The following is a 245,663-nucleotide window of genomic DNA, read 5'->3' as shown; positions in this document are numbered from 1 at the left end:
TATAAACCCTTCTTTCTTACCAGACCCTCCGGCCGGGCTGCACCCACACGGCATGCCAAGCTAATTCGATGGCTACCCCAGGGCTGGGGGCTGGGCAGAGGAATCTGGCCTTTTCGTGAGGCTTACATGCCTATCCCCACTGATCCAGGCTTGGGCTCCCAAGGAGGCCTCCCTGCAGTGGGGAGGGAGTTCAGGAGAGCCAGTCTCACTGAGGGAGGGGCAGCCCATTAGGGGCATCTGAGGCTAATTTCAGCTGTCCACAATATACAGTTTAAAGAAAGACAGGTAAGGAATTTGGACAAAATGTGGGCTTTGAAAGGCCCACTCCCAAAGGGAAGGGAAATATATGAGAAATTCCAGGGGTGTGGGATGTAGCCTTTGATACACAAATCAGAAGGCTTAATTATGCAGAAAAGGATTGTTCCAAAGTTAGAGAATAGCTGAAGATATGATCCATATCCACAGTCACATATCCTGCAGTCAGCTAAGTCTTTGATTGGCTTCAGGGTTACTGATTCCCTGCATATCCTGTTCACAAAGGGCAAAGGATTGTTAGTGAAGACAGTTGTTCTGGCTACCTGGATAATTGGGGGGCTCAAGCAAATCAAGGTACCCATTTTCATACTACTATAAAATTGATTTTTTTCCTAGTAGTGGGAATGTTGTAAAAAAAGGGGATAATGTAACTTAAATAAACACCTGATAGTCTAGGCTAGGGCAGCTAGGTGGTGCAGCAGATTAAGCACCAGGCCTGTAGTCAGGAAGACTACAAATTCAGCCCCAGATACTTACTGTGTGACCCTAGGAAAGTCATTTAACCTTGTTTGCCTCAGTTTCCTTATCTGTAAAATGAACTGGAGAAGGAAATGGCAAATCACTCCAGCATCTTTGCCAAGAAAACCCCAATGGGGGGCAGCTAGGTGGCACAGTGGATAAAGCACCAGCCCTGGATTCAAGAGGACCTGAGTTCAAATCCGGCTTTAGACACTTAACACTTACTAGCTGTGTGACCCTGGGCAAGTCACTTAACCCTCATTGCCCTGCCAAAAAAAAGAAAGAAAGAAAACCCCAAATGGGGTCACCAAGAGTCAGACAAGACTGAAACAATTCAATGATAAAAGTCTAGGCTAAGTGCCAAATGGGGAGACAGATGATAAGGAATTTATATAGCAGCCCACATCAAAAAAAAAAAAAGCTAAAGTTTTAATAGAATCTAAGCTCAGTTTGAGTTAAAATTGAGCCAAATAGCCAAGTCAATTTTAAGCTGTATTAAAAGCCTAGAATAAGGAAAGTGACAGACAATTCTGCTGTCTTTTGGTCTAACCAAAAATCTCAGTTTTAGGTTCACATCTGGGTTCCATATTTCAGGAAGAACACATAAACCAGAGCACATTCATAAGCAAGAGACAAAGATGAGGACAGAAAAAGTTAGAGAAGGAAGACTGAGAGAATTAGAATTGATTAACATGGTAGAGAAAAGACCTGGGGATAGAATCACTGTCCACATTTTTTAGGTGCTATCAAAGTGGAAGGAGAATTCGATTTGTATCCTTCAGCTCCATGGAGCTGAACTAGGAACAATGAGGAAGTGGATTGCAATCTTATATAAGGAAAATTGTCTTAACCATAACTGTGCAACTATGGAGTTGGTTGCTTCAGGAGGTGCTCAGTTACCGGCCATTGCAGAGATTTAAGCAGAGAATGCTATCAGTGATATTGTAGAGGAGTCATAAAGTACAGGTTGGACTACATATCCCCCAAAGTTACTTCTAGCCATTAGGTTCCATATTTTTTATATAAACATTTTTATTTAAAGTTTTGAGTTCCAAATTCTATCCCTCCTTCTCTCCCCTTTCTCCTCCCTGGGGTGGTAAGCAATCAAATAGAGGTTATACATGTGCTATAATGTAAAACATTACCATGTTGGTCATTTTGTATATGAAAACTCAAAAGGGGAAAAATGAAAAAGTGAAAAATAGCATGCTTCAGTCTGTGTTCAGTCAATATAATTTCTTTCTTTGGAGGTGAGTAGTGTGCTTCATCATTAGTCCTTTGTCTTAGATCATTGTACTGATGAGAATAGTTGTCATTCACAGTTCTTCATCAAACGATATTGATGTCACTGTGCACAATGTTCTCCTGGTTCTGCTCATTTCACTATACATCAATTCATATAAGTCTTTCCAGGACCTTAGATTCTTTCATTCACAGGTGAAAGACTTCTCTGTGAGCTAGAGGAATCTGGGAGACTTCCTGGGAGAGTCAGCCCTGGGGGAGTCAGGCCCTGAATGATGGACAGGCCAAGGAGTGGGGAGACGATAAATCTGAGTAAAGGAAGAGAAACAGAAGTTCAAGATGTATCTGCTTACGTGAGCTGATGATGAGTGAGATGAGCAGAACCAGAAGAACATTGTACACAGTATCATCAACATTGAGTGTTGACCTACTGTGATGGACTATATTCTTCTCACCAATGCAATGGTACAGAAGAGTTCCAGGGAACTCATGATAGAAGAGGATCTCCAAATCCAAGAAAAAAAAATAAAGAAAGAACTGTGGAGTATAGATGCTGATTGAACCATATTATTTCTTTTGTTTTGGGTGCTGTTGGTTTTTTTTTCTATTTTGAGGTTTTGCATCACTGCTCTGATTCTCTTGTAACAGGATTAATGCAGAAATAGGATTAATGTTATTATGTGTATATATATATATATGTGTGTGTATATATATATCTATATGTATATGTATAGAGATATATAGATATAACCTATATCAGATTACCTGCTGTCTAGGGGAGGAGGGAGGGAGGGGAGGGAGGGAGAAAAATCTGAAATTGTAAAGCATGTATAAACAAAAGTTGAGAACTATCTTTACATGTAACGGAAAAAATAAAATATCTCAAAAAAAAAAAAGATGTATCTGAGAAACAGTGAGGAGACTAGTGTGGGACTACTACAAGCTAACCCTGCAAAAGGAGGTTGAGATGTGGTTGCAGAACAGTGGTTTTGAAAGTCTAGCCAAGAAACATGGACTTTAGTTGGTACTAGTGATGCTAGTCTCCTTTGAAAGGAGACTAGGAGCAATATAAATATGAAGTACCTGCCACTTGGGATAAAGAAAACCAGTAAGTCTGTGAAACTAGTGGGAAGTACTTGAGAGACATTCCTGCTTTGAAAAGCTGGATTATCCAGCTGTGATAGATTTAGCTCTTCTCAGCAATACAATGATCCAAAACAGTTCCAAAAGACTCATGATGGAAAATGCTATACACATCCAGAAAAAAACCTGTGGAATCTAGATACAGATCAAAGCATACTATTTTCACTTCTTTTCTTCTTTCTTGGGGTTTTCCCCTTTTGTTCTGATTCTTCTTTCACAATATGACTAATGTGGAAATATGTTTAACATGATTGTACATATGTAATCTATATCAGATTGGTTGCTATCTTGGAGAGGGGAGAGAGAGAAGGAGAAAAATTTGGAACTCAGAATCTTATAAAAGCAAATGTTGAAAACTCTTTATATGTAACTAGAAAAAAATACCATTAAAACTAAAAGGGGCAGCTAGGTGACACAGTGGATAAAGCACCCGCCCTGGATTCAGGAGGACCTGAGTTCAAAATCCAGCCTCAGACACTTAACACTAGCTATGTGACCCTGGGCAAGTCACAACCCTCATTGCCCTGCAAAAAAAAAAAAAAATTAGAACTCAAAATCTTATAAAAGCAAATGTTGAAAACTCTTTACATGTAACTAGAAACAAATACTATTAAAACTATAAAAAGGAAAAAAGAAAACTTGGATTATCAAATAGAAAAAAATACTATTCTAAGGGCTTGGGAGATTTACTTTAAGTCCATTTACTGACTAATAATAATGAATTCCAATGGCTCATCAATCACAACAGCCCTAGGTGGGAGTATAATTATATTATCCCCATTTTACAGATGAAGAAACAGGTTCTGAGAGGGTAAGGGACAGGTTTAAAAATCACACTAATAAAAATGAAACTAGAAGTGATGTTTCCTTACTCCACATCAAGGGTGATTTCCACTACATCACATTGCTTTTCCTAGCTGTTTATGGGCCACAAAAATAGAGCTTGTCCCCCATTCTAGTAAGCCAGTGGGTAGGGTAGTTAGGTGGTGAAGTGGTTAAAATGCCCACCCTGAAGTCAGAAAGATGTGAGTTCAAATCTCACCGTAGACATTTACTATCTGTGTGGCTCTGGGCAAATAATTTCTGTTTGCCTCAGTTTCCCCTTCTATAAAATGGAGATAATAATAACACCAACTCACAACATTGTTGTGAAGATTGTTGCAAAAATTTTCAGGGTCCTTGTAAGACAGCAGAGGACACAGACAGCCAGGTACATGGGAGCTGATTTATCCACTCAAGTGTGTGACACATACCGTTAATAGGTATGTTCCACATATGTGTCTCACAGCTCCACAGAAGACATGTATATAGTCTCTTATGCTGAAGCACATGACCCAGGGTTTGGGTAAGATCAGATAGGTCACATAGGCAGCTTAAAAATAAATTTGGGATAAGATAGCCAGGGCACTAAGATAGGAAAAAAGTATATTTTTAGCAAAAGAATAAGGATGCCTTACTGTTCTAAAGGTCTGTAGCATAGTCAAACAGTATCTTCTTTATCAGTCATTTAATTAACATTCATTAAGTTCCTACTATGTGCCTTATTACACAGAATAAAGTAAAGTGGGTAAGTTCCTGAAATTATGAAAGTCCCACGAATTTTCTTTTGTGATTTGTTGAGTGATTAGGGGAAGGAAGATACTGAAGGAGAATTTCAGTATATTTATATAATAACAAAAAATATGGCACAAAATTGAATTAGTGACATATTCCCAAAAGTCCACTTTCTTTTTTTTAAGTCCACTTTCTTTTTTATTTTTATTTTTATTTTTTTCACCTTCCTTGAAAGTATTTTGCTTTTTACAGCTCCCTCCCCCAAACTTCCCTTCCCTCCTTCCCCTCTTTTCCCCAACCCCATCTCCTTCCCCTCCCACTTTTCCTCAGGGCAAAAATATATTACTATACCCGCTTGAGTATGTATGTTATTCCCTCTTTGTGCCAATTCTCATGATAGTAAGGTTCACTCACTCCCCCACTCCTTCCCCCTCTTCCCCTCCCCTCCATAAGCTTTTTTCTTGTTTCCTTCATGTGATCTACCTCTCCCCAGTCCACCTCTCCCTTTCCCCTTCCCCCAGTCTATTCTTCCTACCCCCAACCCTATTTTTAAAATGTCATCATGAGGGGGCAGCTAGGTGGCGCAGTGGATAGAGCACCGGCCCTGGAGTCAGGAGGACCTGAGTTCAAATCCGGCCTCAGACACTTAACACTTACTAGCTGTGTGACCCTGAGCAAGACACTTAACCCCAATTACCTCACTAAAAAAAAAAAAAAGTCATCATGGGTTAGCTAGGTGGCACAGTGGATGAAGCAACAGCCCTGGGCCCAGGAGGCCCAGAGCCCAAATCCAGCCCCAGACATAAGACAACCTAACCTGTTTGCTCCACAAAGAACAAGGATACACAAAAAAATAAATGCTTTGCAAATACCATCCCTTTATATTCAGTTCAGACCTGTGTCCTCTGTTAATTCCTTACTGAAAAAGTTCTCATGAGTTGGAAGTATTATTTTCTCATGTATGAATGTAAACAGTTTAACCTTTTAATGTCCTTCATGATTTCTTTTTCCTGTTTACTTTTTTATGATTCTCCAGGGTCTTGTATTTGAAAGTCAAATTTTCTTTTCAGTTCAGGTCTTTTCATCACAAATGGCTGAAAGTCCTCTTTTTCATTGAAGTCCCATTTTTTCCTCTGAAAGATTACACTCACTTTTTCTGGGTACTTGATTCTTGGCTGTAGTCCCAATTCCTTTGCCCTCTGGAATACCATATTCCATGCCCTCCAGTCCTTTAATGTAGAAGCTGCTAGATCTTGTTTTATGCTTATTGGAGCTCCACAGTATTTTAATTCCTTTTTTCTAGCTGCTTACAATATTATCTCCCTGACCTGGGAGTCCTGGAATTTGGCTGTAATATTCCTGGAGGTTTTCCTTTTGGGATCTCTTTTAGGAGGTGATCGGTGGATTCTTTCAATTTCTATTTTAGCTTCTACTTCTAGAATATCAGGGCAATTTTCCCTGACAGTCTTTTGGAGGATGGTGTCTAAGCTCTTATTTTGGTCATGGTTTTCACGTAGTCCAATGATTTTCAAATTATCTCTCCTGGATTTATTTTCCAGGTCAGCTGTTTTTCCAAGGAGATATTTCACATTGCCCTCTATTTTTTCATTTAATTGGATTTGCTTTGCCATGTCTTGGTTTCTCATAAAGTCACTAGCTTCCATTTGTTCAATCCTAATTCTTAGACAATTATTTTCATCAGATAGCTTTTTTATCTCCTTTTCCATTTGAGTTTTCAAACTGTTGATTTTTTTCTCATGACTCTCCTACATTGCTCTCATTTCTCTTTCCATTCTTTCCTCCCTTTCTCTAAATCTTCCTTCTAGCTCTCCTACTTTCTCTTCAAAGTCCCTTTTGAGAGCTTCCATGGCCTGATACCAGTTCATATTTTTCTTGGAAGCTTTAGATGTAGGGACCCTGAGGTTGTTATCCTCTTCTGAGGGTGCACCTTGATCCTCCTTGTCACTGAAGAAACTTTCTATAATTCTCAACTTTCTTTGCTTACTCATCTTGCAGTCTTTTACTTGACTTTTTTTTTAATTATTTTTTTCAAATGGGGCAATGAGGGTTAAGTGACTTGCCCAGGGTCATACAGCTAGTGTCAAGTGTCTGAGGCCAGATTTGAACTCAGGTCTTCCTGAATCCCAGGGCTGGTGCTTTATCCACTGCACCACTTAGCTGCCCCTTTTTCCTTGACTTTTAACTCCCCACTGGGGGGCCTTGCTTCTAGGCTACACTACTGTCCCCAGCTTCAGAGGATCCCAGGTGTTTTGTTTTGAAGGAGGGTAGGTTTTTCTCTCACCTGGCCTATTCTCTGGTCTGAAGATAACCTCAAGTCAACTTGATAGTCAACCAGCCAGCAGAGTGCTGTGGTAGTTCTTAGCTTTGGCAAGCCTGTGCCCCTCCCCCACCCAGGTCTCCCACCACTCAGGACTTCTTCCTGTTTCCCTGCTGGGGTAGGACAGCCAAATTCCTCCCTAGGTCCTACTGACATTCCTGCACTTTCCCCCCCAGCCAGCCATTCAGCCCTCTCACCCGACCACAAGCTCAGTTTCCAGAAGACGCTAGTGCTGCAGCTGATTCAGAGGCTCAGGGGTTAAATTCCTCTGGTGTGGCATGCCTGGGGTCTCTCAGTGCAATAGCAGGGTTGGACTTTACTCACAGCCCAGCACAGCCTCCTTTAATCTGTTTATGGCTGGAAAATAATCTCAGCCCATGTTTTTGTGAGTTTTTCTGCTCCAGGGATTCTTTTATTGCTGTTTTTGGGGTAATTGTATCAGGAGTTTTGTGCATTTAATGTCTTTCCTCCACCATCTTGGCTCTGCCCCCCCCCCTTAAGTCCACTTTCAATAATTCTCCCTTTGGTCTTCCATTTAAAAAAAATATATTTTTTTTAAAAAGCACATCCACAATATTGCAAGACAATTATTTGTATAGACCATAATATATTAAAAACAGTCTGAATAAAACCATCTACTATATGAAGTCATCTGCTTCTGGGAAACATTTTTCCTTGGAAATTCTGTGTCAAAGGGGTCTGTCCTAGAACACTGTCCACAAATTGGCTTGGTCCACTCAAACTCAGAGGTGTATAACTTTGAATCAGCATCTCAATGTCTTTAACTGGTTATCAGTTGTCAATAGTACCTGGAATGGGCTTTCCACCTTTTTTTTCTGCAGATTTTGCAAAGGTATTTGTTCCAGTAGATTGACTTTCCAGGTTCCAATCCATTTGTGGAGATTTCCTAGGTAATATTGCTTAAACCTATTGTAATAAGACTTAATATAATTTATAAAAACCTAATCATATCAGCCTTAAGTAAATAGCTCTCATGATAAAAGCCAGTAGTAGTCTTATGGAGTTAACTTTATGAACATCAGGGTTATAGGAAGAATATCAAATTAAGCTATCTATACTACTTCTGGAATTGAAATGTTTCAGTTTTCATATATGATATCTACTTTTTGTCTTTGTTTCAATTCTATACTTTGTATGTAACCTAGAAGAGTCCTTAAAAAAAAACTTTAAGGTCCTGACATTTAAAAATAAGTATTTCTTGGGGCAGCTAGGTGGCACAGTGGATAGAGCACCAGCCCTGGAGTCAGGAGTACCTGAGTTCAAATATGGCCTCAGACACTTAACACTTACTAGCTGTGTTACCCTGGGCAAGTCACTTAACCCCAATTGCCTCACAAAAAAAAAAATTTAAGTATTTCTCTATCTTGATATTATCAGAGACCTCAAACAGAAAAAAAATCATAATTTAAAATTTTCTTTGGACCTAATTAAAGCAATTCTATGGATGAGAGCCTTAATCCAACTTGAGACCTTATAGACAGCTTAAACCATATCCAAAGCCTGTATATTTAGGTATTTTTATGGCCAAAAATCTGGATATTAAAATGGACTTCAAGGATACTTTACCATTTTTAGTCAAATTTTCTGTTACCTCCAGGATGAAATTTTGGACCATCATCTTTGCTTAGCCTTTTATTATTGCCTTCAGTAGCACCAATAGCAAAAATTTTAAGGCTGTTAATACAATTGCAGTTATCAAGAGTCTAAGTATATTCTTGGAAAACATTTGGGAACAAACCCCTATCCCCACATAAGTCTCAGTAATATGTGTGGAATTATAGAATGTGGGGGAAGCCAGATTTGGTCCTCCCTTGGACAGCTGCCCATGTACTCTCCATCCCCTAGTCTGGGCTCTCATGGGCCAGATCAGCATCCTCCCTGCTTCAGTCCTGCCCTGGCTTCCACCCAGCATGATAACTCTCCTCTCAGTTTCAATAGACTGACCTCCCATCAACCTCAGCACTCCACTCCTTCTAGATGAGTTATTTCCTACTCTTCTTTCCCATCAGCCCCATCACACTGATGGAGGAGGCTAAAAGGGTTAACGGATAAACTAAGGCTTGAGTTCTTATCAATAGTACTTAAAGGAGTTAATAGAGAAACTAAGGTTTGTGTTCTTACAGTAACCAAGAGGGTTTGTCCCTACCAACCCTCACCATCAACAGAGACTGTAACTAGGGACCATTAACCATTGATACCCATTAATATTCCTAGATGACAGGACACCTAGAAACCAGATCTTAAGTAAAGAGAGATAAAAAACACAGAGACCCTCTGGGTCTGACAAGTTTAAGTATGTCTTTAGGAACACGCGCGGAAAGGACCAAATGTGTCCCAAGGTTCACCTTATGACATGTAAACCTGAAAAACATACCTCCCAGAAAAAAGGTACCTGCCTCATGGGTTGTCTTAGGATCCCAGGAAGTACAAATTAGGATAAGACCTCCCATGTACCTCCTTAAGGAGGAGATTAAGATAATGAGGAGACAACCTACTTTTTCTTACTATAAATGTAACCATTTTTATCTTCCTATTTGAGACATCTCCTGGTGATCTCCCTGTGGTCACTCACAGTATTTCAACAAAACTTGGGAAACTGAGTCACTGAGTCTTGTAATTCTTTGGGATGCTTCACAATCAATCTGATCAATTAAATCCATCCCCTAATTCAACACAATTATTATCCTCATATGCTGAAAAGGAAACTGGGCCTCAGAGAAATGAAGTGACTTGCCCAACATGATCACACAACTATTCATTGTCAGAGCCAGAATTCAAAACCAGGTGGTCTGACTTGCAAGTACAAGGCTCATTCTATTCCATAAGTTACAGCATAATCAAATAATAGTTGCTTGTAAATTATTTTATTTTCAAAGATCTGCTTTCTTTCATTCTTTCTCTTTTACTTCACCTTGCCTTCCCACCCTAACACACACAAACACACACACACACACACCCCTCAAAAAAGCAAGAAAAGCACAATCCCTATTATAAACGTAGAGTCAAGCAAAACAAGTTCCTGCATTGGCCATATCCAAAAAACCAGCTTTATTCTGTACCCTGAATCCTTCCCCTCTTGTCAGGAGGTAGATAACATGTTTGGTAATGAATCCTCTGGAATTATAGTTAGTTCCATTATGTTGATCGACATCCCTAAATCTTTCAAATTTGTTTGTCTTTATGGCATTTATGATATTACATAAATTGCCCTCCTGGTTTTGGCTACCTCCCTTTGCATCAATTCATAAAAGTCATCTCAGGTTTCTCTGAAACTGCCCCTTTCATCATTTCTTATGGCACAATAGTATTCCATCACATTCCTACACCATAACTCATTCAAGCTATTCTCCAACTAATAGGCAAGCCCTGCAAATAGGAGTTTCTCACATATGAGTATAATTATAAATGTACTAGTGTGTAAGATATAATAGGCTTTTTGTCAATACCCAAAGGCCCCAACCAGAGGAGATTAATCTAGACTGATTGAATTAAGTGAGACTGAGAGTGATTGACTTTGCTGATTAACCTACTTAAAGTTAATTAAATCAAAACCACACCTGCCTGGGGGGCAGCTAGGTGGTGATGTGGATCAAGCACCAGTGCTGGATTCAGGAGAACCTGAGTTCAAATCTGGCCTCAGACACTTGACACTTACTAGCTGTGTGACCCTGGGCAAGTCACTTAACTCTCATTACCTCACCAAAAAACCAACCAAACAAACAAATGTTAAGGGCTAAAATTCTAGCTAGTCTGTCTAAAATATCTAATGAGTGGTCGCCAATAAATTATAAGCTTTAGCAAGAGTTAGACTTTTAAGCATTTATTAAGGAGAATAAGAATTTGGTAAAGAGAGAGAAAGGCCTAGATTCCTATCTATTAAAGGGAGAGCACATTTCTAGCTCCCTTCTCCGCCAGCGTCCCCAGGAAAGAGAGCGAGACTGAGCGCCAGTCTCTTCCTTCCTCCTCCCACTAGCCCGCGTCACTTCCTGACTCCTGGTCTTGCCCTCAAAGACCTTCCCTTCATGGGCAGAACTCCTCTACAGTAAGTATCCAGCAGGTGGCGTTATTCCAATCGTTACAGTCCCCCCTGTTGTTCCTCAAGAAACAAAATGTTTCCTTGACGGAACAGTAAAAAGAATACAATAACTATTGCTAACTAATAATATGTGAACGACAATATAGAAAAGGAAGAGAGGAAAGTTTTGTCCAGAGGGGCGATTTTTTTTTGTCCTCATGAACCGACGCTTTGACATTAGTCTTGCAAAGGGAGGGCCTCTGCAGAGAATACATGTTACAGATGGTGTATATTATAACAGAAAGAGAAAAAAAACAACAAAAACAACAAATCAAAACTGTTCATTTAAAGTCTCTGAAAGTCTTTTCTCAGATGTCCTCTAGGTGTAGTCGTAGAATGGAAGTCTCTTCAGGGGTTGATGTGTGGATGCTGGTAATCAGCCAGGAAAATTTCCTACAAAATTGAGCTTAACACAACTTTAAAATAGCTTTGTCAATAATCAAATCAAACAATGAAAGTTCTCAAAAACATGTCTAAGGGAATTCAGAATCTTAGTTGTTACACATGAAACATATAATAAAACAAAAATTGAACCATTCTTTAAAATTATAATATTACTATAGTCCCCCCCCCTTATGGAGGGTAATTGAGAAGACAATTGCTGTGATATTAATTATTAAAAATAATTTTTTATCTTTGTTTCATCACTTTTTGCATCATCTGCCTAATTATCCTCATGCCATTATGAGAAATTAAAAAATCTAATATAATTGGTAACAGGTGTCAAGGCCAAATTCAACACTGTATTTATCATGACACCTGAGATAATTATGGGGGTTACCATAAAAGAACAGAGAAATGATGGGATATGAGCATTCCCACACTTGAGCAATATGTACTGCCCATACAGTATGCCAGGCTTAAAATAGGTGGATGGAATATATGTCCATGCCACCGAACATATTGGAGGAAACTGAGTCAGACTTAATCAGATGCATGCGATTGAGATGTCCATGGCATCAGGCATATAGGAGGGAGCATAGAAGCCAGGTGTAGAAGTGAGATGGGTGGGATCAATACTTCCAGCCATCCGTACAATATTGTGGGGAAAAATAAAATAAAATATTAAACCAAGAGAATCCAACCTCAACATTTGTCAAAAGCCATTCCCTCGGCCATACCTTAACTTCGTGCATGTCTCCCCTCATGTAACAGTTCAGTGTCTGCTCTTTGCATGTATTCCTCTTGTGATTGGATGGCATCTTGGCCAACTGGCATCTGATAACTCAGAATAAAGGCAATTAATGTCTTAAATGATAAGTTCCCATAATCCAAGTTTCATATGGATTTAAAATTGAGGATAATAAATGATTGCAAAAAATGTGAATACATCTTGACTGAGAATATAATATATAATTATGCAACAATTTCAAATAATACCCCTTTTTTTTACTTAGTATACTATTACTTTTGTGAAAAATCAGAACATATTTAAATAGAAGTTAAAGCACAACACAATCTCAATGAAAACTTTTTTTTTTGAAAAAAGAACTTTTACAAATGTTCCCCTCTCTTTTTTTTTTTTTTGGAATATGCTTATCAAAAATAATACTTCTAGAATCAATTTACACTTGCCATGGCAAACAATTTGCCAGGGAAATGCTTTAAAGAGTTTGATCAAATAATCAGTTGAGAAAAAATAGCAAAAACAAATAACTCAGAATATGGGAGCACAATACTCCTAGAATTAACATTGTATTATGAAATCAAAACCATGTTTCAAAATTAGATAGATGAATGAATAGAAGAAAATACACGTGGAATAATAAAAGACAATGAAATTCAAACTAGGGAAATCTAAATGAATATGAACTTAATATTAATAAGAGTATTACAAAATATAAACTTGATCGCATGACTATAAAAAGCTTTTACAAATATTCTCCTTGTTTTAGAAACTAAGTATAAGACACAATCTCAAAAGCATTAAAATCTCTATGAAAATAAACCTATACCATTAATTCCAAAATGTATATGTAATAGCATAGAAATCCTATGTAACCTCTGAACTGACATTAATAATCTGAGTGAATTCAGAACACTCTTGATTCCGATATCTAAAATCCCCAATACTCATATCAATACCTTGCTGCTTACTTCTACATTTCTGTAAAATATATACCCTTCCATGGCAAAAGCAGAGTCTTGAACTATGTTGATGATTGTCATTCTTATTCAGCTTAAGTTTTTCTTCTTTAACCCCTCTATATTGTCTGTCAGTCTTTTCACCATACAAATGCTTTATAAGATTACTAATGAAAGACAAAAGCAGGTTAGCAAAATTATGAACAAAACGAGCATATCTGGAATTTAAAGAGTTTTCTAAGATTGTCTCAAAAGCACAGCCAGGGCGGGGAAGGGCTGAGCCTGAAGCTGCAAATGCAGGTAGAAAAAGTTGAGCATGTGCACCAGATCTCTGGACTTCCCAGGCAGGGGAAGCTATGGGCTTGGCCATAGGAGGAGTAGAGGGTGGGGTCTGGAGAGGAGGGGAGGGACCAGAGCAATTTGAATCAGACTTGATTTTGAACTCAGGCCTGGATTCCTCTTCCCCCACTTTGCCTCCAGGTGCTAGGGGATTAAAAGCTTCTAGAGGGTGGGTCATTGCCTCCAGGCAGGCAAAATTAAAGCAACAATTACTGTTAGAACTGGGAAAAGCTGCGGGAATCTCTTCAGGTTTCTCTGAAAAAGCATGGTTGGGAGAGGGAGAGATATTTCCTTGTGTGAGTAAGTTGCTGGCTCTTTTAACAAAAATAAAAAGAAAAATAGAAAATCCACAAAAACAAAGCATTAAACATGATCTTATCTCCCATTTGTCTGGTTAAACAGACTAAAATCAAAAATAGGATAATTAGGGAGTTTAAAAGGTCCATTCGAAAAAATTTAAAGGAAAACACAGCCAGTACACCAGTACTTAGCAGTTAAAGGGAGAGGGAGGGGAAATTTCTTACCCAACCAGAAGATCAGAAGAAGACTGAGGGTTAGCTTTCCTCTTCGTGGTCAGCCATCTGTTAAGGGCTAAAATTCTAGCTAGTCTGTCTAAAATATCTAATGAGTGGTCGCCAATAAATTATAAGCTTTAGCAAGAGTTAGACTTTTAAGCATTTATTAAGGAGAATAAGAATTTGGTAAAGAGAGAGAAAGGCCTAGATTCCTATCTATTAAAGGGAGAGCACATTTCTAGCTCCCTTCTCCGCCAGCGTCCCCAGGAAAGAGGCGCAAGACTGAGCGCCAGTCTCTTCCTTCCTCCTCCCACTAGCCCGCGTCACTTCCTGACTCCTGGTCTTGCCCTCAAAGACCTTCCCTTCATGGGCAGAACTCCTCTACAGTAAGTATCCAGCAGGTGGCGTTATTCCAATCGTTACACAAACAAACAAAAAAAAACCCACACCTGGCTGGCCCTCAATAGGGTATTGTTCTCAGAAGCCAAGGACTTTGAATTCAACAATGAGACCACCCTCAAGTCCAATGAACCAAGGGATTTGGGTGACACTGACCAATCAGCTTGAAGGACAGCCTCTTCTGGGGGCGGGAGGCAGGAAGGAAGTGAAAGGGCTGTTACCTCTCTCAGTGTGGTTCCCAAATATCCTCATGGTGGAGGACTGGGGAGAAGAAGGAGGCCAGGTTGAAACCTTATCTCTCATAGGAGAGATAGGCTTTTTTCTTGGTTTTCTGACCCAGGTGTTCTCTCTTTACTCTTTAATAAATTCTTTCTTTTCTTTCTTTTTTTTGGGGGGGGCAGGGCAATGAGGGTTAAGTGACTTGCCCAGGGTCACACAGCTAGTAAGTGTCAAGTGTCTGAGGCCAGATTTGAACTCAGGTCTTCCTGAATCCAGGGCCAGTGCTTTATCCACTGCACCACCTAGCTGCCCTTAATAAATTCTTAATGCCAAAAACTGGTGCTAACACTTCTAACTTATAAGTAAACACTAGCTACTTTTCCCCCCCACACTGGGGGCAGAAAAAAGGTAACCACACATTAGATTTTAAACATCACAAGTGTCACAGGGAAATAGGTGGTGGGGGTCCTTAGGTATTCCTCTTTAAAGAATTACAACTCTGGTACACAATCCAATTAGAATAAAATGGTCTTTTATTTGGGTGCTAGAGAAAGTGACCAAGAGGAAAATCAAAGACTTCACCTCAAGGGGAGGATATGGCTTAGAAACCATCTCCCCAATGAAAGAAAGACAAAAGCTTTTGTAGAGGATAGATAGGATGACCACCTGACAATGGAAAGTTCCTTCTGGGGGTGGGCAAAGCTTGAATGACAGGTGGTAGTCCTGACTTCTGGAGTTCTCTGTCCCCCCCCACCCCATCCCCAGCAGCCACACCTAATGGGATGATCTCCTGGTGGGGTGGGAGAGGCTTGAATGAAAGGTTGTGTCTATCTTTGTCCCAGGTGCAGTTTATCTCCCCCTACTTCTTAGGTGTGTCAGTCTTTCAGTTTAGCTTCTAAAGGAGACCCATATCACTAGCAATGACAAAATACTGTTTCCTATTTTAGTGGTGCCAAGTCATGGATCACATATTTTCATTTAATGTGTTTCTCTGTCTTCCTCCTTGGGTGCGCCAATGCCCCATGGACCCTGAGTTCACAAAGGCTATGCAGAATCATTGAAGCTTGAAAGTTAGGGAAGTGGTTTTGAATCCTATGATTATAGATTATAGAATATCAGCATCTTAAGGGACCTTAGAAGCTCCTTAGTTCAACTTGTCCCTGAAAAAGAACCTAATCTAGAAGTTCAGCCTTCCACAAAGACCTTCCCTGTAGGGGGAACCAGCTGCTTCCTGGCTCCACCTTGGAATAGCTATAATTGCTAGGAAACTTCTCCCAAGATCAGAGCCTGGATTTTCTCTGCAGGTTTCATTAATTTTTTTCTCCCTGAAATCTCCTTCTTCCCACATTGGTCCTAATTCTGCTTTTCAGGGTCAAGAGCAATAAGTCTAATCCCCAAATCTCTGGAACTTCTTTGTTTGTTGTTTGCTATTGTAAGGGACTCAAATTCTAGCTATACTATCTAAAATCTCATGAGCGGTTGCCAATAAATTATAAGCTTTAGCAAGAGTATTTAAGTGTTTAAGTATTTATCAAAAAGCATTAGGATCAGAGAGAAAGGTAAAAATCTAACTATTTCTAAGAGACCCTATCATCCAACCCACCATGGCGGGGTCAGGAACCAAAAAGAGACAGAACCCCTCCCCCAGCGTCCACTTCCTACTTCATGTCCTCCTCCCAGAAATGGGAGGCTCCTCAAGTTGATTGACTGGTAGCCTTGATAGACAGTACCCATGAGCAAAGGTCACTTCCTGATGCTAAGGACCTTAACTGCATGGCTTACCCTCAGAGGCCTTCTCCTCATGGCAGAGCTTTTCCACAGTAAATCTCCAGCAGGTGGCGTCATTCCAATCGGTACACTATTCAGTCATTTCAGTTGTGTCCAACTCTTCATGACCCCATTTGGGGTTTTCTTGGCAAAGATACCAGAATGGTTTGCCATTTCCTTCTCCATTTCATTTTACAGATGTGAAAACTGAGGCAAACAGAATTAAGTGACTTGCCCAGAGTCACACAGCTAGTAGTAAGTCTGTGAGGCTGATGGAGGAGGCTAAAAAGGGTTAACGGACAACCTAAGACCTGAGCTCTTATCAACAGTAGCTAAAAGGGGTTAACAGATAAACTAAGGCTTGAGTTTTTATCAATAGTAGCTAAAAAGGGTTAACAGAAAAACTAAAGTTTGAGATTTTATCAACAGTACTGTAACCCAGAGGGTTCGAGTCCCTATCAGCCAAGTTTAAACAGTAGCCAGGGATTAATAATCCTGGATGAAGGAAACAGAAACTGTATCTAAGAATCAGATCTTAAAGGAAAGAGATAGCCTAAACAAAGAGACCCTCTGGCTCTGACAAGTTTAAGCATGTCTTTATGAACATGCTCAGAAAGACCAAATGTGTCCTTAAGTTCACTTTATGATGTTTAAACCCCAAAAACACACCCCTAGGGAAAAAGGTACCTGCCTTGGAAGACATTTTAGGATCCCAAGAAGTCCAAATTAGGATATGAATCTCTCTAAGGAGGAGATTAAGATAATGAAGAGATAACCTACTTTTCTCACTATAAATATAACCATTTTCATCTCCCTATTGGAAACACCTTTTCACCTTTGGATGCTCTCCCTGTGGCCACCAGTCTTTTAATAAAACTTGGGAAACTAAGTCACTGAGCCTTATAATTCTTTGGGATGCCTCAATGATCAATTTGATCAATTAAATCCATCCCCATATCAAAGCCAGATTCTAATTTAGATCTTCCTGACTCTGGGCCTGGTGCTCTACCCACTGTACTACGTAGCTGCCTCTAGAGTGATTTGGGGGTTAGGACATAATAAGAAATTAAGGGACTATTAAAGTTTAGCTTGGCAAACTAGATAGCAGGAGGGAGACACCTAAGAAGTTAGGGGAGATTGAATTCTATAGCAGGAAAGTCAATTAGCCATGGCTACTCCCTGGAGCAGCGCCAGGGGACAGAGATAACTCAAGAAACCAGGAAGAACACCTCTCATTCAAGCTTTCCCCACCCCCAAAAGATATTTTTAATTGCCAGGTCTATCCATCTATCCTCTATAAAAGCTTTGGCCTTTCTTCCATTAGAGGAGGAGAATGTTTCTAAGCCATCTCCTTCCCTAGAAGGAAAGTCTTTGACTTCCCTCTCCATCACTTTCTCTGAACACCCAAATGAAAGACCATTTTATTCTACTTGGATTGGGAGAGTTGTAATTCTTTGCTTCTGTTCATGTGGGTCTTTTCAGGTTTTTCTGATAGCATCCTGTTCATCATAACTTGTATATAGTACCTTAAACTTGACAAAGAATTTTCTTCACAATAGCCCAGCAGAGTAGGTACCATACTTACAGAGGAATACCTAAGGAGCCCCACCACCTCTTTCCCCCATGACAGGAGCAACTAGAGAACAATAAAAATTTGGATTTAATAAAATGCTTTAGTGCCTTCCCCAAACCTGCTACTCTATTCTCATGTCTCATTGCGCTTCAGAAGTGATCCTGCGGGCAGCTAGGTGGCGCAGTGGATAAAGCACCGGCCCTGGATTCAGGAGTACCTGAGTTCAAATCTGACCTCAGACACTTACTAGCTGTGTGACCCTGGGCAAGTCACTTAACCCCCATTGCCCTGCGCAAAAAAAAAAAAAGAAGAAGTGATCCTGCCTGAGTCTCTACCTCATATACATCAGATTGGTAAAGATGACAAAAAGGGGAAATGACAATTATTGGAGGCGATTGGGCAGCACAGACATACTAAGAGCCATTGTTGGAGCTGTGAATCAATCTAGCCATTCCAGAAAGAAGTTTGGAACAGAAATCATGAAATTGGGTATACCCTCTGACCGAACAAGACAAACAAAACCAGTATTGGTCAAAGAAAAAAGAAAAGGATCCAGAAGTACACAAACATTCATAGCAGTAATTTTTATTACAGGAAAGAACTGGAAACTAAGAGGATGCCTGTCAATTGAGGAATGGCTGAGCAAATTATGGTATATTAATGTAATGGAATTTTATTACACCTAAGAAATGACTAGAGGAACAATTTCAGAAAAACCTGAGACATATGAATTGATTCAGAGTGAAGTAAACAGAATCAGGAAAATAATTTATATAATATGCAATAATTTATGCAATAATAAATTGTATGATAATTTATATGATGACATTATAAAATAAAATAACTTTGAAAGACTTGAGAACTCTGATCACTAAGGGCCCTTCAGCCCTAACAAAGACTATGCCATCCCCTAAAGTCTCTGCCCCATTTAGATATAAGGGGCTATTACATACTGTGGGACTCCCAACAGATCCATTGGACACCCTTGTTTCCAGAAGAGCCTAATGAGATCTTGGGAGAAGTCCTATATGGGCCTTTTCACTAACCTCTATATGGATTATCATGAGTACAGTCAATTAGAAACCCTTGGGGTTGCCCAAATCATCATAAATTGTTGTGTTAATGTTAATTAAATGTTAATACCAAATAATATGGAGTCCCCAGAGAAGTGAAAGATATGAAATGAAAGAGTCTGGAGTATTTTCATTATGCGAACTCCCCTTACAACAGGAATTCTTAACCTGGGGTCCATGAACATATTTTAAAAAATGTGTTGATAACTATATTTTCCATATAACTGGTTTTCTTTGTAATTCTATGTATTTTATTTTATTTATCTAAAAACATGATTCTGAGAAGGGGTCCACAGACTTACCCAGACTCCAAAGGGGTGCATTACACAAAAATGGTTAGGAACCCTCGCCTTACAACAGCCCTGTGTGGCACATGATAATGGCAGATGGCATCTGGAAATTTATAGCAGCTGATGGAGCTAAGCAAAGTTACCATACCCATTGCTTCAGACATTTCTGACCTCTTCTCTGTGGTAAAACAGATAGCCCAAACCCAGTGTGAGTGTATGGTGTCATCCCCCCATTAAGGCTTTTTTTTCCGTAGTCCTGTGACTTATATTCACTAGTCAGGAATGATTCACTTTCACCTTGGAAGGAGTCTAGTTTACCTTCATCATCATCTCCAATGCTGAATATTCTTTCATCCTGCTAAAGTCTAAGGGGCAGAAACCTGAAAGAGGCTTCCATTCCTGAAGGTATCACTGTATACCAGTGGTGTCAAACTCAAATAGAATTGGGCCACTAAGCCCTACATAAATCCAGCTGTATATTGACTTAGGAAATCTCATATCAGCATTGTCTGTGTTCTATTGTATTCTTTTACATTTCATTAAATATTTCCAAATTCCATTTTAATCTGGTTCAGGTTACTCTGGAGTATTATGGCTTGTGTTTGACACCTCTACACCATTACATCGATTACAGAATGTTGACTAAGCCAGATCAGACTATGGCGGCAAAGGCCCTAGATTGGATGGTGACTCATACGATGGGCAAGGAATAAGCAAATTTGCTCTAAAATAATGTAGTTTCTGGCCAACTCAAACAAGTTTTAGGGAACACAGTACATGGAGAAAACTCAGATGATTCCAGACATAGTCCAGAATAAGCTATTTGCTTTCCCACAATCTAAAAAGGAAGCTCAGAAACTTATTGGACTCTGCAGGTTTGGGATGATACATACAACCTATCTAGGTAGCCTGTCGACCCCTATTTCCCAGACTGGTCTGCCTCTTTCACGTGAGGCCGATAATAGGCTAGAACACTGAAGAACTAAAGCACGACATCCAGCAATCTCTACCCCTAGGCCCTTATTACCCCCAGGGGGACTATATTTTTGGAAGTCTCTATCCATAAAGACCAGGCTGAGTGAAATCTTTGGAAGGCACCAAGGTTTGACCATTAGGGTTCTAGAGCTAGAATCTCCCCAGAGTGGCCACTTGCTATATACCACTCCTGGTTTTGTTTTTGTTTTTTTGTTTGTTTTTTTGAGGCAATTGGGATTAAGTGACTTGCCCAGGGTCACACAGCTAGTAAGTGTCTGAGGCTGGATTTGAACTCAGGTCCTCCTGACTTCAGAGCCAGTGAGCTATCCACTATGCCACCTAGCTGCCCCCACTATACGACTTTAGAAAGGCAATTGTTTGCCCATTACTGGGTCCTAGTTGCTACTGAACTAGGATTACATAATCACCATTCATCCAAAATTGTCTATTATGGGCTAGATAAGGTAAAATGGCCCCTCTAAGAAGACTGGTAGGGAACTGAAAGCTTCCATTGTTAAACAGAAATGACATAGTGTATTTAGAATTGTGCTCACCTCTTGTGGGAGTGTCCTTCATGAATAAGTTACTGCACAGGCTGGAGCCTCCAATCCCAGCCCCCAACACACTGCCTTCTGTGCTAGCCAGCTCAATGGGCCACCACCCTGGCTGCTGAGCAATGCCATTTTGCCTAGTTCAGGTCAAAGGGTTTGTCCCTGTTAGTCCCAATTTCATCATCACGCCCCTGGCAGCTTGGGTCAGGACAACCTCCCATAAGTTGTCTGTGATGAATCAATTCCATTTTAGGAAGGGGGAGGGCTCTCCATCCATGTAAGATTTCTCACATCTAAACTCTAGGAAGACTTACCCAATAAAGACAATTGTTTTTGGACATAGATCTGGTCGATCCTCTCCAGTTCTTTTTCCTTTCTTGCACCTAGAAGTTCCTGTCTCCTCAGAAGACTCTAAGATCTCCCTCAATTGGTATATTTAGTGCTCCACCTCCAACCCCACCCCATGGTCCAGGCAACTCCTTTCAGATAGGGCTTGAGGAACCAAGGAATGGTATTGTTGGGAGGTCCTTGCCTTTTAACAGAATCAGGGAAGTGAAACTGTCTCTGGTGAATGGTGAATGTACCTGGTAAAAAGGGGATGCTCTAGTTCAGTTGGTGGTAATCCTGAATTCCTGGATGAAGGTGAGGAAGAGTCTTTCCCTAGCCTGTCATAATAAATAAGGTTTGTTTTACTTAGCCACAAAGGGCAATGAGGACAAGATGTGGATAGGCAGATATAGGGTTCATGTAAGAAAAAGATAATAACAATAAGAACTGTCCAAAAATGGACTGCGCAGCTGTCTGAGATAGATGGACCTCTCATGATTGCAGGTCTTTAATCAGAAAATGGATGTCCCATTTTTAGGAATTGTTAAGGAAATTTCTCTTTAAGTAGGAGTAGGGACTAGATGCCCCTAAAGCTCTGAAATTCTGAATTCACTATTAAGATATACATCCTTAGGGGCAGGTAGGTGGTGCAGTGGATAAAGCACTGGCCCTGGATTCAGGAGGACCTCAGTTCAAATCCGACCTCAGACCCTTGACACTTACTAGCTGTGTGACCCTGGGCAAGTCATTTAATCCTTACTGCCCTGCCCCCAAAGAAAAAAAAGATAGATTACGATTTACATCCATGGGGCAGCTAGGAGGCACAGTAGATAGAGCACCGACCCTAAATTCAGAAGGTCCTCAGTTCAAATCCGACCTCAGACCCTTGACATTTACTAGCTGTGTGACCCTGGGCAAGTCACTTAACCCCAATTGCCTCACCCCCCCCCCAAAAAAAGATATACATCCTTTTAAAAGGTCCATACCTTTAGTAGTCATCCACCCTTAAGTCTCCTCCACCTCTCCCAGTTTGAAGCTCTTTAATCACATTTTGGTCACTGTTTTGATGGAGTAGTCTTCCTTTCTAAAACACCTGCTGCAGAAAAAGAAAACAAAAAACATTTCCTGTCTTCCACAGCATCCTTTCTCCCCACCTTGGACTATCTCTTTTGAAAAACCAGTGCCTTTTCTTCTCCAGCCAAACCCCTGCTTCTTTCCTCCTGCTGCTACTTCCTCTTACTACTGGAGCCACACTGGGAAACAGTTTACATACAGAATGTCTCACAATACAAAACTGTATTGCATTCAAATAAATTATAGCCCCGGAAATCAGATTAATAATACTACCTCCCTGTTTTGCCTTTAGGGCTGTGGGAAGGCTTAAAGGTGAAGATTAATGGGTTTACAAACTGCTTTGTATTCCTCAGATGGAAGATACTATTTAATCAATTATTATTATGACTGAGTTTATAGCTGAGCTTTTCTAGAGTCTAAAGTAGGAAAATGGAAATACCACAGCTCATGAGGAACAGGGCTAGAGTTATCCTGCCTGGTCCCAGAGAGCAAAACTAGGATGACTGGAGTTGGGGGGCGGGAAGTGTAGGGGCTACAAAATTTCAGCTCGGTATTAGGGAAATCTTCCTAACAGTTCGAGTTTTCCAACAGTGAAAAGGGCTGCCTTGGGAGTCAATGAGTGGTATGTTAATAGAGGTTGTTATAAACCCACTCACACGCCACTGATGGTCTGGTTCTGACTCTGCTCACACTGCCCTAGGCACTCTCTTTTCCCATGCAGACGCTCAAAACTGTGCCATTAAGATAGACCATCTCTCAGGACTCTTTTATCACTGTCCCCAGAGCTCCAAATGGGAAATACTGGGACTGAAAACACTAAATACTAGCAATTTGGGTGTCTGGGGCAAGTGTAAGTGGCTTTGGGGGAAGACACCTTAGGAAGATACTTTGGACTTTAAGATCCAGGGTCCCATGGTGGGAGACCCCTGGCACAGACTATGGTAAAGGAGAAAAAGACCACAGAATCCCAGATAGGAAGGAAGCAGGGCAGGGTGGAATTATGGAAAAGGAATTCACCTATTAGAAAGGAAGTCTTCAAGATGACACCTTGGATAATATATACTAACCTTTAAGGCACCACAGAGGGCTTTCATGGTCTGGTGAAAGATTGCCTGAGGAAGGACAACCAGTTTCCCACAGAAAATCTAGACGGTTCCTCTATGATATATGTCTCGGCCCCAAGCCCTTTGGAAGGAGATACGTAGAGGGAGGCAGCAAGGGCAGCAATGGGGGAAAGACACAACGGTGGTCTTCTCTCTTAATCCCTGGATGTGAAGAGAAACGTGGGGACCTAGGCCCTAGGAGGGTGGCATAACATAAGAAAGTAGCAGTCAGGAACTGGATGAGGGAATATAAATTGTTGCAGCAGATTCTGGGGGCCGTGTTCTAGAGCTGGTAGTCTCTGTGTACCAGACATCTTTGGACTAAGTTCCTGTCACCCCACCCTAGTTATAGCTATGCTAAGTCCACTCTCGGTCTTGCCATGTGGATATAAAAGCTGGCAGCGTCTGCTTTCAGGTGTTGCCTTCATCCTCAGCTCTTCTCCTGCTCTCTAAATCAAGATTCGCCCTAGAGGCAACCCCAACCATTTAGGGATCCACACGCAGAGACACCCACAAAATTCTCAGAGATCCATACCCAAACACAAAGTCCCTCACAGCACTCTGCATCCTGTCCGACTTGCACCACTACAGATGCGGAGGCCATCAGGATAAACAGGAGCTTTCTTTGCAGAGTGGTCGACGGCATCGGACCCAAAGTCATGCCCACGCCACCTGTTGGCTATGCCTAGAACTGCAGGAAGAATCCCAATGTATTGCACCTGCTAGGAATTATCAGGCATTCCATTGTATGATGAAACTGAGGCTGTGCGAGGGTCCTAGGGGAGAGGCGTTCTTAAGCTGGTGTTACTGTTTTCCATGATATCTGTCGTCACTTCTTTTTGTGTTCTGCTACCCCTCAATAAAATTTTCCTTTCTGAATTTTGTGAGTTGTGTTTTTGTCAGGGGCGTCGTTGAGAGTATACTGAATGGAGAGCTAAAGTGAGTTTCCCAGATTTTCCGGAGGGGATTGAAGGAACCAGAGACTGGGAGAAGTTTCCCAAAACGAGGGCTTCAAGTTATGTAACAGCCTCGTACACAAGGGTTACAAGAGTCTTGGTATTTGCCGCGTGCTTAGGGGGAAAGTCACTTTTCTGTCTCTTAGTCTGTCTCCTCTGTAGATGAGGATGATCTTCTATCACTAACGACCCTTTTGGGTATGGCGCTCTACCTCCTATGTTCTGAGATCCTTTCTGGCTCTGATAGCTATATGATCGTGAGGCTACTGTGAGAATCAGGTAGAGGATGTACAAATGAGGGAATAGTCTTGCTTCTAGAAACTAAACGTCTGCAGAGCCAGGCAGGGCAGATCTTAGATGCTTTTGGATGCTGGCCAGAAGGGCAGAGAGGGAGGATACTGCAGTGATCTAAGCAGGCCCATGGAGACTCGGGAGTAGGAGGGGTTCGGGGAGATGGAGGGAGTTATGCACCAAGTGCTTTTGCGGCCATTATCGTGCTGTCCTATATTTCTGTCTACCATTTCGCCTCCAGCTCAGCCGTGTCTTCTCCATTTGTGGGAACACGCAGCCACAGAGCTCATAAAATTCTCCGCTGCAGTTGCATGCGCAGGGAAATTTTATCAGCCTTGCGGCTGGGGAATCTGTTGCCATGACAACGGCTAGGTTGTCTCCTCTCATAGATTTCAGCCAGCAGCGATTAGCCTTACCTTCTCTCAGCCATCATATGTAGGAAGAAGAGGGGAGAAAATACATTTAATGGAATTTTTAAATAAAAAAGGGAGCCTCTTTCTTAACAAGTACCTTGGATGTTTTTTTTTCTTTTTAATTTGTTCGTTTGGTTGTTTAGGGTTTTTAATGTTTATTTTATGGGTAAAATTATATCTTCCCTCCCCCTTCAAATATTAATTTAGCACCTACTATGTGCTGGGAATGGTGCTTAAGGCTAAGAGAAATACACATTCTTTATCTTTTAAAATATTTCGTCATTGGTGCCTTTTGTTTTTTACATCACTGTCATTTCCAAGTGAACGGCTACCCACCTCCTCTGCTTTCCTTTGTAACAAAGAAATAACAGTTAAGCAAACCACCTAAGAGACAATGGCTGACTGAATATACTGTGGTTCACACCCAACCCCCCCCCACCTCTCCAAGGAAAGGAGGGAAACCTACTTCATCTCTTCTCTAAGGCAAAAAATTGCCCATTGCAATCGCACAGAATTCAGCTTCATTTTAGTGGAGAAGGGGGTCGTTTGTTTTTATTAACATCGTTGAATCATTGTGTTCATTGTATCTTGGTGCTGCTTATTTCACTCAGTTTACATAAATTATTCCCATGTTTCTCTGAATTCTTCACATTCAAAAAATCTGTCACAATTTGTTCAGACATTCCTGAATCTATGGGTACCCACTTTGTTTCCAGTTTTTGCTGCCCCCCCACCCAAATGCTTCTGTGAATATTTTTAATGTAACTGGAACCTTTCTTTCTGTCTTTGACCTCCTTGGAATATATACACTGCAGAAGCATGTCTGGGTGAAAGAATATAGACACAGATAGATAGATGATAGATAGCTAGATATAGATAGATGATAGATAGATGAGACAGATAGATTAGATAGGTAGGTAGGTAGATGATAGAGTTTAGTGACTTTTCTTACATTGTTTTCAGGAATGATTTGACCAATTTGCAGCTCCACCAACAGTGTGTCTATCTTCCCAAAGCCCCTCCAACGATGGCCATTTCCATCTGTTGTCATCTTTGTCCATTTATTGAATGTGAGGGGAAACCTCAGTCATGTTGACTTGCTTTATGTTGATTCGGAGCATACTTTCATATAGATGTTGATAGCTTGCAATCAACCTTATGGGAATTATTTTTCTATATCTTTTGACCACTTATTGGTAAAGTCTGAGGGAGAAAAAATTCCTTCCTCAGAGGAAGACTGAGGAAATCAGGGATAGCTTCCTCCAGGAGGGAAATTTGAGACAGGATTTAAAGACAGTATCTCATAATCAATAACACCATTAATAATAATAATGCCATTCCTCAGGCAGTAAGCATTCAAAGGAATTGAACAAAAAGTCACAGGCTGGCAGAGTTCCTTTGGGTATTTGTGCCTTTTACAAATTGATTTTGACACTGCCAGTAGAGACGGAACACTTCCTCCTGACGTGATAGCAAGCATGGTCAGACTGTCTCTCTTAGGGCCTTCCACTACCAGTGCAACTGAATTTGGCCCAGATGCTAAGATTCCTAAGTATGACTCTTGCTCTAAGGAATACCAATGAAGACACAAAGTTGCCATTAAGATACCATTAGTATTGGGTGGAGGAATAAAAGAGAGGAATCATGGTGGTTGATTGACTCCTTGGTGAGAGGTCCTGAAGTAGCTATATATCCACCTTATACTGGAGGTATTCATTCTTCCCAGAGTATGTATTAAGTCAATCAATCAATAAACATTTATTAATATTTTTCTTTTTTTTTTTTGCGGGGCAATGGGGGTTAAGTGACTTGCCCAGGGTCACACAGCTAGTAAGTGTCAAGTGTCCGAGGCTGAATTTGAACTCAGGTACTCCTGAATCCAGGGCCAGTGCTTTATCCACTGTGCTATCTAGCCGCCCCTCATTTATTAATATTTTGGCATATTATATGCCAAGCACTGTGCTCTGGCAAAAAATAGAGGCAAAAGACAGTTCCTGCTCTCAAGGAGTTCACAATCTAATGGGAGAAACAACAAAAAAGCTATATACAGGATAAACACAAAACAATTAAGAGACAAGGTGCTAGAATTAATAGGGGTTGGGAAGTTGTCCTGTAGATAGTGAGATTTTAGCTGGAACTAAAAACAAGCTAAGGAAACCAGAGGGTTCCAGGAATGGGGATCAGGCAGAGAAAAATGCCCAGAGCTGAGAAATGAAGTGTCTTGTTTGTGAAAAAGCCAGGAGGCCAGCATCACTAGATTGAAGAGTACATGGTAGGAAGTAATGTGTAAGAAGACTGAACATCACAGAGAATTTTTCCCTCAATTTTTAATAGTATTTTATTATTTTCCAGTTACATGTTAAGATAGTTTTCTTTTTCTTTTTTCTTTTTTCTTTTTGGCAGGAAGGATAGTTTTCAACATTTGTTTTTATAAGATTTTGAGCTCCAAATTTTTCTTCCTCTCTCCCTTCTCTCCCCCCTCCCCAAGACAGAAAGCAATGATACAAGTTATATATATGTACAACCACACTAAACATATCTCTGCATTAGTCGTGTTGTGAATGAAGAATCAGAACAAAAGGGAAAAACAAACCAAAAAAAGAAAACAAAAAACAAAAAAAGTAGAAACAGTATGGTTCAATCTGAACTCAGATTCCATAGCTCTCCTTTCTGGATGTGGAGAGCACCCTCCATCACGAGTCCTTTGGAACTGTCCTTGATCATTGCATTGCTGAGAAGAGCTAAGTCTATCACAGTTGATCATCGCACAATATTGCTGTTACTGTGTACAATGTTCTCCTGGTTCTACTCACCTCACACAGAGAATTTCTTGAGACTGTCAAACCTAATGACCACTAACTGTTTCTAATGGTCTACCATTCATAAATGTTAACACCAGGAAGAACCTAGAAATCTTTTGACCATACCTTCCTTGGAATATCTTTTTATCATTCTTGACCTTGTTCCTATTGAGAACCTAGAAATCTTTCTGGGCATTATAAAGCCTTGAGCAAGGAACCAAATAGACTAGGAGCATGAGGGTTTTTCCATCACTGCCTTATCTAGGCTTTATTTTTAGAGATAAGTAGCTCTGGGAAGTCCAGAACTCACTAGGAGTAATACAAAATTTAGATAAGATACATTTAGTACCCTCCTGGAGCAATTAGCAGCTTTAGTAGGGGGATAAGACATAAACATTAGTGAAAACTCTAATACACAATATTCTAAGATTAATGTTATCAGAGAGGTACAAAGTGCTATGCGAGGTCCGAGATTGTTCCCTGGGAGGGGAATCAGGGAAGACTTTATAGAGAAGGTTGTGTTGGAAATGGGCTTTAAAGGCTGGGAAGCAATTCAGGGGCAAAGAGGTCAAGGAAGGACCTTTCAGGCAGAAGGAATAACATAAACAAAGACACAGGGAAGGGGAAGGGGCAGGCTTGGAGGACAGTTGTCTAGTTTTTCTGGAGCATGGTGTAATCTGAAAGAAAGCTTGGAAGACTTAGTGACAGATGACCTTCTAATTCTTTTTCACCTTTAACATTCTATAATCATGTGACCTTGGACATTTATAAGCTTCTCAGCTTAGCATTTAAAGCCCATCTCAATGCAGTTGCTGCCCACCTTTCCAGGCTTCCCTTCTTCCCAAACTGCCCTGTTTGCTGTTCCCAAATCTTGTTATTAGTTCTCCCAACTCTGGGCTTTCACCTTGCCCAGAAATCACTCCTTCATTTCTTCCTCCTCCTAGCAGCCTTATTTCCTTCTCAATTCATTCTCTCACTGCTCACAGAGACCGTTTTAAGCTTCCTCATCTCTCTTAAAGCCTCCTATATCACTTTCTCCCCATTGCCCAAATTTTCCATTATGAAATAAGAGAATAAGGGTTGGAAGAGACCTTGGGGTCCATCTGGTCCAAACTCTTCATGTTACAGATAATGAAATGGAGCCATGGGCAGGCTAAGGGACTTGCTCTATATCACACCAATAGTAAGTCTCAGAGGTAGCATTCGAACACAGGTCCCTTGACCGCAAAGTCAACGCTTCATCTTCTTTATCTCACTTCTTCCAGAATTTATCAGTTAAGCATTTAGGGAACAAAAAAGGTGGTGGGAGAAGGAAGTGATTATTCATATACAAATGTGAACCTCATTATTAATACACCAACCAAAAGCTAACCCTACCCAGCAGATCTTAGTTTAGCATGGCTTACACAGAAACGTTTTGTTTCTTGTTCAGCAATAGTTAACTAGCTAAGACTATTCTGACAGCAATTAAAGGTGATGTGATGTGTAGCAAAGAAATCTGTTCAGACATGGATTCTCTGTAAATTGCAGCTGATGAGGCAAAGGATGCAGTTTAACTTAAGCTCTATCCTAGAAATGGAAGAAGCAGTATTTTGTCAGGCAGCTGAAGCAGGACTTTAAAATTTCAGATACAGGTTCGGAGGGGAAGGGGATTCATGTAGAAGGAGAAGAAGCTGCCACAGAACAAAACTTGGGAGGGACAGCTACATGTTGGGGAAAAAGCAATAATGCAAGAAAGCTGCCTTCAAGGTGTGGCTCTGACACATCTAGGCAGGTTACTTCTCTTTCCAAGAGTGTCCCCTCCATAAAACAGGGACAATTATACCTGTACTCTCTAGCACTGCTAGAAAGCACTATATAAACCTTACAGCATTTTAGAAACATGAGCTGGTTATATAAGTAATCATTGAAAGAGCACTGAATTTAGGCTAGACATGAGTCTGGATTCTAAAACCTCTTAGCTGTGCAACCTTGGACAAGTTACTTAAACTCTCTGAGCCTCTATTTCCTCATCCATCAAATGGGAGTACAAATTTTTTTTGTTTGGTTGGTTTTTGTGGGTTTTGGTTTTTTTGTTTTTGTTTTTGTGGGACAACAAGGGTTAAGTGACTTGCACAGGGTCACATAGTAAGTGTCAAGTGTCTGAGGCTGGATTAGAACTCAGGTCCTCCTGAATCCAGGTCTGGTACTTTATCCACTGTGCCACCTAGCTGCCCCCAGGAGTACAAGTTTTATACTGTTTCCTGCACAGGACTACCATAGGGGTAAAATAAGTATGAATCATAAAATACAGAATGCTTGTATTGTTTAAATCTATGTACATGCATGGATTTAGACTTTGAGATTCTATTCAATGTCATATTATACCTTGAGTCCAGAGGACTGAAGATGACACTCTCATTCCCTCTCTCTCTGTCTCTGTCTCTCTCTGTTTTTCTCTCTGTCTCTTTTCTCTGTCTCTGTCTCTCTCTGACTCTCTCTGCTTCTCCTTCTCCCTCTCCTTTTTTCTCTTTCCATTTCCCCTCTCTTCCTCCGCCCTTTGCCAGAGGAGTGATGGACTCAAGATGCAGAATGAGATATACATTTTGGGACATGGTCAATCTATAAAGTCTCTGCTTTGCTGGGCTATACAGCTTGGTTATAAGGCTTTTATTTTTCATTTTGTTGTTATTCAGATCAATGAAAGGAAGAGATAGAAATGCTCATATAAATGTATTTTTTTTAAAGCATATGTTTAAAGGAGACAGGAAACACTTTCCAAGGGAAGAAACATGGTGGGGAGGGAAAGAAAAAGAGAAAGTTCAACAGAAAGATAGAAACACCAGCCTGACCTGGTGAGCAGCAGAAAGAACAGATCAACAAACACCAGGCAAAAGTACAAAGGCAATGATGAGGCATTGACCCCCAAAGAGAGTCCTACCTGGGTCTTTTCCAGCTCTAAATTCAATTACTGGGGGCAACTAGGTGGCACAGTGGATAAAGCACCAGCCCTGGATTCAGGAGGATCTGAGTTCAAATTTGACCTCAGACAATTGACACTTACTAGCTGTGTGACCCTGGGCAAGTCACTTAACCCTCATTGCCCCACAAAAGAAAGAAAAATTAAAATAAATTCAATGACTGCTTGAGGAACTTACAGTTTCAATGTAGGACTGACACTTAGACAAAAATAACTGATATAAAGCTGCATATGATGAGTACAAAAGTGACATTGGGATTTCCATTGTAAGATCACCATTCTCTTGAGTGTAGCCCATGTTTTAGGAAGAACATATGTTCTGGAGAGCATATAGAGGACAGTGACAAGGAGGGTAAAGAGCATCAAGATCAGGCCTTGTGATGATCAGTTAAATAAACTGAAAAAGAGAAGGTTCAGAGTAGAAAATGATAGTATCCCTCAAGTATTCGAGGGTTTACTATGGGGCACAGGGATTAAATTTGTTCTGGTTGCCCCAGGGGGCAAGGCCAAAAGCAATGGATGGAAGCCACAAGGAGGTATAGACTTCCACTTGATGTTAAAGACATTAAATCAAATCAAAATCTCCTGAAAATAGAATGAGCTGCCTTATGAAGTAGTGAGTTGTCTATTACCGGAGGTCTTCAAGCAAAAGCTGAGTGAATGCTTGTCTGTTGGACCAGAGGGCACTTGCAGCTTGGAACTTCTGTGTTTCTGTGCATAATTTCCTTGGCTGTCCCAACTCTGCTTCCTCCTATGTGCTGTACTTCTACCAGATTAAACTGTTAAAAGTACAGTTCTGAACATATTATTTCTCTATTCATTAATCTTTCTTTCTTTTAACTTTTGCAGGGCAATGAAGGTTAAGTGACTTGCCCAGGGTCACATAGCTAGTGAGTGTCAAGTGTCTTGAGACCAGATTTGAACTCGGGTCCTCCTGAATCCGGGGTCAGTGCTTTATCAACTGTGCCACCTAGCTGCCCCTCTATTCATTAATCTTCGACAGTTCCTCCCTACCTACCAAATAAAATCCAAGCTCCTTATCTACCATGAAAGTCAATTCAATTCAAGAATTTATTAAGCACCTACTATGTTCCAGGCAATTCAGTAGGCTCTAGAGCTGTGTTGTCTGGGTACCCCAAGTGGTCCCCAAGAGACTCCACAGAGTCAGAGAGTCCACAAAGTCAAAACTATTTTTACCACAAGTTCCTGGAGATCAGGGGTTAATTTTTTTGCCTTCCTTTGTACCCTCAGTATTTAGTACAACACTTGGCACATAGTAGGTGCTTAATAAATGCTTGTTGACTTGATAATACTAAGACATTTTAATTCCTAATACATTAAATATCAATAGCTATAACCCATCTAAGCCAAAATCTTTGGGGACTGCTAAATAATTTTAAAGACTGTATAGAGGTCCTGCGACCAAAAAAGTGTATGAACTACTGCTCTGGAGATAAAAAAGACAAGAGAAAGAAACACTACCTGCCCTCAAAGAGCTTAAATTCTATTAGGGGAAAGTAGCATGTCCACAGATGAACAAATACAAAAAATAAGTGTACTGAGTGACCTTCTTCCACTATTCCCATTCACTATGAGGGACCTTTGGGTCCCTCCCTTCAGGCCATTTATGAATCATTTGCTAAGAATTCATTGATTGGCTGCTAGGACAAAAGTACAGAAAACCCAAGAGACTTTTTTTCTTTTTCTTTTAAGAGGCAGTTTCTGGCTGGTCTTCCTGGCTACCACTCTCTTGGTAATAAGATGTCATTTAAGTGATGAACAGGAAGAGACAATGTCTTCCCTATCTCAAGGTCATTGTGATCTTGTATCTTGGACCAGGGGACTTAACCAGGTCCACCTGTGCAGGGGTCCCTTACTGCCTTAATCTCTCTCTTTCTTCAATAGATAGATGAGTGGTTTAAAGAGTGTCCAGAATATTGTTCTGAGTTTTTATTTCGGGTATTATTGTCTGGATTGTTATTAGACCAATTGTTATTAATTTTTTTAAAAAGTGGCCAGAGGTGGCCAAAGAAAAAGAGAAAACTACCAGAGCAATTATCCTTGCAGCAGCACTAGCAGGAACCATCTTGGGACAAAGAAAACATCAACATCATAGAGGAGCACCAGAAAAATCCATCTGGGCTGCTTGGTTGGGATACTGCCCAATGAAGAGGTGGAACGTGAAGTGCATAATCAGCAGCCTTGCGATAACTGTTCTATGTCCCAGTGAGGCTGTAATATTGGTCTCACAGCTGATGCTATTGGTAAAAACGGAGCCACTAGATTTGGTAATGTGTGCTATGATTCCCTTGTGCTTATAATGGCTTTCTTCAAGTGGGAATAAATCACTAGTCCTGGACACAAATTGTATCGGTGCATTGAGTGTCTCTTTGCCTTTCCTCCTATTGAAGGAAACCATAGACTAGAGTCAAAAGTAAGACTGTCTCCAGAGCAGCCCACGTGGGAATGCTGAACCAATCGATGAAAAAAATGGAGAACCAGCTTCTCCAACTGAGAACTCAGATTGCCCCTAGCGGTAAACTGAAGCAAACTACAATGGCTAGGTAAAATCCAGGGATTCTTGAAGGTCACTGGCCCTGGGGCAACAGTCATGTGGTCATCTCTAGCCTCTAAATTAGGTATAAAAAGTGATTTTAGGTGTGCTGAGCACTTTAAAAAACCCTGCAGGGCCCCTGAAAGGCTTCCTGTGTGAATTGATGCTGTTTGGTCCTTGCAAAGAACTAAGTCATATTCCCAACACGAGTATTCATTGCAATGCCATAGAAAGTCATGGAAACAGAATATCATGTATAAGGAGCTGCACATCAGCCAATTTGACTGGAGTAGTGTATATGTGAAGAGTAATGGGAATCCATATAGATAGATTGGAGTCAGACTGTGAAAGCCTTTCAGTGCCTTAAAGAGTTGTTTGCATTTAAGAATATCTTGATCTGGTCCCAGTGCATCTTTGCAACTTCATCCCACACTTTGACCCTAGGGGTACCTGCCCCACCCTCTAGCCATGCTATACCATTCCTCAAATATGTATCACATGTGAGACACAGGTCCTAAGTTCAGGAAGCTTACAGTTTCTCATGGGGAGGTAAGATACACACCCAAATAGCTATTATTAAGGGTCTGGGCTAGAGGAAAGCATAGGAAAGCCAAAATGTGATTTTCATATACCTGTCTTTTGTTTTGTTTTGGTTTTGTGGGGCAATGAGGGTTAAGTGACTTGCCTAGGGTCACACAGCTAGTAAGTGTCAAGTGTCTGATGCCAGATTTGAACTCAGGTCCTCTTGAATCCAGGGCCAGTGCTTTATCCATTGGACCACCTACCTGCCCCCATTCATATACCTGTCTTGAAGGAAGCTTCCAGCAACACTACTATTACCAGACCACAGTATCCAAATCTGGGAAGGCATTCTGTGTGTGTGTGTGTGTGTGTGCGCGTGTGTGTGCGCGCGCACGCGCACGCGCACATGTACACATGCAAAAATATGTATAATTTCTTTAGATGGAGAACAGCCTGGAGATGGTTCTTGGGGCACCCTGTCACCAGCAGACACTTCTGATGTTCCTTCAGGGCCCTGCAACACAGGCCAGACTAGGCCACTGGCAGTGATGGAAGGGGGAGAGGTTCTGGAAGCAGGGGCCTTAGGTCTTTGGGAACAACCTTATGGCCTCCCCCTCCTTCAGACTCCCAAAGGACTCAGTTTGTACCACTCCTGCAGTACATATGCACTGCCTTCTATCTGAGCTCTGTGTTTGTGTAAGGTATGCCCATACACGGTGGGAATTAGGGGTTATTCATCTTCATAGACTTCACAGTACCCAGTACAGGGTAAGCCTTCAATCTGTAATTAGCAAATGACTAGTGTGCAGGTTCCCTTGTATGGATATGAATCTGTGAGCCACTCTTTGTGTGTCTCTAAGTACATGTGCCTATGCATGTATCCATCTGTGTGTACCTATGTATTTGTCTGTGCATTTCTCTTCCTATATATTTATATGTACATATATTCAAGGACTCTATGCATCTCTCTATGTATATTTGTGTATAAATATAGGTATGTGCATCTGTGTATATGTATTTACATATAGAAATATGAAAAGACCTCTGTGTACATACTATGTGAGTATGTATCTATATGCATGTATTTACATGTTTGTGTGTGCAAATCTCTGTGTATATATGCACATATATGTGCTTATGTGTATATGATATATTTCTGTTTGATGACATTGTACTTATATCTCCCTGAGTATGTCTCTCTATATGCATTTCCCATCTCTTTTTGTATGTGTACATCTGTGTGAAAATGAATTTGTTTTAACACATGTATTTGTTTAACATATGTATTTGTTTGCCCATATATATATACATACATACTCTGTGTGCTTATAGTCATGTTTATATGTCTTTGTGTATTCACATCTTTTTGTATGTAGATATCTATTTTTCAACAAGTATATATCTTTGTGTATGGCTTTGTATATGTCCATCTCTGCATATATACATCTTTACGTGTGCATGTGTGTATATGGAAGAGACATCAGAGGCCAGCCAGTCCAACCTTCTCATTTTACTGAGGAAGGAACTGAAGCACAGAAATCACTTTCTGGAGATATACTGTGTATACATCAGGGGTGTGTGTGTGTGTGTGTGTGTGTGTGTGTGTGCACTTTTGTAGCTGTACTTTGTAGCTGGTCACAAACATGTGTTTGTGCACCTCTGTCTTTTTGTGTGATTTTTGCATGAACTAAAAAATGGTGGCTGGCTTCTTCCCTACACTAAAGAAGGAGACTTTGTAAAGGAGTGGATATGCATCATGACTTTGTGCTAACACCCTTTTCAGAGAGACTATGGGTGCCGAGCAGGACTGGGTGCCAGCAGAGAAAATTTGGGAAAGGAGGCAAGACCAAAAGTTCGGGATGGGGGATTACTGTGAGTGTCTGGATCTCTAGGGAAAGACAGTCCAAGTCTCTGAATTTGTCCTGGGGGTGAAGAGGGGAGAGAGAGAGAAATCTGTTGCCTGGAGGCAGAGTAGAATGGTCTTGAGTAAGAAGACACTTTTTAGTCTCTTTGGGACTGAGATAGACAGCTCCAGGGGAAGACCATTTGGAGTCAGGGACTCTGGATTTGAATCCTGGCTCAGATATTGCATGTATGACCATGAGATTGTTACTTCTCACTGGGCCTCAGTTTCCCCTTTTTAAAAACGAGAGCACTGGACTAGGTGGTCTCTGAGGCTTCTAGCAGCTCTGAATCTGAGTTCTTAATGTTTCAATGATCTCTACGCTCCCTTCCAGCTTTGACGTTAAGGGATTCTCTAAATTCCAGGTCCAGCCCTTAATTGGATGCTTAGCCAAGCTCTGTGCATCTATGCCTGGTTCCTTTTATCTCTCCTAGGAGATTCCCGGGCTCCTGGCTCCTCCTCTCCCACACTCCAGCACATCCCCCACCCACCCCACACTCTCTTTTATTGTTGGCTTTCTTTCCACTCCCCCTTATTTGCCAATAATGTCCATGCATTGTGGCCTCCCTGGCTGTTCATTGCCTTCTCTTTCACAGTCAGAGGGGAGAAGGTGAAGGGCCTGAAGGCCAGATTCCCATCTCTTAAGACCCTGCTCTGTGACTGGCTGGGAGGGAGGAGGAGGAGGACACCCCCTTCCCCCCCCACACATACACACAATGCCGGAGGTACCCGGTTTGGCCCCAACACTGGGATTTCCACTTGGAAGACCTCTTTATTCTGCCCTGGGAACAGAGAAAGGCTAGGGGTCAAAGTGCAGGTGTAACCATGGAAACCAGGACAGAAATGGTCATCACAGAGACCCTCAAGCCCTCACAGCCTGAAATTATAACCAGGCACAGCTGGACACAAGTGGGAGGGGGATGTGTGTGGATGAGATGTGGGAGGAAGGGATAGTTCTTATCCAAGGCTGGGTCTGCTCTATGTGGCTAAAGGGATTCCTAAGATGGGTTGGGGACTTCTTAGGCTGGAAGAATAGCAGGGACAAGATATCCCATGCCAGCATAATATGGGAAGGGGTCCCTAGGAGAGGCAGAGAGGCATTGGTCAATGAGAGGCAGAGTGAGGCAAACTCCCACAATATTCAGCTTCCCTCAATCTGGCTGCTGTTAAACCTCCTCTGAATATTCCTCAGAAGGGCCCTGGCTAATATCTGGCAGTTATAATCATCTGTTCTATTTGTACAGTGCATTATACTTTCCAACACACATGGCCTTCCTACACCCATTTAATACCATCAATAATGCTGCCAGGGAGACAGGTGAAGGAGCCTAGGCTCCCAAAATTGATTGTCCTCCTCCATTTGACAGAGGCTCAGAGAGGTTACTTATATCATGATGTGATTATAGAATTACTAAATAAAATTATACAACTATATGAGCATTAAGTATAATAGCAACAATTACTTAAATACAGCCTGAAGATTAGTCTATGATGTCATTGGTGAGGATACCTCTTCTACCATTTTAAATTGACATCCTTTTTATGGAGTAGTAGATGATCATTTATCACTGGCTGCAGCTGAAAAATCCTGGTTCCACTGCCAGTCTGGAAACTGACAACACTCTCACTCTAGCTAGTCTAATTTGGGAATTGTAGAGATAGTATCTCACCAAACTCATGCTCGGAGTCTTTGCAGCCTGGTGAAAGACAACAGGGAAAGAGCAGATAGACACATTGGGAAGGAAAAGAAATTTGAGAGCATTGAGGGATCGGTTCTCAAGATATCTGAAAGTAGAAAAGATGCTAAATGCTGGGAAGTGGGGGGGGGAGATCATAAATACTTTGACTACTAAATGGAAAAAAGCAAGAGTAAATGAAAAAATATCAGTAAATTCCAACCCATGTGTTTACTTTCCCATTCTCTACAAAATCCTTATGAGAATGATCTGCAGACTTATGGAAAGTATCCTTGATCAAAGCATGAGATGTCAGTTTCATGGTGTTCTACAGCATACCACATCTTCCTAATCACACAATTGACTGAAAGGGGGCAAATAATGAAAATTCCTGCTTTGCTTATTGTTTGTCCATGCAGGCTTAAAGGCTCTCCTCCAACAAAGCAGTCTGCCTCTCCAATATGTGAAAATAATGCAAGATTCCTTTAAAGGGATAACACCAAAGTATTAAATTGTCAAAAGTTAAAGTACAAATGCCTCCTTGCTGTTAATAATCAACAAAATTCTTCAGGGAATGCTCTCCATAGGAGGGGTGACTTAGGTGGTTTAGGGGAGACGTGTGTTTTGTGAGAACAAAATGTCTCAATTCCTTTTTCAAGGACACAACAACAGATAAAATGTTGAATGATCCTCTGATTATGAGTCTGTAATAAGGGTCTGGCTCATTTGCAGACCTCATCAGTTTATTCATCTGATGCAACCTTTCCAAGGAGCTGACATCTGGGAGAATCAGGATAACCCATGAGGGAAATGCTTTGGAAACACTGTGGAACTTATCTAGACATTTTGAAACTTATTCCTTGAAGAGACGAACCACATGGTGAGGTAGAGGTCCTCTGCTAGGTTCCAGAGGCATTCAAATAGGTCTATCAGGTTCCCTTTTTTACTCTTAAGGGATCTCAGGGACTCTTTCTCTTCTCACAGCATCTATGTTGCATGGGGTCTAGAACCCAGATTCTGAAATGCTGGCATGCCAAGGTCTGAACCCTTTTGAAGTCACAAGGCCACAGAGGGTCTGCTCCCTTCATCTAGGATGGAAAAGGACAAATGATAAGGCCAAGGACCACTGGACTGTGGCCAAGGACTGTGCCTTGTGGTCTCAGAGGGGAGAAGGTTCTAAGGCCTCTTCCCTCCCTACATGGCTTCTTACCAGATGCTATTAGCATCAAGAATAAATGAGGCCAAAGAGATTTTACCTGAAAGTGCTACACGAAATCAAAGAGCTTCTCCTTTACCACATGGTTAGCTAACTTGAACCAATTACCTAGTGTCCACCCCACAGTCTCTTCAAGGCATTCCCTGTCCATATTGTCATGATTACCCCAAAAGCAAGCTCCCTAGGGTCTTCCACAAGGAAAAGTACATGAGCCAAGCAAGTTGATGAGGATCTGCTTGAATGCCAGACCCCCATTACATAAGAATCACCAAAAAGAGAGACAGTTCTCCAGTATGTTTGTCACAGTAATGAAAGTCCAAATGGAAAAGGGATTCCCCTCAGATAGTCTGTAGTGATTTCTCATTTCTGGAAAGTTCCAATGGGGAAAGTGAAATATGAGGAAGCAGGTACACAGGTCTCTTTTTCCTTCACCATTGAAGGAGGCTCCCAGTCTCCTACCTGGGGTGTAAGGAACAGAGAGAACCATTGCAGTCACACTGAAGCTCCCAATCCATCCTTTGGGAGAAAGCAGTTGACTTTGGTCATTACCTATACTTCTACCCACAGTATCTGGAACCAGCAGTGGAGGGACTGAGAGAAAACTGTGGGCATTGATTACCATTTGTCCAGACCTAGTCCAGAGCTATGATGTTCAGACCAGTGGTAAAATCAGTGCTGAAGAAGCAACCAGATCCACAGTAGAAACAGAAGCCAGAGCTGAAGGAGGAGCTAAATTCCTGGAGATTGTCACTTATCAAGAAGCCTTGTGTGATAGGAAGTCAGACCTCTCTCCCCATGCTTCTCTTATTCTCCTGGTTTAAATTCTCAAGTCCAGAGCCATGGACATATACACCATCACCCTCATTCTCTCTCCCTGATCTGTAGATAGAGTGGCTTCAGGACCTTTCCCCAAATACTGCAAAGAGCAAGGAAGGTAGTCTGGAGGAGTTCCAGGAGACAGTTGGGAAGAAGACTACACATGATGAGTGCTGAACCATTTCCCCTTTTACTAATAAACTTTGTGGCTACAGTAGGTTATTGTCTATTGTTAAGATCACTTATTAGAGAAAGACAAGTCCAAATATGGGGAAAGGGCAGAGTTACATATTTGACTATTTTAAAAATAATTATGAGTAATATGCCACCCACCTCTAATCTAAATTCAGTATCAAGCCAGTAGGGGGTTTAATTGCCCCAGGTATGGGCACCCAAAAGAGTCTAAGATAACCACTAGCCTGATGGCTTGAGAATAGCACCACCTGGTGGATGTCTTGTAAGTTACACTCCCTCCCTGGATAATTAATATAGTGACACACTGCCTTTCCATAGGCTTGAGCTGATGTGGACAACTATACTTCAATGTCCCAAGTATCATATATGTGCACTCAATGAAGCAAACATAGGTATCACAATGATAAAGGCCTCCAGATTCTTTTATTCTCAGACAGTCTAATTATTCACACAAGAATACCAAGTGGATGAAGAATATATGTGTGTGTAGTGTATACACTACACACACACACACACACACACACACATGCTTAGTAAATGTTTGTTCCCTTACTTCTAGGATATTGGTGTGCACATAAGAGGTGCTTAATAAATAGTAGTAACATATAATAGGTCCTTAATAAATATTTATTGATTGATTAATTGGTACTGTGTGCCAGGCACTGTGCTAAGTGCTAGGGATACAAAAAGAGGTAAAAGATACTTCCTGCCTTCAAGGAACTTACAGTTCTGGTAGCGTTATACATTGTTAAGTTATAGTATCTGAAGAATTTAAATTACATATCCTACTTAGCCCCCAAATTAATGGGTAGATGAATGGTGGGTATAATAGAGAAGCAGCATGTGAGGGAGTAGAGACATGAATTTGAAGTAAGACAACTTGGGTTCAAATCTTGGTTCCATTCCTTATTACCTGTGTGACTGTGGGCAAGTCGCTTAAACATATCAGAGCTTCAGTTTCCTTATCTGAAACATGAGAGGATTAGACTGAATGACCTGTAAGGCTTTTTTCAGCTCTGGTTATGTGATCCTATTCTTTGTCCTCCCTGCAACCTCCATCAATAGCCCTCTATCCTTTCCCAGTCCAAAACCCCCTTCTCTGGCCTTATTTTTCTCCCTTCAAAATTTTGATGCTATAGTCACCCATTTCACTTTTTTTTTTTTTTTTTGCAGGGCAATGAGAGTTAAGTGACTTGCCCAGGGTCACACAGCTAGTAATCGTCCAAGTGTCTGAGGTTGGATTTGAACTCAGGTCCTCCTGAATCCAGGGTCAGTGCTTTATCCACTGTGCCACCTAGCTGCCCCACCCATTTCACTTTTTTTTTTACTGAATTTTTTTTTTTTTTAGTGAGGCAATTGGGGTTAAGTGACTTGCCCAGGGTCACACAGCTAGCAAGTGTTAAGTGTCTGAGGCCAGATTTGAACTCAGGTACTCCTGACTCCAGGGCCGGTGCTCTATCCACTGCACCACCTAGCTGCCCCACCCATTTCACTTTTAAGCTGTCCTCCAGTCTTGAATTGTTTGTTCTCTATCCTATCACCACTTGTGAACTGCCAAATCCAATCTTTGGATGACTCAACATCTTCCTTTTCCACTAATATTCACAAGCTAGTGAATTATGTTAGTGATAGTTACACAACCATGCTGACAGGGTCCAAATTCATGCTATCTAATTTCAACTGAACCCTCACTGCTGCATGACAAACCTTTTCCTTAATTGACTCCCTATTACACTCCCCACAGCATCTGTTCTAAACCTCTCCTCTCCTCAAGCCACCAACACTTTCTCCTCCCTCATCACTCTCAGTAGAGATGGCCATTATTTACTAGCTCCTTTATCTCCTACTTCCATGCCTGAAGTATCCCCAACAGCATTTCTCACTCTTTCCTCCTTTGCCCCAGTGTCAGAAGGAGAAATGGTTCTTATCCTTGCCAATACAAACCTCTCTATCTGTGCCCTTGCTCCCATTTCCTCTTATCTCCTTCATTAGTTTACCCTTTCATTCATCCCTTCTCTCTCTCTCTCTCTCTCTCTCTCTTAGAGCAATGAGGGTTAAGTGACTTGCCCAAGGTCACACAGCTAGTAAGCGTCCAAGTGTCTGAGGCTGGATTTGAACTCAGGTCCTCCTGAATCCAGGGCCGGTGCTTTATCCACTGCACCACCTAGCTGCCCCCCCATCCCTTTTATCTTTATAATTTTCAATCTTTCTTTACTCACAAACTCTTTCCCTACTACCTATAAGTATGCCTAGATCTTCATTAAAAACAGACAAACAAACAAAAAAACCCAGGGGCAGCTAGGTGGCAGCAGTGGATAGAGCACCGGCCCTGGATTCAGGAGTACCTGAGTTCAAATCTGGCCTCAGGCATTTAACACTTACTAGCTGTGTGACCCTGGGCAAGTCACTTAACCCTAATTGCCTCACTAAAAAAAAAAAAATAAAAATGAAAAACAAAAAACAAAACCAAAAACCTACACATGACTGCATTATTCCCTTAAGATATCATCTTATCCCTCTTCTCCTTTTCATGACCAAACTGCTAGGGGAAAAAAACCTCTTTATAATAATTTCTTCCATTTCTTCACCTCCACACTTACTTTTCAACTTTTTGCAACCCAGATTTGTATTCCACCACTCAACTGAAACTGCATTTTCTAAGGTGAACAACAATCATCTATCTACTAAATTCAATATTAAATTCAATCTACAGATTCAATGGCTTTTTCTCACTTCTCATCTTGATTGCCCTCTCTATGGCATTTGACACTATCACTCCCTTCTCCTAGGCATTCTCCCCTACTTGGGGTTTTATGGCACTCTCCTCAAAAAAGTTCTTCTACTGATCTGACCTCTTGTTCTCAGGGTCTTTTGCCATATCTTCATCCTTGTGGTGACCCCTTTGTGCAGTTGTATTCCAGGGCTCTATTCTAGAATTTTCTCCTTCCTCCTTCCCCGCTTCCTCCTCTTCCTCCTCCTCTCTGTCTCTCTCCTTGTCTCTCTGTTTCTGTGTCTGTGCCTCTCTGTCTCTGTCTCTCCGTCTTACACACACACACATACAAACATACCCTTAAACCTTCCTTACTACCTTCAAATATACTCATGTCTTCCCTATCCTTATAAACTTCCGTGGGGGTGGGGTGTCCCAGATTCTTTTTATATATTAATAGAGGTTTTTTCTTTAAAAAATGAATGGCACTCCAGAGCAGGCAGAAAGATACAAAGGGAATCTAGGTGATATGAAAACAAAAGATATCAATAAGCATATTAAATTTGTTTTGTTTTGTTTTAAAAGCCTTCACTAGATCCTACTATCCCTTCAAGCATTTGTCCTCTATGTTTCTTCCCTCTCTCAACCAAACTTCAGAAAAAGCTGTCTACACTTTCTGCTTCCACTTTCTCTCTTCTCACTTTTCAACCCTTGGCAGTCTGGCTTCTGATCTCACCATTCAACTGAAACTGCTTTCTCCAAAATCACCACTGATCTCTTAATTGCCAAATCTAATGATCTTTTCTCAGCCCTTGACCTGCTCAACCTATCTACTGCATTTGACACCACTGATCACCCTCTGTTTCTCTTTCTTCTCGGGGTTTTCATGACACTAATCTCTCCTGGTTTACCTCCTACCTGTCTGACTGCTCTTTCTCAGTTTCTGGCTGGCTCATCATTCATATTACACCCTCTAACTGAAGGTGTTCCCAAGCTTCCTAGGCTCTCTCCTCAACACTCTCTTTGCATTTAGCTCACCAGCACCCAGCATGATATCTAGCACACAGCAGATGTTTACTAAACACCTGTTAACTATTTAGTTGATTCTTCTTCATGATGACTATTTCAGTCACAGTGAATCATAAAACCATCTACCAAGGCATGTAGGTGTTGTGATCTTCACTGCTAGGTAAAGTAGCCTTATTGCTAACACACTTCCCCGAGGCTCTGCTCTTAGCACTCTTTTCTATCTGTACTCTCTCAATTCTTGTGATCTCATCAATCCCAGAAACTCTTGTATAATGGCTATGCAGATGGTTCCCAAATTTATATATCCAGCTCTAATCTCTCAGAAAGCAGGATTGAAGTCTAGTCTTGCATTACCAGCTGCCTGCTGGCATCTCCATCTGTCTTTCCCATAGGCATCTCAAACTCAACAAGTCCAAAATGGAACTCATTATCTTTCTTCAAAACCCATTCCTCCTGATTCCCTATTGCTGCTGAGGGTCTCAGCTTTTTGATCAGGAGTCATCCCCAGTTTCCCTTCTCCTTCAGCACCCAAATGCAATCAATTTCCAAGTCTTATTGATTTTACTTTCACAGCATCTTTGACATTTGTCCTTTTCTCTCCATTCACATGGCTACCACCCTAGTTCAGACTTTCATTGCTGCTCAGTTGAACTTCTGCAATAACCTCCTGATTGGTTTCTCTGCTTCTAGTCTCTCCCCCTTTCCAATTCCTCCTCCAAAAAGCTGCTAAATTCATTCTCTCAAGACACAGTCTGACCATGTTACTCTCTCCCACTCAAGAATTTTTAGTGGCTCCCTACTGTAGCTAGGATACAACACAAACTCCTTCAAGCCCCACTCCACCCCCAAATCTAGCTCCCACTTACCTTTTCAGATTTATTACATATTACCCCCTGGAAAAGATTTATACAAACTATTACAACAGTTTACTTCATCAAGGATAGTAAAACCACCACTCTTGGACCCTAATATCACAGTCCCTGAGATGCTTATGGAAGAGGCAGAAATAGCACTAAATATTGGAAAAGCAGCCAAATTAGATCATGTCTATGTAGAGAAAGATATGTGCTGGAAGTATTACAACTGTGAAGGCATTGATTTATAAGGACCAAATTTCAAGATAGAGAAGGGGAATATAACAAAAGGGAAAATATCAGACCTTATTGACCACCCCCCCAAAAAGAAGACTGAGAGAACACCAAGAACTACTGACCTATGTGCTTATTCTACCATTTACAGCTTTATGAGAGGCACCTATAAACAAATTTAAGGCATCCTGAATGAGGACATTAAGAAGAAACAAACAGGCTTTCCTAAGCAGAACTCAATGATGGACCAGGTCTTTACCATCTCACAGTTGACTGCAAGATGGAGAGATCTTAAGCACATCATAAGATATCTTTATATTTATTATTTATTGAATGTGAAAAAAGCATTCAACTCAAAATAAAACCTCACCTTCAAGGCTGTTTTACAACAAGGTTTCTCCCATCCTTATGTCAAGATCATTCAAGATTCTTTGGAAGATGTAACAATATCAAGAATCCTGTTCAATAACCCTCAGATAATAAATATAATGCAAGGCCTAAAATAGAGAGATGTCTGCTCCCCAAAAGCATCCATCACTATGATGGAGGTCCAGTGCAGAGCCCATGTCAAGGAAAGTTTCCCAGTGGATGGTGAAGACCTCCAGGTACTCCTTTCTGTGAATGATATTATGTTGATTGCATCAAGTCCCAAGACATATCTCTTGGAAGAGATATGTAATCACCCAAAGGAGTCCATCTTCTCCATACACAGAAAAGAACAAATGGTTAAAGAAGGTCTATTGCTCAGATTTCAACATGCATCTGATTGGACATCCAATAGAGCTCATCTAGTAGTATGTATATCTAGAGTAGTCAAGTCAAGCCAAGTCAAAAAGCATTTGTTAATCATTTGCTTTTTTTTTTTTTTTGGCAGGGCAATGGGGGCCAAGTGACTTGCCCAGGGTCACACGGCTGGTAAGTGTCAAGTGTCTGAGGCCGGATTTGAACTCAGGTCCTCCTGAATCCAGGACTGGTGCTCTATCCACTGCACCACCTAGCTGCCCCCAATCATTTTCTGTTTTAGGCATTCTTCTAAGCACTGGGAAGACAAATACAAGCAGAAATAGTCCCTGTCTTCAAGGAGCTTACATTCTTTGTGATGGGAATTTTGGGGGTTTTATTTTATTATTTGGGACTTAGGGCCATTCCTCATGAAAATTTTGGTTAACTAAAAATCTGTCTTCTATTTATATTAACCTTACCTAGACAAAATCTGATTCATGAAATAAGTGAAGACTGTTTGACATTTCTCAGATAGAAGCCAAAGGGGAGCCAAAGTGATTTTGTTATTTGTTAGGTCCACTAGTAAATTGTTGACACTAAGTCTTCTTGATTTTCTTGGTGATGTGTAAATCTTTTCCCTCAATCAGTCTATTTGTGAACTTTGTAAATGTTGTTTAACCTGTAACCTGACCTAGTTTACCTGTTGAGTTTGAGGTCGTTTGTCTCCTTAAAGAATATATGGGGGGGGGAGCAGCTAGGTGGCGCAGTGGATAAAGCACCGGCCCTGGATTCAGGAGTACCTGAGTTCAAATCTGGCCTCAGACACTTGACACTTACTAACTGTGTGACCCTGGGCAAGTCACTTAACCCCCATTGCCCCGCAAAAAAAAAAAAAAAGAATATATGGGGACAGCTAGGTGGCGCAGTGGATAGGGCAATGGCCCTGGATTCAGGAGGACCTGAGTTCAAATCCGGCCTCAGACACTTGACACTTACTAGCTGTGTGACCCTGGGCAAGTCACTTAACCCCAGTTGCCTCACCCCCCCCCCAAAAAAAAAAACCAAAAACCAAAACAAACAAAAAAAGAATATATGAGATTAAGATTCTTCTTAAATTTGTTCAACTTTTATGATATTGAAGGCAGTATGCTCTTACAGATCTACCTTTTCTTTAAAGGCCAACTAGGTGGCCCAGTGGCTAGAGCACTGGCCCAAGAATCAGGAGAACCTGAGTTCAAATTCAGACTCAGAAACTTGATACTTACTAGCTGTATGACCCTGGTCAATCACTTAACCCTGATTGCCTCAAACATATGGGGCCATCTCCAGTCTTCCTGATATATATCTTGCCACTGGAGCCAGATGGCTCTGGGAGAGAGAGTGAAGCTGGTGACTTCACACAGACCTCCCTCACTTAAATCCAATTTACTGCAAGTCATGACATCACCTCCCGATGTCATGGTCATCTTCAAGAATGAAGCACAAACAACAACCTTTTCTTTAATTATTATGGCCTGAAAGGAATGTACAAGATTGCATTATATAGAATAATTATTTCTCTGTCATGATGAAGTAATTTTTACCTATAAGAGGACTTATGAGAATCCCAGTGATGGTTCAGGTTTTCTCTGAGACCTGAACTAATGTTTGAGCATAATAATAAAAGCTAGGTTTTTACTTCTATAATTTCTGTGTTGTGGTAAATATATTTTGGCAGCAGTTTTCCATAACAATTCTATTGGAGGAAGAATTAGTTGGGAATTCCTTCTGACTATGCAGATTATAACCTATCCGTGCTTGTCCATCCCATGTGACTTCCATTCATGTTTTCCCAAAAGGAAGCACTTAGCAAACCTAGAACTGGCTCTCTTTGTCCTGAATTCCAGCATCTACTCCTAGATTACTATTTTCTTTACAACTTGTCTTTGCTCATATTGTAGACCACTAGTATAGAATAAGGTCCTTGAGGGTCAGAACTATTTCCTTTTATTCTTTGTATTCCCAGTGTAGTACCTTTGCGAACTATATAGGCTCTTACTAAGCATTTGATGAATCGAATCGAATTGAATTGAATTGAGAAGCACATCTTTCCATGTCATCTTTTGCATCTATTTCACTCCACTCACACTGCCTCTTTCCTAGTTCAAACCCTACATCCCTTTTTCTCTGGACTGTTGTAATAGTTTTCTAAAAGGTCTTCCTGCTTCCATTCTCTCCTCTCTCCAATCAACCCTCCACACAACTGCCAGATTGATCTTCACTGAACATGTCACTCACCCCTCTATCCATTCCCCTCCCCTGTGCCTTTGAATAGGTGCTCCTCCATGCATTCCCTCCTTATTTTTGCCTCATGGAATTCCTAGCTTTCTTAAGCTACACCTCAGCTGCCCCCTCTTCTAAGAAGCCTTTTCTGATCTCCATTGTCTAACTCTTACTACTCTCTTCCTCTTAAAATTACTTTGTACCCTTTGTATGTACTTTGTATTTCCTTTCCTGTATACTTGTGTGTCTCTGTAGAATGTGAGCTCCTGGGAAATAAAAAGTCCTGCCTTTGTTTGTGAATCCCCAGTGCCTAGCACAGTGAATTGGACATAGTAGACATATTAATTAGACCTATTAATAAACACTTGTTGCACGAAACAAAAGCAATGTGATGTTAGGCAAAGATCACTGGCCTTGCAATCAGAAGAAAGCAGTTTGCATCATGCATTATGGTTTTGCCGTATACAACTTTTGCAACAATAGGGAATTTTTTAAGAACCACTTTGAATCTCAGTTTCCTCATCTATAAGATGAGAATTCTGCTACTTGCCTCATCTACAGGGATTATTTGAGGAAAGTACTTTGTAAAACTAAAGTTACTGTGGAAATGTTGGCTGTTATTATCCGTGAAATCATCATTCTTTTTTAAGTATACAAACAATGGGGGAAGGGGAAATAATTTCCAATGCTGTGCTCCACAAAATCAAGAATTCTTACTTTATCATTTAACCATGTGTGTGATCTTGAACAAGTTTCTTCCCTTCCATATCCCTCAGTTTTCTTGGTAAAACGAGTGGGGAGTAGATGTTCTCTCTGATTCTGTAAGTTAGTTCATCCCTTATTAATAAATGAGTTTCTGCACAGAACCAAGTTAAAGGATTTCAGGTTAATTTTGTAGACTATGTAACCTTTAGAAGAGAAGTGGTTCTTCTCTTAATGAAGTCCATAGAGTGGCTCCTTGGTTCCCACTGCTTCCAATGACTAGGAAACAAAGGAGGAGGGGGAGCTTTGTCCTCTCCCCCTCTACCCCCCACAGGGCATGCCACTTAATCCCCTCTCCTCTCTAGGCCTCTCCTTTCAGCCTGCATTGGGAATGAGCTCTGTGCAAGACTCGGATTTAGAAATCAAAACCTCTCCCTGCCAACCTTTGTAAAGTCAAAGCCCCTGCTTGAGTCTCTACACGGGTTTGGGCCAAAGCACACTCAAAGGCAGCAGTTTGAATTCAAACCGTTGTACATAAAATAAGCCTACCAAGAATTTGCAGAGATCCTCAGTTACCATCCATCCCCATGCACTGTGTTCCTCACTTGAGCAGTCCGGCCCCAGACTTGGAGCATGAATCCCAGAGGGTTTCAAAAGATTGGTTTCAGTTGTAAATCTGGACAGGTTCAGGCTTTTAACAGCAAAGTGTCATGGGCCATAACTCTCCTCAAAGGATGTTAGCTCAGGAAGCGGGGGGAAGAGAGTTGGGCTGAGGTCGGGGGTGGGGGAGTGTCAGGAAGATACTGAGTTCTATTTGAGCATACCTCCAAGCTCTTGCCCAGAAGCCCATCCTATGGCATTCGTGCAACTTTCAGCAGCCCATCATCAGGCAGTGGGGCACAATGGTTAGAGCACTGGACTTGGAGTCTGGAAGACGTGAGGTCACATCCTGCTTTTGGCACCTGCACTGTATGATCTTCCATACGTCATTTAATTGTTTTAATAAAAAATTACAACCGGAACCCACTAATTATCAGCATGGGAGCTTTGACCTGCTCTGTTTCCAATCACAGCACTTTTTTCTTCCCTAAGCAGCTTGGGGAAAGGGCACCCCCCCATCTCCTGAGGACTTACCATATTGAGCTAAGCTTACTATGAATATACCAACAGTTCAGCCCACTGTAGCTCAGAACTCCAGGGTTTAAGTGATCTGCCAGCCTCAGCCTCCCTGGTGAGGATTAGAGCTGTGTGCTACCATGCCTGGCCAAGTCATGTAACCTCTCTTAGTTTCAGCTTCCTCACTTGTAAAATGGGGATATTAATGGCACTTCCCACACAAGGTAGTTGTGAGCATCAAATGAGATCATGTATTTAAAGCACAGAAATGTCAGCTGTCATTACAGTTTAGGTCTCTACCAGTTCTAAACTGTATGATCAGTCCTAGAACTTGTAGCTTTTTTTACATCACCATCCAAGAACATAGGATATCTTTCAGGTGTTTGATAAATGTCTATGGAACTGAATATCCAAGTTGTTGCTGTTGTTTTTTAAACAAAGTGTGGGACACAGTAGGGTGGGAATTACACTTTCTGGAAGAAGAAAATGAGATGCTTTCTGAGGTCCTTTCGAACACTAGGCATCTATGATTCTGGTTTTAAAAAACAACCAAACAAGGGCAGCTAGGTGGCACAGTGGATAGAGCACCGGCCCTGGAGTCAGGAGGACCTGAGTTCAAATCCGACCTCAGACACCTAACACTTACTAGCTGTGTGACCCTGGGCAAGTCACTTAACCCCAATTGCCTCACTAAAACAAACAAACAAACAAACAAACAAACAAAAACCAAACAAACAAAACAAGATTTGCTGGGATGTGCAGCTGCCTCTTGGGTGTGTTTATGGACCTATACAAAAATAAACTCATGATGAAGCACCTGCTGGTTCTGATGAAAGCACTGTGGCTTTATGCCCTTCAATACAGATAGAACAACTTTCTTGTTTGCCAGAAAGGGAATTTGGAGGGGAACTCAATCTTCTCAAATGTATTCCACATGGTTAATGGACCCACTTTGTTTAGAGTTCGCTGATGTGGGATTGTTGTTGATGACCTTGAGTTTAATCCTATTTACATACCATCTCCCCAACATCTGGGTTAACAGGTACCTATGGACTTTTAAAAATCAGCCAGGATATTATACAGAAAAATTGTCTGGGGCTGGAAAAAGACAGCTGGTTCCAAATGAAACAACTACATTTTTCTACCACAAGAAAATTCAGGAACATAGATTTGGTTGGCATTTGCATGCATTTGCATATTGATTTCAGCAATTTTACATGTGGGGTGTGTGTGTGTGTGTGTGTGTGTGTGTGTGTGTGTGTAAAAGAAACCTAACTTTAAAAATGTAAAGTCAATTCAAATAACTTAGTTCAGCCTACTACAATTGAACTAGTGTGCTCTAAGAGACCAAAACTAATAGGAGGCAGTGAGTTACTAGACCAGGCTCTAGCTTATATTCCCAAACTCCAAATTTCAGCTCTCATGATGGAGAAAAGCATACCTGGCAAAGCAAATACTAACAATCTAAATTCCATTTGGAATTCAGAAACAGATAACTTTTGTACATCTGCCATCAAATAAGCCTGCCACAGCAATCTACTATCCCATTCAATTGACTCCTCAATCTCAGTCATCTTGTCTCAATGCCTTTCTATAGATGTAAGCAGTATCCCCATGATACTTCCTCCCACACTTGAGCCCATAAGTTGATTAGTAACTCCTCTACTTCCCTAGCCCCACTCCAACATGGAGTATACCTTTCCTAGACCATTCCCTTTGTAATCTGTCTCTTGTGCTGACAAACTGTCTTATATCTTTAGGTTTTCAACCAATATTCCTTGCATCTCCTCAATTTAATGGAAACCTGGCTCTCCAGTGAGGATATCAAACCCTTTGTAACCTTCTCTATTCCTTCTTCAATTATTCCAAACTTACAGGTCAGTAGGAGAAGGGGGTACTCCTTGCTTCATTTTCAAATGTTATTTCCAGTTATTTCTAGACCATTCATATAGGCTCATCCCTCAATGGCTTTTCCTTTTTCAAGGTCTATGCGGTCCACTTGTAAACCACTATATCATCATCCTTGTTGTTGTCATCTACTTATTTACAGATAATTCCCCCAACTTTCTCAATGGCTTTAGTTATCAGTTCATGGTCTTCCTTTCTACACTATTCCTTGCCATCAGGAACTTACAGTCATGTTGGTGACCCTTTTAGCAATCTGACCTCTCGATTCCTCAGCCACTTCAATTCCAATAACCAATCTCCTCTTTCCCACTTCAATAACACATCAATATGGTAAAATCTTCCAAAATTTCTAATTCTACTCTTCAAGCACAATCTCAGTTCTTTTAATTTCTTCTACTCTCTGAATTAAACTAAATTTACTTTTTACCCTAATTGGGATCTTTGGTCCGCTGACCCATCTTTATCTTGAGTCACCCACTCTAACTTCATTTGCCTCTAGTTCTGACCCCATATATTGACACTACACTAGACTCTCTTGCCCCTAGAACTTCCAGGGAATAGGAAGGTCTAAGGAGAGGGAGAGACATGGGGATGCTGGTCAATGGAGCAGTCAGAACACACATAACATTTATTGATTAAGTTTGCTGTATTATATGGGGGCACAAGGGCAGTCTTTGGCCTTTTTTTGTATCCCTGGCACTTAGCACATAGTAGTTATTTTGTAAATGCTAGTTGGCTTTTGCCTAAAGACCTGTAGTAAGGAGGAACCCACCTCAGGAGGGACCCAAAGGAGCTACCTTTGGTGGAAGCCCAGCCACCATCTTCAAATAGCTCTGATCCTTGGGAAGTTTATCCTTACACCAAGCCTAAGCTGGCCTCCCTGAAACATCCTCTCATTTACTCTAGTTCTGCTCTTTGGGGATAACAAAACAAATCTAACCCCTTTAATCTCTCTACATGACAACCTTTCCATGACCCTCCATGCTTCCCTTTGGTCTTGTGTTTCCAAGGTCATTTCCTAGTAAGTGGTAATGCTGGGATTTTAATTCAGTTCAAATACTCCTTCTATTATGTCACACATCCTAGATTAGATGCAAATGGAAGGAAATTAAGATCAAGAAGTGGAATTTCAGACTATAAGATCATGGGGGCAGCTAGTCAGCACAGTGGATAGAGCACTGTCCCTGGATTCAGGAGGAACTGAGTTCAAATCCAGACTCACACACTTGACACCTACTAGCTGTATGGCCCTGGGTAAGTCACTTAACCCTCATTGCCCTGCCCCCCCCCCAAAAGAACAGAATACAAGATCATGGGTTGGTGAGACCTAAATTATGACTACTATCCCTGTGGGTAATTAAAGTGAAGTAAAGAGGAGAAAAGTCACAGAAATTTACAGCATTAACAAAGTAGTAGGAGACCAGGTTATGTTTGAAGAGTTACCAAAGCATATATTGAAGTCCTCAAGTATGAAGACAGGGCTAGAGGTAGAGGGGAAGAATATGAGTCAGGTCCAGGATTTCTTGAGAAAGTCTGTCAGTATATTTCAGGAGGGCAGATCTGGACATAGAGATAAGGAAGAAGCTGGACTAATCTGGAGAGGGATGAGAGGTCATGGAGAGGTAAGTGCAAAAGGAGTTTTCTCTTAGGAGGCAACAACCCTAAATCACAAGGATTAAGAGGGCAGCAGGTAGGAGCATGTCAGCCATAAAGTGTCACTATCTATAACTTCTCACTTTAAATACTGGTAGTAAGGGCCAGAGGTCTGGAAACATTTAGGCTGGGTGTCAGGGTCAATAAATACCTGGTGATCAACTCCCCAGAGCTAGGATAAACTCACACTCCATACAAAATTCCCTAGCCTTATCCCAGACATCAGGAGATGAGGCAATTCATTCTCTCCTACTTATTAAGGTGGGAGGTGTGGTATTAGTCACTGAGCTAAGCTTTGGCCATGTAAGTAAGGAAAACAACAACAACAAAGCACCCTTCCCTTCAACCAATTTATACTTCATCGAGTGGTTGTGAAATGAGACCATTAAGCTAAACTTTCAGCCCACTGTCACTTTTCACATTTGGTAATGGGGTTTTGATTTGTTTTTGTTTTTTAAGAACAATGATTTCACCTGTGTCATCTTCCAGTGTAGAAAATTCCTCACCAATGTAATTAACTTATCTGCCATTTATGGTCTTACTGACTGGGGTTCTGAAAGGTTAAGTAACTTGCCCATGGTGACAGAGGCAGGACTTGAACCCAGGTCTTTCTAGCTCCAAAGCTGATTTTTGCCCTTCCCCCCACCCCCTCACCAGGTCATGTGACTTCTCAATAACAATTTTCGGGCAAGTCATGCATGAGTAACTTCTGCAAATAGTTCAGTGTTGAGGAAGTGGAATTTCATGATACATACTCTGTTTAATTTATTTTGGCACAGGAGTTAACTATCTTTAATCCAGGTCAGTGATAGAGGAAATACTTTTAATTTTTTTCAACTTATTTTCATGGAATCCTAGAATATAGAAACGTGCAATCTGAAGGAACAACAATAGTTCCCGGACCCAGCCTCCTGGAGATCAGAGGAGTAACCTCTCGCAAAGGTGAGAGCAAACACCTGGAAGAAGAAATCTGCAACTTGCCCTCCTGCTTTGAGGAATCTGTGCTTTCAACACTGTAAATACTCTTTTTAGTGGTGTGCGTTGTGACTCACCCAGGCTCCTTCCTCCTGCATGTCTCTTGTCCGTGCCCTGCCATAAGTCTGCCACAGAGAGTCTATTCAGCATGTTAGGGACCTTTCCCTGATTCTCAGGAGTTAATCAGACTGTGCAAGTCTCATGGGAAGAAGGGCCTTAGAACCTAAAATGGCAGGGCTGAAAGGGACCTCAGAGATCATCCAACTCCCTTATTTTCTGGATGAGGAAGCACAAATTCCAAGAGGAGAAATGACTTGTTTGTGGTCATATAGCAAGTGAGACTTAGTAACGGGTACTTTTTTGTTATTGTTATTCAGTCATGTCCTACTCTTTGTGACCCCATTTGGGGTTTTCTTGGCAGAAATACTGGAGTAGTTTGCCATTTCCTTCTCCAGCTCATTTTACATATGAGGAAACTGATGCAAACAGGGTTAAGTGACTTGTCCAGGGTCCCACAACTAGTAAGTGTTTGAGGCCAGATGGCCTGGCACTCTATCCACTGTATGCCACCTAGCTGCCTAGTAATGGGTACTTAGACTTTGACTATTAGGCCAAGGTGCTCTCCAGGGTACCCTGAAGCCTCCAAAGATCTGACTTCTATTTTTCCAAAAAGATTATAAATTCCTTGAGGGCAGTTTCTTGTGTGTTTCAAATCCAGTGGCCCAAATTTCACAAGAATTTATCATAAGGATATTAAGTCCTCCAATTTCTTCTTTGTCCTTTGAGCTCAGAGCCTTTAGGATAAGATCCCAAGATTCAGTGGACCCATATTTATGCTGCCTTACTTTGAAAACTGCCAAGTCAAGCTTGTCGGCTTAATTCTTGAAGGAGAGGTTTAGGCCATCTCCACCTCTGGCTAATTATGTTTTCCTAAGCTTCCCTCCCCTAAACTTCTCATGGCAAAGGTGTCCTAAACTTTAGAGCTGGAAACACCTCGGACACGGCAGTGTCCATCCCTTACTCTCTGGGTCCCTTTCCTATTTCACAAAGAAGGTTCTTTGCCTGCCTCTCTCTGATGTCTTTATCTGATCTCATCATCCATTATAATTTTCAGTGTTTGTGTTTTTTCCCTCTATAAAACACATAAGCTCTATGAAGGCAGCAGGCCCCTAAACTTGGTGTCTCCCCCAAGGCCAAGCATTGTAGTTTGTATACCATAAGAGCTTTTAGAAATGTCGATTGGCTTGAATGGAATTAAAACTAATTTAGCTGACCCTACATAAGGCAAGGAGATTACTGTCACATAGAGTCAGGGGTATTGTTCAAATCCAGCTAGAATCCGAAAGGCTTAGGCCTGTGCAGTGAAAGAATCAGGTGGGATGGTAAGGGAAGCAGATCACCGTGAGATCCTGGCAGGCCAGGCCACAGGGTTTCTCATGTGATTGGATGCCTGCAGCGACATTTCACTGTAAATCTCTCCTTGGCAGCTCTGAGAGCCAAGCCAAGCTCTGGGCAGAGGCACCCACAAGCTCATTCCATTGCTGGCCCTGCCCAGGTGACTGTAGAAATAAGAGCTCACAAAAAATACCCAGTCCATTTCCTTTCTGTCAGCTGAGGGGGGGAGGGGAATCCCCCAAATCTGCTGTCCCCTTTGTGGATAAGAATCACCTTTTATTTAGGAGACACTACTTGAGAGCCAGGAAGGCAATAAACACAATGGTGATAACAATGTAAATGAGAAGAATCCCCAGACTAAACTCGTTCTTTAAGTGATCAGGCTCAGCCTCAAAATCATGCTAAGGAAGGGCAGCTCTCCTCACTGCAGAGCTGGGGAGGGGCCACTGTTGGGGAGGGGGACTATAGACATGGAATACTGCTTCTTCAATCAGACTTAGTTGCTCAGTTTTGCTGAACCTCTTTATTTTTTTCTCTTTTTTTACCCTTTATCATGATGGATGGCTCTTTTGGTAGGTGGCAGGAGGAAGGGATATATTAGGAAATGAAAGTGATGTAAAAATAGAAGACATTAGTATGTTTTAAAATAAATTTTTAAAAAACACAGCTTTGGGGGAGGAAGTTCTAAAACTGACTCTAATGTATAACCAAAAGGTGATGATAAAAAGAGAAAAAAATCCAATTAAAAAAAATTCAATTTATTGAAATTCTTCTTAGAGAGAAAGCACAGCTGTTGTTGACCATCCAGACCTCTGCTTTCAAGAAACTTTTAGGAAATGTTTAGGTTTCAAGACGACGGCTGGGAATAAGCACCAGATTTTTTTTTTTTAAACAATGGCTAGGAATAACCACTGGGTATTTTTAAAACAATGGCTTGGAATAAGTATTGTATTTTTAAAAAATACACAAAAAAGAGAGCTTGTTTTTCTTCTCAGAGTATTCTCTTAGGACAATACATTTGGCCTAGAAAATGAAGGGGGAATAAAAGCTACTTTAAAACCCCGTGTCCCCCCCCCCAAACATGCCATGGAAATAACCAATATCCTTATGCTGCCTTTTTTCCTTTCTTTTTTATTTTTCCCTGATTATCTGTAAAAACAATTTTTAACATCCATTTAAAAAACTTTGTGCTCCAAATTCTCTTCCTCCCTCCCCAACCCCCTTTAAGAACACAAGCTATTCAATATGTTATACATGTGTAGTCATGCAAAACATTTCTATATTATTCAGGTTGTGAAAGAAAACAGACAAAAATAAACTAAAATTATGCTTCAGTCTGTATTCAGATACCATCAGTTCTTTCTTTGGGAATGGATAGCATTTTTCATCCTAAATCCTTCAAAATTGTCTTGGAACATTGTATTGCTGAGAATAGCAAAGTCATTCACAGCTGATCATCTTACAATATTGCTGTTACTTTGTATACAGTACATTTAACTTTTTATCAGTTTATATAAGTCTTTCCAGGTTTTTCTGAGAGCATCCTGCTCATCATTTCTTCCTTTCTTCCTTTCTTCCTTTCTTCCTTTCTTTCTTTCTTTCTTTCTTTCTTTCTTTCTTTCTTTCTTGTTGAGGCAATTGGGGTTAAGTGACTTGCCCAGGGTCACACAGCTAGTAAGTGTTAAGTGTCTGAGGCTAGATTTGAACTCAGGTCCTCCTGACTTCAGGGCCAGTGCTCTATCCACTGCACCACCTAGATGCCCTGGCTCATCATTTCTTATAGAACAATAGTGTTCCATCATAATCACATCCCACAACTTATTTAGCCATTCTCCAATTGGTGGGCATTCCCTCAATTTCTAATTCTTTGCACAAGAAAAGATATGTTGCCTCTTAATTGGGTCGTAGAGACAGGCATTTTATGGAGGAGGAACCTGAACCTTAATATTAGAATCTTCCCTCTGTTGATTATCCCAAATTTTTCCTGTATACATCTTATTCGTATGTAGTTGTTTGTGTGTTGTTTCCCCCTTTTGTCTGTGAGCTCCTTGAGAACAGGGACTAACCTTTGCCTTTTTTTGTTTCCCTGGGGTTAAGTACGGTGCCTAGCACATAGTAAATGTTTTTTCTTTTTAATCTATGGAATAAAACAAGTAATTCCATAACACAGTATAATAAAAAAGTAAGTAGTAAATGTTTATTGACTTACTGACTGACAGAGCCTGAGGGTCAGAAAAAGAAAGAGACATAGGGTGCTAGAACATTAGAACTGGAAGTAACCTTAAAGATTATCTAGGTCAATCTCCTCGTTTTACAGAGGTCTCTGAGCCCCAGAGAGGGGAATTCCCTTGTCTATAGTCACATAGCTAATTAGTCAGAAAATTTAGGACCACAGCTGCCCAGTTCTGTCACTTTCTACCTATTTAACCTAAGGCTTCTTTCTCTGAGCCTCAGTTTCTTCATTTGTAAAGTGAGGGGACTGGGCTAAATGGCCTCCAAGTTCCCTTCTAATACCTCCCTGATCTTGTGACTATCCCACTGCTCTTCTCTTGCTGTTATTCTGCTTAAATATGTGGCACCCAGAACTAAACACGGCACTCTAGCTGTGTTCCAACCAGGGCAGAGTGCAAAAAGAGTCTAACTTTCCTAGCCCTGGATACCATATTATGCTTCTCTTAATGCAGCTTCAGATTGGATTGGCTCTTTTGCTTGCCATAGCATACTACTGACTCATATTGAGTTTACAGCCCATGAAAACCCCCAGATCTCTGGTACTATATAAATCTTAATTATCAAGAATTAATGAGTGAATAAATGAATTGAAAACATTTATTGAACACTATGTGTCAAGCACACTGCTAGACACTGGATATCCAAATATGATAATCCTTATTCTCAAACTTTACATTCCTTTTTAAATTTAGAATTTAATTTTTCCACAAATTACATGTAAAAACAATTTTTAACTTCAATTTTTAAAACATTGTGTTCCAAATTCTCTTCCTCTATCCCCACCCCCCCCCTTAAGAAATCAAGCAATTCAATATAAGTTATATATGTGTAGTCATGCAAAACATTTCCACATTAGTCAGGTTGTGAAAGAAAACAGACCAAAAAAACTTAAGAAAAAGGAACTAAAAATTTTGCTTCAATCCGTATTCAAACACCATCAGTTCTTTCTCTGGAGATGCATTGCATTTTTCATAAGTCCTTCAAAGCTGTCTTGGATCACTGCATTGCTGAAAATAGCCAAGTCATTCACAGCTGATCATCTTACAATATTGCTATTACTTTGTATATAGTACATTTCATCATAATTTACATTCTAATGTGGAAGGGTAGTGATGACCAAGGAACTCTAATAAAAAACTAATCAGGGGCAGCAAGGTGGCATGGTGGATAAAGCACTGGCCCTGGATTCAAGAGGACCTGAGTTCAAATCTGGCCTCAGACACTTGACACTTACTAGCTGTGTGACCCTGGGCAAGTCACTTAACCCTCATTGCCCCACAAAAACAAAACAAAACAAAAACTAATAGAAAATTTCCAGACATGGTGAATGGGACCATAAGAGAATAGATTGATACACCCTATCCAGGAACAATGGTTAAATGTATTTGATTATAGTTCTTGGTTCTAGAACTGCAGATGGGAGAGAGCACGTGTTTGAGGGATAGTGAGGTCACGGAGGAGAGATGACTGAAGAGTCGAGAATAGAGTAAAATATAGCTGGGGTCTTATTGAAATCAGGTGCTGGAGATGTAGTCATTGGTCAGACCAATGTGGTCCCTAACAAGGAAGTTCTGGAGATAAAAGGGTTGAAACTTTTAGGCAATGGTCTCTGGTGTGGATGGTAATGCTTTAGACAAGGCTATGAAGGAGGTGGCTATAAAGTAATATCATACAAACTGCTAGCTAGTTAATGTCTTCCCTATTTTGTACTTGTGAAGTTGATTGTTTGAACCCAGAGATAAGGCTTTATATCTATTCCTGTTAAGTTCTAGAGACAACACAGGCTAGTGGATATAAAGCGGTGTCTTCAAGAAGACCTAATTGAAGGAAGGTCAATTTTTCTTGGACCCATTGCCCCCATCTAGAGTTACTCAAGGAAAACCTCTTCATGTAAAAGAATATTTCTTGTGTCCAAATAATACTTCCTCCAAATGTGGTAACAGGGTCGCCATCTTGCTTATAAGTTTTCATAGCACCAAAGACATCCCAGGTACAGGAGAGCCTTTATTTTTACCTCACATAAAATGCATAAAAAACAGAGTTCTCACAAGAGTTCTTGAGTTGAATCAGAAATACATAAAGCCCACAAACAGTCCATCACCTGTCACTAAAAAGGAATTGAATTTTAGTGTACTACCAGAGTAACTTTTTGACATTCCAATGAGTCTCTCTTTCCCACAGTCCTACACAGACTCTCCAAGACTCAGAGTGCTAACCTGTGGTTTAGACTTCCCTCAAAAGGTAAACTTATTTTGGGGGCTACTGAATAAGCAAACTCCCACCCTGTTTCATCAGATCTGAATCATCTAAATAATTCACTGGCTTTGCTCTCTTATAGGACCTTGGTCAGGAACTATACAGATAATCCTTTTCTTTCTCCAAGAAACATGCTGCACCAAGAAATCCCTGTTTCCCCCTAGAAGATGCAATCCCTCAACTCTGTCTCTCTTTTTTTTTCAGGGGGGGTGGGGCAGTGAGGGTTAAGTGACTTGCCCAAGGTCACACAGCTAGTAAGTGTCAAGTGTCTGAGGCTGGATTTGAACTCAGGTCCTTCTGAATCCAGGGCTGGTGCTTTATCCACTGTGGCACCTAGCTGCCCCACCTCCCCAACTCTCAAACTTGGAAACTCTTATACCAGGAATTACTTACAAAGAAAGCACCCCAGAAATTTACCTTTTCTGATGAGAAGGCTGATTAAGATTACAGGATACCAATTAAGGAATTAAAGATCCCCCCAACACACATGCATTTTTCCCATGTACTTCTACTACAAATTGCCATCAACCAACCATTAGGTGTTCCTTTTTTCCTGTTAGGTGACTATATAACATGGTTCTCACCAACCTGACAGAATATTTGTTGTTCTACATAATACATGGTAATATATAGAGTAAGTGCTTAACATTGAAGCAACTAGGTAGTATCACAGTAGACCTGGAGTTAGGAAGAGCTGAGTTCAAATCCAGCCTCAGGTACTTACTCTGGGCAAGTCACTTACCTTCTTCCTGCCTCAGTACCTACTTACCAGGGTCGAGGTGAGGATCTATATTTATAAAGTGCTCAGGACAGTGCCTGGAATAGAGGTGATTAATATGTTTGTTTTATTTCTTTCTTTCCTATCCTCTGTCCATTTATCCACCTACCCGCCTAAATGATTTCTCCATCATTACACATCATTCCACTAGGATGCACCTGCTATAGAACTCAAACCCCATTATTCTGTTTGGTTGTTTGGGTTTTTTTTAAGTGAGGCAATTGGGGTTAAGTGACTTGCCCAGGTTCACACAGCTAGTAAGTGTTAAGTGTCTGAGGCCAGATTTGAACTCAGGTACTCCTGAATCCAGGGCCGGTACTCTATCCACTGTGCCACCTAGCTGTCTCTAACCCCATTATTCTTGACTGTAAAACAAGACCTCTATCTGTTATGCCACATTATCTTTTGGGAGTTATTGTTTGTGAGCCACCCTTCAGAAACTTCTCCTCTGCAAGGTTGGCTCCGGATATTGAATTTCTCCTCTTCTGAGTGGGGCAGGGAATGGTTCATGGGATGGAGGTATCTTTGCACTTTTCATTCCTGAAAGGCTCTCTGCTCAGACTCTCAAGATGGAGAAGAGTCAAAATTCTGAGCATACTGTATTGCAATATTGTGTTGGGGCACAGAGCGTCACTTACTGCTAACTCATGTCAAAACACATATGGTGCTTGCATGCTGAAATCTGTTGTGAAAAAAACAGTTCCAATCGCCATTTTTTCATGGTAGATAAAATTCCAAACCTGCTAGGGAGAAAAATGAAAAATGACCAGCCAACAGCTTCTCTTATGAATGTCAAATCTGTCAGACTTTTCAGCTATAAAATGATTTTGAAAGCATCTGGGGTGTTAGCACTTATTCAGCCTCTCTCCTAGCCCCCATTTGAGATTCAGAGTTAATCTTCATCTTCCAGATGGAAGAAAGTGTGCTCTTAGAAATCCTGGGAGACACAGAAAAAAAAAATCCATGTGTGGCATCAAAGGAAGATCACTGTCATCAATCCAATATTGAATCAATCTCTGTAGTGGAAAGATTACTAAATTTATAGTTTTAGGACACCGATTTATATCAACTCTACCACTTAACAAATGTTCGACTTTGTATTACTTCCCCTCGTTGGGGTTTAGTTTTCCACATTCATAAAATTAGGGAGTTGCAGAAATCCCATTGCTGGGCATGGACTGAAAGGATGTCAAAATCAGAAAGAAAGGCCTTATATACACCAAAATATTCATAATAGCACATTTATGTTATAGCAAAGAATAGGAAACCAAACAGGCACTCACTGGGGAATGGCTGAATAAATTTTGGTATGCAAATGTACTGCTATATTATTGCAATATTCAAAACAACAAATATGAGGAATTCAGAGAAACACTGGAAGATATTTATGAACTTATACAGAATGAAGTAAGCAGAATGAGAGCAAAGTTTGTAGAATTATCACAATAATGTAAGTGAAAAGAGCAATAAAATGAAACCCAATACAATAACTAGTCTTGGTCTGGAGAAGAGATCACTTCCAGATGGAAATGGACCTCACTCCCATTCTTGGACAGCTGGAAGACTTTGGCTATGGAATGTCACATATGTCATCAGATGCAGTCCTTGCACTGGTTAGTTTTGTTTAATTGTTTTTCTTTGTTTCAAGGGAAAGATCATTGAGGAATGAGGAAGTGGAGGGGGAAGGTGTATATCTAAACATGAATGTGATATAAAAAACAAAAGGCATCAATAAAATTTTTTTGTTTTTGTTTTTTGCAGGGCAATGAGGGTTAAGTGACTTGCCCAGGGTCACACAGCTAATAAGTGTCAAGTGTCTGAGGCCAGATTTGAACTCAGGTACTCCTGAATCCAGGGCTGGTGCTTTACCACTGCACCATATAGCTGCCCCTGAATCAATAAAATTTAAAAGAAAATGAGGGGGGCAGCTGGGTGGCACAGTGGATAGAGCACCGACCCTGGAGTCAGGAATACCTGAGTTCAAATCCGGCCTTAACACTTACCAGCTGTGTGACCCTGGGCAAGTCACTTAACCCCAATTGCCTCACTAAAAAAAAAAGAAAAAAGAAAATGAGGGGATTGGACTATACTAAGGTGCTTTTCTTCTACCAGTTCTATAGATGAAGGAAACAATTCTATAAATCTTTGAATATTTGCGAAGGACTTCTTTCCTGTGTGCTCCACACAGAGCTAGACACTAAAGGAGCTACAAAATAAATTTAAGACATCTCTGCCTGCTAGACGTTTGCAAATTGGAAGAACAAAAATGAGTACACATAAAACCATGAAACAGTGCTTAGTTGCATGTTATAAAATAACAATCTCCATTTTTAAAGTAAATAATTTATTGGAACTTTTTAAAAACATTGATGTCTATGTCCAATGACTCCTGTTGCCAGAGAACCCTCATCTGTCATATCTAGTCGGTTACCAAATGTTTTATATCTCATTTACACCCCTCTTCTCTTCTCCTTCTCCATTGCTATGCCCCTCCTTTTTTGCAGGGCAATGAGGGTTAAGTGACTTACCCAGGGTCACACAGCTAATAAATGTCAAGTGTCTGAGACCAGATTTGAACTCAGGTCCTCCTGAATTCAGGGCTGGTGCCTTATCCACTGTGCCACCTAGCTGCCCCTGCTATGTCCTTTTGCATGAGGTCTTATTACCCATAGCCCAGACTATTCCAATAGTTGCCCATGGTATTTTACCATCTCCACTCTCTTTTTTTTTCTAAACCACCTTTCACAGATGGCCAGGCTAGTCTCCCTTAAGCATTCCATAGCTCTGTTCCAAATCTTGTAATTGCTCCCCATTGGCTATGAAAAGTTCAAACTCTTATGCCTGGATTCAAAGGCCTACCTGAGCTGGCTATGCCTTGTTTTTACAGTCTTATCTTATAACATTCCTCTCCACCCACTTCACACTCCAGCCAAATTAGACAACTCTGTTCCTGAATATTTGATGTGCTGTTTCCGGCACCTGAAAATGTCCTTTTCCATTTTTGCCTATTGAATTCCTACCTATCCTTTCAGTCTCAATTCAAATGCCTCTTCCTCCAAGAAGTCTTCCTCTCCCACATCCCTGAACCACACATAGCTCGTTGCTTATACTTATCTCTTGCACTTAACTTTTTTTTTGGTGTTATATTTATTTGTGTATGTGACTTGTCCCCCTGTTAGACTGTTAGCTCTGGGAGGGTAGGAACTATGTCTTATCTAAATTTCCTTATCATTCCCAGTGCCTTGCTCAGCATAGAAGTGCTTAATAAATGTTGATTTAGACACCATGCTCTATTATTCCCAGCTTAAAAGCAAAACCTAAAGGGGAAAAAAAAAAAAGAGTATAGGCCTAGCCACAAGAAAATGGAGAGATTCTAGATATTTTCTCCCTGTGTCCAGAAATGTATATTTCTTGACTGGGAAGGACAAATCCCAGAGCATGGCTGGCTTGCAATGCTCATTACACCTGGGAGACCCTGACCTAGGGCTGTGGATGATCTCAGAATAATGGGAGACCTGCCGGTGAGATCTCAGCCTTCAGTGCATGCCTAGTGTTCCCTGCTGGTTTCAGTCTGACATGTGGAACTTTGGGGAGCTTTCTTCTAGCCATTAGTGACTGAGAGGTTGGTTTTGGGAGGTGATGAGTTTTTTGGTTGGTTTCTGAGCTGGAAGGACTGATGATACAGTAAGGACTATATTTTCATATAAAAGGATTGCTATATCTCCCCCTCCCCTTGTTTTGTATTTCTTTCTTCCCTGGAAGCTTTTGAATGAGTGAAAAGGACTGCTGTGAGCCATCAAGGAGAGGAAAAGGAGGCTGTCCTACTTCCTACGGTGTCACCATGTGTCCCTCAATGCACTGAGGCTTCCTCTCTCTCTCTCTTTCTCTCTCTCTCTCTGAATCCTTTCTTGATCTTGGTGAATGAGTACTGTAGAAGACCCTCAGACCACCAGTGAGACCGGGTTGGGAGGGGGTCTATCAGACCCACCAGAGAGGTCCTGACAATGGCTGATAGCAGCATCCCAGTCTAGTGAGGAGCCATCCAGGAAGCTGAGCAGACTGGGGACCTATTGTGCCCTTCAAGGATCCAGTCTAAAACTTGGCTCTGAGATAAACTTAGTGGGGACTCCAAAGAGAGAGAAAAGGACTATCAGGATGCAGTAATCTTGAAATAACCCTTGGTCCTACATGCTCTCTACATTTAAGATGACCTAATATGATATTTGACTTTGAGCCACTCTCTTTGGGGACTCTATGTATACATAAGGGAGAGCACAATATCAATTTAGAGGATGTTTCTGTAACTTCTGTCCTTGCTATACATTTTCAGTAAATGTTCTAGGTGGCGCAGTGTATAAAGCACTGGCCCTGAATTCAGGAGGACCTGAGTTCAAATCCGACCTCAGACACTTGACAGTTGCTAGCTGTGTGTCCCTGGGCAAGTCATTTAACCCTCATTGCCCCACCAAAAAAAAAAAAAGAATATTAACACCAACTGTTTAATAATAAGTATGGGGGAGTACACTGGAGAGGGGCTTATGAGTGATAGTCATGGAAATGGAAGCCCACAGGTTTATCCCTAAAACCTAGAGAAAAGATATGGACTTTCTTGGGACTTTTCCCACCATTTGAAGTAGGGATTGGAGAGTGAGCCTGGAGTGGATACCACATCAGTTTACCATGCCTGGCAAATGTCTAACCCATCCTCTCTATTTTTTGACCAATCCTGCTCCTAAGACTCCAGCGCTAAAAGTCAACTCAAGAACTCAGCAATGGAGCACAGATTAGGCTGGGAGGTAGCAAACAGACCAAACTGGATAAGGTTACCAGAAGAACTTTACACCTGCCACTTTGGGGAGACCATTAAAAATATTGAATTTGAAAGCCAAAAGATTTGCATTGAAATTGTGGCTCCTCTATCTTCAATTTTTGCAATGGAAAATAGGAACATGAGATTATAAAACAAAAACTGAGATACAATACAGTTCTACCTCAGTCATCTAACCTTTATAGGCCTCAATTTTCTCATCTGTAAAGAGGGGAAAGTAATATTTCTATAACCTCTCAGAGTTATTGTGTGGAAAGTGCTTCTTAAATCCTATATTGTATATGATTATTATCCATTGACTGCCTGTGTGGCTGGTCCTCCCTTTGTCTTATAAACAAAGAACCAAAAATACTCCCAAGGTTTTAGGGAAATAATTAGGAAACTTAAGAATTAAGAAATTAAGGCACTTAAGAAACTCTGGATGTGAGAATTCATTCATAAATTCCTTCCTTCCTTCCTTCCTTCATTATACTAGATAGATTTAGGTTGGACTTGTTGTAGACAGAAAGTAGGCCTAGCTGTTATCCTAATTAATTTTAGTCTTTGCGGTCTTCCTACCATTTCAAAGGCTGCTATTTGGACAGATATTTATTAGATACCTTCCACATGCCTAGCATTGTGCTGGGAGTACAAATAGAAAATAAATCTAGTCTCTGCCCTGAAGAAGCTTACAATAGAGTTCGGTTGGGGTAGGGCAAGATGAGACATATACACTATCTAATTATGATCCAAGACAGAATATACTCCATGTAAAAGAGAGATAAAAGCAAAGTGTCATGTGAAATCTAAGGAGGAAGAGATCACTTTTAGTTAGCCTGGGCCACCTTTAGGGAGGAGAACCTCGTCAGGCACGCGCCCCGGCTCGCAGTTAGCAGCACGTGCCTTTTAGTTAGCCGGGGCCGCGTCCAACTTCAGTCAGCGTCTGTCTGTGTGTCGAAGGAAAGACCCTGACTGGAGTTGGACTCGGCCCGGCTCCCCGTTAGCAGCACGTGCCTGACGAGGTTCTCCTCCCTAAAGGTGGCCTTGGGCTTTTGGTGAGTTTTATACGGAATATAGACTAAGCTTAGACTTAAGACTATTTGTTTTGTATTTCTACTTTCCTATCCCTCTAATCAACATCACCTGGTAACTACCACACAATAAAAGCTCTAACTAGAGACCAGAAGCTTCTTCCATTTACTAGTCTGGGAGATAAATTAAGGGAAAGGTTAAAGAGGGGAAATTAATGTTCTAGTATCCAATTTTAAATCTCACATATGCATTATCCCATTTGAGTTTCACAACAGCCCTAGGAGGCAAGAGGGAAACTGAGGCTCAAACAGGTGAAGGGATTTGCCCAGGTTCACCCAGGCTAGTTTGTATTAGAGACAGAATTTGAACCTAGGTATTTCTGACTTCCATTGCACCACTCTATCCACTAAGTCATGCTGCTGTTGGTGAGACGAAGGGTACAGGTTAGGACCACTCAAGAAAGTGAACTGGTCCATGCAGAGCTCAAATTTATAATCTTGGCTTTATCAGTAATACACTCTTTTTTTTTTTCTTGGTGAGGCAATTGGGGTTAAGTGACTTGCCCAGGGTCACACAGCTAGTAAGTGTCAAGTGTCTGAGGCCAGATTTGAACTCAGGTCCTCTTGAAGCTAGGGCCAGTGCTCCACCCACTGTGCCACCTATCTGCCCTTTTCATTTTTTTAAACTAATTTTTTTTAGTAATACAATCAAAATAACTAAGCTACCCCTCCCCCCACAGGCTGTAAGTAAAGCAATAGATGCAAAGTGCTTTGCAAACCTTATAATGCTATCTAAATGTTAGCTGTGGTTATTCTTCAAGGGAAGAAATCCTTCTGGTTTCTTTAGAATTCGTCCATACCAAGCATCCTAGCCCTTGGTGATCTCTCTAATGGTTTCGTGTAGGATCATGGGATTTAGAGCTGGGAGAGACCCTCAAGATTATAAAAATACTCACATTTCTTTAGCACTTTACAATGGCCCTGGAGGTAGGGAATGCACTGTCATCATTTCATAAATGAGGAAACTCAGAAAGCCCAAGGTCACCCAGGGCCCGGAATTAACCCAGGTCTCCAGTGTTCTTTCCATGACAGCATCCTGCCTCTGGGCATTTGTATGAGCCCCTAGGGAACTGAAGTCAAGGCCTCTTCCTCTCAGAGCCTAGATTTAGGCTTGGCATCTACTTGTTGATAATGGATTAAATAACAATAGCTAACATTTAGATAGCCCTGTAAGCCCCCCCCCCCCCCATTCTCTCTCTCTCTCTCCTAAGCTCTCTGGATGTTGTCCAGACTCCCTGCTGGCCTCTCCTATCCTTAAAGAACATTTTGTTTTCCATCTATTTAATGCTATGCAGGTGGCTTATGTATTTCTTTAAGAGACTGTAAGTTTTATGAAGTCAGGGACCAGTGTCTAAGCTAAATTGTGCATGTTTCACAAATCTCAGTGTAGTACTCTACCAACTGTGGGTTCTTTAGAATATGAGGTCTGAGAACAATTAGGGGACAAAGATTTACGGGTAATGAAATTTTAGCTTAGTGATAAAATTGGCTTTTTCTGGCCTTTTTTTTGGGGGGGGGAAGAAATAATAACAGGACTCACCTCTGAAAGGGGCTCCCATTAGTGGCAGGTTGAGGGGTCACCTGTCAAAGTTGGTAGAATATAACAGGGGTTTAAATTTTTTTTTGTATTTTATTTTCCCCTAATTACATGTGAAAACAATTTTTTAACATTCATTTTTCTTTTCTTTCTTTCCTTCTTTCTTTCTTTCTTTCTTTCCTTCTTTCCTTCTTTCCTTTTCCTTCTTTCCTTCTTTCCTTCTTTCATTCTTTCTTTCTTTCTTTCTTTCTTTCTTTCTTTCTTTCTTTCTTTCTTTCTTTCTTTCTTTCTTTCTTTCTTTCTTTCTTTCTTTCTTTCTTTCTTTCTTTCTTTCTTTCTTTCTTTCTTTCTTTCTTTCTTTCTTTTTTGGTGAGGCAATTGGGGTTAAGTGACTTGCCCAGGGTCACACAGCCAGTAAGTGTAAAGTGTCTGAGGCTGGATTTGAACTCAGGTCCTCCTGACTCCACGGCCAGTGCTCTATTCATTGTGCCATCTAGCTGCCCCCTTAACATCCATTTTTAAAACTTTGAGTTCCAGATTCTCTCCCTTCTTCCCCTGTACCCCCATTGAGAAGGCAAGCAATTCAATATAGGTTAGATATAGGTTATACATATATAGTCATACAAAACATTGCCTTATTAGTCATGTAGAACAGGGGTTCTTAACCATTTCTATGTCATGGACCCCTTTGGTAGTATAGGAAGTCTAGAGACCCCTTCTCAGAATCATGTTTTTAAATAATTGAAGAAAATGATCAATTTCAGTTCCCACCCAAGTTCCCATAGACCTCCCCTCCCCAAATATATATATATATATGCATGCATACACACGCATATATATCTATATGTATATGTGTATATGTGTCTCTATATATGCATATATAAATGTGTGTGTGTTTGTGTATATATATGTTGACAGAGAAAAAGGGGGAGAGAGACAGACAGACAGAGACAGGGACAGAGATAGAGACAGAAACAGAAAGATAGAGAGACAGAGAGACAGATTGACAGAGAGAACCATTAGCATCTTGGTTAAGAACCCCTGAAGAGTGTGAGGTAAGGAACCCTGAAGGGGAAGTCCCAATCAAGAAAGATTAATTTGGAGCAAGGAGACTCTCTTTGAAATTTAACCCTCCCCCCAACCTTCTTTTGCCACCCCACCCCACCCCCCACTCCTACCCCCTGCAGAGTTAATGCACTTCATTGTGAATTCAACTCATTTGTTTCCTCCTCCAGCCTGATTGAGATCAGCCCAGGCTCTAGATCTGACTAAAGCATTGAAGAGGAAGAGATTTGAGCATGGATAGGGGAAGCAGACAAACACTGGACACCCAGGGGGCAATGAGCAAAGGGCAGCATGAGGCAGGAAGACACCCCAGGTGGGCAGAGTCTACATTGTAGACTACAGTTGAAAGTATGTTTTTGATTCACAGGGTTCAAACAGCTAAGCAATCAGATTTTTCTTTTCATAAATTCTTTTTTTAAACAAGCAGTTTGGATTTAAATAGCTAGTATTTCTATATCCCTTTGAGATTTTCTGAAGTGTTTATTTTACAGATGAAGAAACTAAGACTGAGAGTTATGTGACTGGCCCAGGGCCACACAGTTAAGTAAGTGTTTAGGGAGGTCACAGACTCAGACACTTGAACTCTGGTCTCTCCACTGGGCAAATAGGCTTCGGTCATATTACTAAGAGCTTTAAATGGAAAAGACTTGGTGTGGGAGCCTAGAGACAAGTGGGAGCCAACAGACTTTTTACATGGTCAGAACTTTGCATTAGGAAGATCTTTATAAAGTGCCTAGCACAGTGCCTGATACATTGTTGTTGCTGTCTATCAATTGTTTCAGTTGTGTCCAACTCTTTATGATCCATTTGGGGTTTTCTTGGCAAAGATACTGGGGTTGTTTGCCATTTCCTCCTCCAGCTCATTTTACAGATGAGGAAACAGGCAAATACAGTTAAGTGAGTTGCCCAGGGTCACACAGCTAGTAAGTGTCCAAGTTCAAATAAGTCTTCCTGACTCCAGGCCTGGCCCTCTATTCACTCCAACACCAACCTGCCCAAGCTGGTACATAGTATGTACTTAAAAATACTTGTTTCTTCCCCCTCTTCCTTATAAGAAACTGCAAAATTAAGGAGCCTGGTGAATTCTGTAATATGTGTGTTGGGTTAGAGATTCCTTTGAGATCCAGTTCAAAATATCCAACAGGTTGTTGGTAATATGAGATTGGAGATCAGGAGAGACATTCAAGATGGATATATTGATCTGGAAGTCATCTGCATAGAGATAATAACTGAGTCTATGGGAACTGATGAGATCACGGAGGTAGAGATGTAGAGAGAAGGCCCTTCATAGAGTCTTGGAGAACAATGCACAGTTGGGATTAGAAACATGGAGGATGAAACACAACAAAGCTATTTATTTATCTCCAATTTTTTCCTGTACATTATCTTATTTGTTTCTAGTTATTTTCATGTTGCCTGTGAGCTCCTGGAGAATAGGGACTGTCAACCTTTCTTCATATCCCTAGTGCTTAGCACTGTGCCTGGCACCTAGTAGGTGCTTAATAAATGCTTCTTGATTGCTGGAAAACAGTGTCAAACATTGTGTGGATCTCCTATGGATGTATCCTGGATAATGTGGTGATATTAATGAAACGAAGACATCTTGTGACAAGTGCCACATGGAGCCCTTTTGGTTAGTGACTTTGAAAATTTCTGTGGTTGCCTCCATTTCACAAGAAGCAAAACAGGGCAAACCTCTTTTGTTCATGCTATCCACCCGGCTTCCTGTACAGTGTTTCCTGGAAAGAGGCTCAGAAAGCATTTCTGAGGCCAGATTTCAGATAGTTCTGAAATCCCATCCTTCCTGAAGGCAGGGGCATGAACTAGATGACCCCTTGAAATCTTTTGTAACACAGTGATCCTAGGCTTGGATAGCTTTGGTTTGTCACAAACCACATTATAGAACTTGGTCCATAATAGTGATGCTATTTCAAATGGGTTAGTTTCAAAATATTTCCATCATTCGATCCTAGAGGGACTCTGTTTTACCTGTAATTAGAGTAGTAAGCATGGTGTCATTCACTCTGAATAAGGGCCAGGCCTGCCAAAGTGATAGATCTTGACAACTGAACTCATTCTAATACCACCTCCGGTCTGTAATTATCAGTTGTCACTTACCTATTTTTTGTAGTGGTGGTGTAAACTTCTGACTTCATTTGTGAAGGGAACTTCAAGTATGGGGACTCTGTCCACCTCTGCAGATTTGCAGCTGATCTGTAGAGCACAGAATGCTGGGGTCCTCAACCTGGAATCTGTGAATTTAGGGGTTTGTTTTGTTTTGGTGAGGCAATCAGGGCTAAGTGACTTGTCCAGGGTCACTGAGCGAGTGAAAGCATCAAGTGTCTGAGGCGGGATTTGAACTAAGGTTCTTCTGACTTCACAGCTGGTGTTCTATCCACTGCACCACCTAGCTGCCCCTGAATTTAGTATTTAAAAATACTTCTGGTATTATAATTTATTTTATGCATTTAAAAGCCCAGAGGCTTCACCAGATTGCCAAAGAAAGGAAAGAAACAAACATTTATTAAGCACCTACTTTATGCCAGTCACTATACTTAGTGCTTTCAAATATTTCACTTGATCCTCAGAATACCTCTGGTAGGGAGGTGCTATTATTATTCCCATTTTATAGTTGAAACTGAGGCAGGCAGAGGTTAAGTGACTGGTTCAGCATCACACCATTGAGAAGTGCCTGAGGCTAGTTTTGAATTCTGGTCTTCCTGACTCCTAGTCTGGTGCTCTATCTCTTAGCCACTTAGCTGAATCTAAAACTCAAACTAGGTTAAAAACCCTGGTTTTAGAAAGTGACCTGGAGGCACTGATAAGTTATGTGACTTACCCAAGGTCACACTGTTGGTGTTGTGTCAGAGGCAGCACTTGAAACCAGGTCTTTCTGACCCATAAGCAAATTTTCTTAATCCCCCAAGTAACAATGCTCCCAGCACCTCTCCTACCATGCCTAGGGTTATTCTCTACTCTTTTTAAATGTACATGCTATAGCTTTCTACCATTTTGGAATTGAATGGAACCTTAGCCTAAATTCTTACAGAGCCAGGTAAAATCTCATTCTTTGTCCCCCTTCAAGCCACAAGTGCTCTTATTTGGCAGATGGGATATAATTTTGCATCACTTGTAAGAGATATTTTCCAGGAAGACTCCATTCTAGGGGAATTCCTTCTTTTCTTGATCTACAGAGATCCTCATCTAAAAAATATTCTAAAATTTGGCCTTTCACTAATGGAGTGGATCCAATTTTTATAGTTCTTCCACCAAAATTTGCCTGTTGGCTTGCTGTGGCACGGAAGGGATCCTGCATTCTCCAGGTTTTTGACAAGGAAGTGTAAGTTCTGAAAGGTACTAATAGAGCTGGACAGACTTCAAATAAGCCAGGGACAAAGATCGACAGAAATCTGACCGCCGGGGTGCTGAATTTTCTGGGCCACAGAAGTTCAATGAAAGCCATTTTCTGAGGTGTAGACCGACTGTAATCTACGTGGAGTTATTGAGCAACCTCCGGTGAAATTACAGATCTTATATTTACATAGGACCATGGGATTTAGCATTCATTGTAAGGGAACTTAGAGGCCATGAGTCCAATCCCCTCATTTTACAGATGAGAGAATCGAGGCTCAGAGCGACAAAGTGATGTCCCCAAAACCACACGGACCTCGGTTTCCACAGCTGTAAAAAATGAAGGTTGACCTCTAAGTTCCTTTCCAGTTCTAAATCTTTGACATTAATACCAGCTGATCTCTAGCCTCCCTAACTGGTCAGAATTCTATCATCCAGTTTAAACACTTTAAAAGATGTTATTTCCTTGGTGTGGATGTCCCTTCATCTGTAAATGAAGGGGGTTGGACCCAGCTTTAAATCCTATAATCCGGTGCGGGAAGGTGTTATATTATCAATCCACTAGGCTGCATTGACTGGGACCTACATTCTAAAGGACTTCTTTTGCCGAAGGCCCTCTTCATTTGCAACTTCCTTTTGAAATGAAATTGGGTGCTCAGTGGGTGGAAGCGGTCCTCTGTGGGCAAGAAAAAAAGAGAATCAGGCCCGAAGCCTACATCAAACAGCCAAGGACTCGCCCAAAGGGTTCTTTTTTCAAACTTCAGGGGGCCAGCTTTTAAAATTCCAAGCTGCCATGTGGTTTTCCTCCGGGAAACCTTTTCCCCTCCGGGAGGAGTGCGATCCTCCGAGCCTCTCCTCCCGGGGATCGGGCTTTCGAGGTTTCTAAAATGTTGCCAGAATTGACACCGGGGTGGGGCTGGGGGGTAGCTTGCAATGAAACAGTGCCTCAGCCGGCAGCAGTACGGTTTGGGTCTCGTACACAATCAGACTCGATCCTGGGGACGGCCCCCTGGTGAACGTCGGCTGTCAGCCGGGCGGCCCGGGGGGGATGTCTTTCACTTTTTGCTTCCTCCGTCCCCGGGCTAGCGCCTGGGTTCTGGGCTGCAGCCCGGACCGCCGCGCCGCCGAGCAGCGGCGACTCCTCCGCCAGCAGAATTCCCCAGGCATGGAGCGGGCTGCCAGTCCCGGCGGGGGGAGGGAGTGGTGGTGTGGGGGGAGCTACGTCACCGGGTTCCATTCAGCGCGCGCGAACTCAGCCCGGCAGCGACAATCACCCGGAGGAGCTAGGGCTGGTGCGATTCGGCGGGGCGGGGGAGCCTGAGGAAGGAGGAGAGGAGAGGGGCGGGGGAAGAGCCCTGAGGGGCGCTGCTGATTGGGTGGAGAGAGCAGGACGTCACCACGTTCCAGGTCCCGTTCTCATCTCCTAGCTACATTCCCCATCCTTTTTTTTTTTTTTTGGCTGCGCTCCCTCGAGGACTCCCCCCCCCCCCCGCCTCCTCCTTTTTTTTTCTTCCCTTGCTACCTCAGGGCTCGCGTGCGCGCGCACTGGCCTTTCGCGCTCCAGGGGAGGCGGCTGGCGCGCGCACAGCTCTCCCCACCCCTGCCCTAGCCCCTGCCCCTCCCTCCCCTTCTCCCCCGCAGCCCAGCACTGAGGGGATTTGAAAAGCCCGGTCCGCCTGCAGCGCCAGGCTGGCAGCCAATCAGAGGCGCGCACTTTTCCCGCTGCTTCTCTCTCTGCGGCAGCCGCAGGGCGAGGAGCGGGAGGCGGGGTCGGCGCCGGCGCGCGCGGAGCAGCCTCAGCCTCGGCCGGCGAGCCGCTTCTCCCCCCCTCCCGCCCCCCCCAACCACCCACCCACCCCCTCGGAGCGCCCGCCGCCGCTGCCGCCGCCGCCAGCCCCCCCTCCCTCCTCCCTCCCCCGCCCCCGCCCCGTCCGTCCGTCTGTCGGTGCCGACCCCTGCAGGAGCCGCCGCCGCTGCCGCTCTCCCTCCAGCTGCCCGCCCGGGAGCCTCGGCTCCCCTCCCTCCCGCGGAGCCGCCGCCTCACAGCGAAGCCGCCCCCTCAGAGGATGCGACACTGCACAGGTCATTGAGAGTCCCGCACCCGGGCCCCCAACTCTCGGCCCCCCAGCCCTCGGCGCCCCCTTCGACACCCCCCCCCCCACGCCGGGCCTAACCGACTTCCCCAACCGCCGCGGGCCGGGCAACGGCGGGCGCGCGGGGCGGGCGGAGGGAGGGGGAAGGGACCGGCGGGCGCGCGGGGGGCGAGAGGGGGGGCTCCCGGCGCTGGGGAGGGGGCCAGGGTTGTCTTCTTGGGGCCTGGCAAGGGGCGGGTAGGTAGTGAGGGGTCGGGGGTGGGGGCAGGCGGTGATCCCACCCTCCCCTTCTCCTCTCCTTGCCACCTCTTCCATCCCTCCCTCCCTCCTTCCTCCCTCCCTTTCTCCACTGCCCCCTACCCCCCCCCAGCTTTCTTCTAGGGGAAGTAGGTTGAGCCCCTCTATCTTTCATTGAAATCCTGAAGGGGCTGTAGGTTATGCCCGGAGTTGCCTCTACCTCCCCTCCCCCTACACCGCCCCCCCACCTCCCGCAGGGTTGGGGAAAAGATTGGGGGGAGCAGCTGCAGGCTCCAGAAGCAGCACCCCCACCCCCACCCACTAGCGGGCTGCTTATGCACACGCTATGTGCCGACATCTCTGCGGGCTTGGGGAGGGGGCTTCGATGCCCTTCTCCTCCCCACCCCCTATGAAGCGGAATGGAATTGAGGAGGGGGTGGTTAGGACGTCGTGGAGAACGGTCACTTCCCTCCTCTTCACAGGGCTGCCCCAAGCAGGGCGCGCACACACATGCTGGCGCAAAAAAAAAAAAAAAAAAAGGCCCTAGGTTCAATGAAATGATGGGGGTAGGTGATTTTCCTTTTTTGCCCCCCAGCCGCACATCCCTAGCCCGCCTGCCCGCCCGACCCCAGCGCTTTGTATGACCCTTTTCTTCATTTATTGCTGTACATGAACTGGTTCCAGGGATCCCGGGTGCTGCCTTTTCATACTGGATGAGATTGGAGATGATGATCTGGCAGCAGTCAGGGAAAATGTAATTCTCTAATTCTCGAAGCCTGTATAGAAGAAGGGGGGTGGGGTGGGGAAGCAGCCATGTTAGATCCAGATCCTTTATCCTTACACCAAACGAGATGATCCTCTACTTAAAGCCTCAGTTTCGGTCCAGCTGCACCTGTGTCACTCAGAATCACAAGCCGAAGGGTGTGGGTGACAGAAGGAATCCGTACCTCTTCTAATGTGTACGTGATTTACTCACCTTTATTTTTAATAATGTTACTGGGTGATAGAAAGCTGGAGAGCTCTGCAGGTATAAGAGACTTATTTCCTAACCCTTCTAGGTAGTTGTTCCTTGGCTTGGATGATAAATTGTCCTCCTGCTGTGTAAGGAAGCAAGTAAAGAACGGAATTAAATCTTTGTTGAATGAGTATGTATAAAATTCTTAATGTCTGTTAAAGGAGGAAAAAATTCTAATTCAAAAAATCCACATAAACACAACAATTTGCTAGTTCTAAATGAGCCTAGAAGAGAATGAGAGGTTTGTTTCCTGAATCTATTTGGCTTTGCCATTCATGTTCAGTTTTATAGCTATTTGTCGTCTGAAGGGGGAGTTAAGGGCTGCTGCTTCTGCTGAGCATTTTAATTCACAAGAAAAGAAAATAAAGCAGGGTTTTGAGATATTTCTAGTTTATAGGCCTTGAAGTTTTTAGGATAGCTTGTCATATGTAGTACAAAGTTAGATGGGGTGTTGGTTAATATTTTTATATACTAGCTTCAAAGTGTAGTATGAGGCTCTTCCTTTGTCAAACTGAAGTTTGCTAGCACTGCCTAGTTTAAAATTTCTGACCTGTTGGCTATAGCTGTTAAATAAATCTGTCATAGTTTGTTACTATTTTGAAAAGTTAGGATTGTTTGCCAATAGGGTTTATTTTAAGGGATTTTAAAAATCAAATTACAGAAATTGTATTTGGATTCTGTAGAAATTAGAATGCTGCTAAATGGAGATACCAAAAAGGAGGTCTCTCCTTTCTGTAGTTATTTCTGACTGGAGGATTGAGAATAATCACGTACGATATTGTTGTCATAGAAATGTATTAAAACATCAGTATTTTGATATGCCATTTTTATTGAAACAATGTAAAAGATGAAGTAAATTGGTAACTTAGTAATTTAGCATATTGGCATTTTAGACTTTGGGGTCATTGTGCTGTAAAAATTTGGGGTTTCAAAGTGAACCCTTGGTATGATGGTATTGTTTTAGTCAGACATGGATCATTTTATTCAAATAATTAAGATTGCAGTTAACTGCTCTGATGTAAAGTGATTGATTTGCAGATGGATTCAGGGGACAGGTGAAGAGAACTAACTCACTATTAAATAAGGAATTCTCATGACCTTGTTTAAAATGCTTTTAAACAGTAAGCAATCCGTATTTCTCTTTAGTTGTTATACACAACAAAAAAATAAAACTCAATCCAGAATCATGTAAGGTATTCTTTGTATTTACACAAAATGCATATTCATAATTTAAAATGAGCATACTTTTTTCTCAGTATGAAATTTAAAAATTACATCCTTTTTTCATACAATGATAGTGGTAGCAATTTTAGATTTGGAAATGAAGAGGATTACCATAGCTTTGAGTCATTTCCTCTTTTCCATTTTGATATTTGCACAATGAGAACATTCAAAATTGTGAAATTGTTGCATTATTTTTATAAGGAGCATATATCCAAAATAAATCTTTCAGTAGGATTTGAATGCATTCCTGTAGGATAGGTTGGTATCTAATTTTAGGAGTAAACATAAAACGTATCTACTCTTCACTTTAAAGGATGTGAGGAAATCCTAGAATGATGTGTAGATGGTCTTCATGCTTGAACTTTGACTTTCATTTTAACTATTGGGGGAAAAACTTCAGCTTTATAAAAAGATATTGGACCAGGGAGAACCAGCTAGTTCTATGGTTTTTAACTGAAGTGTTAACCAAAGGATGATTTTTTAAAAAGTTGACTAAAACCGATAAGCAAGCATATGTAGTTCACAGAATCTTAGAGGCCATCTATTTCAACCCACATAACTCCACAATAATCCTTTCTACTACAGTACTTACCTGACAGATGTTCTAGTCATTGCTTAAAGACTTCTGGTGAGGGAGAACCTACTGCTTCAACCCTTGCCACATTTGGATAGTTACAATTGTTAGAAAGGCCTTCCTCACTATCAAGTCCAAATTGCCTCTCTTCCCCTTTATCTCTTATACAGGTAATACCTAGTTTTCCCTTCAGAGGCCAGCCAGAACAATTCTGTCCCTCTTGTTGTCTCCTGGTAACTACTCTATTATTCCAAGCTAAACATTTGCATTTCCTTTACCAGATTCTCATATGATATTATCTTGGTCCCTTTCCTTCACCATGCTGGTTGTCTTCTGAATATTCTTCTGCCTGTCATCATCCTTTCTAAAATGGGGTTGCCATAATTGAATACAATATTTAGTATTAGTCTGACTAAGGTAGAATAACATCAAGCCTCTGATGTTTAGTAGTTTATATGACCAGATCATTGCCATTCTCTAAGCTTCATTTACTGAATCTGCAAAACGACAGTAATATTATTTTACGATAGCCCAGTTAGATAATGCATGTAAACTGTTTGGTAAATCTTGTGTTAATAGATGTCAGTTATTATCACTTCCTACTGATGATTGCTCTTAAGTTAGCAGTCCATTTCCCAGACTTTTTTTTTTTGTGGGGTGGGGGGTGGGGGGGTGGGCAGTACAGTGAGGGTTAAGTGACTTGCCCAGGGTTACACAGCTAGCAAGTGTCTGAGGCTGGATTTGAACTCAGGTCCTTCTGACTTCAGGGCCGGTGCTCTATCTACTGGGCTACCCCCCCTCCCCCAGACATTTTAAAGACAAACTGTCCTTTGTTGTTGGTTATTTTAGTCATGTATGACTCTTTGTGACCCCTTTTCGGGTTTTTCTTGGCAAAGATGTTGGAATGGTTTGCCATTTCCCTCTCCAGCTAATTTTACAGATGAGGAAACTGCGGCAAATAGGGTTAAGTGACTTGCCCAGGGTCATAGACTTAGTACCTGTCTGAGGTAAAATTTGAACTCAGATCTTTCTGTCTCTTCACTCTTCACTGCGCCACCTAGCTGTGAAAGTATCAGTACCATCTCCTGTCATGTAGAGTTAGTTGGTTTTTTGAACCTGATTACTTGATAATGTTTATACCTATTAAATCTCTCCCTACCTGACCCAGTAGACTCTTTCTTGTAATGAGTAGTAAAGCAGAGCCAATCAGGACAGTGAAGGTACCTTTTAGGGTAAGGTTTAACACCCTTAGTTTCCTTTGACACCCACTAACAAAGGTGCTTCCTTTGTTCCTTCTCTAACACTTGGTACAATTCATGGAACATAGTAAGCATTCGATAAATGCTTTTTGACCGACTAGCCTTACAATTACTCAGCATTTGTTCATTTTAGATTTTTTCCCCCTTTATATTATTGTCATTGCATATATATTGCTCCACTTCACTCCATCAATTGTCCTCCCAGACCTATTAATTCTTTGGGTCTGACCATTTAGCTAGTTCTGAATAGACCCAGTTGTATTAATTTCCATTTCTCCATGTTTTCCACACAAAGAAAGGGAGAGATTCTAAAATGCTTTGCTAAAACGTTGGATATCTTTTAAATTATTAAGCCTTAGTGCTGCATGAAGACTGGTGAAATGTCGCGTAGCTTAAAGCATTTTATGATATACCCCTCCAGTAGGCCTAGGGATAGGGACCAGATTTGTGATTTTATTATTATTAGGAACTCTTAAAAGAGCTGCCTGGGACTTTGCAGGGGTGTGTGGGGTGTTAAGTGGCTGGTCCAAGGTCACACAGATAGTACATAGCAAAGGTGGGACTTGAACCTTCTCTTTGCCAGGCTAGTAGTAACTCTAGTAACTGGCAGAATGGAAACCTGCTCTTGAAGAAATTGTGATGGTTTCTGCAGTCAACTCTTACTTCTTTAGACAATTACTAACCATATTGGTTTCTTTCTTCCTTTCTTCCTTTCTTTGTTTCTTTCTTTTGAAGGGTAATAGGGGTTAAGTGACTGGTGCAGGGTCATACAGCTAGTAAGTGTCAAGTGTCTGAAGCCAGATTTGAACTCAGGTCCTCCTGAATCCAGGGCCAGTGCTTTATCCACTGTGCCACCTAGCTGCCCCCTTAACCATACTGTTAATTATGTGTTGTAGCATTTTATCAGAATTGTTAAGCAGTTTCTGGAATGGTATAGAAACCAAGACTAATTTAATACTTAATAGGAATGGAATGACACAGTACTAATAGTTGAAGACCTAGAAGGATAGATAAACTTCTGTGGTAACCAAAGGCTTATTTCAAATTCGGTGCACACTTTCTTTTAAATTAATATGCTTTACTTGTTATATCATTTGATCCTCACTATAACCCTGTGAGGTAGATACAATTATAATCCCCATTTTGCATGAAAATGACCCTGAGAGGTGTTAAGTGATTTTTCTGGGGTCACACAACTATTAAGCTTCTAAGGTAGGATTTTAACTCAAGACTTCCTTATTCCAAGTTTGGTTCACTATCTTCTGTGCAACCTAGCTGCCTAGATCATAAATTGAACAAGGCCTATTCAGGTGTTTAAGGTTTCTCTTAAAAATGCTTCAAATTTTAAAATGAGTTTATGAGTGACAGATAATAAACTGATAGTTTCAGCTCCACAACTCTGAAATAAATCTAAATAATAATTTAGATTTAGGATTAAAAACTACCATAAGAGAATAGGAAATATTGGAAGCAAAAAGTTGTGAGTCAATGTTTGGTTGACAGATAGTATATACAAATGCTGCCAAGGATGGTGATCCAAACTTTTTTTTTGGGGGGGGGTTGTGTGTTTGATCTGGGAGGGTACCTTATCTAACTGAAACCTTTAAATTTGGTGACTTATAGACATGACTTAAAGGAGTTTGGTTTTATAGTAAGCATATGTTCCTTTTTATATTTAAATCTATTTAGAGTACATAGAATTAGGATAAATGCACTACTGGTTTTGTATTTTTAAGGGTTATGTTCATAAAGTATGTGTGCAAAATGAACTGATTTAGAGTAGAAGCCCATTTCTCTTTAATAGAATTTTATGGGGGAAAAGGCCCCTTGGAAATAAGTCATTTATATGGCACTTTTAAGGCTTGCAAAGTGTAATTTTCTTAAAGCTTTGTGGAGCAGAGGAAGAAAGTGAGAAGCAGATATTGTGACTGCTCATGGTCATAGAAGGGCAGAATGTGGACCTAAGACTCCTGACTTGGAAATTCAGCAGTTTTTTCACTATGGTACACTGCCTAATTGTGTGTGTGTGTGTGTGTGTGTGTGGGGGGGGGCAATTGGGGTTAAGTGACCTGCCTAGGGTCACACAACTAGTAATTAAGTGTCTGAGGCCGGATTTGAACTCGGGTCCTCCTGAATCCAGGGCCGGTGCTCTATCCATTGCACCATCTAGCTGCCCCTCCACTGCCTAATTCAGTCCCTTAATTGTACTGAAAACGAAACTCCTCAGTCTGATCCCTTTATTTTACAGAAAAGAACACTTCTGGCCTTAAGGGGTTAAATGATTAATATGACCATAGGTCACATAGTAATGGTGGCAATCTAAACAGTTCTCCAGATCTCCTCTTTACTATGTCATTTTGTTTTTATTAATAAATTAAGAGTATGAAAAGAATAGTTAGAAAAATACTGAAAGTATCTTATCTAGACAATACTCACTTCTCAGCCTCCTCTTTCCTTTTTTCCCCCTCTTATACTATATAATTGGGTTTGACGATGATGATTATTTTTTTGATCCTGGAGTCCTAAGCAAATGCCTTATTGACCAAAGAAAAAAATGAGATTATTTCACATTGACAGCTTGACATCTTTTTGATAATAAACATTTTTATTTAAAGTTTTGAGTTCCAAATTCTATCCCTCCTTTACTCCCTCCCCACTCCCTGAGGCAGTAAGCAATCAGATAAAGGTTATACACGTGCAATTATGTAAAACATTACCATATTAATCATTTTGTACAAGAAAACCCAAATAAAAGGAAAAAAAGTGAAGATAGCAAATTCAGTCTGTCCAATATCAGTTCTTTCTTTAGAGGTGGATAGTAGGCTTTATTCATCATTAATCCTTTGGGATTGTCTTGGATCATTGTATTGTTGAGGATAGTTGTCATTCACAGTTCTTCATCAAACAATATTGCTGTCACTGTGCACAATGTTCTCCTGGTTCTGCTTGCTTCACTATATATCAGTTCATGTAAGTCTTTCCAGGCCTTTCTGAAATCATCTTGCTTGTCATTTCTTATAGCACAATAATATTCAATTGCAGTAATATATCACAGTTTATTTAGCCATTCCCCAATTCATGAGCATTCCTTTGATTTCAAATTCTTAGCCACCAGAAAAAGAACTGCTATAAATATTTTTGTACAAATAAGTCTTTTCCTCCTTTTGGGGATGAACTTGACATTTTGCATTTGACTCTTTGTTCTAACACTGTAAGTTTTTAAAGAATTGACTAATTTTCATGAAGTTTGCTATGCTGTTTAAGTGTATCAGGATTCAACTCTAAATCAGATTTGTGGTTCAAATTGCCATTTTGAAGTGACATGGTAGTGGACAAATTTTCAGATGGCTGTACTTTCCATGACTATACTGAATTAGATGAGATGTATTTCTTTATGGAATTAAATCAGTATGCGTCTGACTTTAAACCCATTATTCTTTTTGTGATACCACTTTGCCTTTCCAGTTACTTTCAAATTTCAGTAAATCATTATGTATCTTTATACTTGGAATCATAGAAACCAATTGATACATGGAATCACACCTAAGTAGTTATATTTTGGTAGTTGAATATAAAGTCAGAACTTTGTTTTTATTAGTAAGTTCTTTAGGAAAATGAGCTTTCAGTGGTAGTTGGTGAACTTTCTTGGTCAACCATCAGCAATATATTACAGGGTACAGTATATGTTTTCCTTTTTTAGGTGTTATAATTTGTTCCATATTTTAAAAAGACAATTCTTAGTTCAGTATATAACTTAATCTTCAGTACCTTCAGAGCAGTTTTAGTTGCTTAAGTTGGAAGCATGGTCAAGTGGATGGACATTAAATTTTTATTTAGTGAGCATACAATGCTAACAGTCACAAAATCTCAGAATTAGAAAAGATTTCAAAGGCTATCTAGTTCAAAGATACCTGCATAATTCTCTGTACAGCAGAAGTATCAAATATGTGGGCTGCTTATTGGCCAGCAACACTCCTAAGTATGGCCAGAACCATATTAAAATGTAATTGTGAAGTATTTAACAAAATAAATAAAAACAGTATAAATGAATAATGTTAATATATACTTTTCAAAGTCAACATGTGGCTGCAAGGCTCCTTAGGGTTTTAGTGGTCCCAGGTGTTTCGTTTGTTTGTTTTTGAGTTTGGTACCACTGCCCTGCAGCCTACTTGACAAGTAGTCATATAGCTTCTATGTGAATACCTTTTTTTAAAAAAATATTTTTCACAATTCATTTTTTAAAAATTGGAATTCTGAATTCTCTCCCTCCTCCTATTCCTTCTCCACCCACTGAGAAGGCCAGAAATGTGATATCAATTAGACATGTGAAATCATGCAAAATATATTTTTTAATACCTTCAATGAGGTAATTCGCCTTCTCCCCCGCAAAAATCCACCCCTCTTGTGAACCTCCATTTTTGTTGAGGATACCATCATCATTCTTGCAGGTTTTTGTGCTTGGTGTCATTTTGATTTTTGAGTCTCCATCAACCCATGTATGGTCACTTACCAAATCTTAACAGTTGTCTTCTACAACATCTTTCCTATCAGTCCCCTTCACTCTATTGTCTGGCCACCACCTTAGTTCAAGACCTTATCTCTTGTTTGAAGAGAGATATTTTATGAGAGCTTTCTCATTGTCCTCTCCTGTCTCTAAGACTTCCTTCACATAATTGTGAGGAGGCAGCATAAGGTGATGGTTAGGGTACTGGATTTATAGTCAGGAAGACTTGGCTTTAAATCCTGTCTCATACCCTTAATTATCTTTGTGACTTTGGGCAAGTCACATAATCTTTCTGGGCTTTAATTTCTTCATCTGTGAAATGAGGGGGTTGGACTTGATAGTTTATAGTCTCTTATCTCTAAATATATGATCTTAATATTTTTCTAAAGGGGTCATATGTCACTTCCTACTCAGTAAACTCTAGTAGTTCCCTCTTTCAGAATCAAATATAAAGGGGCAGCTAGATGGCACAGTGGATAGAACACCAGCCCTGGAGTCAGGAGTACCTGAGTTCAAATCCAGCCTCAGACACTTACTATCTGTGTGACCCTGGGCAAGTCACTTAACCCCAATCGCCTCACTTTAAAAACAATCAAATATAAGCTCCTCTTTTACTTAAGTCTTTCACAACCTGACCCTAACCTACCTTTCTGGCCTTATTTTATATTACTTCCCTCATAGCCAAACTGGCCTTCTTGCTGTTTCTCCCAAAAAACACTAAATATCCCATCTCTGTGCCTTTGCAGTGACTGTCCCCTGTGCCTGTAATATTTTTCTTCCTCTTAAAAACTCATGTTTCCTTCAGAACTCGATTCAAGTAGCCTTTCTTTTTCTTTTCTTTTTTCTTTCTTTCTTTCTTTTTTTTTAAAACAGGGCAATGAGGATTAAGTGACTTGCCCAGGGGCACCCAGCTACTAAATGTCAAGTGTCTGAGTCTGGATTTGAACGCAGGTCCTCCTGAATCCAGGGCTGGTGCTTTATTCACTGTGCCACCTAGCTGCCTCCTCAAGTAACCTTTCTTGATTTCCCTCCTCAGCTGCTAGTGTTCTTTCTCTTCAAAAGAAATTATCTTTTATTAATTTTATATATACTTATAAATGTACATATCTCCCTTGACAGTGTGTAAGCCCTTGGGAGGAGGGCAGAAAGACTATTTTATGTTTGTCTTTATATCTCCAGCACCTAGCAAAGTATCCAATTGTTGCTGTTTAGTCGAGTATGACTCATTGTGACATTTGGGGTTTTCTTGGCAAAGATACTAGGGTGGTTTGCCATTTCCTTCTTCAGCTCATTTTATAGATGAGGAACCTAGGCAGACAGGGTGAAATAACTTGCCCAGGGTCACACAGCTAGCTAATAAGTATCTGAGGCCAGATTTGAACTCATGAAGATGAGTCTTTCTGATTCCAGGCTGGGCATTCTATCCACTGTGCCACCTAGCTGTCCCAAAATGCTTATTAGTTAATTGAATGAGAGAGAACACACTGAGACATCTCATTCCACTTCTGGATAGTTTTGATTGTTGAGAAGTATTTCCTTACACTGACCTTAAATCTGCCTCTGTAATTTCTACTCATTGTTCTGCCACCTGGGGCTAAGTAGAATAAGGGTTTTTTTTGTTTGTTTGTTGTTTGTTTTTTTATGACAGCTCTTCCAGTATTTGAAGACTGTCATGGATCCTTATGTCTTCTCTTCTCCAAGTTAGACTTCCCCAGCTTCTTCAACTGAGTTTCATATGACATGGTTTCTAGTTCCCTTACCATTCTGGTTGCCTTCCTCTAGACATTGTCTAACTCACCTTTCCTAAAATATGGCACCCAGAACAGAATATAATACTTTTCATATGTGGTCTGACAAGGGCAGAACACAGTGGACACTCTCACCTTCCTCAGATTTTTTCAAACTGTTGAATTGTAAGTGTGAAGCTTAAAGCATAGGGTATGTAAAAGGAGGGGGAGATAGAAGAAGATATGATTAAAAACTGTTGGGGCAGGGGCAGCTAGATGGTGCAGTGGATAGAGCACTGGCCCTGGAGTCAGGAGTACCTGAGTTCAAATCTGGCCTCAAACACTTAGCACTTACTAGCTGTGTGACCCTGGGCAAGTCACTTAACCCCTACTGCCTCATTTAAAAAAAAAAAAACCAAAAAAACCAAAAAACTGTTGGGGCCAAATGAGTAAAGTCCTTAAATGTCATGTGAAGGTAACATAATCTGTACGGTTTCATGATATTCTTTAGTCGTGTTGTCAGAAATAAATAAAGACAGTACCCAGAGATAGAAATGTGCAAGTGAAGTATACTAGAAGGATGGTGGGGGATTTGAGGATGTTGTAGAAGGTAGAGTTGAAGTAGCTCATCATAGAGTCCAATTCGAGTAGAGATGCAGGGGCCAAATCAAGTAGGGGATGCAAACAAAACCAGGAAAAGGCAGATATACTGGAATGGAAATGGAGTGTGTATGGGAAGAGGAGTGGAAGGGGGTGGGTGGGAATAGAGAATAGTGAGGGCTTAGGATCCTAGGAAATGGGAGAAGTAGAAAGGTAATAACCTGGTTGGGAAAAAGGAAATTTTAGAACTCAGGGTATTAATTTTGGAACAGTTCAGGAACATAGTTCTACCTGTAGGTACAGAAGAAAAATAAGGTCACTAATGGGATTTTATTGCTGCAAATCTAGAGTTCAAAGGTAAAAATAAAAGTAATATAATCCAGTCAAATGTAATAGAACTATCAAGGTGAGCAGATAGATAAGATATTAAATTACTTTGATAGGCATTGGGATACAAATATAAGCAAGTAGGAATAATCCCTGACCCCAAGGAGCTTACGTGCTAGTGGGGGAAGATATTACATACGGGGGATCAGAAAAGTGGAATGGAGAGATGTTAGAGAAGCATTGGCTTGACCTTTTCCTGCAAGATGGGGCAAAAAAGTGGAGAAACTCAGGGGTGGGAAGGGGGGTGGTGGAGACTGAGATGAAGACCAATACAGCTCCTTCTTAATTCTTCCTTCTTATGGTTTTGGAGTTGATTGATCCCAGGAAGGTACCTTGAAATGTACACTACAAAAACATCTTCCCAATATCTAGGGCCATAGACTGGGATTCTCTCAAATTGTTACCACAGCATGGTAGAATTGTATAACTAATGGCAGGTACTGCAGCTGGGTAACTCCAGTAGTAGAGCACTGGGCCTGAAGTCAAGAAGACTTGAGTTTAAATCCAGCCTCAGACACTCACTGGATAAATCACTTAACCTCTTTCTCAGTTCCTTAATCTGTAAAATGGGAATAATAATAACACCTACCTCCCAGGATTGTTAGGGTCAAATGAGGTGATATTTGTAAATCATTTTGCAAACCTTAAACTGTCATATAAAATGCCTATTATTATTACGGATTAAAAATAAACAACTAAGGCAAAATGTCTGAGGCAGGATTTTAATAACTCAAGCATCCTTGACTCCCAAGTCCAGTATTATATGTATTGCACCATCTGGCTGCCTGACAATCTCTAACTTCCTTTGCTTTTTTTCTTACTTTGGGTTCCTCCATCTTTTGCCACTGGTGAAAGACATTGGATCTGTTTTGAAAATACACCCAATCCCAAAGTAAACACATATGTGGAAGGTTAGAAACACTTGTAATACGTCTACTCATTTTTCAGAGCTCCGTGAATAGGATAAAAATGAAGCATCAAAAGAAGCAGAAACTGTTAATAGTAATGGTTCAGAAAATGAAACTTTAAAAATGTTCCATGTATTTTTTTCTTAGTTCCTTTTCCGACTTTGTGATCTCTGTACTCAGTGTGGTGAACAACAGTCTGAAATCCAAATAACTAAAGTAACTTTTGTTTTGCTATAACATTAGTAATTTCTCTTTTTGTCTTGTACCTATTATCTTATAGCCTGGCAAAAAGTAGAATCTGGGTTCTTTAAAGCTCAGATCTTTGTAGTAGGATCTTAGTAGTGCACACAGTAGACATTTTGTAAATGCTTCTTCGTTGACAGGCTCAATGTAAAAACATTACAAATAATTTAATAAATTTGTAATTGTTTTAATTAACTTTTATTAGTATTAACTTTAAATCCATCCCCTCTCCTCTCCCTCCCAGCATCCAAAACCCTATGATATTTTCTTTGGCTTTAAAATTTATGCAAATTTTCTATTGTCCAACTTCACTGAATTGAGAATTCTCTCTTATAAGAGCTTCCTACTTTAAGACAAACTGTCCTTCCAATCCCCCAAAAAGTACAATAAATGTGTAACTCAATAGTAATAATAAAAATAATAATAGCTAACATTTATGGAGTGTTCACTATGTACCAGGAATTATACTAACCATTTTACAAATATTATCTCATTTGAACTTTATAATAACCCTGGGAGTTAGATGCTATATTTAATTGTCATTTTACAGATAAGGATACTGAGGCAAACAGGTTAAGTGACTTGCCTAGGGTCACATAGCTAATGTCTGAGGCTGAATTTGAGCTCAGATCTTGACTCCAGGCCTGGAACTCTCTCCATCTTAACTGCCCACAATGAATTTAAGTGCTGGTTTCTACTTCATTAACTATTTCACAGAGGTTGGAGAGGCAAAGGAACTTAAAGCCTATCAACCAAGTGAAGATATGTCAGAAGTGAATATTAAGCAATTCTCAAAAGATGTCAATGAGAAAATGTGTTTATTAAGATCATATCGTGAGACACAGCTGTGTTATAGTCGCAGTCCTACTACTTAATTTTCCTTGTGCTTCTCAATTTCAGACTCAGTAAGCTCTATAGTGCTAGCAGGGAAATGGATAAGTAAATATAAAATATATACAAATAAATACAAAATAATTTCTGGGGAGCATTGGTAACTGGGGATGAGGGATCAAGTTGAAGGTAATGCTATAGCTGAGCCTTGAAGGGGGCTGAAAGCTAGGAATTTTTCCAAGCAAAGATAAGAGTATATTCTAGGCATTGGGGATAGCCTATGCAAAGATAAGGTAGGGAGACAAAGAAGAGGCATTCCCAAAGAGAGTGCATAGCCTGTAACTCTTTAGTGCACTGAAACTTTTTTTTTTTGGTGGGGCAGTGAGGGTTAAGTGACTCGCCCAGGGTCACACAGCTAGTAAGTGTCAAGTGTCTGAGGCCAGATTTGGACTCAGGTCCTCCTGAATCCAGGGCTGGTGCTTTATCCACTGTACCATTTAGCAGCTGCCCCGTGCACTGAAACTTTTCACAAAATTTAACTGTAATTTATGAATGTATATTTATGGTAGTAAATGATAAAATAGACTAATAATATACAGTACTTATGCATTTATGATTTATTAAAATTTTAAAGTTTTCTTTACATACGTTTGTTGTCTGTGATTATCCACAGTATACCACAAATCTCCAAAAATTCACATTGAATTATTAGTGGCCAACTCACAAATAACCAAAACCACAAATGTGAAACCCTTAAATGTGGAGAAATGACTACTTCATAAAGCAACAGACACATGGGAGGGCAAAATAAGGTTAAATGGAGCTTGGCAAAGGAACTAACTAAACAGAGTTACCCTGAGGGAATTTAAGGATACAACCAGAAAAATGAAGGGAAAATGAAAAGATCTGTAAAAGATTTTTTGTATTAAAAACTTTACCATCAAGGACAGTGAGCTACCACATTTGAATTATAACTTCATAGTCTCAGTATGCTGCATGAGGAAGTAGAATAGATATGGGGGGAAATGAGAACCAATGGATTAAACAGTATATGCAGAGCAGGTTCACAGGAGGTCTTGCTGTAGGTGACACCATTTCATGAGCTTTTCTCTTCCATTATCCCCCTTGTAATGTTCCACCTATCTTTATCTACTGGTTGCTTCTTTGCTGCCTACAGATATACCTAGGTATTTATTTACTTGTTTGTTCTCTCAAACTATCATCTTATCTCTTCCCTTTCACAACATGCAAATGTTAATTTAATTGTCTCTACTTCTATTCACAGAATCACAGAAATTTAGTGTTGGAAGGTCCCTTCCAACCCATCCATACCCAATAAATGGTTATCCAACCTATGCTTAAAGACATTCAAGGAGGGAAGTTACACATCACTTTCTAGGCATCAAATTCTACTTTTGTAAGGAAGTTTTTTCAGGCATCAAGCCTAAACTGATCTCTTGGTAACTTCTACCCATTGTTTCTGCTTTCAGTCTCTGGGGCCAAAAAGAACGAGGCTAATCCCTTTTCCGTGTGGGAACCCTTCAAAGCTCTACTAATTTCTTAGCCTCTAGTAATCTTGCTACTGGCTTTTACTTGATATGACTTTCTACAAGGTAACTAAACACCAGTCTTTTAATTGCTAAATTAGATGGTCTTTCGAAAATGGCATCCTTGACCTCTTAGCAACATTTGGCAGTGTTGATCATTCCCCCTTTCCAGGATGCTTTTGGGTTCCTTGGTTTTTGTCACCCTACTATTTCTTCTCTTCTTACATGCTTAACCCTTCATTTTGCTGTCTTACTGTCTGTATCCTGCCCCCTGACTGTGAATACTCTCTCAAGTTCTGTCCTGTGTTTTCTTCTTTTTACTCTATATCTTCTCCCTTCATAATGTCTAGTTCTATGGGTTCAATGATCATTTCTAGGCAGATGAGTCCCAAATTTACTAATACAGCTTTAGTCTATCTGTTGAACTCCTGTCTTATCTAACCCTACATGCCCCTTGGACATCTCAAACTCAGCATTTTCAAAATGTAGCTCATCGTCTCCCTGGCTCCCAGTCCTATCCTTTCTTGAACCTTCCCTATTTTTCTTGTCACAACCATACTTCTAGTCATTGAGTTTCAAATTCTTGGCTTATCTAACACTTTTTCTTTTTCGTTATACTTGCTTCCATTCCCCGCCCGCCCGCCCCCCCCCCCCCCATTTTTGCGGGGCAATGAGGGTTAAGTGACTTGCCCAGGGCCACACAGCTAGTGTTAAGTGTCTGAGGTCAGATTTGAACTCAGGTCCTCCTGAATCCAGGGCCAGTGCTTTATCCATTGCGCCACCTAGCTGCCCCCGCTTCCATTCTTTAAGTGGTCAAATCTTGTCAGTTTTACTTGTTGAACATCACTAACATCTATCCCCTATTTTCCATTCTCATGGTAACCTCCCTAGTTCAGTTCTTCCTTGTAACTATTGCTCCTAACTGGAGTAGCTTAGTGTAGTGGAAGGAGGGCTAGATTTAGAGCTAGAAGACTGGTTCAAATTCCAGCTCTCAGACTACCTGTATGGCCTTAGGCAAGACAGTTAACCTTTCTGAGCCTCACTGGGATTTAGATAACCTTTAAATTTACTAGCCTTTTTAGGATTGTTTTACATTTTCCATTCAAGAATTCAGCCTTCTAGCCAAATTGGTATGCTTGCTAATCCCTGACTCTCATTCCATTTCCTGTTTCTGTGATAAAGATGATCTCCTCTGTCTGGAATAAACTCCCTCTGCTTTCTAGATAGAATCATGGATTCCTTCAAAGTATAGCTCATAAGACATCTATGGGATGCCTTTCCTGGTGCCTTTAGTCTTTTTTTCTTCTGTTTACATGTGTTTCCTCCTTCCCCTCCCCCAGTAGAATGTCAGCTTCTTGATGACAACTGTTTTGTTATGTTTTTGTATATTCAGTGCCTAATTAAAGTTGAGGATCACTCAGCGTTCAAGGTAAAAGTGCATTGTGGAAGAGAACAAGCCAAAGCACATTATAAATAAAATTATACAGGAGAAGTAGGGTAAAGAATGTCATCAGAGAAAAGTGGGCTGTTTGTGTGGTGAGAGACAGCAATAACTGATGGACTTTGGTGTACTCCATTGAGATTTATGCATTGTTGAGATGTCTCAAAGAAGGCTCTCAGCATATTGGGTGGATCTTGTGGCATATTTTTGAGAGGGCATAGACACACAGGATTAAAAATCATGGATGAGTTAGAATCTGCTTATAGACTCATTGAAGAAGTCACTATAGAGTTCTGTTTTCCTTTCTAATTACTCTTTGTCCTCTGTTTCTAGTGTATTTCTGTCTTTTAATGACTATTATGATCCTAGCATTTATATCCTGTCTCCCCCCACTAACCACATTTATGAATTTACTTGTTTTTTTCCCTCATGTTTTTGAAATTTTTCATGTTCTTTACCCTATGCCCATTGTGACTTATAAAATGCTGTTGATAGCTGTGTTGTTATGAAAACTGGAAATAGGTATTGACTTTTCAAAATTAGGGCAAACAGAAATCATGGTCCTGGGGAATAGGGGAAGAATAAAGTACTTGTAGAGAAGATGATAAATCATAAAACAATTAGATTTTGCCTTCTGTTTCCTTGTTCTTAACTAAGTGGATAAGATTTCTAGAAACATAGTTTTAGCTAGAAAATAAATCTACTCCAACTCCTTTTATAAATAGGGAGATTGAGGCTGAAAGAAGTGAAAGGACATGCCCAAGATTATAAAAGAATAACCAAAACTGAAGTGCAGGTCCTCCAGTGCCAAATTCAGTACTTTCTTTTATATCCTTGGCCAGCATACTTTAGCCTTTAGATTGACTTCCTTCATGCTCTGAATCTGCCTTTGTTTTAACCGCTGAAATTGTCCTTTAAGCTGATTCCTTAAAGCAAAATTCATCTCTAGATATTTAAAAAATATATTTATTTTGCATTGTAACATTTGAATTGACATATACTCCTGCAGGTCACATGTAGCTATAGTGAGCTCAGTGGGTTGCCAAATTATAGATTATAATGAAATTTCTCTTATAGAATGCAGAATAAATCATCTGTTTAACATTGTTTTGTGGTGGTATTCTTTGTAATGGAATCTGATCTGGAAAGGTGATAATTGTTGCAGAAGAAATTTATTGTGGCAATTCTTTTAGTCAGAAAATGGTATCAAGGAAAACACTACAGAAAGTGTGTGTGTGTGTGTGTGTGTGTGTGTGTGTGTGTGTGTGTGTGTGTGTGTGAGAGAGAGAGAGAGAGAGAGAGAGAAAGAGAGAGAGAGGGATTTCTAGTAACATTACTTTTTTGAAAATCATGCCATCACCCACTTTTTATAGTATGCAAATATGTAAGAAGGGTCTGATTTTAAAAGTGCAGAAGAGGGAGTTTCTAGTTCAGTTTTTGGCCTGTATATTGTGTAGACGATCCAGGTCTGCTCAATCTGGGGCATCTCACACTTTGCACTCCTACCCCTCCTATAGCAAACTGGGAATCTGATAGAAACAAAGATTCCAAAACTGCCAGAGGGGAATCTATTGAACTTCAGTTAAGTCTGAAGGATCGTTGAAGAAGCCAGCTATTGGTCCTAGGGGGAAACTCCTATGGGAGTCCTAGTTTTCACTGATAAACCTATCAACTTATTCCTATAGAAAATTTATCTTTGTAATGTAATGGGCTCATACCTTAAAAATTGGTGTGTGAATGTGTAAAACTAGGAATATGTCACTACTGTTGGCATGTTATTGCAGGAAGATCACAGAACACATGTTTCTTGCTAAAAGGAGACCTTAGAAATTGGCTATTCCATTGCCCCGGTATGTTCTTGTGCCTTGGACCTGTCAGTGGTATTCACTTCCAGGCATGGACTAATCTAAACCTCTACTGGTGGCTTTTAGATATACAAAATGAGATACATATGCCATAGGTCAGAGGAGAGGGAAGACATGACCAGAGGAAACTTGGACAAAGTTAAGACTTCTGGGAGGAAGAGGAGAGTCATTGAAGATAGGAGAAAAATTTGATTCAGAAGAGATGAGAGACAAGTTCAAGATAATGGGGAATGTGAGTAGGACACAAGAAATTATAATTCTAATCCAATGTCTTTGTCCATGTAGAAGAGAATTAGTGTGGCCTAGTCTGTTTTTAGTTATACTCTAATCTCCTTTTCCTGACCAGGTCAGCAGATAGTGTTGTCATCAATAAGATATCATTGAATGACTCTTTAGGTAGACCCCTTTAGCTTGGCTGTTACCAGTCCAATTCAGACATTTATTAAGTATCAGTTATATATTCAGTACATTATACTAGGGCTGAGGTTACAAAAATTAAAAATGATAATGCCTGCAGTTAGGGAGCTTGCTTTCTAGTAGGGGACATGACAAGTGTGTAAATAACAATAATACAAGTTAGAATATGATAAGTGAAAGACAGTGGCCAAACTGAGTGAGGAGAGTGGGGAAGAAAGGGGATAGTTTTTATATGTATAGGAGGTTACAGATGTTTGATGATATCCTCGTTCCCACTTGCCACATAGAATCCAATTAGATGTTAGTTTCTCTACCTCAGCATTTTCCTGTCAACCCCCTCTCCACTTACCTACCACCCCCCCCCCATTGCCTTTTTGCTTGGCTTATTGCAATAGACTCTAATTTGGTCTATTTACCTCAAGCCTCTCCTCTACACAGCCACCAAAATATAGTTCTGATTATGTCATCCCCTCTGCTCAGTAAAGTCTAGTAGTTTCTTGTTGCCTCTAGGATCAAATATAAACTCTTGCCTGCCATTTAAATCTCTTTAACAACCTGGCCCCTTCCTACCTTTTCAGTCACACAGGGCACTTCCATCTCCATATAGCTCTGGCTTTCCCTTCAAGACTTGAATGTACTTCCTATATACCTACTCATCTTTTCCTTCCAGTCTATACAAAAGCATCATCCACTTGATGCCTTTCCTGATCCCCTCAGCTGCAAGTATATAGACTCTTGAAACTACCCTGTATTCATTATGTACATATACATATGCATAGATATATGTATATGTGTATGTGTATATATGCATATATACACATATGTACATATGCTCTATATCTTTACCAGTATACTCTGAATCTCCCATTAGACTATAAGCTCCTTGAGGACAGAAACTTTTTCCACTTTTGTATCCTTAGTATTTTGCACTATGTGCCTGGCACATTGAAAGTAGTTAATAAAAATGCTTGTTGATTGATTGCTTTGAATGTAGGGATTTCAGCGGGCAAATATCTTGGTTGGGGGAAGAGTGAGGAGCCATTGCAGCTTGATATAGTGGATTGAGAACTGATCTCAGTCTAGAAAACATGGATTTAGGTGCTGCCTCTGACGCCTCTCAGTGCCCTAGGCAACTCTAAATCTATTTTTGAAGAGAAGTTATTCATTGACATGCATAGGTAGAAGGAGTTTTGTCATGGGGGATTCTCTTTACCAATAAATGTGAGGTATAGACCCCATACCTAAGAGTGGCCACATGAACAAATGTATGGTGGGGGTAGTGGTTCTAAGTATTAAGAAAGGAGAAAGGTAGGTTGTCTGGAGCTAGATTGTAGAATTTTAGATTTAGAGCAGGAAGGGAATTTAGAACTAATCTCGTTTACAGACCTACTTCTCCAATATTAATTAATAGAGCCTGCATTCATACCTAGCTCCTCTGATTTAATTCCAGGACTTTTGGCTTTGTGCCAGGTTACTTTTCTGTAGCATAGATCCCTGGTATACTTGTTTTCAAGGTTCTGTAAAAAGCAATTAAGTTATTAGTTAAAATGCTTTCAGTCTCCTGTGATGAATATGTATTTAGATAGGGAATAGGTACTGGACTTGTGATTTCTTTGACAATAAGGGACTCCCAGATGAGGAAATTCCCTCTGGTAATGCACATCAGCACCTCCTCAGCAATTTAGAGGAGATTCTTAGAGATTTGCCTAGAGTGCTGAATTGTTTTAGAGATTTGCCTAGTGTCACACAGCTAGTATATATCAGAAGTGAAACTTGGGCCCAGGTCTTCTAGACTCTGAAGCCAGCTTTCTATCCACTATTTGAGACTTTTACATAGGGAAATTGAGAAAAAGACATAGGAAATCACAACAGAGAGCTTTACTACAAGTTCAGGTAGGAAATGATGAGCACATGGCTGCAATAATTGAGGTGATATTTGGGAAAGTTTTGAAGGTTATTGAGCTTGAGGGAGTCAGCAGACATGGATTTAATCCTTGACTGCTATTAATCATGTGGGCCTTTAGATAAGTTAATTAACTGGACCCTCACTTTACCCATATGTATAATGACAATAATAATTGCCCTAAGAATGTTGTGAGGATCCACTGAGATAATTTAAAAAGCATAATGTGATAATAAGATAATGCTAAGAAAACACCTAGGTAGTGTCACAGTAGGTAAAGTGCTGGAAGACTCAACTTCGAGTTGAAATCTGGTCTCAGACACTAGCTGTGTGGTGGGCAAGTCACTTAACCCTGTTTGCCTCATCTATAAAATGAGCTAGAGAAAGAAATGACAGATTACTCCAGTATGTCTGCCAAGAAAATCCTAAATGGGGTCAGACCCAACTAAAACAGCTGAACAAAAAGAAAAGAAAACATTACCCTTGGTTCTTACTGCCTCCACACCTACAACTTTTCCTTTAGTGTCTTTGGCTGTCTCCTCTGCTCCAGAAGATAAGTGCTCCTTAATCAGTTCTAACAACATAGCCAAATAAGCACGGATGCTTGTTGCTTTATCTGCTTGCAGTGCAAACTAGAAAGATTATAGTTTTTCAGTAAATTGGTTAAAAAGTTCTTTAGATAAATGGGAAATTATCCATATCATCTTATTTACCTACAAGTGGAATATTGTTAGCTGCAGGGATCACCACTGTTTGACTTATGGAATGATTGACACTTAGCATTTCAATTAGCAACCTTATAAGCTGAAAACAGTCTACTTTATGTCCCTTTTTTTGGGCGAAAAGTATATTTTTGCTTATTAAAAGCACTTAATTTTCTCCAGAAAATTACCATCTTGCTCATGAACTCTGCATTTGTGTTTTGAAGATGTCATTTTAATTTGGTATATTTCATGGTATTTGCAGCTTATGTACAAGGCAAATATGTTAGTCTTTCCTTTCCATCACTAGTAATACTTTTAAAAAAAAATTGTGTTTTTTATGTTTTTGCGGGGCAATGGGGGTTAAGTGACTTGCCCAGGGTCACACAGCTAGTAAGTGTCAAGTGTCTGAGGCTGGATTTGAACTCGGGTACTCCTGGATCCAGGGCCGGTGCTTTATCCACTACGCCACCTAGCTGCTCCCCACTAGTAATACTTTAAAGTCCCAACCATGAGTAAGGCAATAAGCCTATGTAGGGCTCATCTCTGGATTTGGATATTTTGCTTTATATTTTTATATATTTACTACTTAAGCTGCCTTTATTATCTTTGTACTAGTTACAGCTGCTTCAGTGGAATATCTCTTCAAACTAATTATATATTATGAAGGAATAGTTTTACTTTAAAAAATTAAACATTGAAAAGCAATATGGATAATTTTAAATGCCTTTTAACAAAAAGGTAGTATGTTTTATAGGAACAGCATAGCATAGTAGAAAGAGAGCTAGTGTTGGACTTAGGAAGATCAGGATTCAAGTTCCCTCTCTGACATATATGGGTTTAGAGACCCTAGGCAACTCATAAGACATTTTAATGTCCATGTCAGTTCTGTAAGATGATAATTTAAAAAAAAAATTTTGTGGGGCAATGGGGGTTAAGTGACTTACCCAGGGTCACACAGCTAGTAAGTGTCAAGTGTCTGAGGCCGGATTTGAACTCAGATACTCCTGAATCCAGGGCCAGTGCTTTATCCACTGCACCACCTAGCTGCCCCCTGTAAGATGATAATTTGAAGAGAAGGTATGGATCTTTTTTGGTAGAGGGAATAACCTCTACCAATGAAAATACAGGTCCAATTCCTATTTCTATCCTATTGACTTTTCTATTTCTTCATCCTTGAAATGATGGAGCCACTATCATTCTTTGAAAATAATAATTTCATTTTCAGAGCTGCGGAGCTCTCCATATATATAGCTGGCCCCATCTATCCAACTTTATGCTTGTCTCCTCTCTGGTCTCTAAATAATGTTGTACTTTTAACTCTGTCCCTCTTCTTGAGGAATTCCTGATGCTTTGAATGTAGTAGGGGCTCTCAGTACATTTAAAAAAAAAATTTAGTGAGGCAGTTGGGGTTAAGTGACTTTGCCTAGGGTCACACAGTAAGTGTTAAGTGTCTGAGGCCGAATTTGAACTCAGGTCCTCCTGGCTCCAGGGCTGGTGCTCCATCCACTGCACCACCTAGCTGCCCCAGTATATTTTGATGATAACTGATTTCATAATACAGTAGGACAAAAGACACTTAGAATTAAGCTAGACAAAAATAGCTCCCAGCAGAGGTTTTGTCCTTGCCTAGTTGAATATAAACAGGACAGTCCAAACCACAGCTGGGTGGTTTATTTCCCTATCCCATGATCCTCTGTCCCTTTAGGCTGGTTGCAGCTGCTGGAGCCTTAATTCCCTCTGATTAGTGTTACTGACATCCTCTAGAACCTGGAGTCCTCACCTCACATTAGAACAGTTACACATACTGTATCTACTCTTTCTTTCCTATTCCCATTCTTCTTTTAACATTTGTATTTGGCTATAGTAATAATTTGCATGAATACAGCTTATTAAGGTTTGCAAATATATTTCTCACAATACTGTCAAGTAGATAGTACATGTATTATTCTTTTAAAAATAGATTATGGTGGCAGCTAGATTGCGCAGTGGATAGAGCACCGGCCCTGGAGTCAGGAGTACCTGAGTTCAAATCTGGCCTCAGACACTTGACATTTACTAGCTGTGTGACCTTGGGCAAGTCACTTAACCCCAATTGCCTCATTAAAAATAAATATAAAAAAATAGATTATGGAGCGGGGCGCAGCTAGGTAGCACAGTAGATAGAGCACTGGCCCTGGATTCAGGACGACCTGAGTTCCAATATGACATTTGATGCTTACTGGCTGTGTGACCCTGGGCAAGTCACTTAACCTCAATTGCCTTACCCCCCCCCCCCAAAAAAAAAGATTATGGGGGCAGCTAGGTGGCCCAGTGGATAGAGCACTGGCCCTGGATTCAGGAGGACCTGAGTTCAAATCTGGACTCAGACACTTGACACTAGGTTTGTGACCCTGGGCAACTCACTTAACCCTCATTGCCCTTCCCCCCCCCCCAATAGATTAGGAGTCTAAGTCTCTTGACCTCCCCTCCCCCCATACCAATACTTTTTTGTTTGGGGATATATGTCACATATTAGTTAGCCTTTAATGATATTTTCCTACTTTATCAGTCTTATTTGACCTTGGAACATGTCTCTTTGTTTTCTATTTCTTGTTATGAGATTTCTGATAAAGAATTACATAATTACAAATTAGCAAAGGGACCTCAGTGGTTATCTTGTCTAATTCCTATTCAAAACACGAATCTACATCATATATAGAGTGCACATCCAATCTGTTTGAGGATCTCTAGTGATTAATAACTCATTTCTCTTCTCCCTTTCCCCAGAAGTCCATGTCTTTTTTTTTTTTTTTGGGCAGGGCAATGAGGGTTAAGTGACTTGCCCAGCATCACACAGCTACTTAAGTGTCAAGTGTCTGAGGCCGGATTTGAACTCAGGTAGTCCTGAATCCAGGGCTGGTGCTTTATCCACTATGCCACCTAGCTGCCCCTTGTCCATGCCATTTTAAGTACCTGTAATTGTTGCTAAGATTTTTTTTCTCATGTTTTCCTTCCTTCCTTCCTCCCTCCCTGCCTCCCTTCTTTTCACCCTCAGTGTATTCAAAAGAAAAACTTTTTTTCCTATGACTTTTTTTGGCTTCAGCTTCTTACCAATTTCATTTTGCATCCATTTTGCATTTTTTTGGTGTTAAACTTGGACTTAGATTACTGTAATTTTAAACTTACAGTGTCCTTTGTTACTGTAACATCTGCGTTTACTATGCATCTTATCTTGTATCTGTATGCTACATGATTCCTTACTTCCATGCATATTTTTATGAAAAGATTTATTGTATATTTGGAACAGATACTTTTAAATTTCTTGTGCAAGTTATGCCTTTGAATATACAAATTGATTTAAAGAGATTTTAATCACATCTGCATATTCCATGTCTCAGATTTGATGGCTTCATGTAGCTAAATTTCTTCACATATATGCATTCTTTCTCTTTCTTTTTTTTTTGGTGAGGCAGTTGGGGTTAAGTGACTTGCCTAGGGTCACACAGCTAGTAAGTGTCAAGTGTCTGAGGTCGGATTTGAACTTAGGTCCTACTGATTCCAGGGCTGGTGTTCTATCCACTGTGCCACCTAGCTGCCCCTGCATTCTCTTTTGAAGCACATACCAGTGTTTTTTAAGGTTATTAAAGAGTTTAATCTCTATTTTAAAAACATTTTTATTGCTGCCTTATTTTTTTATGCCACATTCAGTTCTGAATATATCCCTTCACCTACCCTACTCAGGAAGCCATTCCTTGTGACAAAGATTTTCTCAGTTCTCATTCTTCATTTGATACTGTAGACCAGTCTCTTCTCTTGGTTTCCATGACACTGCTCTCCTGGATCTTGTCCTATCTCTGGCTCCTTCTCATTTACCTTTTTTTTTTGGTGAGGCAATTGGGGTTAAGTGACTTGCCCAGGGTCACACAGCTAGTAAGTGTCAAGTGTCTGAGGCTGAATTGGAACTCAGGTCCTCCTGAATTCAGGGCCATTGCTTTATCCACTGCGCCACCTAGCTGCCCCACCTTGCATTTATTTTATATATGTTCTCTATATGCATGTATCTATCTTCCCAAATAGACTGTAGTTAGCTCCTTGAGAGAGTAGGGATTGTCTCATTTTTTTTTGTATTTATATTTCCAGAACCTAGCATAATGCCTGGCACATAGTATTAAGATACTTAATAAATGCTTGTTGATTGAAAAAGGTGACAAAACGATTTAGCAAAAGCGACCACCATATCAACTGTGTATGATAATGTATAGTACTGCAGTGAAGGTAAGGAAGTACATTTCCTTAGCCCTTCTTCAGGGCCAACCTTAGTCATTATAATTATACAGCAGTTTTCTTTCTTTTCTTTTGTTTATATTATTGTTATATGCTATTTTATTGGTTCTTAATTTTATTCTGCATTAATTCATGCAAGTTTTCCCAGACTCTCTTAATTCTTCATATTTGTCATGGTGTAATATCAATTACATGAACATTCCACAATGTATTTAACCATTCCCCAATCAGTGAAGGGGTGGATGAGAAAAGGGAGATAATGAATAAGCATTTATTAAATGCCTGTTATGTGCCAGGCATTATGCTAAGACTTTCACAAGTATTATCTCATTTGATCTTCAAAACAATCCTTAATGTAGGTGCAATTATTATCCCTGTTTTAGAGTTGAAGAAACTGAGAGTGACAGAGGTTAAGTGACTTGCCAGGATTGTACAACTCGTAAGTGTCTAAGGCCAGATTATTTCCTAGATCTTCCTGACTCCTGGAATCTACTGCACCGCTAGGTGCCAGTGCATACCTTCTTTCTTTCTTTGCTACTACAGAAAGTGATGCTATAAATATTTTACAATATATAGGACCTTTCTTTTCTTCATTGACCCATATGCCTAACAGTGGGATCTCTGCTTCAAAGTGTGTACATATTGTGGTCACTCTTTTTTAGCAGAATTTCTTTTTTTTTTCTTTTTTTTTTTTTTTGCGGGGCAATTGGGGTTAAGTGACTTGCCCAGGGTCACACAGCTAGTAAGTGTTAAGTGTCTGAGGCTGGATTTGAACTTAGGTACTCCTGAATCCAAGGCCGGTGCTCTATCCACTGCACCCTCTAGCTGCCCCAGCAGAATTTCAAATTGCTTTTTTTTTTTTTTTTAAGGATTGGTTTATTTATTTGTTTGTTTATTTATTTTTATTTTTGCGGGGCAATGAGGGTTAAGTGACTTGCCCAGAGTGTCAAGTGTCTGAGGCCATATTTGAACTCAGGTCCTTCTGAATCCAGGGCCGGTGCTTTATCCACTGCGCCACCTAGCTGCCCTCAAATGACTTTCTTTAATGGTTGGACCAATTCACAGCTCCATCAATGGTAATTTGTATGCCTGTATTCCCACAGACCTGACACCATTTATAATTTTAACATTGTCTGATTTAAATTCTTAATGCTCTTGGAGTTGTTTCTGTTTTTGCAATATGTAATTCAAAACTTGTGCTGAATAATACTATATTTTGATGTTTCCTGAGGTCCACTTTCATAAAGCAAATAGTAGTTCCTAAGTGTCTTAACAGATTTTAAGATCAGTTTTAGGGGAATAAAAAGTCAATAACAGCCCTGAAAAATCACTGAATTCTCAGTGAAATTTACAGTCTATTAAAAATAATAGTAAACATTTTTATTTATAGTTTTGAGTTCCAAATTTTATCCTTCCTTCCCTCCCTCCCCTATCCAATCCCTGAGGCAGTAAGCAATCAGATATGGGTTATACATGTGCAATTACGGAAAACATTACCATATTAGTCATTTTGTACAAGAAAAATTGAATAAAAGAAAAAAATGAAATTGAACAATAGCATGTTTCAGTCTGTGTTCAATCAATATCAGTTCTTTGGAGATGGATAGTATCTTTTAAGTCCTTTGGGATTGTCTTGGATCATTGTATTGCTGAGAATAGTTAAGTCTCTCACAATTCTTCATCAAATAATATTGCTGTCTCTGAGCACAATGTTCTCTTGGTTCTGCTCACTTCACTATTCATCAGTTCATACAAGTCTTTCCCGGCCTTTCTGAAATCATCCTGCTTGTCATTTCTTATAGCAAAATAATATTCCATCACCATCATATACCACATCTTGTTTAGCCATTCCCCAGTTGATAGACATTCCTTTGATTTCCAATCCTTAGCCACCACAAAAAGAGCTGCTATAAGTGTTTTTGTACAAATAGGTCTTTTTCTCTTCTTTGGGATAGAAACCTAGCAGTGGTATTGATGGATCAAAGGGTATGCATAGTTCTGTAGTCCTTTGGGGTTCATACAGAACTATGGTTCCAAATTGCTTTCGAGAATGGTTGGATCTTTTCATACCTCCACTAATAGTGGATTAGTGTCCCAGGTTCCCTACATCTCCAATATCAAATATTTTCCTTTTTTGTTATATTTGCCACTCTGATAAGTGTCAGGGATACCTCAGAGTAAATTTGTTGTCTTTTTTTTCCCTTTATTTAATTTTTTTATTTTTTGCGGGGCAGTGAGGGTTAAGTGACTTGCCCAGGGTCACACAGCTAGTAAGTATCAAGTGTCTGAGGCCGGATTTGAACCAGAGTACTCCTGGATCATCCAGGGCTGGTGCTTTATTCTCTGAGCTACCTAGCTGCCCCCGATTTGCTATCTTTTTTTAAAAATTGTTTTATTTTGCAGTTGCTGGGTAGTTTTGCCTTCAAAACCCTTTCTTTGGCAAGGTTGGATATGTCTTTTTTATGTATTTATCTTTCATAGGAATAAACCTGAGGAAAATATTATTTATAAAATTTATGGTTTAGATTTAACTTAATTTTTTCCTTAATTTCTATTCAAATCAAGTATTAAGCTCTCAATGTTCTTGATCCTATAAGGAACTCAAAAGAAGCAGCTTTGGTCCCTGGTTCACAAGGCTGCCTTTTTTTTTTTTAGTAGGTTTTTTTATGTTTTGTATGACTACACATGTATAACTTAAATTGAATTGCTTGCCTTCTTAAGGGGGAGTGGGGTGGGAGGAAGAGAATTTGTAACAGAAATAGATATTAAAATTATTTTTACATGTAATTGAGGAAAAATAAAATGCTAAATAGAAAAAAACCCCAAAATAGTATTTTATTTTATTTTTCCCTATTGCATGTAAAGATTGTTTTAAACATTCATTGTTGTGAGGTTTTGAGTTCCAAATTTTCCTCCTCCCTCTGTTGCCCCCACCAAAGACAGCAAGAAATCTGATATAGGTTATACATTATAATCATGTTAAACATATTTCTACATTAGTCATGTTGTGAGAGAAGAATCAGAACAAAAGAGAAAAAAGCCACAAGAAAGAAGAAACAAACAAACAAAAAACCCAACAAAAGTGAAAATAGTATGCTATGATTAGCCTTCAGACTTCATAGTTCTGTTTTTGGATGTAGAGAGTATTTTTCATCATGAGTCTTTTGTAATTGTTGTAAATCATTGTATTGCTAAGAAGAGCTAAGTATCACAGTTGATCATCATAGAATGTTGCTGTTCAATGTTGTCTTGGTTCTGCTTATTTCACTTAGCATCAATTCATCTACGTCTTTCCAGGTTTTTCTGAAATCTGTCTGCTTATCATTTCTTTCTTTCTTCCCCCCCCCCCCCCCCCGGAGCAATGAGGGTTAAGTGACTTGCCCAGGGTCACACAGCTAGTGTCAGGTGTCTGAGGCCGGATTTGAACTCAGGTCCTCCTGAATCCAGAGCCAGTGCTTTATCTACTGCACCACCTAGCTGCCTCTGCCCCCTGCTTATCATTTCTTACAGCAAAATAGTATTCCATTACATTCATATACCACAACTTGTTCAGCCATTCCCCAGTTGATAGGTATTCCCTCAATTTCCAATTCTTTGCCACCACAAATATTTTCTTATGTGTGGGTACAAAGGCTTAGTCTTGGGGTTACAACATACATACAGCATTCAATTCAATAAATATTAAGCACCAACTGTGTGGGAAAGTGTTCTGGGAACTGAAATTAATTGGTTAGGTAAGGCAAAGACCTGATTAAATTCACAGTCTGTGGAACAGAAAAGATATTCAAGCACTAAAATATGTGGTGCTGAAAATTGCTTTGGAAAGTTGATAAGTAGAAAAAACTATGGATGTAATAATATCTGAGATTTGATAGGAGATGGTTCTTGAATGTTGAGTAGGACTTGAATTTATAGCAAAGTCTAGGAGGGTACAGCATTAGATATGTAGGTGGCAATGAACCTGCCTTATTTGGGAAACTGAGGAAATAATACTGAGCTGAAGATTGTGGAAGTCTTTAAATCCTAGTTTCTTAAACTGTGGGTCTCATATGGGGACCCCCATATGGGGTTGCATAACTGAATATGAAGGTCATGAAAAATTTGGCAACAGTTATAATAAGATTACCTTATACCTATTTTATATACCTATGTGCCTGGGGTTGCATAAAAATTTCTGGGGCAAAAAGGGGTTATGAGATTGATTGGTACTATTGATTTGTAAAAAATCTCTTCTCCCTATTTAGCTCAGATTTCAGGATACCAAGAAGTAATTTAATACTCAGCTATAACTAGATTCTTTTTGATATCTCTTTATATGTCTTGTTTAGAAGTGAGAGATTTGTATGAATCACCTTCATCTGTGGTTCATCTGTGGTAACCTCTGAATTCAAGCTCTAACTTCAGTCTCTATTTTTCCTTGAAGTATTTTAAGAATTTTACAGTTATATGCAAAAATCACTAATAGATGTCCTTAAAACACATGAGAAATTTTTCAAAAAGCTATAGAAATGCTTTTGGCATAAGGAAACATTACTTCACCTATCAGTAGTCAAGCTGATAACAAGTACATACTATCGGATTTGTCAAAAGTAATTAAAAGTAGGTTAGCTCCAGATGGAGCTTACAAAATAGCTAAGATCCAAGTGACATATTGATATAATTGGAAAAAGATTTCATGAACTGGTTTAATTTATTTTTAAGTGGAAACATACAGTTTGTAAAAGGTAGAAAGTGTGTGCATTTGTGGAAAGTAGGAGAGGGACTTTAATGACATAGAACAGGCATTTTAAACCTTTTTTGTGTGTACTCTGGCAGTCTGGTGAAACCTATGGAGTCTTGCTCAGAATAATCTTTTTTAAATTTATAAAGCAAAATACTTAGGAATACACAGGAAACCAATTATGTTGAAATGTAATTATTAATTTTTTTTAAAGTTCATGGACCTCAGAGAGAAGAAACCTGGCAGAGTGATATACATGATCTGGTAATGAAGGGGATTTGTAGGGTTTGAGGGAGTTCTTCCTGCCTATAGCAGAGCAACTAGACCCAAGTCTCACCAATAATAAAATAACTGGGATAAAAGTGATAGGAACCTTAAATAGAAGTGACCATTTTGTCTTAGGATTTGCTGTAGAGAAGAAGAAAGTTGGACATAGTCTGACCAGCATCCTAGACTATGGGAGAGGAGATTTTATAGGGTTTAGAGACAGGATAGTTTAGGATTACATGGTCAGTAGTCAGTAAATATGTATTTAGCATCTGCTGTGTTCCAGGCAGGCCCTGTGTTAAGTGTTGGGGATACAATTATGAAAAAGGCAGGCTCTGCCCTGAAGGAGCTAACAATCTAATAGGGTTAGACAACACAAACAAAAGTGGAAAAGAATGGGGAGGTCAGAGGAGGGAAGGGCATTGTGGTGGACAAAGACAAAAAAGTCTGAAATGAGGAGGTATTAAGGCCTAGAATTCCACTGGGCAAGTTGTCCAGAAGGAAAATGGGGAGCTCTCAAGAATGAAACTGAAGACACAAGAAAACAGTTTGAATGAGGAAAGAGTTAAGTTGTCCAAAGAATCACAGTGGACTCATTAACCAACTTAGATTTTTTAAAAATGCATACAGAGATTTACACATAATGGATGATACCATAAGCAAATTATCTGTCGGATTTGTGGGCAGAGGAAGAATTTAGAACCAAAGAAGATATAGAGAATAAAACAAAATGTAACATACATCATTTTGATTATATAAAATTAAAAAGATTTTGCACAAACAAAATATAACCAAGAGTATAAGGGAAGCAGAAAACTGGAAAACAATTTTTGAAACAAATATCTGTGATATATCTATAATCATATGAAAAATGCTCTGGATCACTATTGATCAGAGCAATGCAAATTAAAACAACTCTGAGGTATCATCTCACACCTATCAGAGTGGAAAATATAACAAAAATGGAAAATATTGGATGTTGGACAGGATGTGGGAAAGCTGGGAAGCTGATCCACTGTTGGTGGAGTTGTGTAAAGATCCAACCATTCTGCAGAGCAATTTGGAACTATGCCCAAAGGGCTATAGAACTGTGCATACCCTTTGATCCAGCAATACCACTGCTAGGTTTCTATTCCAAAGACATCCCAAAGAAGAGAAAAAGACCTATTTGTACAAAAATACTTACAGCAGCTCTTTTTGTGGTGGCTAAGGATTGGAAATCAAAGGAATGTCTATCAACTGGGGAATGGCTAAATAAGCTGTGGTATAAGATGGTGATGGAATATTATTGTGCTATAAAAAATGACAAGCAGGATAATTGCAGAAAGGCTTGGAAATACTTGTCTGAACTGATATATAGTGAAGTGAACAGAACCAAGAGAACATTGTGCTCAGAGACAGCAATATTATTTGATGAAGAATTGTGAGAGACTAAACTATTCTCAACAATACAATGATCAAAGACGATTTCTAAGGACTATTGATGAAACATAATGTCCACCTCCAAAGAAAGAACTGATGTTGATTGAACACAGACTGAAGCATGATATTTTTCACTTTCTTTCATTTGTCTCTTATTCAAGTTTTCTTATATATGATAATGTTTTACATAATCATTCATGTATAACCTATATCTGATTGCTTACTGCCTCAGGAAAGGGGGAGGAAAGGGAAAGAGGGAGGGATAAAAATTGGAACCCAAAACTATAAATAAAAATGTTTATTACTTTTTAAAAAAAGAACTTACTTTAACAAAGCTTTTTGAAAGTCAAAACAGCAAAGTGAATAACAAATTTTATGATAACAGTATTATTTTCATATATTAACTTTTCTTGCAAATCACTTGGTATGTTTATAAGAAAAGTGTCATTAAACATCCAAGAAAGCCCTAAAAATATATATATATACAGAAAATAACTACAAGTGTGGGCAAAAGAGGATCATGACAAAAACATGTTCTATGAAACACAATGTCAGGAACACTAAAACTTGGCATGGCTTGAAACTAGAAAGAAAAGGATTAAAAAAACTAGTTTGCTTGTTTTTAGTTATAGTTTTTTTAAAGGAGGATCAAAGGAAGGAAAAAACTTTTTAAAATAATATTTTTTCCAATTATATGTAAAGACATTTGAAATACTCATTTTTATAAAATTTTTCGAGTTCCAGATTTTTCTCTCTCTCCCCCTCCTTTCTCTCCTTTCCTTCCCTAAGATGGTAAGAAATTTGATATAGGTTATATATGTGAAACCATGTAAAACAGTTTCACGTTAGTCATGTTGTGAAAGAAGAAACAATACAAAAGGAAAAAAACTACACAAAAAAAGGAACATGAAAATAGTATCTGCATTCAGAGTCCATCGACTTTTTTCTGGATGTGGATAGCATTTTCCATCAGGGGTCTTTTGCAATTGTCTTGGATCATTATGTTGCTAGGAAGAGCTAAATCAGTCATAGTTGATCGTTACACAGTGTTGCTGTTACTGTGTATAATGTTTTCCTGGTTCTGCTCACTTCACTTTGCATCAGTTTACCCAAGTCTTTCCAGGTTTTTCTGAAATCCACCTCCTTGATGTTTCCTTATAGCACAATCGTATTCCATTACACACCACAGCTTGTTCAGCCAACCCCCAATTGATGGGCATCCCCATAATTTCCCTTTTTTTTTTTTTTTGCCAGAAGGTGTAAATATTATGCAATGAAAGAGCTCTAGATTTGGAGTTAGAGCACCTGGATTCAATTTTTGTCTCTGCTTTTGTGAGTTGTGGGACCTTAAGCAAGCCACTTGACCTTTCTGAGCCTCAGTTTCCTAATCTGTAAAATTTAGAGTTTTGGCTGGATACTTTTGGGTCCCCTCATTTCTAAATCTATAAAACTTTGTGAAATCTTAAAAGCATTATGAAAATGAGACCTATAATCTAAAGGAGTGCTTCAGAGGGCCAGTGACTTGGATTTTGTTTCTTTTGATATTCTGAGAAAGTAAATAGCAGCAGGATATAATGAGCTTGAAGAAATTTTTATTTCCCATCCTTAAATTTAAACTATGCCTACAAAGTAAATATTCAATAGTGAAGGATGAGGGAATATTTTGCATGATTTTATACTTTGCTTTATTTTAGGAGTAATTCCACATTCATTTCTTTCTGCCCCCTTTCATTGTGCTCTACGAAGACTTTGATAGATACTTTATAGTAGAACTATATTGTATCCTGAAGCAGATGTTCTTGTTAGATAGTTTAGAGGTTTCTGAGAGTGAAATATATCTGTTCTGTATAAATTTTCACATAATAGATTTGTTTGAAAAACAGATCAGTGAAACACTTCTTACAGAGCTCTATCCTGGGACTGGGTAATTGCTTCTTAAATAGAGCCCTCTATTAAAATGGTTACAAAAGTATTCCTTTAAAAAACCTCCTTAAACTTCTTCATTTTCACTAAACTGAATGACATTCCCCGTAGGGTAAGGGTTCTTAATCTTTTTTTGTGTCATGGACTCTTCTGGAAGCCTGGTGAAGGCAATGGACTCTATCTCAGGGGAAAAGATGTTTTTACATGCATAAAGTAAAATGCATTAGGATTAAAAATGAAACCAATAATCTTGAAATAAAGTTGTCAAAATATTTTTCTTTTTAAGTTTATGGACTTAGTTCATGTTTAAGAATCTCTGTTAAACTGTAGGGACCAATTTTTAATTGGGGAGTGTTAGCAAGGCGGCTCGCTGAAGTATTGGGGCAAGGAAGGAGACTGACAGCCTCCCTCAAAAGAGAGCAGGATTTATTTAACAAGAACGAATTAAAAAAAAAACACAAACAGGATCAGTAGGATTAAGGGAAAGGAAATAAAATGGGGAAAGGGAAATTATACAACCTGAACAACACCACTGCCTAGGAATCAGCTGAGAACCACAGCAATGTCCTATTGCCTTCCAGCTTCAAGCTAGAATGACAAAAAAAACCTCCCTTCTTCCCAGCAGACCCCAGGCTGACCACACACAGCTCCCAGCCAATTGACTGGCTGCTCTGACAGTCACATGACTGCCCTCACTGGGCTTCCAATCATTATAATTTTTCTAGGCCCATTTAGGCGTCCATGAGTGGTGATGACGTGAGGTGCCAGCACCATGGTGACAGCTACAACCAGTGGGTGGAGCACTGTGCAGTTTGTGGAACCCCAGACTAGCCAAAAGATGGGGTCATAAAAATCTCAAATAACAATTCTTTACACTACTATGCCCAAAGGGTTATAAAGCTATGCATACCCTTTGATCTAGCAATACCACTACTAGGTCTACATCTCAAAAATATCCAAAAAAAGGAAAAGGACCTATTTGTACAAAAATATTTATAGCAGTGCTTTTTGTGGTGGCTAAAAATTGGAACTCAAAGGGATGCCCGTCAATTGGGGAATGGTTAATCAAGCTGTGGTATCTGATCAGAATGGAATGGAATATTATTATGCTATAAGAAATGACAAGATACTTTCAGAAAAACCTGGAATAACTTACATGAACTGGTGCATAGTGAAGTGAACAGAACCAGGAAAACACACACAGTAACAGCAATATTGTTCAATGAATAATTTTTTTATCATAAAAGGTTTTATTATTATTTTCCAGTTCCATGTAAAGATAGTTTTTAACATTTTTTTTTTTTTTTTGGTGAGGCAGTTGGGGTTAAGTGACTTGCCTGGGGTAACACAGCTAATAAGTATTAAGTGTCCGAGGCCGGATTTGAACTCAGGTCCTCCTGACTTCAGGGCTAGTGCTCTATCCACTGCGCCACCTAGCTGCCCCCAACATTTGTTTTTTTATAACATTTTGAGTTCCAAATTTTTCTCCCTCTTTCCCTTCCCTCCCTCCTCTCCAAGACAGAAAGCAATCTGATATAGGTTATACATGTACAATCACATTAAACATGTTTCTGCATTAGTCATGTTGTGAAAGAAGAATCAGAACACAAGGGGAAAATCTCAAAATAGGAAAAAAAAAAAAAAACCAACCACCAAGAAGTAGAAACAGTATGGTTCTATCTGTAGTCAGAATCCACATTTCTTTTTTCTAGATGTGGAGAACATTTTCCATTATGAGTTCTTTGGAATTGTCTTGGATCATTGCACTGTTGAGAAGAGCCAAATCTATCACAGTTGATCATCACACAGTGTTGCTGTCACTGTGTACAATGTTCTACTAGTTCTGCTCACTTCACTCAGCATCAGTCCACTTAAAAGTCTTTCCAGGTTTTTCTGAAATCTGCCTGATCTTGATGAAGCATTGTAAGTGACTTAGCTAACTCAGCAATACAATGTTCTAAGACAATCCCGGAGTACTAATGATGGAGCATATTATCCACCTCCAAAGAAAGAACTGATGTTGATTGAATATAGACTGAAGCATGCTATTTTTTACTTTCTTTTTTTCTTTTCTTTTGAGTTTTCTTATACAAAAGGACTAATATGGCAATATTTTACATAATTGCACATGTGTAACCTATATCTGATTTCTTACCCTCTTGGGGAAGGGAGAGGGAAGGGACAGAGGGATAGAATTTGGAAATGTTAAAAATTTTGGGGGGCAGCTAGGTGGCGCAGTGGATAGAGCACTGGCCCTGGATTCAGGAGGACCTGAGTTCAAATCCGGCTTCAGACACTAAACAATTACTAGCTGTGTGACCCTGGGCAAGTCACTTAACCCCAACTGCCTCACCAAAAAAAATTTTTTTGGGGGGGAAAAAGGTTGGGGATATTAACCTAAAAAAAAAAAAAGAATTTGTTCTACAGCTGGTTGAGTGACCAGTTTATCTTGTTTTTGTTTTTTTGCGGGGCAATGAGGGTTAAGTGACTTGCCCAGGGCCACACAGCTAGTGTCAAGTGTCTGAGGCTGGATTTGAACTCGGGTCCTCCTGAATTCAGGGCTGGTGCTTTAGCCACTGCGCCACCTAGCTATCCCCGTGACCAGTTTATCTTACTCCTGCTACTGCATCAAAAGCTTAACAGCTAGAAAATGAACTAATTTTTCAAACATGAAAATCATATCTTTGAATTAAGTTATTACTTTTTCCAACTCCATCTTTTTTTTTTTTTCTTTTTGGTGGGGCAGTGAGGGTTAAGTGACTTGTCCAGAGTCACACAGCTAGTATGTGTCAAGTGTCTGAGGCTGGATTTGAACTCAGGTCCTCCTGAATCCAGGGCCGGTGCTTTATCCACTGTGCCACCTAGCTGCCCCTCCAACTCCATCTTTTAAAATTTAAAAATTTGTTTTCAGTCTTAATAGAATTTTATTTTTAATTCCAGTTACATGTAAAGATAGTCTTTAATTTTTGTTTTCATAAGATTTTGAGTTCCAAATTTTTCTCCCTTCCTTCTTTCCCTTCCCCTTCCCCAAGACAGAAAGTAATCTGATACAGGTTATATATATACAATCACATTACTGTTAAGTTCTTTATAAATCAACAGATCATTTTATCTTTAGTTCCCTGTTTGATTATAGTTGAAGCATTATTGTTTTTCAGCTAGAAGATACTTGGTGCTAATATTTCTTGAGGTACTTAGAATTATTCTAGTTTCTATTTCCCTTTGCTTTTCATCATTCTTTTATTGTAATGTTAGATTTATAAAATATCTATTTTTCTATATCCATAGAGTTAATACCATTAAATTTGAAGCTGAAGTTGAAGAAGGATTGGCATCATAGCAAAATGTAATACTTAAAGTTCTGCTCCTTTTTGTGTGACCTGGGGCACATCAGTTAGGTTCACACGATGTAGAACTTGAAGGTACCTAAGCAATCATCTAGTCCAGCCTCTCTGTCAATGAAGAAATTGAGGTCTATGGAGGTGATTTGTCTTAAGGTGACACAGGTAGTAAGCAAGTAAGTCTCTAATACCTACTGTTTCTGTGACCCTAGTCAAGTCACCTCTCTAGGTCTATTTTCTCATCTATTAAACAAATACATTTGATTACATGATCTCTTAAGGTCCCTTCCAGCTCTAAATTCTTTCATTCCAAGTTATAGATAGATTTTGAAAGGTATTGTTTGACATGTGAATCCTTAATTTTTAGAAGACTGGACTCTTTTAAGATGGAAACATGTACATAAAATAAGTTCCCTTTTCTGCTTTGCCTAGCAATTGACAATTACTGATTCCTTCTTTAGAGTCAGCTGTATTTAGTCATTAACCTGTCAATGTGCTGTTAACTTAAATGGTATTTATTTCACATAGCTGCTATCCTGGTGTATATATTGTTCCCTTTTGTGGAAAAAACCCTATTGAATTCTTGTTCATCTATTGGACAGATTTCATAAGAAAATAGAAGCTATAGACCAATAAATGTACTTGGTTAATTTATCCTTAAACCAAATGTTGGTGTTCTTTTAATGTTTTTAAAAAATACTTTTTGAGTGAGAAGTTATCTTAAAAATTCATATAACATTGTATCATTTAAAATGCCACAATAATCATTTGGATTTAAGTTATTAAGTTGATTTGTTACTGGTGTTCTATCCCAGTATCATATTACTTTGTATATACTTCTTTTTTTGACTTTGTATATACTTTGGATGTGCTTTCTATTTACTAATCAGTATTTAAATTCTTTTTTTTTGTTTGTTTTTTGTGGAGTAGTGAGGGTTAAGTGACTTGCTCAGGGTCACACAGCTAGTAAGTGTCAAGTGTCTGAGACTGAATTTGAACTCAGGTCCTCCTGAATCCAGGGCCAGTGCCTTTTCCACTGTGCCACCTAGCTGCCCCCAGTATTTAAATTCTAATCCCCTTTCCCAATCTCCAAATGCCAGTAGAATGTAAGCTTCTACTACTACTAATAAAAAATGTTATCTTTGTATCCATAGGGCTTAACACAGTGACTGCTATATCCTTAGTGCTTGACAAATGTTTAGTGAATTCGTACCCATTAATTAAAATGTAAGCTATCCCTAACTAAACTCATATTCTCTCCTAAAATCATTTCTTGTTGACTCTTTTTGTGAAGGGTACCACCAATCAGTCATTCAGTGCTAAAACAAAACTATTGGGTTTTATGTCTCTACCTTCCTAAATCTCTTCCTATGTTCTGTTAATTCTCCTTTCATACTATCTGTGAATGTTCTCTTCTTTCAGATTCACCTACTCTACTATAGTTCAGGCCTTCATTTCTGTTGCCCTAAATTTTTGCCTTAGCCTCTTGAGAGGATTACCTTTTACCTAGTCCATCTTACACACAGATGCCATATTAATTTTCCTAATGTACAACTCTGATGTCCAAATCTGCCTTTTTTAAAACCTTCAGTGCCTCATCCCTCTTCATTGATTTGGATAAAATTGAAACATGGCCCGATGAGGCAAACAAGGTCAAGTGACTTGCCCAGGGTCATACAGCTAGTGAGTGTCCCAGGCTGGATTTGAACTTGGGCTTTTCTGACTCCAAGACTGGAGCTTTTCCCACTGTGGATATACTAAATCCTGATATGAAATTGAATCCTGGTAAATAATTGAGGACAATAATACATGTGTCTTGGGACAAGTGAGCTTTCTGAAATGGATAACTTTTTCAGAGCTAGCTGGTGTCAACATACTTTCCATTTTTGTTTGTTTTGTTTTGTTTTTTGTTTTGTTTCAACATACTTTCAAAACCCTTTTTGAGAGAGGATCTTTTTTTTAATCTTTGGCTTGATTAGGGGATATTTAAAAATTCATTACAAAATATTTTTGTCATTCAGTTACTGAGGACTTTGATTTAGTACAAAGAAAATGTAAGAAATTTCATTTTGGTAGATCATTGGTTTTGACTAGCCCCAGTCCGGGGGATGTACACACACACACACACACACACACACACACACACACACACACACACACGGCTATCAAGCAGCATATGTAAAATGGTTTCTTTAATTTGTTCTGTAGCATTTTAATAGCATACTGAATAAATTAAAAAATGTTTAAATAATCCTTTCTCCTAATCTGATTTATTTAAGCTCTATAATAAATGACTATTTAAAATCTATATTGACCTGCTTTCAAATCATTAAGCGTTTAGTATATGCCTATTATGTTCAAAGCTCCTAAACACATAGTAAGCATATAATAGATGCTTGGGTGGTGAAAGGCTCATTAAGACCAAACTGAAAACTATCTCTGTCCTCAAAGAACTTAACTTCTACTGAAAGCTCCTTTGGAAGAATGTAAGTCCACCCTAAATGCCCAAAGGTAAAGGATATCTTTTATAGTTGTTTAAAAACCGAAGCATGTGTTTTAAAAATAGCTGCACTTGGTGGGGGGGGCAGCTAGGTGGCGCAGTGGATAAAGCACCAGTCCTGGAGGACTCAGGAGTACCCGAGTTCAAATATGGCCTCAGGCACTTGACACTTAGTAGCTGTGTGACCCTGGGCAAGTCACTTAACTCTCATTGCCCTGCAAAAAAATAAAATAAAATAGCTGCATTTATTTGTGTCATATAAAATAATTTTCAGTAATTTACAAGTGTTCATACATCTAAAGGTTTTTTTGGAGTGAACACTAATAAATGCAGGCAAAATTGCAGGATTTTTAAAAAATTGTAAACTGGCATGGTTATAATAGGTTTTGATTGAATACTAATTTTCAGTTCCATTCAAAGAAACTTAAATGCATGCTAAGTGTTAGATACTGCATAATGATTTCTGAGGTTTCTTCCAACTCTAAATCTATTAAATTATGTTCTTCAGGTTTGAAAGCTTTATTTTGCAGATATTTGAGTCTTCTTTGAATTGAAGAAAATGTACTAATTACTGAGTGCAAGCTGCTCTACAAGGCTGTGGAAGCTGCTCATAGTGTAATATGATGCCAGTGTTCAGTAAACGTTTGTGGTAGTAACATTTTTTTTTCTTTAAAAATGAGTCTGTTTTTGAAGACCTATTTATATTGAATTTTTGCCTTTTGGATATATTACTGTAATGTTTTACTGACAAATGGAAAATAATTTGTACTTATTAAGATAAACCTAAGAGAAAAGAAAGATTTCCTGCCTTATAATCCACTAGGTTAGTGAAATTCTGCTGTACCACATGTCATTGCTAACCACAGCCTTCACAGAATCTCTTGACATCCTCTAAGTGAGACCTGTGGTGTTTCCTGAAAGGTACAGGACTAGGAACTATAATAAAAAGGGATGTTGCATTTTGGGAACCGAACTTTTGTTGCCAGCTTAGCCTTGTTCTATTTTCTTATTCTTTATGATCTTGTCAGTTTGTTATTATGTAGCAGTAACTGCAGCTGCCCCCTTTATATCTTTTGAAGAAGGGACAAAGATTGATGATTAATATCATAGTTGGACAAAGAAAATGGATGGTTTAAGTTGCCCAAACTCCTTGAAAACAAGAGTCAAGTATAATAGAGATTTTGTCAAGAAACATACTCTCCTTTCCTGTAGTCATTTGTTTTTGGTACGTGCCTAGATAACAGTTTATAGGGTTAAATTTTTTTCTTTGTTATCAAAGAACATTTATTAAACCCTGAAGTTTAAACAAAATTGAATAGACATTTATAATTATTAATAGTTTTAAATGAATTTCTGTTTGATAGGTCCATAACAGCTCCTCAGTTATTTCATCTATATTACTTTAATTTCTCTATTCATCTCTGAATTTGTGCATTTTTTACCTTTCATATTTTCTTTTTCCCTCAATAGTATTTATATTTTTCCAGTTAAATGTAAAGATAATTTTCAATAATTGTTTTTATAAGATTTTGAATTCCAAACTTTTCTCCTTCCCTACCCTCCCTCTGCCCTCCCCAAGACAGAAAACAATTTGATATAAGTTACATATGTACGATTACATTTAACTTATTTCCATATTATTCATGTTATGAAAGAAGAATCAGAACAAAAGGGGAAAACCTCAAGAAAGGGGGAAAAAACCTAAAAGAAAAAGTAAAAATTATATGTTTCAATCTTCATTCATATTCCACAGCTCTTTTTCTGGATGTGGAGAGCATTTCCCATCATGAGTCCTTTGGAATTGTCTTGGATCATTGTATAGTTGAGAAAAGCGAAGTCTATCACAGCTGATCATTATACAGTGTTGCAGTTACTGTATACAATGTTCTCCTAGTTCTGTTTACTTTACTCAGCATCAAGTCCACTTAAGTCTTTCCAGGTTTTTCTGAAATTTGCTTGCTCATTATTTCTTTGGTTTGTTTGTTTGTTTGTTTGTTTTTGGTGAGGCAATTGGGGTTAAGTGACTTGCCCAGGGTCACACAGCTAATAAGTGTCAAGTGTCTGAGGCCGGATTTGAACTCAGGTCCTCCTGCTTTATCCACTGTACCACATAGCTGCCCCCCTCATCATTTCTTATAGCCGAATAATATTCTATTATATTCACATACCACAACTTGTTCAGCTATTCCCCATTTGATGGGTATCACCTCAGTTTCCAATTCTTTGTCACCACAAAGAAAGCTGCTATAAATATTTTTGTATATATGGGTCCCTTTCCTTTTTTTATGATCTCTTTGCGATACAGATCTAGTAGTGGTATTACTTGGTCAAGAGGAATATGTAACATATAGGGGTTTTTCTAAAATATTAATAATATTTATCTTTGTTTTAATAGGAGTTATGTGTCTGTTTTGAATTAAATAATAAACTTAGTTCATTTCCTTTATTTGATTTTCTTTTTACTAGTATCACTAGTCGGGTAGTAAGTAAACATTTATTAAGCACTTACTGTGTGCCAGGTACTGTGTAAAGGGCAATTGACAACCCCTGCCTTCATGGATCTCAAAATCAAATAGGGGAGACAACAAGACAATAAACATATGCAAACAGGCTCTGTGTGTGTGTGTGTGTGTGTGTGTGTGTGTGTGTGTGTGTGTGTGTGTGTGTATGATAAATAGGAAATAATTTAGAGAAGAAAGAATAGATGTTGGGAAAGATTCCCTGGAGAAGATGGGATTTTAGTCGGCACTTAAAGAAAGCTTGGGAAGACAGAAGGCCAAGATAAGGAGGGAGGACATTCTAGGCATCAGGGATGCCATAGAAAATTGTTGGTGGAACAGCCAGGAGGCTAGAGTCACTGCATTGAAGAGTACTTTTTCAGGGGAAAAAGGTGTAAGAAAACTGTAAAAATGGGAGAAGGCTAGGTTATAAAGAGCTTTAATGCTAGAAGATTTTGTTTTTGGTCCTGGAGAGAGGGTAGGGAGCCACTGGAGTTTGGGGATGGGGATGACATGATCAGACCTGGGCTTCAGTAAAATCACTTTACTGACTGAAGGGAGAATGAATTGGAGTGGGGAGGAGCCTGAGGCAGGAAGTCCCACCATCAGGGCATTGCAATAGTCTAGGAGTGAGGTGATAAGAGCCAGGAGGCTGTATATTAAAGAGCTTGTTGCAAAGGTGAAATTGACAGATTGGATGGGGGGACAAGGGAGGTGAGGGTGGGAGAGAGAATGAATGAGAATGAATTGGATTTGGGGAGTAAGATTGTTAGTCCATTTATTTATCTATCTACCTATTTATTAATTAATTAATTTATTCATTCATGTGCGTATATGTATGTATGAATGTCCTTCATTTTAGAAGAGGACCGATGACTGTGGTTGATGACTTGTGAGACAATTGTATTTAAATGAGGCAGAGTTGCTCAAAGTCTTCAGCAGTGAAAGTGAGGAGTTGAGGATCAACTTTGCTTTACCCAAAGGCTATGCAATTTTTTTTGTGGTAGAATCAGGACTAAAATCAGTGTTTCCTGAATTCCAGAACCAGACTTTTTCTAGTGTGCTTAACTGTCTTTTTCCTACCAACTTTTCAGTACTCTTCTTGAACTCTTAGAATGGCCTAAAAATTATCTTCAAATGTACCTTGCTATTTAAAAGGATTAATGAGAATGTCTATTCAAGGATTGTACCTATAGTTACACCTCATCCTGTGTGATTCTTATCTGTGTCCTCATTTAAGTTTTCTATTGGTGTTCTATCCAGTGCTGTAATTGGGAGCCTTTTTTAATGTTTCGTGGGTTATATATTTTTCTGATATGATATACAAGTATACAAAAGTTTATTACAACCTTGCTTATGTAAAAATAGGATGTTGGGGGCAGCTAGATGGCACAGTAGATAGAGCACCGGCCCTGGAGTCAGGAGGACCTGAGTTCAAATCCGGCCTCAGACACTTAACACTTACTAGCTGTGTGACCCTGGGCAAGTCACTTAACCCCAATTGTCTCACTAAAAAAAAAAAAAGATAAGTTGCCTTGTGCAATGAGATAATATTTATAAAGCACTTAGTACACTGTCTGGTACATAGTAGGCATTTAACAAATGCTTATTCCTCTTTCCTCTCCTTCTTAGGGGCACATTGTTTAAAGAATAAATAAAATCCTCTACTTTTTACCACTTAACTTGGGGTGTTAATAAATTCTGTTGTCTGTCATCATAAAGTTACTGATAGGAAATGAGCAATTATTAATTTTTTTCCAGAAGAGCATAGAACGTTTCTGATTAAAATGCTTATGTTTTCAGTGAGTACTTTTTATTGTAGGTTTGAAAGGAAGACTGGATGGTTAAGTTTTGGTTCTTAAATTAAGAATGGTCCTAATTCCCGGAGGACCAGATTTCAGGCATTTTCAGATAATTAATATTTTATTATAATTTATATTGCAACTGTATAATAAGTATGGTTTCTATGTAACATTGTATAATTCATAATATTTCTTCCAAATTTTAATTGAAATATCACCTTTAGGGGCAGCTAGGTGGCGCAGTGGATAAAGCACTGGCCCTGGATTCAGGAGGACCTGAGTTCAAATCCAACCTCAGACACTTGACACTTACTAGCTGTGTGACCCTGGACAAGTCACTTAACCCCCATTGCCCTGGAAAAAAAAAGAAAAAGAAATATCACCTTTGTAGAGAAGCTTGTTGTGGTCCCAGTTAATATTAATAATTCCTTCCCTTCCAAACTACCTTTCATTTACCCTCTATGTAGCTTGCTTGTATGTATTTGTTTTGGAGTTGGCTCCTCCATTAGCTTGTAAGGTCCTTGAGGGCAGGGTCCCTGCTTTTCTTTCTATCCTCAGCACTTAGCATAGCACCTGGCATATAGTAGGCACTTAAATACTTGACTTGACTAGTTTGAAATATAATCTTAGAATGAGCATAGTGATGGAATCTCTATTAAAATTCTTTGGTATTAATATTACTGACAGCTTATTTATAGTTGTCGCAACCTGCAACCTACATTAAAATGTAAAACCTAATAAATGGATAATTTTTTTTTAATTAAAATGTCAAGATTCTTGTTTTGAGGGTCTAAAAATTCCTTCTTTTTTTTTTTAAACCATAGTGTTGTAATATTGGAAGCATCTGGACTGAATGAACTTTAGTATTAAAAGAAATTCTCTATCAATAACTCAGAAAATTTTAAGTCAGCTGAAAATGAAGCAAGTTCCAGAGATCCTTGGAAATGCCAATGGGAAAACTCAGAATTGTGAAGTCAATCGGGAATGTTCAGTGTTTCTCAGCAAAGCCCAGATTTCTACCACTATACCAGAGGGTGTCATGCAAAAATTTAATGGCCATGAAGCTCTACCATTCATCCCGGCTGACAAATTGAAAGATCTAACCTCTCGTGTCTTCAATGGGGAGTCTGGTGCTCAAGACACCAAGCTGCGCTTTGAATCCCAGGAAATAAAGGGAATTGGAACACCCCCTCATACTACTCCTATCAAAAATGGCTCTCCTGAGATTAAACTGAAAATCACTAAAACTTACATGAATGGAAAACCTCTCTTTGAATCTTCTATTTGTGGAGACAATGGTCCAGATGTGTCCCAGTCAGAAGAAAATGAACAAAAACTAGAAAACAAGTCAAGAAGGAATAGGAAAAGGAGCATAAAGTATGATTCTTTACTTGAACAGGGCCTTGTTGAAGCAGCTTTGGTGTCTAAGGCTTCAAGTCCCCCAGAAAAAAAGGTAATTCTGGGGGAGGGAGGGAAGGGCAGGACTAAAGAGATAGGTACCTTGCTTCCCAGACATGGCCAGAGACTCATACTTGAGCTTGGCTTACATATCACAAGAGAAACCCTATTTGGGGTAGGAAAATGGGTGGGGTGGGTGGGGGAGAATTAATTCTGGCAAAATGTGATCTCCTTTCCAGACATACAGATGACTTTTTAAGCTCTTAGGTTTATAAAGGACTCTGATAAATTTGTAGTTGCATTACATTTGATCGTGCCATTTCTTTTTTTTTCCTTTTTTTTTTTTTTAGTGAGGCAATTGGGGTTAAGTGACTTGCCCAGGGTCACACAGCTAGTAAGTGTTAAGTGTCTGAGGCCGGATTTGAACTCAGGTACTTCCTGACTCCAGGGCCGGTGCTCTATCCACTGCGCCACCTAGCTGCCCCAATCGTGCCATTTCTTATGCTGTATTATTTGAGAGTGATTAGAATAGAGGGGTTTTAATGAAAATTGTGTTTGTACATTAAAGTTTAGAATTGGGATGGAGAGCTAGACTGTCTCAAGAATCTGAAAGAGTTTATGTCCTTGTGAATTGTTATGAAGAACCACATAAACTGTTATCCTTTGTGGCATCTTAAGTTGTCTTTAATGTCTAATTAATAATGGTAAAAGCTAGGCAACAGGCAGAAGTTGCTTTTCTTGGCCTTTGGAATTAAAGATGGAGACCTCTAGCATCTTTCAGTCCCCAGGGCTTCCTGGGGGATTCAGTAATCATTCCTTTATTGAATAGGATTTGGAGGATATTTTCTTTTTCTATTATTTAAAAGTACAAGCATTTACAATAAGAAGAAAAGGCAATGAAAGAATTATTGAGAAAATGAGATGGTGGGAGATATCTATCTTATTTAAGTAGTTAAGTCACAGAATATACATTCACTTAGTTATCTAGGTGGGACCAGTTATAACAGAAAATACTGCAGCAACTCTGTTATACTTTTAAAAATTGTTTTTTAATGATATTTGATACTTTGGTATAACTCATACTTAGACACGGTCTAATAAATTAACAGATATAAAGGATTGCTTCAAAAGGCATAGGGAAGGGGCAGCTAGGTAGCACAGCGGATAGAGCACCAGCCCTGGATTCAGGAGGACCTGAGTTCAAATCCAGCCTCAGACACTTGACACTTACTAGCTGTGTGACCCTGGGCAAGTCACTTAACCCCAATTGCCTCACCCCCCCAAAAAAGGTATGGGGAAGATGTAGAACAAATTTACCTATGATTTCAGTCAGTAGTTTGGGAGTTTAGGTGGGAAGGGATGGGAGAAGTTTAAGCATTGTTACTATTAGATTGTGGAACTGAAGAGTTCAATTTCATTTCCCTATTTCCCTGTGTATGACAGTACCTGACATCTGTTGTAAGGAACTATTAAACAAAACCCAGAAAACATTTGTGTGATGGAAAACTTTACAACAGTTTTTGATGAGTTAGTATTCATACATTTTCTTTTGTTTGTTTGTTTAAAGATTCTAGCTAAGAGAGAGTCATATCCAAACATCAACAAAGAAAAAGATCATCTGTTGAAATATAATGTTGGCGATCTGGTATGGTCAAAAGTTTCAGGTTACCCTTGGTGGCCATGTATGGTTTCAGCAGATCCTCTCCTTCACAACTATACCAAACTAAAAGGTAGGGTACATATGAGTTTTGGGTTGCTTTTTTTGTCCCCTTACTTTTTTCATTCATCCTTCACTTGATCTGTTTTCCTACTCGAGTTTCCATATCTATTTTATTTTGCTATTTAATCTTTGAGTTAATGTTTCTGTCTTTTCTTCTGGCCAGGTATATGCTATTGTTTATAAATAGGTGATTTGTTTTAATGTAATCTATAGCACATTAACTTTGGGGAAACTTTAAAATAGGGAATAAATTTTACCTGTTTCCATGTACTTTAACTCATGCCCTTCCATTTTCACACTTTTCCAAATCATATTCATTGGATTCATTGCTTCTTGGAAACATTTCCTGATGATTATTTTAGTATAAACACTCCAGTATTTTGCAACTCTACTTAGTATTATTTTGTACTTGGCCATAAATTTCTCTGTAATTACTTAAGTTGACTTTCTTTACATAATAACAGATATACATGTATAATATGTCTTTCAATTATAAATGGAGCAAGTTTTGTCTTGGTAGGGGAGGGGCAATATTCACAGTAACAATAATATAGTGCTTTGTAGTTGGGTACTCAAAAATGTTGTGATCTATTCCTGAAACTTATGGGTCGTGTTGAAGGTCAAAGGAGCTTAATCTCGGTTTCCCATTGGCCTCTTGACCATAGTATAATTGAACATACTGCCTAAAAACAACTTGTTTGAGACAGTGGTTCTTTAGCCTACTTATGTGTCTTAAAAGAGAGGATGTTGGGGGGCAGCTAGATGGCGCAGTGGTTAAAGCACCGGCCCTGGATTCAGGAGTACCTGAGTTCAAATCCGGCCTCAGACACTTGACACTTACTAGCTGTGTGACCCTGGGCAAGTCACTTAACCCCCATTGCCTAAAAAAAAAAAAAAAAAGAGAGAGAGAGAGAGAGGATGTTGTTCATTATCATAACCTTTGCCAGATTGCAATTTTTTAAAGCCTTGCATGCTTTGCTAATGTTTACATAAAAAAGGTAGTCAGCTACCAGGATAGCTCCTGGACACTCTAGATTTTACTCCTTTCCATACATTGTATAAAGTTTGCCCAAATATTAATAGCAGGGTTCTTTTCTTTTGAAGGTCATTGATTCACAGCAAAGACTTATTTAAGGATCAGAAACAAATAAGACAAATTGATTAGTTTCTAATGGGGGTTGAAAGAAAGGAAGGGTAGATTGGTTGACACATGACCTGAGTTTTTAGTCCTGTCTTAATCATTAATGCTTTGTGACCTTGTGCAAATCCCTTAAGAGCTCTGATCCTGTTTTGTTAATGGAGATGAACACTGGCAATCAGTTAACAAGCATTTGTTGTTGTTTGGCCATTTCACTCGTGTCCAACTTTTTGTGACCCCTTTTGGGGTTTTCTTGGCAGAGATACTAGAGTGGTTTGCCATTGTCTTCTCCAGCTCATTTTACAGATGAGGAACTGATACAAACAGGGATAAGTGACTTGCCCAGGATCACACAACTAGTAAGTGTCTGAGACCAAATTTGAACTCATGAAGATGACTCTTCCTGACTTCAGGCATTTACTAAGCCCTTAGTATGTACCAGGGATTGTGAGATCCAAAGAAAAGTGCCAAGTTTCCTCTTACTCCTAAACAGAATTTTTTTTCCTGTTTGATTTTCAAGCTAACATATATATTACTATGTTAATATATAAAAATACACTTCCATATTGCAGCCAGTGGACACATAAAACAATATCTGGGGAAGGAGAGGATATTTTATACACAGCACAGAGTAGTACAAAAGCAGAAAAACAAGGAAAGATATTAGGAAAGAAGAAAAGGCAAATTCTTACTCTGGTTCAAACATATAAACTCACTCTTCTAAATTTTTGGTTCCAAGATTCCCTTATTTTATTTTCTGTTTAATTAATGCATTGTGGTTTGTTTTTATACTACCATCACTGTCCAATAACTTAAAAAAAAAACAACACAAAACAACCCACTTAAACAATACCAGCTGGTTCCTATGATTGACTACTGGGGGCAGCTAGGTGGCGCAGTGGATAAAGCTGGAGTCATGAGGGTCTGAGTTCAAATGCCATCAAAGACACTTACTAGCTTTGTGACCCTGAGTAAACCACTTAATCCTAATTGCTTTAAACATCTGGGGCCATCTCCAGTTGTCTTGATGTATATTTTGCCACTGAACCCAGATGGCTCTGGAGGAGAGAGTGAGATTGGTGACCGTGCATTGCTCTCCCTCACTTAAATCCAATGCTTTGCAAGTCATGACATGGTCTTCTTTGACAACAAAGGACAAACAACAAGAAGAACCCTCTCTACTGAAAAGGAAGCATTTTTTAACATCCTGCATTGCATCTGATGTGAATTTTTTTGTCTTTTAAATTTATTATCACTTATATTGTTGTAAATCGTGTATATTTTTCTCCTGGTTCTGCTCTTTTCTTTCTGCATCAGTTCATATGAACCTTCCCACATTTCTCTGAAATCTTCATATTTATTGTCCATTGGCTGTTGAAATATCCCATCATATTCATTTGCCACAATTTGTTTAACTATCCTCCGATTGATGGGCACCTGTTTCCAGTGTTTGGGGGACAAAAGGTTCCTTCTACAGTGCTTCTACGTGCTGCTATGAATGTTTGGTATTTATGGTACCTTTCTGTTATTGGCCTGTGAGTAATAGTGAGATTTGGGGCTCAAAGACTATGAACAATTTGGTAACTTCTCTTGCATAATTTCAGATTGCTTTTGGGAAAGTATTGTCAATTCATAGCTCCACCAAAAGTGTCCAATTTGAGTGGCAAGATGAAATCTAATAGTTGTTTTCATTTTATTTTTATGTTTTTAGATATTTAAAGTATTTTCACATACATTGATAGTTTTCTAAAGAAATTCAGTCTTTTTAACCTATAGGCTTGCCAAAATAACTCAACGCCCCTGAGTTCCTGAAATTCCCTTTTGCTTTGCTTGTAGATCCAGTGCTTGTCCTTTATATGCTGTTTTCTTTATTAACTCTTGTCACTATGATAATCAGGTAATTCTAGTGATTCTATGGCTATTGGTTTTTGGACCGATTTGGTTATCGTTCTTTTTTTTTTTTTTTTTTTTTTTTTTTTTTTTGCGGGGCAATGGGGGTTAAGTGACTTGCCCAGGGTCACACAATTAGTAAGTGTCAAGTGTTTGAGGTCGGATTTGAACTCAGGTCCTCCTGAATCCAGGGCCAGTGCTTTATCCACTGCCCCACCTAGCTGCCCCTGTTTCTTTTTCAAATGGAAATATTAGGGTTAAAAATAGTGCCTGCTGTAGTATTGTGCTAGGTGCCATGGATCCATCCTAACAAGTAAATTGTCAAGGAGCTTAGTTTTATGTTATTAAATGACCTATTATTGGTACAGATAATTAGTTGTACAGAATCTTGTAGAAGAAAGAGATCAGTTGGTTAGGGAAGGGTTTAAGGAGGTGGAATGTATGCTGGACTTTGTAAGAAAACAAAAGGAGATAAAATGGAAAAAACATTTCAAGTTAAACAGAGACAATGTTTATTTTTAAATGGTCTAACTTATACACAGGTAGTAAGTGTCAAGTGTCTGAGGCCAGATTTGAACTCGGGTCCTCCTGAATCTAGGGCTGGTGCTTTATCCACTGTGCCACCTAACTGCCCATAACCATTTTTTTTTTGTGAAAGATATTTTTTCCCCATTAGGTTTGTATAATGCTTCCCACATGTCTCAATCAACTGTGTGGTGTATTCGATGCTTTTTGTGCTGTTTTGCTTAGACCTTCCTATTAGATAGGTTCAAGATTCCTTTGGATTGAGCATTTTAAAAAGTTAAGCCTTTTGGTTTTATCTTAACTGATTTTTCATAAAATTGAATAATTACTTGGAATATTTGTTTCCCTCTCTCCTAGGATGCCATTAGTTTCTTCATAATCTTGTACTTCCAAAGTAGCCCCGTTCCAATCTTCCTATTTCTCTTGAGGGCACTATCCTTTCTGTTATCCAATTCATCACTTATATGTCATCTTTGACCATTCTATCTTCCTGACCTCCCCATGTCCAATCAGTTTCCAAGCCTTTTTTTTTCTTCTACATCCATACCTTTTTTCTATTCATAGTTCCAGCCATCTTCATTCAGGTCTTCTTTACCACTTTCCTAGGCTGCCTTAATAGTCCCTGCTTCCATTTTCTTCTTTTGCCAATCCATGTTTTGCACAGATATAACTATATCATACCCATGATCAAGAATCTTTAGCAATTCCCTATTACCTTTAGAAATGAAAAGAAATTTCTCCCTTTGGCATTTAAAGCTCTTTATAGTCTGCCTTCAGCCTACTTTATTCCTTCTTTCACACACATACACTGGCATGTTAACTTTTCCCCAGAGCTGACTTACCATCACTGGTGTCCATTACTTTTTTTGTGTGTGTGTGTGTGTGTGTGTGTGTGTGTGTGTGAGGCAATTGGGGTTAAGTGACTTGCCAGGGTCACACAACTAGTAAGGTCTGATATTGGATTTGAACTCAGGTCCTCCTGAATCAAGGGCTGGTGCTTTATCTATTGTGCCACCTAGCTGCCCCAGCATTTCTTTCTTTCTTTTTTGGTGAGGCAATGAGGGTTAAGTGACTTGCCCAGGGTCACACAGCTAGTAATTGTTTAAGTGTCTGAGGCTGAATTTGAACTCAGGTCCTCCTGAATTCAGGGCTGGTGATCTTTCCACTGCACCACCTAGCTGCCCTTCAGCATTACTTTCTACAGGCTCTCTTCCCAAGTGCTTGGAATGCATTCATTCCTTACTTCTCTGAGGGTTCTTCATTTCATTCTTAATTCTATCTCTTAGGATCCTTCAGTTCTTTAAGGTTCATCAGTTTATGTCCTCTTTTCCTGATTGCTCTAGTTGTTAGTGTTCTTTTCCTCCTCAAATTATACTGTATTCATTTACCAATCATATTGAATCCTCCAGTAGATTATAAACTTCTTTAGGGCATGGACTGTTTGTAATTGTATCCTTAGTACTGAGCACTGTGTCTTACATAAATTAGACATTTTATAAATGCTTGTTGACCTAGAGTGTGACAGCTTTGTTGTTGAATACTTTACCTGTCTTCCTGGATCCTCCAATGGTCTGGGAACATTATTCATATTCTCTGGAGAGAACTCCCATTTGTTTATAGTACTCGAAATCTATTTCTTTCAAACATTATTCATTAACTGTCATTCAATTTTGATTCGTAGAATCTTTCTAATAATAGGAGATTTGTTGTTTAATCTTTCTTTCTTGAGCATTCCCAAATACTTTCTACTTAAAGACTCTGGCTGATAATCAGAATCTGATTATTTCCTCCAGTATTTTCTTTTCTGATGGTAGCTTATCCCTTTGACACCATGTTAGGAAGTGTATTAAAATAATATTAACTTTTAAATTTAAAATTGGCTGGATCCCTTATCTCTAATCTCCCTTTATGAATTCCCTAAATAACCTACACAGATTTGCACACTGTAGTTGCCTAAGTAAGTGACCTCCAAAAGTTATGAAGATTTGTTCAATTTCCCAGTAAAATTAATTTAATTCTATAGTATTGATCCAGCCAGCAATTTAAGTCAAAACTTCTCTTGCTAAATTATCTTTCACCTCTATCACTTCTGAATATTTTATCCTTTTTTAAGTGCCTCAGTGGAGTTTTTCCATTTTTCTTTGCTTTGGGAAATTTATAAGAGATAAGTTGCATAGACTTTTGATGAGAACAGAATTTGTTAATAAAGTATAAGGCAACTTGGTGGTTTTTTTTTTAACTTGTATAGTAGAAAAATAATTTGATATTTTCTCAATTTCCTTCTAATATCTTTTTTCTTTTCTAATGCACATTTATTTTCTTTGTGAAATTAGGACAGAAAAAGAGTGCTCGCCAATATCATGTACAGTTCTTTGGTGATGCTCCAGAAAGAGCCTGGATATTTGAGAAGAGCCTTGTATCATTTGAAGGAGAAGAGCAATTTGAAAAATTATGCCAGGAAAGTGCAAAACAGGCACCCACAAAAGCTGAGAAAATCAAGGTAATCAAGGTTGCTAAAAGCTTTTAGAAGACAATTAAAAAAAACCCTTTTGTGAAGTCCCATAAAAAGCCCCTTTTGATGCCTCTTCCTGGTGTGGTGAGAACCCTGGGTTCTAGCTTATACCACAAGTTCTTTTTTTCTTCTTTTTTTTTCCTTTTTCCCCCCCTGTTTCTTTTCAATAGTGTTTTGTTTTTTCCATTTATATATAAAGATGATTTTTAACATTTTTTTTTAAATAAAATTTTGAGTTCCAAATTTTCTCTCTCTTTCCCCCCTTCTCCCTAAGATGCTAAGCAGTTTAAGTTACACATAGAGAGAGCATAAGCTCTTGAAGGGCCTTGGGGTTCTAGGCCTGGTGATGCACCACTTGTCTATGGTCAGGTAATCCGCCTTGCCAGATTTGAAGATGCTTGTCACCAGGCTGACTTCAAAGATATTAAATTTTTATCTATATCATCTCTCAAAAACCTTTATATAGTGAAAGTACAGTCAATTACTATTAACTAGCATTTGTAGTATTTTAATCTTGTAGAAATTCACAAATGTCTGAATTTTATGGTAGAAGGTAGTTGTGGTATATGTCCTTTTCTTTTCTTTTTTTTTTTTTTAATGTATGAGGTATTTTATTTTTTCCGTTACATGTAAAGATAGTTCTCAACTTTTGTTTATACATGCTTTACAATTTCAGATTTTTCTCCCTCCCTCCCCTCCCTCCTCCCTCCCCTAGACAGCAGGTAATCTGATATAGGTTATATCTATATATCTCTATGGTATATGTCCTTTTAAAAAAAATACATTGTCAAAAAATACTTTGGTATAATATGCCTAAATTTAATTATGTATACTTTATTTTTTAAAAAAATAATATAATTTTATTAATTATGTATACTTAAAAATTATAGACTCTATAATGCCCAAGGTAAATAAATATTCTCTTGGAATTTTTTTTTCTTCATACATACAAATATCTTAAATTTAGAAATGGAGAACTTAGAACTTAGGAGTTCTTGACTTTGAAAAAATCAATTAGAGGGGCAGCTAGGTGGCGCAGTGGATAGAGAACTGGCCCTGGAGACAGGAGTACCTGAGTTCAAATCCGGCCTCAGACATTTAACACTTACTAGCTGTGTGACCCTGGGCAAGTCACTTAACCCCAATTTCCTCACTTCAAAAAAAAATCAATTAGAATGTTTTGTTAGTAATTTATTGCTCCTAACTAAACTTGACATGCCTTAATATACAGTTTTGTGCCTCTAAATATTCATAACATCTTTTATTTTCTTTCAGCTATTGAAACCTATTTCAGGGAAATTGAGGGCCCAGTGGGAAATGGGTATCATTCAAGCAAAAGAAGCAGTGAATATGACAGTAGAAGAGCGGAAAGCCAAGTTTACCTTCGTCTATGTTAGGGACCGACTTCATCTTAATCCTCAAGTGGCGAAGGAAGCTGGTATTGCTGTGGATCCATTAGAGGAAGTAGATGAATCTTCAGATGTAAGTGAAGAAACTGCTCAAAACCCAAAGCATAAAGAATTAGGTGTCCCTATCAAGAGGAGGAGGAGATCAAAATTACCAACTTGTACTGATAACCAGGAAAGTGATTCAGGGACTAAAAACATTACTCCTCAAAGGGCGGCTGAACAAGCAGATTCAAAAAGAGGATTGGGCTCTCCTGTTGGTAGAAAGAAGGCTGCGGCATCTACTCCACGAAGCAGAAAGGGAGATTCAGGGTCTCAGTTTTTGGTCTTCTGTCAGAAGCACAGAGATGAGGTTTGTATCCTATTGAATTTGTAAGTTATACAATGCATACATACAATTCATTTTTAGTTCTTTGAATTTCCAACAAAAATATCTTCAGAGAAAAGAAATGGTATCACTTAATGATAAGAATCACCAAAATTGGAATATTTTAATAATTTCAGTATTTCAAAGAGTAAAATATATATTTTGGGTAAAAAAATAATACTCACAATCATGTAGTATTTCAAGACACACTTCACATCTTCCCAAAGTGGATCATCTAGTTGGGAGTGATAGGACTTGTACTGTACCCAAATATTATGTTTTTTGGGGGAGGGGTATTAGATAAGTAAATAATTTGTATGAATAAAGTACTATGAGTTTGCCAGATGGAAATTCTACTTCTAGCTGTAGAGCTCAGGGAAAATATCATTGTGGAGATGACATTTGAGCTAAACTTTGAAGAATAGAAAATATTTTAGTAGATAGAGATGTAGAAAGGAGGGTGTTCCCAAGACAGAGAGTGCTATGAAGTTGGGAAAGTGCAATATGTAGTTAAGGGACAGAAAATAGACCCTTTTAACTGTAGGGTAGAGTACATGAAGGGGAATAGTATAAGATAAGACTAGAAAGGTATGTTGCAAAGAGATTCTTTTCTTCATCTCCTTGCACTATGAAGATAATATCTGAAGGTGAGTATCATAAATCAAATTCATTCAACCCTGAGGTATTTTGATGTGCTTTCTGGATCATAGAATTAAACATAAGGGAATGAACTATTAAAAAATTGGAGGGAAAGGGGCAGCTAGGTGGCGCAGTGGATAGAGCACCGGCCCTGGAGTCAGGAGTACCTGAGTTCAAATATGGCCTCAGACACTTAACACTTAGTAGCTGTGTGACCTTGGGCAAGTCACTTAACCCTCATTGCCTCACTGAAAAAAAAAATTGGAGGGAAAAAGGGAATAAATATATTACACTTGTGAAGAACAGATACATTTTAAATCAAAAATAAGAAATGGGATAATTTAGATAGATTTAACCACATTAAAAGTCTGCCCCCAAAACATAATTAAAAAATTCCTAGATTTTGGGAGAAATAATTAAAACAAACATGAGATAGAAACTTTAACATTTAAAATTTGGAACCACTGACTATTTAAGGACAACACAATGTTACCATTGGATAAATGTCACATGTTTTATACATTGTTTAAAAAAAATTTGAAAAAATATTTAGCCTGGTTAATACTCGGAAATGCAATTTAAAACACGTTCAGAGTACTATTTCACAGCTATCAAAGTGGCAGAAATAAAAGCAATAATGTAATGTTTGTGGACTTGCTGAGAAATAGGTACACATACCAAGTTAGCAGAATCTTTTTGAAGGACTCTGGTTGGAGAAAGTAAGTCATAAAAATCATATCTTGGGGCAGCTAGGTGGCACAGCGGATAGAGCACTGGCCCTGGATTCAGGAGGACCTGAGTTCAAATCCAGCCTCAGACACTTGACATTAGCTGTGTGACCCTGGGCAAGTCACTTAACCCCAATTGCCTTACCAAAAGAAAAAAAGAAAAAAATCATCATATCTTTTGGCCCAGTGATTACATTTTTGTGAATATACTTTAAAAGTGTTGTCATCAAAGAAGAGATTTGTTTTTATATCTATATCTTTGTTCAAATAGATATAGATATGTGTACGTATATATAAATAAACACATTATTTGTAATTCCAAAGAACTGAAAACAAACTAAACAAACACCACTAACAAAGTGGTGAATGACTAAATAAATTATCTTCTATCAATGCAGTAGAATACTGAAGTGCCATTAATAATTTGAAAAACAAATACATTTGAACAAAAACTTATAAAAAGTAATGCAGGGGCGGCTAGGTGGCGCAGTGGATAGAGCACTGGCCCTGGAGTCAGGAGTACCTGAGTTCAAATCTGGCCTCAGACACTTAACACTTACTAGCTGTGTGACCCCGGACAAGTCACTTAACACCAACTGCCTCACTTAAAAAAAAAAAAGTAATGCAAAGAAGATCTAGGAGAATAGTATATGAACATATTTTAGGTCTATGTGAAAGAGACAATGTATTCACAAATACAGAGAAGAACTAACTAAACAAAGGAAGGGACTAATCCATGGGTAATTGACCAATGTTTTACAAATTATATGTTATTTTAGGTATTGTAGAAGGTCCACTGGTTTATTTTTGTTTTGTTTTGGTTTTGGTGGGGCAATGAGGGTTAAGTGACTTGCCCAGGGTCACACAGCTAGTGTCAAGTGTCTGAGGCTGGATTTGAACTCAGGTCCTCCTGAATCCAGGGCCGGTGCTTTATCCACTGCGCCACCTAGCTACCCCCCAGTGTTTTATTTTATATGGAAAACTTAAAGTTAATGTAGAATGTGTTCATTTGTTAAAATTGTCCTAGAAATATTTAAAACTAAATAAATTCAGCCAATTTTTACCTTTCTAAACTTTGATAACTTTAGGTATGATTGAGTCTGAATTTGGCAGTAAAAGTTCAAAAAGCTTTTAACCTAAGATAGGAAAGACAGGGCTTTTTAAAATACAGAATGTAAATTCCTTGATGGAATGAACTATTTTCATTTTTGTCTTTGTATTCCCTAGCCTAGTTCCTGGTTCTTAGTAGGCAGTTAATAAATACTAGTTGAACTGGACTGAGGTGGTTGTAGCTGTGCTTTTCTTCTTGCTTTGGTATAGTAGTACTTGTAGGATCTCTTGTAGTTATAGTTGTTGACTTAGATTTGGAAGAATTTTTCTTAAATTTCTAAGTTTGACTTTAGGAGATTTTTTTTCCTGAAAGTTTTAAGAAATCCTCATTGCTCTTTTATCCCCTAAGTTAGATTGCTGGGGTTGTGGAGAATAGTCTAGGTAAATTGAATATTTGGTTACTTTAGAGTATTTTGAGCTAGTGGATATTAGAATAATATATTCTGAACATGTCTATATAATACCATAAGTAGTATCCTTTTAATTGTTTTTGTTGTTTTGTTTTTTGAGATGAATGGTCTGAATTACATGGATATAAGAGAGATGGTTAACAGATCATCTCCACCTTCTGAGGACAAATCTTCCTAAGTATGAGGATGATCATTACTAGTAGACTGGTCATTTGATAATGAATTCATTAACTGTATCAAGTCATAAGACTAAAGAAAAATTTTAAATTGTCCTTAGTCCCATGTGGCCCTCTTCTGCTTCTTTAGTAATAGTGGCAAAAAGGAAGGTGGAAAATATTTATAACATTAATTTAGCTGTAGGTATTCATTGTCAGATGTATCCCTGACACAACTGTGTCCTTGACTAATGATAAAGAAGTGAATATTCTGAGGCAGCTAGGTGGCACAGTGGATGAAACACTGGCCCTGGATTCAGGAGGACCTGAGTTCAAATCCAGCCTCAGACACTTGACATTTACTAGCTGTGTGACCCTGTCACACAGTCACTTAATCCTCATTGCCCGGCAAAAAAAGAAGTGAATATTCTACTAGAGGAAATGAATCATGCCAATACTGACATTGTAACGATAAAACCAGAACACAAAAGGAAATTGCTACTAATTGGAAGAGTGGTTCACAGGTTTTCCTTAGAGAGGAAGTAAAGGAGTTGGTTTTGTCTTATGTCCAAAGGCAAGAAAAACCCTGCTGTTTCTTGGGACAATTGGTCATCTCTCAGTGCTTTGCTCATGACAAATATTTGCAAAAAAGTCATAAAAATAGTAGCAGTTGATGCATTAACAAATGTTTCAGAGACAGAATTTTTTTATAGAGCTTGATGATACCCTCTAAATCAAAATATAGTAACCCTCTCACTCTGCCCCTCCCTCATTGTGTGTAGGTATTAAGGCTTTGGTTCCTGGTAGAGAATGATATTGTGGAAGTGTGAAAGTGGTGAAATTGCACAACATTGGTATAGTGCTGTGGACTCTGGGAGGAAATGTGATCTCTACGTGGGCTACGGGAAGCTTGAACTAAAGGGCCTAACATCTGAGACAGAGTTGGGGGTGTCAAGTCAGGTGCAAATCATAACCCCTTATCTGGTCTACTTTTTACTTATTCATACCTCTGTTCTACAAGTGGTGAGTTAAGTAGAGTTAGAAGCATTCAAAGGTCCTGGCAGCAGGAATCTGAATATAAAAATACACCAGCCAACAGTTTCAGTCCAAACCCAGGCCTAGTACTGGGCCCTTCCATGAGGAGTCATGTCTAGGATCTGGCCTACCATTTTTGAGTGTTCATCTAATAATCATCCCTTAAAGAATGCATGAATCCAGTGTCATTTGAGGACAGTGCTATGTTTCTGGCTCTCCTTTGCATACTCTCAGGAGTGGTGTACATAATAAAAGACCAAGATGTGACTTTCTTAGAACTTCTAGGTTCAGAGTAACTTATATAGGGGGCAGCTAGATGGAGCCGTGGTTAAAGCACTGGCCCTGGATTCAGAAGTACTTGAGTTCAGATCTGGCCTCAGACACTTGACACTTACTAGCTATGAGACCCTGGGCAAGTCACTTAACCCCCATTGCCTGCAAACCCCCCCCCCCAAAAAAAAACCCCAAAAAACAGAGTAGCTTATGTAGAGTCTGGGTATTGCCTGGGCCTAGGAGTGATTGGGCATGCTGCCATTTGGTATGTATTTTATAATGTATTGTTTGTTATTTTTATTGTTCTTATCCTAAAATATAACTATATGGAGTTGAGCATGTCCTGTCTGTTCCTGTGGAGAGTCTTTCTATTATAGCAAGTACTTGTAAACAGTAGCCCGGAATTTAATAAACCTAAGAGCATAATTTATTGGGGGAAGTACTCCCTTTTTGACAAAACTGCTGAGAAAACTGGAATGTAGTTTGGCAGAAATTGGATTTGAACCAGCATCTTAGATTCTCTGCCACAATAAACTTTAAATGGATGTGACCTGAATTAATAGGTTACAGCATGAAAAAATTAGAATACAAGATATTACTTTTCAAAGTTATGGCTAAAAGGGAGGATTTTTTTTTTTGGGGTGAGGCAATTGGGGTTAAGTGACTTGCCCAGGGTCACACAAGTGGCCGGATTTGACTCCAGGGCTGGTGCTCTATCCACTGCGCCACCTAGCTGCCCCAAGAGGGAGGATTCTTAGCTAAACAAGGGATATAAGAAATAATCATTTGAAATTAAATTTAAAAAATTTAAAATCTTTTATGTGAACAGAATCAATGAAAAGAAAAGGCAAAATTATGGATTAAAGAAAAATTAGCATCAAAATATCAGTGAATCTGATATCAAATGTATAAAGAATTGGTAAAAATATTTTTTGCCAAGAACTATTCCTCGGTAAACAAATGGTCAAAGCATATAAACAGTTTACAAAAGAATTGCAAACTATAAATGTCCACATGAAAATATACTCCAAATGATTGATAGTGAAATGTAAATTAAAACAAAGTTCATACTGTAAAAATTGGCAAAGATGAAAAATAATGAGAATCATCGATGCTGGAGCGTCATGGAGACAGGCATACTGATGCACTGTTGGAGCAGTGAAGTGGTCCAGCCATTCTCAATTTCAGTTTGAAATTATGCAAGAAAAGTGACTAAATTATCCATACCTTTAGTCTCAGTGATTCCGCTACTGGATGTAGACACTGAGAAATCAAAAGATAGAAACAAAGGTGGAAGTATAGACCAAATTATTGGTAGCTACTCCCTTTAGTAGTAAAGAACACGAATCAAAATGAGTGCTGATGTGTTGGGGAGGTGAATGAAAAACTTTGGTTTTTTAGTGTAATGAAGTGTTGTTTGCTAAGAAATGACAAATATGAAGAACAGAGAACAGCATTGGAACTTCTAAATGAACTGATACAGAGCTAAAGAAACAGAACCAAGAAAATTACATACACTGACTAAAACAAGATAAATTAAAAGATTACTTCTAAAGAAGTTGAATTCTGAGTAAATGAAAACAGATGATGAACCGTACCTCCCCTTTCATAGCAGAGAGGTAGGCAGCTACTGTACAGAATTAATATAGAATAATGTATACACTGCCATATATGAGCACTATATTGGATGTTTTGTTTTAAGTACTTTGTCACAAGAAGAGTAAGGGGAGGGAGGTAGTGGATTGAAATAATTAATGGACAAAAGGCATCAATGAAATATTTTTCAAGACCACTGAATGAACATTAGCTACTGACATTATTTTCCCACAAATGTGGAGTTTACATGAGAGCAATTTATACATGTATCAAAGGTGTCCTTGATGGTAGTGTTAGAAGTGGAAGACTTAGACAAACAGTGTTTTGTGGTAAACCACATGTTTGTCATCACACAATTGACTGATAGAAGTAAAGAGCATAAGATCTCCATTGTGCTTATTATTTAACTAGAAAACTTTTGATTTGGTAGAGCAAAACACTGCCTTAGGTGTCACCCATATACTGTCAGTCCTCAACATTCAAGTGTTTAGCATTCATATAATTTTATTTATAGAGTACATTGGTGGCTTTGCATGCAATAGAGAAAAAAAGAGGTGCAATGAGGCAAGTTTGTATCTACAAAAAGGAGAAAAGTATTCATAAAAGTGCTTTATAAAGTGCTATAGTAATCTCTCAAGTGCATGATAAGGGAATTGAAAAAAATAGAAAAGGAACTAAATTTGTTGGTAAATGAGATGGTGGTCACCCCAGTAAGCATCCTGCATTCCCCCTGCCTATGCCTCCAGTCTCCCAAGTGGGGCTACCTCTGGTGCTCTGACCTTGGGCTGAGTACTCACCCTGGAGGCAAGTGCTTTTCATCTGGAAACAGTTCAACCATGGAGCCTAAAGGTAGATTAGAGATGGCAAGTTGCCCTTTTCCTTTTCTTACCTCAGGGTTCTGACATCATGGTCCCTGCACTTGCATATTGACTGTATATATACAAGTATATGTGACTTCTTGGAAGATAAAACAATAATAATCTTGTTCTTCCCCCTGATTATTAATATTAAGCATCACTGTTGTGGAGAGAATTCAGCACAAAGACCACATTGAAGAGATATTTCCTATAGATGGTGAGGTTCCCCAGATATTACTATTTGTGAATGCCATTGTGCTGCTGGCGCCAAGCCCCAGAACATTGCAGAGCTTTCTAACTGTGATCACTTAAACTAGTTTGGCCTATCTACATAGGATAAGCCAAGTGAATGAAGTATATGTATTGCCCAGATTGTGTTACACACTTAGATGGATAGCTTGTAAAACTTAGTCTGCAGGTCTTAGACACTACAAGCATACAAAGAGTTGGGCCTGGAATAGAAAAAGAGGGAGGGGAACAGGCTGGATTGCTTTTGGGAAATATTAAATTTATTATAATGGCCTTAAGGAAACAAACCCCATATTTTTTTTTTGGGGGGGGGTGAGGCAATTGGGATTAAGTGACTTGCCCAGGGTCACACAGCTGGTAAGTGTTAAGTGTCTGAGGCTGGATTTGAACTCAGGTCCTTCTGACTCCAGGGCCAGTGCTTTATCCACTGGGCCACCTAGCTGCCCCATATCATTTCTTATAGCAGAGTAGTATACTTGTTTAGCCATTCCCCAATTGATGGACATTCCTTCAATTTCTAATTCTTTGCTGTCACAAAAATAGCTGCTATGAATATTTTTTTGTACATATAGGTCCTCCCCCCCTCCCACCTTTAATCTTTTTGGGATACAGACCTAGTAGTGGTATTGCAGGATCAAAGTATATGTGGTTTTTTAGCCCTTTGGGCATAGTTCCAAATTGTTCACTAGAAGGAATACCAATTTTCTTTCAGCGATGGAAAGGTGCATGGTGGATCTGAACAGGTTGCAACACGTTGCTGAAAGAGACATTAGAAAAGAGAAACTATGTAAAGCATGTCATCAAAGAAATGTATGATTGAAAAAGAGAATGGGGCTCATTGTTTGGCAATAGAATGGACAGCCTATGTACTTTATTATAGGTTTTCTTCCTAATGTCAAGGAGACTCCAAGGTTTCCCAGCACATTGAGTCAGTTTTCAGAGGCAGATTTAAGGGAAGACAGATAAAAACTGAGTAGGATGAATTGTGATCTCTGTTGTTGGAGGGACTACCCAAGTATACAGTATTAGAGATCTATGAGTATGTTGGAAGAAAGAGTAGAGAATGATAACTGCAAAGCATTGAAGCAGGAGCAGGAAATTATTTCTTACCCTTCTAGATTGTCCTTTTGCTACTTACACAGCCACCTTTCTCTCTCTTTGAGGTTCACTCCATCCATCCAATCATCTACTACTAGGTCATTCATTTTTTTTTTTTTTGGTGGGCAATGAGGGTTAAGTGACTTGCCCAGGGTCACACAACTAGTAAGTGTCAAGTGTCTGAGACCGGATTTGAATTCAGGGCTGGTGCTTTTTCCACTGTGCCACCTAGCTGCTCCCCCCCCCTCCCTTTTTTTCAGGTCATTCTTATTTGCGCAAGAAGCTTAGTTCCCTCCTCATAGGTCTTTCTACCCCACTCCCCGAACCTGCCTTCATGCTTTAGTACTTTATTACATATATGTTAATATTCCTTCAAACAGGGCAGCTAGATGGTGCAGTGGATAAAGCACCAGTCCTGGATTCAGGAGGACCTGAGTTCAAATCTGGCCTCAGACACTTGACACTAGCTGTGTGACCTTGAGCAAGTCACTTAACCCTCATTGCCCCCCCCAAATTCCTTCAAACAGCCTGTCTTCTTATTGTCATCAATTTTCCCATACTCTAATGACCTTAATCTTCATTCCACTTCAGCTACACATAATAAAGTCATATCCTTGATAGCCTATAACGTTTATCTCCATTATTTACAACATGAAAAGTCCTTTTTCTGACCACAAACTCTTGCCCTTTAATCTCTTGCTTCACTCTTCCTAAACAGATTCTTTATTGGAACCTCTTATTCCTATACCCTTCCTTTGTTGTATCAATTCATATCACTCCTCCTCTAACTTATCTTCATGTTAGTGACTTTATAGTTGACCAATTCATCCATCAGCTATCCTCAAATCACTTCCGTTATTTTCTCTCTCTTGTTATACCTTCCCAACACTAAACCCAGGGTTATCATTGCTATCTGCCTTTTCTTTTCATTCTCACATACTACTGAATATTCTTGGAGAAAGTCACATGCTAACTAGCTTCATCACAAATTTATTATCTCACCTTAAATAGATCCTTCCTGTCACATGGTAGTTCTTTTATTCTTCTCTAATTGAAATCTTCATTCTTTTTAGACCTCCCATGTGCTACCTCTTCCTCCTTCCCCTTTTATCAGAAGACCTCACATCTTCTTTATTAGGAAAATAGAGATTGTAAGTTCCCTCTTCTTCCTAATTCTATACCTTCAAACACATTTTTAAAATACACTCCCCATTTTTCCTTTGCTTCAGGCTCTGAGGAAGAGATGAGTCTTCCATTTGTGTTCTTGATCCTATTTCCTGTCTGTTCAAAAACTTGCTTTAAGATCATTCCCTCCTCATATATTTAATCTCGTATTCCTTTCGCAGTTCCTACAAATGTACTCATGAATTCCCTATTCATTACAACAAAGCATGGATAGCCAATGGATGAATTGGTCAACTATGAGTTCAAGATTGTAAAGGAATAGAAGTAATACTAGCATGAGAATGATGCAAATGGGGACAATAGGAGCATTACAGTTATGTCACATGCCATTCCTTTAGTTTAGTTGTTCTGCATCTCTTCCTTTTCAACCAAAGCCTTAGAAAATCTTGGCAACATTTATTGCCTCCATTTCTTTCATCCTTCCTACTTCTCAATATCCTGAATTCTTTCAGTTCTGCCCACTCAACTAAAACTGCTCTCATCAAGATTCCCAGTGAATTTTTTTTTGGGGGGGTGAGGCAATTGGGGTTAAGTGACTTGCCCAGGGTCACACAGCTAATAAGTGTTAAGTGTCTGAGGCTGGATTTAAACTCGGGTCCTCCTGAATCCAGGGCCGGTGCTCTATCCACTGCACCACCTAGCTGCCTGGGCCCAGTGAACTCTTAACAGCTAAATTGAGTGGTTCTTTCTTAGTGCTGATTCTCTTTGACCCATTTACAGCTTTCAGCATTGTCATCTCCCTTTCCTTCTGGACATTTTTTGCTCTTGTAGCTTCCATGACACTACTTTCTTGGCTATCATCCTCTCTCTCTGACTATTCCTTTTCAGGCTTCTTTGCTAGGTCATCATCTTCCTTCTGACTACTAAGAATAGCTGTGCTTGCAGATTTGTTTTCAGCCTTCTTCTCTTTCTATATTTCGGTGATCCTATCAGCTCATTGGATTCAAATAACTTTATGCACAGAAAGACAAAAATCTGTCTATCTAGTCCTTATATCTCTCTTGAGCTCCAGGTCCACATTACCAATTAACTACTGAGCATCTTCCCCATGGCATCCTAAACTCAAAATTTCCTAAGCAGAACTCACCTTTTCCTTCAAACTTTTCTCACACTTTTCTATTTTTGTTGAGGGTATTCCCCAACCATCTAGAGAACCTTGGAATCATTGTTGACTCTTCCCTCTCCTTGACACCCTACAACTACTTATTCATATCACCTTATTCATTTTACATCCATAACATATCTTGCCTCTGTCCTACTCTATCCATTTAGCCTATACCCAAATTTAAGCCCTCCTCACTTTTCACCTGTATTATATATATTTGGGAGGGGTGGGGCTATGGGGGTTAAGTGACTTGCCCAGGGTCACACATCTAGTAAGTGTCAAGGGTCTGAGGCTGGATTTGAACTCAGGTTCTCCTGAATCCAGGGCCGGTGCTTTATCCACTGCACCACCTAGCTGCCCCCTCACCTGTATTATTAAAATGACTTCATAATTTATCTCCCTTCCTTCCTTTTCATCCCTCTCCAGTCCATCCTCCATATAATTGCCAAACTGATATTATTAAGACATAGACCTGATCATGTCACCTCTTATTAAATTTTTTTTCAATAGCTTCCCATGTGCCTCTAGGTTAAAATGTAAACTTTATTTCATATTTAAAGACTTTTACAATCTGATTCTTCTCCAGTCATTACTCATATTATCTTTTTAGTCAAACTGGCCTGTTGCTCATACATGATATTCTTTCATGCTTCCATGTGTTTGTACAAATGAATATACTCTTTCCTCACTTGTGCCTCATAGAATCTCTAGTCTTTCATAGTTTAGTTCCATGCCCTTCTGTCTTTCTCTTCAGTTATTTTCACTTCTCCCTTCTTGAAATTACTTTGTGTTTACTTTTATATGTTACCCAAGTAGAAAGGAAGTTCCTTTATGCTGGGATTATTATTTTTTCTATTCATTTTTTAGTCCTTGCATGTACTACAGGTGCCTTGAATGTTATAGGTGCTTAACAAAAGTTTGGTTAAATTGGATTTGCTGAACTAATAAGATCTACACATGTTGAAAATTCATTGCTAGTAACCTTGTGGAAAATCTCCCAAAAGTGTAACTAGAAGACTCCTACAGATAGATTCTGGCTGTCAATAAAGTCAGCAATGAGATCCACATTAAGTATTTTATGTGAGGCAATTGGGGTTAAGTGACTTGCCCAAAGTCACACAGCTAGTATGTGTTAAGTGTCTGAGGTTGGATTTGAACTCAGGTACTCCTGAATCCAGGGTTGGTGCTTTATCCACTTCGCCAACTAGCTGCCCCCACATTAAGTATTTTAAATAGTGGCTATTTGAGGTATGCATTCTGTAAAAATGGACTAGTTCCTAGCTATAAAGGATAGCTTAAGAATCATACTTACAAAACAGTATGAAGATTGGTGAGAAGATAAAATTTGACCTTTTACCCCTCATTAAAGTAAAATATTCTGTATAAAAAAATAGTTGAATGAGATCTACTGTGAATCCAAAGGACCAGTAATGGAGCTTGCCACTCGCTTCTGAACAGTGAGTGATATACTCAAGATACAGAACAAGACATATATTTTTAGGTGTATGGCCATTGTGAAAATTTGCTTTTCTTGACCATGAATAATTGTTTAAAAGGGTTCTTGTTTTCTTTCCTTTTCTTTTTTAAATAGTGGAAAGAGTTGAAAAGGAGAGTAAAATTATATAATTCATTAAAAAAATAAACATAATTGGAATATATTTAGTAGTGGAGTTTTCACTTAAATATTGTGTCAATGGAGCAAAAAATTTTTGTCCTGATATTACCAGCCTACCAGTTTAGTCATTTAAAAAAATTATATAGCCCATTACTTTCTTGAGACTAAGGCTGCCATCCATAGAATGTTTAAGGAGCAATAAATGCATTTTAAGTAAAATCAATGTTTTAAAAAATAATATTCCTAATAATTATTTAATATTTGTATTCACAGGTAGTTGCTGAACATCCAGATGCTTCATCTGAAGAGATTGAAGAATTGCTTGAATCACAGTGGAATATGCTTAATGAAAAGCAGAAAGCTCGTTATAACACAAAATTTGCCATAGTGACCTCTCCCAAATCTGAAGAAGACTCTGGTAAACGTAAAACTGTGCTAGTGTACTCTAATTAAAATTGATATGCATAGTGATGTCAACATAAGCACATATATTTGAGACCTGTAGGTAAAGGTTCATTGTTTCCCAATTTTAATATGTGGTATTTGTGCAAGTAGCAAAAAAAATACAAATGATTATAATAAAAAAGCACTCTCTGAAGTCTACATTTCTTGCTTATTGTTATGAGGAGCTGTTACGTATACATATACCTTCTGCTATTTTGAAATTACAGGTTTCTCATTCTTCTGCTTATAAGCTGCTGCACTCTTTAATATCTACAGAGATGTATGAGAAAGGTTTGGAGAGGGAAGAATTGGGACAATTAAGATGTTTTCTATGAGTGCAAATTCCCTGGATCAAATGGTCTAAGAAAGATTTATAAGCAATTATGCCCCCTTTTGCAAGTAAATGGAGCTATAATCCCAAGGAACATATTCAGAAACCCTTAAAAAAATAACCTGAGTTATATATGGCAATATTAGCAATTATAAGATGATTCCTAGGAGTTATCTTAATTGACGTTTGTTTTTTATTCATTATTTGATGAATGTTTATTGCTATTTTGAGTAAGTTACTTGAAGAGAAAGTTGTAAATGGTATATTAAGCTGACCTGATCTTTAAAATCAAATGATCTTTGACTCATTAGTTCTTTTTTTTTTTTTTTTTAGTGAGGCAATTGGGGTTAAGTGACTTGCCCAGAGTCACACAGCTAGTAAGTGTTAAATGTCTGAGGCCGGATTTGAACTCAGGTACTCCTGACTCTAGGGCCGGTGCTCTATCCACTGTGCCATCTAGCTGCCCCGACTCATTAGTTCTTTATAGCACTCTAAGAAAAATTTTTTCAGTATTTGAAAAACGTGACACTTTGCTTTGGGCAATGACAAAAATGAGGAAGTGTCTTGTCCGTTTTTTTTTTTTTAATGTATAAAGATGATCAGATTTGTTATCGTATGTGTGTTCAAAATAATTTGTGGGGAAATTGGCAACATTTTAAGAATAAATGTCAATTATTTGGATATCAAATTAAAAAACAAAAAAATTCTGTATCTCTCAAGGTTCATCATTGAAGAATATTGGAGAGACCAAACGTAAAGTCTTTCAAGATTCACCTAAAAGGAGATCGAGATCCAGAAGTAATTGAAATTTGTATTGTGTACAATTAGCTCATCATTTTAAGTAGTGATTGAGTGTATCTTTTATGTAATTACCCACATACCATAACATCTTCATTTTTTCCTCAGGTGCTATTGTCTTATTTTTAGGATTTTAATAGATCCCAGATTAAATTTCTATATACTGTAGCATTTAAATTGTTACTTTGGTCAGTGTCTTTTGCAAGTAATATGATTAGAACAGTGAGGAGGTTTTAGTAGACAATAAATGTAGATAATTCACTCTTAGACTTCATCATGGGAAAACTACAGAAAAGTGTCATGATTTTAAAAGGTTGGAATATTTGACAAAAACTAGTAGAAGAAAAAATGATTACTCCTTAAATTCTCATAATCATGAAGAGTAAGGTGTGAATTTGAAATAACTAGCTTGATGATAACCAAAGATAACAGTAATCCTTGCTTTTCTCTTGGCTTTTTCTTTTGTCTTTCTTTCTTTCTTTTTTTTTTTGGTGAGGCAGTTGGGGTTAAGTGACTTGCCCAGGGTCACACAGCTAGTAAGTGTCAAGTGTCTGAGGCCAGATTTTGAACTCAGGTCCTCATGAATGCAGGGCCGGTGCTTTATCCACTGCACCACCTAGCTGCCCCCTTTTCTTTGCTTTTTCAAAGACCGTTTATCACAAATTTGTTGTTAAAAATTGTGTTCAGAAAGCTAGAATTTAAGTATTTGTGTGTGGTCCTCTTCTGCAAATGGTGTTTAGTCAAGGTATTTGTTTTCAAATGTCTTTTTTTTTTTTGGTGAGGCAATTGGGGTTAAGTGACTTTCCCAGGGTCACACAGCTAGTAAGTGTTAAGTGTCTGAGGCCGGATTTGAACTCAGGTACTCCTGAATCCAGGGCCAATGCTCTATCCACTGCACCACCTAGCTGCCCCTCAAATGTCTTTTAATCTTAATTTTAAAATTACTCTGGTGCTTACTAATAAAGATGCAGAATGTTCATGGTATTGACTATCTAACTTTGAGTATAAGTTTTTGAAGAGTATTCAGAGAATCTATGTCTTTAAAGTATTATAAATTATAGACATTTGAAAGAAAATTATTTATGAAAGGATTTCTGAATAAATTACATAATTTACTACCATCTAGAACAAAGACTGTTGCTGGCAATTAATATTGGTTTAGTGATTGTATTGAGGTAAAATAATGCCCGATGGGGTGAATGGTGGGCTTCTGTTTGTTTTAGCTTAACTTTGTCAACAAAATAAGTACTTGTTACTTGTGACAAGTGAGCAAGCTGGTATCTACATCATGTTTTGTATATTAGAGAGCATATGTCGAACTCAAATTTGGAGGCCTTTCTTTGTGTATTGTCTGCCATCCAGTAGGTGGGGTTCTGGATTGTATACTGATACAATCATGGACATTTAATTTAACAAGGCATGCTTTACCTTTTTGCTAATGTGTCCACACTTGGTGTGTGGATGGACCGTGCCTTTGTTTATCCGTTTGCTATCGTATCCTTAGAACATACACTTAGTTTGATCTCCTTGCACAATAGCTGTTTCTGTCTTAGTTTGACAGGCAGATAAATGTATACACCTGGATCTGGAGAACATATTTCTGATCCACTGGGATCTAATTCTATAGCTGTAGACACCAGCTGTCAACAAAAAATTGGTGTATGGGCAGAGTCCCAACCCAGTGCTGATTTTGAATAAGCTTGGATCAGCACTCAGCTAATGTTTTTATTTTATGTTAGTGGATTTCTGTCACTGGAGTCAGTGGGAGTAGGGTGTTTGCTTATATAGGCTGACCTCTCTTCCCCCTACTTTTAAAAATCTAAAGATTGACTGGTGAAAGTATAATTTTTAAAAAAAATATTCCTTATCCAGTGTTTAACTTTCTGTTTCCATAAGGCAGTTGTATAGATGAAAACATGTTTTCTGTATTTAGGGAATATATAAATTTCTACATCAGGATAGGTCACTTGCTTATCTAGTTGAATGTCTAACTCCTTTGTGTGACTCTTAATTTGATACCTTCAGTTCTTTTATATCCCAAGAGGATGTAATGCATTTTAGAGTAGAGGAAATAATAAGAAACTCTTAATCTACAAAATAAATGGGGGAACACCTGCTATGTTAAGTCAATAGTTGAAATGCAAAGAGAATTGTGAAGAATTTATCTACATAAAAAGATATGTATCTTCAAAGAGAAATAGTCTTTACTTATTAAGGAACAAAGGATTTATTTAGTTTTATTGGGTCCCATGTTAAAATTAGTATTGTTTTGAAGAGGTTAGATACTATTATAACAAAAATTATTACCAAATAAATCTTCAGATAAAGAATACATTTTTAAGCTCCAATAAATGTTATGTGATCTTTGACACATTTCAATAACCTGGACAGTCGAGATACTAATAGGATTAAAGAAACTTTAAAAAGCATCGAGGAGCATTTAACTTTTAAAAATTTGCTACTCTAGATAGGTTCACAATACTTTTAATTGGACTTTAAGAGTATTTTTTCATGTAAGTTTCCCCATCCCCCATTCCAAGGTAACTTACATGGAAAAAAAAGAAACCATACAAAGAGGACACAGCACCCTACAGAAGATTTTGAAGTTCAGGAACCAGCTAGGAAACGACTGAGGATGGATAAACATAATAATCGGAAGGTAATTATATGATTGGATTGTTTGAATTGTTTATAAAAATACTAATCACTCAGATTATAGTTAAATTTGTTAATATTTCCATTTTTAAGACTTAATTCTGTGAAATTAGAATTTGTCAACATAATAAGCTAGTCAAAAGATATTTAAATATTTACCTTTGGGAAACATCTGATTAACCCAATGAAGATTTCAGTAGGAGCATATTAAATTCATGTAAGTGGGATCTGAGATTCAGGTATTATTAATACCTTCCACTTTTATAATATATTGCTTTTGCTCTATAAAAGGGAGTCCTTCACAGTTGGTTGAAATGGATTTCTATTAAATGTAGAAAAGAATTAAACACAAAGAAACTAATGCATTTCTGAAACCTGAGTTCATTAAGAGAGAGTGGAAGAGCAAATAGACTTTGAAGTCAGGAAGACCTACTTTAAACAAATATTAGCTCCGTGACCCTGGGCAAGTCCTTTAACTTTCCAGTGCCCCAGGCAACTTTGTAATACCAGAGGTTGCAGAAAAATTGAAGTTTAGCATTGGTAGAAGGACCTTACTCACTGGGATTTCCCAATACATCAATGAATTCACAGGTTTGGATCTCCTTACTCAAAAATTAAGTTTTATTCTTTAATAGGTTTTCACATGTTTTTTTTTTTTCTATTTTCTTTCTGCAGGGCAATGAGGGTTAAATGACTTGCCCAGGGTCACACAGCTATTAAGTGTCAAGTGTCTGAGGCTGGATTTGAACTCTGGTCTTCCTGAATCCAGGGCCAGTGCTTTATCCACTGCACCACCTAGCTGCCCCCAGTTTTCATAGATTTTTTTTTTTTGGTGGGGCAATGAGGGTTAAGTGACTTGCCCAGGGTCACACAGCTAGTAAGTGTCAAGTGTCTGAGGCCAGATTTGAACTCGGGTCCTCCTGACTCCAGGGCCAGTGCTTTATCCACTATGCCACCTAGGCTGCCCCATTTCATAGATTTTGAGAGGCAATATAGTACAACGAATTTGGACTTAGATCTTAGTTAAATCCCTATTTCTGTCACTTTGTGTAATTATAAACTAATTACTTATTTAGCTTCTATAGCTCTTAGTCTAGTTTTCCAATACTGTTTTCTGTGGCTTCTAATAACATAGTAAATTGATAGTACACAATATATCTAAAACACTTTGTACTGGTAAACCCTTTCCCTCACTATATAATACACCACAGAGGAAATAATACATATTTTATGTGTATAGCAAATGTATATTAACCTCTTGAAGTTTTTTCCCCCATGTTATTCCCCAATTCTATGTCTTTCCTATATATATGCATATGTTTATATATAAATTGTTTTGATATGAAAATGTTTTAAAAGAATAGCTTTATTTCATACAAACATGGGGCATACCATCATAGCTTAACTTACGTTGAAATAGGTTTGGCTTTGGCTCTTCACAGAAGAGTTGATTATATATTATTTTGCATGAAGTTCAATTTCTTCTTGCAAATCCGAAGTAATTAGCTAGCTTTTTATTTTATTTTTCTGTTTTTAATAGCAGAATGTATACACCTATTCTGAAAACTCAGGCATCCCTAAGAAATGTGTTACCTTAAAACATTTCATTTTAAAATCATTATTTATATAAAATATCAGACAATGTGTCTCTTATATGTCATAATTCCTATTTTCAATTTCAGAACATTTATATAAACTTACCAGAAAGGTTGAGGATAGCACCTCTTACTGTAGTTCAGTTATCAAGAATTTATCAGATGAAAATTATAATTTTTCAGACCATGCTTTAAACATTCTGAAGTGCAGTTGCACTTAACAGATTTGGAAAGTTTTATAAAAAATGTTTGTGCTCCCCAGTCCACAATGCTATTTGGCAAATAACTTAAACTGCAGGTTAATCTGGAGCCTGATTTCAATAATAATAATGTAGGCACTAAGTTTACAATTACCAGGGCAAAACAACACATGTCTTAAGGCAGTATTTAAATTAGACAGCTCAGACTGTGTAGAGAAATACTTTTTCCAGTTTGTTCCTTTCTGAATTTTTATATTGGCATCTTGAGTACTAACATGAATAGTGCATAGGATAATTTATGTAAATCCAGTAAATTTCAGGTGATAAGTCACTATTGAAATTTAAAATCCTTATGTTTAGGATGTATATTTTGAGACTTTAATCCCTTTATTTCTTGTCAGATGTTAAGACTATATGTACATATGAAGGTATTGGTTGATAAGTGCTTCTATTTATTTCCCTTCTAGATTATTTAAATCAAACTCATAAACAACTCTTTCTCAGAACATGTTTGGAATTTCAAAAAAAAATTTATATTTTTCAGTAACTCTCCAGAAATAATTTCTACTTCTATTTGTTCACAGTGGGAGTTTTTATTTTTATTTTATTTTTATTTTTGTAACAGAGGGAGACAAGCAATGACAAAACAGCCAAAACAAACTCTTCTAAGGTCGCAGAAACCTCTTCCTCCCTAAAGAACCAGTCAGGTAATATGGTCAGAATGGTTTACATTCTAACATTTAAATAAACCATTTATATTTAATCAATTTGTTTTAAATACTCAGCTCAATTTTGTTGAAGCTTTTTCTAAAACTGATTTTTATTTTAGGGTCAATAATGAACTTTTTTGTTGTTAAATTATTGGAGCATGTTAGACTTTGAAAACAGCTACTTTTACATTCCTCTTTTGAGGGTGCCAATTGCTGCCTGAAGATCTTAAGCATTATCCAGTGTCTTATCTAATGATTATGAACTTAGAAGTTAAAAAAGAACAAATGTAATTAACATTCAGGTATTTATGAACTTGCTTAAATTTATTCTATACAGAAGCTGTCCAGGATGGGAAAAGTTCTTGGATAGATGTAATCACACTAATAGTTTAAAGCTCCTTGGATGCTTTTATTTTGATGACTTTCTCTTGACACATTTCTATAACCTATGCCTCATGAAAAATATTGTCCTTTATCAAAAGGAGCTCATTGAAATTTCTAGCACCATTAAATTTCAATATTAAAATGCTAAACAAAAGACAAAATCCATTTCAAATCCACTTTCATCTCCAACATTTTATTTAAATATTTTTAACTTTAAAGCAAGACTAGGAGGGCAAAAATAAATTTATTCAGATTGTATATTATTTTAATATATTTAATCAAAGCACTGCATAGAAATTCTTTAACTTTAGATGGTGAAACACTAAAAAACACGGGGAGTCTATCTAATAGTATCTTTATTGAATCTTGCCTTGCTGTATGTACTAAATTAACTTTAAAAATAAAATATGCTTTGAGTACTACACAGGAACTGAGAAGACTCATCTTTAAACAATCTTCAGTTCTTAAGAAAGAGACTATTTTAAAGTAGAAACAGGCTAGTCAGCTTTGAATCTTCCAAACTTCACTTTTTAAACCAAAATTATTTTACAGCAACGAAAAATCTGTCTGATGCATGTAAACCACTGAAGAAGCGAAATCGGGCTTCAGCAGCAGAATCTTCAACTCTTGGGTTTAGCAAAAGTTCATCTCCTTCAACTTCATTAACTGAGAATGAGGTAAAAAAAAAAGTGGCATTTACATGAAAGCCATTTAGTTACCAAAAGTCTGTGATTTTAAAATCCATTTTTAAGGAAAAAAGATCAGACTATTTTAAATTTAATGCTCCCTTTAACTCTATATATGAGTTAAAGCTTTTTGTCTCTGTAGCTCTGTTGAATTACATAAATTGTGACAATACATTCACTGTAGTGAAGATCGAGTTGGGTACTTCAAGTATATATGCATATCTATATATCAATGCAATATAATTGTACTAAAATACACATTTTAGAGATGTAATTTTCAGAAACAAAGTAAAATGTTAATGGTGTGCATTTTCTTCTAGAACTTTTTTTTAATTCATCTTCATGTCATAATCTTTCTTATGGAGGCAAGTCTTCTTTTTGTTTTATGTGACATAGAATGGTCTCTTGGTCTTGAGCACAAGCTCTGTAGTCTCAGTGGTGATATACGTGGATGTGTTTGTGTATGTGTGTACATACACACCATAGATAGATATAGATAAAATCAGGTTCTTAACATTTTGGGGTTTTTTGTGATTCCTGTTTTCTATGCACAAATAGCAAATAATGTATCTTTTTCATACCATAATTTGGCACATTTTAAGTTCCACATATTTAAAGTTTAGTTTCTTGTGAATATAATTAGATTATAATTCCATGAACTATTAAACCATTTGGCAGAAGATAACAATGACTACATGAGATTGAAATAGATATGTTTTCTTAGATAAGATGTAGACAAAAGTCTTAAAGTCTTTGTCCTTGTCAGGAAAAAAAAAACGCTCAAAATTCAGGAATGGCAAATAGTTCTTGCTTGAGAAAGAGAAAAATGTTGAGTCCATAGTTTGCTAAGTGATCTCTTGTCTCTTTTTTTTTCCTTCCAAATGTCTTCCATTTTTCACTAGTCCCAGTTTTTCCCATGTGGACACCCATTTTTTTTTCTATGTGAAATAGTATGTTATAATATTTACTATTGGTTTTCTCATTAGTTCTAAATAGTTAACTAATAGTTAACTCAATGTGTATTCTATTGGGGACTGGGGGAGGGTGAAGAAAAAGAAAACATTTCCACGTTTTCATAGTCCAACAATAAATGTTTAAACATAGAAAGGTCTGATTGGCCGGTAGGGTGGGGTGGGATGGTTAGGTGGTGTGATGGCTATTGTTCAATGGGGCATTTCAGTGTTTAATATAAACTGAAAGGAATTTTTGGAAATAAGAAACCTAGTTAAATCCTCCCATATAGTGTACATAGTATTGACATTTGTGGTGTTAGTGAAGAAAATATACTGCTTTTCCTCCTATAGTTTCTCATGGAATTATGAAAATATAATTGAGTTTAAAACTTAACATTTAGTGCCAAGGCCCTGTGCTAGGTACTGGGGATACAAAGACAAAAAAAATAAAAATTTCTGCCCTCTAGGAGCTTATATTGTACTTCTAAATGTAGAAGATTGAGAATCCAAGTCTAAGAGTATACTCTAAACGTAGGATTTTAAAAGTACTTAACAATAGCACTACAAATATAAATTTAGGTACTATAAGAGAATTATGGTAGAAATTTCCTTCTGTACTGTGTTGAGTCCACGAAACAAATGTTACAATGTAATCTTTCCTAGTTGCATAATGTTAGTCTTTTTCCATTTTTCATTAGTTTAGACTTTTAGAGAAAGGGAATTATTAAGAAAAGCACCTCCAATTTGCAGCAGAATATTTAAGAGTTTTACTTCATGTCACCACACTCCCTTAGTTAATCAATGGAAAGGGAAACCTCTTTAATTAGACATAATTTACTTAAACTGCATATAATTTTTGGTCACTTTACATACTTGAATCTACTGTTCATGTCTTCCAATAAAACTGAGAGTTTTAAAACAAAGGATAATTATCCTGGCCATTTACTTTTAATCAAGAATGCTACAGTCTAGATACATACATGATAGAAAGGTCAGGGCTTTTAATATACTATGAATACACTAACTTTTGGAGTACCACTACATCAGCATATACTTTGGGGGAAATACCTTGCTAATATTGTGACATGTTTTTGACAGAAATCTTGTTTTTCTGGATTAAATATTATGAAATTTTCTTTTAACTCATAAAGAACTCATATTTAGGAGAAGAAAACAAATGACAAGATAGTCTTGATATTAAACTCTTAGCAGAAAAGTAATTCATAGATAACTTTGAGACTTATCCAAGTATCTTTGAGTGTATAGTCATTCTGTTCACTTGGCCTTTATATTGTTACTTTTGTGTGGGTTTTGGAAATTCATCATTAAAATACTTTTTTACTGAACTGCATTGCTGTAATTAAAACACTGTTAAAACTTGAAAGAATAGAAGTCTTGTGTACTATGTTTAACAATCTAGCATTGTCATAAAAGTATGATATTTGTGAAAAGCGTTAATTGTTGTGTGCTTAATATTCTGGCTTATGAGGCAGAAAGTAGTCTGCACCCGTCACCTTGAAAAAAATTGGGAGAAAAAGTAAGTGGGCCCACTTCTAGTCTCAAATACATCAGTCCTTCTAAAGAATGTTCAAAGAGATTCCATATTTAGTTGTAGATTTTCTTTGAAACATTTATTCCTTGTTTTTAAGAATATCTACGATATTTGGCTATCTATTTTTGTGTTCTATGGCTGGAAACACAATGATAAATAATAATGAACATTTATGTAGTGCTTACTATTTGCCAAGGCACTATGGAAAGCACAGCTTATCTTTAATATCTCATTTGATCCTCACAATAACCATGGCAAGTAGTTGCTATTATTATCCCTATTTTACTGATGGGGAGACTGAATTAAACAGAGTGACTTGCCCAGTCACACAGCTAGTAGTGTCTGAGGCTGAATTTGAACTCAGGTTGTCTTTGCTCAAGGCCTAGCGCTCTATCCACTGTGCCATCTCCCTGCCACAATAGGAAATTTTTAAAAAGTGAATGCTTGAAGATGTCACCTGGGGGGATATATATATATATATGTGTATATATATATATATATATATATAATATTAACAAAGAAAATGTTGATATACCAGCTCCACATTTGCCTGGTTTTTACTTTTGAACAAGTACCACTTTAACAAAAAAGAATGGTAAATTCCCACATCTGCATGAGAAAGACCTATGAAGGAATGAATGTTATTTAAGTGTTTCATAACATTAATACTTTTTCCCTTAGAGAAAATTTTTATTTTTTTCACCTTCACGGGTAACAGCTTTTATTGGAAACAACATCAGTCAAGTTGGACTTGAGCTCTGCTGCAATGTACTGCACATAAAATGATGTAATATTCCAAGATGTCTGCTGCAAGTTGTACTATCATCGTATATACTAAAATGACATTTCTATCACAATCATTTTATGGAAGATGTATGATACTCTGTTTTTACTGGTATTAATAAACACACACAATGAAGAAAACAGATACACAAATTTTAAGACCAAGGTAAGATGCCTAATCAAGGTCATTTAATCAACCACATTCATCTCATAATAAAAATTCCTTCATTCCAATGATCAGCATAACATTCAAACTGATTTAAGTGGTACCATTAGGTTATGAAACTGTCTACATTGTAAATGTGGATGCAGTTCCACATTAAAGACAGTTAATTTTGTTAGAGGTGACTTCTACTAGTTCTTAGAGATTTTTGTACTAGAAAAACATTCACATGTATATTGTTTTTTGCCCTCTCTCTAATTATAGTCAAGTAGTCAGTCTCTATACCAGTTTAACCAGTGAGATATATTCAATGCTATAGACATAAACTAGTATTTCACATTTAATATGCAGGAAATACTTTGTTCCTACCCTTTTTACTGAAAAGTTTCAACAAAACACTAAATGCGGTATATTTTGAGTTATTCAAATGTTAAAGAACATTTATTTTACCATAGCCTATTGATTTCATCTATAAAATTAGCCAGAAGATGCCGTAATTCCATTAACTACGTTGCCTGATACATTGCTTACTTAAAATGATACTATATACTATATTCCAATATTGTAAGCATTGGTCATTTGCTGTGATATTTCAGCATGTTTGCATGATGAGGAAAAATTGCTTAGCCCCTTCAACTGAGTATCATAAGATAGGAGATTGTAACATGTTATATGCTGTTAATGTGAAACATTTCAGTGCTTATGTATACCATAGTTATATCAGAACAATATTAACTTTCCTAAAAGCCTTTAACTGGTACATATGGAACACGTAAAATATATTTTCCAACAATTTTCCCCTTTTTATTGAAAAGTTTAGAAAATTACTTTGATATGTAAATTACTCCATTTAAATCTGTTATATTTGAGGATAAAAGGAAAACAAAATCTATTGAACAATGACAATTTTTGTTTCTCTGTCATATGAAAAGTTTATGAGAAGTTCTAATGTTGGGCTAAATTAAAGTCAATAGCATAAACATATCATATAAATCTAAGAAATAAACACCCTGATTTCCCACCAACATTCCAAAAAGCTCAGAAATAAAATCATAGCTCTCAGATGATTAGTAAAGTATCACCAATATAAGAAAGTTCTTTTTAACGTTGAAGACTATAATCATAAAAGGTATTGGGAGGGAAACTAAGGGTGCCATTTGAAATGACAAGTATGAATTATATTTATGGAGGAGGATGTGCTAAGTAATAAGTAGGATAGGGTCTTTCACCATTTACTGCCTTCCATGTGCAGAGTACTAGTAGCAATGAGGGCTATTAAAAAAATACAAAGCATAAGTATGGTCTAGTTGAAGAGATTACACACATAAAACATGAAGAATTATTGTACCAAACCTCATGAAGTGAAAGTTTTATAAACAGACTACATGCATGGTGGGAAGGGGAACATCCTTTGAGTAAAGTCACGAATAGTACAATTTGGAAAATAACCAAAGGTTTTTAGAGGTGAGTTTATGTTCATTGGAAAGGACCAGATATATAAAGTAGTTTGTACTTCCTTTCTTTTTTTTTTTTTTTAAGATTCATTATGCTATTCAGCCAAAGTAATATGTCATTCTGGAAAAAAAAAAATTTGTGTTACTCGTATGTGCTATCTGTAGAAAGGGGATCCTTTTTGTACTACGGATTCACCACATAAAATCTGTTTCTGAAGTATCAACTCCAGTTGATTTTCTTAGAAATATCTATCACAAAATATATGCCCTTTGAAGGGTTGTAAATATTAGCCAAAGGCATGATAATACCTCACTGAATCATGCTAACAAAAAGTCAGAAGTGTTTTTAAAAATCCAATTTGTAAATTAAAAAAAAAGAAATGTAACGATTACTTTGAATACATAGTATTAACCTGAATATTTGAGTAATGTCATGTAGAACATCTATCTGGCCTTCTTTTCTGAATAGATATTATTTAGTATATGAGTTTTCTTTAGTAGCCCATATGTGGTTGAAAATTTTGTTCTGACGTTTTGCTTACTAGCAAATAGAAATAACATTTTATTGTATTTTATACATGCTAGACACTGGAGGAAATTCAGAGTTTAGATAAAACAGTACTTGTCCTTTTAAAGTTTACTGTTCAATTAAGAATAAGATACAAACCCTGATAACTGTGATACATTATTTTAGGGAGTTGTAAGCAAAGTTAATTGTTTAGCTCTTGAGTTCCTAGAGAGTTCTGGTAAGGTCTCATGGAGGAATTCAGCTTTCTTCACAGATATTACAAGTTACACTTCAACCCTATCTAGATGTATCATGAATTCTTAATTAGTGTCATAAGTATACCCCATATAATGTTGCCCTAACCAATGTCTCTTTACATAGTACATTATAATTTAATCCCATCCTAACATTATGAAACTGCTATAGCCTTGTTTGACTGATTATCCATTTGTTTCTATAGAACTATCTAACCTTTAGAATATTCTGCTGAACATTTTTAAATGGAATCAGTTAACATTAGGGTATATACAGTTAACAAATTTTATTTTACTCCTCTATTTTTATTAGTCTATATCCTAAGAAAACATTTGGCTAGTTTACATTATATCTAATTTAGTTTAAAGAAAATATACTGGAAAACCAGGAACTTTTTTTTAAAAAGTCAATAAAAATAAGGAAGGATACATCTACAAAGTATAATGTGTAATAGAAAATTCAGTTGCCAAGAGACCAACAAGTCTTGAGTGTGTTCCTCATTTCTAATATATCTTCAACCTCTAAAGTGTTGAAGTTTAATGAAAAAAACGAGTCCTTACTGTTGCTTTTCCCCAGGGAATTAGAGAAACACAATTCCTTCATGGAAATGGTAATAGTGTACTGCAGCTTGCTTTTATAGGTGAATTATTTTGAGAGAGCAGGGAGGCTTTAACTAGCCAAGCTAAAGGGTTAGGAGAAAGAAGCCTCAGTTGGTTAGGAAATTTGACTCAAATTGTTTGTGGTACCATTGCTGCAAACATGTTGATAATATTTGTTAGTAAGTTTGGCTACTAAAATGGTACTGTTATGGCTAAAGCAAGAGCTTGAAAAAACTTTTAAAAAATGTGGCTAATTCCACCTAAAATTCTCTTCCAAAATCAATAAAATGATTGACCTAAAATCATCCATGAAAAGTTGCTCTTAAATGTAAGAATTCTTGCATCCTCACCTAATTACCCAGAACTTTCAAACATACATTTAAAAAAAAAACACATCTAAAACTGGAAGAGACCTAAGAGGCCTGTCAAGTCCAACTCCCTCGTGATAATTGATGAGAAAACTGAGGCCCATGGAGGTTGTGACTTGCCCATACAGATCATATGCATCAGATGTGGAAATCAAACCCAAGTATTCCGACTTCAGGGCCTCTGAGTTGTTTTATATGATACTACTTCCCTGAGTTTCAGGTGCCAAAAATAGGCAAAAAACCTTGAATTTTGAATGGTAAATCTCTCTCTCCTTCCTCCATTAAAAAAAATTTACTACTAAAATGATAGTATTATGGCAAAAGTAACAGCTTTGGGAAATTTTTTTTTTTTTTTAATTCTACAAATGTCACAGAAGTCCTATTCTAAAAGGTGATTTGTGTGGCCACATATTCTGGTCCCTGACAGAATAAAGCCTCCCATATCCTTTTCTTCCCTCAAAGTTAATATAAGAAAAATCTTTTAAAGACTTTACTGTAAAAGATCAACGTTGGAGAAAATTTTCTTTAAAAATGTAAGGCAGTTTTTCAGTAATTTTCTGTTCTAGATTGGGTGCCTCAGTAGAAACTTTGAAATGATTTTTTTTTAATATTACAAAGGTTTTCATAGATGTTTTCCTTTCTGCGTACTGATTGGTAGATGTAGAAAAAGTTCATAGTGTCTTTTTTTACTTAGTTACATGCATGTTGCATTCATTTTGTTATATATATTTAGCCTTTTCTAATTCTAAATTAACATATGAATTGGCTTAAAGGTTATTTTAGAAAATTCTATAAGAGTTACAGAATTTACATTTGTAAAGTGTTTAAGGGGTTTACAAAGTGAAATAACATTTTTGGTTTTCCTTAGTAGCTGTTCTTTTTACCCTCCAAATTTTGATCCCAACTAAATCATTATTGGAAGTGTGCAGGAACAGTGTGCAGAGTATCAATGAACCAAAAAAAAAAAAAATTGCCCTTTAGAAAATTGATAGAAAAAGTAGAGCAGTGCAAAAAAAGACTACAGAATTAATGACTTAATACTTCTGTCCATCAGCATTTAATTAGAGAACCGTACAAGAAGCTAGAATCCTTTTTCCTGTGAATCTTATCTTTCTCAAGACAGTTGAAAAATGTTGCTGATTTAGTTATAATTTCTTAAGTATAGATATTCTTTCTATTCATTCAGATTGCAGACCCTTTATACCTCAGCTTCTTGAAATACTTGCATTTCATTAATATAGTCTTCTATGTGATTGTCAAAAGAAATTTACATTCCTAACAACACTTAGGATACTGGGGGTCTGAATATTATCAAGATACAGTTTCTATCAAAAAAGCTATTTTTTCCTGGCCCATTCTCTCCCCACCCTCCTCTCAAAGAAAAAAGATTAATGAATTTTCTTTTGGAACCTTTGGTTATGATATTACTCTATTTGATCTAATCTAATAAAGAACTATTATTCCTATTTGTCTAGGATAAAAGATTTGTTTTTAGTAAATGGAAAAGATGTTTGTTTTTGTTTTAGTATCTTGTGTATCTGATGGAATAGGGAAAGAAAGGCCTGCTGTGTTTTGGTTTAGAGTTTTTTATATATGTTTAAAATTTCACCTGGTAATTCTTTTAAAAATTTGTCCTGGAGTCTCACTAATGAAACTTTTGCTTGTTCACCTTTCCCAAGGTTGAGTTTGAGAGCTTCTTCTATAGTTACTACCATATATTTCTATTTATATATATGTATATATGTATGTATATATAGCTACATATGTCTATATATATATAGGCATATATCTATCTTGAATGGTCAGATTTAAAATTTAATCTTTGTTTCTTTTCTCAATTTTTACATTTATTAAATGACAGTAAACTTTTGAAGAAAATTTAGGTAGACTGTATTTTGACATACAGTTATGAATCTGGCATGCAGTACTTTTTTGAAATTTTTTAAATTGGGTTTTTTACATTAGTGAAGTTAGTAACCATTTTTTGCAGTTTCATGTTGTAGAAAATTCTAAGTATATTTCTTTTGACATTTAAGTGTAATATTGAATGCAGTTTGTGCCAGTAGCTAGATAAGCATGTCTTTTAATAATTCTTAAAAATGTGGTTAAGTGACCAGTGAAAAGTATTTCTCACCTATCTTTTGAATTTTTCACTTTTTAGAAGATAGTGAAATACAAATATAATATTTTTATTAGAGATTTTATTTTCCCCAAATTATGCAAATGTTACTTATAATTTTATTGCTTGTGAAAAGAATCAAGAGGTAGCTGGTTAATTTGTGCATTGCCCTGACATTTTGTTAGTACAGTTGTATGAATATAGCCTGTACTTTTCCACCAAACCTGGCTTTGTATAATACCAGAGTGCCACCTATAAATCAGGGTGGTGGTGGTTGTTTTTTTCTTTTTTTCAAGGTGATTTTATTTTGGAGTATATCTGGACTGGTAAAATCTTATCTAGGTGTTGTTTTAGACATTAGATAGAGAGACAGTGTGTTGTGATAGATAGTGAGCTAGCCTCAAGCCCTAGAAAACCTGGGTTCAAATTTCACCTCTGACACATGCTGGCTGTGTGATCCCAGGCAAGTCATTTAACCACTCAGTGCTCTAGGCACTAGGTGAGAAAGTGCCAACCTGGACTGATAGAAGAAACAGTTCCTCACTGGGAGCTCCCTATACCAATTAAATCACAGATCCAATCCCTATCTATAACCCTGTCCCTTTTGGCATATTCCGAAATGTGATCGGTGACTCTAAAATCATTTGCAAATTTTAATAACCTGCTTTATTTAAAAATATTGAATCTGCAAGAAACTTATTATTTTAAATATAAAGTTAGTGTAAATCACTTAACTGAACCTTAAGCATCTTAAAATTATTAAACTTCATAAACTTAACTTACCAACTTCTACTATAAAAGCATAATTTAACCAGGGATTCAAGAAACCTAATTTGTTGATATGTTCATTGTTTTCAAATTATCTAGTAATTGTGATTCTAAAAAATTATATAGTCCTCACCTTGTAAAGAGGTTTATCAAAAATTTAACTGGATCTTAATTCTTTAAAAACTTAAATAAAATGTTTTTGCATTAATATCAATTTAATATTGGCAAAACTATTCCTATCTTAAGTGGCTCTATTGCTTCTAGATAACTATTTAAATGTGTTAACTATATTCTTTATCAGATTGGTCAGGTTATTTTGTAACATTCTGAAGGGTATTTTAAAAAAAAAACCACTTCTCTTCCCACCCCAAAAATCTTTAAATAATTTGACCAGTTGACATATTATTTGATAACAGTTACTGGAAAAAGTATTTCCTGTTTCAAGAAAATTGCTAGAAATTAAGTTTTAAAATGGAAAGAGCTACAAAAATCTAAGTACTTAAAATAACTTTGATAAATATGAAAAGCAACTAGAATAGTCTTTAAAATAGTCTTGTGTCCATTCAACTACTACATTTTTCTTTTTCCAAATGCATCATATTGGATATGGAATAGTTCATATATATCGTATACTGGGATTTTGGGACTGTGTTCATAGGATCCATAAAGGTGAATTTATCGTTTTCACAATTGCCATCTCTGAGTAAGTAATGTTATATGATAAAATAGAAATGAAGTCTGACTCTTTAGTAAAGAAACTATATCCTGTTATTTATCTGTCTACATTTGCTACTACATTTGCTAGTGATTTGCTAAATAGTCATTGGAATACAGCTCCCATAAAAATGAGTGGAAAAAGAGGGTGGAACACATGGTACAAGTCAGAAAATCCTGGAATTGTACTTTTACTGATTGTAACTTTGTAAGGTTTCATTTTTATATATTATCCTGTATGTATATCCCCTTCCAAATATTAGAAAATTAACTTAATATTTTGTCTTTTAAAGTTTATACATGCATTTAAAAAGTGTATTCAGTGTTCTTCCTTAAACACACTTTGTTAATTTTAGGAAATTTCTTCTCCAAGTGGAAACATGCTAACTTTTTCTGTAAATTTTAAATAAAAGGTGCTGCTTCTTCCTCTGTACCAGGACTGATGTGTGTTTTCTGTCTCTATCCCCACCCATTTTTTTTCTGCTTCTAAATTTGTTTGGAACTAGTATCAACATGGTTTAGTGGATAAAGCACTGCCAGCTGGTTTGTGAGTTGAGATTCTGGTTAAAGTCCCTTACTATTCCTTATTGTATTTCAATTTCCTTCTCTAGGATGGTTTGTAAAGTGCTTTGAGGGCCTTTTCCCCACTGGAAGCTACCTATGGTGTATAAAATGACAATAGCACATAATTCTGTTTGTGTTTTGAGAGGCAGCCCCAGTAAGAAAGGGATTAGCTTGTACCAACACGAACAGGACACTTTGTATCCCTACATGTAGGAATGCTATTATCTTGATTTGGAACTTTATTAATAATATAAATTTGAGTCTTAAACTCAAAGTATTTTTTAAATTGCTGCTTTTTCTGTATTTGCAGAATACCAAAGAAATACTAATGGAATTATCTGGAAAAGCTTATTAGTGCAAAATATTGAACAAAAGCACATTTTTGTTGGAAGTAAAGTCCAGATATATAGCAAAGCATTTAAATATGTCAAAAATCAAAATTATGTTCACTTGTTTTAAAATTTGGAGAGAGGCTTCTTGGTCTTTTCCCATTTTTCTACAATAGTTGGTAAAATCAGGATAAAAAATTTACTTGAAAATTGCATTTAGTACTGACTTAAAATCAGGAAAACACTTCGAGTTTGTTTCCAACATGTCCTATTTAATAATGTAAATTACATAAACATGCAAATTAAATTATTTTCTAGAAGTCAATCATTGATGCATAAACCTACATAACTGACCAAATTAGCCAATATTTTTGCAGTGGTATTGACCCATCACTTAATTCTAAATTATAGTTTTTCTGTATTCAATTTCTTAGGTGCAGTACTTTACACAATGATAAATGAATTTTATGGTTTAAGTTCATGTAAAAGCTTCCACACATGGTGTCTAAAGTTTTGTTTTTACACAAATCATTACAAATTTTTAAACGGAAAAGCTAAATGGCAATGGGTTTCTCTTTTTTCAGTTAAACATGTATGAATTTAATTGGAAGTCTGACTTCTGAAAAGATTCAGTGGTGGGTGGGGAAATAATAGCCTAAACTAGATTATCTTTGGTAATAAGAGGGTGGTAGGGATAGTATGACAAAACAAACTTCCTAGATTAGTCATATTATTTGGCCAAGAGTTTGAATTTCTTCCTCCCAAACTTTTCTTTTTGTTTTACTTTTTTTTTTTTAAACCAGAACTGTTAAATAAAATGGACAGATTTGACTTCACCTTCTCTTCACCTTCTCTCCCTTCAGCTACCCACCCTCTGGGGGAGGTACTAATGAGCTGTGAAATGTCCCAAAGACAAGCATTGGGGAGAAGAAGAGAAACAGAGGACATGGATAATCCACAAACTTGATAATAAGTCTCAAAAAACAAGTTTAGTGAATACTTTTAAGAAATATTAGAAAAGGAGTATATCCCATTTTGAATATTTTTTCTGAACCCCTTTAAAGCTGAGTTTTGGCACTGAATAAAACAAATAGGAGTACATTTGTGGGGCTTGAACTTGTGTTCCAAATTTTATTTAAGAAAAGAAGACACTTGGTATCATCATCGTTTGCTGTATACATTTGAATTCATTTGGGACTGAAGTGGTTTAGTGGGGAAAGTCAAAGCCCCCAATTTTTAAAACATGTTATAGTTTTCAAATATAAAACAGGATTGATATTTTTGTTATTAAGTATAGTTAGCTAAATATAAGGTTAAGAATGATGCTAAGTCTTAGGCACAATACAACTTCTATACATGAATGTATAAAAGTTGTTACATTTAAATTCATTAATAAAGGGAAATGCTTATAAGGTATTTGGTTTGTATATTAAATCATTTAATGATAACTAGTGCCTTTTTTAAAGCAGAATTACAACTCCATGTTTCTTCCCTTGGCTATAGTGAAATATAATCCATACGCTTCATCTTCAGATCTCAGATGGTCAAGGAGATGAACCTTCAGAGTCCCCATATGAAAGCGCAGATGAGACTCAAACTGAAATATCTATATCTTCCAAAAAGTCTGAGCGAGGAACCACAGCTAAAAAGGAATATGTTTGTCAGGTAAGATGAAAGCTTTCATTCATCATTTAGTAATCGTTCAGTGATAATGGGCTTTTGGCCAAGCTATAAGTATCCTTATTTTGCCTTTTGTAAACCCTTATATTTTGGATTACTATCAAAGATAAACTCCACTGTAAAACATACAGTTAAGTTGCCCTAAAGTTTTGATCATTGATTTGTGCTTCAATCATTCTGAGTGGGAATTCTGTTTGTGAGAGGTGGAAAAATGGTAAGTATTATGGTCTAAGTATGACACAGCTAGTGTTTTAGTCAGAGATAGTTTTACCCATAGAAATGTCTTATGAATTAGGCATCAATGGCTTTAAGCCAAAATTTTGTCATGCAACATTTTCTATGAATATTTTCCTCATGTATCTGACTTGAAATTTCTTAATAAAGCCTATATAATTTTAGTTAAATTTGAGATTGGCTAGTTAGTGGCAATGTTTATAATTGACTCATTTATGAATACTTTATAATCTATAATATTTTGCATGTGTGCTTTTTCCCCCCTAAATAGCAAACTGGGCTTAGGAAGAGAAAAATGGGGAGAGGGAAGAGGTCTTTGTATATATTCAACATTCCTGCTTTCTATTTAAAAGCTTTGCGAGAAATCTGGCAATCTTCTACTTTGTGAAGGACCCTGTTATGGAGCCTTTCATTTATCCTGTCTTGGGCTTTCTAGAAGACCAGAAGGAAAATTCATTTGCAGTGAATGTACTTCAGGCAAGTTTGTTCAGAGATTTAAAAAAAAAGTTTTTATCTTTAAAAAGAGAAACTAACAGAGTTTCTCTGGTGATGATATTCAAGATTTTGTATGTATGTATATATACTCTGTGTTTAAATTATTTCTGAAATTGTTATACCTAAGAGATTAATCAAAACAAGTAATGCCTTTTTCCCTTGATGTCAGTGCTTCTTGTTCCTTTTCTTCAATCCTGAGTCCTCTCCCTCCATAATAACTTCATAGAATTTTCATTTTATTGCAAGTTGAGTGATTGCTGTGTGTAGTCTTTTCATCTCTTGATTATGTCACTAAGCAATAAATAATACTACATTTTTAGAAATGGTTTCTTTAAAATAGATGTTTGGGGGCGGCTAGGTGGCACAGTAGATAAAGCACCGGCTATGGATTCAGAAGTACCTGAGTTCAAATCCGGCCTCAGACACTTGACACTTACTAGCTGTGTGACCCTGGGCGAGTCACTTAACCCCCATTGCCCCACAAACCCCCCCCCAAAAAAAAATAGATGTTTATTTGCCATGATATGGTTGAAGTAAAATTGACTCACGTATACTTTTTTTTTTGGATGAGGCAATTGGGCTTAAGTGACTTGCCCAGGGTCATACAGCTAGTAAGTGTCAGGTGTCTGAGGTCAGATTTGAACTCAGGTCCTCCTGAATCCAGGGCCAATGCTCTATCCACAGTGCCACCTAGCTGCCTGACTCATGTATACTTTTAACTTTAGAGTCTTAAATTTTTTTGGCCTTGCATTTTTTGCAGAATTACTTACTCAATTGTCATTTAAAAAATTAGAATGCTAAAATGTGTGGTTCCTTGACTTTTACCACCTTGGAGTACTTTTCACAAATTAAAATTTATAATCAGAGCCAAAATTTCATACAAATAAAATTAACTCAAATAAAGAATATTAACTATCTGGCTGTGCTAGAATTGGTAAACATTATTCTTATTAGTGGGCTATTATTTGAAACTTGGAAATGTTTCATTATAAAGGTCATTACCCATTGCAAGAAATAATCATGATGACCAAAAACATCCATAAATGATTATTGCAGTTCAAATTTGTGAGCCCACTCATTTTTCAAATTAGAATATCAAAATTATAATGCTACCAGAGAATTTGGTGAGATGTGACATTTGTTTGATTTTGGGGATTTCAGATTAGTATATTTCACCTTGGTTCTATTTTCTTTATGAAGAAAGGATTTGGTGAGTTCATCTGGCATAGTGGAATAGAGGAGCTGGCTTCTATCCTTGCCACAGATATATACTGACTTAGCAGATCTCAGTGTCCTAGAAATGATAAATGAGTTGTAGAATAGGTGCTGTTCTCCATTGGTAGGGGGCGTTTTTTTCACCGGGAGGTCATTCTACTGATGAAATCACAGTATCCTTAAATCACAGGGAAATCATGCATACTCACCCTCCCCCCAAAAGAAGTGTATTTAAAGAAAAAGGTTTGTTAGGCAAATTATGTTATAAGGTTAAAGGAGGGATAGGCACAAAAGTGTTATAATCCCTTTGAGAAACATTCGTTTTTCTACAATTATAAATTCTAATGCTTGTTATGTAACATTCTTATTATTGGATGGTACTTTTTTTTCTATAATACTATTAACAGTTTTAGTTACTCTATACCCCTAAGAGGTATAAAATTACATTTCCTCCAAAATATTCTATAATTCAGACTTTACATTAATTTAATTAAGCTTTTCCCTTAATTATCCTGTCAGATTTCACAATATGTAAAACTCATAATGCTTTCCCCCAAGTCATAGCTAGATTTCTTCAAAAATACAAAAGGCTTCCTCAAGAAGTTTTGGGTTTTCCTTCACTAAAGGTCTTTAAGCAAATTCTGAATGACTACAGATTGAAGTTATTTTAGAGTGGATTATTTAATAACATTTGGGTTGAATTAGGTGGCTTCTTTGATCTTTTCCAACTTGAATATTATATGATTGTGTGAGAAAATGAACTGCATTATCACATTCTGTGTTTTTCCAGCTATGTCTGTGTGTTCTGGCTGAAACTTTGAAGAATGTTTATCTATTACAAAGACTTAAAGTAGATTTTTTTCCTTTTCCCCTCTCCCCCCAAAACCTTGAAAATGCGACCCCCTTAGAAAGGGAACATTGCTAAACTTGGTTGATTTTAGAATGACTTAAGTACTTAACTATAATTTAACTTAACATTAATACTTCTCTATCCCCAACTTTCCCTTTAATCACTATTAGGGATTCACTCGTGTTTTGTTTGTAAGGAGAAAAAAACAGAAGTAAAACGCTGTGTTGTTTCCCAGTGTGGAAAGTTTTACCATGAAGCATGTGTGAAAAAATACCACCTTACTGTATTTGAGAGCCGAGGATTTCGTTGTCCCCTCCACAGCTGTGTAAGCTGTCATGTAACAAATCCTTCAAATCCAAGATCATCAAAAGGTATTTTGTTGTTCAGTCATTTCAGTTGTGTCTGACTCTTCACAATCCTATTTAGGGTTTTCTTAGCAAAGATACTGGAATGATTTTCCATTTCCTTCTCCAACCCATTTTTTACAGATAAGGAAGGAACTAAGGCAAACAGGGTTAAGTGATTTGCCCAGGGTCACACAACTAGTAACTGTGATTTGAACTCAGGAAAATGAGTTTTCCTGACTCCAGACCTGGTACTATATCTACTGAACCACCTAGTTGCCCTTTAAAGGGTTTAGAGCCATGTAAACTTAATTTTTCTTCAAATAATATTAGTAAGAAGGTTTCTTGTTTTTTGTTTTAAAAAAAAACAACTTGAAAAGTATCAATCTTAGAGTTGTATAATAATAGGGCTCTTCCAATTTCATAAGTTTTTTTCTTTTCTTTTACCTTTTGAACATGAAACACTAGACAAGTATAGTTGATAACCTAACCTCTTCCCCCCACAAAATGCCCAAACCTTTTCATCTTGTTTTTTGTTCTCTTAATCCTAAATGAGAGAACATTATCGTTGAACATTCTTGAGAAAAGTTTTAAAGTTTTAATTTATTCCTTTCCCCTTAAGTTACTGCTGATTTTTCTCTATTGAGAATTTTTTTCCCTGCTTGAAGACCTTTAAAAAGAAGCATATGTGACATTTCATGAACAATTAATTTAACAAAACAGGTACAGTACTCTTCTCAGCATAATTTAATGTCTTACCTCATTGATAATGTACAGCCTGTCATTTTATGTTTTTTTTCTATTTTTAATCAGAGACGTTTCCCAGCTATATTAAATATTATTAATACAAGTTTGAAATGTCCCATTGTAACTTAATACCTCTCCCTGTCCTCTGGCCCCCAGTTTCTGAGTACTTACATATATTTATTTTAAATAATTGGAGTTAAAATGGAATGACCCCTATGTGTGTGTGTGTGTGTGTGTGTGTATGTGTATATGTATATGTATATATATTTTTTGGGGGGGGGACAGGCAGTGAGGGTTAAGTGACTTGCACAGGGTCACACAGCTAGTAAGTGTCAAATGTCTGAGGCTGGATTTGAACTCAGGTCCTTCTGAATCCAGGGCTGGTGCTTTATCTACTGTGCCACCTAGCTGTCCCCCCACCCCCCTTATATATATATATATATTTTTTTTTTTTTTTAAAGTGAGGCAGTTGGGGTTAAGTGACTTGCCCAGGGTCACACAGCTAGTAAGTGTTAAGTGTCTGAGATCGGATTTGAACTCAGGTACTCCTGACTCCAGGGCCGGTGCTCTATCCACTGCGCCACCTAGCTGCCCCCCCTTATATATTTTTTAAGTTATTGCTTAAATACCCTTCATAAAGTTCTACTCCAGTATTGTATTATAGAATGAAGATTGTTCTGGGGACTTTAAGGTTGTATTAAAAGAGCACCAGCTCAAATGAAAGCTATTTACAGACATATGAAAAAATGCTCTCAATCATTACTGATTAGAGAGATGCAAATTAAAACTACCATGAGGTACCACCTGACACCTAACCAATTGGCTAATATGACAAAAAAGGAAAATGATAAATGTTGGAGAAGATGTGGGAAAATTGAAACACTAAGGCACTGTTGGTGGAGCTGTGAACTGATCCAACCAATCTGGAGGGCAATTTGGAACTATGCCCAAAAGGCTTATAAAACCATGCATACCCTTTGACCCAGCAATACTACTACTAGATCTATATTCCAAAAAGATTATTAAAAAGGGAAAAAGACTCACATGTACAAAAATATTTGTAGCTGCTCTTTTTGTGGTGGCAAAGAATTGGAAATTAAGGGGATGCCCATCAACTGGGGGGTGGCTGAACAAGTGTAGTATATGAATGTAATGAAATACCATGGTGCTATAAGAAATGATAAGCAAATGGATTTCAGAAAAACTTGGAAAGATTTACATGAATTGATGCTAGGTGAAATGAGCAGAACCAAGAGAACATTGTGCACAGTATCAACAACATTGTGTGGTGATCAATTGTGATAGACTCGTGGAAGAAAATGCTCTACACATTCAGAAAAAGAACTATGGATGTAAATCAAAGCATTCTATTTTCACTTTTGTTGTTGCTTTGTTGTTGTTGTTTAATCTTTCTTGCGTTTTTTTCCCTTTTTGTTCTGATTCTTCTCTTACAACAAGACTAATATGTTCGTACCTGGCTTTCTGACATTTAAGTACAGGCATGGTGACAGACTCTGTTTATTTGTTGGAGGATCAGCCTAGCTGAATCAGGACAGGTTTATCACTAGAAAGCTTGCTCTACCAGGTGATAAATTATTTTAGCCACATAAACCCATGATGACTATGTTATAAATCATGGAATGATTGTGATTTGTATTGGGGGAGGGAACGCCTACATGGATCAAATCAAAGATCTTGAAGTATTGGTGCATTTGTGTACTTGATAGGTAAAATGATGCGATGTGTTCGCTGTCCTGTTGCTTATCATGGAGGAGATGGTTGCTTGGCTGCAGGATGTTCAGTGATTGCTTCCAACAACATTGTTTGCACTAATCATTTCACTGCTCGGAAAGGAAAAAGTCATCATGCCCATGTGAATGTGAGCTGGTGCTTTGTGTGCTCGAAAGGTAAGGCTTTTTTATGTTGTTGTTTCATTGATATTTAATCTATTGTTTGGATACTTTTTATCATTCTTACTGAAAGTAGTTTTTCAATGCAGTCACTTTACGATTGTCACATTTTTAAAGTGATAAAATATGCAGCAACAGCCCATAAGCATCCTTTGATGGTGGCTGTTCACAACTGTCAACCAGCAAACACAACATACTATCATTTTTGCAATTGTTGTACCACATAAGAGAATATTTCAAACTAAAATTAGAGAAGAATGTAGTAGTGGTGTGAACAGTAACACCTTTAATGTATCAGGGTCTCAGCATTTATAGTGTCTATCTTTCTTGAATTAATATTTCAGAGTCAAATACCTCACAATTAATTTTGTTATCCCTTATGAGAAGTTAAATCAAGACCTGAACTGGAGTAAATAAAAGCTAACTATAATTTCCCATTTCACATAGGGGGGAGTCTGTTATGCTGTGAGTCATGTCCAGCAGCATTCCATCCAGACTGTTTGAATATTGAAATGCCGGATGGCAGTTGGTATTGCAATGACTGCAGAGCTGGAAAAAAGCTTCATTTTCAAGACATCATTTGGGTCAAACTTGGAAACTACAGGTCTGTCTTATGAGTTGAAATTCATGCTGATTATGTGTTTTTTCCTCTTTTCAGTCTGTTACAATTAAATTAGATTAAAATTTGAAAAATATTTAAAATTGTCATTCCCATCCTTGAAAGGTTTTTAAATATGTAATTTTAAAATTTGTCATATAGATGGTGGCCTGCCGAAGTTTGCCATCCAAAAAATGTTCCTCCAAATATTCAGAAAATGAAGCATGAGATTGGAGAGTTTCCTGTGTTTTTCTTTGGGTCTAAAGATTATTACTGGACACATCAGGCACGAGTCTTTCCCTATATGGAAGGAGATCGAGGAAGCAGATATCAAGGAATTAAAGGAATTGGAAAAGTCTTCAAAAATGGTATTGAGATATAAAATATCTTATTTTGTTTTTTTCTAAAATGTGTTACGTTCACTCTATTGACAGTCATCTTTTTTTTCTTTGAAACTATACAGAAAAGGGAAATAGTGCAAACATGTTGCATTTGCATTTTAAGACAAATAAGAGAAACTAAATTGTTTGCAAATACTGTGGTGAAATTAGAAAAGTATTAGTGTGGTGCTTTTTTAGTAGAGTAAAACTGTTTGTATAAAGCTATGACACGCCATAGTATACATGATCATTGTTTTCAAGAATTTGTCAAAAAAAGAAGAATTTGTCATTTTAAGTATTTTTTGGATTCTTGTAATGTTTTATATTTATCCACTTTTTTGACACTGAGAGAATTTGGGATGCCAAAAATACATTTTCATGTTAGTCTGGTTTTGCTGCAAAGGAAAAAAGAGACTATTGACATAATACTGTTATCGTTCATCACAGTGCCTATATAAGCTGCAATGTATGTCAAATTCATAATTCGGTAAGATCCTTTATTATAAGGTTTTAGTCTTAATTGTTTTTCTTTATGGTTTGACTGGACAAAGTTAGCTTTGTTCCTTATCTACTCCAGTAGGATCATAGATTTAGAGCTTGAAAGGACCTTCAATGTCATTAAGTCCAACCCCTTCATTTTACAGATAAGAAATAAAGCTCCAGAAAGGTGATAGGACTTTGCCAGAGAGTGGAGTCAGCGACAGCCAGGATTCAAATTCCTGTCCTTTGGCTCCAGTCAGGGCTCTTTCCACTGTATCACACTACCTTTCATGTTCTATTCTTATAACTACATTCAGGTATTCAGAATCTATTAGTCTATAACATTCTCTATATTTGTTAGAAAAACTTATGAAAGATTTTCCTTCATTCACATATTTAGTACGATGAGTACCGAAATATCCGTCATAAACCTCATGAGTTCAATTATCATCTCTATACAGGTGACTCCCAAATCTACATATTAACCTTCATATATCTCCTGAACTACAGTCCCACATCACCAATTGCCTGATTTGAATCTCCTTTAAGTATTTTGAACTTGTATACCTAAAATAAACTCATTATCCTTTCCCCAAAATCTAGCCTTCTTCCTAACTTTGGTATTTATATTGAGATAATCAATGTATTCCCACTCGTCTTCAACTTTTAACTTTCCCTCACTATCACCCTGATGGCCAATCAGTTGCCAAATCTTGTTTCTACCTCTGCAACATCTATTAGACCCATCTTCTTGTTTCTGCTCTTGTGGCCAGCACTCTAGTTCATGCCCTCTGTACCTCTCACCTGGAAGATTTCAGTAGCCTCTTAATTGGTCTATTCTCTACAAGAATAGACCTAGAAGAAGCAAACTGTGAGTTGCAACCCCCATGTGGGGTTGTGTAATTGAATGTGGGGGGTCACAACAAATTTGGCAACAGTAAAAAGTTATGTATACCTGTTTTATATACCTATATGCCTAAGGTCGCATAAAAATTTCTCTGGTAAAAGGGGTCACCAGTGACAAAAATTTAAGAAGCCCTGCTCTATACAACTGCCAAATTGATCCTCCTAACACATAAGTTTTACCGTGTCACCTCTTTGGCATGCCTCAGTGGCATTTTTTGGCTCTGGGATAAGATAAAAGCTAATGTCTTATACTTAAAGCCCTTCATAATCTAGTTCCACCATACTTTTCTAGATTGATTTCACATTAATTGCACCTTACACACACTGCATTCCACCTACTTGAGCTAAACTGGCCAATTTATTCCACCTTAAACATTCCATCTTCTGACTCAGTGGCCTTACACAGCCCTATTTGGGGCCTTTGGATGCCTTCTTTCCTTAGCTTCCTTAGAATACTTAGTTCCCTCTATATCATGAGCCTTTCCAGATACCTCCAGTTGTTAAAATTCTCTCCCTCCCCCATCAAAAAAAAGGGCAAAACCCCCCAACACAAAACCACTAGACTTTGTATAGATTTTATATTTATCTTTCTATATTTTCTCTTTTCCCTTAGTAAAATGGACACTCCTTAAGGATACTATGCTTTTTTTTTTTTGCGGGGCAACGGGGGTTAAGTGACTTGCCCAGGGTCACACAGCTAGTAAGTGTCAAGTGTCTGAGGCCAGATTTGAACTCAGGAACTCCTGAATCCAGGGCCGGTGCTTTATCCACTGTGCCACCTAGCTGCCCTGATACTATCTTTTTTTTTTAACCTTTACATTTCTAATATCTTGAACAGTTCCTGGCACATAATAGATATTTAATAATTCTTGACGAATTAAATTTGTTTCAAAACTACAGATAGGGATGAGACCTATGATTTTACTGGTACTGGGAAGTTCAAAGAGAGGAAAACTCCCTTCTACTACCAATGCAGATGGACACTTTCTCTGTAATTTATAGTCTTGGGAAGTGGTCTACAGCTCTAAGAGATCGAGATTTTCCCAGGGTCACACAGTCAGTGTGTGTCATAGGCAACTCTCTTGCCTCAAGGCCAGTGCTTTGTCTGCTAGCCAGTGTGTCAGGAGGATCAATTTGGCAGTTATGTAGAGCAGGGCTTCTTAAATTATTTTCACTTTGCGACCCCTTTTCACCAGAGAAATTTTTATGCAACCCCGGGTTGTCAACCATGTTAACTTCAGAATTAGATTTTTTTGTTGTTGTTTTTTTTGGGGTTTTTCGGATGAGGCAATTGGGGTTAAAGTGACTTGCCCAGGGTCACACAGCCAGTAAATGTCAAGTGTCTGAGGGTCTGAGGCCAGATTTGAACTCAGGTCCTCATGACTCCAGGGCCAGTGCTCTATCCACTGTGCCACCTAGCTGCCCCCAGAATTAGATTTTAATATTTGTCCAAATTTATGAGCTACTACTGAATTGTCAGATGCAACTAAAAATGTTATTAAATAAAGAAGAGCAGTTTAAAGAGTTAGAAAGTCAATAAGAGAATAAATCCAAAATATACACAAGAGGAATTTAGACAAAGTAGATCTGTTTAATTATGTTAAAGATGCACACCTATAAACAATATAGGCAGACTAAGAAAGATACAGATTAGGGGGGAAAACCTTTGTATTAAAAAGGCTAGATAAAATTCTGGTATTTTTTAATCTATAAGAAATTTAATGTAAGACCCATTCTCCAATAAGTCACTGGTCACAGTACATAAAAAGGAAGTTCTCAAAAGAAAAAACAAACTATCAGCAATTATTTGAAAAGGAGGTCCAAATCTCTAATAATTAGAGAAGTGAAAATTAAAATAGCTCTGAAATATAACCTTCTAAACATTCAATTAGCAAAGACTCTATTAGATAATTGAATTCAGTGCTTGTGCGACTATGGAAAAACTGACATGCTAATTGACTTGTGTTGTGAATTGTTTCAATGTTTTTGGGAATAAATATAGGACTATATAATAAGAGTTATAAAAGTTTTTGTAGTCTTCATTCCACTTGACATTTTTATACCCTAAAGATGTTACTGACAAGAAAAAAAGACCAATACATATATCTTACTAGTTGCAGTATTTGTATAGCCAAACAAAATAAACAGTTCCCTAACAACTTGGACATGACTGAGACTAAATTATAGTGTAAGAGTGCAATAGAATATTATGCTGAAAGAAAGTAGACATAGGAAAAATCCAAAGAAAAATGTGATGAAGGAAGAAGTAAAGGAAGATGTACCCAGTTACCACAGCTATGAAAATACAGACATTAAAGAGCAATAAAGTGCATGTTACAAACTTAAGTTAATTTTGCTCTATCTTTAAAAAGTTAATGTATACAGTTTTTAACAATTAGTGAATAATTTTTTATTCAAATATCTAATCCTTTATAGGCAGGCCCTCCTTATTACCTCATGCCTAAACTATTGAAATAATAACCTGGTTAGTCTCCCTGCCTCAAGTCTATTCCCATTCCAGTCCATCCTCCACACAATTGATCTTCCTAAAGCAAACAGTCATCCTTCCTATTCAATAAACTCCAGTGGTCCCCTATTACATACATACAGTCCCTTGCCTTCCAGAAGCTCACAGTCTATCAGGGGAGACAATATGCAAACAATTGTCTACAAACAAGCTGGTTTATTGAGTATGGGGGAAGACCAAACATGCACTTTAGGAAAATCACTTTGGTGGCTGAATGGAGGATGGTTTGGAGAGGAAGACTTGAGGCAGGCTCACCCAACAGCAGGTTATTGCAGTAGTTATAGGCGTGAGGTGATGAGGCAGTGTCAGAGGAGAGAAGGGGGCATCTTCAAGAGATTTTGCAAAGGTGAAATTAACAAGCTTTAGCACCAGATTGGATATGGGAGGCAAGAGATAGTGAGGAGTCAAGGATGACACCTAAATTGCAAGCCTTGGTGACTGAGAGGATGAAGATGCCCTCAACAGTAACAGGCAAGTTTTGAAGGAAAATGAGTTCAGTTTTGAACATGTTGAGTTTAAGATGTTTTAAGATGTCTATAGGACATTGAGTTTAACATGTCTAATAGGCAATTGGACAGGTGAGAATGGAGGTCAGTAGAAAGTTTAGGACTGGATAAGTAAAATTGTGAATCATCAGCATAGAAATGATAATTGAATCCATGGGAGCTGATGAGATCACCAAGTGAAGTAGTATAGACACTCACCTTTCAACTCTCATTGGTTGTTCCCTATGCCTAGCATTCTCTCATCCTTATCTCCACCTCCTGGGTTCTCTGGCTTTCTTCAGGTCTCTGGTAAAATCCTGTCTTCTTGCACAAAGCCTTTCCCAATTCCCCTTAATACTATTGTCTTCTCTTCTCTGAGTCTGTCTCTAACTATCCCACATATATCTTTATATATTTGGGGTGGGGTGAGGTTATGTGGCAATGAGGGTTAAGTGATTTGCCCAGGGTAACACAGCTAGTAAGTGTCAAGTGTCTGAGGTCATATTTGAACTCAGGTCCTCCTGAATCCAGGGCTGGTGCATTATCCACTGCGCCACCTAGTTGTCCCTATCCCCTATTCTTATCCATACACAATTGTTTTTATGTCAATTCTCCCATTAGACTGAGCTTTTTAAAAACTGAGGATTCTTTGGCCTTTTTTTATCCACATTGTTTAGCACAGTATCTGGCAAATAATAGGCATTTTGTAAATGCTTGTTGACTTGACTTTTTTTTTGTTTGTGTTTTTTTAAATGTTCTCTTTTCTCATAGTTGTGATGTTTGTACTTGTTGATAGAATTTAAAACTTTTATAAAGTTTTTTTAATTAATGATACTATTTAAGTATTAAATTGAGATGAAAAGGTATTTTAGTCATAGACACTTATAGTATCAACCTTATACAGAGTAAGAAACTGCTAAGTATTCTTTATTGTACGTAAATTATAAATTATTAAAAATAGGTTTTTATTAACATCTTTTGTTTTTACAAAACCTATGTTTCCCCTAGTATTACTCCCCTTCCCTGATCCCAGAGAGTCCTTATAACAAAGCATTTTTTTTTTTTTTCAAAAAGAAAAGGAGGGGCAGCTGGGTGGCACAGTAGAAAGAGCACTGGCCCTGGATTCAGGAGTACCTGAGTTCAAATCCAGCCTCAGACACTTAACACTAGCTATGTGACCCTGGGCAAGTCACTTAACCCCAATTGCCTCACCAAAAAAAGAAAAAGAAAAGGAAGGGAAATAAAACAAAACCAATGAACACACTGAAAACATCTGACTTTTTATGCTGTGTCTACACCCATGTTCTCCATCACTGCAAAGGAATAGAAGGAGCTGTCTTCTCATCTGCCTTCTTTGGAGCCAAGTGTGGCCTTCATAAATTTGATAAGAATTTAGTTTTGGTTTTATTTTTCTTTCCGTTTATGTTGCTGTCAGTGTATGTGTTGTTTTCTTGGCTCTGCTTCATTTTGCATCATTTTACATCTTTCCGTGCTTCCTTGTATTCATCATTTTCATCTTTTCTTAGAGCCCAATAATATTCTGTTACATTAATGTACAACAGTTAAGGCATGCCCTAGTTGATGGCCTCTACTTTGTTTCTACTTCTTTGTCACCAAAAAACATACTGCTAAAATATTTTAGTGTATATTTAAACTGTCAATTCTTAGTACCCTTTTTCATTTTGTAACAAAAGCCAATATTCCGGATCTTTTCAGCCATAAAATGACATTTGAACAACAACAACAACAAAAAGCTGTAAGGAATATAGAACAAAAGAGAGATGAGATTTGTATTAACAAGATTTCTTGCCCATATTTCATTGACTTTAGCACTTCAAGAAGCTGAAGCTCGTTTTCGAGAAGTAAAGCTTCAGCGGGAAGCCAGAGAAACCCAGGAAAATGAACGTAAACCTCCACCGTACAAACACATTAAGGTGAGACTTCTAAATATGGATGTCTGAAGAAAGAATTATAGCATACTGTTGTACTCTACATTGCTCAATTGAGTAAGCTAAATATTAATGAAGCTTAAATTCTGAAATATTTGTGTGAATAGGTATGAATCTCAAGAATGGACAAGCATACCTTTATTCTGGAGCACATATTTATTCTGGTGTCATCATCTTCAGGAAATACTGCCATGTAGTACTATGGAAGACAGTGTACTAAGCCCAATGAAAATATAAAAGAATTTGAACACCTAGTAGTATTTGAAGAGTGCAATATTAATAGTGTGGGTGATAATTGATATTGAAAGGTCACCCAGATGAAAAGCAAAATTGTACCCTTTTATTATTAAGTGTCCAGGAATATCCCTTATCAGATTAAGGTTATTGTGTTGAAGGGATGGCTTTTAAACTTTACTTGCTGTATGTAGTTAGGATTTCAAGAAATACATAGGTGGACAAAATTTCAAACAGATAGTCATGGAATTCACAATTGCACTCATTGGGGCCAAAGTACACTAGTGAGAGAAGTAAGAAGATAATTCAGTTATAGTAGAGGAAAGTAATGGGAGCTTAAGTATGGATAAGGCTGATTACAGCCAGACTCTGGAGGACCTAGCTTTTGAGCCCGTTGTCTGACAAAGTGAAAGTAGTTGTAGCTTTGTGTAGGTTTGACCATTGGAGTTTCAGATTGAAGGTAAGTTGTACTATTCCGAGGGTAAGAAAAAAATGACCCAAATTTAGAGAGATAGTGTTAGGATTGGAAGGACCTGGTGATTAGATTTAACTAATTAATATTTTTGTCCAGCACTAGGTAATGATGCATAAAAAGCACACCTTCCTGTTTTCAAATAGATAAAACTGTGATCACAATCTAGGTTTCAGGACCAGAAAGAGCAAAGTGATCTCTCTGCCTCCTTTGTGTATTGTTTCCTTTCAGTGGCCCATTGATAGGAGCTTGACTGGCTACCTTTTTTCTCTGTCACTTTTCCCTACTACTAATACAGTCTTTGTTCTTCTTTTTGTTTTTTTGTTTGGTTTTGGTTTTTGTGGGGCAATAAGGGTTAAGTGACTTGCCCAGAGCCACACAGCTAATAAGTGTCAAGTGTCTGAGACAAGATTTGAACTCGGGTCCTCCTGAATCCAGGGCTGGTGCTCTAGCCACTGTGCCACCTAGCTGCCCCCAATACAGTCTTTTATTTTTTGTTTCATGAGGTTTGTGATTCTCCTTAAAATAAGTAAATACATACATACATGTATAATGTGTTTTTTATCTATATATACATCCATGTATATACATATGCATTCATACTTCATAAGCATCTATTTACACACATACACCCACACTCATATTCCAGAAGCACCTACTCTTATTTTTAATAAAGAAGGATCCAATAAGGATTTCTCCCTTTATATTTGATAATGCCATACTTCTAGATCCTTTCAGCTACCTTCTTTTATATCATGGAGATGAGTATGCAGTTGAACACTTTTTGATTTTTCCCTTCTTCTCTGTCTGCTGAATTTTTTTCTTTCTACTGAATTAAAAAAATTTGGCATTACCCACCTACCTATGTTGTAGGTAAACTGTTTTACCCTAATGATGTCTAAGGTCCTATTCTTTAGTCTCAGCAGAGGAGGCAAATAATTAATATTAATAAAATGTTAGTACATGTATAACCCATATCTGATCGTTTGCCTCCTTAGAGAAGGGGGAAGGGAGGGGAGGAAAGAGGAATAAAAGTTGGAACCCAAAAGTATAAATAAAAATGTTTGTTACAAAAAAAAAGTTAGCAGGATTTCTAATTTCTGCTATAATGTATAAGATTTAAGGAGCCACATTGAATGTGAAGGCATATGAGGGATTCAGATGTCCTGCCTACCTTTAAAGTTGTTTAATTTCTATATTCAGGTGAATAAACCTTGTGGAAAAGTTCAGATATATACAGCTGATATTTCTGAAATTCCCAAGTGCAACTGCAAGCCTACAGATGAAAATCCCTGTGGTTTCGACTCAGAGTGTTTAAATCGGATGTTAATGTATGAGTGCCACCCTCAAGTTTGTCCAGCAGGAGAACAGTGCCAAAACCAGTGCTTTACCAAACGTCAGTACCCAGAGACAAAGATCATCAAGACTGATGGCAAAGGCTGGGGCCTGGTTGCCAAGAGGGACATTAAAAAGGTATGTAATATTTTTTTCCCTGTAAGAGAATCAGAAAAGAATGGTCTTTCAGAACTTTATTTTAAATGGTCAATTAATCTAAAACTGGGAAACTTCTCAAAATATGATTAAAGTACTTACCTTTCAAGTTTATGTCCTGAAACAAAGTTGGTGATATTTGGTGTTATGGGAAAGGAAATCTCACTCAAAAAGGCAGCCCTGCCCTTCGGAAGAAGTAGTTACTGGCTATGAAGAATTGTGCTGTTGAAAGGGATAGAATGGAAAAGAGTGTTGGTTTAGTTCTATACAAGCCCAACTAATAGGATCCAAATAATTAAATTCTTTTTTATTCTAAAACTTAAAAGAATATGTGTCTACAAATGTTTTTAAATTCCTGCTTATCTTTGCTGTTGTGCTTCCAGAGTCCAAAAACGTCTGCTAGTATAGATGAGGAAATTGATGCTTTAAGTTCCACAAGTAGTAAATGAATATCTAGTCTGACCTACTGATGAATTGAATACCCATCTTGTTTTTATAACAATGACCAAATGATGTTATGTAATAAAATTTTTTTCCTTACCTCTCTAGATTTCTATTTCATCCAGTCTATTTTGCTGTGTTTGACAGACTATATAAAAAGGTTTTCCCCACCAGAAATGTAATGGTCATATTTAAAAGAAGTTGTCATTTTAAATATAGTTTTTAAAGACCATTCTTTTCATATTTTCTTGGTATCAAGTTTACTTCTGGATGTTTAGCAATGAATATCCTGAATGGTTGATGATATATTATGTGTGGTGAGGATGAAGGGGTGTAAATAGAGGAATGCCTCACAGAAAGATCTGCTTTTGACACATACTGACTATGTGACCCTGATCAAATCACTTCTCAACGTCCCTGTTAACTCTCTAAGACAGTATAAACAGGTACCAGTCTGCACTTGCCAAGGGAGTTTCCTTCATCAGAGTTCTTTATACCAATAAATTTACAAGTCTAGTCATACTGAATTAATCATAAACGACTCCTAGAGAGACTACTATGACCCTCCTGGAGCCCCTAAAGTGTCAAAGACCTTAGAGAAGTTATTTGGTTTGGGAGGAGTAGAGCTGAAAGGTAGATTGGATATCACTAAAGTGTTCTTGGCTCATGAAAAGTCTATGGTAGGGGCAGCCAGGTGGCACAGTGGATAGAGCACTGGCCCCTGGAGTCAGGAGGACCTGAGTTCAAATCCAGCCTCAGACACTTAACACTTACTAGCTGTGTGACCCTCGGCAAGTCACTTAACCCCAATTGTCTCACCAAAAAAAAAAAAAGTCTATGGTAACTTTCTCTAGTTATCTGTTTTTAATGAACAGAACTGGGAGAAAGCTGTCTTACAGAGGCAACAATTACATAGAGAGGTTGCTTGGGTTACAAATTCTCTAAAGCCTCAGTGGCATGTCCTTTGCAGTCAACCCCTATTTCAGCTTTTCATTCTTAGGATCAAGCAATTCCTTCACTCTCTGGTAGTCTAAGAAAAGGTTAAACCTGTGAGTTGTGACATGTGATTCTTCTGCTTCAACCAAGTGACTTTTAAGCCCTTGGCCTTCTATGACCCATCTAAGGAGAGTGTCATCTCATAGGATTTCTGTCGATCAGTACTTTAATATTCCAGTGAGACCCTCTTCCTGTCCTAATTGATATTGATGTAGGATATAAGATGTTCTCTTTGAACTGTGTGTGGTAATTATTTATTATAGCTATATTCTTCTAACCTACAGGGAGAGTTTGTGAATGAGTATGTTGGTGAATTAATTGATGAAGAAGAATGTATGGCAAGAATCAAGTATGCACATGAAAATGACATCACACATTTCTATATGCTTACTATTGATAAGGTAATTCCAGATGAATTTACATTGTAAATTTGAAGCTCCTTAAAGTTTCATGCCATAATTGTATTTTTAACACAGTTAATCCATTGTACATAATACTTAACCTTTCTTTTATGAAATTATAGCCTCTCCTACCAGCTGTGTGACCCTGAGAAAGTTACTTAACTTCTGTCTGCCTCAGTTTCCTCATCTGTAAAATGGGGATAACACCTACCTCCCAGGGTTGTTGTGAGAGTCAAGTAAGATCATATTTGTAAAGCACTTGGCATAGTGCTTAGTACATAGTAGGCACTATATAAATGCTTTCCCTCTTTATTAACATTAGCCTAGGAGTTAAAAAGACTTGGATTCAAACCCTGCTTCTGCAACATTGTAGCTAAGTGAACCTTGACAGGTCACCTAACCACTCTGTGTTCTAGACCCTAGCTTCTTAAAGTGTGGATTGCAAATAACTGAATGTGGGGGTCAAGAAAAATTTGGCAACAGTAAAAGGTTATGTATACCTATATACCCAGAGATGCATAACAATTTCTCAGGCAAAAAGAGATAGCGAGTGGAAAAAGTTTAAGAAGTCCTGTTTTGTGCTACTCTCTAGAACTTTGAGTTGCAGAACCTAGTGCCAACTTGCATTGGGGAAAGGAAGTGTTCTTCCAGGAGTTCCCTATATCAATTTAAATCATAGGCCCAGTCCTATACTATTAACATAATATTTCTTTTTTTCACTCTGGAGCGACTAGTGCAATCCAGCCCCATAAATAAGAGGCTCGAATTTATCTCCTTTTGAAGCAGAATATTTCATCAGCTCCAAATTTAATCCAACAAATATTTGTATCTACTGTGTTCAAAGTGTTAGGGTTACAAAGACAAAATGCCACTGTCCCTAACATGAAGGCTTACATTCTTCTATTCCTTAGAGAAGGACAATAACCTCTTTAATGATTAAGAGATTGAGATAGGTTAGGAATGCAGGTGTAAGAAGAGGATAGGAATTGTGTAACTTACAAGGCTTTGGAAACAGCAACAGAAAGTGATGAGTGAATTTCCATTGTTCAGCCCAGGACATCCCTAGTCCATGGCATTGTGGTCCATAGCACTCTATCCTCAGATGCCAGAGTGAGCCCTGACAATCCCACTTTCTGAATGTCAAAGTTCCAGGGGGGCTGACCACAGGTCAGCACAGGAACCAGGTAACCAAGCAAAGTGAAGCACTTGACCTAAAAGATCAGAAGGGGAGTATAGCATGAACCTTGCACAAAGCCGACAATAAGATGGATAAACTAAAGAACACATCAGCCAGGGGCAGCTAGGTGGCGCAGTGGATAAAGCACCGGCCCTAGATTCAGGAGTACCTGAGTTCAAATCCAGCCTCAGACACTTGACACTTACTAGCTGTGTGACCCTGGGCAAGTCACTTAACCCTCATTGCCCAGCAAAACAAAACAAAACAAAACACATCAGCCAGTACAAAAAATTATTGCAAACTTAGAGATCTCCCAAAAAGACAGTAATGACTATGTAACTAGGAGAGAGTGACAAGAAAACAAGGGATTTTCCACTACATGAATACCTAGAAGAATGAAGAGATAAATAAAAGCTCTGAATGAAAGAATTAGAAGAATAAATATTTTGGAAAAGAAAGTGGTAAGCCTTCCTCAAGAAGTGAACTAAAAACTAGATTAGACCAAACAAATCACTGCTTCCTATGAGACAGCAAGAAATAATAAAAACAAAATAAAAAGGTTGAAAAAATAGAAGAAAATATAAGATTTATCTCATGTTAAAAACAACTGACCTAGAAAACAGATCAAGGAGAGACACTTTAGGAATCTATCAGACACTGAAACATTATGATTAAAAGAAATAATCCTAAAAAAAGAAATAATCCTGACATTATAATTCAAACAGTCATAAATTAAAATTTCCTGGATATATTAGAACCAGAAAGCAAAGTAAAGATAGAAAGAATCACCAATCACCCCTGGAAATTCCAAAAGAAACAATCCCAGAATGTCATAGCCACAACCCAGAGCTCCTATATCAAAGAAAAAAATACCATGAGCTTCTAGAAAGAAGCCTTCCAAGTACCTAGGATCATAAAAGAAAGTGTCTGCTTCTACCATTAAAAGAGAAGAGGAAATCTTGAAATGCAGTTGAAAGACAAGAGAGTTTTGCAACCAAAACTCTGCAAAGTTGAGTGTTTTCATAATGGTAGGGGGTTGGGAAAGGACAAGAATAAATAGACCTTTAATGGATTAGAGGTCTCTCAAATATTTCTGATCAGTAGACCAGAGCTGAGTAGGATCTTTGAAATACAAACACAAGAGTCTAGAGAAACCTAGAAAGATGAACCTATTTGAGCATTTAAAGCTTGATGATGATGTAGTACTAACATTCTAATAGGGGGGAGTAGAAACAAGTATTCTTTCAGAACCTAAATATCTTCAAATAATATTAAGGGAGTTAAATGAAATGTTTTTTTGGGTGGGGGCAGGGATTATTGGTTCTGTTCTGAGGATTCTAAGAAAGGAAGGGAAAAGGAAGAATATGCTAGTGTAGAAAGGAGGACACAGTGGGTGGGGAGACTTGCTTTTTCTCCTGATTGTGGTATACAGACAGAGAAGGAGTAGGAAGAATGGGCATCAAATGAACCTCCTATCTGAAATGGACAAAGGAGGGTTGAACCCACACATACAAATTTTGGTGTAGAAATACATCAGATACAATGAAGAAATAAGCAGGAATGGGGATAAAAACTGGAAAGGAGTATTTCCAAGACCCAAAAGGCAAGAGTAAAAAAGGGAAGAAAAAGAAAAGTTTAGAAAATTTGAATCTAAGGAGGTGCTTTAGCTTGCCTCAGACATTTGGACAGTGGCTTAACAAATGTGGCATATGGATATGATGAAATATTATTATTCCATATGAAATGACAAAAGAGATTATTTTAGAGAATCCTAGGTAGTATAAATTTATGCACAGTAAAATGAGCAGAACCAGGAGAACAATTTGTACAAGTCCAGCAATGCTGTAAAGAAAAGCAACTTTGAAAGACTTAAGAATTCTGATCATTGTAGTCACCAAACATGTCTTCAGAGGGCTAATGGTAAGTAAAGCAAGTTACCAACCTTTTAGGAGAGAAGTGATGGACATGAGGTGTGGCAAGAGACAGGCATTTCTGGCTGTGAATTGATTTTGTTTTGATTATATTTGTTTTTTAACCGGGGGAAGGGATTAGTAAGAATGATGCCAAAAAAGAAGGCCACTAAAATATTTTTCAAAAAGAATAGAAGGGGTCAGCTAGGTGGCACAGTGGATAGAGCACTGGCCCTGGAGTCAGGAGGACCTGAGTTCAAATTCGGCCTCAGACATTTGACACTTACTAGCTATGTGACTTTGGACAAGTCACTTAACCCTCATTGCCAAACCCCCCCAAAACAAAAAAAATTTTTAAAAAAGAATAGAAGGAAGCAGACAAGCAGGAGCATTTTGAGCGTAGCATGTAGACACTGTCTATAAAATTGTGTCTATGTATATATTTATTAACACAAATGTAAACATAATACATATGTATAGATATATATGTTTATCAAGCATGAAATAGATTAATGGTTACATTTAGAATTTCCTTTTTATATTCTGCTGTTTATATAGATAGAAATGCTTCATTCTTTAAAGTTCATAATTTTTTAAAAATTTAACGAGGAATAGAGGAAAACCCAGAGAACAGGAAAGTATAAGTATCTTCTCTTAAGACTTCATATTGTAATTGTGGTTTTAAAGTTTTGAGTTCCAAATTCTATCCCTCTTTCTCTCCCTGCCCTCCCCTCTCCCTGAGGCGGTAAGCAATCAGATATAGTTTAAATATGTGCAAATATGTAAAGTATTACCATATTAGTCATTTTGTATGAGAAGAATAAAAGAAAAAATTGAAAGAAAAGAAAAAATAGCATGCTTCAGTCTGTGTTCCATCAATATCAGCTCTTTCTTTGGAGGTGGATAGTATGCTTCATCATTAGACCTTTGGGATTGTCTTGGATCATTGTATTGCTGAGAATAGTCAAGTCATTCACAGTTCTTCATCAAACAATATTGCTGTCACTTGTCTCCTGGTTCTGCTCACTTTACTATACATCAGTTCATACAAGTCTTTCCAGGCCTTTCTGAAATCATCCCGTTTTTAATTTCTTATAGCACAATAATATTCCATCATCAACATATACCACAGCTTGTTTAGCCATTCCCCAACTGATGGGCATTCTTTTGATTTCTTTTTTTTTAATTTCTTTTTTTTTTAGTGAGGCAATTGTGGTTAAGTGATTTGCCCAGGGTCACACAGCTAGTAAGTGTTAAGTGTCCGAGGCCGGATTTGAACTCAGGTACTCCTGACTCCAGGGCTGGTGCTCTATCCACTGCGCCACCTAGCTGCCCCATTCCTTTGATTTCTAATTCTTAGACACCAAAAAAAAAGAACTGCTATAAATATTTTTGTACAACTAAGTCTTTTTCTGGGGATGTCTTTGGGACATAAACCTCGCAGTGGTATTCCCAGCTTTAATTTCCTCGTCTGTAAGATGGAATGATAATAGCATCTACTTGTTCAGGTTGTTGCAAAGATAAAATGAGATCTTTGCAAACATATGCTTTATATAAATACTAGCTATTATTAAGTCACTAAGTAGATAATTCTATTATTTGACTAAATTGATTAAACTAATATCTGTGCAGGGAAACAAATGATACTACCAAGTCCATGGGAAATTGTGAAGGGATAACGATTTCTATAGTCTTAGCAAGAGAAGAGCTATGGAAGAATGGGTGAGATTGCCCTGGGGGATTGAAATGGGGAATCAAATAAAGAAGAGGTCTAATAAGGGAGAAGAGGTATATATTCTTATGGCAGGGATATCGGGATTGGTTTTCTCAGAGTGGAAGGGAGTATGTGCATTGGGAGGCCATCTTCTCTAAGAGATTGTATGCTTCTGTGGGTAGCACCCTTCCCCAAAGAGAAAGGCATATATGAGTTTATTAGGGACAGCTGGCACCCAGAATGTGGGGAATGGGTGCCACAGAGATGGGACACAGAGCCAGATATGAAATAGTATAGTCTTTGGGAAGGAGACTGATCATGGTGAAAGCAAGGGTTAGGGCTGGGCTGTATGATTTGGCCCACATGGTAATTACCAGTTAGCATTTTTTCCATCTTCCACCACAAATTAATATTTCTAAGATTGAGGAATAGCAGAAAAAAGAGGAGGATGGAGAAAAATGTATTAAGGTAATAATATAGAAATTTATTAGAAGAGAGACCTCAAAATTGGGACTTCAGAAGTTTTAACTCCATGATATGGAACTTAGAAAGAATAAAGGAGTAATAGACTGGAATGGAAAATAAATAATGAAGAGAACAAAGAAAACTTCTTAGGAAAAGAATTAGTAAAAGAAAACCAAGAAAATAAAAGGAAGTTTGAAAGGAAAAGGAAAGGATTTTGAAGTAACCACTTGATTGAGTAACGAAGTATGTACAGAAGAGAAGAAATGGATAAATATGTAAAACAAAGAAAATGCAATCATTCAAATAAAATCCAAAAATATGGGGGAGAGAGCCCCTGTAGTTACAGATGAGACTCAGACTCAGCGAACTCATCTCAGGGAGAAAGGACTTATTTTATAGGGGAAAGGGATGAAAGCAGATGAAAATATGGTTATAAATTGCTCTCCAGAATGGTTGGGTCAATTCACAACTCCACCAACAGTGCATTAGTGTCCCAGTTTTCCCATTTCCCCTCCAACACTTATCATTTTCCTTTTTTGTCACATTAGCCAATATGATAGGTGTGAGATGGTACCTCAGAGTTAAAAATGCATATATTTCTAGAAATTCTAGCGGCAGCAATAAGATGAGAAAAAGACACAAAGAGGAGACAAAAATATTAATTGTATTTCCTGTCAACATGATGGTTTATTTAGAAAACCCTAAAGAATCAAGAAAAAAAACTAATTGAGACAATAGCCCTCAATAATGGATAAAGGTAGAAATAAACTCATCAAAATCTTTACATTTCTATTTAACAATTACAAAATTCAGAAGAACATAACAGAAAGGGAAATCCTATTCCAAATAACTACAAAATGCATAAAATGTCTGGGGCCTACTTTACCAAGAGTAGAATCAGATTTGTATAGATAATAAAGAACAATTTAACTAAAGGGATGATCATTGCTTATAGCTAAACCATGTCGATGTAATAAAAATGGCAATACTACCTAAATTAGCTTACTAGTGTCATATCAATCAGACTATCAGAAGATGCATTATAGAAGTAGACAAAAGTAATTTGGAGCAGAAAACTATCTAGAATCTTAAGGGAAATAATGAAGAAAAGTAGGAACCAAATGTGAACAGCACTTCTAGACCTTAAATCATACTACAAAGCAATATTCACATCAGTTTGGTTCTGGTATAAAAAAATGTTGAAGTACAATAGACTAACAATAGCAAACAGATTCAGAAACAATTGGACTTGATAAACTTGGAGAAGCTACCTATTTGATAACTGCTGGTAAAACTGGAAAATAGCTTGGCAAAAATTAGGTTGACACCAACAACTTATATACCACAAAGCTCCAAGTAGATAGGTGACTTGAATATATTAAAAGTCATGCCACAAAAAAGTTAGAAGAGAATCAGATCAGTATGGAGGAATATGGTATGGTAGAGAGTTATTAACCCCACTAAAGATAAAACAGGTAAATTCAGTTTTGGTTTTGGCATCAATGCCTTGTTGAAATGAATTAAATTGTTTCTTTCTTTCTTTCTTTCTTTCTTTCTTTCTTTCTTTCTTTCTTTCTTTCTTTCTTTCTTTCTTTCTTTCTTTGTGGGGCAGTGAGGGTTAAGCGACTTGCCCAAGGTCACACAGCTAGTAAGTGTCAAGTGTCTGAGGCTAAATTTGAACTCAGGTCCTCCTGAATCCAAGGCCAGTGCTTTATCCACTGCACCACCTAGCTGCCCCACAAATTGACTTTCTTTTAAATTTTGTGGCATATCTTTTCTCATTCTTCCTCATAATTCGATACTTATTTTTAAATTTCTGTTCTAATCAGTGTTCTTACTGTATACACATAGATAATTCATAAGTAACTTTTATGTATGCTAATAATAATGGGGCTTACCTGCAAGGTTGATGCTGAATGTGTTTTTAAAATGTCTTAGTCATTCTTTTATCTTCACAGTGCTCACTGAAACTTAGTCCCTTCCATGTGGTTGTGACAGCCAATAAGTGAGCTAAATAATTAGTATTGGATTGGGGGTGTCATATACCAGCTCATATGATACACCACAGTTTTCAATACAACAAGCAAAATTGACCTGTAGTTTATTTTCCTTAAGACAGCTAGCTTTTCAAAGCTTTACCTAACATGTCTTAAAACTGATATTCTAATATTTAGGACCGGATAATTGATGCTGGTCCCAAAGGAAACTATTCCCGATTCATGAATCACAGCTGCCAGCCAAATTGTGAGACTTTGAAATGGACAGTGAATGGAGACACTCGTGTGGGATTGTTTGCTGTATGTGATATTCCTGCAGGTATGTTAGGTTTTGGATAAAGACATCATTGCCAACATTTGTGAAGAGGCCTAAGGAAATTCAATCTATTCTATCAATTTACCATTTTTAAAGCACCAAGTATCCCATGGCAATTCCCCTGACCTCTTTCAGCCCTAGTTTCTTCATCTGTAAAATGCAGATGATAATAATAATCTATCTCCCAAGGTTGTTGTGAGAATCAAATGAGCTAACATGTAAAGCACTCTGAAAACCTTAAGCACTAGCTAAATGTTAGCTGCTATTATTATTAATTACACAGTTTAGATTAGTTAGTCTTGGTTCCTGGAGTTTAGTAAAGGGATAAGACATACACTTTTAAGTGTAGGACCCAGTAATATTTAAGTTTACTAACACGGTGAAAAACAATGTTCTATAAAGCCCAATGTGGGAATATCAGTAGGAGAAGTCAAAGACCTCATGGAGGTTATGACATTTGAGTTGTGATTTATTTTTTTCTTCTCATCCTTGTTTTAATGTTTAATTTAATATTTTCCCCCAATTACATGTAAAAGCATCCCTCCCCTCCCTCCCCATCCCACTTTGAGAAGGCAAGTAATTCAGTATAAATTATACATGTGTAGTCATGGAAAACATTTCCATATTAGTCATGTTGTGAAAGAAAACAGACAAAAAACTCAAGAAAAATAAACTTTTTAAAGTATGTTTCAATCTGTATTCGGACACCATCAGTTCTTTCTTTGGGAATGGATAGCATTTTTCATTCTAAGTCCTTTAGAGTTGTCTTTGATTATTGTATTGCTGAGAGTAGTTGTCATTCACAGCTGATCACCTTACAATATTGCTGTTACTTTGTGCACAATACATTTCACTTTGTATCAGTTCATGTAAGCCTTTCCAGGTTTTTCTGAGAGCATCCTGTTCATAATTTCTTACAGCACAAAATCACATACCACAAATCACATACCATAATTTGTTTAGCCATACCCCAATTGATGGGCATCCCCTTAATTTCCAGTTCTTTACCACCAGAAAAGAGCTGCTACAAATATTTTTGTACATAAAGGTCCTTTTCTCTTTTGCTTTTTTATCTCTTTTGGGATACAGACCTAGTAGTGGTATTCCTAGGTCAAAGAGTTATATGCATTGTTTTATAGGCCTTTGGCCATGGTTCCAAATTGCTCTACAAAATTGTTGAATCGGTTTACAACTCCACCAACAGTGCATTAATGCTTCATTTTCCCCATATCCCCTACAGTATTTGTCATTTTCCTCTGCTGTCCTATTATCCAGTCTAATAGGTATGAGGTAGTACCCCAGAATTGTTCTGATTTGCATCTTTCCAATCAATAGTGAGTTAGAGCATTTGGCTCATATGGCTAAAGATAGCTTTGATTACTTCATCTGAAAACTGTTCATATCTTTTGATCATTTATCAATTGGGTAATGGCTCTTATTTTAATAAATTTGATGTAGTTGTTTGAGAAATAAAGCCTTTATCAGACAAACCTGCTTCAAAATATTTTTCACAGTTACTATTGTTAACTTTATTTCCCTCCATCCTATTCCCTCTCCATACTGTTTATTCTATTCTCTATCTCCTTTTACCATGTCCCTCCCCAAAAGTGTTTTGCTTCTAACTGTACCCTCCCCCAATCTACCCTCCCTTCTATCACCACCTCCCTTATCCCCTTCCACTCCTACTTTCCTGCAGGGTAAGATTGATTTCTATAACCAATTGGATGTGAATGTTGAGCCATTTCTGATGAGAGTAAAGTTGACTTACTCCCCTTTACCTCCCCCATCATCCTTTCCATTGTATAAGCTTTTTCTTGCTTCTTTTATGTGAGATATTTTACCCCATTTCACCTTTCCCTTTCTTCTAGTGTATTCTTTTCTCTTTGACCTGGGAACTCTGAAATTTGGCTATAATATTCCTAGGAGTTTTCATTTTGGGATCTCTTACAGGGGGTGATTGGTGGATTCTTTCAATTTGTATTTTACCCTCTGGTTCTAGGCTATCAGGGCAGTTTTCCTTGACAATTTCTTGGAAGATGATGTCTAGGAATTGACCAAATGGAAGCTAATGACTGATCTGGAAAAACAGACAAAACAAAAAGAAAAAGAAAAATAGGAGAGTGTACCTCCCTCTAGTTTTGTTTCAGTACTTGTTACTTTATTGTGAAGGATTTCATTTTTCTTGGTCTTTTTAATAATTTCAATAAACAAATATGATTCATGTATTAAGCATATTTAAATATAAATAGTAAATCCCATAGAATGTAATAGATGGTCATAATGCAGAGCAATTTATTACTGCTTAAAGAAGATCAACATTTCCATGCTAATGAGTTTCTTTTCCCAGGGACAGAACTGACTTTTAATTACAACCTTGATTGTCTGGGCAATGAAAAAACTGTCTGTCGATGTGGTGCCTCTAACTGTAGTGGATTCCTTGGTGATAGACCAAAGGTATAGCAATAATTTAATTAAACTTTCTTTTTTTTTTTAAGCAAGGGCAATTAAATTGCATAGCAAGATGTGTGGCAAAAAAAATTCCCTTAATGCAAACAGCATGGTATATGTTAACTTGGTACAAGTTAATCTCCCCCCCCCCCCATGAACTTTATTTGCTTCAAATAAATATGCCTCAGTATAAATGGTGGCATTTAGAAAGTTGGTCAATGGTCAGTTCTAAAAAGAACTAAAAATTGGCAGTTTTCTTATTTAGTAATCTATGTGGCTAGAATGGGAAAGGTATACAATCCTTAGTGTTTATTTGGAAAGTAGAGGCAAAAGTGGATGGTAAGAAGTAATGGAAGAGACCTGATTTTTCCCTACAGAGTTTTAGACGTTTAATATTTCTTGTCACTTAATTAAAGGTCATATATAATCAGTTAAGAGTGCTATTTACTTCCTTGCTTAAGAATATATCACTGGGGGGTGGCTAGGTGGTGCAGTGGATAAAGTACCGGCCCTGGACTCAGGAGTACCTGAGTTCAAATCCGGCCTCAGACACGTGACACTTACTAGCTGTGTGACCCTGGGCAAGTCACTTAACCCCCATTGCCCTGCAAAAAACAAACAAAACAAAACAAAAAGAATATATCACTGGGTCTGGCAAAGTTTTTAAAACAACAACAACAACAAAAACTGCCCAAGATTGAGCTACTCTGCACGGCCATCTAAGGCAAGGGTAAAGAAACTCTGATCTGAGGGTCAGTTTCAGCTCTTGATAGAGTGCTACATGGTCTTCAGAGTAATGTTACTCAAATTACTTGTGATACAGCCTAGAGTTGATGCCTTTAAATTATGTTCTATAAACTTAACTTTAGAAGTAGTTGAGTGTAACATTTCATATTTTTATCTCATAGGAAGGAGAATGAGATGGATAATGGAGAAGTAAAGCACTAATGTAAATTATATTTATATGTGACCTTTCAATGATTCTTTCTATGCTTCAGTGGAGAGAACTGGCTTTGAGTCTAGGCTCCAGCTCTGACTATGAGCAAGTCATATCAGCCCTCTGTTCAATTTCCTTTATGTGTTTGAGAGGAAAGCACTTTGTGAACAATAAAACATGAGTTTGTTATTCTTAGTTATCCTCAATGGGAGAAAAAAAATTCTTCACCCTTTCTGTAATTTGTTAACACCTTTGTTGCAACAGGGGTCTCTCACTGGTTCTTATGTTGTTTTTCAGTTTCATTGTTTATCTTTTTTGTATATTAAGGTAAATTAAGCCTAAGATAATTAAGTCTTACATGAAATACTTTTTTATTTTTTTCAAACTGATTTAGTAACAGTCATTTTAAGAATCCCCCCCACCCCCGCCCCAGGGGGAGGGGGCAGCTAGGTGGCACAGGGGATAAAGCACTGGCCCTGGATTCAGGAGGGCCTGAATTCAAATCCGACCTCAGACACTTGACACTTGACACTTACTGGCTGTTTGACCCTGGGCAAGTCACTTAACCCCTATTACCCCACCCCTCCCCCCATATGGAATTTATCTTAGTTTCTTTCGTGTCCCAATAGGAAATTTTCTAAAATTCCTTCTTGTGATTTTGAGTCTTTTGAATTATCAGCATTTTCTCTAACCTACTAATGTAGGGTTTTTTCCAGTTTAGAAAATGTTTTTCTTTAAGTAAATACAACTTATTGTTTACCCTAGAACTCAGCTGCTCTTTCTTCAGAGGAAAAGGGCAAAAAGACCAAGAAAAAAACTAGGAGACGTAGAACAAAAGGTGAAGGGAAGAAAGAATCTGAAGATGATTGTTTCCGTTGTGGTGATGGGGGTCAGCTGGTACTATGTGATCGGAAATGTTGTACTAAAGCTTATCATCTCTCCTGTCTGGATTTGGTTAAACGACCTTTTGGTAAGTTAAGTTATAATTGGGTTCATACACATATTGTCTTCCCAGAATGTCATCAGATTACAAATATATCATTGTTTATGGATAGGATGAAGAAAATGATATTGGCTTATAAAGACTCAACTCTCAAGTCATTGCTTTTAACCCCTTAAACATTTATTTGCTTTCAGTTACAATTGTTTTTTAAATACTTGATATTGTGTGTGTGTTTATTTTTTTATTTGTGTAGTTCCAAAATACTATTAAAAAACAGTCATGATAAATGGAATTCCTGGATGAATCATTGTAGATGTTTGACAGGATTTTATTTAAAATTTTTGAAATCAATATTCATTAATAATATTGGTCTATAGTTATCCTCTTGTGCTTTGGCCTTCTAGAAAGGTGCTTGCCTCCCTCCCTCAATTTTTTTTTATCTTAAACTTATTTTATTATTTTTCAGTCACATGTAAAGATAGTTTTAAGCATTTGTTTTTATAAGATTTTGAATTCCAAATTTTTCTCCCTCCCTCCCATTCCCCCTCCCAAGACAGAAAACAATCTGATATAGGTTATATATATATACAATCACATTAAACTTTTTTTTGCATTAGTCATGTTGTGAAAGAAGAATCAGAACAAAAAGGGGAAACCTGTAAAAAGAAAAAACAAACAAAAAAGTAGCAGTATGGTTCAATCTGCATTCAGATTCCACAGTTCTTTTTTTCTGGATGTGGAGAACATTTTTCATCATGAAGCCTTTGGAATTGTCTTGGATCATTGTATTGCTGAGAAAAGCTGTGTCTCATCACATAGTGTTGCTGTTACTGTGTACAATGTTCTCCTGGTTCTGCTCACTTCCCTCAGCATCAGTCCTCTTAAGTCCTTCCAGGCTTTTCTGAAATCTGCCTGCTCATCACTTCTTACAGCACAATAGAATTCCATTCCATTCATATACCACAACTTGTGCATCCATTCCCCAACTGATGGGCATCCCCTTGATTTCCAGTTCTTTGCCACCACAAAGAGAGCTGCTCTATTTGTACATGTGTTGGGTCCTTTTCCGTTTTTCATGATCTCTTTGGGATACAGACCTAGTAGTGGTATTACTGGGTCAAAGCTTAGGCATAGTCCCATAGCCCTTTGGGCATTGCTCTCCAGAATGGTTGAATCAGTTCACAACTCCATCAACAATGCAATAGTATTCCAATTTTTCCAGTTTCTCCAGCATTTAAATATTTTATTTTATCCATCTTTTCTTTGAAAAGCAGTTTGAGTGGTTTTGATATTCCTAAGTATCTGTACAGTCAAGTACTGATTCTGCTTAATTATAGAATCTCATGAGTTGAAGGATTATTTTATACCATCTAGTTCAACTCTTCTCTGAGGAATGAATTATCTCTATAATCTCCCAACTAGCTGGTCCTTCAGAAGGCTCTTCCTGACCTTTAAGACTTCAAGCAGTGATGGCCATACTAGTCCTCATGGCAGACCATTTCATTTTCAAATTATTCTTTCATCAAGTGCATATGTGGCTTAGTGTCAAATCTTGTTGTCTTGCTCCTTTGCCCAGTCTTGTCTTGTGCAGATCCCGTCTATGCAACATTCCAAGAACGGAACATAGTATGCTAGATGTTGCATAACCAGGATGGAGACTAGCTGCATCGTTATATCCTGGGTTCTGGGCATCTGACTTCTACTCATTGTTGTCAGTTTATATTCATTTTAGAGGGCGCACTCCCTCCCTCCCTTATTTTCTTGTATACTATTGTCTAGCTGTATCTTCCCCTTTGTCCTTGGAGAACTAATTGTTTGAACCTGAGTTGAAAAATTCATAAGTCTTCAAATGATATATTATAGTCTGCCTCTTGTTCCATCCAGCCTGTCAAGGTCTTTTCTCATTCTGGTTTCCTCCATCGTATTGTACTTTTCCTCCTACCTTTGATAAGCGCTCCACCTTCGAGATCTCAGTCGCTGCTAAAAATAGTGAATAGAGCAAGATGAGGTCAAAGTCCTGTGACGCTTCACTGGAAACTTCCTTTAGGGTGATGTTTAGCAGGTTACACTCCTTGTAATATTTCACACTTATGAATTTGCTCAGTGTTACTATCTGATCCTTATCTCTTAACCTGGTCTGTGAGGATGTTTCTAGAGACAAGGCTAGAACATAAGGTGAAACTAGGGTCTTTTGTATCTACGACATTCTCCTGATCTTAACATTGGTTCAGCATGACCTTAATGAGCTCATGCCAGGTGTGGACCCTGTGGCACAGGGGAAAGAGCCCTGAATGTGAAGTCCTAGGACCTGAGCTTGAATCCTAGCTGTGTCACCAGACTTCCACTTCCTCATTGATCAAAAGGAGCAGTTGGACTCCATGACTCCTAACATTTCCAACTCTAGAGCTTTTTCCAGGTATTTCTTCTCTACCCCGTGGACTCCCCCCTCCCCCAAATGATAACACCTCAGTTTTGTGCAGCAATTCAAGGGGAAAGTACTTTCCTCAGCAAAACCCTGTAAGGGAGCTTTGCCATAACCCATTTTTTAAGTTCTGCAGAGTTAAGTTACTTGCCTGTGGTCTGCCAGTTTTATTTATGCTGTGCTGGCTTCCATAAGGATCACAGCTTGACTTTTTTAACAATAAGAAATAGCCACTTGGATGAATACTCAAAATGATAATTCATCATTGTTCATTATTTGGGGGCACTCTCCAGTTATAAAGAATGCCCCCCATCTTGTGTGAGTAATTCATCTCCTCCCACAACTTCATCATAGAGGGCCCACCCAGTGTGCTGGAGGCCTTCCTCATTATTGCCATAGATTAAGCATCTTTTCTTTTTGTTATGAAAGATGTCATCTTTTACTCACGTTCTTTAGAACAGCCTTCTCATACCGACCGTCTGCCTTTCTATTGACCTATTTGGAGCACACTGCCTTATTCATAAGAATTGATTAATAAAAGCATGATTCAATTTAAATGGAAAAACAAAAGATAAGAGCCTTTTCTGGAGATCAACATCATGTGGTTGTCAGCCATATATGGGGTCAAAAGTACCCTTTTTGCCACTAGATGGCACTATTTACTTTATGCGAAATTCCTTACTTAAAAGAATGAAAGCAGAAAACTGTGAAAATGGAAATGCAAATCTTTTTTAGACAACATTAATACCAAGTAGATTGGTAAAGCAGTACAAAAATGTGTGTTTGAGCCTAGATGTGTTTTATGTCTTTCCATGACATATTCAGTTCTATTTCAAGATGATTTTAGGTACTTTAGTAATAGAATTTGAGCTGCAGAGAGATCTTCATCCAGTTCATCCCTGAGCAGGAATACTTATATTTTCCACAAGTGTTCATTTAGCCTCTACTTGAGGACTTCCAATTATGAGGAAGTGGTTGCCCTGTCATTTCCTCTTTTTTTCTGTTAAAGTGCCTTTATCGTTCAATTAGCATGTTAATAATAAGATATTATCACATAGATCAATCTCTTTAAAAATGTCTTTAAAACAAAATTAGCTATAAACACAGACATTTGTTAGAAAATTTCAACTTGATGCCAGGGCCTTCCCAAATTCCAAATCCATAATTCTGGGAGCTCCAGTTTTTTAAGTAAGTATTGCTTTACTCAAAGCTGTGGTTTATGAAAAAATCTAGAATTATTTTCAAGAAAAATCACTATTTAAAACCACCATACTGGTTTAACATACATGGTATACTTAATGCTAGTCCTCAGTGAGAACAATAAATGTATAAATTTTGTAAAGATGCAGACAATCAGGCATACATAAGAAGTCACTATCAGAGTCTGAGTCACAAACAGTGCTATATTAAGAAATGTTATTCTACTAGAGTCTCAGAAATACTATAATTGTGGAGCACATGAAAAATGCAGGCAACCAAGAGGCAACTAAGTGGCAGATCTGGTATCAATCTACATTGGTAGAGGGCATGTACTCATCAGGAGTTCTGTTATCAGTGAAATCATAGCTGTAGCCTCCCCAAAATTTTAAGAAACCAAAGAAAAGCAGTGACTCTTTGGTGGGACTTTTGTGCCCCCATAATTACTGTTATAATTGTGACCTTTCTCACGGGTCTTTGAAACTCATGATTTTTTTAAAAATTAGTTTTTACTGATTAATGTTATACCAAGGTTCTTACAATTGTTAATATTGATTTTTAAAATTTGTCTTAATTAAACTGACACGTGGGAAAGCTGTCATATCTATGGGATTTGATGAATATGTCATTGGTATGATAATAAGAGCTAATTTCAGGCTTCTTTTGAAACTTGTCCTACCCCAGAAAGTGTCAATATATAGGCAGAAGTCTATACACTGACATTTTGTGTTTGGGGATTTTAAAAAATTCTAATACTTATGACTATTAATATTTCATCTTTGATTACAGGGAAATGGGAATGCCCTTGGCATCATTGTGATGTATGCGGCAAACCGTCAGTTTCTTTTTGTCATTTCTGCCCAAATTCCTTTTGCAAGGACCACCAAGATGGGACAGTCTTCAGCACCACACAAGATGGACGGTTATGCTGCTCTGAACATGAGTTTGGAGTGGAATCTATTAGAAACCCAAAGACTGAGAAACCCTTCCCAGAACCAACTAAGTTGAAGCCCAAGAGAAAGAAAAGAAGGTGTTGGAGGAGAAAAACAGAGTACAAATAGTGACTGACTTCAGGGGTTTTGTGTTTGTGTGTGGTTTTTTGTTTTGTTTTTAACTGCCAACACTATCTTGTAGATACAAGGATCTATCTTGTGAATAGGGTCAACGAAGGACACCGTTTTACATATCTAATAAGTGTACAGGTTTCATTTGGGGGGAAAGCATTTTTAAATCCACTGAGCCATCTCTAGCAGTTTCTGCTGTATCTGCACTGATAATGAATTGTGGTATACACAATTCAGAATTTTTCAGGACATACAAAACTTATTACACAACATTACAGTTACACTTGAATTTCTAAGAATGTAATGGTTCCCTCCTGCATTTGGGGATAAAAAAGGCATGATTGAAAAAAATTGACGCCTATTTTCCATTTCACCTGAAAGATATGTGGAGTGGAAAACCATATTTCCTAAAAGAAAACACTTTTAGTGTTTAACAAAAATAGCTTGACCTTTGCTCAGTGTCTTTATTCAGAAGATACCACAGTGATGTCTGTTTCAAAGGTTTTAACTTGGTTTCCTCTGAAACAGTGAGTTTGGTCATCTCTCCTGCTCTTATAAAAACAGCAAACTGTAAAACTTTTTTTGTTAATGTGAAATCTTTTCTCAGAAATGTATATCCCTTTGTAAGGAGAGGAGCACCCTAGGATAGTGAGGGGGGGATTTTAGAGGACTTTTTTTCATATTCTTTTTTTTCCTATTTATAGATTACAACTAAAATATAAGTAACACTTTAGTCTTCAGAGCTGTAAGAGTCTCAAACTTGGCACAACAACTTTTCCTAAGATGGCCGCCATGGTGAAAATCCTATCACCTCTTATGGGCGTATCTTTGAAATGCACCATCATCTCGTCATCATTCTTTACCATTTTGGGAAAACGCTTTCTAGGTTTTGTGTTGTTTTTTCATTTGGTTCTTCTTTAATGATTTTTTAAAATTTTGGCTTTTAATCTCAAAATATATATTTGCTAAGCCTCATTTCACAAATTATTACTAATTGAAATGTATGTTTATTGATGATATCCTGATTTTTTCAATACAAAAAATGTGAACTTGACTATTATAGGGACATTAGACCTGGCATGTGTATGTTTCTATTTAGGCTAAAAGGTAAAATAAATAATTGAGGGAAAAAATGATTTTATGTGCTGTTTCCTGCCCCATAGGTGTTTTGATATAAAGATGGGCAGAGTTGCTAACAAGTTTTGACCTGTGCAATCATGATCCAACCTAGATGCCCCTAGTTTATGCCCATTTAATGTTTTATACGTACTAGCATAGTTTGCCTTTATAGTGCAGATCTGTTATGTAGCCCTTTTAAAAAAAATGAAGCATAGTCTATCATAAAAATGTATATTTTTTCAAAACTATTTTTTCAGGGTTTGAAAGATTTAGATTTTAGAATTATTGATGATTAAAGCTATTTCCATTACATGCAAATTTTGTGGGTCTTTTTTCATTTAAAACTTGAATTGATACTGGTCTAAAATAAGCCATTATCCAACATTATAGTATGAAAGCATTTTGGGGGTATAGCTGAATAATTGTTTTGCTTTGATTGTGGGTCAAAATTTATAAACAATGCGGGAAAAGATAGCTTTACCCTCTTTCACTTCTTTTCTCTGTTTCAAGTTATGGTTTTTTAAGATGGGACAAGTCTTACACTGATTTCCATTGTGAGATTTTTTGGGGGCGGGGGGAGTTCTATTTTTTTCAACAAGTAAAAGAGCACCCAGCCATGGTGTACTATTGGAGAGATATATAATTTCCTTTAAAATTTTTTTTCCTGCTCTGAGAATTCATCCTTGCATTTGGAAGTTTGAGATATAAACTCCAAAGAGCTCACAGTTTATTTCATATTCCTCTTTTCTCATTCTACCCAAGGTTATTTGGTGTAAAAGGAAATTAGGGGCATCACAGGGGGCAGTATCAAGGTGACTGAATGGGAAGTAGTAAAGAAGAAAAAGTGAGCATCTCTAACAATTTTTTTTTAAAGAATGAAGTACTTGAGAAGCAACTACTTTTTCTTTTAACATCTCCTGAGAATAAAATCCATCTTGAAAAAGAATTTACAAAAACCTACTTTTGGTAATGATAGTTATGAAAATTGACACTGAAGTCAAGTGAATTTTGAAATTCAATTTTACTGTATTCTTTGCTTTATTAGATTGCTATGTATCACTGGTTATTTTTTTTTTTAAATAGAACATTGTAACTATCCATTTTGTAACCAGGCAAGGTTAAAGTGATTTCTCTGCAGAAACTGCCAAATGTTTGAGAGGTAGACTCTGGATAGATATATCTGGTTATCCCATGTTAATCATATCTGGCTTTTCTTAAAGCTCTCTTTTTGTAGCATGAGGGGAGGCCATCAATGTATGCAGTACATTTGCCCAAGCCCTGTAAATATTAACCTGCCTGGGAGATAGGTAGCCACTCTTAACAACTTTGCTGAGCACTGAATGTTTTAAGAAAAAAATTGATTTCACTGTTGGTAACGGTGGTGCTGTTCCCTGACCCCAGTTTCCACCCCCAACTAAAATACATGTATATGTCCCTAAAAGACATTTGGGGGCATTTATTTACTTAGTGGCATTAACATTCTATATGTTTATGTTGTTAATTTTTAGAAATTATTCTCATTTAATGGAAAATTATTGCCTGGATAATTTTCCTTTTAGAATTAGCCTCTTAGAAATATTTGAGGCAGATGTAAAGGATTTGTTCATGAAAATAATGTGCACCTTATCCCCTAGAACTGAAAAGATGTTATAAGGAAAAGAACCTTACCATTTTTCTTCTCTGGAGTTCAAGCATCATGCAAAATACTGTGTACTAAAAGCCAAATGTGTCAAATGATAGAATAGCCAGGGCTTATTAATTTTGCAAAATAATAGTTAATTTTAAGAACTTTAAAATGTATTATTATAGACCTACCTACCTATCTAGTGTGAAGGTGGCTGTTTTCTTAACAAAATTTGGATTGTTTTTAATTGGTCAAAATGTGCTATTTCCTCCTAATTAATGGGCACACTTTGAAACATTATAGTAAGTAAACTGTGAGAAGTATTTTTAACATTAATAAGTATATTCTGTTGGCCTCATTTTAGTTTTTCCAAATTCTTTTATGATATGGGTTAGAAAGTCTCTAAAAAAAGTGTTCTTTTTTACAGATTTCCTTTCCCAAAGTGATTTTTTTTAAATGAATTTTCTACATTGTAGTCTTCCACATCTTTATATTTCTGAGTAAGGCCACAAACATTGACAAAATGAAATTTTCTTTTTTGGATGAAAGAACTAGCTATAGAACAAGTTAACTTTTTAAAAGTTTATATTTCAAAGTTTTTACTTAATTGGTTCTCAGAGTTTGGGGAACATTTATAGAGATTTTGATTATGATTGCCCCCAAATTAATTTCCATCTTTTGGGTGCTTTTATCTTTGAATTTCTTAGGAGAAAAAAAAACTTAGGATATTACTTTAATCTTTTGGCACCAGGGACTGACAAAGGGTCTGAAGTTAGATTTTACAAATATGCAAAAAGCTTGCCCAGCCATCTTTAATTAGACTTCTTTTAAAAACTAGTCCTTTATAAAGTATCCTATCCTAGCCCCAAATACGTGGTATCTCAGACCTTTGTAAGACAGAGATGCTGCTCTTGACCACTGTACAATTTACAACTCTTTAGTTAATGAATTCTCCAATTGGGACATGATATTTGTGGGATAGTTAGGTCTCTTTAAACTTTTAATAAAATTGTCCAGTCCTCTAAAAAGTTGAATACAATAGAATACAGTTGCATTTTTGCTTATATCCCAGTTACATTCAATGATACTCTTTTCCTGTATCTATAATAATATTAAGGACTGCATGCTCAGGTTTGAGTTTGTGGAATTTTTAAAATTATTTACCCTGATAAGCCCAAGGTATATACATTCCCCCAACTTTCAGATTATATTATTTTCAGGAAATTAAATGAATGTTAATGCAAAAGACTTTGTATCAGTTACCAAATATCTTCATCCTATGTGGAATGAAACTTGCATGGTACTATATGAATGTTGGGACAAATATAGTCAGATTTTTGTACAACCCATTTTGCTAAATGGTGTATAAATTCTGCCCTGTTGAGATGTGAAATAATGTTGTTAGAAACAACAAAAAGTTATGTTTTTATTTGTTTACCTTTAAACAAGTTCCATTTACAGTAACGTCAGGAATTAGAAAGTTATATGAATGTTGGACGATGGCCCCAAATTTAATTTGTTAGCCTAGGAATAATTATCCCATTGGGGGGACATACTGAGCTGTAGAGTTTTTGAATTGCCTAACATTGGAGGGGGAGGGAGGGGAATGGAAGAATAGCTTTTAAAGGGGAAACTTGTGTTTGAGTAAAGTGTATGATTATTCTTCTGTGTAAGATGAAGAAGAGGTTTGTCTTTGACCTTCTTTTCTACAGAAGTCTGTTCCATGTTTTTAATTGTCCTCTGACTATTTCTTTTACTTTTTATTAGGACTCAAATGCTACTGACTCAGTGTTTTTCATCCCAAGGATCCTGGTATAAATGACTAAATTAAAAGTGTTGTAAGGAAAAGTTTCCAAGGAAGTTTTGTCACTGTCAGTCAGTGCTTTAAAATCCAAATTAATTTGAGAAAAAAATCCTCAACCTGTACAGAATGCCCACATTTACAAGGGCAGATATATTGGTCCTCTAAGAAGAATCACCTTTTGGGACAAAACTTAAAAGGTCTTTCTGTTGGGGCAAGGTGAAACTGAAGGATGAAGGTCCTAGAAACTCTTGGTTGTTGTGACTACACCCTCAATTCTCAGTTTCCAAACCATGCTCTAGAACTCTTAACAAAATTCTCTTTATTTACCTTGTTTACTACAACATATGTGGCAAAAATTAACCCCATTTTATAGCTTGGTGCATGGCATTGTCAATCCTTGCAGAGTTCTGTATTACAGACATGTTCTGCACATGTTCCATAGATTCAGTGCCAATAAGTATAACTTTTCTACTTGGGCTATTATATGTGGATTACTGTTTTATTTTGGAAAAATGTAATTTTATAGTCAATTTGGTTCAAGAAGTACTCATTAAAGTGAAATGTTCACATACCAAAGACCTAAGTGGAATTGTTTTTATTACCATTTAATTCAGACTTTGCATGTGAAAAGCTACAGGGATCAGTTGAACAGCTTACTAAGGGGGAACCATATAGGTTCAGTGTGTGAAGTGCTTTGATTAATCAAAGATTTTCCAAGATAAGCCTGAACTCAATAGTAGTTCATCAATGCTTAACAATGGATACGCTATGAATAATTTATGACTTGTGACTATTAAAAACAAATATTGTCATAAAGTACTTCAGTAAACCACCCTCAAGTACAGATTTGGTGATGAGACAATCTGGGCTACTATCAAAAGTCTTGTAGAATTTAGGGCAGAAGAAAGACCTTTATGATCATCTCATCTAAACCCCTCACTTGGAAGTCAAATGACTTGCCCAAGGTAACCCAAGTTGTAATTAGCAGAGCTGATTTTTAAATCCAGGTTCTCTGGACTCCAGAGCTATTTCTGCTACTCCCAAATTGTCTAAGTCTATTCACTGTCTCATTTATAAAATTATTCTATAAGATTAAATTTCCTTGAGTTTTTCACCCCAAAAAAGTCAACAAACATTTATCAAATGCCTGCTCTGTGCTAGCTTCTAGGGATACCAAAACCAAAAATGAACCTGTTCTTCAGGAACTCACATCCTGTCAAGAGAGATGTGTACATAAATACATACCAGAGTAATACAAAATAAATGGAAGGCAGTTGGCCATGTTGAGCATTCGGTAGGAGTTGGGGGGAGAGAGCAGGAAATGCTTTGTGTAGAAGGGGGTGCCTAGTTGGTCCTGAAGGATGTGGAGGGTTCTGAGGCAGAGGCGAGGAGGAAGTACTTTAAAGGAACGGCCAGTGCAAGGCCACAGAACCACGTGGTGCCTTGTGTGGAGAACAGGTGGCTAGTTTGGCTGACCCAGCAGAGAGCAATGGATGTATAACAAAATAGGAAAGATAGGCTGAGAGCAGTTTATTAAAGCCAGTCTGAGCTCTAAAAGCCAAAAAGAGGAGTTTAGCTTATCTTAAAGGTAATAAAAGGCCCCTGGAACTTATTAAATAGGTTAGAGGGATGACACCTGGACTTCAGGAAAATCATTATGGCAGCTGTGTGGAGTAGAGATTGGAGGCCAGTCAGGCAAGAGGCGATTAGAGCCTGAAATGAGGTGGTGACTGTCAATAGAGAGAAGGGCTTGAACAGGATAGATGTTGAAGCAGAAATGGCAATATTTGGTAATTGGATATATAGAGTGAAGGGAAACTAAGGAATTGAGGATACCATCAATTTAATTTATAAACCTGTAAACAGTTGGACCAAAGACCCACAAAACTGCTAAGAAAACTAGAAAACAAGGCTATAAAAAGTTAGACTCACACCTTATAGCATATACCAAGATTAGCTCTAAATGAACGCATAACTTAGATAATAAAAGGTCACACGAGCAAATTAGAGGGAAATAGAACATTCCTTTTTGGGTCTCTGGATATGAAGGGAAAAATTTTTGATCAAAGAAGGGATCGTAAAATTGAGACAATTTTGGTTACATGTAATTTAAAATTCTTTGAATCAATAAAACCAATGTGGTTAACATTAGAAGGGAGATATAATTGGCAAAAATTTTTAAAGCAAGTTTCACTGATAAAGGTCTGATTTAAAAAATATTAAAAGGATTCTATTCAAATTTACAGGAGTGAAAGCCATCCTCTTGATATGGTCAATAGATATGAACAGGAAATTCTGAAAGGAAAAAATTCAAGCTATCAATAGCCATATTTTTTAATGGTTTGCATTGCTAAGAATAGGAGAAATGCAGATTATTAAAGCAAGCCAGGTTCCATTTCAGACCAATCCGATTGAAAAACATTTTAAAAAAAGAAAATGAATTGCAAGAAATAGCGTTCAGAGGGGGATGGATTTTGAGGGAAAGAACGGGTTCAGTTTTGGACTTGTTGAATTTAGGATATTCAGTGTGGAATGTCCAGTTAATAGCTTGTGCTGAGTCGGACAGACAGACATACTGGGGCTGGGTTATGGATTTCATTTACTTGGTTAGAGGTGACAAATCTATGGGAATTGAGGTCACCAAAAGAAAGTATGAAAAGAATAGGACCTAGGATAGAGCCTGGGGGAATACTTGGAGATGTCATCTCGATGATAAGGAGACTGAGTGGTCAGCTAGGACTGATAGAAGACAGTCTCATGGAATCTCAGAATATCTAGATGTTGTAACTGTCACATTTGCTGCAGAGCTATCCGGAAGGATGAAGACTGAGAAGAGACCATTATATTTGACAAGAGATGGTTGGTGATTTTGGAGAGAGCAATTTCAGTTGAATGATGAGGTCAAGTGCCAGAATAAAGATGGTTGAGGAGTAAAAGAAGAGGATGTGCAACCAGCTGGTGTAGACAGTTTTAGCTGGGTTATGTAGGAGACATATGGGACAATAGCTTGGGGGGGATGGTATGGTCCAGTGAAGATTTTTTAAGGATTGGAGAGACCTGGGCATATTTAACAGTAGAGAAGGAGCCAGCAGCTTGGGACAAATTAAAGATAGAGGTGGAAAGGATGCTTTGAAAGGGGAATCTACTCAGAGACAGCCAGTGATGGGATCAATAGCACATATTTGATCACCTTAGCAGAGACCAGAAGAATGGAGGAGTGAGTAGGAGTTGTGGTCTAGGGATTTGAGAAGGTGCGTCATGGCAAACAGCCTCAATTCATCTTTTTTTTTTTTTTTTGCGGGGCAATGGGGGTTAAGTGACTTGCCCAGGGTCACACAGCTAGTAAGTGTCAAGTGTCTGAGGCCGGATTTGAACTCAGGTACTCCTGAATCCAGGGCCGGTGCTTTTATCCACTGCGCCACCTAGCCGCCCCGACCTCAATTCATCTTAGTAAAAACTACCTGTTTCCAAAATGCAGGGGTTGGCCTAGATCAAAGCTGCTTCAACTGTGGGTCATGAAAAATTTGGCAATGGTAAAAGTTTATGTATACCTGTTTTATATGCCTGTAAACCCAGGGTCGTGTAAAAATTCCTCATGTGAAAAGGGGTTACAAGTGGGAAAAGTTTAAGAAGCCCTGGCCTAGATGACCTCAAAAGCCCTATAGTCCTTTAAAAACCTATTAACATCATTAAATAAGTTATGTTTGTCTATAATGTCACTCAGGTTATAAATAGGGTACACTTTCACTTGGCTTATAATTAAAATGAGGGGCAATGACAAACATTTATCAAGCACCTTCTATGGGCCAGCAGGCTATGACCTCCCTTAAAGAAAGGTACCAAATAATAGCTCACATTTTTCCCTTCATAAATTTGCGTGTCATCCTTGCACAGGGGCCATGCTAATCTCTGTATCGTTCCAATTTTAGTATATGTGCTGCCGAAGTGAACACAGAAGCTCGCATTTTTAATCTACTTTAAGAGTTCGCCAAGGGCTTTCCTCCAAAGGACCCAGTGAGCCAGGGGATACAAATGCTTTACTCCCTTTACTTGACTTAGGGATTTGGAAACTGCCCACCCAACTAGTAAGTGGCAGAACCAGGATCTGAACCCAGTAACTAATTACTCATTCCACAGGGTTAAATTGAGAAAAATGCTTCATAAACCTTCAAAGTGTTCTTATAAACGGGAGCTACTGTCCTTAATGACTGAAGGGTGGCCAGTTTCTCTCTTACATGGTGTTTATATAAACTGTCCTTGGGTGAGCAATACTTTGCATTTCAATACCATAGTGTTTTCACATCATTTTCTTATTTGATGTTTACGATTAAAGTCTTCTTGGGTTTTATATGGTGCTTTCCTCGTAGCCACCCTGTGTGGGAGGGAAGACAAAGAAGTTGCTTTGCCTATCTGTTGGGATTGTGAACATCAAATAAGATGAAGAAATATTAAAATATTGTATATGGTATTGAAATGCAAGGTATTGATAACACTAGAATATCTATTTCTATACACACAGAGCTGGGCAGATTGCCAACATAAATACGCACATATTTGTAGATACATCTATGTGTATGTTTACACATGTTCATACCTATGGACATGTACCTATGTGTATACTCACACGTGTATTATCTGTAGTTGTACATAGTATCTATACTGCATGTCTTCACACCTACATGTGTGCATATCTATCCACATATATGTGTAGGTACATTTACATATCTGTATGTATACCTGCGCATCACATGCACACATTTATATCTATACAGAGGTATTTATACATGTGTATATATTTATATACACATGTGCTTTCTATACATACACACATGCACATATATCTAGATCTCTATAACCAGAGAAAGAGAAAGCTGGGAAAGTGACCTGTCCTGAAAGCAGCCAGCCCAGTATTCTAGAAGACAAGGCTTGTGCCTTTTAAGATTGTGCCTGAATATTGATGAGAAGGGAGATGAAAAGGCTAAATTTAAATTGTTATCTTAAAGTCCAGAAAACATCACTAGGGGAAATGAAAAACTGACTTTCACAGAGATCAAAGTGTATGATGCTTTTCATTTGTGGCTGAATGATCAGAATTTCAAATTGCCCTTTCCCAATCATCAAGGCTTTACCCGGCTATGGCATCAAAAATAATTGCCTTGTTTTTTCTTCCTGTATTTCCCTCTCACACATTAGGAGTCCATGTTACTCAGAGGGGATCAATGGTTCAGTGGCTGGCTAAGGCCACCAGAATGAGGCATAATTCAGTCAACAAGCATTTACTAGATGCTTATGCTTACTATGTGCCAGGCACTATGCCAAGTACTGGGAATACAAAGAAAGGCAAAAATCACCTTGAGCCTCTGCCCCCAAGGGGCTCACAATCTAATGGTAGGTGAGTCATACCTAAGGCTGCCTCCTGGTGTCCTTCCTACCCTATGTCTTCGTACAACCACTGGCTCATTTTATAGATGAGGAAACAGAGGAGTTAAGCAACCTGCCTGTGGTCACACAGCCAGCAACCAGCACAGCCAGGGTCTTCTAACTGCCAAGAGCGGTGTTCTTGTGCCTTTCACTAAGGTGTGAATGACTGATACGGTATCCAGGCTACAGCTAATAGAGTTCTAGACTTGGAAGCACAAAGACCTGGGTCTGAATCTTGAGTCGGACACACAATAGTTGTATGATTTAACCTCTACCACCTTCCATTTCATTAAATGTAAACTGAGATAATGGGAACTGATGGCCTCCAAGGTCCCTTCTAGCTCTGAATCCATGCTATGCCAGGGTTGGCGGCAGCTTGAGATCTGCCCCACCAGCTGTCAATAGTTAGTTATAAAACTACTGAAGCAAAATCTCCTTCTCTTTAATCAAGAATAGTAATTCCTGGGGGGCAGCTAGGTGGCGCAGTGGATAGAGCACTGGCCCTAGATTCAGGAGGACCCGAGTTCAAATCCAGCCTCAGCCATTTGACACTTACTAGCTGTGTGACCCTGGGCAAGTCACTTAACCCCAATTGCCTCACCAAAAAAAGAGAAGAATTCCTTGAATCTCTAATGGGGAGCTAGTATTTATCTGGTGCTTTGATGTTCATAAAGCACTTTACAAATACTTCATTTGATCCTTCCAACAACCATGGGAGGTAGGTGCTATTATTACCCCCATTTTACAGATGAGGAAACAGGCAGCGTTTAAGAGACTTACCCAGGGTTCTTTGTCCAAGGCCAGATCTGAACTTGGGTTTTCCTAACTCCAGGTCCACCACTCTATCCACTGCAGCAGCTAGCTACTTCACTGACAGGCATACTGTGTTCAACAAGGTCCATCATTTGGAAGAGGTATTTAAGGTTAATTGTGCTTCACGCCATCAGGCAGCATCAGGAACAATGAAAGGAGGGGAAAGGAACACAGATGCTGCTGTCCAATAGCAGGATGAAGGGCCCTGCAGTTCAGGTAGTGAGAAAGCCCTATACAAAGAACCTCAGGTACCACTTACTACACGTGATGATGGAAAACTCATTTCTCCTGAGCTTCTTCAGACGAGCTTTCCTCCTCACCTGTAAAACGGGACAGATTTTTGTACTGATTGTGGGACCTTCTGGGCCTGCCATGAGGAAAGCATTTTGTAAGCCCCAAACAACTGCGACCCCGGAGTCAAGGGCATGAAAAGAAGGAAGTGAAGGAAGCCAGGAAGGAGCCAATAAAGACTTAGGGAGGGGTTGAGGGAACAGTAAATGCCAGGTTGGCTAGGAATGAGAGTCAGAATGAAGGGCTGAAATCATAAACATTTAGAGTATGATGATATGATCCTTGACAGAATATCTAGTCTGGGATCCCAACCCCTTTCCCCACGCCCCCACCTCATTTTACCAAGGGGGAAAGTGAGTCCTAGGGTCAGTCAGGAGCTTCCAAAGGTCACATAACTAAAAAATGGTGGAGCCTGGACTGGAACCCACATCTCGTGATTCTTACATCACAGCTCTCCATAACACCAATTCACAGCATCTCAGAGCTGGACCTCAGACAGGATGGATCTCATCCAACCTATGCATGTATAGCAATCTCCCTCTGGATGGAAGACAGACTGCCAGCACAAGAGAACTCACTAACTCCTGAGGAACTCCACTGATCAATGCTAATTCTTTTCTTTCATCAAAGATTAATCTACTCTTGGCAATACCCATGGCCTGCTCCCTGGGGGACCGAAAAGAACAAGCCTAATCTCTTTTTTATGGGTCCCTAAGTGGTGCAGTGGATAGAGCAGTGGCCCTGAAGTCAAGAGAACCAGAGTTCAAATCTCAGCTCAAGACACCAGCTGTGGGACCCTGGGCAAGTCACAACCCCAATTACCTTAAACATATGGGGCTATCTCTAGCTGTCCTGATATATATCTTGCCACTGGCCTCAGATGGCTCTGGAGGAAAGAGTGAGAGGTTGGTGACCTTGCACAGCCCTTCCTTACTTAAATCCAATTCACTGAAAGTCATGACATCACCCCAATGGCATGGTCCTCCTTTAAGAAGGACAAACAAGTGGCACAGTAGATAGAGCACTGGGCTTGGAATGAGGAAGGCTCATCTTCATCAGTTCAAATCCTGGCTCAGACACTTACCAATAGTGTGACCCTGGGCAAGTCAATAACCCTGTTTGCTTCAGTTTCATTATCTGTCAAATGAACTAGAGCAGGAAATGGCAAACCACTGCAGTATCTTTGCCAAGAAAACTCCAAAATGGGGGTCCTAAGAGTCAGGTATGACTGAAATGACTCAACAACAAAATCCCTCTTTTACGTCATAGCTATTGAACCCCTTGAACACAGGGATCATTCCTCCTCTCCACACCCCCAAAGTTTTCATTTCCTCCAAATGATCCTCCTATAATATAATAATAAATCCAACCTCTTCCATCCCAGTCATTCTACCCTGAATATACTCCAACCTGTTAATGTAATGCTTAAAATGTAACTCCAAAGCAGAACATGCCATACCAGATACCATCTGACCAGAGAAGAGGAATGAATTCACCTCATTTTGGACACTATAGCTCTCCACGCTCAGATCATTTGGATTTGTCAGACCTTTGTTTCATATTGGGGTTGCAATTCACCAAACTCCCTAGACCTTTTTCTGTTTTTTTAAAAACATGAATTCACCATTTCTTAAAAAATTGGGACATTGATCTATTTCCAGTCCTACAGTCTTTCTCCCTTTCTTCAGTTCCTACCAGTTTGTACGGACTGTGGTCTTTTTGGGACAGCTCCAGGGGTCAGAGTGAAAAGATGCGTCAGTCTCTTTGTGCTATTCTTGTGACTGGGATGCAGAATTAGGGGCTCGACAATAGTATTGCTAAGGGAACTGAGAACTGGTTGAATGACTGCATGGGAAGAGCAGTGATTAGTGGTTTGACATCAACAGGGAGACTTTAGTAAAGAGCTCTGAGTCTGGCCTTGGACTTAGGTTGCTTAACTTTTTTTTTTTTTTTCCAGTGACTTGGATAAAGCTATCAATGACATGCAGATCACATAAAACTGGAAGGATAGCTAACTGTTCTGTAACCAAGTCAGGATTCCCTCAACCTACAAATCTTGACTGGTTAAAGTATTGGGCTGAACCGAATGGGGTATTTCATGGAGATAAAGGAAAGCAAGTTCACAAGTACAAGATGGAAGCACAGTTGGACAACAGTTCACCTGCAAGAGATCTGGCTGAGCTAAACCCTGGTACCCCAGCCAGACCAGTGTGGAATACAGCATTCAGTTCTGGGTACCATATTTCAGGAAGGACATGGAAGACCTTTAGAGGGGGGAAACCCAAATATTGAAGGGCTTTGAGATTCTGCTATATGAGAATCAGTGAAAGGCACTGGATTTGTTTAGGAAAATTAGGGGGAACACGATAGCTGTCTCTAAGTACTTGAATGTCCATTTGGGGAAGAAGGATTCGATTTGTTTTGCTTGACATCAGAGGGCAGAACACAAGAGTAACGGGGTAGAAGTTAAAGGCAGACTTAGGCTTGTTGTCGGGAAATGATACCATTCACACACAACTTCAAGGTTTGCAAAGTGCAACACAAATATGACGTCATTTGATCCTTACAGGAGAACTTTGTGAAGTAGGTGCTGCTATCATTTCCATTTTGCAGATAAAGAACTGAGACCGTCCCATTCAGCTTTGCACTCAAAGTTTTCCTGACTCCAAGTCTATCTGCTGTACTCCAGGGCAAGCAAATGGGTTGTAGAGGGGATTGTTATGCAGGTCCAGCTTGGACTAGATGATCCAGGTCCCTTCCAGCTCAGAGACTGCAGGATTACAAGATTCTACAGACAACTGCACTTCCATAGTGAATTGCACATGTATGCCAAGTTGCATATGCCACGTACTTCCCTAGACAAGGTGGCTCCTGAAGGCCAGCTTGTGTGTGTGTGTGTATATCTATCTATATCTGGCCTTGGTATTTTTTGTGTGCTTTATGGATACTTTAAAGATATTTTGCATTATTGTCATTCCTCGTTAAACCTCTCCTTCCCCAAGATCTCTTTGTAAACAGAGAAATATTTAAACCAAACAAACCAATACCCTCACTATGACAGGTACTCACTCAGTCAGGGCTTGATTCTTTCTTTTGTTTTCCTATCTGTATTCCCAGCACTTAGCACAGTGCTTGGCACATGGTGGGTGCTTACCATATTAGCTAAAGACGTGTATTTTGTTGATTAAAAAATATAGCTGATTTATCAATAGTCTCTTTTTAAAATCTAAACTTGTTTCTAAGGATTTCTAATTCTGTGCTATTTTTGGCAGGCTACCTCATTGGTTATTCTTCATTTTAAAACTGAACCTAAGGGGGCAGCTAGGTGGCGCAGTGGATAGAGCACGGACCCTGGAGTCAGGAAGACCTGAGTTCAAATTTGGCCTCAGATACTTGACACTTACTAGCGGTGTGACCCTGGGCAAGTCACTTAACCCCAACTGCCTCACCTAAACAAAACAAAACAAAACTGAACCTAGGCCCTAGGTCTTCTTGACTATGCATCTAACCCCTAGGCCTCACTTTCCTGGTCTGTAAAATGGAGTTAAGTCTACATCAGAGCTATCAAATTTGCAGTCCCCGAGTAATTGGGAAATGTTTTAACTGAATAAAATATAATACCAGCATAGATAAGGTTAATGCATGGTTTTCAGTGTGCAGCCCAGTAGAAACCCCTTTCTGAGTGTGACACTACTGGTTTGGATGACCTTTAAAACGCCTGCCAGCTACAGAGTGAATCTGCCAGAGCCGGTAGGGGATCTCAAGAGTCACCTAGGCCAGGGCTTCCAAAACTTTTGCCACACGTGACCCCTTTTTGCCTGAGAAATTTTTATGCAACCCCAGGTATACAGGTATAAAAATAGACATACATGACCTTTTACTGTTGCCTGATTTTTCACGACCCACAGTTTAAGAAGCTCTGACCTAGACCATCCCGTTTTATAAATGTGGAAAAGTTAGGTCCAAAGAAGTTAAATACTTTGCCCAAATTCATCAAGGCAGTGAGTGGCAGGGCTAGGGTTTGGATTTAAAGCTTCCAGGATTAAAATCAGAAGACAACATGAAAATAGAATATGCCAGAGAGAAATCCCAGGTGTAATATATCCAGAAACACAATATCTCATCTAAAAGTACAGTAAATGACTGGAAGATAGATAGCTCACATTATGAAGAAAATCCAATCAGAGCCATACAGGATTAATCATCAAAAATGAGAAAGAAAAACTTGGAATGGAATAATGAAAAGGCCTACATCCCAAAATAACATGCTATAAAATTGAGATATATAAACTTATAGGGGACGAAGCAACGAACTTTGACAAATTTGGTGACTTCCAAGCATTCCTATCTGCTGCCTATAAACATGCCACATCTCCCCAACTTTAAAAATCCTCACTTGATCCTACCATCCCCTCACTTTTCATCTCTTTTCAAACTTCTAGAAAAAGCTGTATATTCTCATTGCCTTGACTTCCACTTTTTTCACCCACTTCTCAATCCTTTGTGATCTGATTCCTGACCTTATTACTCAGCATCGCAACCAAGCGTGGCAGTCTTTCCAGAAAGTGAAGATTCCTAGGCAATTCAAGGCACAGCCTAAAAAATATAGCCACCTCTTCTTTTATGAAGCTGCTGCTCACCTCTAAGACCCTTCTTCCTTAGTCTCATTCTTATGCCCTTACCTGTCCCCCCAACCCAAACCCCTTTTGAAATCACAGCTTAGTTAACCACAGCCTAGATTAACCCAAGTTAACCAGAGAATTGGTGAAAACACCCTCTGGATGCTCAAAACTTTACACAGTTTCTTTAGAAAATCTAAACTTTTATTATACAGACTGTATTACACTGAAAATACGTACCCCAAGACAGAAGATCTGTAATATTTTTACAACTGTACAAAAAACAAGAAATAGAAAACATAAGGGGCTCTGCTGGAGATGAAACATTTTACAAAATGACTTTTTCTTTATTTTTTTTTTAAATAATCAAAGGCACCAGATTCATGGGATGGGGGCAGTTTGGCTGGCTGATGGTTTAAGCCTTACCAGTCAGATCTTGCTATGACAAATGTTTCTCAGCCTCGAGGGCTACAAACCTGGGTGGAGCCAGATGTCTGGCCCAGCCAGAGAAGCCGTCTGTTCTTCACATGATTCAGGCTGAGGAACCTTCATTGCTCAGGGTAGAGGATGGAAAAGGTCTTTTTGCATCTATGGCTCCAGGAAAAGTGCTGCCCTCTGGCCCTCAGACCCTGGTGTGCTGCTGCGGGGGCCTGGCAGCAGCACGCCAAAGCAAACACCATGAAACAGCAAAATGCTCCTGTTCCCTAGAGAATCAAATGTAGGAACTAACATCTTGCTTTCTTCTGAATTGTCTGACGCTGTGGTGGCCCCTTCATGTAATATGGGGCACGGAGGATCTTCCAAAAGCAGATGGGACTACTGTTGCCTTTTTGCTTTGTTTAAACCCTACCCAAACTAAACTAAGCCCCTCCCCCCAAATTATTAGCTGGACTAAGAAAGTTAAAGAAACAAGTTATTTTGCTAAGGAGCAGCAAGAATAGGCCTTTGTTTTGTAAACGTGGAAGGTGGTACAGTCCTCTTTACTCTTGAAATCTGATCACACATTTGGATAGCTGAGATACAAGAAAATAATCATACATACACATAGAAAACATCAGCCGAGGAAGTGGGCTGCAGTCATCCTGACCCCTTGCCTATGTGCTCCTCCAGTGACTGGGTTTGGCCCCAACACCCCATTGGAATCATCGCCTCTACTTGGCAGCCCATGGAGGAGGGGAGTGGCCATGTTTGGTCACTGTCAACCTCAGCCTGGGCTGAGCCCACAGTGTGGGAAGTGAAGAGCTCTCCCAATTCCAAAGGCCACGAGTCTCAAACACCATTCATGTTCCGTACTTGTAGCCAGCAGCCAGCAGCTGCAGTTCCAAGCAGTTCACTTCGTACTGGCTCACAGATACATCTTAATAGAAAAAGAACTTAAGCGAACAACGACTGGAATTTCTCTTTAAAAAAATGTAAGTTGGATAAAAGGCCAACAGGAATATCAGTCACTAAAATTAAGAAAAAGCTCTAACTTTTTTTGGTTAAATTTAGCTTTGCAAAATGTAACATTAAATCCAAAACCAAAACAAAACATCTAAAAAAACCCCAAGTCTTCTCCACTCCCTCCCCGCCAGGAATAACTAAAACCAACCTTACCATTCATTCCAGAGGACTCACTCTGAACACTAACAGGCTGTACCTCCACAATTCACAATCAGGAGTGGTCATGTAGTACAGGGTGGCTCTGAAATCACCCCCCAGAAGCACCAGCCAACACAAGGCCTCTATGCGGGGGCTCGATGCTTGTGCTGCTGCTACTGGCTGAAGCGCTACACATGTAAACATTCATCTTCAGAGTGAGAATTTGGCTTTGCACCTCTGAATTATTGCTTCCAACACTCCCCCCACCCCCACCTAAAGATCTGGATTGTTTCAGACTTGAACCAGAAAGGAAAAGCTAGAATCAGTTCAAATAAAAGTGCTGCCTCTATCAAAGCACCCTCTCTTGGTGATATGATTGAAGAAATCAGCAGTGAGGGACACACCCACACACACCCACCCACCCACCCACACACACCCACACACGTTCAAAGACCTCCAATAGTTCTTAAGGCTTTACTCAGCAAGCAAGGGGTGACTCGATGGCCAGAGAGCCGTTCACCTCACTGCCTCTCCTGGAGCATTCTGAGGGCCCACAGTGCCATTCTTATCCATGACCTAGGCCGTAAGTCTTCATAAGCAGGGCAAGAGCCCCAGATTTTGATAGGCATCCACACAGCTGTTCTCACTTCTTTCCTATGTCCCCAAGCAAAAACAGTCCCTCCCACTGTGAGTGTACCTGCCCATGGGTAAGTCTAAAGACTGGTTTGACCACCAACCCCACCACACAATCCTGGCCTACTCAAAGTGACATGACCTTTCTAAATGCCTGGGCCCTTGGAAGCCTGTGGGCAGAAGCCACCCATGTCCAGCCCGACTGGCAGCAGGGCAAAGGGCTGATCGAGCAACTTGCAAGCAGCGTGAGTGTTGGTTTTGGCAACATGTGGCGTCCCGATACTAAGGGGTCAATGGGGTCTTCGGTGCTCATCTAAGCTAAGGAGAGATTAGTGCTCCTTCTGGGAGTGCCGATTTTTCAGGGCACTGATACTAATACATTCACACTACACAGGATTCCCCAACTCTCCTCACATGCCATTTTTTTTCCTAGCAAAATGAGCTAAGCACAAGGGCATACAAATCTGCAGGGAATTTACCATCTTGGCTTAAGAGAAAATTTGAAAGCAATTCCGTAAATAATCTTTCCTCCCCATGTTTGGAATGGAGCTTTGCTCAGTCAGAGAGGAAGTTCTCTGAGGAAGGAAGATTAGGACACAGCACACTCGATCTGCCTTTTCCATTTTGGAAACCCTACCAATGTACCAGACAGGCCCTCGCCTGTGCAGCTGTCACGCAGAGCACACTCCCAAGGGGGGGCTGGATAAAAGTTAGCCAGCCTGGAAGGGAACAAGAAACAGAGTGTCGATGTCCTTGGGGCAGGGGCTGTCTCCGCTTTCTCTTCAGCAGAGGTGGCTGCCCATGCTTGGCGCGGTCCCCACGGTGTCCTCCTAGGTCCTCTAGGAAACATTGGTTATGGGCTTATACTTCTTGAGTCTGGTCCACTGGCCAGTGGCATAGTTCATTTCAAAGACGGTGTCGACTAACATGGTGGTGCTCCCTGTGCCGTCAGCTTTGTCAAGAACTTCTGTGTGCTCACTGAGCTTGATCTGAATGATGTCACCCTGTTCTTGGCAAGGGTTCTCTGTGCAGACAACCAACACCAGCAAAAGAGAATCAAACAACAACAAAAAGGAAATAAAGATTTAGTGTGTGCTACACAGTGTAATCAATCCATTTAGGCCATTTCTCAAGAAACTGATCTAGGTCATTTCCTACCCCCCCCTCAGGAAGACACAAAGACAAAAGAAAGACTGTTTTTTAAGGAACTCAAATACAATCATTCTACAATTTCCCTGCATAAGGAAACATCAGGCTAGATTAGTAAGGTGAGGCACCTTCACTTGAGCTTTTCCTCCTGTGAGGTACAAGTGACCCCTGACCCCATGTGCTCAGGGCTCCGAGGGTGGAGCACAAGCTGGGACAGGCTTCAAGTGAAGAAGTCCCAGGGACAGGACTCAGCTAGTGAAGGCCACAGAGGCTCAGCACCAGGACTGCAGCCGGGAGGGCAACCAAGGTTGTTGGATCACAGTACTTCATGAAGTCAGGCTACTAAGATGTGCTTGGGCTCCAATTTACACTTGGGGGTGGGGGAGGAGCCTTCCCCAATGAAATCCCAGCTCCTTGAACAGTCTTTTCTGGTCTATTACCTCACACGGGGTCAGGGTTAGACAATGTCAAATGGACCAGCCAACCTGGTGGAGGATGGACGTATTCAGTTCAAAGGTGGGGGACACACACAAGCATCAATACAAATGAAAATCTACTTCATAGATGAACGGATCATAAAAATCCCTCAAAGGTGGGGGGAGAGGAAAATTTAGAACTCAAAAACTTTTATAAAAAAAATGATGAAACTACTTTACATGTCATTGGAAAAAATAAAACGTTATCTGTATTTTTGGGGGGGGGGGGCAATGGGGGTTAAGTGACTTGCCCAGGGTCACACAGGTAGTAAGTGTTAAGTGTCTGAGGCTGGATTTGAACTCAGGTCCTCCTGACTCCAGTGCCGGTGCTCTATCCACTGCACCATCTAGCTGCCCCATTATCTGCATTTTAAAAAAAAAGTAACTAAGAACACCTCAAAGTTTAACAGAGAGAAGGCCTCCTCACCCCTGGATCCTGCCATGAAGCCCAGGATGAGCGCTTTCTCGGGCCTGGTCACTTTGTTTGCAGTCTTAAACATTTCTTGTGCAGCACACATCTGCTCCCTCTAAAAGCAAGAGAATAAATATCGACATGTCAGGGAAAGAGGATCACATTTTACCTGATCTGAAAACTGCCTCTGGTTCAAAATCTAACTGAAGGTCTTCCAAAAGCCAAGGAGGCCAGGGAGCCACGTTACAGTGAACGGTTCTAGTGCAGGAAGGAGCCTGGCATCCCAGAGTCTTGGCTGTGAGCTCTGGCCTATCTGCAGGGCCCAGGAGCTCCGCCCCACAAATGACCCCATGACAATATGACCCTGTGACAACATTCAACAGTGTAGAGACTGAGCATCAATGGGAAAAGGGCCCACCTTAGGAAGTCACAGATCTCACAAACGAACTGAAGGCAACCCTCAAAGCCCAGGCTCCTTCTCAATAAAAGAAGAAATACATTTAATTGTATATGTGCCATTCATCTTTCTGGAACTGATCTGTTTGGAAGCAACAAAGTAACCTTTCTGGGCCTGGTGGTCCCCTCTCTCCTGCTCCATCCAGGCCATTTCAAAACTGCCAGAGCATCTGTTCCTTGCTGTAGGTCGGGTCCAAGTCACAACAGCACAGGAAAACAGATCTGGTGCTAGAGGGGACTTTAAAGATGAGGAACTTGAGGCAAAGAGGAAAGCTGGGACTTGATCTCAAGTTCTCTGAATCCAAATCCAGCATCCCCTCCTCATGAAGTCACCCTTGTCTGACCCATCTGTCTTCCCTAACATGCACTTTCTCCAAAACTACCTGTCCCAACCAACAAGTTGCCTGAAAGATCCCTCCCCCACCCCCCACCCCCAGGTAAACAGGTAGTTTTAGCACTGACTTTGATGGCCCATGTGGCTGAGCAGTGTGATGGTACAGCCACAAAAAAGGGAACATGGTGTCACATAAAAGGAGGGTCCAGGTGAAAGAAGGGGAGAAACCCACTATGCTCTGCGCTGCTCAGGTGCATCTGGAGTGGCTCTGTCCAGTCCCAAGGACCACATTTTAGAAGAAACACTGACAAACAAGCCAAATGAGAGCCATGAGCAGAAGAGCTATGCCCTGTCTTAAGGCACGGTAGGGCTGTCATGGGGCAGACATAGCTGACTTGTCCTCTTAGTCTCAGAGAGCAGAATTGGAAGCAGGACGTAGAGGCTGGGGAGGTAGTTTGGGTTTGACATAAGGAAGAGCTGTTCAAACTTGGAATTAGGCGCCTTGTTCAGCTGTGAGCTCTCCATCCCTGGAAGGGAGGATGGACACTTGGCTGGGGATTCTATTGAGTGTATTTTTCTTCACGTCTAGTTCCCTCCTTCTCTAAGTGAGAGCCGTGTCTGGACTGCATGTTCTTCTGGACTCGACTACACGCACAAGTGTCAAACCCTAGCCTTCCTCTGAGACCCTCAACCAACATTAGGCAGGAGGAGAATCTGTCGTTAGAGATACTGCCAACACATTAGGAACCTGGAGAGGATCTAAGAAACCAAAGGGAAGAGGTTTTAATGTTCACGAGCAGTCCTGGGTCAGGGCTGCGTGACAGCAACAGTTTGGGCCTATTGGAAAAGTGCTGCAATGCCAAGCCACTGGGTTACAGCAGCAGTCTGAAGGGGGCTCACCTCCAAATTCATTCATTCAACGACTCAGGCACAAACTTAAAACCTTGAAAATGTAAGAGCCGTTTCACAAGATGACTAATGTAGAAATATGTTTGATGTGATTGTACGTATACAACCTATATCAGACTGCTCTCTGTCTGGGGAGGAGGGAGGGCGGGAGAAAAATTTAGAACGAAAAATCCTGTGAAAACAAATGTTGAAAACTATCCTTATATGTAACTGGAGAATAATACAATACTAAAAAAAATTATATATATATAAATATTATAATAAATATATAAATATATAATAATAAATATATAAATATTCATATATATACATATGCCAAAGAAAATGAAAGCCTCCTTCTTAAGGCTCTTTTTACAGATGAAAAATAACGTGCTTAGAAAGATCAAGGGCCTTATCCAAAGCCACATAATGAATCAGTGGAAGAGCTAGGAACAAAATCTACGTCCTCCAAATTCCATGCCAGGGCTTTCCCCACTACACTGTCACCTCCAAACTGGCAATACTCGACCGAATATCTACAACTAGCGATAACAATCCTCATTTCTATGGCACTATAAGCTTAACTAAGCCCTTTCCTCGTGTCTCTCGGATGGGACAGCACAGGTGCTATTAGCCTGGGAGGGAAGTGAGGCCCAGGGAGGAGATCAGGGTCCCACATCTAAGAAGTGGCAAATCAGATTTAGGCAGGTTCCTCTGAAGCCAGCAATCAATCAACAAGCACTCATTAAAATTAAAATCTCCTGATCAAGTGCTTTTCTATGTGCCAGGCAGTGTACCAAGTGCTAGTGCCCTTGTGGAGCTCACATACAAAAGGGGATGGAAATAAACAGGTACATCAGCCAGATGCACACACAAGAGAGGGCAAGGCGCCAGCTGCTGAGGGCACTCCTGTACAAAGTGGCTTCAAAGCTGAGGGAGTCAGAGATTCTAAGAGGGGAAGGGGAGGGGGAAGAGCAGACCTACCGTCAGGGATAAGCCTTTCTTGGGTTGCTGCTGTGGGGCCGGCTGGGTCTGTGGCACCACTGGCGGCGTCTGTGCTGTGGGAGCGATGGCAGGCGGGGTTGTAGGGGTCAGAGGTGAGGTAGGTGGAGCAGCAGCTGCTGGAGCAGGGTTGGCATTGCTGTTGTACATGGGTGTTCTCTGCTTGAACTGAGTAGGAAGAGTAGTGTTTGGGGTTGCAGGTTCATCTGGCTGACGGATGGTCTGCAAGGTCTCTCGAGCCGCAGGAGCTGCAGGTATAAAGTGAAAGGAATAAAAGTATAATCTCATGCCTGATACAATCACTCAGATTTTCTCCGTTTGTTCTGATTCTTTTCACAGCATGACTAATGTGGAAATAGGTTGAATGTGATTGTACATATATAACCTGTATTAGATTGCTTGCTGTGTTGGGGAGGGAGGGAAGGAAGGGAAGGGAGGGAAAAGGAGGGAGAAAAATTTGGAACTCGAAATCTTACAAAAACAAATATTGAAAATTCTTTACATGTAACTGGAGAAAAATAAAATACTATTAAGATTGAAAGAAAAAATTTTAAACAAAACAAAACATCATCATTCCGAGTTGACTCAGTTCTTCCAAAGAGGCAGAGGCCTTTGCAAAGGGAATAAAAAAGCAACCACAAGAGCTAGAAGATGGCTGGTTTGATAGTCAGCCATCAGAGTACTCAGGGTCAGAGTAGGTCTATACCTGTCTTTCCCTTCTGTGGTGCCAGAACTGATGGGGTCTGAATATGGCCTAAATTCTATTCCGAACTCAACTCTGGCTATAGTGGCTCCATGTCTGTCCAATCAATGTGGCAATCTACAACAAGCTAGGAGTGCCCAAGGGGCTATAGAACTGTGCAGACCCTTTGATCTGGAAATATCGCTGCTAGGTTTATATCCCCAAAACATTTCCAAAAAAAGAGAAAAAGACCCACATGCACAAAAATATTTACCGCTACTCTTTTTGTGGTGACAAAGAATTGGAAACTGAGGGGATGCCCATCAATTGGGGAATGGCTAAACATGTGGTATCTGAATATAATGGAATACTATTATGCTATGAGAAATGACAAACAGGCAGATTTCAGAAAAACCCGGACTTACATGAATTGATGCTGAGTAAAATAAGCAGAACCAAGAGAACATTGTACACAGTACCAACAATGTGTGATGATCAGCTGTGATAAACTTAGCTTTTCTCAGCAATACAATGATCCAAGACAATGCCAGAAGACTCATGGTGGAAAATGCTCTCCACATTCAGAAAAAGAACTGTGGAATCTGAATGCAGATTGAAGCATACTATTTTCACTTTTGTTATTGTCTTTTCTTTCTTATGTTTTTTTCCTTTTGTTCTGATTCTTCTCTCAAAAAATGACTAATGTGGAAATATGTTTAACATGACTGTAAAGTATAACCTATATCAGATTGCTAGCTGGCATAAAAAAGGGGAAGAAAAATTTAGAACTCAAAAATCTTACAAAAATGAATGCTGAGGGGCAGCTAGGTGGCGCAATGGATAAAGCACTGGCCCTGAAGTCAGGATTACCTGGGTTCAAATCTGGCCTCAGACACTTAACACTTACTAGTTGTGTGACCCTGGGCAAGTCACTTAACCCCAATTGCCTCACTTAAAAAAAAAAAAATGAATGCTGAAAACTATTTACGTAATTGGAAAAAATAAAATACTATTAAAGAGAAAAAATGCATGCACGTGCACATACGCATACACACACACTTAAAATCCTAGGTCAGGACTATATAAACCAGTCAATCACACATGATTCTGCCAGGGTTCTGCATTAATGTAGAATTTTATATATTTGGTATGTTCTGAAATATTCAAATAAAGAAGTTCTACTTTAAAAAAAAAACAAACAAAAAAAAGGGCAGCAGGAATGTCAGAAGAGAGATGAAATCTGAATACATTAAGCTCACTTGAGCTCAAGCTTCCCTGCCCACTCCCTGCTCATGTCCTCTGCTAATCAACGTCCCTGATATTCTCACACTCCCTCCTTTAATCCCTGGTCACTGTCAGTGCCATCACTGTCACTCTTTTCTTGGAAGTTCAATTCATCCATCTCCATTGCCCTATTCAGATCCTGGCTCTAGGTATCTACTGACCTGGATCACTCTTGCCTTACCAAGATCAGCTCACACTGCTATCTAGAGCCTGACTCAGGTCACTCTCTACTCCTTTCTTAAGGGGCTCAGTACCTGGCTTACAGCATGCTCCTCCCAAACCTTATGGATTCCAATAGACACATCCCACCAAACCACCTGGCTTCTCAGTACACATACTTCTAGTTCACCTTGGCCATGATGTGGGATAGTCAAAGCTACGGATGAGCTTGACCATCTTTCCCTAAGTGTACTCCTCTTCACTGTGACCACACAGCCTCACTCTCCTTGCAGGCCTGAACCATTAAACTACAGACCGTCCTCTACCCTTGGCTCCCTTGGCCTACTGCAGCACCTCCCCAAGGCCCCCAGCCTGGATGCCCTCGGCCATCCAGCTCCTGGTCTCCTACATGCATCCTGCTGAATACATCCTGGGCATCACAGATTGTGATCATGTACAATCTCATTTTGGCCCTCACCATGCACGGGCATTCTCCTACTCTTCTCAGACTGCCCCACTCTCCATGACAATCCCTCCAAGCTGCTTCTCTTCTTTCCTCAAACTTCCCACAGCAGCCACTAGACTATCTTTCTCAGACGAGGCCCTTACCTCTTACTTTCCTCAAAACAGAGGCCATTCGCTCCAGAGCTCTCTCTTCACCCTAAACAAAACTCTCACAGCACTGACTATTGTCTCCTTCTTTGTTCCAATATCTGATAAGAAGGTGGCCCTTCTTGCCAAAGCCAACCCCTCTCCTTAGGCCTTGACCTTATTGTTTCCCTTCTTTCCTGGCAGCTGGTTCTTCTCTTTCTTCAATCTCTATCTCCTGGCTCCTTCCACACTGCCTACAAACATGCCCCAATCATGTCAACTCTTCAAAAAAACCCAACTTCATTTGATCCTGCCAACCCTTTCTCTGTTCCCTTTCACAACCAAACACCTGGAAAAGGACAGCCAGATTCATTGCCTCTACTTCCTTACCTCTCGCTCACTTTTCAGACTCTGGTTATCTGGCTTCCAATCCCACTAACCAAATAACATTGTTCTGTCTTCCCACATTAGATGCAGGATCTGTGCTTTTCATTATTCCTAAAAATTTATCGTGTTACAGAATAAATTCGTTCAGTTAAACAAAAAACTTCACGGTTTTGTATGAATGGAACTATTATAAAGCAACACTTTTTTCTTCCTCTGAATGAAAGAATACCTTTTAAGTAAACATACATCAGATCTCCAGAGAAGTTTTTAAAGGAACGTTAAGAGTAAAAAACTACTTACCTGGCTGTGTTTCAGAGGTTGGTATATAGGACGATGATGGAACCACACTAGGAGTTGCAGGCAAGTAGCTTGTAGAGGGTAGTGCAGGCTCATTGTTCAAAGAACCAAGTTTCTGTAAAAATGTTTGCAATTCTTCATGGGTTATATATAACTACAAAAAGACCTAATCTTAAATTTTAAAAAGTTATATACTCCTCCAATTCCAAATACCTCCATTTACTAGTCTCACAACTTTCTGGCTTTCTGAAACATTTTCAGATATTGTTACTCTTGCAACAACCTTGAAAAAAGTGGAAATCAGGGTTCAAAGGAAGATGATTTATCACATTGTGACCACATCTAGTGACAGACCTAGGACTAGAAATCTTGTAAGCCTTCTTTCTGATAGACTAAGATTGCTGGTAGGCTTATTTGCTCAAGCTCAGAAGAGGAGCAGGACATACAATCCTCTCCTTCTTTAAGGGAAAAGGCAGAGATATTGCCATCTGTTGAATCTCACATGTCATCAAATCTGGGTCATGACCAACCTAGAGAGGATCCTTTTCCATGGAGCAGAGAGGATTAAAATAAATGTAATGATATAGAGTATTCTTCAGTGGATTTGCCTAGAGTATCAACAAAAGTTCACAAGCTAAAGTCTAAAACTATATTTTTGTCAAAATAAAAGGCCAAGTTAACTCCAGAGAACTTTAACAAAACTATCATCAAATATAAAGATGATGTTAAGACCAACCTACCTGGGTAGAGACAAGGCCAGCAGCATAATCAGGAGTAGCGTTTTCGACAACGGTTTCTTCTTTGGCTTGCTTTTCCACAACTTCTGTATCTATTGATGATTTTTTAAAAAAAATGCTTAAGTAAACTATTTGTTAAAAAAAAAATTCTACACAATTAAGAAACAAATCCAATCTTTAGCTTCTTTCTAAAGAAAGCATGACTTTGAAATTTTATGTACTATGTATGTGTTCAGTTCAAGACAGTTTTGAAATTTCGAAACCAATTATCTGCTTGAAATATTTAAACTTTAAGCTAACTTCTTTAGGTCACCCTCACCTACTCAATAAGAAGGCCCACACTAGAATGTCGCACTATTTTAATATTTATAAAAGCAGCGAACATGTGCTTAGTGTCCTATGGTTTGCAAAGTGTCATTTTTTTCAGTCTCTGACTTTTGTTGCTAATTCATAAAAACATTATCAATAAGAGGAGAAAATGAATGTTTAGTGACACCCTTTGCTCCTGTGTCCCCCAATCTACCATTACAGTGGACATAAGCAGGTGGCATGCAACTAGGCTCCAAAGAACACCTAAACACATGAAGTGTTGAGAGATGGAGCAGCCTGGGCAACCCGAAAGGGAAGTAAGGTAGTTCCAGAGCAGGTGCAGGTGTTATCAACAGAAGGACAACCTCAATACTACACAACTGTCAACAACAAACAAGTTGAAGATCTCCATCCCGAAGATGGCAGTCTGCACACCAAGGAGGACCCACTAGGACGAGTCTCTTGTTAGGGATAAAACAAATGACAACAGGACAGCAGGAAATGCACGCTTCAAGGAGTGATTTAGTCCACAAATAACTGAGCTAGAGGCCAGTTATGGATCCTGAGCCCTTCTTCACTTTACAGACTGAGAGGGCTCCCCTGCTCCTTCCCAGGGTGTCAGCTTCCTCCTTGGCAAAGGGAAAAGGATCCTTTCCAGGTCTGAAGTCCTGTAATTCTAAGGTTCTACAGATCTGTGGCACCATGGCATTTCCCCAATTCTTTGAAAAGCCAAAGTAAAATTTTCAAAGATCCTTTAGTAGTGAGGTGGTGAGTAGTGAACCCATACACACCTAAAGTCTTTCTTCTTCTTTTTGCCTCTCGGCCTGCACCAACCATATCCAGTTCTGAAATATCTAGTAACTGCCAAAAAAACAAAATCCAAAACCTTTATTAAAACAGGTAACGCAGCAAACAACATGACTTTGCTTCAAAGGCTACCATCTTGTGGAAGGGGGAAGAAATGCTAAAAGAAGTAAGTCCAAAACAATTTGCCCACCTTCACTCCCCGTTCTTTTCGTAGAGGTGTTCGAGAAGGGGGGATGGGAGTCCGGTTTCCGGCAGGGCTAAAAACACTGGGTGTGGTTGGGCTTCTGAAAGGAGCCTGTTTTGGGATACCTTTAAGAGGTGCTAAAAGAGGAGAACAATGAGGGAGGAAGACAAATGGAACAAGGCATAAAAATAATTTTACACAGCATATACAAAAGTCCCACCCAAAGTTAAAATATATTTAACTGAAAATAAAATAATAGATAAAATAGCAATATACAACTCTCCTGTTTTAACATTCCACATGTAATTGACCACAGTATACCTAGGATTTGGGGTTAATGTAGTTTTAGTGGAAGGTGCGGCTCTAAAACAGGAGTCACCAAACTACAGGCCATTTCTCAAGCTCAAAATGTTCTTTATATTTTAAAATGCAATAAAACTATTATTTTAAACTGCATAAAATAGCCTTACCTCATGGGCTGTACAAAACCGGCAGGGGGAGGGATGGAGTATGGCCTACTCTGCCAAATGACCCCTGCTCTAAAATAAGACTAGCCAAAGGTGAAAAGGCAAGGGAAGTGGTCTGACAGCTCTGTATACCTTAGTTAATTACCTTGGTGATCTGCATCTAATTATTTAGGTGAACATACTACACAAATATAATATAACCACCAAGCTACTGACAGACCAACGAACTACTGGAAATTCAATCTAATACAGCACACTAAAGGGCCTACTATGAAAAAAGGCTTAAATGGGCAAACAAGTTTGAAATGTGCACTTCTCTTTACACATTCTGACACGTCTTTGCAGGCAATGACTACATGGAAAAGGTTTATACAATTCATTTTGTCTTATCACATGTAATTGATGGTTTAGTAAACCATGACAATTTTACGCTGCTTAGCTTTTATGCATTTGACTGAATTTTCCAAATGGGAAAAGAATATTTTAAAATCAAACTACTATATATGACAACGGGGCAACTCACAAACCTCTTACAAACATCCAGAGACAAGACGGGAGGAATGCCTTAACTTGTGTCTGCAAACATTATGCCCCAATCTAAATATTAGAAGTCGTAGAGCTCTTACTTGTGGTGTCGATTTTCTTGACTAGTCCCCTTCCTTTGGCGTGGAAAGGTACTCCAGCTGTTTTCTTGAGCTGCTGGGCAGTCTCTGTGGCTACGAAAAAAGAAAAGGGTATGAGTCACAAACACCCATTCCTATAAAGCTACCGCTCATTCAGGATGCCAGCCTGAGGAGCACTTAAAGAACCGGGCTTTTGTAAAGAAAGTCTGCACACTTAAAAACGGACCAAGTTACCAGAAACAGTCATTTGGGATCTGAAAGACTTTTCCTGTGGATATGCAGTAAGGCCAATCTAAAGAAACCTGCTTAAAACATAAGAGCTGAGATATGGCCGACTGCAATGAGACGGGAATAGAAGAGCCCACTGCAACATCCACTAAAAACAAAACAAAAACACCAGAGCTGTGTGTTTTAATCCTGAATGCTGGTGCCTGAACAAAAAAATCAATTTACACTAGAAGAAGATGGGGAAAAAAAGAAATTTCCCAAAAGTCAAAGAATGCAAAGGGAACCTGGGGGCAGTTTTTGGTAGCCCTGGTTATTCAACATCTTTAATTTCACCTCAAATCTTAACAGTCCTCTTTTCCCACATGGACCAATCGCTAGCACGACTTCCATATAATGGAGAATAATGGACACAGTGCATACTTATTAACACTGTGCTTGGTAAAACCTAAAAACGATAGATAAATGTAACTCCGACTCCGACTCATCTTCCTGTCAATCTGGGCGAGAACAAAATACTGGAGAGCAAATACTGAGCTGTGATAAGAAGTAAAAGGAGGGCAGTACATGCATATATACCATATCCCTAAGACCAGAGAAAAGAAAGTAGGAAGGTGGAAGGATGATGATGGTCAGACAGGCAGGCAGCACTACTGAGTCAGGACAGCACAGTTGTTGTGCAGAGGGCTAAACCACTTAGTGGTAAGGTAGGTATAAAACATTTAAGACACTTTAAAGGCTCTAAAGCAGCTCCTAAAACAAGTGCTTCAGAGCAGCTAGGTGGCACAGTGGATAAAGCACCGGCCCTGAATTCAGGAGGACCTGAGTTCAAAACTGGCCTCAGACACTTAACACTTACTAGCTGTGTGACCCTGGGCAAGTCACTTAACCCCCATTGCCCCATAAAAACAAAAAAACAAGTGCTTCATTAGCATGTTTCATTCTAATTCTTTGAAAATTATTATTTCACATTCAGGATTAAATATCAGAATATTAAATTAACCAAAACATCTTATTCCCTAGCCATTCTGGATAAGCAAGTTTCTTATAACTCAATACAAAGTCATTAAATTCAATGCAAAATGTGGACAGATACAAAACCCAACTTTTTTTCCTGCCTCTCCCCCAATCAATAATACCACCCACAACAGATTTCTATTTAGCTTTGATAAGTATCTGGAAAAACTAAGTTACAAAACAGTTCACACTTTTGAGAACTGGTAAAAAGCTTAAGTGCCAAACAAATAATCAGTGGCTCCAGAAAAGCTGAAAAATTACAAAACTCAATAAGACTCTTTCCTCAATTTTTCTCAAATTTTACAGGATCATAGCTTTTTGAGCAGGAAGGGACCTTAGTCTCTTGTCTGCTGTTCTTCAAGGACAGGTACATGATATGGTAAAGTATTATCTAAAAGGACCATGGTGGGGGGGAGGGGGGGGCGGCTAGGTGGCGCAGTGGATAAAGCACCGGCCCTGGATTCAGGAGTACCTGAGTTCAAATCCGGCCTCAGACACTTGACACTTACCAGCTGAGTGACCCTGGGCAAGTCACTTAACCCCCATTGCCCCGCAAAAAAGCAAAAACAAAAACAAAAACATAAAAGGACCATGGCATAGAAGGCTAAGGACAGCTTCTGAGTCAGTCTGGCTCAAGTCCTTCCTCTGACACAAGAGCTGTGGTAAGTGCGGATGGATGCCTCCCAGTGTCCCAGGCCAACACTCCCAGACCTACAAAGGAGAAGAAGGACCTGTTCCTCAAGCTGGTATCTGCTGCTGTCTAGTAAGAGTTTCTGCCTTGAACAGAGCTCCTTATGAACTCAAACTATGCCGGTGCTTCAGAAGTCTTGTCATTCATTCATGGAGCCAAGACTCCGAGTCACAAAGAAGTTGTTCCCTGGTGGAGGGAGCACTCTACATTAATAAACATCACATTTCTGAACCCAAACAAAACTATTTTTAGGGAGCTTTTAATTGGAAGTGAAGGTATGCTACTTCCTGTGTAATGTGGGCCCAAATTTGGATTCTAGTCTAAGCTGTGTCGTGAGCCTGCTGTGGAACTTTGGGCAAGTCCTGTACATCACTGGACCTCAGTTTCTTCATCTGTCGATTCAATCCAATAAACACATATTAAGAAAATACAACACTCAACGTACTATGCTTGATATTGAGACTATAAAGATGGAGGAAAGCCCTCTTAGAATTTATGGAGTTTAACAGCTGTCCAACAGGGGTTAGAAAAGATGACCTCTGGCCCCTCCCAGCTCAGACAAGTCACGTGACAGTCCACTTTGGCTTTCTAAATTGTCTTGCTTCCTAAACCAGGGAAAGAACAAAAGTGGATACTGAGATTTCCTGCTGTGAAGGCAACTTGCTCTTATTTTGCTTTTATGAAAAAAAAATCCAGTTGCCTTAATCATACATTCAAGGGAGCTTCTGAAAGAGACAAAGGGCACCATGTGCCAGCACCAAGGCAGTCCTGTTCACTTTCTTTTAAAGCATAACAAATGTCCCCACGTATATATATACACGGGGATATCTGACACAGCACAAACTCTTAAGTGCCAGTCCCCTCAAATACAGGTCTACTTACATTTCTGCAGGAGCTCTGCTCTCAAAGTGGCACTTTTAGGCTTTCTTTTCAGCTGAAAATGCTTCACGGGAGGCGTGAGTGGGCCAGCAAGCGTGGTCAAGGCATTCTTGTTTAAGTACTGACACTCCAAAGGCAACATTGCAGATGCTTCACATTCACTAACTGTTCAGTAAAGAGCCAAGATAACACATTAGGTAGGAAATACCCTTCTCTTAACAGCTGATACGAAAGGCAAATCACAATCAAATCTGTAATTTGAAATGATAATGATCTAACTGCACAATAGAAAGATGTACCAGCTCACCTACAAACTGCAAATTTTGTAGTCGCCTTCACCACAATCAATCAATCAGAAGTTAAGACAAGAAGTTCAAACTAGAGAAGTGCAAGGTGATTTGGGTGATGATTTTGGAAACAAACAAGAAATCAAATGTTAAAGGCTACAAATCTAATCCCTACACCACCTACTAGTTTTATACATAATCTTTAGCACCTTTTGCTTCCAAAGAGCTTCTCAGGGGTACATGATCACACTGGTGTGCAAAAAAAAAAATTCTACAGTAGCTCCTACCTAATCCTAAGGTTAATATTTGTCTATCTAGTAAGGGCTTGTGCCTTGAATATAGTACCTTTGTATCTATCTGTCTACTAAGAGCTTCTGCTTTGAACACAGATCCTTATGAAATGAAATCGGGTTTGTGGTTCAGAAGCCTTGTCATTTATCCAGGGAGCCAAGGCTCACCAAGAACTTACTTTTTTTTTTTTTTTTGGCAGGCCAATGAGGGTTTTTATTTTTATTTTATTTTTTGTGAGTGTGTGAGGCAATTGGGGTTAAGTGACTTGCCCAGGGTCACACAGCTAGTAAGTGTCAAGTGTCTGAGACCGGACTTGAACTCAGGTCCTCCTGAATCCAGGGCCAGTGCTTTATCTACTGTGCCACCTAGCTGCCCCCTCACCAAGAACTTTCATATGCTAACAGCACTGCTCAAGGAAGGAATTCTCTAGTCTGGGGCAAATGGGACCACAACTGACCTTGGTAACCCTATAACACACACAATTCGTGGCTTTGTTCATTGTTCTCCCCATTTACTAACATAAGGAGCTAAAAAGACTGGGATGCTTTAAGAAAGAAAAAAAAAGGTTGGAGGGGCAGGGAGGGCTGGGTTGATTGAGCTCTTTAACATTCTCAACTCTACAGAGAGGTTATGCACTCTAATCAAAAGGGAGATACCCTTTAATATATGGAGTCAAGCCTCAGGACATAATATATGTGCAGGGATATCAAAACATGAAGCCCATGAGCAGCATGTGGCCCACAACACACTGAGTGCAGCCTGAAGCAGATTAAAATGTAATTGGGAATTATTTTTAAGAATAAATAAAAACACAATAAAATACAGATGATATCTTATTTTAAAACTAAGTCAACACCTCCCCCCACCCCCCATACATCTCCCCCAGAAATTCCTATGCATGGCTTAGTAGACCCTGTTTCTGTTCCAAGTTGGACACTGGTGCTCCAGTGGATGGATCTGTGGTCTAACTGATGTGAGCAATCTCTCCAACAATTCGAGTGGTAAGAGACAGGTCAATCACATACAAGAACAGGGAATGACCGACGAATAGTGCAGTCCGTGCTGGTACAGAGTACAGCAGTAAAAGGAAGACCCGGACCAAACTCTTCTGCAAAGATTCTATGGGAGATTATGGACAAGAATCACAGGACGAAGAGGCATGATTCGCTTCTGATCATTACCAAAAGCAAATAACCACTCTGATGACATCACAAATTAAAAGAAACAATGACGACACAACAGATCATTAAGAGAGTTGACCCACATGATTTCTAAGATTCTCTCCAACTTCAAATGCTATGGTTTTAAGTTTGGGATGCACTTGTAAACTTTGATAGACCAACTGAAAATACTAAGTTTTACGTTTTTATTTTGTACTCCCCTAGGAGCACCAAACTCTGTCTCTAGAACATTTAAATCCTGTATTTCCCTTTTACTTGTAAAAAGAGGGACTGCTTGAACTACAAAGTGTCAACCGTGACAGAAGTAGGACAATCCACTTTAATATTAATTTATTTTTTGTTTTATTTATTTTTTTGCAGGGCAATGAGGGTTAGCCCAGGGTCACACAGCTAGTATGTATCAAGTGTCTGAGGTCGGATTTGAACTCAGGTTCTCCTGAATCCAGGGCTGTGCCACCTGGCTGCCCCCAAACAATCCACTTTTTTTTTTTTTAAGTGAGGCAATTGGGGTTAAGTGACTTGCCCAGGGTCACACAGCTAGTAAGTGTTAAGTGTCTGAGACCGGATTTGAACCCAGGTACTCCTGACTCCAGGGCCGGTGCTCTATCCACTGCGCCACCTAGCTGCCCCAACAATCCACTTTAAATGAAGAAATTACATACCTCCCCAGACACAGCTCTACCCCCAAACTCAATGAAAACACAACATACCTTTTTCTCTAAGCTCTCCTAAAATATCCTGAACATTGGGATTCTGTTCTTCAAGATCAAGATTAAGTGAACCAGTATCTGGAAAGGATTTTAAAATATCAGCTACCATTAAGACCCAAGGGTCTGAATCCAAGGTCGCAAGCTGGATAATTTCAGTCAATGCTCCTTTCATCTAAGGAGGAAAAAAAAGAGGGAAAAAGTAGATTAGAAACAATTCTAAGGAGAAATGATGAAAACATACCAAATCTATCTTATGTACAACTTGTACAAAGGATGGCTAATTTGTTCCTTACTCAGTAATATTTAATTAAATTAAAAGATGAATCAACTTTCTTAGCCTCTGTTCCCTCAACTGTAAAACGTGAATATTAGTTGCAGACCTACCTCACAGGGAGGTAGAGAGGAAGCATTTTATAAACAGTAAAGCACTATATATAAATGTAGGTTTTGACTGTTTCTTTCACAAAAGAGTCCATTTGACAGTAGCTTTTTCCTGTTGGACTGTTTGCTCTGGGGAAGAGAGGGGCTACATGGTGCCAAGATATGGGTAAACTACAGAAGTCCTCACTAGGCACCTACACTACAGAATTTCAGAGTTGGAAGGGACCTCAGAAGCCATCTGGTCCAGCTCCATCCTAACCAGAATCTTAGTGACCCAACCTTTGCTAGAAGTCTTCTAATGGGGACTGGAGTGGGCAGGGGGTGCTCTAATTTTTAGGCAATGTTTCCTTACATCAAACCTAATTTTGAAATACAGTGTTAGATTCCACAAAAAAGCCAGCCAATGGTCCCGCTTCAGGTAACAGATTTCCAACCAGATAGTTCTATAGAAATAGGTAATAGTTTTATTTTTTCATGATGAAAGCTAATTTCAAACAAGAACCCTTCATGCCAAAACTTTAATGGGAACACCAAGTCCCTTCTACATTGAACACTAGCAGCGATCCTTCCTATAGGACTGGACCCCCCAGGAGCAAACATCATTCCTAGCAAGTGCTGACTCTGCAAACACAGACCACTACTCTACTCTACAAATCTCTACCCATGAAGCAGGAAGCCTAAATCATAAGAAAGAAAAAAAAAAAGAGGTTTTAAAAAAGGGAGTTATTTTAATCCTTTACTTCTGAAAAGTCATTTGCTCTATTTTAGCTAAAAAACAAACTCTCTAGGATCTGAAGACTTTATGTGGATTTAGAGGTTGGAAGAGCCAACAGGGAGTATTTAGTTCAACTTGCTTTCTTAATTTTTAAATTTTCAATAGTTTTTTTCTCCAATTACATATAAAGATAGTTTTCAACATTCATTTTTTTAAGACTGAGTTGCAAATTTTTCTCCCTCCCTCTCTTCTCTCAGAGACCCCCTCCCAAAGACAGCAAGCAATCTGAAACAGATTATACAGTACAATCATGTTAAATATATTTCCACATCAATCACACTGTGAGAGAAGAATCAGAATAAAAGGGAAAACCACAAGAAACAACAACAAATAAAGTGAAAATAGTATGCTTCAATCTGCATTCAGACTCCATAGTTCTTTTTCTGGTTGTGGAGAGCATTTTCCATCATGAGTCTTTTTAGGATTGTCTTGGATCATTTGTATAGCTGAGAAGACCTAAATCTATCACAGCTGATCATCACACAATCCAACACACTGATTTTACAGATTAAGGAACTGAATAAAGAAGGCCTGGAGAGGTAAAGTGATTTGCCCAAAACTACACCAATGGCAGCAAGTGCCAGAGCCAGGTCTTCTGACTCCAAACAATCCTCTTCCTATTACACTAGTCTGCTTATACAAAAACACAAAACTGTCAGAAAGAAAACAAACGTCAGCTAAATAAAGGTCCCAACAAATCCCCAAGGTTTACTTCTAATATGAAATACAAGCAAATGCTAAGGAAATGCCATTATTGTTGCCTATGGCAACATGGGTAGACTTCAAAGTCTGCACACATTGGACACAATTAGAACACACCTCTTTTGCATATGAGGAGCACAACAAATTTCTGAACCTATTGACTAATTATACTGTGAGCTCCTTGAAGGCTTGAACTGTTGCCCTTCTCTATCTCCAGGCTAAACAACACCTGGCACATAATAGGTACGTAATAAAAGCTTACTATTTTCGGTTTTTGTCTGTTTTTCAAAAATCCTGAACTTAAACATAAAAAAGGATATTTCTATATACTCAGCAGAACACCAAGAGCATATCATGAACCTCACTTCATACTGCTTATTTTTTTAAAAAAAGCATATTACTTTTGGGCAGCTAGGTGGTGCAGTGGTTAGAGCACTTGCCCTGGATTCAGGAGGACCTGAGTTCAAATTCGACCACAGACACTTGACATTAGCTGTGTGACCCTGGGCAAGTCACTTAACCCCAACTGCCTCACCCAAAAAAAAAAGTATATTACTTTCAAAATTGCCCTCCTTGTCCATGCTTTCTTCTGTACTTCCTAATGTATTTCAAAGTTCCTACTCATTTTTGGTAAAAAAATGTTTGAAAGCCCTCTAGTCCAGTAAAGGTCCATCCCCACCACATCTCCCAATAAAATTATACTTAGTTTTACCAGGATAAGTTATTTTTAGCTGTAATCCTACCTCTTTTGCCTTCTGGAATATTGTATTCCAAGATCTTCACTCATTTTTAGTAGAAGCTGCCAGGTCTTGTGGTCCTGACAGTAGCTCATCAGTAACTGAACTACTTTCTGGAACCCAGCAGTTTTTGTTCTTTGAGCTCTGGGTTTGGGCTATGACATAAATGGGACTTTTCCTTTTGGGGCTCTTTTCAGGAGGTGAGTGGTAGATTCTTTGCTCACTTTACCCTTTGGTTCTAATAGATATGGTTGGGTTTTTTTTTTGTTTTTTGTTTTTGGTGAGGCAGTTGGGGGTTAAGTGACTTGCCCAGGGTCACACAGCTAGTAAGTGTTAAGTGTCTGAGGCTGGATTTGAACTCAGGTCCTCCGGAGTCCAGGGCCAGTGCTCTCATCCACTGCGCCACCTAGCTGCACCCTGGTTCTAATAGATAGGGACAATTTCCAGTTATGTTTTCTTGAAATATCATGTCCAAGGCTAATCTTCCTCCGGTTTTTTTCAACATTTTAAATTTCTTTTTTAATCTCTTAAATTTATTCTATGTATTGATGCAATTCTTGGGAAAATCTACTGTTTCCTTTGATTATTTGCATTTAGATGTTAACAGAGTTAAATTTGCAATACTTTTTGAGGCTGGTAGATATTTTCTTTCATTTACTTATTTATCTAGCTTTAGTTCCTGAACTGCGGCTTTGTGTCTCTGACTCTGCTGTCCTTTTGGGAGAGATGGTCAGCCCTGTTTTATCTTGTTTGAGGTTCCTGTGATGGCCTCCATGGCTAGGCCTCCCTGCATCTTTTAGGTGGAGTATGCTGGATCCTCAGCATTCTATTTGGCATCTCAGGATAGGGTGTTGGGAATCTCAGACCCCTTGGGCCTGAGCCTTCCTGGTCCTGTGGGGCTGCAGGGGTGGGGGTGGGGGCCCAGGGGCACTAGGCTATTTGCTGCCCCTCTCTGGGACTTCCAAGAGCTTACTGACAACCCTGAAGCTTCCTCAGGAAAGCTCTCCCCTCTTGCTATCTTCAGACTGCGCACTGCAGGCCCCTTGTGGTGTTTCTCTGATCATGGTGAGAGGCTATCCTGTAACAGCAGGGTTTTATTTAGCTGTTTTTGCTTCAGGGAGGTTGGGGGCATGAAGGGGTCTTGCCTCTAGGCTTATGGATGACTCTTTATGTAATTTTAGCATGGAAGATTCTATTTACAGTAGTTTCTCATTGATCATTATTGATTAATGTTCTTGATCATTATTCAGACTAATAGTTAGGGGTTTTACTGGAGTAGGTATGTGGAAATTGGGCAGCCTGCCTCCTGTTTAGGCAGACATCTTATCCAGAAGTCATCAAGTTTCATATTTACAGAATCTGAAAGTGAGTACCTGAAACTGATAAGCTTCATAAAGAATTAGTTTGGCAGCTAGGTGGCGCAGTGGACAAAGCACCTGCCCAGGATTCAGGAGGACCTGAGTTCAAATGTGACCTCAGACACTTGACACTTACTAGCTGTGTGACCCTGGGCAAGTCACTTAACCCTCATTGCCCTGCCAAAAAAAGAATGTTTGACGTGGTCTCTTCCTACATGTTGTCTGCATGCCTGTTCAAGGGAAAAATGAAAAAATGTTCCATCTGCTTCTCTTCATTTTAAGGAGTCAGCTGTGATATAGTGGGGAAAAAACTGATAATCTGAGGAGTTAGGAGAATCAGAACTATCACTAATTCACTGTGACATAAATCCACAGGCAAAAATACTCAATATCCTGAGCAACAATTTCTTGAAACACATCTTCCCCCCATGCCTCATGTCAGGCATACCTACAGAGGAAGGCAGTCTCTGAGGCTTCTTAAATTCATTGTTTTTAAGTGTATTTCCACCAGAAACCAGAATATTCTTTAAAAGCTCACCTTCCAACCACTCAAAAACCAACCACAGTGGCTTGTCAGTTTTATTTTGGGAGTTTCTGCCCCACAGCCATATGCACATGGTCACAGTTTCACTCATTTTAAAAACAACAGATTAGTCATTGCAGTTTTTCACTGCTCACGTAACCCACACTTATGGTTTAATTGTTTCCTGACTCTTGGATAGGGTACACCTCACTACTTTTAAAGTTTATAGGGGGCAGCTAGGTGGCGCAGTGGATAGAGCACTGGCCCTGGAGTCAGGAGTACCTGAGTTCAAATCCAGTCTCAGACACTTAACACCTACTAGCTGTGTGACCCTGGGCAAGTCACTTAACCCCAATTGCCTCACTTTAAAAAAAAGGGGGGGGGGGTAGGCAGCTAGGTAGCGCAGTGGATAGAGCACCGGCCCTGGAATCAGGAGTACCTGGGTTCAAATCCGGCCTCAGACGCTTTACACTTACTAGCTGTGTGACCCTGGGCAAGTCACTTAAACCCCAATTGCCTCACTAAAAAATTAAAAAAAAAAGTTCATGGTGACTTTTATTACAAGGGCACTAGATATCTGTACTACCTAACCTTTACAGGACACACTAGCATCTAAACTTATTTACCAGATATGACTGGTTAGCTCCCTTTTCTGTGACATCTTTCCTCATCAGAATGTAAACTTCCTGAGGGCTGAAACTCTTTTTTTTTTTAAACTGTATTTGTATTCCCAGCTCTTAGCACATAATAAGTGCTAAATGCTTCTTGATTGATTCCATAGTTCCATGATCTGTGATTTCATCAGAGTAGGTACTGCCCCCCCCCCCGCCCCCATCATAACAGCTCTAGGAATTAGTAAACTCAGTGTTGCAATGAGCACAAAGTGAACGATATAATGAGTTCTCTGAATGTATCCTTTGGAGGACGGACATACTCTCTGCCATTGGCTCTGTATCTGAAGCCTTCTTCAGGAGAATCTGCTAAATCAGTATTCCTCTGACATAAGAACACCTCTACATAATGACACATCAGAAGATTTTAATGAGAGACTCTTTTGATCATTTTAACATAACTTACCAACTCTCATGTATCTAGCTAGACGTTAGAGAGGCCTGTAGTTTAAAACAATAAACATGCCAGTTACATGCCAAAATGCAAACTCAGGTCTTCTGGAATCCAAGTAGTCCAATGCCATGTCATGGACAAGATATCAATGACTCAGTAAAAAGACACTTCCAGACCAAACACTTAGAAGGATCTTAGCAGTTGGTTTCATCTTGCCTTAACTTTAAACACTAGGGGTCATCAACCTTTAAACAGTAGGTACTGCCTGCCTGCTTGGGGAGGGATTGGGGGTTAGGAGGAGAACCTAATTAATTTTTCTAACCCTCACTCCAATTAGATATTCATTTGAGTTATTAATAGCAACAATAATAACATTTTTATAGCACTACAAGATTTTACAAACTTAAAAAATACAAATATCTCACAAGTTGTTTAAGTCATTCATATGGCATATTAGAAATAGCACTGGACGTAAGGTGAGAATTTAAAGGTTACCATGCCTTGCCCTAGGAGGAAGGTCTGCCAGTTCCAAATTCACAACTGCTACCTCCACCCCTCTGAAGTAGGTGCCTATTCCTCCATTTTCCACTTAGCTTTTCTACCATATCACTCTCCACATCCAGAAAAAAGAACAGTAGAATCTGAATACAGATTGAACCATACTATTTTCACTTTTGTTGTTTTTGTTTCTTCTTTCTTGTGGTTTTTCCTTTTTGTTCCGATTCTTCTCTCACAACATGACTAATGTAGAAATAGGTTTAACATGTAAAACCTATATCAGATTGCTTGCTGTCTTTGGGAAGGGGGGATGGAAAAGAGGGAGGGAGAAAAATTTGCAAAACTCAAAATCCCACAAAAATGAATGTTGAAAACTATCTTTACACACAACTGGGGGAAAAATAAAACACTATTAAAATATTTTTTTTTAAAGAAAAAAAGTACAATATCTGGCACATAGTAGGCACCATCTAAATGTGCTTATTCCCTTCCCCCTTCCCAGGCCCCCAGGGACTACGGATAATGTGCTAGATAGAGATCTTCGCTGCTGTTCAGTCTCTTTTTAGTCGTGTTTCACTCTCCATGACCCCATTTGGGGTTTCTTGGCAGAGATACAGGAATGGTTCATCATTTTCTTCTTCAGCTCATTTGACAGATGAGGAAACCAAGGCAAACAGGCTTAAGTGATTTGCCCAGGCTCCTTTGGTTGGTGGTTGTCCCTCATTCTGGAAGATGGCCAAAATGACATCACTATGCTAGAGTCAAGATACAGTGTTTCTGACTGTGGCTGATCAGACCAATCCGAGCTTGGAAGGCTCTACTGCAGGTCAGGCACAAATAATCCATGTGAACATTGGGGTTGGGTTCTCTAAATTTGCTCATCTCAAGTTTCTTTTAACTTTTCCTCACAGAGCACAGCACTTTCTCTGATGAGGGCATGCCATGCTGGATGGTCCTGTACCAGTGTTTCCCTTGTCATGTAATCCATTCCAATTCCAAAGTTTTTTTGTTTTGTTTTGTTTTTTGCGGGGCAATGGGGGTTATGTGACTTGCCCAGGGTCACACAGCTGGTAAGTGTCAAGTGTCTGAGGCCGGATTTGAACTCAGGTCCTCCTGAATGCAGGGCCGGTGCTTTATCCACTGTGCCACCTAGCCGCCCCGATTCCAAAGTTCTTAAGAGAGATTTTGAGGGTGTCCTTGTATCACCTTTTCTGCCCATGTGAACTCTTTGCCTTCTGTGAGTTCTCCATCAAATAGTCTTTTAGGCAAGTGTAGTTTGGCATGTATGCCCAGGATCACACAGTTAGTACAGCTCTATTGCACCACCTAGCTGGGGATTTTACTTGGGGATCTCATCTGCTCCCATGGATTCAATTATCATCTCTATGTAGATGATTCTCAGATCTATTGATCCAGCCATAACTTTTCTGCTAACCTCTGGTCTCAAATTTCCAGCTGCCTACATCTTGAACCCAACAAAACCAAAACTAAACTCATTAACCCCACTCCCCTACTTCCTCCCCTTTTACTACTAGTCCTATTACTGTTGTCAAAGTTACCACCATCCTTGCCGTCACCCAGGTTCACAACCTAGGTGTCATATTCAACTCCCTGCCCTCTCTCTTATACCCCAAATTTTGTCAATTGTATATTCACAACATTTCTCAAATATGCCCCCTTTTTTCCTCTGACCACCACACTTATGCAGGTGCTCAGGACGCTCCTCCCTGGAAGATGACAACAGACTAGACGGCTAGTTAGTCTCCCTCCCTCGGGTCTTTTCCCTACTGTAGGCCAACCATCAGACACTCAGCTGTCAAAAAAATGACTCTCCTTAAATTCAGGTCCCTCCCACTTCCATTCAATACATTCCAGTGGCTCCCTATTATCTCTAAGACCAAATAAAAAACCTATTTGCTTTTTTTTTTTTTTTTGCTGGGCATTGGGGGTTAAGTGACTTGCCCGGGGTCACACAGCTAGTAAGTGTCAAGTGTCTGAGGCCAGGTTTGAACTCAGGTACTCCTGAATCCAAGGCCAATGCTTTTATCCACTGCGCCACCTAGCTGCCCCCTATTTGCTTTTTAAGGTCCTTCATAATTAATTCCCTTCTTACCTGTCTATATTTTACATCTTATAGGCCTTCCCCACGTACTCTTCGACCTAGTGACATAAGATCTTGCTGTTCCTCAAGAAATTTATCTCCCAACTCAGTACATTTTCACTAGCTGTCCCCTTCTGTTCTGGAATGCTCTTCCCTCCCCACCTCTTCCTCTTAGTTTTCCCAGCTTCCTCAAGTCTTAGGTAAAACCCTACCGCATTTTTGGGGGGGGGGGGCAGGGCAATGAGGATTAAGTGACTTGCCCCGTCACACAGCTAGTGTCAAGTGTCTGAGGCTGGATTTGAATTCAGGTCCTCCTGACTCCAAAGCTAGGGCTTTATCCACTGCACCACCTAGCTGACCCCAAACCCTACCTTCTTCTTCTTTTTTTTTTTTAGTGAGGCAGTTGGGGTTAAGTGACTTGCCCAGGGTCACACAGCTAGTAAATGTTAAGTGTCTGAGACCGGATTTGAACTCAGGTACTCCTGACTCCAGGGCCAGTGCTCTATCCACTGTGCCACCTAGCTGCCCCCTAAACCCTACCTTCTTTAAGAAGCTTCCCTTTAATGGCTGGACAAGTTGTGGTATATGAATGCAATGGAATACTATTGTGCTGTAAGAAATGATGAGCAGGAGTTCAGAAAAACCTGGAGGGTCTTGCGTGGGCTGATGATGAGTGAGATGAGCAGAACCAGAAGAACATTGTACACAGTATCATCAACATTGAGTGTTGATCTACTGTGATGGACTACATTCTTCTCACCAATGCAATGGCACAGAAGAGTTCCAGGGAACTCATGATAGAAGAGGATCTCCAAATCCAGGGGAAAAAAAAAAAAAAGAACTGTGGAGTATAGATGCTGATTGAACCATACTATTTTTTTTTGTTTTTGGTGTTGTTGTTTTTCTATTTTGAGGTTTTTTGTCATTGCTCTGACTTTTCTCTTATAACATGATTAATGCAGAAATATGTTTAATGTTATATGTGTATATATATATATATAAACCTATATTAGATTACCTGCTGTCTAGGGGAGGGGGGAGGGAGGGAGAAAAATCTGAAATTGGAAAGCTTGTATAAACAAAAGTTGAAAACTATCTTTACATGTAACAGGAAAAAAATTAAATACTTCATTAAAAAAAAAAAAAGAAGCTTCCCTTCTCAGCCCTGTGGCAGTGACAGCTTAAGTGATTTACCCAGATAACAAAGTCAGTACTGTCAGAGAAAGGACCTGAAGAACCCTGGCTACCTAGTCGCCAAACTGTGCTACCTCTCAACAAAAACAAAACCAGGAGCCAGAGGACACACTGAAACACGATGCTGGTGAAGCTATTATTACAATTTGGTTGCTTGTTGGGAAGGGAAGCTGTTGGCCAAAGAGGAGTTTTAAAGAAAGGGAAATTTCAGAATATAGCAGACAGACCTAGATAGGATGTAGAAGCGGAGAGCTTTGGACCAACATCATAAGGGTCCAGGGCACAAAGGAGAACTGGAAAAGACAGATATAGAAAGGATGGTGGAAAGATGAGAAAATAAGTATCTCAGATGTGCAGTGGATAGGGGTAACCTCAGAAACAGGAAGATCTAGCTTCAAGTCCCCTTCTAACCCAAATATTTTTGGACATGGCTAGTAGAGAAACTTATTTCGAATAACTATATAACTATATATATATTTGTAATGCATTTTGCTTTTCTTTTGTTCTCAGTTGGGAAGGGGTTGAGGTGGGGAGGGTAAGAAGGTAGATTTCTTGCTGATTAAAAAAAATTTTAAATGAATTTAAAAAATCTTTGGTTAGTGAGTTCTTTGTGCATCTCTGCCTTTCAGAATCCTAGCCTTCCTTCAAGGATCAGCATAAGTTGTCTGTCTGAAAAGGCCAATGTGAATGCATGGAGAAATTACGGATCAAATCAGATTTTAAGATAAGTATATTAGATAGTTGTTTGAGAAAGGATAGCACACTAGAGTGGTAATTATGGAAGTGACAGTGGAAGAAAGAAAAGAATTTTGAAAGGGAAAGGTAAGTAGGAAGTGACTTGTAGGGGAAGAGGGAGTATGGTTTATGGAAAGCACAGAAACAAGAGGTGGTGAATGAGGATAGTAAAGTTCTTCCAGAAGGCAGGACCAATCAGGGGAGTAACGTGAAATAAGCCTGTTAAGATAGGTTGTATACAAATTGTGGAAAACTTTAGATGTCAGGAAAAAATCATTTTTATTTTATCCTAGAGGTAGTAACATAAAATACAAATTTCCTCCCCAACAGAACTATTTCCCTTTGTAAAGAAAAATTAGAGAAGTTTAATATATATTTCTGTGATTATGTTAGTGGAATACTAAATGAATCCTGGCATGTTAAGGTTGGGCTCCAACCTATGGGGAGGTCTTGATCTCAGCTCTAAAATGAGGAGTTTGGATTAAGTAACAATGCCTGGTACATAGTTAAGTGTATAATAAATGCACTTTAGGCCTTCAGAGCTTATCCGGTCATCTTGCTAAGGAAACCGGAACAGAGCCTTTGGGACTTGGATTGCTTAGAGTAAGTGGACTTATTTATTAACATCCTCTTGAGATTAACTGGGACTATTTGCTTACCTCGTCATATATTACTGAGCATGAGTGATTAAATCTTAGCAACTCAAAGATTATTTGATTGGCTTAGGCTACTCTGGAACCACCTCTCAACCTCAATCCTCGAAAGAAGTATCAATCAGTCCCAAACAAAGGCCTACTTGTTTTCCTTCCTATGACCTCATTAAATTGATTTCTCCCTAGATTGATCTTACACAGACCTTCAAGGTCTAGTTTATCTTAGAGACTCACTCTGATACTTATTCAAAGGTAATAGAGAAGAAAAAGTAACAGTCTCTGGGGGTCATATTACAAAATCTATAGAACTAATTTACTAGGGAACACATTTTCTTTAAAAGTGTTGGGGGGGGGCAGCTAGGTGGCACAGTGGATAAAGCACCGGCCCTGGATTCAGGAGGACCTGAGTTCAAATCTGGCCTCAGACATTTGACACTTACTAGCTGTGTGACCCTGGGCAAGTCACTTAACCCTCACTGCCCCCCCCCAAAAGTGTTCTTGGGCAAAAAATCCAAAACAAAAAACAAAACAAAAAATAAATTAAAAAAAATAAAAGTGTTCTTAGGGGCACAGTGGACAAAGCTCCAGCCCTGGATTCAGGAGGACCTGAGTTCAAATCTGGCCTCAGACACTTGACATTTACTAGCTGTGTGACCCTGGGCAAGTCACTTAAACAAACAAATAAAAGCGTTCTTAATGAAGTCAATTTAGAAAAAAATAATGCTAGACCAGGGGTTCTTAACCTGGCATTCATGAACTTTTTTTAAAAATGTATTTCTTGATAACTATTTCAGTAACTGATTTCCTTTGTAATTCTATGCATTTTATTTTATGCATTTAAAAACAGTTCTGAGAAGAGGATGCCAGGCTTCACCAGACTACCAGAGGTCCAGGACACAAAAATGGTTAAGATCTCCTGTACTAGATAACCTAAGATTTAATTAAATTTAATTCAACAAACAAGTGCCTACTATATGCAAGGTACTGGTGACACAAAGATAAAAATGGCAATAGCTACTTTCCCCAGACTAATGGTTTCATAGTTAAGTTATAAATCAACCAACACTTCCCAAATTTTCTCCTCTCAACTTCTCAGATTTCACAGATGATCTCGACAGTACCTACCAAGCACTGTGCCACTGCTGATTTACACATTCTCCATACTATTGTCATCTTTTGGCACTCCAAATCTTTTTTTGTTTGTTTGTTTTTTGTTTTGGGTTTTTATTTTTTTTGCGGGGGCAATGAGGGTTAAGTGACTTGCCCAGGGTTACACAGCTAGCAAGTGTCATGTGTCTGAGGCTAGATTTGAACTCAGGTCTTCCCTGAATCCAGGGCTGGTGCTTTATTCATTGCACCACCTAGCTGCCCTCGGCACTCAAAATCTTTTACAAGGATTCTTACAAAATGTTTTAAGAGAGGAAAATAAACAAGGATGTGATTCCCTAAAGTGTAGGGATCTTCCCCTGTGTAGCATGTAAATCACAGAAAGAGTTTAAGTGATTTGTCTAAGCTTACACCAGTACAGATGTGAAGTGTCCAAAGTGAGCTACCAACCCAATCCTCCTAATAACTTCCAAGTCCACCCCTTCTTTGTATAAACATTGAACTAAAAACACAAAGACCTCCCTCCACCACCATTCTTACTGTAGGAAACAAGTTCCACCCACAGTCTAGTCACCTTGAAGCTAATTCTCATGAACATTTCTACAATCTCCCAGGGAGCCCTATCTGTGGCCTGACACACCATGAAGAATCTTCCAGCAGTCCAGTCAGATGTAATAGCTGTCCCTGGGCATGCCAAGTTCAAAACTATTTCAAGTTCCTCTTCTACTTTTTATTAAACATTATTTGCCCCTCAAGAAAAGATAGTGCATATAGACGTATTTAATAAAGATCTGTTGAATTAAACGATCCTGGTAGATCTAATTTCTCCGGCTAACAAGGTGAAAACCTGGCATTTTCAATACTAAAAATGTTTTCTACATTAAGACAGCCACCCAGGCTTATTTTCTTTTTCCGCTGCTTCTTTAAAGAGCAGCACTGCTACATCTCAGACTGTTCTGATTCCAGTTTTTTTCTACCACAAGGACAATCAGTAGTCCTCACTTCCTTTCTTTCTGTTTAAGTCATTATTAAAACCTCTGACTTTTGGACAACGGATGGGCGGGAACAATGCAGTTTTGATTCAATCCGTGAAAGAACCAGACAAACAATTCTCAATATGACACGTGGGAAAGTTTTGAATAGAAAACAATAGGAACAAAGTTTTAAAGGCACACCAGATTCTCCTTAGCTGGCCACCACTTATAAACTGTTGCCAGATGTATTTTGGAAAAGGGGGAAGGGAGAAGAAGCCGACAGGAGGTAAAACTGCAGGTTTGAAAACAAAGGTAAACCAGTGACTTCGGGAGGCTCAGGAGTGCCCAGGAACTGGAGAGGCAAGCATATAGCAAATAGGAAAGGATTTAACAGGAGCTCAAATTAAAGTTACAGAGAACAGGCCACAGTGATTTGCCAAGGGAGAAGGTCCCTCAGAGGGATTCGATGGGCTATTCTATACACCTGCGTTTAGTGTGTGATGGTTGGCTGGTAGAAAAGGGACACATGGCCAGGTATAAGCTGCATATGCAAAGGGACTGTGCCCAAATCTAAGTGGTGAATTAGAAATGGGGGCAAGGAGAAGCTGAAGCTTGCAGAAATCACAAAAGGTGACAACAAACAATGGGTGCTGGTAGAAAGGTGCACACCAGAAGGAATATGTGGGGAAAATACAAGGGATGGGAGAGTGGAGGAGAGGTTTGAGAAAAGATAAAGAGGCCAGGGGAAGAAAGAAAGGAGAGGAGCTTCGAAGGGGATCCTCGGATCCCCGAGGATAAAGTCAAGTGGGCAACCAAGTCCTCCGTGGTGTGAGCACTCCCACATCGAGATTACTTCGCTTTTATTTGTATGTACTTGATGTTTCCTTCCCAGGGTACACGGTGTCATCTCCCCACCGCTCCAGCCCTCCGCCCCAGGGCCAGCTTTCAGGATGCGGGGGGGGGGGGGGGGGGGGCCACAAAGTAGGCACTTAAAACAAATAATTTGGGCTGAACGAACTCGACATTACTCTGGTGTGGTAGTAAAACCCATCCTATGTGCAAAGTCCAACACTGGCACAAGTGCCTGGCGCTTAATAAACGCTGGTTGACTCACTCACCGGTCCAGCAAGAAGAGCCGGAGTCAACCTGCATTTATTAAGCTCTTACAGTGTGCCAGGCACAGGGATACAAAGAAATGCGAAAACAGCCTCAGCCTTCCAGAAGCTCGCCATCTAAGGGGTAAAAAGCCCCGAGTTCGAATTCTTCTCCCTCGGCCACAGGCCCTCGCTCCGTGACCTTGGGAGACTCACTTCTTTCAACTCTGGGCCTCGGTTTCCCCATCTGTAAAATGATGGAGACTTGGCGGACTGAGGATCCTGTGCGCCGGGGCTGGGCATTCAGGGAGTGTAGGGGAGGGGAGCCCAGCCCAGCGCTGGGGGGGGGGGGGGGAAGGGGAGGGAGGAAGGGAGGGAGGAGGGGAAAAGGAGGGGGAGGGGAACAAGGGGAGGAGGGAGACCTCCCGCCGTGCGCCGGAGAAAGTGAGAAGGGGGGTGGGGCGCCGCCGCGCCCGCCGAGGCCGAGAAGGAAGACAGCCTGGCCCTTGCCTGCTCTACCCTGCACGTCAAGCCCCGGCCCGTGGCCCCTGGCCGCCGGCCCTCGGCCCCCGGCCCCCTAGCCCCAGCCCCAGCCGCTGCTCTGACCTCATCCACGGCGCGTCGAGGGAGATGCAGGGTCCCGAGCAGCAGCTTCAGCTTCACGGCAGACGAGAGGTTGTGGAAGCAGAGGCGGATGTTGTCGATGACCGTGGCTGTGAGCAGCGACGCGATGCTCGGCGGCGCCCACAGTTCGTCCGTCGCCCCCAACTTGTTGTGCAGCCACAGGCCGGTGTCGCTCTCCCGCATGGACGCCATCTTGGGGGAGAAAAGAGGGGGGAAGCGCTCAGCCGGCATCTTATGGAGACACCTACACGCCCGGAGCGAGGACCCCGCAACATGGCGACGCCCGCCCGAAGGCAGGCGGGCAAGTAGAGGGCGGTACCCTGGTGACGTCACGTCTCAAGGCTTCCCCTGCGTCCTATTGGGTCGGGGCTCTTGAGGACCGCGACTGCTGATTGGAGGGAAGGGCAATGGGCTGGGCACCCGTTCGTAACATGACATGGCAGCGCCCGTCCTCGCCACTGGACGGAGCTCCATCCGTAACGAAAGATGGCGGCTCCCGCGTTTCCATTGGGCGTCCCGGGACGACGACAGTTTGCCTGCGCTGTCCTTAGGGAAATTTGTCCTGAGGGAATTGGTGCGGAGCTGGGGGAGGGGGCTGGGCGGCCTCGAGGCTTCGAGAGAGGAGCCGCCAAGGGAGGCCTCGCGCGGGCTCGGGGCGGGGGCCGGGCTTCCTGCGGTTGGTCTAATAACGGTTCTGGAGGCAGTGCAGCCC

The 245,663-nt window shown here is 38.9% G+C and overlaps 3 protein-coding genes and 2 non-coding genes across 9 annotated transcripts; 3 read left to right on the top strand and 2 right to left on the bottom strand.

Moving 5' to 3' along the window:
* The first annotated feature begins 73,350 nt into the window (after positions 1–73,350).
* Positions 73,351–74,751, top strand: LOC122732034 (basic salivary proline-rich protein 4-like). Its single transcript, XM_043972230.1, has 4 exons — positions 73,351–73,435; positions 73,504–73,824; positions 74,084–74,306; positions 74,379–74,751. Exons 1-4 carry the CDS (start codon positions 73,351–73,353, stop codon positions 74,749–74,751), a joined length of 1,002 nt encoding a protein of 333 aa, XP_043828165.1.
* Positions 74,349–199,740, top strand: NSD2 (nuclear receptor binding SET domain protein 2). 5 transcript variants are annotated; one of them, XM_043970023.1, is made up of 23 exons: positions 74,349–74,499; positions 119,457–120,085; positions 121,598–121,760; positions 127,637–127,803; positions 129,091–129,573; positions 141,917–142,061; positions 143,139–143,216; positions 145,757–145,875; positions 148,292–148,373; positions 149,313–149,437; positions 162,109–162,240; positions 162,843–162,966; positions 165,220–165,420; positions 167,868–168,047; positions 168,498–168,654; positions 168,811–169,016; positions 175,257–175,360; positions 177,285–177,554; positions 179,294–179,410; positions 186,851–186,992; positions 189,337–189,443; positions 191,140–191,344; positions 195,726–199,740. In XM_043970023.1, the coding sequence occupies exons 2-23, from the start codon at positions 119,486–119,488 to the stop codon at positions 195,995–195,997; spliced, it is 4,179 nt and encodes a 1,392-aa protein (XP_043825958.1). In that variant the 5' UTR covers positions 74,349–74,499; positions 119,457–119,485; the 3' UTR covers positions 195,998–199,740. The 5 variants fall into 5 exon arrangements, with proteins under 5 accessions (XP_043825958.1, XP_043825961.1, XP_043825962.1 ...); XM_043970024.1 differs by lacking the exon at positions 74,349–74,499 and adding an exon at positions 75,577–75,706; XM_043970025.1 differs by lacking the exon at positions 74,349–74,499 and adding an exon at positions 75,752–75,774.
* LOC122733159 lies at positions 186,634–186,758 on the top strand. The gene has a single exon (XR_006353751.1).
* A 4,656-nt stretch (positions 199,741–204,396) lies between the features above and the next one.
* LOC122733096 lies at positions 204,397–204,500 on the bottom strand. The gene has a single exon (XR_006353700.1). It is a non-coding gene; the product is annotated as a U6 spliceosomal RNA (small nuclear RNA).
* A 7,381-nt stretch (positions 204,501–211,881) lies between these two features.
* Positions 211,882–245,234, bottom strand: NELFA (negative elongation factor complex member A). Its single transcript, XM_043971609.1, has 11 exons — positions 244,934–245,234; positions 230,431–230,602; positions 227,965–228,126; positions 225,153–225,242; positions 224,066–224,196; positions 223,860–223,929; positions 222,763–222,851; positions 222,026–222,137; positions 218,605–218,870; positions 215,958–216,057; positions 211,882–214,929 (listed from the first exon to the last, which is right to left on the bottom strand). Exons 1-11 carry the CDS (start codon positions 245,180–245,182, stop codon positions 214,745–214,747), a joined length of 1,626 nt encoding a protein of 541 aa, XP_043827544.1. The 5' UTR covers positions 245,183–245,234; the 3' UTR covers positions 211,882–214,744.
* Positions 245,235–245,663: the final 429 nt, after the last annotated feature.

This window comes from Dromiciops gliroides, chromosome 6 (assembly GCF_019393635.1).
Source record: "Dromiciops gliroides isolate mDroGli1 chromosome 6, mDroGli1.pri, whole genome shotgun sequence".
Taxonomy (NCBI): domain Eukaryota; kingdom Metazoa; phylum Chordata; class Mammalia; order Microbiotheria; family Microbiotheriidae; genus Dromiciops; species Dromiciops gliroides.
This window is presented reverse-complemented; position numbering and strand designations above follow the sequence as displayed.

What these genes read in the sequence shown, in the direction of transcription:
- NSD2 (XM_043970023.1), top strand. Translation starts at nt 119,486, where the DNA reads ATGAACTTTAGTATTAAAAGAAATTCTCTATCAATAACTCAGAAAATT. An exon ending in CTTCATTAACTGAGAATGAG is followed by an intron (nt 149,438 to 162,108) that starts GTAAAAAAAAAA and finishes CTTCATCTTCAG; the next exon opens with ATCTCAGATGGTCAAGGAGA. An exon ending in TTTGGTTAAACGACCTTTTG is followed by an intron (nt 191,345 to 195,725) that starts GTAAGTTAAGTT and finishes CTTTGATTACAG; the next exon opens with GGAAATGGGAATGCCCTTGG.
- NELFA (XM_043971609.1), bottom strand. Translation starts at nt 245,182, where the DNA reads ATGCCGGCTGAGCGCTTCCCCCCTCTTTTCTCCCCCAAGATGGCGTCC. An exon ending in AGCAGAGCTCCTGCAGAAAT is followed by an intron (nt 225,243 to 227,964) that starts GTAAGTAGACCT and finishes CTTTTTTCGTAG; the next exon opens with CCACAGAGACTGCCCAGCAG. An exon ending in AGAAAGGCTTATCCCTGACG is followed by an intron (nt 216,058 to 218,604) that starts GTAGGTCTGCTC and finishes TCTTGCTTTTAG; the next exon opens with AGGGAGCAGATGTGTGCTGC.
- LOC122732034 (XM_043972230.1), top strand. Translation starts at nt 73,351, where the DNA reads ATGAAACAGTGCCTCAGCCGGCAGCAGTACGGTTTGGGTCTCGTACAC. An exon ending in GGGACGGCCCCCTGGTGAAC is followed by an intron (nt 73,436 to 73,503) that starts GTCGGCTGTCAG and finishes TCCCCGGGCTAG; the next exon opens with CGCCTGGGTTCTGGGCTGCA. An exon ending in AGGACGTCACCACGTTCCAG is followed by an intron (nt 73,825 to 74,083) that starts GTCCCGTTCTCA and finishes GGATTTGAAAAG; the next exon opens with CCCGGTCCGCCTGCAGCGCC.